This window comes from Bubalus bubalis, chromosome 7 (assembly GCF_019923935.1).
Source record: "Bubalus bubalis isolate 160015118507 breed Murrah chromosome 7, NDDB_SH_1, whole genome shotgun sequence".
NCBI lineage: Eukaryota > Metazoa > Chordata > Mammalia > Artiodactyla > Bovidae > Bubalus > Bubalus bubalis.
Genome location: NC_059163.1, coordinates 32,523,837 through 32,752,309, shown reverse-complemented (window position 1 = coordinate 32,752,309; position 228,473 = coordinate 32,523,837). Strand labels below are relative to the sequence as shown.

General features: G+C 38.0%; 2 protein-coding genes and 2 pseudogenes across 3 annotated transcripts; all 4 read right to left on the bottom strand.

The window, feature by feature from the left end:
- Nucleotides 1-16,917: 16,917 nt before the first annotated feature.
- Nucleotides 16,918-50,355, bottom strand: LOC102398487 (annotated as a pseudogene).
- A 1,050-nt stretch (nucleotides 50,356-51,405) lies between these two features.
- LOC123334365 (UDP-glucuronosyltransferase 2C1-like) lies at nucleotides 51,406-82,016 on the bottom strand. 2 transcript variants are annotated; one of them, XR_006641269.1, is made up of 7 exons: nucleotides 81,193-82,016; nucleotides 73,257-73,405; nucleotides 71,301-71,432; nucleotides 69,004-69,091; nucleotides 67,650-67,869; nucleotides 65,497-65,589; nucleotides 51,819-51,957 (listed from the first exon to the last, which is right to left on the bottom strand). XR_006641269.1 is itself a non-coding variant. In XM_045166280.1 (6 exons), exons 1-6 carry the CDS (start codon nucleotides 81,911-81,913, stop codon nucleotides 51,678-51,680), a joined length of 1,590 nt encoding a protein of 529 aa, XP_045022215.1. In that variant the 5' UTR covers nucleotides 81,914-82,013; the 3' UTR covers nucleotides 51,406-51,677. The 2 variants fall into 2 exon arrangements, 1 of the variants encoding a protein (XP_045022215.1); XM_045166280.1 differs by lacking the exon at nucleotides 65,497-65,589 and having other exon boundaries at nucleotides 51,406-51,957; nucleotides 81,193-82,013.
- A 2,670-nt stretch (nucleotides 82,017-84,686) lies between these two features.
- On the bottom strand, nucleotides 84,687-124,103 carry LOC112586182 (annotated as a pseudogene).
- An 8,893-nt stretch (nucleotides 124,104-132,996) lies between these two features.
- Nucleotides 132,997-170,035, bottom strand: LOC102398239 (UDP-glucuronosyltransferase 2C1). Its single transcript, XM_025289973.2, has 6 exons — nucleotides 169,232-170,035; nucleotides 166,738-166,886; nucleotides 164,593-164,724; nucleotides 149,045-149,132; nucleotides 147,589-147,808; nucleotides 132,997-133,527 (listed from the first exon to the last, which is right to left on the bottom strand). Exons 1-6 carry the CDS (start codon nucleotides 169,950-169,952, stop codon nucleotides 133,248-133,250), a joined length of 1,590 nt encoding a protein of 529 aa, XP_025145758.1. The 5' UTR covers nucleotides 169,953-170,035; the 3' UTR covers nucleotides 132,997-133,247.
- Between the last annotated feature and the right edge of the window lie 58,438 nt (nucleotides 170,036-228,473).

Below are 228,473 nucleotides of genomic sequence, written 5' to 3'. Positions count from 1 at the left end.
TAGCTTTGTAGTCTGAAGCTTTGAGCCTGAAGTCAGGGAGTCATCTTATTCCTCCACCTCTGTTTTTCTTTCTCAAAATTGCTTTGACCATTCAGGGACTTTTCTGTATGTATAATTTTTTAAATTGCTCTAGTTTATGAAAAATATGCTTGGTAATTTGGTAGGGATTGCATTGAATCTGTAGATTACCTTGAGTACTATAGTAATTTTGATAATATTGATTCTTCCAATTCTTTCCATCTTATTGTGTCATCTTTATTTCATCAGTGTCTTATCCTGTTCAGAGCACAGGTCTTTTGCTTCCTTGGTAGGATTATTCCTAGATATTTTATTCTTTTTGATGAAATGATAATGGGATTTTTTCTTTAATTTCTTTCTGATCATTCATTGCTGGTGTATAGAAATACAACAAATTTCTGTGTGTTAATTCTGTATCTTGTTTATTTAACAAATTCATTCCTAAGATCTAGTAGCTTTGCATAGCATCTTTAGGAGTTTCTATACATAGTATCATGTTTTCCATAAACAGTGATAGTTTTATTTCTTTTCCAAAATTTTTATTGGTGTATAGTTGTTTTATATTGTTGTGTTAGTTTTTGTTGTACAATAAAGTGAACCAGCTATATTTATACATATGTTCCCTCCCTCTTGGACCTCTTTGTGAACCCCCATCCCACCATCTAAGTCACAGCAGAGAACCAAGCTGACCCCCCTACACTATACAACAGGTTCCCACTATTTATCTGTTTTACACATGTTAGGGTACATAAGTCAAACCCAATCTCCCAATTCATCCCCCTCCCAAGTCCATATGTCTATTCTCTATGTCTGCACCTCTACCCCTGGCCTGCAAATAGATTAATCTGTACCATTTTTTTTTTTTAGATTCCACATGTATGCATTAATATATGATATTTATTTTTTCTCTGTATTACTTCACTCCGAATGACATACTCCAGGTCAACCCACCTTTCTACAAATGATCCAGTTACATGTCTTTTTGTGGTTGAGTAATATTCCATTATATATATATGTACCACACCTTCTTTATCCATTCATCTGCTGATGGGCATTTAGGTTGCTTCTATGTTCTGGGTATTGTATTAGTAAATAGTGCTGCAATGACATTTGAGGTGCATATATCTTTTTCACATATGCTTTTCTTAGAATATATGATCAATGTGGAATTGCTGATCTTATGGGAATTCTATTTTTAGTATTTTAAGGAACATGTATATTGCTCTCCATAGTGTCCGTATCAACTTACATTCCAACCACAGTGCAAGAGGGCTCTCTTTTCTTCATTCTCTCTCCAGCATTTATTGCTTGTAGATTTTCTGATGATAGCCATTCTGAATGGTGTGAGGTGATGCTGTTTTTCAGTTGAGCGGTCCTGTCTGACTCCTTGCAACCCCATGAACTGCAGCACACCAGGCCTCACTGTTCTTCCCTATCTCTTGGACTTTGCTCAAACACATGTCTACTGAGTCACTGATGTCAATCAGCCATCTCATCCTCTGTCACTCCCTACTCCTCCTGCCCTCAGTCTTTTCCAAAGAGTAAACTCTTCACATTAAGTGGCTAAAGTATTGGAGTTGCACCTTCAGCATCAATCATTCCAATGAATACTCAGGGTTGATTTCCTTTAGGTTTGACTGGTTTTATCTCTTTGCTGTCCAAGAGACTCTCAAAAGTCTTCTCCAGCACTAGAGTTAGAAAGCTTTCATTCTTCAGTGTTCAGCCTTCTTCATGTACAACCATGCTGCTGCTGCTAAGTCCCTTCAATTGTGTCTGACTCTGTGCGACCCCATAGACGGCAGCCCACCAGGCTCCCCCGTCCCTGGAATCCTCCAGGCAAGAACACTGGAGTGGGTTGCCATTTCCTTCTCCAATGCATGAAAGTGAAAAGTGAAAGGGAAGTCGCTCAGTCATGTCCGACTCTTAGCAACCCCATGGACTACAGCCCACCAGGTTCCTCCATCCATGGGATTTTCCAGGCAAGAGTACTGGAGTGGGGTGCCATCACCTTCTCCAGGGACAACCATAGCTTTGACTATATGGACCTTTGTCAGCAAAGTGATGTCTTCACTTTTTAATACACTGTCTAGGTTTGTCATAGCTTTACACTCAAAGAGCAAGCATCATTTAATTTCATGACTGAAGTCACCATCTTCATTGATTTGGGAGCCCAAGAAAATAAAATCTACACTGTTTCCACTTTTCTGTTTGAAATGAAGTTATGGGACCAGATGCCATGATCCTAGTTTCTTGAATGTTGAGTTTTAAGCCAGCATTTTCACTCTCTTCTTCCACCTTCGTCAAGAGGTTCTTTATTTCCTCTTTGCTTTCTGTCATTATGAGTTAAAACTTAAACAGAACTTATATTTTATTAAGCATAGTGAGGAAATGAAAGCATTTATAGCTTGTAAATCAAAATTTCTCAACCATTATAGAGAGTTTGTAGAAATAAACTTTCTTTATAAAATATTATACACATGGAATGAATATTTTCTCTATGGATGGAAAGAAATCCTGGTGAATCTGCATCAATATAGAGGGCACTTACACAGCTGTTGTGGCTTCCCTCCATGAAGAATCATGGTTTACATCTGAAAATTACATTAAGTGTGAAAGGTAGATAACTGAATTTCATGGTGTCATTTTGACACTGATATTATATATGAAGGAAATACATCTAACTGTATGAAGGACTATTTTTGGGGAAAATAAATGGCAGGAACTGAGAATGAGAGATAGGATCTCAGTATATCTGGCAAAGTTTAGAGAAAGAATCTAGAACCATGGTAGAGCTGGAATGAGATTCAGAAGCAAAGAACCTGGGGAGAAAATAAAATTGAAAAGCAGAGGAAGGTAGGCAGCAATTCATGTACCCTGCAGAACTTATGTTTTCTGCTCTACAGGCAACAGATCCTTCTAAATCCCAACTCTATTACCATTTAGAATATCACAGTTGATACTCCCATTAATTTAGGCAATATGATCGATCTGAGTCTGCAGGTAAATTATCTTTGGTAAAATATATAGAACATAGTAGAAGCAAATATTTCCCTTATCATAAAAGGCAAGTAAGTTTAACAATCAAAGCATGACACTGCATGAATAACTTTTTTTATAGCATATACAGCATGATCTTGTGGTTTTATATATATATATATATATATATATATGTGTGTGTGTGTGTGTGTACACACAGGAGCAAAGAAACTTGTGTCTACCTATTAGCATTTTAGATTATCATGATCCAGAAAAACTTGAGCAGGATTTCATAATATAATCACATGTGAATTGTTAAATAAAGATATTTTAAAGCATGTGACTTTAACTATGAGAGCCAGAGGTCATGAAACTCCAAATAAATAGTTTTTATTAGCACTTAAACTTGAAAAATGTAAATTTTACAAAGGTTTAGCCTTTGCATACCTAAAATTATTGTCAGATTTTTAATATAATGAATATAATGATGCATATATATGCTAAGTCACTTCAGTCATGTCTGAGTCTTTGCAACCCTGTGGACTATAGCCAGCCAAGCTCTTCAGTCCATAGGATTCTCCATGCAAGAATACTGGAGTGGGTTGCCATGCTCTCCTTAAGGCAATCTTCCCGACCCAGCAATCAAACCCATTTCTGTCTCCTGCATTGACAGGCAGGTTATCTATCACCAGCACCACCTGAAAAGCCCCATAATGATATATCAAAAAGTAAATATTTGTGTTTAAGAAAAGCTTTGGCTAGAAGATAGAATATATGCATTTAGTTGTCAGAGTGATTCTTTTGAATAAACTCAGAAAATTCAGAAAAGAGGTATCTAAATCCTGAGTTACTTAAATTCTTTTATGTTAACACTATTGTATATTAATGAAAAGCAAAGAGATATCTTGAGTTTGGCATAAAATGACCAAAGATTAAACTATGATTTAAAGGCTATTATAGAGATGGAGTACAAGATGGAGGAGGAGTAGGTAGGCGAGGAGTACATCTCTCTCCGTAGTACATCAGGAATGTACCTTCAGACATGGCAGTGCATGCAGAACACCAGCTGAGAGTGGACAGGAGTACCTGACCAGAGGGAAAGAATATATAGAACCACGCAAAACTCGGTAGGATGAAGAAACTAGGGAGAAAAACAGGAGTGTTAGTAGGACTGCACTTGCCCTTAGTGGGTGGAGGAACTGAAGCAGGGGTCTGATCCCCACAATTGTCTGGGTCGGAGGAAACATATTTAAGGCTGAGAGTGAAACAGCTGATCTGTGGCAGCCTAAATGGAATGAGAATCAGACAGCCCTTGCTGCAGCCATACATACCCAGACAGGGATGCAGGGCCCCTGGAAGGTGCAGCGGCTGGGAGCTGGGGTTTAGGGATTGTGGAGCAATCCCAGGGCTAGGGTTGCTGTTGACTGTGGAGAGATTGAATGAGGGGATATGAGGGAGGAGATTGTGGTGGGAAATGCCTGTGGAGGAAAGCCGGGCAGCCATGGAAGCAAGGCGATACTGCTGGATCATGCATAGGCGGGTGGAGCCATCACCATAGCTTCTCTCTCCCCACATGCCAGCATCAGCAGCTAAACAATAGAGAGTCTGTCACATCAAATGCCTGATGCACTGAACTACAGAGTAGGATCCCACCCAGGGTGCTCCTTTGAGTGATGCACCGAACTATAGAGTAGGAACCCACCTAGGGTTCCACTTTAAGTGCCTGATGCACAGATCTGCTGAGTAGGACCCCAGCCAGGGGGGCCACTCTATGTGCCTGACGTGTCGAACAACAGAGAAGGACCCTAGGCAAGGGAACCCTCTAAGTGCCTGAATGGACAGAGCTACAGAGAAAGACTTCTGAGGCCTTCTGATCACCAGCTATAAGAGGCTCTAAAAAACACTCTGATGGGGCCATAACTCCAGTGGCGGAGGCAGTCCATGTCCCTGCATACTTGGTGCCCCCTGGGTCCCTGCAAACTAAGCAGCTGTGCCACCTTTATGCTTAACCCTCACTGAGGCACAGCTGTCACAGGCAAAAAAAAAATCTTGTGTGTATGCACACAGTGTTGCTTTGGTTGTCTCCAACTCTTTGTGACTCTGTGGACTGTGGCCTGCCACACTACTCTGTCGGGGTTGGGGGGAGGGGGTTCTCCAGGCAAGAATCCTGGAGTGTATTGGCCAATACTGGTCGCCATACCCTTCTGCTACTGCTGCTAAGTCGCTTCAGTCGTGTCTGACTCTGTGTGACCCCATAGACAGCAGCCCAACAGGCTCTGCCGTCCCTGGGATTCTCCAGGCAAGAACACTGGAGTGGGTTGCCATTTTCTTCTCCAATGCCTGAAAGTGAAAAGTGAAAGTGAAGTCATACTCTTCTAGAGCATTATATTTCCTGCTTCCCTAGCCAGCAATTCCCCTGAGTACCTGCTGCAGCCAGAACCCCAGCAACCCAAGCAGCAGCACTGCCTCCACACCTGGTCCTCATGGAGGCAGACACAATCCTCCAGGGAAGCCTCAGGAGCAAACTCCAGTGGCTGACCCACATGCAGAGGTGGAAATAAAACCACAGTTGAAACCCAGGGGGTAGTGTGGCTAAGGAAGAAGGCCCAAAACCTTCCCACCAGCTGTGCAAATGCCAGATTAAATCCACATGATCAACTAGGCAGACTCTGTGTCTGTGGAATATATTAAAGGACATTGAGAGCTCCCACAAAAGAAAATGCACTAGTTCTGATAGCTGTGGACATTGGAGGCAAGAACGCACAGGACTGGTACCAGATTAGAATCTGAACTGCCCCCACAGCAGGTCCAGAGACCAGCACAATGTTGGAGAGCACCCTAAGAAGGTGAGTTGGACTGTGACTCCCAGCAAGGGAAAGGAGTCCGGCAGTTATTGGCACTATGAAATCTAATTAAGATTTTGAGCTTTTTAATGTTTTTTTTTAAGCCACATTTTTTTTTTTTTATTGCTGGTATAAAACTCTTCTTCTACATTGGGCTTTTGCAGTTCTGTGGAGCTTTCCTTTTTTGTTGTTTTCTTTCTTCCTTTTTTTTTTTCTCTCTTCTTTAATTTTAATTTCTTAAATATATATTTTTTTACATTTATTTCTTTGTTTGATTTTCTATTGTTATTTTCCCCTTGCAGTTAATTTTTAATGTATACAAATCTTTATCTACCTCTATTTAACTTTGCATATCTATTCTTTCTTTCTCTTCTTTCTTCCCTTTCCTCCCAACATATTTGTTAGTTTTGTATTCATTTATTCCCCTCTTGGCACCTTGCTTTAGTTTTGTTTTCCAGTTTGTGCTTTATTTAGTTTTGCTCTTAACTGGTAGATGTAATTTTTAGTTTTCTTTGTTTGCTGGGTCAATCTACTGTACTTTATTTAGTTGGACTGTTTTGATTTTGCTTATGGGTGTATATGTATATATGTATATTCCGTTATTTTAAATATTATTTGCCTGATTTTGTAACTGCCATCCATCAGGGATTCATTTTTTATTTCTTTTTTTTGGGTATTTGTTTTAATCTTACTTAATGCCATAACAAACCACTTGTGGAATCTTCATTCCTGACCAGAGATCAAGCCCTGAGCCTTTGGAGTGGGAGCATTGACTCCAAGACCCTAGACTACCAGAGAACTAACCTTAGGGAGTTTCAAATAGTGAGAACTCACACAAAGGAAACCACCTGAATGCAAGACCCGGCATCACCCAACCACCAGTAGCACCCTGTACATCTAAACAACAAGCAAAACAAAAATACAAACCCAGTCATCAGCAGACAGGATTAACACCTCCCTCAGCCTTGTCCATCAGAGGAAAAGCAAACAAACCAAAAAACAATTCAGCACAAATCTCACTCTATAAGCTTACACAAACCACTGGACCAAGCCTAGGATGGAAGAAACCAAAAGGAAGAAAGAATTCAATCTTGAAGCTGGGGAAAAGAAGACCTCAAACACAATGAGCTAAAAAAAGAAAAAAAAGAGGAAAAGGCAGAGAAATACTACACAATGAAGGAAAAAACTAGAAACACAGAAGTCCAAATAAATGCTGAGGAAATAGGCAAACTACCTGAAAAAGAATTCAGAATAATCAGTAAAGATGATCAAAAACGTTGAAAACAAGATGGAGAAAGTAAAAGAATCAAATAACAAAGAACTAGAAGGATTAAAGGATAATCATACAGGGAAAAACAGCACAATTACTGAAATTAAAAATATTCTAGAAAGAATAAATAACAGAATATCTGAAACAGAAGAAAGAAGTAGTGAGTTGGAAGGTAAAATGGTGGAAATAACTTCTGAAGAGCAGTATAAAGTAAAAAGAATGAAAAGAAGTGAACATTCCTATACATTAATAATGAGAAAATAGAAAGAGAAATTAAGGAAACAATTCCATTCACCATTGCAACAAAAAGAATAAAATACTTAGGAATATATTTACCTAAGGAAACTAAAGACCTGTATATAGAAAACTATAAACACTGATGAAAGAAATCCAAGTGGACACTAATAGATGGAGAAATATATCATGTTCATGGATCAGAAGAATCAATATAGTGAAAATGAGTATACTACCCAAAGCAATCTATAGATTCAATGCAATCTATATCAAGCTACCAACGGTATTTTTCACAGAGCTAGAACAAATAATTTCACAATTTGTATGGAAATACAAAAAAAAAAAAAAAAAAAAAAAAAAAAAAAACTCAAATAGCCAAAGCAATCTTGAGAAAGAAGAATGGAACTGGAGGAATCAACCTACCTGACTTCAGGCTCTACTACAAAGCCACAGTCATCAAGACAGTATGGTACTGACACAAAGACAGAAATATAGATAAGTGGAACAAAATATAAAGCCCAGAGATAAATCCATGCACCTATGGACACCTTATCTTTGACAAAGGAGGCAAGAATATACAAAGGAGAAAAGACAATCTCTTTAACAAGTGGTGCTGGGAAAACTGGTCAACCACTTGTAAAAGAATGAAACTAGAACACTTTCTAACACCATACACAAAAATAAACTCAAAATGGATTGAAGATCTAAACATAAGACCAGAAACTATAAAATTCCTAGAGGAGAATATAGGCAAAACACTCTCCGACATACATCACAGCAGGATCCTCTATGACCCACCTCCCAGAATATTGGAAATAAAAGAAAAAATAAACAAATGGGATCTAATTGAAATTAAAAGCTTCTGCACAACAAAAGAAACTATAAGCAAGGTGAAAAGACAGCCTTCAGAATGGGAGAAAATAATAGCAAATGAAGCAACTGACAAACAACTAATCTCAAAAATATACAAGCAACTCCTATGGCTCAATTCTAGAAAAATAAATGACCCAATCAAAAAATGGGCCAAAGAACTAAATAGACATTTCTGCAAAGAAGACATACAGATGGCTAACAAACACATGAAAAGACGCTCAACATCACTCATTATCAGAGAAATGTAAATCAAAACCACAATGAGGTACCATTTCACACCAGTCAGAATGGCTGCGATCCAAAAGTCTATAAGCAATAAATGCTGGAGAGGATGTGAAGAAAAGGGAACCCTCTTACACTGTTGTTGGGAATGCAAACTAGTACAGCCACTATGGAGAACAGTGTGGAGATTCCTTAAAAAACTGGAAATAGAACTGCCATATGACCCACCAATCCCAATACTGGGCATACACACCAAGGAAACCAGAATTGAAAGAGACACGTGTACCCCATTGTTCATCGCAGCACTTTATAATAGCCATGACATGGAAGCTACCAAATGTCCATTAGCAGATGAATGGATAAGAAAGCTGTGGTACATATACACAATGGAGTATTGCTGCTGTGTTGCTTCAGTCGTGTCTGACTCTGTGCGACCCTATAGACGGCAGCCCACCAGGCTCCCCGTCCCTGGGATTCTCCAGGCAAGAACACTGGAGTGGGTTGCCATTTCCTTCTCCAGTGCATGAAAGTGAAAATGAAAGTGAAGTCACTCAGTCATGTCCGACTGTAGCGACCCCATGAACTGCAGCCTACCGGGCTCCTCCGTCCATGGGATTTTCTAGGCAAAAGTACTGGAGTGGGGTGTCATTGCCTTCTCCAAAATGGAGTATTACTCAGCCATTAAAAAGAATACATTTGAATCAGTTCTAATGAGGTGGATGAAACTGGAGCCTATTATACAGAGTGAAGTAAGCCAGAAAGAAAAACACCAATACAGTATACTAACTCATATATATGGAATTTAGAAAGAAGATAATGACAACCCTGTATGCGAGATAGCAAAAAAGACACAGATGTTTAGAACAGTCTTTTGGCCTCTATGGGAGGGTGTGGGGGGGTGGAGATGATTTGTGAGAATGGCACTGAAACATGTATAATATCATATAAGAAACGAATCACCAGTCCAGGTTCGATGCAGGATACAGGAAGCTTGGGGCTGGTGCACTGGGATGACCCAGAGGGATGGTATGGGAAGGGAGGTGGGAAGGGAGTTCAGGATGGGGAACACGTGTACACCTGTGGCAGATGCATATTGATGTATGGCAAAACTAATACAATATTGTAAAGTAAATAATAATAAATAAATAAATAAAAGAAAAAAGAAAAAAAAGAAGTGAGGATAATCTCAGAGACCTCAGGGACAATATCAAATACACCAACATTTGAAGTAAAGGGGTCCCAGAAGAAGAAGAGAAAAAGAAAGGGTGTGAGAAAATTTTTGAAGAGATTATAGTTGAAAATTTCCCCAACATGGAAAAGGAAAGAGTCAATCAAGTTCAAGAGACACAGAGTCACTCAGGATAAACCCAAGGAGAGACATGCCAGGACACATGCTAATCAAACTAACAAAGACTAAACACAAAGAAAGACTATTAAAAGCAGCAAGAGAAAAGCAACAAGTAACATACAAGGGAAATCCCATACATTTAATAGTTGATCTTTCAGCAGAAACTCTTGCAGGCCAGAAGGGAATGGCAGGATATATTTAAAGTACAGAAAGGTAAAAACCTACAGCCAAGATTATTGTACCTGACAAGGATCTAATTCAAAATTGATGGAGAAATAAAAAGCTTTTTAGACAAGCAAAAGTTAAGAGAATTCAATAGCACCAAACCAATTTTACAACAAATGTTGAAGGGACTTATATAGTCAAGAAATACAAGAGAAGAAAAAGATCTACAAAATCAGCTCCAAATAATTAAGAAAATGGCAATAGGAATATGCATATCAATAATTGCTTTAAATGTAAGTGGATTAAATCCTCAAACCAAAAGACACAGACTTTCTGAATGGATATAAAAACAAGACTCATATATATGCTGTTTACAAGAAACCCACTTCAGATCTAAAGACACATATAAATTGAAAGTAAGAGGATGGAAAAATATCTTCCATCAAATGAGAAGTAAAAGAAAGCTGGAGTAGCAATGCTCATATCAGACAAAATAGACCTTAAAATGAAGAATACTACAAGAGATAAGGAAAGACACTACATAGTGATCAAGGGATCAATCCAAGAGGAAGACATAACAACTGTAAATATCTATGCACCCAACATAGGAGCACCTCAATAAATAAGACAAACACTAACAGACATAAAAGGAGAAATTGAAGTAACACAATAGTAGGAGAATTTAACACCCCACTCACACCAAAGGACAGATCATCAAAACAGAAAATTAATAAGGAAACATAAGTCTTAAATGATACATTAGATGAGATGGATCTCATTGATATCTTCAAGACATTCCATCCAAATGCAGTGCATGTGGAACTTCCTCCAAGTGCACGTGCATCCTTCTCAAGTGCACGTGGAACATCCTCCAAGATAGAGAACATCTTGGGTCACAAATCAAACCTCAGTAAATTTAAGAAAATTGAAATCATATCAGGCATCTTCTCTGACCACAGCACTAAGAGACTAGGTATCAATTAGAAGAAAAAAGCTGTAAGAAACACAAACACATGGAGATTAAACAACACATTTCTAAATAATTAACAGCTTACTGAAGAAATCAAAAGGGAAATAAAAAAAATTCTAGAAACAAATGACAATGAAAACATGACAACTCAAAACCTATGTGATGCAGCAAAAGCAGTTCTAAGAGGGAAGTTTATAGCAATACAACTGTACCTCAAGAAACAGGAAAAACATCAAATAGACAATCTAGCTTCACACCTAAAACAACTGGAAAAAGAAGAAGAAGAAGAAGAAATTAATAGAAGGAAAAAAATCATAAAGATCACAACAGAAATATGTGAAAAAAAACATGAAAGAAACAATAATAAAGATTAATAAAACTAAAAACTGGTTATTTGAGAAGATAAACAAAATGACAAACCTTTAGCAAGACTCATCAAGAAAAAAAGAGAAGAATCAAATCAACAAAATTAGAAATGAAAAAAGAGAGGTTACAACAGACAATGCAGAAACACAAAGGGTTGTAAGAGACTATTAGGAACAACTATATGGTAAAAAAGTAGATAGTCTGGAAGAAATGGACAGATTCTTAGAAAAATTCAATCTTCCAAGACTGAACCAGGAAGAAATAGAAATTATGAACAACCCCATTACAAGCACTGAAATTGAAGCTGGGATTAAAAAAAAAAAAAAAAAAATTCCCCAAAATCAAAAGCCCAGGACCAGATGGCTTTACAGGAAAGTTCTATCAAACATTTGAAGAAGAGATAATGCCTGTCCTCCTAAAACTCCTTCAAAAAATTGCAGAGGAAGGACCACTTACAAACTCATTCTACAAGGTATCACCTTGATACCAAAACCAAACAAAGACAACACAGAAAAAGAAAACTATAGGCCAATATCACTGATGAACATAGATGCAAAAATCCTCAACAAAATTTTAGCAGACAGAATTCAGCAAAATATCAAAAAGCTCATACACCATTATCAAGTTGGGTTTATTCCAGGGATGCAAGGATTCTACAATATACAGAAATCAATCAATGTGATACATCATATTAACAAATTGAGACATAAAAGCCATATGATAATCTCAATAGATGCAGAAAAAGTCTTTGACAAAATTTAGCACCCATTTATAATGAAAACTCTTTTAAAAATGGGCATAGAAGGAATCTACCTCAACATAGTAAAGGCCATATATGATAAGCTTATAGCAAACATTGTTTTCAATGGTGAAAAACTGAAAGCATTCCCTCTAAGATCAGGAAAAAGAGAAGGGTGTCCACTCTCATCACTATTATTCAACATAGTTCTGGAAGTCCTAGCTATAGCAATCAGAGTAGAAAAAAATAGATAAATAAAAGGCATCCAGATCAGAAAAAAAGAAGTAAAACTCTCACTGTTTGCAGATGACATGATACTGTACATGGAAAACTCTAAAGATAGTATCAGAAAATTACTAGAGCTAATCAGTGAATTTAGCAAAGTTGCAAAATCAATACACAGAAATCATTTGCATTTTATGTAATAACATTGAGAAATCAGAAAGAGAAATTAAGGAATCAACCCAATTACCATTTCAACAAAAAGAATAAAATATCAAGGAATAAACTTACCCAAAGAGACAAAAGAACTGTACACAGAAAATTTTAAGACACTGATGAAAGAAATCAAAGATGACATAAATAGATGGAGAGACAGTCCATACTTCTGGATAGGAAGAATCAATATTATGAAAATGACTATACTACCAAATGCAATCTACAGTTTCAATGCAATCCTTATTGAATCACCAATGGCATTTTTCACAGAAAAAGAACAAAAAAATTCACAATTCATATGGAACCACAAAAGACCCCAAATAGCCAAAGCAGTCTTAAGAAAGAAAAATGGACCTGGAGGAATCAAGCTTCCTGACTTCAGATTATACTACAAAGTTACAGTTATCAAGACAGCATGGTGCAGGCACAAAAACAGAAATACAGACCAATGGAACAAGATAGAAAGCCCAGAAATAACCCATGCACATATGGGTACCTTATTCTTGACAAAGGAGGCAAGAATATACAATGGGACAAAAACAGCCTCTTCAATAAATGGTTCTGGAAAAACCGGACAGCTACATGTAACAATTAATTTAGAACACTTTCTTTTTTTTTTTTTATTTTATTTTATTTTTAAACTTTACATAATTGTATTGGTTTTGCCAAATATTGAAATGAATCCGCCACACATAAGCTCAAAATTGGTTAAAGAGCTCCATGTAAGACAAGAAACTATAAAACTCTAAGAGGAAAACATAGGCAGAGCACTCGAATACATAAATCAAAGCAAGATCCTCTATGACCCACCTCCTAGAGTAATGGAAATAAAAACAAAAGTAAATAAGTGGGACCGATTAAACTTAAAAGCTTTTGCACAGCAAAGGAAACTATAAGCAAGGTGAAAAGACAACCCTCAGAATGGGAGAAAATAATAGTAAATAAAACAACTGACAAAGGATTACTTTCCAAAATATACAAGCAGCTCATACAATTCAATACAAGAAAAACAAACGACCCAATGAAAAAGTGGGAAAAAGACCTAAAGAGACATTTCTCCAAAGAAGACATACAGATGGCTAACAAACACATGAAAAGATGCTTCACATCACTCATTATTCAATACAGTTCAGTTCAGTTCAGTTCAGTCGCTCAGTCGTGTCCGACTCTTTGCGACCCCATGAATCGCAGCATGCCAGGCCTCCCTGTCCACCACCAACTCCCAGAGTTCACTCAGACTCAAGTCCATCGAGTCAGTGATGCCATCCAGCCATCTCATCCTCTGTCGCCCTCTTCTCCTCCTGCCCCCAATCCCTCCCAGCATCAGGGTCTTTTCCAACGAGTCAAGTCTTCGCATGAGGTGGCCAAAGTATTGGAGTTTCAGCTTTAGCATCATTCCTTCCAATGAACACCCAGGACTGATCTCCTTTAGAATGGACTGGTTGGCTCTCCTTGCAGTCCAAGGGACTCTCAAGAGTCTTCTCCAACACCATACATCAGAAGCATCAATTCTTTGGCACTCAGCTTTCTTCACAGTTCAACTCTCACATCCATACATGACCACTGGAAAAACCATAGCCTTGACTATATGGACATTTGTTGGCAAAGTAATGGCTCTACTTTTCAATATGCTATCTAGGTTGGTCATAACTTTCCTTCCAAGGAGTGTCTTTTAATTTCATGGCTGCAGTCACCATCTGCAATGATTTTGGAGTCCAAAAAACAAAGTCTGACACTGTTTCCACTGTTTCCCCATCTATTTCGCATGAAATGATGGGCCAGATGCCATGATCTTCGTTTTCTGAATGTTGAGCTTTAAGCCAACTTTTTCACTCTCTTCTTTCGCTTTCATCAAGAGGCTTTTTAGTTTCTCCTCAGTTTCTGCCATAAGGGTGGTGTCATCTGCATATCTGAGGTTATTGATATTTCTCCTGGCAATCGTGATTCCAGCTCGTGTTTCTTCCAGCCCAGTGTTTCTCATGATATACTCTGCATATAAGTTAAATAAGCAGGGGGACAATACACAGCCTTGATGTACTCCTTTTCCTATTTGGAACCAGTCTGTTGTTCCATGTCCAGTTTTAACTGTTGCTTCCTGACCTGCACACAGGTTTCTCAAGAGGCAGGTCAGGTGGTCCAGTATTCCCATCTCAATGGCCATCATCAAAAAGTGTACAAACAATAAGTCCTAGAGAGAGTGTGGAGAAAAGGGAATGCTTTTGCACTGTTGATGGGAATGTAAATTGAAAATCCACTATGGAAGATGGTGTGGAGATTCCTTTAAAAACTAAGAATAAAACCACCATATGATTTAGCAAATCCACTTTTAGGCCTATATCTTGAGAAAACCAAAATTGAAAAAGACACATGTATCCCATTGTTTATTGCAGCACTATTTACAATATCTAGAACATGGAAGCAACCTAGATGTCCATCAACAAATAAATTGATAAATAAATTGTGGTACATACACACAATGGAATATTACTCATCCATAAAAAGGAGCACATTTGAGTCAGTTCTAATGAAGTGGATGAACCTAGAGCCTATTCTTCAGAGTGAAGTAAGTCAGAAAGAGAAAGATACATATCATATTCTAACACACACACATATATATATGGAATATATAAAAAATGGTACTGAAGAATTTGTTTGCAGGGCAGCAATGGAGAAACAGACATAGAGAATAGACTTATGGACATGGGGAGAGGGGAGGAGAGGGTGAGATGTATGGAAAGAGTAACATGGAAACTTACATTACCATATGTAAAATAGATAACCAGAGGGAATTTGCTATATGGCTCAGGAAACTCAAGCAGGGCCTCTGTATCAACCTAGTGGTGTGGAATGGGGAGGGAGATGGGAGAGAGGTTCAAATGGGAGGGGATATATGTATACCTAAATCTGATTCATGTTCAGGTTTGACAGAAAACAACAAAATTCTGTAAAACAATTATCTTTTAATTGAAAAAATAAAGACTATTATAAGAAAGGTCATTATCATATTTTCTATGATAATTAGGATTATGGTATATTATTGCTTTAATTGCATGCATAATATCTTTAAGCAAGTTCCATCTGCACTTGCATTTTTAAGCTCTATTCCTTAAAGCAATATAATTATTTAATTATTCAAAACTTCATAAAATTGAGAAAACATATTTTTAGCTCCTATATTTAACTACTCAGCTAATAATAAATTATGATTACTTTGTTCTAATACCTGTAAAAAGACAAATAATTGCCCAAATCATTTCTATTTATCCTGATAGTTTTATATTTGCTCTATTTTTATATTTGGTAGACATATTTGTTCTTAGTTATTTTCAGTCTATTTTTTAAGTTATAGATATCAAAGTCCGTGGTAAACTGTTACTGAACTTGGTTAATACATAACATCATCTGAGTTAGAATGAATTTTTTTTTCTTTGTCAACAAATTATTGGAAAGCATATTGAAGATAGGTTTTTTAGAAAATAAATGAAGAGATATTTTTAAGCGGAGAATTTGGTGGAATTTCAAAGCAAAGACATGAGCAGAACCCCCCGCATTCACCTACAGGATTACAGAAGGAAAGAAAAAGAATATTCTGTTGTTAGACACAACTTTACTTTTTAAATTCAACTGTCTTCATATTTACTGCAGGTTTCAGGCTGATGCTAGTTGATAAGAAGCCAGTACTTGTGCTTAGAATAGTGCTCACAGAACAGGTCATGAGAGGACCAGGAGAAATACTGAGACCAAGGAAAAGAAAGAAATGGATGAACTCTTGAGTTTCTGATGGAGAAATCAACCCCATAGAAAGCAGCATTTATTAGAAGTGCATTTTCTGTCCAAAGTATCTGCAGTGGAAACTCTAAACAATTTGCTTCTTCTTTGCAATATTTATATTGTAAGTAAAATTAATGAAGGATTAAAATTAAGTAATTTTTTGTGTGTGTGGTTGTTCATGTCCAACTCTTGTGACCATATGGACTGCAACACATCAATCTCTTCCATCCTTCACTGTTTCCCATTGTTGTTGTTTGGTTGCTAAGTCATGTCTAACTCTGTGCAATCTCATGGACTGTAGCCTGCTAGGCTCCTCTGTCCATGGGATTTCCCAACAAGAATACTGGAGTGGGTTGCAATTTCTTCCTCTGGGAGATCTGCCTGGTGCAGGAATCAAACACAAGTCTTCTACATTGGCAGGCAGATTCTTTACCACTAAGCCACCAGGGAAGCCTGATGGCTTACAAAAATCTTACAGTGTTTTCTCAAATTTATGTCCATTGAGTCAGTGATGCTATTTAACCATCTCATCCTCTGCCAACCCCTTCTCCTTTTTCCCTCCATCTTTCCCATAGTCAGGGCCTTTTCCAATGAATTGGCTCTTCTTACCAAATGGCTAAAGTATTGGAGATTCAACTTCAGCATCAGTCCTTCCAGTCAATATTCAGGGTTGATTTCCTTTAGGATTGACTGGTTGGATCTCCTTGCAGTTCAAGGGACTCTCAAGAATCTTCTCCAGCACTACAATTCTAAAGCATCAATTCTTCACTGCTAGGCCTTCTTTATGGTCCAACTCTCACATATATGCATGCCTATGTGGAAAACCTGACTACATAGACCTTTGTCTAGGTTTGTCATAGCTTTTCTTCTGAGAAGCAAATGTCTTTTAATTTCATGTCACCACCAGCAATGGTTTTGGAGGACAAAAAAAAAAAAAAAAAAAAAAAATACTGTTTCCACTTTTCCTCTTTCTATTTGTGTGAAGTGATGGACCAAACGCCATGATTTTCTCCTTTTTTAAAGCTGAGTTTCATGCCAACCTTTTCCTCTTTCACCCTCATTAAAAGGGCCTTTAGTTCCTTTTTACTTTCTGCCATTAGAAAGGTATCATCTGTGTATCTGAAGTTGATATTTCTGTAGTAATCTTGATTCCAGCTTGTGATTCAACCAGGCCAATATTTCACATGATGCACTCTGCATATAAGTTAAATAAGCAGGATGACGATATACAGGCTTATTGTACTTGTTAATTTAAAAGTGTAGGTATTAAATTCAAGTTATTTACTTTGACCCATCATCCCAATAGCCATGCCAACATGCAATAAACAGCTAGATCTCTGCAGCCAAGAAGCATTACAATAAAAATGAAGTACTATCATTATTAATATCCAAAGGAAGGATAGTCTTCAAATGAAAGACAAAAAAATAGTGTTTTATATTCCAAGAAGGAGAAAGTCTAATGTGTGATATGGAAGAAAATTGGTGGTGTAAAATGTGCTTTACAGCAGAGTAGAAATCCTAACAGGCTTCTGGTTTTCCTGACTGGTAAAGAAGCTCTGGCTAGAGTGTGTTCTACATTAGTTCTTGTATAGTTCTTTTAGAGAGTATGAAATAATTATTGCATATTGAACCCTAAATTATGTTAGATATTCAGGAAATATTCAACTTGATCAGTATGGAAATAGAATTAATCATTATGTTCCTGAGGCCTCAAACAACATCTCAACTGGTTGAACTAAAAGCAATGAATAAAGGAAAGCACTAAGTTTTTAATGGTAACAATTTCCATATGTTTATTCATTTGTCATATCTTTTTAAAGAATAGATTATTTTAAACCTTAATTCTGAATCATGTGGTAAATTTTTGGAGTGAGTATTTGATCTTTGACATGATAATTTTAGGAATGGACAAGAACCCAAAAGAACAGGAGAGAAATCTTTTCAAATCAGTGGCTGGATTATTCAGATGGACTCTTTCAAGGTTTCTAGCACTGGGATGACCCAGAGGGATGGTATGGGGAGGGAGGAGGGAGGGGGGTTCGGGATGGGGAACACACATATACCTGTGGCAGATTCATGTTGAAGTATGGCAAAACCAATACAATATTATAAAGTAATTAACCTCCAATTAAAATAAAGAAATTTATATTAAAAAAAAAAAAAAAAAGCAGAAGGCTACTCTCTCTTTTTCTTCTTTGCAGTCTTACCAAACTTCCAGCAGCAAAACAGGCAACATTTAGTGACCAGGAATGCAACAGTTGCCACACAAGCTAGCAGGAAGCCAATCACATCCAAAGAGTGGTACTGGAACCAGTTGAGGTCATGGAAAGCTGGTCGAAGGTGCTTGGCTCCTTTGTGGCGCATGACAAACTCAACCCAGAAGACTGCTTGGTCCAGGGGTTTCACAGGCTGATCATGGTGAATTCTTGATAACTTCATCGCATTCTCTTTATAGCTAAAATTGAATATATAAATAGCAACTTATATTTTTAAAAATATATTGCATAATTAATTATATGATAAGTTGTGTCATAAATGATATCATCAAGAATATGAAAAGCGTATGAAAACTTGTTTCCTCTTGAGATATTTCTAGCTGTGATGGTTCATCAGTTTGAAAGTGTTGGACGCTTTATAGTCTCAGTAATTACTAGAAGCGGGAGAGAACAGAATTGCCAATTGAAAATAGCATTCTGAAAGTACAGAAATAGGATTATTATTAGAATGTGTAGCTTGAGAATACAGAATTTTGATTTAACTTGCTGAGTGTAGTATTGGGAACATGATAGTAAGAGCAAGCAGCATGGAGGGAAAGGTCTATGAAAAAGGAACTCTTTCCCCACTCCTTCAATCTTCCCCAGGTTTGGGATGGAGTGTCAGTGTTAACAAGACTTCAGCAGTAACAGGAAATGGTTTCAGTCTGTAATCTTCATGGTCCTGACATGTCAAATGAAAGCAAAAAAGATTCATGCAACCCTCTGGGCAAGAAGTAGGGCCTGAGACTGAACAGATGCTGGCATTTTTGCCTCAGGCTAAAGAGAGCTGTGTGTTGAAAACCAGAAACATTACTCTGCCAACAAAGATCTGAATAGTCAAGGCTATGGTCTTCCTAGTGGTTCCATACCATTGTGAGAGCTGGACCATAAAGAAGGTAAAATGCCAAATAACTGATGCCTTCAACTGTGGTGCTAGAGAAGACTCCTGAAAGTCCCTTGGATAGCAAGGAGATCAAACCAGTCAATCATAAGGGAGATCAACCCTGAATATTCACTAGAAGGACTGATGTTGAAGCGGAAGCTCCAGTATATTGGTCATCTGATGAGAACAGACAACTCATTGGAAAAGTCTATGATACTGGGAAAGATTGAGGGCAGAAGGAGAAGAGGGCATCAGAGGATGAGACAGTTGGATGGCAACACTTAAAATGAACATGAACTTGGGCAAACTCTGGGAGATGGTGAGGAACAGAGAGCCCCGGTATGCTGCAGTTCATGGGGTTGCAAAGAGTAGACACGACTGGGTGACTGAACAACAATAACAGAGGGCTGCACATGCGGTGGTGAGATGGGAGGATGGCAATGCATAGAACACTACCCCTTCTAACTTCTGTCAAGGAACAGAAGACCCCACCAGGATTTTGGTTGAAGGCTTTGAATGGCTGACTTAGAAGCAAGATTTCCTTGGTATTGTGAAGGAGGGAAGTTATTTACCCACACCAAAGTGCAATCATCATTGATAGAGAATACAGAACATTATATTGTAGAAAATCATGGGAAAGTATTTAAAAAGTTTTGAGGAGGAGAACTATACAACATAAAAAAATAAACAAAGCCCTGCTTCCCTTTCATTAAAAAAAAAAGGCAAACCTTTCCTAATACACAGGAATATAAGGAATAAGTACCTCTGAATATATCTCAGGAAAACAAATAATACTGACAGAAGTTCCAAGACAGATGCAGAAACAAAATACCAGATAAAAATTCAATAAAAGAAATAGATATACTCTATTAAAACATAAACTGCATCATTAAGTACATATAAATATGAAATTAATGCTAGATGATATTGGAAATTGTGGTCATGGACAAGATAAGTACATTGTAAGCTTTGATAACATTGCACTGATAATAGAGCAAAGAAATAAGATGTGATGTTTAAGAGACACTGATGGAACCTGGTGCTTATTTAATTTCATGGCTGTAGTCATATCTACAGTGATTTTGGAGCCCCCAAAAATGAAGTCTGTCACCGTTTCCATTGTTTCCCCATCTATTTGCCATGGTCCTTCTAGTGAAAGCTATGATTCTTCCAGTAGTCAAGCATGGATGGAAGAATTGGATCATAAAGAGAGCTGAGCACTGAAGAGTTGATGCTTTTGAACTGTGGAGTCGGAAAAGACTTGTGAAAGTCTCTTAGATTGCCAAGAGATCCAACCAGTCCATCCTAAAGGAGATCAGTCCTGGGTTTTCATTGGAAGGACTGATGTTGAAGCTGAAACTACAATACTTTGGACCACCTGATGCGAAGAGCTGACTCATTAGAAAGACCCTGATTCTGGGCAAGATTGAAGGCAGGAGGAGTAGGTATGACAGAGGGTGAGGTGGATGGATGGCATCACCGACTCGATGAACATGAGTTTGAGTGAACTCCAGGAGTTGGTGATGGACAGGGAGGCCTGGTGTGCTGCCGTTTATGGGGTCACAAAGAATCGGACATGACTGAGCAACTGAACTAACCTGAACTGGTGGTGAAAATAAAGTCCAATGCTGTAAAGAACAATATTGCATAGGAACCTGGAATGTTAGGCCTATGAATCAAGGTAAATTGGAAGAGATGGAACAGGAGATGACAAGCGTGAACACTGACATTTTAGGAATCAATTGACTAAAATGCACTGCAGCAGGTGAATTTAATTTAGCTGACCATTACATCTAATACTGTGGGAAAGAAGCACTTAGAGAAATACAATAGCCCTCATAGTCAACAAAAGAGTCCAAAATGCAAAACTTACCTGTAATCTCAAAAATGACAGAAAGAACTTGTGGTTTCGAAGGCAAACCATTCAAAACCATAGTAATCCAAGTATATGCCCCAACCAATAATGCCAAAGAAGCTGAATTTGAAGACCTACAATACCTTCTAGAACTAACACCAAAAAAAGATATCCTTTTCATCATAATGGACTGGAATCCAAAAATAGGAAGGTAAGAGATACTTGGAGTAACAGGCAAGATTGTCCTTGGTGTACAAAACAAAGGACAAAGGCTAACAGGGTTTTGCCCAGACAATGCACACTGGTCATAGCAAACACCCTCTTCCAACAACACAATTGACAACTCTACACATGGACATCACCAGATGGTCAACACCAAAATCAGATTGATTCTATTCTTTGCAGCCAAAGATGGAGAAGCTATATACAGTCAGCAAAAAACAAGACCAGGAGGTGACTGTGGCTCAGATCATGAATTCCCTATTGCCAAATTCAGACTTAAATTGATGAAAGTAGGGAAAACCACTAGACCATTCAGGTAAGACCTAAATCAAATACCTTATGATTATACAGAGGAAGTAACAAATAGATTCAAGGGATTAGATCTGGTACACAGAGTGCCTGAATAACTATGGACAGAAATTCATAACATTGTTCAGGAGGCCATGATCAAAACCATCCCCAGGATATAGAAATGCAAACAGGCAAAATGGTAGTCTGAGGAGACCTTACAAATAGCTGAGAAAAGAAGAGAAGTGAAAGGCAATAGAGAAAAGGAAAGATATATCCATTTGAATGCAGAGTTCCAAAGAATAACAAAGAGAGATAAGATAGCTTTCCTAAGTGATCAATTCAAAGATAGAGGAAAACAGTAGAATGGGAAAGACTAGATATTTCTTCAAGAAAATTAGAGATACCAAGGGAATACTACATGTAAATATGGGCAAAATAAAGGCAGAAACTGTATGGACCTAACAGAAGCAGAAGGTATTAAGAGGAGGTAGCAAGAACACACAGAAGAATTATACAAAAAGGATCTTAATGAACCAGATAACTACGATGGTGTGAGCACTCACCTAGAGCCAGAAATCCTGGAGTGCAAAGTCAAATTGGTCTTAAGAAGCATCACTATGAACAGAGCTAGTGGAGGTGATGAAATTTCAGCTGAGCTATTTCTAATCCCAAGGAGCCTGGCATTCTATAGTCATTGTGGTCACAAAGAGTCAGACAAGATTGAGCGATTAAGCACAGCACAAAAGATGATACTATTAAAGTTATGCACTTAATATGCCAACAAACTTAGAAAACTCACCTGTGGTCATAGGACTAGAAACGGTCAATTTTCATTCCAATCACAAAGAAATAAAATGCCAAAGAATGTTCAAACTACTGCAGAATTGTACTCTTCTCACAATTCTACCAAAGTAATGCTCAAAGTTCTCCAAGCTTGGCTTCAACAGTTTATGAACCGAGAATCTCCAGATGCTCTAAATGTATTTAGAAAGGCAGAGGAAACAGAGATCATTGCTAACATCTGCTGGATCATAGAAAGAGCAAGGGAATTCCAGAAAAACATCAATTTCTGCTTCATTGACTATGTTAAAGACTTTACTGTGTGGATCACAAGAAACTGTGGAAAATTCTTAAAGAGATGGAAATACCAGTTCACCATACCTGCCTCCTGTAAAACCTATATGTGGGTCAAGAAACAACAGTTAGAACCAGACATGGAATAACAGACTGGTTGCAAATTGGGAAAGTAATATGTCAAGTCTGTATATTGTAACCCTGTTTATTTAACTTGCATGCAGACTACATCATGAGAAATGCCAGGCTGGATGAAGTTCAAGGTGGAATCAAGAGTGCTAGGACATTGTACAGGAGACAGGGATCAAGACCATCCCCATGGAAAAGAAATGCAAAAAAGCAAAATGGCTGTCCGAGGAGGCCTTACAAATAGCTGTGAAAAGAAGAGAAGCGAAAATCAAAGGAGAAAAGGAAAGATAGAAACATCTGAATGCAGAGTTCCAAAGAATAGCAAGAAGACATAAAGCCTTCTTCAGTGATCAATGCAAAGAAGTAGAGGAAAACAACAGAATGGGAAAGACTAGAGATCTCTTCAAGAAAATGAGCGATACCAGAGGAACATTTCATGCAAAGATGGGCTCGATAAAGAACAGAAATGCTATGGACCTAACAGAAGCAGAAGATATTAAGAACAGGTGGCAAGAATACACAAAAGAACTGTACAAAAAAGACCTTCACGACCCAGATAATCACGATGGTGTGATCACTCACCTAGAGCCAGACACCCTGGAATGTGAAGTCAAGTGGGCCTTAGAAAGCATCACTATGAACAAAGCTAGTGGAGGTGATGGAATTCCAGTTGAGCTATTCCAAATCCTGATAGATGATGCTGTGAAAGTGCTGCACTCAATATGCCAGCAAATTTGGAAAACTCAGCAGTGGCCACAGGACTGGAAAAGGTCAGTTTTCATTCCAATCCCAAAGAAAGCCAATGCCAAAGAATGCTTAAACTACCGCACAATTGCACTCATCTCACACGCTAGTAAAGTAATGCTCAAAATTCTCCAAACCAGGCTTCAGCAATATGTGAACCGTGAACTTCCTGATGTTCAAGCTGGTTTTAGAAAAGGCAGAGGAACCAGAGATCAAATTGCCAACATGCACTGGATCATGGAAAAAGCAAGAGAGTTCCAGAAAAATATCTATTTCTGCTTTATTGACTATGCCAAAGCCTTTGACTGTGTGGATCACAATAAACTGTGGAAAATTCTGAAAGAGCTGGGAATACCAGACCACGTGATCTGCCTCTTGAGAAATTTGTATGCAGGTCAGGAAGCAACAGTTAGAACTGGACATGGAACAACAGACTGGCTCCAAATAGGAAATGGAGTATGTCAAGGCTATATATTGTCACCCTGTTTATTTAACTTATATGCAGAGTACATCATGAGAAACGCTGGGCTGGAAGAAGAACAAGCTGGAATCAAGATTGCTGGGAGAAATATCAATAACCTCAGATATGCAGATGACACCACCCTTATGGCAGAAAGTGAAGAGGAACTAAAAAGCCTCTTGATGAAAGTGAAAGTGGAGAGTGAAAAAGTTGGCTTAAAGCTCAACATTCAGAATATGAAGATCATGGCATCTGGTCCCATCACTTCATGGGAAATAGATCGGGAAACAGTGTCAGACTTTATTTTTCTGGGCTCCATAATCACTGCAGATGGTGACTGCAGCCTTGAAATTAAAAGACGCTTACTCCTTGGAAAGAAAGTTATGACCAACCTAGACAGCATATTAAAAAGCAGAGACATTACTTTGCCAACAAATGTCTGTGTAGTCAAGGCTATGGTTTTTCCTGTGGTCATGTATGGATGTGAGAGTTGGACTGTGTAGAAGGCTGAACGCCGAAGAATTGATGCTTTTGAACTGTGGTGTTGGAGAAGACTCTTGAGAGTCCCTTGGACTGCAAGGAGATCCAACCAGTCCATTCTGAAGGAGATCAGCCCTGGGATTTCTTTGGAAGGAATGATGTTAAAGCTGAAACTCCAGTACTTTGGCCACCTCATGCGAAGAGTTGACTCATTGGAAAAGACTCTTATACTGGGAGGGATTGGGGGCAAGAGGAGAAGGGGACGACAGAGGATGAGATGGCTGGATGGCATCACTGAGTCGATGGACGTTAATCTCAGTGAACTCCGGGAATTGGTGATGGACAGAGGCCTGGCGTGCTGCGCTTCATGGGGTTGCAAGGAGTCGAACACGACTGAACGACTGATCTGATCTGATGTAGATGACACCAGTCATATGGCAGAAAGCAAAGAGGAATTAAAGAGCCTCTTGATGAAGACGAAGGAGGAGAATGAGATAGCTGGCTTCAAACTCAACATTCAACAAGTGAAAATTTTGGCATCCAGTTGCATCCATTCAGTTCAGTCACTCAGGAGATCCCTGTCTCCTGACAGACATTGTGTCCAACTCTGCGACCCCATGGACTGTAAAAATCCAGGTTTCCCTGTCCATCATCATCTCTTAGAACTTGCTCAAACTCATGTCCATCGTGTCTGTGTAGTCATCCAACCATCTCATCCTCTGTCTTCCCCTTCTCCTCCTGCAGGTGTTAATAATCAGCTGCCTGTTGCTCTGGCTAAACCATAAGAAACACACCATGGGAAAAGAATAAAAGCAAAATATAGCAATACTGTATAATCTAAACAAAAGTACATCAAGTTATTAGTTGGGTCGTAATGGCCTGCTAAACTAAGGAAAAACAGTGTGGACCTTGAAATGCTGGTCAGTGAAAGTTCAGAATTCTGCTTGTGCACACACCAAGATGTTTTCCCAAGGTATATTCGGGTATATGATCTCCAGCTGGGGATACTCCTTGTATAAGAACATAACAAAGACAGTTCAAAGTAATCAGTAAAATGAGAGATGTTATCAGGGACACGGGACATTGTGGCACAACAGATACTTTCTGCATGCCAAGACACTAAATAAAAGTGATGTGACTCTGAAGAACAGGGTTCTTGATTCAGAAGGTCTTGAGTTTTCCATTCCCATCTTTAAATCTTTAATTCTGTCCCTAGTTTCTTTTCCCCAAACTGTTTGTCAACCACTTTCAAGTCCTATCTGCTGGGCAACAGGGTCTTTTCTAATGAGTCAGTTCTTAGCAAAAGGTGGCCAAAGTATCAGAGCTTCAGCTTCAGCATCAGTCCTTTCAATGAAAATTCAGGACTGATTTCCTTTAGGATTGACTGGTTGGAACTCTGCAGTCTAAGTGACTTTCTTGAGTCTTTTCCAACTCCACAGTTCAAAAGCATCAACTCTTCAGTGCTCAGCTCTCTTTATGGTCCAACTCTTCCATCCATACTTGACTACTGGAAGAATCATAGCTTTCACTAGAAGGACCATGGCAAATAGATGGGGAAACAATGGAAACAGTGACAGACATTATTTGTTGGGGGGGGGGGGCTACAAAATCACTGTAGATATGACTGCAGCCATGAAATTAAAAGACGATTGCTCCTTGGAAGAATTTCTATGACAGATTTAGGTAGCACATTAAAAATCAGAGACATCACTTTGCTGACAAAGGTCCATCTAGTCAAAGCTAATTTTTTTCCAGTAATCATACAGATGTGAGAGGTGGACCATAAAGAAGGCTGAGTGCTGAAAAAATGATGTTTTTCATCTGTGGTGTTGGAGAGAACTCTTGAGAGTCCCTTGAACCCCAAGGAAATCAAACCAGTCAATCCTTAAGGGAAATCAACCCAGAATATTCATTAGAAGTATTGATGTTGAAGCTGAAGCTCCAGAACTTTGGCCACTTGATGGTGGAGCGAATTCATCTGAAAAGACTCAGATTCTGAAAAAGATTGAAGGCAGGAGGAGAAGATGGCAACAGTGGATGAGACAGTTGGAGGGTGTCACTGATTCACTGAACATGAGACCAAAGGCCTGGATATAGTTTAGGATGGGGAAGCCTAGAGTGCTGCAGTCCATGAAATCGCAACGAGTCGGACACGACTGAGCAACTTAACAACAATACGTTGTTGCATGGTAGAAACCAAGGCAACATTTTAAATTAGTTATATCCCAATTAAAAATAAGTTAAACAAACAAGAGAGACACTGATAAGTGACTTAATAGTGAAAAGTCATTCAATATTTTAAAATTTACATGTTTAAAAAATAATTTTAAACTCGAATGTCAATGCATGTTTATAGACTTACACAAAATTTCTGGTAAGAATTGATCTGATATATAGAAGCATTTACAACTCTGGCAAATATTTTAATATAGTTTCTTTTTTCCAAAGAATATATTTGTTTTATTTATATGAAATATAGTTACATAATAAATGTACTCCTTCATTACTGAGAATTTATTTGTCTGTGATCACAGCTAACTACCATGTTGTACAAAATTCCCCAGAACTTATTTTATTACTCAAAGTTTGTTCCCTATTACTCAAAGCTTGTCTCTCCATTCTTCCAACTGCTAGACCCTGGAAAACACCAATCTACTCTCTACTTCTGGAGAAGGCAATGGCACCCCACTCCAGTACTTTTGCCTGGAAAATCCAATGTATGGAGGAGCCTGGTAGGGTGCAGTCCATGGGGTCGCTAAGAGTCAGACACGACTGAGTGACTTCATTTTCACTTTTCACTTTCCACTTTCATGCATTGGAGAAGGAGATGGCAACCCACTTCAGTGTTCTTGCCTGGAGAATCCCAGGGATGGGGAAGCCTGGTGGGCTGCCGTCTATGGGGTCACACAGAGTCGGACACGACTGAAGCAACTTAGCTGCAGCAGCACTCTCTACTTCTATGAGTTTCAATTATTAGGCAGCATGTATAAGTGATTCTAAATAATATTTGTCATTCACTGACTTACTTCACCTAGGACAATACCATGTTCTCAAATATGGAAGTATTTCCTTTGTGTTCTTTGCTAAATAATATTCTTTCATTACATACACCACATTGTCTTTATCTATTCATTCACTGAAAGACACTAAGGTTTAATTCATGCCTTGATTTTTGTGAATAATACAGCAATTAGCACTGGGGTGAAGCTATCAAATTGTCAACATCAGTCAGATCATTGAAAAAGCAAGAAAGTTCCAGAAAATCATCTACTTCTGCTTTATTGACTATGCCAAAGCCTTTGACTGTGTGGACCACAACAAACTCTAGAAAATTCTTAAAGAGATGGGAATACCAGAACACCTGACCTGCCTCCTGAGAAATCTGTATGCAAGTCAGGAAGTAACAGTTAGAACTGGACATGGTACAACAGACTGTTTCCAAATTGGAAAAGGAGTATGTCAAGGCCGTATATTGTCACCCTTATTTAACTTATTTAATTTATAGGCAGAGTACATCATGAGAAAAACTGGGCTGGAGGGAGCACAAGTTGGAATCAAGATTGCTGGGAGAAACAGCAATAACCTGAGGTATGCAGATGACACCACCCTTATGGCAGAAAGCAAAGAAGAACTAAAGAGCTTCTTGTTGAAATGAAAGAGGAGAGTGAAAAAATTGGCTTAAACTCAACATTCAGAAAACTAAGATCATGACATCCGGTCCCATCTTTCACGGCAAATAGATGAGGAAACAGTGGAAACAGTGACAGACTATTTTTGAGGGGCTCCAAAATCACTGGAGATGGTGACTGCAGCCACAAAATTAAAAGACACTTGCTCCTTGGAAGAAAAGTTATGACCAAACTAGACAGCATATAAAAAGCAGAGACATTAGTTTGCTAACAAAGATCCATCTAGTCAAAGCTATGGTTTTTCCAGTAGTCATGTATGAATGTGAGAGCTTGACTATAAAGAAAGCTGAGTGCTGAAGAATTGATGTTTTTAAACTCTGGTATTGGAGAAGACATCTTTTTTTGGGTGTTAGTTCTAAAACGTCTTGTACGTCTTCATAGAACCTTCAACCTCAGCTTCTTCAGCATTACTGGTTGGGGCATAGACTTGGATTACTGTGATATTGAATGGTTTGCCTTGGAAACGAACAGAGATCATTCTGTCGTTTTTGAGATTGCATCCAAGTACTGCATTTCAGACTCTTTTGTTGACCATGATGGCTACTCCATTTCTTCTGAGGGATTCCTGCCTGCAGTAGTAGATATAATGGTCATCTGAGTTAAATTCACCCAATCCAGTCCATTTCAGTTCGCTGATTCCTAGAATGCTGACATTCACTCTTGCCATCTCTTGTTTGACCACTTCCAATTTGCCTTGATTCATGGAACTGACATTCCAGGTTCCTATGCAATATTGCTCTTTACAGCATCAGATCTTGCTTCTAGCACCAGTCACATCCACAGCTGGGTATTGTTTTTGCTTTGGTTCCATCCCTTCATTCTTTCTGGAGTTATTTCTCCACTGATCTCCAGTAGCATATTGGAGAACTAACACCCCAAAAAGATGTCCTTTTCATTATAGGGGACTGGAATGCAAAAGTAGGAAGTCAAGAAACACCTGGAGTAACAGGCAAATTTGGCCTTGGAATACGGGATGAAGCAGGGCAAAGACTAATAGAGTTTTGCCAAGAAAATGCACTGGTCATAACAAACAGCCTCTTCCAACAACACAAGAGAAGACTCTATACATGGACATCACCAGATGGTCAACACCGAAATCAGACTGATTATATTCTTTGCAGCCAAAGATGGAGAAGCTCTATACAGTCAACAAAAACAAGACCAGGAGCTGACTGTGGCTCAGACCATGAACTCCTTATTGCCAAATTCAGACTTAAACTGAAGAAAGTAGGGAAAACTCATGTCCATAGAATCGGTGATGCTATCCAGCCATCTCAGCCTCTGTCATCCCCTTCTCCTCCTGCCTTCAATCTTTCCCAGCATCACGGTCTTTTCAAATGCATCAGCTCTTCATATTAGGCCAAAGTATTGGAGTTTCAGCTTCAAAATCTGTCCTTTCAGTGAATATTCAGGACTGATTTCCTTTAGGATGGACTGGTTGGATCTCCTTGCAATCCAAGGGATTCACATTAGTCTCCTCCAATCAGATCAGATTAGTCGCTCAGTCGTGTCCAACTCTTTGTGACCCCATGAACCGCGGCATGCCAGGCCTCCCTGTCCATCACCAACTCCCGGAGTTCGCCCAAACCCATGTCCATCGAGTCAGTGATGCCATCCAACCATCTCATCCTCTGTTGTCCCCTTCTCCTCCTGCCCTCAATCTTTCCCAGAATCAGGGTCTTTTCAAATGAGTCAGCTCTTCACATCAGGTGGCCAAAGTATTGGAGTTTCAGCTTTAGCATCAGTCCTTCCAATGAACACCCAGGACTGATTTCCATTAGGATGGACTACGTGGATCTCCTGCTGTCCAAAGACTCTCAAGAGTCTTATCCAACACCACAGTTCATAAGCATCAATTCTTCAGCACTCAGCTTTGTTTAAAGTCCAACTCTCACAGCCATACATGACCACTGGAAAAACCATAGCCTTGACTAGACAGACCTTTGTTGACAAGTAATGTCTCTGCTTTTTAATATGCTGTCTAGGTTGGTCATAACTCTCCTTCCAATGAGTAAGTGTCTCTTTATTTCATGGCTGCAATCACCATCTGCAGTGATTTTGGAGCCCAGAAAAATAAAGTCTGACACTGTTTCCACTGTTTCCCCATCTATTTCCCATGAAGTGATGGGACCAGATGCCATGATCTTCGTTTTCTGAATGTTGAGCTTTAAGCCAACTTTTTCACTCGCCACTTTCACTTTCATCAAGAGGCTCTTTAGTTCTTCTTCACTTTCTGCCATAAGGGTGGTGTCATCTGCATATTTGAGGTTATTGATAGTTCTTCTGGCAATCTTCATTCCAGCTTGTGCTTCCTGCAGCCCAGCGTTTCTCATGATGTACTCTTTATATAAGTTAAATAAGCAAGGTGACAATATACAGCCTTGACGTACTCTTTTTCCTATTTGGAACCAGTCTGTTGTTCCATGTCCAGTTTTAACTGTTGTTTCCTGACCTGCATACAGTTTTCTCAAGAGGCAGGTCACGTGGTCTGGTATTCTCATCTCTTTCAGAATTTTCCACAGTTTATTTTGGTCCACACAGTACCTAGAGAGCATATTAAAAAGCATAGAAATTACTCTGCTGACAAAGATCTATATAGTAAAACTATCATTTTTCCAGCAGTCAGGTATGGATGTGAGATTTGGACCATAAAGTAAGCGAAGTGTCAGAAAATTGATGCTTTTGAGGTGTGGTGTTGGATAAAGCTTTTGGGAATGCCTTGAACTGCAAGGAGATCAAACCAGTCTATCCTAAAGGAAATAAACCCTGAATATTCACTGGAAAGACTGATGCTGAAGCTGAAGCTCCAATATTTTGGCCACTTGATGTGAAGTGCTGACTCATTAAAACATACCCTGACTATGGGAAAGATTGAAGGCAGGAGGAGAAGGGGACGAAGAGGACTAGGTGCTTAGATAGCATCACTGTCTGGATGGACATGAATTTGAGTGAGCTTGGGAGATGGTGATGGGCAGGAAAGCCTGGTATGCTGCAGTCCATGGGGTCACAACGAGTCAGACACAACTGAGTGACTGAACAATTCCAGGGGATCTCCTCACTCAGGAATCGAACCTGCATCTCCTGTAGCAACTGCATTGGCATGTAGTTTCTTTACCACTGAACCATAAAGAAGGCTGAGCACCAAAGATTTGATGCTTTCTGATTGTGGTGCTGGAGAAGACTCTTGAGAGTTCCTTGGAGAGCAAGGAGATCAAATCAATCAATCCTGAAGGAAATTAACTCTGAATATTCATGAAAGGACTGATGCTGAAGCTGAAACTCCAATACTTTGGCCACCTCATGTGAAGAACTGACTCACTTCAAAAAACCTGATGCTGGAGCAGATTGAAGGGAAAACGAGAAGGGGGCAGCAGAGGATGAGATGGTTAGATAGTATCAGCACCTCAATGGGCATGTATTTATTTGAGCAAACTCTAGGACATAGTGGAGAATGGAGGAGCTTGTCATGCTGTAGTCAGTGGGGCCATAGTGTCAGACAAAACTTAGTGATTGAACAACATCAACAATTCTCATAGGTGTGAGGTGGGATTTTGATTTGCATTTCATGATGCTTAGTAGTATCAAGCCCCTTTTCAATTACCTGTTGGCCATGTATATGTCTTCTTCGGGCAAATATGTATTCAGTAACTACATTCATTTAAAAATTTTTTATTGCTATTGAGTAATATGGGTTACTTATATCTTTTGTATATTAGTCTCTTATCAGTGTGTAATTTTCAAAATATTCTCCAATTTTGTACATTGCCTTTCATTTTGTAAATCATTTATTTTGCTGTGTAGAAGCTTTTGAGCTTGATATAGCCCCACCTTTTGGTTTGCATTGGTTCCTTGTATTTTTGGTGTCATATCCCAGAATTTGATGCCAAAACCCTTATCAAGAAACTTTCCCTCCTGTTTTATAATAGGAGTTTTATAAACCATAAAAGGTCTTCTTATGTTTAAGTCTTTAGTCCATTTCTAGTCAAACTGTGTAAGTAATGCAATGTGGTGGTTTAGTACTAAGTCATGTCTGTCTCTTGTGACACCATGGACTGTAGCCAGCCAGGCTCCTCTGTCGATGGGATTCTCCAGGTAAGAATACTGGAGTGGGATGCCATTTCCTTCTCCAGGGGCTCTTCCTGACCCCAGGTTTGAACTTGGGTCTCTTGCATTGAAAACAGATCTTTACCAACTGAACTCTGAGGGAAGTAATGTAATATAAGGGTCCAAATTTTATTCTCCTGGATATAAATATCTAGTTTCCCTAGTACTACTTATTGAAAAGATAACACTTTTCCTATTGAGTATTCTTCACATTTGTCAAATATTATTCAACTTTACATAGAGGGGTTTGTATCAGGACTCTAAATCCTGTACATTGGTCTGCATGTCTATTTTTATGACAATATCATCTTTTTAAAATTGCTATAAGTTTGTAGTACAGTTTTAAATAAGAATTGGGATGCCTCCAATGTCATTATTTCTTGGGACTGGTTTGGCTGTCTGAGATCTCTTATAGCTTGACACAAATTTAGAATTTGTTTTTATCTTTCTATGCTCCAGAAGGCCTTAAAAATTTGTGATTCAATCCATTCCTCTTTTTCTGCCAAGGAACTCTTTCTAGCTGAAAGTTCTCTCTTGGTGATGAGTAATGCTGGCTTGGGAATGATGCTGGTAAAATAAAACTGTCATCATTCTGTTCTTGTGTGATTTAGCTCAGATTTTTTGTTCTACTGTGTTGCTAAAATTTCTTACATGGACTTTGGAGCATTCCCAGAGATGATTTTGCTCATGGATAGTGTCCAATTATTACTCTCTGTCAAGGAACAGGGAGGCTGGGGTCTTCTCTCTATTTATAAATTAACACAACGAAAGAGCAGAAGTAAGTTTCTAAACTGGTATTGGTTATAACTACCCAGATGGTGACTGCAGTCATGAAATTAAAAGATGCTTGCTGCTTGGAAGAAAAGCTATGACTACCTAGACAACATATTAAAAAGCAGAGACATAACTTTGCCAACAAAGGTCTATCTAGTCAATGCTATGGTTTTTCCAGTAGCCATGTATAGATGTGAGAGTTGAACTATAAAGAAAGCTGAGCATCAAAGAATTTATGCTTTTGAACTGTGATGTTGAAGAAGAGGCTTGAGAGTTACTTGGACTGCAAGGAGATCCAACCAGTCCATCCTAAAGGAATTCAGTCCTGAATATTCATAGGAAGGACTGATGCTAAAACTGAAATTCCAATACTTTGGTCACCTGATGCGAAGAACTGACTCATGGAAAAGACCTTGATGCTGGAAAAAATTGAAGGCAGGAGGAGAAGGGGAAGACAGAGGATGGCATCACCGACTCAATGGATATGAGTTTGAGCACGCTCCGAGAGTTGACGTTGGACAGAGAAGCCTGGCGTGCTGCAGTCCATGGGGTCACAAAGAGTTGGACACGACTGAGCGACTGAACCATACTGAACTGACATGAGGGAAGCTGAGTGGTTTTTCATTTTTACTTTTATGATTTTGTTGTAGTCGCTAAATTCTTTATAGTGGTAATATCTGCAATTTTTAAGAAATAAAAGTATTATTGTTAATTTAAAAATTCATCTTTTTAACAATAAATTATTTTCTTTAAATAAATGTAGTATTTCTTTGAGGTTATAATCTATCACCCAGAAGGGGTAGGTGACAAAATACTTTCACAAAATTTAGGAAGTATAAAATAACCTTATTTGATATTAGGCGCACTGTAAATTATGGGAAATTTGTCAATTTCAAATTATATAAAGCTGATTATTCCTTCAAAAACAAAATGCTTCTTAGTTAAGAATATATTCTCTACTCACGAAGTATTGTTAATAACTGCTTTCAAAGCATTAAGCAGATCTGCACTTGTCATTCTTTGCATGTCTACTTCAACAGCTGTCCCTTTGGCTTTCATATGAACAAGATTATCATGCTGATCACCAAACATAGGAATTCCAACCATAGGGACCCCGTGGTAAATAGCTTCATAGATCCCATTGGTTCCACAGTGAGTTATAAAAGCTCTGGTTTGGGAATGACCTAAAAATTGAAAGAAAAAATAAATAATTATTCTAAGTTGTAAGAGTGTCCAAAACAGAAAATCATGACACCTGCATAAACCAAATTCTATTAGGTAACATTTTCTATATAATTCTGTGTCATGAGAACACATATAAATTCTTATAGGCTCTGAAGTAGCAGCAATTAATTACTCCAGGCTAAGTATAATTACTGATTCCAGCAATTAAGTCATTCCACAGACAACTAAGACGTTTCCTGCAAAATATATGGTGAGAGTACTTGCCATTTGACAAATTATTGCAAGAAGAATACATCAATAAAAAAGAATGGAGGGACTGAAGAAACTAATCTTTTTGTAGATGGGAAAGAGGAGGTGACGTGTGCAGGGTTTCAATATGAAAATGTTGGCATAACAAGCTAGAAAGATAGGCTACATTAGTTCATGGTGTACTCTGTTTAAGAAAATAGGATTTGCATTTGACTTTATACTAATATGCAGCCATTTATATTATATATGAAATGTAGGTGAAATGGTTTGCCACATTTTTTTTTTTTCCATAGAGAAGAGAGGTGTGAGAAAATGGTGAAGAGAATCAGGAGTGTGTTGCAATACTGTATACAAAAGTTAACGAAAGCCTCATCTAAAGGTAATTTCTCTGATTTGATCCTGAAGAGGGAGAGATTATGTCATAAATGGGAGAGTCACCAAGGTATAGTCTGGTTTCTCTGAACTCTTCTCAACTAGATTTTGATTTTGTGGCTCCACTATCTCCGCATTGCCCAATTTTAGCAAGCATTCTACTAAGTCAGTTGAACTCTGCACTTTTCCATCCAATGAACTTCCACTATGTTCTTTTGTGATAAATTCCCCATTTTTCTTTCTGTGTACAAATTGTTTCCAGTCTCTCTGTTTTATTGTAAAAGTCCATTGCACTAATAACTATACTTATGGTGATGGTCTTGAATAAATGTGCCTTACAGTCTTTAACATGTGTCATGAACAATCCTTTCTTTCAAAACTCCTGAAGCAATGTGAAGAACACATTAAAGTTGTTTTTTTTTTTCCTTATTTTAAATACAAATTTGTTGATATCTGTTATTGAATAATCATTCAGATTATACCTCATTCAGCTCTGTTTATTTTTCTTCTCTTTGGTCTTACCAAGAAGATCATTCTGTGGAATCCATTTATATAGCCGGGTATTGGCTCCTAGTGTTTCTGGTTTCTTTCCTGTGTATCTCCACAGAACCTATTAAGATAAATGTCTTTATTAGAAGATTTTAGAATCACATCCTGTCAGAAGAAGTTAACCTACCCTGATGACTCAGATCGTAAAGAATCTTCCCACAGTACTGGAGACAGGGGTTTGATCCCTGGATCGGGAAGATCCCCTGAAGAAGGAAATGGCAACCCACTCCAGTATCCTTGCCTGGAATATCCCATGGATGGAGGAACCTGGCAGGCTATAGTCCATGGGGTTGCAAAGAGTCAGACACGACTAAGAGACTTCACTTCAATCAAATTTGATGCCTCCAGGTAATGCACAAGTAAACTGAGTCCATACGTGATTAGGTAATGAATGTTTTTAAACCATAAACACTACAGCTGTGTTTTCAAAGGCTTGCAATGATCCTAGTCAATAGCCTTTCATCTTCGGGTTAATTCTAACTTAACCCAAAGAAGAAAAATAATGAAGAGGTAGATGAAGAAAAATGACAATCTGTATCTGAAAGAACTACATATGGTGTTACTAAGCCACTCTGGTAAAGAGGATTTTTGAGACAAAGATTTCAGAGGCAAAGGGGAGGGATGTTATTTACCTCTTCTGAACTATTTTTTACATACTTACTAGTAATGTAGACTCATATGGTAAAATATTCATAATCATATTTATCATTTTAAAGTATTCTAAGTTTAGAGTTTGGTAGCATTAAAAACATCCACATTGTGTAACCGTCATGGCATCCAGTCACACAGTTGTGTCCGACTCTTTGTGACCCCATGGACTGCAGCCTGCCAGGCTCCTCTGTCCATGGGGATTCTCCAGGTAAGATTACTGGAGTGGGTTACCATGCTGTCCTCCAGGGGACCTTCCTGACCCATTGTAGTTGGTGATGGACAGTGAGGCCTGGCATGCTGCAGCTCATGGGGTCGCAAAGAGTTGGACAAGACTGAGCGACTGAACTGAGAAAAAAGATGTCACTCAGGTAAAACCCAGAATGGTATCAATAAAAAATGATAGATTGCTGGTACATTGTAAAGTATACTCCTAAATATTTTACTGTATTGTTAGTGTTTTAAATGTTGAAGAATCATTATTTAGGATTTCATTTAGGATTATTTTTAGGATTCATTATTTAGCATTATTAGAAGAATCATTATTTAGGATTATTTTTAACCTAAGCTCTTATTTCCAGGTTCAATTATGACAATGCTCAAAATCAGTAATTACTAGAAAATATAGTCCCAAGACATTCTGAGAATCAAGCCTATTATTTTGAATATCTTTTCCTTTATTCTCTGTTATGTTATTTGTTGCTTGTTTATATGCTTCAGATTTAAAGAAATATAAGAATAGCAAAAAGCGTTAGGTTACATGGATGCCTTAAAACCTAATACACAAAGCTGACTGATGGTTTAACAGTAGCAAATTATTAATTTTAATTTATTATTTAAAGAAAATACTGTAATAGAATATCCTGTTAAAAATGCCAGGTTTAAAGCAAGATATCAATCAAATATCCCCTTTTATCATTTATACATTTTCTTTAGAGCTCACTTAAGTTGCAACTAACAATATCAATACCCTTTCCTAAATTTTACAAGTATTCTTTTACTGTGAACTTCATGGATTTTAAAACAGCTATCCCAGAAAAAATAAATAAAATAAAATGACCTTCTGAGGAATCTGGGCAAGGGCTGATGCAATCATATTAGACTTTTCTTCTGAGAGGTTTTTGATCATTGACCCCAGAGTAAAAACCACAACTCCATCTTCTCCAGAGCTTTGAACAAACTCTTCGAACTCCTGTGAAAAAAACAGTCTTTATAATATAAAAGTTTACAGTTATAATAGATGTCACATGCTTCTCAATGTGTCTGAATTATTAGAGCAATTCTGTACTTTCATATGTTAATGATTTCACTGTATAATCAGTTCAGTTCAGTTCAGTCACTCAGTCGTGTCCGACTGTTTGCGACCTCATGAATCACAGCACACCAGGCCTACCTGTCCATCACCAACTCCCGGAGTTCACCCAGACCCACGTCCATCGAGTCAGTGATGCCATCCAGCCATCTCATCCTCTGTCGTCCCCTTCTCCTCCTGCCCCCAATCCCTCCCAGCATCAGAGTCTTTTCCAATGAGTCAACTCTTCCAATGGGGTGGCCAAAGTACTGGAGTTTCATCCTTAACATCATTCCTTCCAAAGAAATCCCAGGGCTGATCTCCTTCAGAATGGACTGGTTGGATCTCCTTGCAGTCCAAGGGACTCTCAAGAGTCTTCTTCAACACCACAGTTCAAAAGCATCAATCCTTTGGCACTTAGCTTTCTTCACAGTCCAACTCTCACATCCATACATGACCACTGGAAAAACCATAGCCTTGACTAGACGGACCTTTGTTGGCAAAGTAATGTCTCTGCTTTTGAATATGCTCTCTAGGTTGGTCATAACTTTCCTTCCAAAGGGTAAGCGTCTTTTAATTTCATGGCTGCAATCACCATCTGCAGTGATTTTGGGGCCCAGAAAAATAAAGTCTGACACTGTTTCCACTGTTTCCCCATCTATTTCCCATGAAATAATGGGACCAGATGCCATGATCTTCGTTTTCTGAATGTTGAGCTTTAAGCCAACTTTTTCACTCTCCACTTTCACTTTCATCAAGAGGCTTTTTAGTTCCTCTTCACTTTCTGCCATAAGGGTGGTGTCATCTTCATATCTGAGGCTATTGATATTTCTCCTGGCAATCTTGATTCCAGCTTGTGTTTCTTCTGGTCCAGCGTTTCTCATGATGTATTCTGCATATAAGTTAAATAAGCAGGGTGACAATATACAGCCTTGATGTACTCCTTTTCCTATTTGGAACCAGTCTGTTGTTCCAGTGTATAATAGATGACCTGAAATCCTTATTAGGTGAATTAAAAATTATTGTTACTAAAAGCTCATTTGGCAAAGCATATTGAGGTATGAATGTGTCTTTGTGCATGTGTGTTTGTGTTTACATGTTATTGACTGCCTGTTATCTTTTGCCATTTGCTCAACTCTTTACATGTATCATTTAACTTAGATATATGGTGATTTTATGAGATATGTATACATTTACAGATGGGAAATCTATCTCCATAAGGTTAAGTAATTTGTCCAAGTCTACACAGCAGTAGCTGGCAGAGAAAATTTCTACCTTTAAGTTAAATAGTTCTGGTGCTGCAGTTTTTATTTAGCCTTAGACGCTAATAAGGTTGTTTTCATTTTTTTCTACTGAATTATGGTCAGTACAATGATACAACTTTGGTATATTTTCTTTTCTCTGTTTTCTAAACTTCTATTTTTTTTTATTTTGATTAGATTTATTTTTTTATATGACCTTCCACATATAGAATTAGGAATGAAGTAGCCATGTAACTCCTGACCAGAAAAGTAATGCAGAAATACCTATAAAGCATATTCTGAGGGTTATAGGAATATAGTAGAAATATATAGCTTTGAATTAAAAATAAAGACAACATATTTAATCATACTGAAATAAATCTTTTTATCCTCTGTTTAAATACTAGCAAAACTAAGCCAATTAAGTAAGACAAAAAAAAATGTGTTTTTGAGGAGTGAAATGGAAAAACAGGGAAGAAATTTATATTAAGGGATTTCTCACATGGTTATTGGAGAAGGAAAAGGCAACCAACTCCATTCTTGCCTGGAGAATCCCATGAACAGAGAAGTCTGGCAGGTTGCAATCTATGGGGTCTGAAAGAGTCAGATAAGACTGAAGCGACTTAGCACTCATGCCCATGGTTATGGAGACTGTCAAGTTTAATCTGCAGAACAGCACATTAGGCTGGAGACTCAGAGAAGAGTCACTGCTGTAGTTCAAGTCTGAAGGCAGACTACGGGCAGAATTCAGACTTTTGTTCTAGTCACATCTTCAACTAATTGGATGAGGCTCACTCACATATTGGAGAATAATTTGTTTAATCAAGGTCCACATATTTCAAAGTTGATTTCATCTAAAAATAGCCTCTTAATAACTTCTAGAAAAATGTTTGTCTAAATACCTGGGTACCCAGCCAGGCAAGTTGACACTTAAAATTAACCATTACACTATGTTTAGAGATGATAGAATGATATCTTTATGTTCAATTATAGCATAGTATTTGTAAGATACTAGGAAATATTTTTAAATTTATAGAAAACACATTTTCATGAATAGTTAATGGACTTTGAACAAGAAAATAAAACATTGAGGACTACTTCATTAGATAATAATACATAATCCAAAATAAAGGCTACTCACCTTCTTACTGTATTGTATAGTCTAAGAAAATAATGACCATTAAATTCTATGTCTGTTTTCTCCATTTGGGGATCAAACACTGTTAACAATAAACCAGAAATCATTTTGAGATAAATACTCATAGCTGGGTCAGGAAGATCCCCTGGAGAAGGGAATGGCAATTCCATTCCCGTATTCTTGACTGGAAAATTCCATGGACAGAGGAGCTTGGGAGGCTACAGTCCATGGGGTCACAAAGAGTCAGATACGACTGAGTGACTAACACTTCATGCTTCATTCATGTAGGACAATAATAAGCACATTTAACTACCTTAGGCAGGGGCTTTGCAGGCTTGCAGTGCAGTCCTCCGACAAATTCAGTATTAGGTAAGTAAGGTTGAGGAAATTCAAAATCCCAGTAACTTCGAAACAACCATATGTCAGCTTTCCCCATAATCTCACATAGTGTGGTAGGTTTTCCTGAATAAAAATGAAGGATAAGAGAGGGAAAGGAATCTGATATGTTAAATGAGAGATATATCTTCACCTAATTTTCTAAGTAAATTCTTAAAGACCAATACCGAGCCTATGCAACCCAAGTTAAATCAATTGAATCAGTTAAATCAGTTGAAAAACTTTTACCCTGAAGAGTACACATAGTCAGATTATGAATAAGTAAACACATTTGGGCTTCTTTTGTGGCTCAGCTGGTAGTGAATCTGCCTGAAATGCTGGAGACCTGGGCTTGATCCCTGGGTTGTAAACATCCCCTTGAGAAGGGAAAGGCTACCCATTCTAGTATTCTGGTCTGGAGAATTCCATGGACTGTATAGTCCAAGGGGTCACAAAGAATCCAACAGGACTGAGCGACTTTCACTTTCACTTTCAAATACAGATTTAAGTATGGAGTGAAGCCAAAAGCCTGTTGCTTTCTCTCTGTCAATGGAGTCTTTCATCTTGATCTAAGCCTGAGCCCACTCAGGTGCTCCTATAAGTACAAGAAACTTAGGGAGCGATTCTCAGCCTTCTATGGTAGAGTCACAACTTCTTCTCTGGAATTCCAATTTATCTCATCCTCATTGCTCCAAAAGCCTCTGATTATGTTGAAAAACAACTTGTCTTTTGCCCATCTTTTTTTCTATTATTTTCAAGTGTGTTGTCGCAACTAATTACATCCTGAATACTTTTAATACAATTCTTAAAATGATTGTCTCCTTTGCTATAGTAAATGAAATTTCCTATTTTACAAGATTTTCTCCTCTTTGGTGAAAATATTGCACTGCATAATAATCTCTGGTGGTGAAATAGTTTCTCTTTTATAGCGAATCTTATCCAGAGTTTTGGTGTCCTTTTGAAATATGTGCTCTGTGTCACTGATGGGAGGAAATAATAGCCATCTGGTTTCTCACTTCATGGCTTTGTGAATATTCTCCTTGATGTTCTAAGTGTGCTAAGGTTTTTATTAGACAAATATAAGGGATTTTGCACTCCTAGGAAGATCTATCTGCAATTAGAGATCAAGGCAAATCTCAGCAAATGAGGGCCTTGACTCTGGTGATTACAATACCCAGTTTCATACTCAGCACATATCTTTTGGAAAATGTGTGCACGTTTTATGTTTGTTTGTTTATTTGTTTGTTTGTTTTACTTTTCTCTAACTTTTGAGTTAAAATACATTGAAATTAATTGTTAACTGGTATATTTATGTCTGGTAGAAATTATCATTTCCAAATTATGATTTTATTGCCCTATAGGATTTTTTTGGACCATTTTTGTGTCTAACCTAGTGCTCTTATCCTAAAATTCCTTTACCCCTCAAGAGGTTTATAAATAGTTTCTCAATTTTTTTAATGAATATTTTCTTATTTTCTCATCAATTATTTGAACATAACTATGACATGCTTTAATGAATAATTTTATAAATTATTTATTAATTTATAATTATATATAAATTTACATTCATTGCAGCCAAAAATTAAAAGGCACTTATTCCTTGGAAGAAAAGTTATGACCTACCTAGATAGCATATTCAAAAGCAGAGACATTACTTTGCCAACAAAGGTCCGTCTAGTCAAGGCTATGGTTTTTCCAGTGGTCATGTATGGATGTGAGAGTTGGACTGTGAAGAAAGCTGAGCACTGAAGAATCGATGCTTTTGAACTGTGGTGTTGGAGAAGACTCTTGAGAGTCCCTTGGACTGCAAGGAGATCAATCAAGTCAATCCTAAAGGAAATCAATCCTGACTCTTCATTGGAAGGACTGATGCTGAAGCTGAAACTCCAATACTTTGGCCACCTGATGTGAAGAACTGACTCACTGGAAATGAATCTGATGTTGGGCAAGACTGAAGGCAGGAGAAGAAAGGGATGACAGAGGATGAGGTGGTTGGATGGCCTCACCGACTCAATGGACATGAGTTTGAGTAGGCTAAGAGAGTTGGTGATGTACAGGGAAGTCTGGCAAGCTGTTATCCATGGGGTTTCAAAGAATCGGACGTGACTGAGTGACTGAACTGAACTGAAAGTATAAGGAAAAATGAACTAGTTGAACTAATTCCAAATAACAGCCACTGCACACTTCACAGTAAGAGAAATGATCAACAAAACAAGAAGGCAGCCTATGAAAACAGAAAAAGTATTTGCAAACCATGTGTCTGTGTAGGTGTGGTTATTGTTGTTGTTCAGTCATTTGTTCACGTCCTACATTTTGCAGTACCATGGACTGCAGCAACTCAGGCTTTCCTATCCTTCACCATCTCCCGGAGCCTGCTCAAACTCATGCCCACTGAGACAGTAGTTCCATCCAAACAGCTGATCCTCTGTCATCCCTATTTCCTCCTGCCTTAAATCCTGCCAGGATCAGGATCTTTTCTAGTAAGATAGCTTTTCATATCAACTGGCCAAAATTTTAGTGCTTCAGCTTCATCATCAATCCTTCCAATGAATACTCAGGATTGATTTCCTTTAGGATTGACTGGTTTGATCTCCTTGCAGTCTAAGGGACTCTCAAGAGGCTTCTCCAACACCACAGTTCAAAAGCATCAGTTCTTCAGTGCTCAGCCTTCTTTATGGTCCAACTGTTGCATCAACAAAAAACTACTGGTTCAAACCATAGCTTTGACTATATGGATCTTTGTTGCCTAGGTAATGTCTCTGCTTTTTAATATGCTGTCTAGGTTTGTAATAGCTTTTCTTCCAATGTGTAAGGATCTTTTAATTTCATGTCTGCAGTCATCATTTGCAGTGATTTTGGAGCCCAAGGAAATAAAGTCTCTCACTGTTTCCATTGCTTCCCCATCTTTTTCTATGAAGTGATGGGACTGGATGCCATGATATTCATTTTTTGAATGTTGCGTTAAACCAATTTTTCACTCTTCTCTTTCACTTTCATCAAGTGTCTCTGCTGTTCCTCTTCACTTTCTGCCATAATGGTGGTATCATCTGCATATCTGAGGTTATTGGTATTTCTCTTGGCAATCTAGATTCCAGTTTGTGCTTCATCCATCCTGGCATTTTGCATGATGTACTCTGCATATAAATTAAATAAGCAGGGGGTGGTTATACCTGATATACGTCAGCCTTGACATATATCTTTCCCAATTTGGAACCAGTCTGTTGTTCCAGGTTCAGTTATTACTGTTGCTTTTGACCTCCATACAAGCTTTGCAGGAGTCAGGTAAGGTGGTCTGGTATACCCATCTCTTGAAGAATTTTTCCATTATTTTGTAATCCACACAGTCAAAGGCTTTGGCACAGTCAATAAAGCAGAAGTAGATGTTTTTTTCTGGAACTCTCTTTCTTTTTCTATGATCCAACATATGATGGCAATTGATCTCTGGTTCCTTGGCCTTTTCTAAATCCAGCTTGAACAACTTGTATTTCTCAGTTCACGTAGTGTTGCAGCCTGGCTTTGAGAATATTCAGCATTACTTTGCTAGTGTGTGAGATGACTGCAATTTTGCAGTAGTTTGAATATTCTTTGGCATAGCTTTTCTTTGGGATTGCAATGAAACCTGATCTTATGCAGTCCTGTTATCACTGCTGAGTTTTCCAAATTTGCTGGCTTACTGACTGCAGCACTTTCAGAGCATCATCTTTTTGGACTTGAAATAGCTCAACTGGAATTCCATCTCCTCCTCTAGCTTTGTTCATAGTGATGCTTCCTAAGGTCCACTTAACTTCAGACTCCAGGATATCTGGCTCTATGTGAATGATCACAACATCATAGTTATCTGGGTCATGAGGATCTTTCTTGCATAGTTCTTCCATGTATTCTTGCCACCTCTTCTTAATTTCTTCTGTTATGTCCATAACGTTTCTGTTCTTTATTGTGCCCATCTTTGCATTAAATGTTCCCTTAGCATCTCTAATTTTCTTGAAGGGATCTCTAGTCTTTCCCATTAAATTTTTTTCCCTCTATTTCTTTGCATTTGTCACTTAAGAAGGCTTTCTTATCTCTCCTGGCTTTTCTTTGGAACTCTGCATTCAGATGGCTATAGCTTTCCTTTTCTCTTTTGCCTTTAGCTTCTCTTCTTTTCTCAGCTAATTGTTAGGACTCCTCAGATGTTTTGCCTTTTGTATTTCTTTTTGCTGGGGATAGTTTTGATCACTGCCTCCTGTACAATGTCATGAACTTCTGTCCATAGTTCTTCAAGCACTCTATCTATCAGATCTCATTCCTTAAGCCTATTTGTCATTTCCACTGTATAATCATATGGGATGTGATTTAGGTCATACCTAAATGGTCTAGTGGTTTTTCCTACTTTCTTCAATTAAAGTCTGAATTGGGCAATAAGGAGTTTATGGTCTGTGCCACAGTCAGCTCCCGATATTGTTTTTGCTGACTGTATAGTTATTCTCCATCTTTGACTCCAAAGAATATAACCAATCTGATTTCAGTGTTGAACATCTGATCATGTCCATGCATAGAGTCTTCTCTTGTGCTGATGAGGAGGGTGTTTGCTATGACCAGTTCCTTCTCTTGACTAAACTCTGTTAGCCTTTGCCCTGCTTCATTTTGTACTCCATGGCCAAGTTCGTTTGTTACTCCAGGTATCTCTTAACCTCCTGCTTTTGCCTTCCAGTCCCCTATGATGAAAAGGACATCAACAAACAAGACAGAAGAGTAAAAGGTTATGTGCTCATCTTCTCCTGTGTGAACTCCAAATTTGCAACTAGCTGCTGAACAACCATGGACAGGAGAATGTTGGAGTCCACCAAAAAAAAAAGATATCCCAATTCCAAGGGCAAAGGAGAAGCCCAAGTAAGACGGTAGGAGGGGCAAAATTGCATTTAGAATCAAGCCCCATACTTACCAGAGATGCTTGGAAAACTCAAGCAAAATCTTATGCCCACCAAGACCCAGACGTCCCTGCCACAGAGACTGAGCCAGACTTGCCTTTGATTGTTTGAGTGTCTCGTGCACAGGTACGGGTCAGCGTGGTTTGCGGTGGGAACAGGGACTGACTGTGGCAAACCTGGATTACCCAGCGTGTGGCATGAGCCTCATGGAGGAGGTCGCCATTAGCCCCACCATAGAGCCACTGAGCACATGACATACAAACTGCAGAACAATTATAAAAAAGAAATTCTCACACTGGTAAGAAAGTTCTAGGACCCAGAACAGATTTTCCAACCTGGGAATCCAGCAAATCCAACTGAGAACCCCTAGGAAATTTGACTTTGGAGGCCGTGGGAGACTGAGCCAGACTTGCCTTTGAGTGTTCAGGAGTCTCTGGTAGAGGCATGGGTTGAAAGTTTTGCCTCAGGCTAAACAACAGGGAAGGAACCCAGCCACACCTATCAGCAGAAAATTGGATTAAAGATTCACTGAACATGGCCCCTCCCATCAGAACAAAACCCAGTTTCCCCCACAGATAGTCTCTCTCATCAGGAAACTTCCACAAGCCTCTTATCCTTTTCATCAGAGGGCAGACAGAATGAAAACCACAGTCACAGAAAACTAACCACACTGATCACATGGACCACAGCCTTGTCTAACTCAGTGAAACTGTGAGCCATGCCTTGTAGGGCCTCCCAAGACTAATGGGTCACGGCAGAAAGTTCTGGCAAAATCTGGTACACTGGAGAAGACAATGCCAAATCACTTCAGTATTCTTGCCTTGAGAACCCCACAAACAGCATAAAAAGGCAAAAAGATATGACACTGAAAGATGAAATCTCTAGGTCGGTAGATGCCCAATATGCTACTGGGGAAGAGTGGAGAAATAATTCCGGATATAATGAAGAGATGGAGCAAAAGCAAAAATAATGCCCAGGTGTAGATGTGACTGGTGATGGAAGTAAAGTCCGATGCTGTAAGAATATTGCATAGGAACTTGGAATGTTCGGTCCATGAATCAGCATAAATTGAAAGTGATTAAAAAGGCGATAGCAAGAGCGAATATAGAGATTTTAGGAATCAGTGAACTAAAATGAACTGGAATGTGAGAATTTAATTCAGTTGACCATTATGTCTACTACCGTGGGCAAGAATCATTTAGAAGAAATGGGAGGATCGCTCATAGTCAAGAAAAGAGTGTGAAATGAAGTACTTAGGTCCAACCTCAAAAATGACAGAAGTAGAAATTAGAAGTTCTCAAATAAATACTATTTGTATTTATGTGTAGTGATAGATATTATGGAGAGCTATTTGGTGATTATTTCACAATAGGTACAAATATCTAATCATCTTGTTTTATACCTGTGTTGAAACAAAATTATTTTAAGTCTGGGGAAGCAAAATTTTGCATAAAAATTTCTCTACCAGTTGAGCCACTACCTGGCACTCCCTGTTTTAGTGTGCGATGTGCTTCTGCATTATACATTAACTAGATCCCCTCAGAAGACACAAGGAAGTTTACTCTACAGAAAAACGAATTTCCTCCTTGCACCAGCAAGGTAACTCATTATAAGCTAACATTCTTTCCTTACTCTTTTAAGGAGTCACAATGACCCACTACTCATTTTTTAGGACTACATAAACTGGCAATATAATGTTCTGATGTATAACACTTTCAAGAATAACCCCTTCCCTCAAAAACATATATGACAGTTCTTTAACTTCTAATGGGCAGAGCATTCCTCAGAGCTTCCTGACAGATTTTCTCCAGGGTTATAATTCTCAGATTGGCTCAAATGAAATCTTCCATACTATTCTAGGTTGACTATTGATTAATTTTTTTGTCACCACCTGAAACTAATACAGTGTTGCATGTTAGTAATACCTTAAAAAATCTAAATAATATATGAAAGGGACTGCTTTCTCAAAGGTAATTTGCCTTTTGTGCAAAATTTCCTTACCATAATCACGTAAACATAATAAAAAATAAATTAGTCAAAAGCAAAAAAAAAAAAAAAGGGGGGTAAATGGGCTTGTTCAAATAGAGAATAAATTTATGCTCAGGGTCAAAAGTCACTGGTTGACTTCTAATGACCTCTAACCTTAAATAGAACAAGAACAAAACACTGAAGTGAGGTAAAAATCTAGAAACATGGTCCTATAGGAAAAAGTCTTCTTTCATTTTTACACTTTGAAAACAAGACCAAATGAAACCAAACTACATTATTTATTTTCTAGTTTCATGCTCATCACATTGCAAACCATTCCTTCATAGAACACAAATATAAAGCCTTAGGAAGAGCAAGTTAATCAGAAAGAAAACAGGTTGTGAAACAGGAGAAGCAAGAACACAGAGTAGTCCAAGGTTATGGAAATTAAGCACACTGTCAGATTTGGGTTTTCCAGACACTCCAAAAACTTAAGCTTAAATATAGAGAATATTCCTTCTTGGATATATACCAGGGTTCCCCTAGTGGCTTAGATGGTAAAGAATCAACCTGAAATGCAGGAGACCCGGGTACGATCTGTGAGCTGGGAAGATCCCTTAGAAGAGGGAATTTTATGATTCAATCATATAACACAAAACCAAAAAAAAAGAGTGTTATTAACATATTCAAAACAGTGTAGCCACCTTAAAATACCATTTGTAAGTTTTCATACAGTTAGATAAATGTTTATTTATAGAATATAAGAATATATATTTTTTTTAAATTTTATTTTATTTTTAAACTTTACATAACTGTATTAGTTTTGCCAAATATCTAAATGAATCCGCCACAGGTAGAATATTTATTATATACATATTATTCTTACCTAAAACCTTGCTGTAATATTCATCCCATTCTGGAAATACATAATATGAACATATCATGTCACTCACTGTATACAGTAACCAGTTCTCCAGCCTCTGTCTAAAAGTCATCTTGTCTGTCAGTCTTGATGTGATACCAGGAACATATGAAGAAGGCATAGGAAGCCCAGCACACAGTCTTTCAATGACATTCCCATAGAAAAACCGAAAAGTGAATATAAATGGAATATTCAGGACTTCAGCCACCAATTCCCCACAAAAACTTAAAGGGTCAGCAATGCAGACATCAAACTTGGCTGCCTGTAGCCTGCTGAGTAACCCCTTGTTTGTGATAGCACTGTCACACACTCTTCTGTTTATTAATAAAAATTTTATGCCTAGTTTTGCCAGTTTTATTTGAATTTCCCACCATGAGAGTTTTGACAGTTCAAAAATTTCTTCATAGAGAATGGTATTGAGCTCTTCCATGAAAGTTTCTTCAGTTACTGAAAGCTGGAGGATCTCCACATGATAGGGAGTCTTGGTATGATCAATCAGAAGATTTTGTGAAGGTACCAGGACAGTTATCTCATGCCCACGAAGGGAAGCTCTTTTAGAATAACTTGTAAATTAATCCAGTGACTAAAATCCACAGGCCATACAAGAACTTTGCCCGTCCTCCCGGAGTCAAGGAGACATAGATGCAGCATGAAAAGGATGCAGAAGCCTTTCACAGTCTTCATGGTTAACTCTTGCTTGAATTAAATCTTAAACCAAGTGCATGAAACTCACAATCCAAAGATCTCTCCTTAACAATCTCTATCAGTTTATAGCAGGTTGGACTGAACTTTGAAGTGTGTACTTTGTATTATGGATTAAAATGGAAAGCAACTGCTTTGAAGTGAGAAAAAAAAAATAAACCTTGATAAAACACAATACACTGAGTTAGGAAATATATACTCAGGCTTAAACACAAATCCATAATAATTTCTAAGTAATATTTGAAAACCCAACATTATGTGATTTCATATTCTATTAAGGCTAGAATTTTTGGATTATTTTTCCTGGTTTTATTTTTGTGTTCATTTGAACAGGACGATCTCTGTAGTGTTTCTTTTACTGATAACTCTTCTAGATATTTTAGGTACAGAAGAGATTATCACTTAAAGCCAGAAATATGCACACTTTAAGAGATGTTAAGGCAAGGAGATTTATTTTATTTTTAATTTTATATTGGATTGTAGTTGATTAACAATGTGTTAGTTTCAGGTGTACAGCAAAGTGATTCAGTTATATAAATACATATATCTTCTCTTTTTAAAATTCTTTTCACATTTACATTGCTACAGAATATTGAGCAGAATTTCCTCTGCTATATATACAGTAAGTTCTTGTTGGTTCAACTATTTGAAATATAGTAATCTATATCTGCTAATCCCTTTTGTAACCTTAAGTTTGTTTTTAGTGTGTAAATCTGTTTTTGTTTTGTAAATACGTTTGTTTTTTTTTTTTTTCACATATAAGCAATGTGGTACTTATCTTTCTCTGTATTCCTTATTCACTTAGTATGATAACTTCCACATCTATCTGTGTTGCTGCAATGGGTTGCCTTCCTATTTTGATTATGTTCTGTTTTGTTATGCAACAGCTTTAGAGTTCAATTTGATCCCATTTGTAGTTTTGTTTTCTTTTCCAATACTCTTGGAAATGGATCAAAAAAAAGATATCATTGTGATTTATTCAAAGAATGTTTTGGTGTTTGGTCTTACATTTAGGTGTCTAATCCATTTTGAGTTAACTTTTGTGTATGGTGTTAAATTATGTTCTATTTTCATTCCTTTACATGTATCTTTCCAGTTTTCCCAGCACCACCTATTGAAGATCCTGGTTTTTTATCCACAGTTAGAGATTGATAATAGGTCTGTGGGTTTATTTCTGGACTTTCTATACTGTTCCAGTGATCTATATCTGTTTTGTGCCAGTACCATACTGTCTTGATGACTATAGCTTTGTAGTGTTGTCTGGGCAAGCTTATTTCTCCACTTCATTTTTTCTTTCTCAAAATTGCTTTCATCATTCAGGGTCTTTTGTGTCTCCCTATTTTTTTTTTTTTTTAATTGTGATAGTTTATGAAAAATTCCATTGGTAATTTGGTAGGGATTACTTTGTATCTGCAGATTGCCTTGAATACTGTAGAAATTTTGCTAATATTGATTCTTCCAATTCCAGACTATGGTATGTCTTTCCATACGAACAGCTGACTCATTGGGAAAGACCCTAATGCCAGGAAAGATTGAGGGCATGAGGAGAAGGGGATGACAGAGGATGAGATGGTTGGATGCCATCATCGACACAATGAACATGGGTTTGGATGAACTCGGGGAGTTGGTGATGGACAGGGAGGCCTGGCATGCTGAGCTTCATGGGGTTGCAAAGAGTCAGACACGACTGAGGGAATAAACTGAACTGAACTAGGTTTTTCATAGCTTTTCTTCTGAGGAGCAAGCGTCTTTTAATATTATTGATACAGTCACCATCCACAGTGATTTTGGAGGACAAGAAAGCACTGTTTCCACTTTTCCTCCTTCTATTTGCCATAAAATGATGGGACCAGATGCCATGATTTTCATTCTTTTTTTTTTTTTTTTTTTTTGCACTCAGCTTTAAGCCAGCTTTCCCCTCTTTTACCCTCATCAAAAAGCTCTTTATTACCTTTTTACTTTCTGTCATTAGAGAGGTATCAACTGTGTATCACCTGAGGTTGATATTTCTGCAGCAATCTCAATTTCTGCTTGTGATTCATCCAGACCAGCATTTCACATGATGTACTCTGCATACAGTTAAATAAACAGAATAACAATATACAGCCTTATTGTACTTAAGTTATTTTAAAAAGAGTGGGTATTAAATTCTAGTCATTTACTTTGGTCTATCATACCAATAACCATGCAAACATACAAGAGTCAGCTAGTTCTCTGAAGCCAAGAAGTGTTACAATACAAATGAAGTACTATCATTATTAATATCCAAATGAAGGATAATATTCAAATGAGAAACAACAACAACAACAACAAAAAAAAAACAGTGCTTTATATTCCAAAGGGGACAAAGTCTAATGTGGAATGATATGGAAGGAAATTGATGGTGTAAAATGTGCTTTATAGCAGAGTAGAAATGCTAACAGGCTTCAATATTCCTGACTGGCAAAGAAGCTCTGTCTGGAGTGTGTTCTGCATTAGTCCTTGTATAGTTCTTTTAGAGAATATGAAATAATTATTGATTATTGAACCCTAAATTATGTTAGATACTTAAGAAATATTCAACCTGATCAGTATGGAAATAGAATAAATCATTATGTTCCTGAGGCCTCAAACAGCATCTCAACTGGTTGAACTAAAAGCAATGAATAAAATAAAGCACTAAGTCTTTAATGGTAACAATTTCCATGTGTTTATTCATCTGTCGTATCTTTGTAAAGAATAGATTATTTTAAACTTTAATTCTGAATCATGTGGCATATTTTTGGAGTGAGTCTTTGATCTTTAACATGATAAGTTGAAGAATAGAGAAGAACCCAGAAGAACAGGAGAGAAATCTTTCCAAATCAGTGTCTGGATTATTCAGATAGACTCTGTCAAAGTTTCTAGTTCAACTGTATAAAAAAAAAAAAAAGAAAAAAAGAAAAAGGCAGAAAAAGACTACTCTCTCTTTTTCTTCTTTGCAGTCTTACCAAACTTCCGGTAACAAAACAGGCAACATTTAGTGACCAGGAATGCAACAGTTGCCACACAAGCTAGCAGGAAGCCAATCACATCCAAAGAGTGGTACTGGAACCAGTTGAGGTCATGGAAGGCTGGTCGAAGGTGCTTGGCTCCTTTGTGGCGCATGACAAACTCAACCCAGAAGACTGCTCGGTCCAGGGGTTTCACAGGCTGATCATGGTGAATTCTTGATAACTTCATCATATTCTCTTTATACCTAAAATTGAATAAATAAATAGCAAGTTGAAAAGTTCGTTAAGGACATGATATACCTAAAGCAGTTATATATTATAAAAATATATTGTGTAATTAATTACATGATAAGTTGTGTCATAAATGATATCACCAAGAATATGAAAAGCATATGAAATTTTGTTTCCTCTTGAGATATTTCTAGATGTGATGGCTCATCAGTTTGAATGTGTTGGATGCTTTATAGTCTCAGTAATTATTGGAAGTGGGAGAGAAAATAATTTCCAGTTGGATATAGCATTCTGAAAGTACAGAAATAGGAATGATTATTAGAATGTGTAGCTTGAGAATACAGAATTTTGATCTAACTTGCTGAGTGTGGTATTGGGAACATGATAGTGACAGGAAGCAGCATGGAGGGGAAGGTCTATGAAAAAGGAACCTTTTCCCCACTCCTTCACTCTTCCCCAGTTTTGGGATGGAGTGTCAGCGTTAACAAGACTTCCGAAGTAACAGGAAATGGTTTCGGTCTGTGATCTTCATGGTCCTGACATTTCAGATGAAAGCAAAAAAAGCTTCATGTGACCCTCTGGGCAAGAAGTAGGGCCTGAGACTGAATAGATGCTGGCATTTTTGCTTCAGGCTAAAGAGGGTTGTGTGTTGAAAATCAGAAACATTACTCTGCCAAAAAAGGTCTGAATAGTCAAGGTTATAATCTTCCTAAGGTAAAATGCCAAATAACTGATGCTTTCAACTGTGGTGCTAGAGAAGACTCCTGAAAGTCCCTTGGATAGCAAGGAGATCAAACCAGTCAATCATAAGGCAGATCAACCCTGAATATTCACTAGAAGGACTGATGTTGAAGCTGAAGCTCCAGTATTTTGGTCATCTGATGAGAACAGACAACTCATTGGAAAAGTCTATGATACTGGGAAAGATTGAGGGCAGAAGGAGAAGAGGGCATCAGAGGATGAGACAGTTGGATGGCAACACTTAAAATGAACATGAACTTGGGCAAACTCTGGGAGATGGTGAGGAACAGAGAGCCCTGGTATGCTGCAGTTCATGGGGTTGCAAAGAGTAGACACGACTGGGTGACTGAACAACAATAACAGAGGGCTGCACATGCGGTGGTGAGATGGGAGGATGGCAATGCATAGAACACTACCCCTTCTAACTTCTGTCAAGGAACAGAAGACCCCACGAGGATTTGGTTGAAGGCTTTGAGTGGTTGACATAGAAGCAAGATTTCCTTGGGTTTGTGAAAGAGGAAGTTATTTACCCACACCAAAGTGGAATCATCATTGATAGAGATTCAACTGATAATGACAGAACATTATATTGTAGAAAATCATGGGAAAGTATGTAAAAAGTTTTGAGGAGGAGAACTATACAACATAAAAAAATAAACAAAGCCCTGCTACCCTTTTGTTTTTAAAAAAAGGCAGGCCTTTACTAATACACAGGAATATAAGCAATAAGTACCTTTGAATATATCTCAGGAAAACAAATAATAGTGACAGAAGTTCCAAGACAGACACAGAAACAAAATACCAGATAAAAAGTCAATAAAAGAAATAGATATACTCTATTAAAACATAAACTGCATCATTAAGTACATATAAATATGAAATTAATGCTAAATGTTATTGGAAATTGTGGTCATGGACAAGATAAGTACATTGTAAGCTTTGATAACATTGCACTGATAATATAGCAAAGAAATAAGGTATGATGTTTACGAGACACTGATGGAACCTGTTGCCTATTTAATTTCATGACTGCAGTCATATCCACAGTGATTTTGGAGCCCCCAAAAATGAAGTCTGTCACTGTTTTCATTGTTTCCCCATCTATTTGCCATGGTCCTTCTAGTGAAAGCTATGATTCTTCCAGTAGTCAAGAATGGATGGAAGAGTTGGACCATAAAGAGAGGTGAGCACTGAAGAGCTAATGCTTTTGAACTGTGGAATTGGAAAAGACTTGTGAAAGTCACTGAGATTGCCAAGAGATCCAACCAGTCCATCCTAAAGGAGATCAGTCCTGGGTTTTCATTGGAAGGACTGATGTTGAAGCTGAAACTACAATACTTTGGACCACCTGATGCGAAGAGCTGACTTATTAGAAAGACCCTGATTCTGGGAAAGATTGAAGGCAGGAGGAGAAGGGACAACAGAGGATGAGATGGCTGGATGGCATCACCAACTCTATGGATGTGAGTCTGAGTGAACTCTGGGAGTTGGTGATGGACAGGGAGGCCTGGAGTGCTGAGGTTCATAGGGTTGCAAAGAATCGGATATGACGGAGCAACTGAACTGACCTGAACTGGTGGTGAAAGTGAAGTCCAATGCTGTAAAGAACAATATTGCATAGGAACCTGGAATGTTAGGCCTACTAATCAAGCTAAATTGGAAGAGATCAAACAGGAAATGACAAGCGTGAACACTGACATTTTAGGAATCAGTTGACTAAAATGGACTGCAACAGGTGAATTTAATTTAGCTGACCATTACATCTACTACTGTGGGAAAGAAGTACTTAGAGAAATACAATAGCCCTCATAGTCAACAAAAGAGTCCAAAATGCAAAACTTACCTGTAATCTCAAAAATGACAGAAAGATCCTGTGGTTTCGAAGGCAAACCATTCAAAACCATAGTAATCCAAGTATATGCCCCAACCAATAATGCCAAAGAAGCTGAATTTGAAGACCTACAATACCTTCTAGAACTAACACCAAAAAAAGATATCCTTTTCATCATAATGGACTGGAATCCAAAAATAGGAAGGTAAGAGATACTTGGAGTAACAGGCAAGATTGTCCTTGGTGTACAAAACAAAGGACAAAGGCTAACAGGGTTTTGCCCAGACAATGCACACTGGTCATAGCAAACACCCTCTTCCAACAACACAATTGACAACTCTACACATGGACATCACCAGATGGTCAACACCAAAATCAGATTGATTCTATTCTTTGCAGCCAAAGATGGAGAAGCTATATACAGTCAGCAAAAAACAAGACCAGGAGGTGACTGTGGCTCAGATCATGAATTCCCTATTGCCAAATTCAGACTTAAATTGACGAAAGTGGGAAAAACCACTAGACCATTCAGGTATGACCTAAACCAAATACCTTATGATTATACAGAGGAAGTAAGAAATAGATTCAAGGGATTAGATCTGGTACACAGAGTGCCTGAATAACTATGGACAGAAATTCATAACACTGTACAGGAGGCCATGATCAAAACCATTCTCAGGAAAAAGAAATGCAAACAGGCAAAATGGTAGTCTGAGGAGACCTTACAAATAGCTGAGAAAAGAAGAGAAGTGAAAGGCAATAGAGAAAAGGAAAGATATATCCATCTGAATGCAGAGTTCCAAAGAATAGCAAAGAGAGATAAGATAGCTTTCCTAAGTGATCAATTCAAAGATAGAGGAAAACAGTAGAATGGGAAAGACTAGAGATCTCTTCAAGAAAATTAGAGATACTAAGGGAATATTACATGTAAATATGGGCAAAATAAAGACGGAAACTGTATGGACCTAACAGAAACAGAAGGTATTAAGAGGAGGTGGCAAGAATACACAGAAGAATTATACAAAAAGGATCTTAATGAACCAGATAACCACGACGGTGTGAGCACTCACCTAGAGCCAGAAATCCTGGAGTGCAAAGTCAAATGGGTCTTAGGAAGCATCACTATGAACAGAGCTAGTGGAGGTGATGAAATTCCAGCTGAGCTATTTCTAATCCCAAGGAGCCTGGCATGCTTATAGTCATTGGGGTCACAAAGAGTCAGACAAGATTGAGCGACTAAGCACAGCAGAAAAGATAATACTATTAAAGTTATGCATTTAATATGCCAGCAAACTTGGAAAACTCACTAGTGGTCACAGGACTAGAAAAGGTCAATTTTCATTCCAATACCAAAGAAATAAAATACAAAAGAATGTTCAAACTACTGCAGAATTGTACTCATCTCACATGCTACCAAAGTAATGCTCAAAGTTCTCCAAGCTTGGCTTCAACAGTTTATGAACCGAGAATCTCCAGATACTCAAAATGTATTTAGAAAGGCAGAGGAAACAGAGATCATTGCTAACATCTGCTGGATCATAGAAAGAGCAAGGGAAATCCAGAAAAACATCAATTTCTGCTTCATTGACTACGTTAAAGACTTTACTGTGTGGATCACAAGAAACTGTGGAAAATTCTTAAAGAGATGGAAATACCAGTTCTCCATACTTGCCTTCTGCAAAACCTATATGTGGGTCAAGAAGCAACAGTTAGAACCAGACATGGAACAACAGACTGGTTCCAAATTGGGAAAGGAATATGTCAAGCCTGTATATTGTAACCCTGCTTATTTAACTTGAATGCAGACTACATCATGAAAAATGCCAAGTTAGATGAAGTTCAAGGTGGAATCAAGAGTGCCAGGAGAAATATCAATAACCTCAGGTATGCAGATTACACCAGTCTTATGGCAGAAAGCAAAGAAGAATTAAAGAGCCTCTTGATGAAGATGGAGGAGAGTGAGATAGCTGGCTTCAAACTCAACATTCAACAAGTGAAAATCATGGCATCCAGTCGCATCCATTCAGTTCAGTCACTCAGTTGTGTCCAACTCTGCGACCCCGTGGACTGCAACAATCCAGGTTTCCCTGTCCATCATCATCTCCCAGAACTTGCTCAAACTCATATCCATCGTGTCTGTGAAGTCATCCAACCATCTCATCCTCTGTCTTCCCCTTCTCCTCTTGCAGGTGTTAATAATCAGCTGCCTGTTGCTCTGGCTAAGCCATAAGAAACACACCATGGGAAAAGAATAAAAGTAAAATATAGCAATACCATATAATCTAAACAAAAGTAGATCAAGTTATTAGTTGGGGTCGTCATGGCCTGCTAAACTAAGGAAAAACAGTATGGACCTTGAAATGCTGGTCAGTGAAAGTTCACAACCCTGCTTCTGCACACACCAAGATGTTTTCCCAAGGCATATTCAGGTCTATTATCTCCAGCTGGGGATACTCCTTGTATAAGAACATAACAAAGACAGCTCAAAGTAATCAGTAAAATGAGAGATGTTATCAGGGACACAGGAGGTTGATTTTATTGTGGCACAACAGATACTTTCTGCATGCCAAGACACTAAATAAAAGTGATGTGACTCTGAAGAACAGGGTTCTTGATTCAGAAGGTCTTGAGTTTTCCATTCCCATCTTTAAATCTTTAATTCTGTCTCTAGTTTCTTTTTCCCAAACTGTTTGTCAACCACTTTCGAGCCCTATCTTCTGGGCAACAGGGTCTTTTCTAATGAGTCAGTTCTTAGCAAAAGGTGGCCAAAGTATCAGAGCTTCAGCTTCAGCATCAGTCCTTTCAATGAAAATTCAGGACTGATTTCCTTTAGGATTGACTGGTTGGATCTCTTTGCAGTCTAAGTGACTTTCACAAGTCTTTTCCGATTCCACAGTTCAAAAGCATCAACTCTTCAGTGCTCAGCTCTCTTTATGGTCCAACTCTTCCATCCATGCTTGACTACTGGAAGAATCATAGCTTTCACTAGAAGGACCATGGCAAATAGATGGGGAAACAATGGAAACAGTGACGGACATTATTTTTTTTGGGGGGGGGGGCTACAAAATCACTGTAGATATGACTGCAGCCATGAAATTAAAAGACGATTGCTCCTTGGAAGAATTTCTATGACAGATTTAGGTAGCACATTAAAAATCAGAGACATCACTTTGCTGACAAATGTCCATCTAGTCAAAGCTAATTTTTTTCCAGTAATCATACAGATGTGAGAGGTGGACCATAAAGAAGGCTGAGTGCTGAAAAAATGATGTTTTTCATCTGTGGTGTTGGAGAAAACTCTTGAGAGTCCCTTGAACTCCAAGGAAATCAAACCAGTCAATCCTTAAGGGAAATCAACCCAGAATATTCATTAGAAGTATTGATGTTGAAGTTGAAGCTCCAGAACTTTGGCAATTGATGGTGGAGCGAATTCATCTGAAAGACTCAGATTCTGAAAAAGACTGAAGGCCGGAGGAGAAGATGGCAACAGTGGATGAGATAGTTGGAGGGTGTCACTGATTCAACGAACATGAGACCAAAGGCCTGGAAATAGTTTAGGTTGGGAAAGCCTAGAGTGCTGCAGTCCATGAGATCGCAAAGAGTCAGACATGACTGAGCAACTTAACAACAACACGTTGTTGCAGGGTAGAAACCAATGCAACATTTTAAATTAGTTATATCCCAATTAAAAATAAGTTAAACAAGAGAGACACTGATAAGTGACTTAATAGTGAAAAGTCATTCAATATTTTAAAAATTTAAATGCTTAAAAAATAATTTTAAACTCGAATGTCAATGCATGTTTATAGACATACACAAAATTTCTGGTAAGAATTTATCTGATATATAGAAGCATTTACAACTCTGGAAAATATTTTAATTTTAATATAGTTTCTTTTTTCCAAAGAATATATTTGTTTTATTTATATGAAATATAGTTACATAATAAATGTACTCCTTCATTACTGAGAATTTATTTATTTGTCTGTGATCACAGTTGGACTGTGAGGAAGACTGAGCGCTGAAGAATTGATGCTTTTGAACTGTGGTGTTGGAGAAGTCTCTTGAGAGTCCCTTGGACTGCAAGGAGATCCAACCAGTCCATTCTGAAGGAGATCAGCCCTGGGATTTCTTTGGAAGGAATGATGCTAAAGCTGAAAGTCCAGTACTTTGGCCACCTCATGTGAAGAGTTGACTCATTGGAAAAGACACTGATGCTGGGAGGGATTGGGGGTGGGAGGAGAAGGGGACGACAGAGGATGAGATGGCTGGATGGCATCATTGATTCGATGGACGTGAGTCTGAGTGATCTCCAGGAGTTGGTGATGGAAAGGGAGGCCTGGCGTGCTGTGATTCATGGGGTCGCAAAGAGTCGGACATGACTGAGCTACTGATCTGATCTGATCTGATCACAACTAACTACCATATTGTACAAAGTTCCTCAGAACTTATTTACTACTCAAAGTTTGTTCCCTATTATTAAAGCTTGTCTCTCCATTCTTCCAACTCCTAGACCCTGGAAAATACCAATCTACTCTCTACTTCTATGAGTTTCAATTATTAGGCTGCATGTATAAGTGATTCTAAATAATATTTATCATTCACTGACTTACTTCACCTAGGACAATACCATGTTTTCAAATATGGAAGTATTTCCTTTGTGTTCTTTGCTAAATAATATGCTTTCACTACATACACCACATTGTTTTTATCTTTTCATTCATTGAAAGACACTAAGGTTTAATTCACGCCTTGATTTTTGTGAATAATACAGCAGTTAGCACTGGGGTGAAGCTATCAAATTGTCAACATCCGTTGGATCATCGAAAAAGCAAGAGAGTTCCAGAAAACACCTACTTCTGCTTTATTGACTATGCCAAAGCCTTTGACTGTGTGGACCACAACAAACTCTAGAAAATTCTTAAAGAGATGGGAATACCAGAACACCTGACCTGCCTCCTGAGAAATCTGTATACAGGTCAGGAAGTAACAGTTAGAACTGGACATGGTACAACAGACTGTTTCCAAATTGGAAAAGGAGTATGTCAAGGCTGTATATTGTCACCCTTATTTAACTTATTTAATTTATAGGCAGAGTACATCATGAGAAACGCTGGGCTGGAGGAAGCACAAGCTGGAATCAAGATTGCTGGGAGAAACAGCAATAACCTGAGATATGCAGATGACACCACCCTTATGGCAGAAAGCAAAGAAGAACTAACGAGCCTCTTGATGAAATGAAAGAGGAGAGTGAAAAAATTGGCTTAAAACTCAACATTCAGAAAACTAAGATCATGACATCTGGTCCCATCTTTCATGGCAAATAGATTGGGAAACAGTGGAAACAGTGACAAACTATTTTGGGGGGCTCCAAAATCACTGGAGGTAGTGACTGCAGCCACAAAATTAAAAGACACTTGCTCCTTGGAAGAAAAGTTATGACCAAACTAGGCAGCATACTAAAAAGCAGAGACATTACTTTGCTAACAAAGGTCCATCTAAGTCAAAGCTATGGTTTTTCCAGTAGTCATGTATGAATGTGAGAGCTTGACTATAAAGAAAGCTGAGTGCTGAAGAATTGATGTTTTTAAACTGTGGTCTTGGAGGAGACTAATGTGAATCCCTTGGACTGCAAGGAGATTCAACCAGTCCATCCTAAAGGAAATCAGTCCTGAATATTTGCTGAAAGGACGAATTTTGAAGCTGAAACTCCAATACTTTGGCCACCTGATATGAAGAGCTGATGCATTTGAAAAGACCCGAATGCTGGGAAAGATTGAAGGCAGGAGGAGAAGGGGATGACAGAGGATGAGACAGCTGGATGGCATCACCGACTCTATGGATATGAGTTTTAGTAAACACTGGGAGTTGGCAATGGACAGGAAGGCCTGGCATGCTGCAGTCCATGAGTTTGCAAATAGTCCCACATGATTGAGAGACTGAACTGAACTGAACTGAAGATATTCTTCCATATTCTGTTTTAATTTTTTTAGATATATACCCAGAAGTGAGATCACTGGATAGTGGAGTAGTTCTATTGTTGATCTTTTGAAAAGCTTCCATACTGTTTTCCATAGTGGCTACAGCAATTTACATTGTCACCTGGAGTGCAGTTCAATTTTTCTTTTTCTACATCCTCATCTCTTAGACCATGTCTTTTAATGATGGCCTTTCTGAAAGTTCCATGCTGGCTTGATACTCAACACTCAAAAAACTGAAACCATGTCATCTGGTCCCATCACTTCATGGGAAATAGAAGGGGAAAAATTGGAAGCAGTAATAGATTTTATTTTGTTGGGCTCCAAAATCACTGCAGATGGTGACTGCTGCCATGAAATTAAAAGATACTTGCAAGTAAAACTATGATAAACCTATACAGCACATTAAAAAGCAAGGATATCAGTTTGCTGACAATGGTCCATATAGTCAAAGATATGGTTCTCCAGTAGTCATGCTTGAATGTCATTTCATGATGCATGCTCAGTTGTGTCCCACTCTTTGGGACTCCATAGACTAAAGTAGACCAGGCTCCTCTGTACATGGGATTTTCCAAGCAATTCTAGAGTGAGTTGCCATTTCCTAAACCAGGGGAAGATTTTCCAAGCAAGAATGCTGAAATGGATTCCCATTTACACTCCATGGTGTGATCACTGACCTAGAGCCAGACATTCTGGAATGTGAAGTCAAGTGGGCCTTAGGAAGCATCACTATGAACAAAGCTAGTGGAGATGATGGAATTCCCATTGAGTTATTTCGAAATCTAAAAGATGATGCTGTTAAAGTGCTGCACTCAACATGCCAGCAAATTTGGAAAACTCAGCAGTGCCCACAGGACTTCAAAAGGCCAGTTTTCATTCCAATCCCAAAGAAAGGCAGTGCCAAAGAATGTTCAAACTACTGTACAATTGCACTTATTTCACACACTAGCAAAGTAATGCTCAAAGTTCTCCAAGCTTGACTTCAACAGTACATGAACTGAGAATTTCCAGATGTTCAAGCTGGATTAAAATAAAAAGGCAGAAGAATGAGAGATGAAATTGCCAGCATCCATTGGATGCTAGAAAAAAAAGAGGATTTCAGAGAAAAATCTACTTCTACTTCATTGACTACACTAAAGCCTTTGACAATGTGGATCATAACAAACTATGGAAAATTCTTCAAGAGATGGGAGTACCAGACTGCCTACCTGCCTCCTGAAAAACCTGTATACAGGTCAAAAAGCAGCAATGAGAACTGGACATGGAACAATGGAAAGGTTCCAAATTGGGAAAAGAGTACTTCAAAGATGCATGCAATTTAACTTGCATGCATAGTACATCATGCAAAATGCTGGGCTGGATGAAGTACAAGCTGGAATCAAGATTTCCAGGAGAAATATCAATAACCTCAGATATGCAGATGACACCACCCAAATGGCAGAAAGCAAAGAGGAAATAGTCTATTGATGAAGGTGAAAGAGGAGAGAGAAAAAGCTGGCTTAAAGCTCAACATTCAAAAAATGAAGATTATGCCAGCAAGTCCCATCACTTCATGGCAAATGGGGGAAAAGTGACAGACTTTATTTTCTTGAGCTGCAAAATCACTGTGGGTGGTGACTGCAGCCATGAAATTAAAGGAGTCTTGCTCCTTGGAAGAAAATCTATGACAAACCTCAGTCAGTCAGTTCAGTTGCTCAGTCATGTCCAACTCTTTGTGACCCCATGAACCTCAGCACGCCTCCCTGTCCATCACCAACTCTGGGAGTTCACCCAAATCCATGTCCATCGAGTCACTGATGCCATCCAACCATCTCATCCTCTGTGGTCCCCTTCTCTTCCTGCCCTCAATCTTTCCCAGCAACAGGGTTTTTTCAAATGAGTCAGCTCTTCGCATGAGGTGGCCAAAGTATTGGAGTTTCAGCTTTATCATCAGTCCTTTCAACGAACACCCAGGACTGATCTCCTTTAGGATAGACTGCTTGGATCTCCTTGCTGTCCAAGGACTCTCAAGAGTCTTCTCCAACACCACAGTTCAAAGGCATCAATTCTTCAGCACTCAGCTTTCTTTATAGTCCAACTCTCATGGCCATATATGACCACTGGAAAAACCATAGCCTTGACTAGATGGACCTTTGTTGACAAGTAATGTCTCTGCTTTTGAATATGCTGTCTAGGTTGATCATAACTCTCCTTCCAATGAGTAAGCGTCTCTTAATTTCATGGCTGCAATCACCATCTGCAGTGACTTTGGAGCCCAGAAAAATAAAGTCAGCCACGGCTTTCACTGTTTCCCCATCTATTTTCCATGAAGTGATGGGACCAGATACCATGATCTTCATTTTCTGAATGTTGAGCTTTAAGCCAACTTTTTCATGCTCCTCTTTCACTTTCAGCAAGAGGCTGTTTAGTTCCTCTTCACTTTCTGCCATAAGGATGGTGTCATCTGCATATCTGATGTTACTGATATTTCTCCCGGCAATCTTGATTGCAGCTTGTGCTTCCTGCAGCCCAGTGTTTCTCATGATGTACACTTCATATAAGTTAAATAAGCAGGGTGTCAATATACAGCCTTGATGTACTCTTTTTCCTATTTGCAACCGGTCTGTTGTTCCATGTCCAGTTTTAACTGTTGCTTCCTGACCTGCATACAGTTTTCTCAAGAGGCAGGTCAGGTGGTCTGGTATTCTCATCTCTTTCAGAATTTTCCAAAGTTTATTTTGGTCCACACAGTACCTAGAGAGCATATTAAAAAGCATAGAAATTACTCTGCTGACAAAGATCTATATAGTAAAACTCATTTTTTCTAGCAGTCAGGTATGGATATGAGATTTGGACCATGAAGTAAGCTGAGCATCAGAAAATTGATGCTTTTGAGCTGTGGTGTTGGATAAGGCTTTTGGGAATGCCTTGGACTGCAAGGAGATCAAACCAGTCTATCCTAAAGGAAATCAACCCTGAATACTCACTGGAAGTATTGATGCTGAAGCTGAAGCTCCAATATTTTGGCCACCTGATGTGAAGTGCTGACTCATTAGAAAATACCCTGACTATGGGAAAGATTGAAGGTAGGAGGAGAAGGGGATGAAGAGGACTAGATGCCTAGATGGCATCACTGTCTCGATGGACATGAATTTGAGTGAGCTTGGGAGATGGTGATGGGCAGGAAAGCCTGGCATGCTGCAGTCCATGGGGTCACAAAGAGTCAGACACAAGTGAGTGACTGAACAATTCCAGGGGATCTCCTCACTCAGGAATCGAACCTGCATCTCCTGTAGCAACTGCATCTGCATGTGGTTTCTTTACCACTGAACCATAAAGAAGGCTGAGCACCAAAGATTTGATGCTTTCTGATTGTGGTGCTGGAGAAGACTCTTGAGAGTCCCTTGGAGAGCAAGGAGATCAAATCAATTAATCCTGAAGGAAATCAACTCTGAATATTCATGAAAGGACTGATGCTGAAGCTGAAATTCCAGTACTTTGGCCACCTCACGTGAAGAACTGACTCACTGCAAAAAAAACCTGATGCTGGAGCAGATTGAAGGGAAAAGGAGAAGGGGGCGGCAGAGGATGAGATGGTTAGATAGCATCGCCACTTCAATGGGCATGTATTTGAGCAAACTCTAGGACATAGTGGAGAATGGAGGAGCTTGTCATGCTGTAGTCAGTGGGGTCATAGTGTCAGACAAAACTTAGTGACTGAACAACACCAACAATTCTCATAGGTGTGAGGTGGGATCTTGATTTGCATTTCATGATGCTTAGAAGTGTCAAGCCCCTTTTCAAGTACCTGTTGGCCATGTATATGTCTTTGGGCAAATATGTATTCAGTAACTACATTCATTTAAAACCTTTTTTGCTATTGAGTAATATGGGTTACTTATATCTTTTGTATATTAGTCTCTTATCAGATGTGTGATTTTCAAAATGTGCTCCAATTTTGTACATTGCCTTTCATTTTGTAAATCATTTATTTTGCTGTGTAGAAGCTTTTGAGCTTGATATAGCCCCACCTTTTGGTTTGCATTGGTTCCTTGTATTGTTGGTGTTATATCCCAAAATTTGGTGCCAACACCCTTATGGCAAAACCAATACAATATTGTAAAGTAATTAACCTCCAATTAAAATAAATAAATTTATATTTAAAAAAAAAAGAAACTTTCCCTCCTGTTTTATAATAGGAGTTTTATAAACCATAAAAGGTCTTCTTATGTTTAAGTCTTTAGTCCATTTCTAGTCAAATTGTGTAAGTAATGCAATGTGGTGGTTTAGTCACTAAGTCGTGTCTGTCTCTTGTGACACCATGGACTGTAGCCAGCCAGGCTCCTCTGTCGATGGGATTCTCCAGGTAAGAATACTGGAGTGGGTTGCCATTTCCTTCTCAAGGGGCTCTTGCTGACCCCATAATTGAACCTGGGTCTCTTGCATTGAAAACAGATCTTTACCAACTGTGCTCTGAGGAAAGCAATGTAATATATGGGTCCAAATTTTATTCTCCTGCATATAATTATCTAGATTCCCTAATACTACTTATTGAAAAGATAACACTTTTCCTATTGAGTATTCTTCACTTTTGTCAAATATTATTCAACTTAGAACGGTTTGTATCAGGGCTCTCAATCCTGTCCATTGGTCTGTATGTCTATTTTTATGACAATATAATCTTTTTAAAATTGCTATAAGTTTGTAGTACAGCTTTAAATAAGAAGTGGGATGCCTCCAATGTCATTATTTCTTGGGACCGGTTTGGCTGATTGAGATCTCTTGTGGCTTCACACAAATTTAGAATTTGTTTTTCTCTTTCTATGCTCCAGAAGGCCTTAAAAATTTGTGATTCAATCCATTCTTCTTTTTCTGCCAAGGAACTCTTTCTAGCTGAAAGTTCTCTCTTAGTGATGAGTAATGCTGGTTTGGGGATGATGCTGGTAAAATAAAACTGTCATCATTCTGTTCTTGTGTGATTTAGCTCAGATTTTTTGTTCTACTGTGTTGCTAAAATTTCTTACGTGGCCTTTAGAGCATCCCAGAGATGATTTTGCTCATGGATAGTGTCCAATTGTTACTCTCTGTCAGGGAACAGGGAGGCTGGGGTCTTCTTTCTATTTATAAATTAACACAACGAAAGAGCAGAAGTAAGTTTCTAAACTGGTATTGGTTATAACTACCCAGATGGTGACTGCAGCCATGAAGTTAAAAGATGCTTGCTGCTTGAAAGAAAAGCTATGACTACCTAGACAACATATTAAAAAGCAGAGACATAACTTTACCAACAAAGATCTATCTAGTCAATGCTGTGGTTTTTCCAGTAGTCATGTATGGATATGAGAGTTGAACTATAAAGAAAGCTGAGCATCAAAGAATTGATGCTTTTGAAGTGTTGTGTTGGAGAAGAGGCTTGAGAGTCGCTTGGACTGCAAGGAGATCCAACCAGTCCATCCTAAAGGAAATCAGTCCTGAATGTTCATGGGAAGGACTGATGCTGAAATTGAAACTCCAATATTTTGGTCACCTGATGTGAAGAACTGACGCATTGGAAAAGACCCTGATGCTGGGAAAAATTGAAAGCAGGAGGAGAAGGGGACAACAGAGGATGGCATCACCGACTCAATGGACATGAGTTTGAGCAAGCTCCGAGAGTTGATGTTGGACAGGGAAGCCTGGCGTGCTGCAGTCCATGGGGTCACAAAGAGTTGGACACGACTGAGCGACTGAACTGAACTGAACTGACATGAGGGAAGCTGAGTGGTTTTTCATTTTTATTTTTATGATTTTGTTGTAGTCCCTAAATTCTTTATAGTGGTAATATCTTTAATTTTTAAGAAATAAAAAGTATTATTGTTAATTTAACAATTCATCTCTTTAACAATATATTATTTTCTTTAAATAAATGTAGTATTTCTTTGAGGTTATAATCTATCACCTAGTAGTGGTAGGTGACAAAATACTTTCACAAAATTTAGGAAGTATAAAATAATCTTTGATTATTGATTTAATTATTCAGTTCAGTTCAGTTCAGTTCAGTCACTCAGTCATGCCCGACCCTTTGCGACCCCATGAATCACAGCACGCCAGGCCTCCCTGTCCATCACCAACTCCTGGAGATCACTCAGACTCATGTCCATCGAGTCAGTGATACCATCCAGCCATCTCATCCTCTGTAGTCCCCTTCTCCTCCTGCCCCCAATCCCTCCCAGCATCAGAGTCTTTTCTGATGAGTCAACTCTGTGCATGAGGTGGCCAAAATACTGGAGTTTCAGCTTTAGCATCATTCCTTCCAAAGAAATCCCAGGGCTGATCTCCTTCAGAATGGACTGGTTGGATCTCTTTGCAGTCCAAGGGACTCTCAAGAGTCTTCTCCAACACCACAGTTCAAAAGCATCAATTCTTCGGCGCTCATCCTTCTTCACAGTCCAACTCTCACATCCACACATGATCACAGGAAAAACCATAGCCTCGACTAGATGGACCTTTGTTGGCAAAGTAATGTCTCTGCTTTTGAATATGCTGTCTAGGTTGGTCATAACTTTTCTTCCAAGGAGTAAGCATCTTTGGGGCTTCCCTGGTGGGTCAGAGGTTAAAGCGTCTGCCTCCAATGCGGGAGACCTGGGTTCAATCCCTGGGTCGGGAAGTTCCCCTGGAGAAGGAAATGGAAACCCACTCCAGTATTCTTGCCTGGAGAATCCCATGGATGGAGAAGCCTGGTAGGCTACAGTCCACGGGGTCACAAAGAGTCGGACACGACTGAGTGACTTCACCTTCACCTTTAAGCGTCTTATAATTTCATGGCTGCAGTCACCATCTGCAGTTATTTTGGAGCCCAAAATAATAAAATCTGACACTGTTTCCACTGTTTCCCCATCTATTTGCCATGAAGTGATGGGACCAGATGCCATGATCTTCATTTTCTGAATATTGAGCTTTAAGCCAACTTTTTCACTCTCAACTTTCACTTTCATCAAGAGGCTTTTTAGTTCCTCTTCCCTTTCTGCCATAAGGGTGGTGTCATCTGCATATTATTTGATAATCTTTGATTATAAAATAATATTTGATATTAGGCACACTCTAAATTATGGAAAATTGGTCAATTTCCAATTATATAAAGCTGATTATTCCTTCAAAAACAAAATGCTTCTTAGTTAAGAATATATTCTCTACTCACGAAGTATTGTGAATAACAGCTTTCAAAGCATTAAGCAGATCTGCACTTGTCATTCTTTGCAAGTCTACTTTGATAGCTGCCCCTTTGGCTTTCATACGAGCAAGATTATCATGCTGATCACCAAACATAGGAATTCCAACCATAGGGACCCCGTGGTAAATAGCTTCATAGATCCCATTGGTTCCACAGTGAGTTATAAAAGCTCTGGTTTTGGGATGACCTAAAAATTAAAGGAAAAAAAATATCATTTTAAGTTGCAAGAGTGTCAGAAACAGAAAATCATGACACCTGCATAAACCAAATTCTATTAGGTAACATTTTCTATATAATTCTGTGTCATGAGAACACATATAAATTCTTTTAGGCTCTGAAGAAAGCAGCAATTAATTACTCTATGCTAAGTGTAATTAGTGATTCCAGCAATTAAGTCATTCCATAGACAACTAAGAAATTTCCTGCAAAATATATGGTAGAGAGTACTTGCCCATTTGACAAGTTGTTGCAAGAATACATCAATAAAAAAGAATGGAGGGACTGAAGAAAATAATCTATTTGTAGATGGGAAAGAGGAGGTGACATGTGTAGGGTTTCAATATGAAAATGTTGTCATAACAAGCTAGAAAGATAGGCTACATTAGTTCATGGTGTACTCTGTTTAAGAAAACAGGATTGCATTTGACTTTACACTAATAGCAGCCATTTATATTATATATGAAATATAGGAGAAATGGTTTGACAGATTTTTTTTTTCATAGAGAAGAGAGGTGTGAGAAAATGGTGAAGAGAATCAGGAGTGTGTTGCAATACTGTATACAAAAGTTAATGAAAGCCTCATCTAAAGGTAATTTCTCTGATTTGATCCTGAAGAGGGAGAGATTATGTCATAAATGGGAGAGTCACCAAGATCTAGTCAGGTTCCTCTGAACTCTTCTCAACTAGAATTTGATTCTGTGGCTCCACTATCTCCGCATTGCCCAATTTTAGCAAGCATTCTACTAGGTCAGTTGAGCTCTGCACTTTTCCATCCAATGAACTTCCACTATGTTCTTTTGTGATAAATTCCCCATTTTTCTTTCTGTGTACAAATTGTTTCCAGTCTCTCTGTTTTATTGTAAAAGTCCATTGCACTAATAACTATACTTATGGTGATGGTCTTGAATAAATGTGCCTTACAGTCTTTAACAAGTGTCATGAACAATCCTTTCTTTCAAAACTCCTGAAGCAACGTGAAGAACACATTAAAGTTGTTTTTTTTTCCTTATTTTAAATACAAATTTGTTGATATCTGTTATTGAATAATCATTCAGATTATACCTCATTCAGCTCTGTTTATTTTTCTTCTCTTTGGTCTTACCAAGAAGATCATTCTGTGGAATCCATTTATATAGCCGGGTATTGGCTCCTAGTGTTTCTGGTTTCTTTCCTGTGTATCTCCACAGAACCTATTAAGATAAATGTCTTTATTAGAAGATTTTAGAATCACATCCTGTCAGAAGAAGTTAACCTACCCTGATGACTCAGATCGTAAAGAATCTTCCCACAGTACTGGAGACAGGGGTTTGATCCCTGGATCGGGAAGATCCCCTGAAGAAGGAAATGGCAACCCACTCCAGTATCCTTGCCTGGAATATCCCATGGATGGAGGAACCTGGCAGGCTATAGTCCATGGGGTTGCAAAGAGTCAGACACGACTAAGAGACTTCACTTCAATCAAATTTGATGCCTCCAGGTAATGCACAAGTAAACTGAGTCCATACGTGATTAGGTAATGAATGTTTTTAAACCATAAACACTACAGCTGTGTTTTCAAAGGCTTGCAATGATCGTAGTCAATAGCCTTTCATCTTCAGGTTAATTCTAACTTAACCCAATGAAGAAAAATGTTGAAGATATAGATGAAGAAAAATGACAATCTGTATCTGAAAGAACTACATATGGTGTTACTAAGCCACTCTGGTAAAGAGGATTTTTGAGACAAAGATTTCAGAGGCAAAGGGGAGGGATGTTATTTACCTCTTCTGAACTATTTTTTACATACTTACTAGTAATGTAGACTCATACAGTAAAATATTCATAATCATATTTATCATTTTAAAGTATTCTAAGTCTAGAGTTTGGTAGCATTAAAAACATCCACATTATGTAACCGTCATGGCATCCAGTCACACAGTCATGTCCGACTCTTTGCGACCCCATGGAAAGCAGCCTGCCAGGCTCCTCTGTCCATGGGGATTCTCCAGGTAAGATTACTGGAGTGGGTTACCATGCTGTCCCCCAGGGAATCTTCCTGACCCATTGGAGTTGGTGATGGACAGTGAGGCCTGGCGTGCTGCAGCTCATGGGATCACAAAGAGTTGGACATGACTGAGCGCCTGACTTGGGAAAAAAGATTTCACTGAGGTAAAATCCAGAATGGTATCAATAAAAAATGATAGTTTGCTGGAATATTGTATACTCCTAAATATTTTACTGTATTGTTAGTGTTTTAAATGTTGAAGAATCACTATTTAGGATTTCATTTAGGATTATTTTTAGGATACATTATTTAGCATTATTAGAAGAATCATTATTTAGGATTATTTTTAACCTAAGCTCTTATTTCCAGGTTCAATTATGACAATGCTCAAAATCAGTAATTACTAGAAAATATAGTCCCAAGACATTCTGAGAATCAAGCCTATTATTTTGAATATCTTTTCCTTTATTTTCTGTTATATTATTTGTTACTTGTTTATATGCTTCAGATTTAAAGAAATATAAGAATAACAAAAATCACTGCAGATGGTGACTGCAGCCATGAAATTAAAAGACACTTACTCCTTGGAAGAAAAGTTATGACCAACCTAGATAGCATATTAAAAAACAGAGACATTACTTTGCCAACAAAGGTCCATCTAGTCAAGGCTATGGTTTTTCCAGTGGTCATGTATGGATGTGAGAGTTGGACTGTGAAGAAAGCTGAGTGCCGAAGAATTGATGCTTTTGAACTGTGGTGTTGGAGAAGACTCTTGAGAGTCCCTTGGATGCAGGGAGATCCAACCAGTCCACTCTGAAGAGATCAGCCCTGGGATTTCTTTGGAAGGACTGATGCTAAAGCTGAAACGCCAGTACTTTGGCCACCTCATGCGAAGAGTTGACTTATTGGAAAAGACTCTGATGCTGGGAGGGATTGGGGGTAGGAGGAGAAGGGGATGACAGAGGATGAGATGGCTGGATGGCCTCACTGACTCGATGAACGTGAATCTGGGTGAATTCCTGCAGTTGGTTATGTACAGGGAGGCCTGGCGTGCTGTGATTCATGGGGTCGCAAAGAGTCGGACACGACTGAACTGAACTGAAAAAGTGTTAGGTTACATGGATGCGTTAAAACCTAAAGCACAAAGTTGACTGATGGTTTAACAGTAGCAAATGATTAATTTTCATTTATTATTTAAAGAAAATACTGCAATAGAATTTCCTTAATAATGCCAAGTTTAAAGCAAGATAGCAATCAAATATCCCCTTTTATCATTTATACATTTTCTTTAGAGCTCACTTAAGTTGCAACTAACAATATCAATACCCTTTCCTAAATTTTACAAGTATACTTTTACTGTGAACTTCATGGATTTTAAAACAGCTGTCACTGAAAAAAAAAAAAAAAAAAATGACCTTCTGAGGAATCTGGGCAAGAGCTGATGCGATCATATTAGACTTTTCTTCTGAGAGGTTTTTGATCATTGACCCCAGAGTAAACACAACGACTCCATCTTCTCCAGAGCTTTGAACAAACTCTTCGAACTCCTGTGAAAAAAACAGTCTTTGTAACATAAAAGCTTACAGTTATAATAGATGTCACACGCTTTTCAATGTGTCTGAATTATTAAAGCATATTTCATATGTTAATGATTTCAGTGTATAATAGATGACCTGAAATCCTTATTAGGTGAATTAAAAATTATCATTCCTAAAAGCTCATTTGGTAAAGCATATTGAGGTATGAATGTGTCTTTGTGCATGTGTGTTTGTGTTTACAAGTTATTGACTGCCTGTTATCTTTTGCCATTTGCTCAACTCTTTACATGTATCATTTAACTTAGATATATGGTGATTTTATGAGATACGTATACATTTACAGATGGGAAATCTATCTCCGTAAGGTTAAGTAATTTGTCCAAGTCTACACAGCAGTAGCTGGCAGAGGAAATTTCTACCTTTATGTTAAATAGTTCTGGTGCTGCAGTTTTTATTTAGCCTTAGATGCTAATAAGGTTGTTTTCATTTTTTCTGCTGAATTATGGTCAGTACAATGACACAATTTTGGTATATTTACTTTTCTCTGTTTTCTAAACTTCTATTTTCTTTTACTTTGATTAGATATGGTTTTTTATATAAGCTTCCACATATACGATTAGGAATGAAGTAGCCATGTAACTCCTGACCAGACAAGTAATGTAGAAATACATATAAAGCATACTCTGAGGGTTATAGGAATATAGAAGAAATATATAGCTTTGAATTAAAAATAAAGACAACATATTTAACCATACTGAAATAAATCTTTTCATCCTCTGTTTAAATACTAGCAAAACTAAGCCAATTAAGTAAGACAAAAAAAAAGGGGGGGGTTTTGAGGCATGAAATGGAACAAGGAAGAAATTTATTTTAAGGGATTTCTCACATGTTTATTGGAGAAGGAAATGGCAACCAACTCCATTCTTGCCTGGAGAATCCCATGAACAGAGAAGTCTGGCAGGTTGCAGTCTATGGGGTCTCAAAGAGTCAGATAAGACTGAAGCAACTTAGCACTCATGCCCATGGTTATGGAGACTGTCAAGTTTAATCTGCAGAACAGCACATTAGGCTGGAGACTCAGAAGAGCCACTGCTGTAGTTCAAGTCTGAAGGCTGCCTACGGGCAGAATTCAGACTTTTGTTCTAGTCACATCTTCAACTAATGGAATGAGGCTTACTCACATAATGGAGAGTAATTTGTTTAATCAAGGTCCACATATTTCAAAGTTGATTTCATCTAAATATAGCCTCTCAATAACTTCTAGAAAAATGTTAGTCTAAATACCTGGGTACCCGGCCAGGCAAGTTGACACTTAAAATTAACCATTACACTATGTTTAGAGATGATAGAATGATATCTTTATGTTCAATTATAGCATAGTATTTGTAAGATACTAGGAAATATTTTTAAATTTATAGAAAATACATTTTCACGTATAGTTAAAGGACTTTGATCAAGAAAATAAAACATTGAGGACTACTTCATTAGATAATAATACATAATCCAAAATAAAGGCTACTCACCTTCTTACTGTACTGTATAGTCTAAGAAAATAATGACCATTAAATTCTATGTCTGTTTTCTCCATTTGGGGATCAAACACTGTTAACAATAAACCAGAAATCATTTTGAGATAAATACTCATAGTTGGGTCAGGAAGATCCCCTGGAGAAGGGAATGGCAATTCCATTCCCGTATTCTTGACTGGAAAATTCCATGGACAGAGGAGCTTGGGAGGCTACAGTCCATGGGGTCGCAAAGAGTCAGATACGACTGAGTGACTAACACTTCACGCTTCATTCATGTAGGACAATAATAAGCACATTTAACTACCTTAGGCAGGGGCTTTGCAGGCTTGCAGTGCAGTCCTCCAACAAATTCAGTATTAGGTAAGTAAGGTTGAGGAAATTCAAAATCCCAGTAACTTCGAAACAACCATATGTCAGCTTTCCCCATAATCTCACATAGTGTGGTAGGTTTTCCTGAATAAAAATGAAGGATAAGAGAGGGAAAGGAATCTGATATGTTAAATGAGAGATATATCTTCACCTAATTTTCTAAGTAAATTCTTAAAGACCAATACCGAGCCTATGCAACCCAAGTTAAATCAATTGAATCAGTTAAATCAGTTGAAAAACTTTTACCCTGAAGAGTACACATAGTCAGATTATGAATAAGTAAACACATTTGGGCTTCTTTTGTGGCTCAGCTGGTAGTGAATCTGCCTGAAATGCTGGAGACCTGGGTTCAATCCCTGGGTTGTGAACATCCCATTGAGAAGGGAAAGGCTACCCATTTTAGTATTCTGGTCTGGAGAATTCCATGGACTGTATAGTCCAAGGGGTCACAAAGAATCCAACAGGACTGAGCAACTTTCACTTTCACTTTCAAACACAGATTTAAGTATGGAGTGAAGCCAAAGCCTGTTGCTTTCTCTCTGTCAATGGAGTCTTTCATCTTGATCTAAGCCTGAGCCCACTCAGTGCTCCTATAAGTACAAGAAACTTAGGGAGCGATTCTCAGCCTTCTATGGTAGAGTCACAACTTCTTCTCTAGAATTCCAATTTATCTCATCCTCATTGCTCCAAAAGCCTCTGATTATGTTGAAAAACAACTTGTCTTTTGCCCATCTTTTTTTCTATTATTTTCAAGTGTGTTGTCGCAACTAATTACATCCTGAATACTTTTAAAACAATTCTTAAAATGATTGTCTCCTTTGCTATAGTAAAGGAAATTTCCTATTTTACAAGATTTTGTCCTCTTTGCTGAAAATATTGCACTGCATAATAATCTCTGGTGGTGAAATAGTTTCTATTTTATAGTGAATCTTACCCAGAGTTTTGGTGTCCTTTTGAAATATGTGCTCTGTGTCACTGATGGGAGGAAATAATAGCCATCTGGTTTCTCACTTCATGGCTTTGTGAATATTCTCCTTGATGTTCTAAGTGTGCTGAAGTTTTTATTAGAAAAATAGAAAGGATTTTGCACTCCTAGGAAGATCTATCTGCAATTAGAGATCAAGGCAAATCTCAGCAAAAGAGGGCCTTGACTCTAGTGATTACAATATCCACTTTCATACTCAGCACATATCTTTCGGAAAATGTGTGCATGTTTTATTTTTTATTTTTTTACTTTTCTCTAACTTTTGAGTTAAAATACATTGAAATTAATTGTTAACTGGTATATTTATGTCTGGTAGAAATTATCATTTCCAAATTATGATTTTATTGCCCTATGGGATTTTTTTGGACCATTTTTGTGTCTAACCTAGTGCTCTTATCCTAAAATTCCTTTACCCCTCAAGAGGTTTATAAATAGTTTCTCGATTTTTTTAATGAATATTTTCTTATTTTCTCATCAATTATTTGAACATAACTATGACATGCTTTAATGAATAATTTTATAAATTATTTATTAATTTATAATTATATATAAATTTACATTCATTGCAGCCAAAAATTAAAAGGCACTTATTCCTTGGAAGAAAAGTTATGACCTACCTAGATAGCATATTCAAAAGCAGAGACATTACTTTGCCAACAAAGGTCCATCTAGTCAAGGCTATGGTTTTTCCAGTGGTCATGTATGGATGTGAGAGTTGGAATGTGAAGAAAGCTGAGCACTGAAGAATCGATGCTTTTGAACTGTGGTGTTGGAGAAGACTCTTGAGAGTCCCTTGGACTGCAAGGAGATCAATCAAGTCAATCCTAAAAGAAATCAATCCTGACTCTTCATGGAAGGACTGATGCTGAAGCTGAAACTCCAATACTTTGGCCACCTGATGTGAAGAACTGACTCACTGGAAATGAAACTGATGTTGGGCAAGACTGAAGGCAGGAGAAGAAGGGATGACAGAGGATGAGGTGGTTGGATGGCCTCACCGACTCAATGGACATGAGTTTGAGTAGGCTAAGGGAGTTGGTGATGTACAGAGAAGCCTGGCAAGCTGTTATCCATGGGGTTTCAAAGAATCGGACGTGACTGAGTGACTGAACTGAACTGAAAGTATAAGGAAAAATGAACTAGTTGAACTAATTCCAAATAACAGCCACTGCACACTTCACAGTAAGAGAAATGATCAACAAAACAAGAAGGCAGCCTATGAAAACAGAAAAAGTATTTGCAAACCATGTGTCTGTGTAGGTGTGGTTATTGTTGTTGTTCAGTCATTTGTTCACGTCCTACATTTTGCAGTACCATGGACTGCAGCAACTCAGGCTTTCCTATCCTTCACCATCTCCCGGAGCCTGCTCAAACTCATATCCACTGAGACAGTAGTTCCATCCAAACAGCTGATCTTCTGTCATCCCTATTTCCTCCTGCCTTAAATCCTGCCCAGCATCAGGATCTTTTCTAGTAAGATGGCTCTTCATATCAACTGGCCAAAATTTTGGTGCTTCAGCTTCAGCATCAATCCTTCCAATGAATACTCAGGATTGATTTCCTTTAGGATTGACTGGTTTGATCTCCTTGCAGTCTAAGGGACTCTCAAGAGGCTTCTCCAACACCACAGTTCAAAAGCATCAGTTCTTCCGTGCTCGGCCTTCTTTATGGTCCAACTGTGGCATCAACAAAAAACTACCGGTTCAAACCATAGCTTTGACTATATGGACATTTGTTGCCTAGGTAATGTCTCTGCTTTTTAATATGCTGTCTAGGTTTGTAATAGCTTTTCTTCCAATGTGTAAGGATCTTTTAATTTCATGTCTGCAGTCATCATTTGCAGTGATTTTGGAGCCCAAGGAAATAAAGTCTCTCACTGTTTCCATTGCTTCCCCATCTTTTTCTATGAAGTGATGGGACTGGATGCCATGATATTCATTTTTTGAACGTTGTGTTAAACCAATTTTTCACTCTCCTCTTTCACTTTCATTAAGTGTCTCTGTTGTTCCTCTTCACTTTCTGCCATAATGGTGGTATCATCTGCATATCTGAGGTTATTGGTATTTCTCTTGGCAATCTAGATTCCAGTTTGTGCTTCATCCATCCTGGCATTTTGCATGATGTACTCTGCATATAAGTTAAATAAGCAAGAAGTGGTTATACCTGATATACGTCAGCCTTGACATATATCTTTCCCAATTTGGAACCAGTCTGTTGTTCCAGGTCCAGTTCTTACTGTTGATTTTGACCTCCATACAAGCTTTGCAGGAGTCAGGTAAGGTGGTCTGGTATTCCTATCTCTTGAAGAATTTTTCCATTATTTTGTAATCCACACAGTCAAAGGCTTTGGCACAGTCAATAAAGCAGAAGTAGATGTTTTTCTGGAACTCTCTTTCTTTTTCTATGATCCAACATATGATGGCAATTGATCTCTGGTTCCTTGGCCTTTTCTAAATCCAGCTTGAACATCTGATATTTCTCAGTTCATCTAGTGTTCCAGCCTGGCTTTGAGAATATTCAGCATTAGTTTGCTAGTGTGTGAGATGAGTGCAATTTTGAGGTACTTTGAACATTCTTTGGCATAGCTTTTCTTTGGGATTGCAATGAAACCTAATCTTATGCAGTCCTGTTGTCACTGCTGAGTTTTCCAAATTTGCTGGCTTACTGACTGCAGCACTTTCACAGCATCATCTTTTAGGACTTGAAATAGCTCAACCGGAATTTCATCACCTCCACTAGCTTTGTTCAGAGTGATGCTTCCTAAGGTCCACTTAACTTCGGACTCCAGGATGTCTGGCTCTATGTGAATGATCACAACATCATAGTTATCTGGGTCATGAAGATCTTTTTTGCATAGTTCTTCCATGTATTCTTGCCACCTCTTCTTAATTTGTTCTGTTATGTCCATACCATTTCTGTTCTTTATTGTGCCCATCTTTGCATGAAATGTTCCCTTAGCATCTCTAATTTTCTTGAAGAGATCTCTAGTCTTTTCCATTCTATTTTTTTTTTTTTCTATTTCTTTGCATTTGTCACTTAAGAAGGCTTTCTTATCTCTCCTTGCTATTCTTTGGAACTCTGTGTTCAGATGGATATAGCTTTCCTTTTCTCTTTCACCTTTAGCTTCTCTTCTTTTCTCAGCTAATTGTTAGGACTCTTCAGATGTTTTGCCTTTTGTATTTCCTTTTGTTGGGGATAGTCTTGATCACTTCCTCCTGTACAATGTCATGAACCTCTGTCCATAGTTCTTCAAGCACTCTATCAGATCTCATTCCTTAAACCTATTTGTCATTTCCACTGTATAATCGTATGGGATTTGACTTAGGTCATACCTGAATGGTCTAGTGGTTTTCCCTACTTTCTTCAATTAAAGTCTGAATTGGGCAATAAGGAGTTCATGGTCTGTGCCACAGTCAGCTCCCGATATTGTTTTTGCTGACTGTATTCTCTGTCTTTGACTCTAAAGAATATAACCAATCTGATTCCAGTGTTGAACATCTGGTCATGTCCATGCATAGAGTCTTCTCTTGTGCTGATGAGGAGGGTGTTTGCTATGACCAGTTCCTTCTCTTGACTAAACTCTGTTAGCCTTTGCCCTGCTTCATTTTGTACTCCATGGCCAAGTTCGTTTGTTACTCCAGGTATCTCTTAACCTCCTGCTTTTGCCTTCCAGTCCCCTATGATGAAAAGGACATCAACAAACAAGACAGAAGAGTAAAAGGTTTTGTGCTCATCTTCTCCTGTGTGAATTCCAAAGTTGCAACTAGCTGCTGAACAACCATGGACAGGAGAATGTTGGAGTCCACCAAAAAAAAGATATCCCAATTCCAAGGGCAAAGGAGAAGTCCAAGTAAGATGGTAGGAGGGGCAAAATTGCATTTATAATCAAGCCCCATACTTGCCAGAGATGTTTGGAGGACTCAAGCAAAATCTTGTGCCCACCAAGACCCAGACGTCCCTGCCACAGAGACTGAGCCAGACTTGCCTTTGATTGTTTGAGTGTCTCGTGCACAGGTACAGGTCAGCGTGGTTTGCGGTGGGAACAGGGACTGACTGTGGCAAACCTGGATTACCCAGCGTGTGGCATGAGCCTCATGGAGGAGGTCGCCATTAGCCCCACCATAGAGCCACTGAGCACATGACATACAAACTGCAGAACAATTATAAAAAAGAAATTCTCACACTGGTAAGAAAGTTCTAGGACCCAGAACAGATTTTCCAACCTGGGAATCCAGCAAATCCAACTGAGAACCCCTAGGAAATTTGACTTTGGAGGCCGTGGGAGACTGAGCCAGACTTGCCTTTGAGTGTTCAGGAGTCTCTGGTAGAGACATGGGTTGAAAGTTTTGCCTCAGGCTAAACAACAGGGAAGGAACCCAGCCACACCTATCAGCAGAAAATTGGATTAAAGATTCACTGAACATGGCCCCTCCCATCAGAACAAAACCCAGTTTCCCCCACAGATAGTCTCTCTCATCAGGAAACTTCCACAAGCCTCTTATCCTTTTCATCAGAGGGCAGACAGAATGAAAACCACAGTCACAGAAAACTAACCACACTGATCACATGGACCATAGCCTTGTCTAACTCAGTGAAACTGTGAGCCATGCCTTGTAGGGCCTCCCAAGACTAATGGGTCACGGTGGAAAGTTCTGACAAAACCTGGTACACTGGAGAAGACAATGCCAAATCACTTCAGTATTTTTGCCTTCAGAACCCCACAAACAGTATGAAAAGGCAAAAAGATATGACACTGAAAGATGAAATCCCGAGGTCGGTAGATGCCCAATATGCTACTGGGGAAGAGTGGAGGAATAACTCCAGATATAATGAAGAGATGGAGCAAAAGCAAAAATAATGCCCAGGTGTAGATGTGACTGGTGATGGAAGTAAAGTCCGATGCTGTAAGAAGAATATTGCATAGGAACTTGGAATGTTCAGTCCATGAATCAGTATAAATTGGAAGTGATCAAAAAGACAATAGCAAGAGTGAATATAGACATTTTAGGAATCAGTGAACTAAAATGAACTGGAATGGGTGAATTTAATTCAGCTGACCATTATGTCTACTATCATGGGCAAGGATCACTTAGAAGAAATGGGAGGGTCTCTCATAGTCAAGAAAGAAGTGTGAAATGCAGTACTTGGGTCCAGTCTCAAAAAGGACAGAAGTAGAAATTAGAAGTTCTCAAATAAATACTATCTGTATTTATGCATAGTGATAGATATTATGGAGAGATAATATTAATATGTGATAGGTATTATAATATGTGATAGATATTATGTGATATAGATATTATGTGATAGATATTATGTGATAATATAGATATCACATAGATAATATGTGATAGATATTATGTGATAGATATAGTGATAATATCTATCACTATATTAAATAGTGATAGATATTATGGAGTGATAATATTAATATCTATAATATTATAGAAATTATTTGGTGATTATTTCACAATAGATACAAATATCTAATCATCTTGTTGTATACCTGTGTTGAAACAAAATTATTTTTAGTCTGGGGAAGCAAAATTTTGCATTGAGCCACTGCCTGACACTCCCTTTTTTAGTGTGCAATGTGCTTCTGCATTATACATTAACTAGATCCCCTCAGAAGACACAGGGAAGTTTACTCTACAAAAAAAATTTCATCCTGGCACCAGCAAGGTAACTCATTATAAGCTAACATTCTTTCCTTAATCTTTTAAGGGGTCACAATGACCCACTTCTCATTTTTTAGGACTACATAAACTGGCAATATAATGTTCTGATGTATAACACTTTCAAGAATAACCTCTTCCCTCAAAAACGTATATGACAGTTCTTTAACTTCTAATGGGCAGAGCATTCCTCAGAGCTTCCTAACAGATTTTCTCCAGGGTTATAATCCTCATATTGGCTCAAATGAAATCTTCCATACTATTCTAGGTTGACTATTGACTAATTTTTTGTCACCATCTGAAACTAATACAATGCTGCATGTTAGTAATACCTTAAAAAATCTAACTAAATAATACATGAAAGGTACTGTTTTCTATAAGGTAATTTGCCTCTTATGCAAAATTTCCTTATCATAATCACGTAAACATAATAAAAAATAAATTATTCAAAAGCAAATTATAAAGGGTAAATGGGCTTGTTCAAACAGAGAAAAAATTAATGCTCAGGGTCAAAAGTCACTAGTTGACGTCTAATGACCTCTAACCTTAAATAGAACAAGAACAAATCACTGAAGTGAGGTAAAAATCTAGAAACTTGGTCCTATAGGAAAAAGTCTTCTTTTATTTTTACACTATTGAAAACAAGACCAAATGAAACCAAACTACATTATTATTTTCTAGTTTCATGCTCATCACATTGCAAACCTTGTCATAAATTAACCATTCCTTCATAGAACACAAATATAAGGCCTTAGGAAGAGCAAGTTAATCAGAAAGACAACAGGTTGTGAAACAGGAGAAGCAAGAACACAGAGTAGTCCAAGGTTATGGAAATTAAGCAGACTGTCAGATTTGGGTTTTCCAGACACTCCAAAAACTTAAGCTTAAATATAGAGAATATTCCTTCTTGGATATATATCAGGGTTCCCCTGGTGGCTCAGATGGTAAAGAATCAATCTGAAATACAGGAGACCCGGGTTTGATCTGTGGATTGGGAAGATCCCCTAGAAGAGGGAATTTTATGATTCAATCATATAGCACAAAACCAAAAAAAAAAAAAAAGAGAGAGAGAGAGAGACAGAGTGTTATTAATTTTTACATTCAAAACAGTGTAGCCACCCTAAAATACCATTTGTAAGTTTTCATACAGTTAGATAAATGTTTACAATATTTATAGAATATAAGAATATTTATTATACACATATTATTCTTACCTAAAACCTTGCTGTAATATTCATCCCATTCTGGAAATATATAATATGAATATATCATGTCACTCACTGTATACAGTAACCAGTTCTCCAGCCTTTGTCTAAAAGTCATCTTGTCTGTCAGTCTTGATGTGACACCAGGAACATATGAAGAAGGCATAGGAAGCCCAGCACACAGTCTTTCAATGACATTCCCATAGAAAAACCGAAAAGTGAATATAAATGGAATATTCAGGAGTTCAGCCACCAATTCCCCACAAAAACTTAAAGGGTCAGCAATACAGACATCGAACTTGGCTGCCTGTAGCCTGCTGAGTAACTCCTTGTTTGTGATAGCACTGTCACACACTCTTTTGTTTATTAATAAAAATTTTCTGACTAAGTCTGCCAGTTTTATTTGCATTTCCCACCATGAGAGTTTTGGCAGTTCAAAAATTTCTTCATAGAGAATGGTACTGAACTCTTCCATGAAAGTTTCTTTAGTTACTGAAAGCTGGAGGATCTCCACATGATAGGGAGTCTTGGTATGATCAATCAGAAGATTTTGTGAAGGTACCAGGACAGTTATCTCATGCCCACGAAGGTGAAGCTCTTCTAGAATAACTTGTAAATTAATCCAGTGACTAAAATCCACAGGCCATACAAGAACTTTTCCCGTCCTCCCGGAGTCAAGGAGACATAGATGCAGCATGAAAAGGACGCAGAAGCCTTTCACAGTCTTCATGGTTAACTCTTGCTTGAATTAAATCTTAAACCAAGTGCATGAAACTCACAATCCAAAGATCTCTCCTTAACAATCTCTATCAGTTTATAGCAGGTTGGACTGAACTTTGAAGTGTGTACTTTGTATTATGGATTAAAATGGAAAGCAACTGCTTTGAAGTGATTAAAAAAAAAAAAAAACCTTGATAAAATACAATACACTGAGTTAGGAAATATATACTCAGGCTTAAACACAAATCCATAATAATTTCTAAGTAATATTTGAAAACCCAACATTATGTGATTTCATATTCTATTAAGGCTAGATTATTTGGATTGTTTTTCCTGGTTTTATTTTTGTGCTCATTTGAACAGGAAGATCTCTGTAGTGTTTCTTTTACTGATAACTCTTCTAGATATTTTAGGTACAGAAGAGATCATCACTTAATGCCAGAAATACGCACAGTTTAAGAGATGTTAAGGCAAGGAGATTTATTTTATTTTTAATTTTATATTGGATTGTAGTTGATTAACAATGTGTTAGTTTCAGGTGTACAGCAAAGTGATTCAGTTACACATGTACATATATCTGCTCTTTTCAAAATTCTTTTCACATTTACATTGCTACAGAATATTGAGCAGAATTTCCTCTGCTATATATATATATAGTAAGTTCTTATTGGTTCAACTATTTGAAATATAGTAGTCTATATCTGCTAATCCCTTTTGTAACCTTAAGTTTGTTTAGAGTGTGTAAGTCTGTTTTCATTTTGTAAATAAGGTTTTTGTTTTTTGTTTTTTGTTTTTTTATTTTGTTTTGTTTTGCACAAATAAGCAACGTGGTACCTATCTTTCTCTGTATTCCTTATACACTTAGTATGATAACTTCCAGATCTATCTGTGTTGCTGCAATATTTTGAAGATTAATCCCTGTCTATTTCTTCATCTGTAAATGTTTTTTTCCCACTCCAAAGGTTGTCTTCCTATTTTGATCATGTTCCGTTTTGTTGTGCAACAGCCTTTGAGTTCAATTTGATCCCAGTTTTGTTTTCATTTCCAATACTCTTGGAAATGGATCAAAAAAAAGATATCATTGTGATTTATTCAAAGAATGTTTTGGTGTTTGGTCTTACATTTAGGTCTTTAATCCATTTTGAGTTAACTTTTGTGTATGGTGTTAAATTGTGTACTATTTTCATTCCTTTACATGTATCTTTCCAGTTTTCCCAGCACCACCTATTGAAGATCCTGGTTTTTTATCCACAGTTAGAGATTGATGATAGGTCTGTGGGTTTATTTCTGGACTTTCTATACTGTTCCAGTGATCTATATCTGTTTTGTGCCAATACCATACTGTCTTGATGACTATAGCTTTGTAGTGTTGTCTGGGCAAGCTTATTTCTCCACCTTGTTTTTTCTTTCTCAAAATTGTTTTCATCATTCAGGGTCTTTCGTGTCTCCCTAATTTTTTTTTTTTTTAATTGTGATAGTTGATGAAAAATTCCATCGGTAATTTGGTAGGGAGTACTTTGAATCTGCAGATTGCCTTGAATACTGTAGAAATTTTGATAATATTGATCCTTCCAATTCCAGGCTATGGTATGTCTTTCCATGCGAAGAGCTTCATTGGGAAAGACCCTGGGAAAGATTGAGGGTTGGCGGAGAAGGGTACGACAGAGGATGAGACGGTTGGATGACATAACTGGCTAAATGAACATGGGTTTGGGTGAACTCCAGGAGTTGGTGATGGACAGGGAAGCCTGGCCTGCTGAGCTTCATGGGGTCGCAAAGAGTCGGACATGACTGAGCGACTGAACTAAACTAGATTTTTCATAGCTTTTCTTCTGAGGAGCAAGAGTCTTTTAATTTTATGGCTACAGTCACCATCCACAGTGATTTTCGAAGACAAGAAAGCACTGTTTCCACTTTTCCTCCTTCTATTTGCCATGAAATGATTGGACCAGATGCCATGATTTTCATTTTTTTTTTTTTAAACGCTCAGCTTTAAGCCTCTTTTACCCTCTTTTACCTCTTTTACCCTCTTTTACCCTCTTTTACCCTCATCAAAAGGCTATTTAGTTCCTTTTTACTTTCTGTCATTAGAGAGGTATCAACTGTGTATCATCTGAGGTTGATATTTCTGCAGCAATCTCAATTCCTACTTGTGATTCATCCAGACCAGCATTTCACATGATGCACTCTGCATACAGTTAAATAAACAGAATGACAATATACAGCCTTATTGTACTTAAGTTATTTTAAAAGAGTGGGTATTAAATTCCAGTCATTTACTTTGGTCTATCATATCAATAACCATGCAAACATACAAGAGTCAGCTAGTTCTCTGAAGCCAAGAAGTGTTACAACACAAATGAAGTACTATCATTATTAATATCCAAATGAAGGATAATCTTCAAATGAGAAACACCACTAACACACACAAAAGCAATGTTTTGTATTCCAAAGGGGACAAAGTCTAATGTGGAATAATATGGAAGGAAATTGATGGTGTAAAATGTGCTTTACAACAGAGTAGAAACCCTAACAGGCTTCAATATTCCTTACTGGCAAAGAAGCTCTGTCTAGAGTGTGTTCTGCATTAGTTCTTGTATACTTCTTTTAGAGAATATGAAATAATTATTGAGTATTGAACCCTAAATTATGTTATATATTTAAGAAATATTCAACCTGATCAGTATGGAAATAGAATAAATCATTATGTTCCTGAGGCCTCAAACAGCATCTCAACTGGTTGAACTAAAAGCAACGAATAAAATAAAGCATGAAGTCTTTAATGGTAACAATTTCCATGTGTTTATTCATCTGTCGTATCTTTGTAAAGAATAGATTATTTTAAACCTTAATTCTGAATCATGTGGCATATTTTTGGAGTGAGTCTTTGATCTTTAACATGATAAGTTGAAGAATAGAGAAGAACCCAGAAGAACAGGAGAGAAATCTTTCCAAATCAGTGGCTGGATTATTCAGATAGACTCTGTCAAGTTTTCTAGTTCAACTGTTTTAAAAAAAAAAAAAAAGGCAGAAAAACTACTCTCTCTTTTTCTTCTTTGAAGTCTTACCAAGCTTCCAGTAACAAAACAGACAACATTTAGTGACCAGGAATGCAACACTTGCCACACAGGCTAGCAGGAAGACAATCACATCCAAAGAGTGGTACTGGAACCAGTTGAGGTCATGGAAGGCTGGTCGAAGGTGCTTGGCTCCTTTGTGGCGCATGACAAACTCAACCCAGAAGACTGCTCGGTTCAGGGGTTTCACAGGCTGATCATGGTGAATCCTTGATAACTTCATAGCATTCTCTTTATACCTAAAATTGAATAAATAAACAGCAACTTGAAAAGTTCATTAAGGACATGATATACCTAAAGCAGTTATATATTATAAAAATATATTGTGTAATTAATTATATGATAAGTTGTATCATAAATGATATCACCAAGAATATGAAAATCATACGAAATTTTGTTTCCTCGAGATATTTCTAGATGTGATGGCTCATCAGTTTGAATGTGTTGGATGCTTTATAGTCTCAGTAATTATTGGAAGTGGGAGAGAAAATAATTTCCAGTTGGATATAGCATTCTGAAAGTACAGAAATAGGAATGATTATTAGAATGTGTAGCTTGAGAATACAGAATTTTGATCTAACTTGCTGAGTGTGGTATTGGGAACATGATAGTGACAGGAAGCAGCATGGAGGGGAAGGTCTATGAAAAAGGAACCCTTTCTCCACTCCTTCACTCTTCCCCAGTTTTGGGCTGGAGTGTCAGTGTTAACAAGACTTCAGCAGTAACAGGAAATGGTTTCGGTCTGTTATCTTCATGGTCCTGACATTTCAGATGAAAGCAAAAAAAGCTTCATGTGACCCTCTGGGCAAGAAGTATGGCCTGAGACTCAATAGATGCTGGCATTTTTGCTTCATTCTAAAGAGGGCTGGGAGAAGGCAATGGCACTCCACTCCAGTGCCATTTTCCTTGCCTGGAAAATCCCATGGATGGAGGAGCCTGGAAGGCTGCAGTCCATGGGGTCACTGAAGGTCGGACATGACTGAGCAACTTCACTTTCACTTTTCACTTTCATGCATTGAGAAGGAAATGGCAACCCACTCCAGTGTTCTTGCCTGGAGAATCACAGGGATGGGGGAGCCTGGTGGGCTGCCATCTGTGGGGTCGCACAGAGCCAGACACGACTGAAGTGACTTAGCAGCAGCAGCAAAGAGGGCTGTGTGTTGAAAACCAGAAACATTACTCTGCCAACAAAGGTCTGAATAGTCAAGGCTATAGTCTTCCTAAGGTAAAATGCCAAATAACTGATGCCTTCAACTGTGGTGCTAGAGAAGACTCCTGAAAGTCTCTTGGATAGCAAGGAGATCAAACCAGTCAATCATAAGGGAGATCAACCCTGAATATTCACTGGAAGTACTGATGTTGAAGCTGAAGCTCCTGTATTTTGGTCATCTGATAACAGACAACTCATTGGAAAAGTATATGATACTGGGAAAGATTAAGGATAGAAGAAGAGGGCATCAGAGGATGAGACAGTTGGATGGCAACACTTAAAATGAACATGAACTTGGGCAAACTCTGGGAGATGGTGAGGAACAGAGAGCCCCGGTATGCTGCAGTTCATGGGGTTGCAAAGAGTAGACACGACTGGGTGACTGAACAACAATAACAGAGGGCTGCACATGCGGTGGTGAGATGGGAGGATGGCAATGCATAGAACACTACCCCTTCTAACTTCTGTCAAGGAACAGAAGACCCCACGAGGATTTGGTTGAAGGCTTTGAGTGGTTGACATAGAAGCAAAATTTCCTTGGGTTTGTGAAGGAGGAAGTTATTTACCCACACCAAAGTGCAATCATCATTGACAGAGAATACACAATATTAAATTGTCGAAAATCATGGGAAAGCATGTAAAAAGTTTTGAGGAAAAGAACTATACACCATAAAAAAAAAAAAAAAAAAAAAGCCCTGCTGCCCTTTCATTAAAAAAAAAAAAAAAAAATAGGCAGACCTTTCCTAATACACAGGAATTAAGAAATGAGTACTTCTGAATATATCTCAGGGAAACAAATAATCGTGACAGAAGTTCCATGACAGACACAGAAACATAATATTTATCAGATAAAAAATCAATAAAATAAATAGATGTACTCTATCAGGACATAAACTGCTTCATTAAGTACATATAAATATGAAACTAATGCTAAATGATATTGGAAATTGTGGTCATGGACAAGATTAGTACATTGTAAGCTTTGATAACATTGCACTGTTAATATAGCAAAAAAATAAGATGTGATGTTAAGAGACACTGATGGAACCTGGTGTTGTTTTAAAGAGTAAAGTGAGTCAGAAAGAGAAAAACGAACATCATATATTAATATTGTAACCTAGAAAAAAAAATAGTACTGATAACCCCATTTGTAGGGTAGGAATAGAAGTACAGATGTAGAGAACAGATTTGTGGACACAGCAGGAGTAGTACCCAGTTGGACGAATTGAGTGAGTAGTCCTAACATCCATACACTATCATGTGTAAAGTAGACAGGCAGTTAGAAGTTGCTGTATACCACAAGCAGCTCAGCCTGGTGCTCTGGGTCTTCCTAGGTGGCACAGTGGTAAAGAATCTGCAGGAGAAGCACAGACACAAGTTTCATCCCTGGTTCAGGGAGATCCTCAGGAGGAAGAAATAGCAAACCACTCCAGCATTCTGCACTGGAAAATCCTACTAACAGAGGAGCCTAGCAGGCAACAGTTGATGGGGTCAAAAAGACGTGGACACCTTAGAGATTGCCACAAAAACAGAGAGGGGTGGGATGGGATGCAGGTCAGAGACAGGCTCATGAGGGAGGGATATATATATACTTAGCATGATTCATGTTGTACTTGAGAAGGGAATGGCAAACCACTTCAGCATTCTGCTTTGAGAAACCCATAAACAGTATGAAAAGGCAAAACAATATAACACCTAAAGAGGAACCCTCCCCAGGTCTGTAGGTGTCCAATATGTGACTGAAGAAGTCAGAGAAACAGCCCCAAAAGGAATGAAGAGGCTGACCCATAGTGAAAATGACAGCTATTTGTGGATGTCTCTGGTGGTGAAAGGGAGTACGTCAAGGCTGTATATTGTCACCCTGCTTATTTAACTTATATGCAGAGTACATCATGAGAAACACTGGGCTGGAAGAAGCACAAGCTGGAATCAAGATTGCCAGGAAAAATATCAATAACCTCAGATATGCAGATGATACCACCCTTATGGCAGAAAGTGAAGAAGAACTAAAGAACCTCTTGATGAAAGTGAAAGAGGAGAGTGAAAAAGTTGGCTTAAAGCTCAACATTCAGAAAATGAAGATCATGGCATCTGGCCCCATCACTTTATGGGAAATAGATGGGGAAACAGTGGAAACAGTGGCAGACTTTATTTTTCTGGGCTCCAAAATCACTCCAGATGGTGATTGCAGCCATGAAATTAAAAGACGCTTACTCCTTGGAAGGAAAGTTATGACCAACCTAGATAGCATATTCAAAAGCAGAGACATTACTTTGCCAACAAAGGTCCATCTAGTCAAGGCTGTTGAGAAGGCAATGGCAACCACTTCAGTACTCTTGCTGGAAAATCCCATGGATGGAGAGGCCTGATGGGCCGCAGTCCATGGGGTCACTAGGAGTGGGACGTGACTGAGCGACTTCACTTTCACTTTTCACTTTGATGCATTGGAGAAGGAAATGGCAGCCCACTCCAGTGTTCTTGCCTGGAGAATCCCAGGGATGGGGGAGCCTGGTGGGCTGCCCTCTATGGGGTCTCACAGAGTTGGACACGACTGAAGCGACTTAGCAGCAGCAGTCAAGGCTATGGTTTTTCCTATGGTCATATATGGATGTGAGAGTTGGACTGTGAGGAAAGCTGAGTGCCAAAGAATTGATGCTTTTGAACTGTGATGTTGGAGAAGACTCTTGAGAGTCCCTGGGAGTGCAAGGAGATACATCCAGTCCGTTCTAAAGGAGATCGGTCATGGGTGTTCTTTGAAAGGAATGATGCTAAAGCTGAAACTCCAGTACTTTGGCCACCTCATGCGAAGAGTTGACTCATTGCAAAAGACTCTGAAGCTGGGAGGGATTGGGGGCAGGAGGAGAAGGGGACTTCAGAGGATGAGATGGTTGGATGGCATCACCGACTCAATGGACATGGAATTGGGTGGACTCCGGAAGTTGGTGATGCAGAGGGGAGCCTGAAGTGCTGCAATTCACAAAGAGTTGGACATGACTGAGCAATTGAACTGACCTGAACTGGTGGTGAAAGTAAAGTCCAATGCTGTAAAGAGCAATATTGCATAGGAACCTGGAATGTTAGGCCTACGAATCAATGTAAATTGGAAGAGATCAAACAGGAGATGGGAAGCGTGACACTGACATTTTAGGAATCAGTGAACTAAAATGGACTGCAATAGGTGAATTTAATTTAGCTGACCATTACATCTACTACTGTGGGAAAGAATCACTTAGAGAAATACAGTAGCCCTCATAGTCAACAAAGGAGTTCAAAATGCAAAACTTGGGTACAATCTCAAAAATGACAGAAACATCTCTGTTGGTTTCCAAGGCAAACCATTCAAAATCACAATAATCCAAGTATATGCCCCAACCAATAATGCCAAAGAAGCTGCATTTGATGACCTACAAGACTTTCTAGAACTAACACCAAAAAAAAGATGTCCTTTTTACCATAAGGGACCAGCATGCAAAAGAAGGAAGGCAAGATACCAGGAGTAACAGGCAAAGTTGGCCTTGGAATACAAAATGAAGCAGGGCAAAGACTAACAGAGTTTTGCCAAGAGAATACACACTGGTCATGGCAAACACCCTCTTCCAACAACACGAGACGACTCTATACATGGACAACACCAGATGGTCAATACTAAAGTCAGATTGATTAAATTCTTTGCATCCAAAGATGGAGAAGCTCTATACAGTCAGCAAAAAACAAGACTGGGAGCTGACTGTGGCTCAGATCTAAAACTTCTTATTGCCAAATTCAGACTTAAATTGAAGAAAGTAGGGGAAACCACTAGACAATTCAGGTATGACCTAAATCAAATCCCTTATGATGATTATACAGAGGAAGTGACAATTAGAGTCAAGGGTTTAGATCTGATAGACCAAGTGCCTGAAGAACTATGGACAGAAATTCATAATATGGTACAGGAGGCCATGATTAAAACCATCCCCAGGAAATAGAAATGCAAACAAGCAAAATGTTTGACAAGAAATAGGTCTGAGGGGCCTTACAAATAGCTGAGAAAAGAAGAGAAGTGAAAGACAAATGGAGAAAAGAAAAGATATATCCATCTGAATGCAGAGTTTCAAAGAATAACAAGGAGAGATAAGATAGCTTTCCTAAGTGATCAATGCAAAGATAGAAGAAAACAATAGAATGGTAAAGACTAGAGATCTCTTCAAGAAAGTTAGAGTACCAAGGAAACATTTCATGCAAATATGAACAAAATAAAGGCAGAAATTGTAGAAACCTAAGAGAAGACTCTTGTGAGTCCCTTGGACTGCAAGGAGATCCAACCAGTCCATTCTGAAGGAGATCAGCCCTGGGATTTCTTTGGAAGGAATGATGCTAAAGCTGAAACTCCAGTACTTTGGCCACCTCATGCGGAGAGTTGACTCATTGGAAAAGACTCTGATGCTGGGAGGGATTGGGGGCAAGAGGAGAAGGGGAGGACAGAGGATGAGATGGCTGGATGGCATCACTGACTCAATGGACGTGAGTCTCAGTGAACTCCGGGAGTTGGTGATGGACAGGGAGGCCTGGCATGCTGCGATTCATGGGGTCGCAAAGAGTCGGACATGACTGAGTGACTGATCTGATCTGATATGAACAGAAGCAAACAGTATTAAGCGGAGGTGGCAAGAATACACAGAAGAATTATACAAAAAAGATCTTAATGAACCAGATAGCCACGATGGTGTGAACACTCATCTAGAGCCAGAAATCCTGGAGTGCAAAGTCAAATGGGTCTTAGGAAGCATCACTATGAACAGAGCTAGTGGAGATGATGAAATTCCAGCTGAGCTATTTCTAATCCCAAGGAGGCTGGCATGTTACAGTCATTGGGGTCACAAAGAGTGAGACAATTTGAGTGACTAAGCATAGCACAAAAGATGATACTATTAAAGTTATGCACTTAATATGCCAGCAAACTTGGAAAACTCACCAGTGGTCATAGGACTAGAAAATGTCAGTTTTCATTCCAATCTCAAAGAAAGAAAATACCAAAGAATGTTCAAACTACTGCAGAATTGTACTCATCTCACATTCTACCAAAGTAATGCTCAAAGTTCTCCAAGCTTGGCTTCAACAGTTTGTGAACTGAGAACTTCCAGATGCTCAAAGTGAATTTAGAAAAGGCAGAGGAACCAGATATCAAATTGCTAACATCTACTGGATCATAGAAAGAGCAAGGGAATTCCAGAAGAACATCAATTTCTGCTTCATTGACTACATTAAAGACTTTATTGTGTGGATCACAACAAACTGTGGAAAATTCTTAAAGAGATGAAAATACCAGGTCACCATACCTGCCTCCTGCAAAACCTGTATGAAGCAACAGCTAGAACCAGACATGGAACAACAGACTGGTTTTAAACTAGGAAAGGTATATGTCAAGCCTGTATATTGTAACCCTGCTTATTTAACTTGCATGCAGAGTACCTCATGAGAAATGCCAGGCTGGATGAAGCTCAAGGTGGAATCAAGAGTGCTAGGAGAAATAGCAAAAACCTCAGGTATGCAGATGACACCAGTCTTATGGCAGAAAGCAAAGAGGAACTAAAGAGCATCTTGATGAAGATGAAGGAGGAGAGTGAGATAGCTGGCTTCAAACTCAACATTCAGCAAGCGAAGATCATGGCATCCAGTCTCATTAGTTCAGTTCAGTAGCTCAGTTGTGTCTGACTCTGCAACCCCATGGACTGCAGTGTGCCAGGCTTCCCTGTCTATCATCATATCCCACAACTTGCTCAAACTCATGTCCATCATGTCTGTGAATTCATCCAATCATCTCTTCCTGTGTCTTCCCCTTCTGCTCTTGCAGGGATTAACAATCAGCTGCCTGTTGCTCTGGCTAAGCCATAAGAAACACACAATGGGAAAAGAATAAAAGCAAAATATAGCAATACCATAATCTAAACAAAAGTACATCAGTTTTTTAGTTGGGATCGTCATGGTCTGCTAAACTAAGTAGAAATATAATGTGGACCTGGGAACGCAGGTCGGCACAAGTTCAGAACGCTGCTTGTGCACACAAGATGTTTTCCCAAGGCATATTCGGGTCTAAGACCTCCAGCTGGGGATATTCCTTGTACAAGAACATAACAAAGATAGTTCAAAGTAATCAATAAAATGAGAGATGTGACCAGGGACACAGGAGGCTGATTTTATCATGGCCCAACAAATACTTTCTGCATGCCAAGACACTAAATAAAAGTGATGTGACTCTGAGGAACAGGTGGCCAAAATATTGGAGCTTCAGCTTCAGCATCAGTCATTCCAATGAAAATTCAGGACTAATTTCCCTTAGGACTGACTGATTTGATCGCTTTGTAGTCCAAGTGACTCTCACCAGTCTTCTGCAACTCCACATTCAAAAGCATCAAATCTTCAGTTCTCAGCTCTCTTTATGGTCCAACTCTTCCATCCATACATGACTTCACTAGAAGGACCATGGCAAATAGATGGGGAAACAATGGAAAGAGTGACCAGCTTTATTTTGGGGGGCTCCAAAATCACTATGGATATGACTGTAGCCATGAAATTAAAAGACGATTACTCTTTGGAAGAAAATCTATGACAGAATTAGGTAGCATATTAAAAATCAGAGACATCACTTTGCCAACAAAGGTCCAACTAGTCAAAGCTAAATTTTTTTCCAGTAATCATATACAGATGTGAGAGGTGGACCATAAAGAAGGCTGAGCACTAAAAAAATTAAGCTTTTCATCTGTGGCATTGGAGAAGACTCTTGAAATTCCCTTGAACTGCAAGGAAGTCAAACCAGTCAATCCTAAAGGAAGTCAATCCTGAATATTCATTAGAAGTATTGATGCAGAAGCTGAAGTTCCAGTACTTTGGCCACCTGATGGAGGAACCAACTCATCTGAAAAGACTCAGATTCTGAGAAAGACTGAAGGCAGGAAGAGAAGGGGGCAACAGTGAATGAAATAGTTGGAGGGTGTCACTGATTCAACGAACATGAGACCAAAGGCCTGGAAATAGTTTAGGATGGGGATGCCTGGAGTGGTGCAGTCCATGGGATTGCAGAGTCGGACACAACTGAGTGACTTAACAACAAAACGTTGTTGCATGGTAGAAACTAATGTAACATTTTAAAACAGTTATCTCCAATTAAAAATAAGTTAAACATAAAAGAGAGACACTGGTAAGTGACTTCATAGTGAAAAGTCATTCAATATTTAAAAAATTTAAATGTTTATAAAATAATTTTAATCTCTAATGTCAATGGCATGTTTATAGATTTACATAAAATTTCTAGTAAGAATTTATCTGACATATAGTAACATTTGTCCAACACTGGGAAATATTTTAATTTTAATATAGTTTCTTTTTTCCAAAGAATATATTTGTTTTATTTATGTGAAGCAGAGTTACATAATAAATGTAATCCTTCATTATTGAGAATTTATTTATTTGTCTATGATCACAGCTAACTACCATGTTGTACAATGTTCCCAAGAACTTATTTATTTTATTACTCAGAGCCTGTTCCCTATTACTCAAAGCTTGTCTCTCCACTCTTTCAACTCCTAAACCCTGGAAAACACCAGTCTACTCTCTACTTCTATGAATTTGAATTATTAGGCTGCATGTATAAGTGATGCTAAATAATATTTGTCATTCACTGACTTACTTCACCTAGCACAATAACAAGTTTTCAAATATGGAAGTATTTCTTTTGTCTTCTTTGCTAAATAATATTCCTTCACATACATACACCACATTTTCTTTATCTATTCACTCATTTAAAGACACTAAGTTTTAATTCATACCTTGACTTTTGTGAATAATACAGCAATTAGCATTAGGGTGAAGCTATAAAATTGCCAGCATCTGTTCAATCATCGAAAAAGCAAGAGAGTTCCAGAAAATCATCTACTTCTCTTTTATTGACTATGCCAAAGCCTTTGACTGTGTGGACCACAAAAAAACTCTGGAAATTCTTAAAGATATGGGAAAACCAGACCATCTAACCTGTCTCTTTAGAAATCTGTATGCAGGTCAGGAAGCAATGGTTAGAACTGGACATGGAACAACAGACTGGTTCCAAATAGGGAAAGGAGTATGTCAGGCTGTATATTGTCACCCTTATTTAAACTTATATGCTCAGTACATCCTGAGAAATGCTGGGCTGGATGAAGCACAGCTGGAATCAAGATTGCCGGGAGAAATATCAATAACCTCAGATATGCAGATGACACCAACCTTTTGGCAGAAAGTGAAGAACTAAAGAGCATCTTGATGAAAGTGAAAGTGGAGAGTGAAAAAGTTGGCTTAAAGCTCAGCATTCAGAAAACTAACATCACGGCATCCAGTCCCATCACTTCATGGCAAATAGATGGGAAACAGTGGAAACAGTGACAGACTATTTTTTGGGAATCCAAAATCACCACAGATGGTGACTGCAGCCATGAAATTAAAAGACACTTGCACCTTGGAAGAAAAGTTGTGACCAACCCAGACAGCATATTGAAAAGCAGAGATATTACTTTGCCAACGAAGTCCATCTAGTCAAAGCTATGATTTTTCCAGTAGTCATGTATGGATGTGAGAGTTGGACTATAAAGAAAGCTGAGCTCAGAAGAATTGATGCTTTTGAACTGTGGTGTTGGAGAAGACTCTTGAGAGTCCCTGGGAGTGCACGGAGATCCAACCAGTCCATCCTAAAGGAAATCAGTCCTGAATATTCATTGGAAGGACTGATGCTGATGCTGAAACTCCATTACTTTGGCCACCTGATACAAAGAACTAACTCATTGGAAAAGACCTTGATGCTGGGCAAGATTGAAGGTAGGAGGAGAAGGGGACGACAGAGGATGAGATGGCTGCATGGCATCACCGACTCAATGGACTTGAGTTTGAGTAAACTCCAGGAGTTGGCAATGGACAAAGAGGCTTGCTGTACTGCACTCCATGAGGTTGCAAAGAGTCTCACATGACTGAGCGACTGAACTGAACTGAACTGAAGATGTCTCATCCATATTCTGCTTTCAGTTCTTTAAATATATAGCAGAAAGAGAGATCACTGGATAGTGGCGTAGTTCTACTGGTGATCTTTTGAAAAACTTCCATACCGTTTTCCACAGTGGCTGCACCAATTTACATTCTCACCTGGAGTGCAGTGGAATTTTTCTTTTTCTAAATCCTCACCTCTTCAGTTCAGTTCAGTTCAGTCAATCAGTCGTGTCCGACTCTTTGCCACCCCATGTATCACAGCACACCAGGCCTCCCTGTCCATCACCAACTCTCAGAGTTCACTCAAACTCATGTCCATCGAGTCGGTGATGCCATCCAGCCATCTCATCCTGTGACGTCCCCTTCTCCTCCTGCCCCCAATCCTTCTCAGCATCAGAGTCTTTTCCAATGAGTCAACTCTTCACATGAAGTGGCCAAAGTATTGGAGTTTCAGCTTCAGCCTCACTCCTTCCAATGGACACCCAGGACTGATCTCCTTTAGGATGGACTGGTTGGATCTCCGTGCACTCCCAGGGACTCTCAAGAGTCTTCTCCAACACCACAGTTCAAAAGCATCAATTCTGAGATCAGCTTTCTTCACAGTCCAACTTTCACATCCATACATGACCACTGGAAAAACCATAGCCTTGACTAGATGGACCTTTGTTGGCAAAGTAATATCTTTACTTTTGAATATGCTATCTAGGTTGGTCATAACTTTCCTTCCAACGAGTAAGTGTCTTCTAGTTTCATGGCTGCAATCACCATCTGCAGTGATTTTGAAGCACAAAAAAATAAAATCAGCCACTGTTTCCACTGTTTCCCCATCTATTTCCCATGAAGTGATGGGACCAGATGCCATGATCCTAGTTTTCTGAATGTTGAGCTTGAAGCCAACTTTTTCACTCTCCTCTTTCAGTTTCATCAAGAGGCTTTTTAGTTCCTCTTCACTTTCTGCCATAAGGGTGGTGTCATCTGCATATCTGAGGTTCTTGATATTTCTCCCAGCAATCTTGATTCCAGCTTGTTCTTCTTCCAGCCCAGCATTTCTCATGATGTACTCTGCATAAAAGTTAAATAAGCAGGGTGACAATATACAGCCTTGATGTACTCCTTTTCCTATTTGGAACCAGTCTGTTGTTCCATGTCCAGTTCTAACTGTTGCTTCCTGACCTGCATATAGGTTTCTCAAGAGGCAGATCAAGTGGTCTGGTATTCCCATCTCTTTCAGAATGTTCCACAGTTTATTGTGGTCCACACAGTCAAAGGCTTTAACATAGTCAATAAAGCAGAAATAGATGTTTCTCTGGAACTCTTTTGCTTTTTCCATGATCCAGTGCATGTTGGCAATTTGATCTCTGGTTCCTCTCCCTTTTCTAAAACCAGCTTGAACATCTGGAAGTTCACGGTTCACGTACTGCTGAAGCCTGGTTGGACAATTTTGAGCATTACTTTACTAGCATGTGAGATGAGTGCAATTGTGCGATAGTTTGAGCATTCTTTGTCATTGTCTTTCTTTGGGATTGGAATGAAAACTGACCTTTTCCAATCTTGTGGCCACTGCTGAGTTTTCCAAATCTGCTGGCAAATTGAGTGCAGCACTTTCACAGCATCATCTTTCAGGATTTGAAACAGCTCAACTGGAATTCCATCACCTCAACTAGCTTTGTTCGTAGTAATGCTTTCTAAGGCCCACTGGACTTCACATTCCAGGATGTCTGGCTCTAGGTGAGTGATCACACCATTGTGATTATCTGGGTCGTAAAGCTCTTTTTTTGTACAGTTCTTCTGTGTATTCTTGCCACCTGTTCTTAATATCTTCTGCTTCTGTTAGGTCCATACCATTTCTGTCCTTTATTGAGCCCATCTTTTCCTGAAATATTCCCTTGGTATCTCTAACTTTATTGAAGAGATCTCTAGACTTTCCCACTCTCTTTTCCTCTATTTCTTTGCATTGATCACTGAGGAAGGCTTTCTTATCTCTCCTTGCTGTTCTTTGGAACTCTGCATTCAGATGCTTATATCTTTCCTTTTCTCCTTTGCTTTTTGCTTCTCTTCTTTCCACAGCTATTTGTATGGCCTTCTCAGACAGCCATTTTACTTTTTTGCATTTCTTTTCCATGCAGAAGTGCTCCGGCCGAGACAGACCTCGCAGAAGCGTGGCCGAGAGGAGCTACCCCATGTCCGAGGTCAGGGGTGGTTGCAGAGAGGAGCTACCCCATGCCCAAGGTCAGGGGAGGCGGCCAAGAGGAGCAACTCCACGTCCAAGGAGTGGCTGCACAGGAAAAGGAGGGTGGAGAGGAGCTACTCCTCACGTCTTAGACCATGTCTTTTAATGATGACCATTATGAAAGTTCCAAGCTGGCTTGAAATTCATTAAAAAAACTAAGACCATGGTATATAGTCCATCACTCCAAGGCAAATAGAAGGGGAAAAATTGGAAGCAGTGATAGATTTTATTTTCTTGGGCTCCAAAATCACTACAGATTGTGACTGCTGCCATGAAATTAAAAGACACTTGTTCATTGCAAGGAAAACTATGATAAACCTAAACAGCACATTAAAAAGCAAGGATATCAGTTTGCTGACAATGGTCCATATAGTCAAAGATATAGTTCTGCAGTAATCATGTTTGAATGTTATTTCATACATGCATGCTCAGTTGTGTCCTGCTCTTTCGGACTCCACAGACTAAAGTAGTCCAGGCTCCTCCATACATGGGATTTTCCAAACAAGAATACTAGAGTGGGTTGCTATTTTCTAAACCAGGGGGAGATTTTCCAAACAAGAACCCTGAAATGGGTTCCCATTTCCTACACTATGGTTTGATCACTCTCCTAGAGCCAGACATCGTGGAGTGTGAAGTCAACTGGGCTTTAGGAAGCATCACTATGAACAAAGCTAGTGGAGGTGATGGAATTCCAGTTGAGTTACTTCAAAACCTAAAAGATGATGCTGTAAAAGTGCTGCACTCAATATGCCAGCAAATTTGGAAAACTCAGCAGTGGCCACAGGACTGGAAAAGGTCAGTTTTCATTCCAATCCCAAAGAAAGGCTGCCAAAGAATGTGCAAACAAGTGCACAATTGTACTCACCTCACACACTAGCAAAGTAATGCTCAAAGTTCTCCAAGCTTGGCTTCAATGGTATATAAACTGAGATTTTCCAGATGTTCAAGCTGGATTTAAAAAAGGAAGAGAATGAGAGATGAAATTGCCAACATCCATTGGATGCTAGAAAAACAAGAGAATTCCAGAAAAAAATTTACTTCTGCTTCATTGATTACACTAAAGCCTTTGACTGTATGGATCAAATCAAACTATGGAAAATTCTTCAAGAGATGGGAGTACCAGACCACCTACCTGCCTCCTGCAAAACCTATATGCAAGTCGAAAAACAATAGTAAGAACCAGACATGGAAAAATGGACTGGTTCCAAACTGGGAAAAGAGTACTTTGATGATGTATATTGTAAATCTGCTTATTTAACTTGTATGCATAGTACATCATGCAAAATGCTAAGCTGGATGAAGAACAAGCTGGAATCAAGATTTCCAGGAGAAATATCTATAACCTTAGATATGCAAATGACACCACCAGAATGGCAGAAAGCAAAGAGGAAATAGTCTATTGATGAAGGTGAAAGAGGAGAGAGAAAAAGCTGGCTTAAAGCTCAACATTCAAAAAATGAAGATCATGCTATCTAGTCCCGTCACTTCATGGCAAATTGATGGGGAAACAGTGACAGACTTTATTTTCTTGGACACCAAAATCACAGTGGATGATGAGTGCAGCCGTGAAATTAAAAGAATCTTGGTCCTGGAAGAAAAGCTATGACAAACCTAGAGCGTGTATTAAAAAGCATAGAAATTACTTTGCTGACAAAGTCTATATAGTCAAACTATGGCTTTTCCCAGCAGTCAGGTATGGATGTGAGTGTTGGACCATAAAGAAGGCTGAGAGTCAAAGAATTGCTTTTTCACTGTGGTGTTGGACAAGGCTTTTGGGAGTCCCTTGGTCTGCAAGGATATCAAACTGGTCAATCCTAAAGGAAATCAACCCTGAATATTCACTGGAAGGACTGATGCTGAAGCTGAAGCTCCAATATTTTGGCCATCTGATGTGAAGTGCTGACTCATTAGAAAAGACCCTGATTATGGGAAAGATTGAAGGCAGGAGGAGAAGGGGACGAAGAGGATTAGATGCTTAGATGGCATCACTGTCTTGATGACATGAATTTGAGCAAGCTCGGGAGATGGTGATGGGCAGAAAAGTCTGGCCTACTACAGCCCATGGGGTCGCAGAGCTGGATGCAACTGAGTGACTGAAAAATACCATGGGATCTCCTGACTCAGGAATCAAACCTACATCTCCCACAACAACTGCATCGGCAACTGGTTTCTTTACCACTGAGCCATAAAGAAGGCTGAGCACCAAAGATTTGATGCTTTCTGATTGTAGTGCTGGAGAAGACTCTTGAGAGTCCCTTGGAGAGCAAGGAGGTCAAATCAATTCTGAAGGAAATCAACTCCGACTATTCCTGGAAGGAGTGATGCTGAAGCTGAAACCCCAATACTTTGGCCATCTCATGTGAAGAACTGACTCACTGCAAAAAACCTGATGCTGGAGCAGATTGAAGGGAAAAGGAGAAGGGGGCGGCAGAGGATGAGATGGTTACATAGCATCACACTTCAAACTCTAGGAGACAGTGGAGAATGGAGGAACTTGTCATGCTGTGGTCAATGGGTCACAGCATCAGACACAGCTTAGTGACTGAACAACATCAACAACAATTCTAATAGGTGTGAGGTGGAATTTTGATTTGCATTTCATGATGCTTAGTAACATCAATCCCCTTTTCAAGTACCTGTTGACCTGTCTTCTTTGGGCAAATATGTATTCAGTAACTCCATTCATTTAAAAAAAAATTGCTATTGAGTAATATGTGTTACTTATATCTTTTGTATATCAGTCTATATCAGATGTGCAATTTTCAAAATATTCTCCAATTTTGTACATTGACCTTCATTTTGTAAATCATTTATTTTTCTGTGTAGAAGCTTTTGAGCTTGATAAAGCCCCGCCTTTTGTTTTGCACTGGTTTCTTGTATTGTTGGTATCATATCCCAACATTTCTTGCCAATACCCTTGTCAAGAAACTTTTCCTCCAGTTTTATAATAAGACATTTATGGCTTCAGGTCTTATCTTCAAGTCTGTAGTCCATTTCTAGTCAAGTTTTGTTAAGTAATGCAATGCGGTGGTTTAGTCTCTAAGTCGTGTCTGTCTCTTGTGACACCATGGACTGTATCCAACCAGGCTCCTCTGTAGATGGGATTCTCCAGGAAAGAATACTGGAGTGGGTTGCTAATTCCTTCTCCAGGAGTTCTTCCTGACCCCAGAATTGAACCTTGGTCTCCTGCATTGAAAACAGATCTTTACCAACTGAGCTATGAGGGAAGTAATGTAATATAAGGGTCCAAGTTTTATTCTCCTCCATATGATTTTTTAGTTTCCCTAGTCCTACTTATTGAAGAGATAACACTTTTCCTATTGAGTATTCTTCACTTTTGTCAAATATTATTCAACTTTACATATAAGGGTTTGTATCTGGGCTCTCAATCCTGTGTATTGGTCTGTATGTCTATTTTTATGACAATATCATCTTTCTTAGATTGCTATAACTTTGTAGTACAGCTTTAAATAACAAGTTGGATGTCTCCAATGCCATTATTTCTTGGGACTGCTTTGACTGTTTGAGATCTCTTGTGACTTTACACAAATTTAGAATTTGTTTTTCAATTTCTATGCCCCAGAAGGGCTTAGATATGGGTCATTCAATCCATTCTTCTTTTTCTGCCAAGGAACTCTTTCTAGCTGAAAGTTCTCTCTTGGTGATGAGTAATGCTGGCTTGGGGATGATGCTGGTAAAATAAAGCTGCCATCATTCTGTTCTTGTGTGATTTATCTCAGATTTTTTGTTCTACTGTGTTGCTAAAATTTCTTACATGGCCTTTAGGATACTCCCAGAGATAATTTTGCTCATGGATAGTGTCCAGTTTTTATTCTCTGTCAGGAAATGAGGAGGCTGGGATCTTCCTCCTATTTATAAATTAGCAGAAGTAAGTTTATAAACTGGTAATGGTTATAACTACACAGATTGTGACTGCAGCCATGAAGTTAAGACACGTGTTCCTTGGAAGAAAAGCTATGACCAACCTAGACAGCAATTAAAAAGCAGAGACTTCACTTTGTCAATAAAGGTCCGTCTAGTCAAGGCTATGGTTTTTCCAGTGGTCATGTGTGGATGTGAGAGTTGGATTATAAAGAAAGTTGAGCGCTGAGGAATTGATGTTTTTGAACTGTGGTGTTTGAGAAGACTCTTGAGAGTCCCTTGGAGTGCAAGGAAATCCAACCAATCCATCCTAAAGGAAATCAGTCCTGAATGTTCATTGGAAAGACTGATGGTGAAGCTGAAACTCCAATACTTTGGTCACCTGATGCGAAGAACTGACTCATTGGAAAAGACCCTGATGCTGGGAAGAACTGAAGGTTGAGGAGAAGGGGACAACACAGGATGGCATCACTGACTTAGTGGACATGAGTTTGAGCAAGCTCTGAGAGTTGATATTGGACAGGGAAGCCTGGTGTGCTGCAGTCCATGGGGTCGCAAAGAGTAAGACATGACTGAGCAACTGATCTGAACTGAACTGACATGAGGAAAGCTAAGTGGTTTTTCCGTTTTATTTCTATGATTTTATTGTATTCCCTAAATTCTTTATAGTGGAAATATCTGGAAATTTTTAAAAATAGTAAGTACCATTGTTAATTTAAAAATTAATATATTTTTAACAATAGATCATTTTCTTTAAATAAATGTAGTAATTCTTTGAGGTTATAATTTATCACCAAGTAGTGGTAGGTGACAAAATACCTTCACAAAATTTAGGAAGTATAAAATAATCTTATTTGATATTAGGTGTGCTCTAAATTATGCAAAATTTATCAATTCAAAATTATATAAAGCTGATTATTCCTTCAAAAACAAATGATTCTTAGAAAATAATATATTCTCTACTCATGAAGGGTTGTTAATAACTGTTTTCAATGCATTAAGCAGATCTGCATTTGTCATTCTTTGCAAGTCTACTGCAACAGCTGCGCCTTTGGCTTTCATATGAGCAACATTATCATGCTGGTCACCAAACATAGGAATTCCAACCATAGGGACCCCATGGTAAATAGCTTCATAGATTCCATTGGTTCCACAGTGAGTGACAAAAGCTCTGGTTTTGGGATGACCTAAAAATTAAAAATAAATAAATAAATAAATATTATTCTAAGTTGTAAGAGTGTCAGAAACAGAAAATCATGATACCTACATAAGCCAAATTCTATTAGGTAACATCTTCTATGTAATTCTGTGCCATGAGAACACATATATATTCTTATAGGCTCTGAAGAAAGCAGCAATTAATTACTCCAGGCTAAGGTCCCATCACTTCATGGGAAATAGATGGGGAAACAGTGGAAATAGTGTCAGACTATTTTTGGGGCTCCAAAATCACTCCAGATGGTGATTGCAGCCATGAAATTAAAAGATGCTTACTCCTTGGAAGGAAAGTTATGACCAACCTAGATAGCATATTCAAAAGCAGAGACATTACTTTGCCAGCAGAGGTCTGTCTAGTCAAGGCTATGGTTTTTCCTGTGGTCATGTATGGATGTGAGAGTCGGACTGTGAGGAAAGCTGAGCACTGAAGAATTGATGCTTTTGAACTGTGGTGTTGGAGAAGACTCTTGAGAGTCCCTTGGACTGCAAGGTGATCCAATCAGTCCATTCTAAAGGAGCTTGGTCCTGGATATTCTTTGGAAGGAATGATGCTAAAGCTGAAACTCCAGTACTTTGGCCACCTCATGCTAAGAGTTGACTCTTTGGAAAAGACTCTGATTCTGGGAGGGATTGGGGGCAGAAGGAGAATGGGACAACAGAGGATGAGATTGTTGGATGGCATCACCAACTCGATGGAGGTTGAGTTTGAGTGAATTCTGGGAGTTGGTGATGGACAGGGAGGCCTGGAGTGCTGCAATTCATGGGGTTGCAAAGAGTCGGACATGACTGAGCAACTGAACTGAACTGAACTGAAGTATAATTAGTGATTCCAGTAATTAAGTCATTCCACAGACAACTAAGAAGTTTTCTGCAGAATATATGGTGGAGAGTACTTGTGATTTGACAAGTTGTTGCAGGAAAAATATAATAATAAAAAAGAAGGGAGGGACTGAAGAAATTAATATTTTTGTTGATGGGAAAGGGGAGGTGAGATGTTCAGGGTTTCAATATGAGAATGTTGACATAACAAGCTAGAAAGATAGGCTACCTTAGTTCATGGTGTACTCTGTTTAAGAAAATAGGATTTGCACTTGACTTTATACTAATATGAAGCCTTTATTATACATGAAATATAGGTGAAATGGCTGCCAGATTTTATTTTTTCCATAGAGAAGAGAGGTGTGAGAAAATTGGTGAAGAAAATCAGGAGTGTGTTGCAGTATTCTATACAAAAGTTAATGAAAGCTTGATCTAAAGGTACTTTCTCTGACCTTGATCCTGAGGAGGGAGAGATTATATCATAAATGAGAGAGCCATAAATGTGATATTTATGTTAGAGTTTGATAAAGATCCTTGACCAAGGTTTAGTCAGGTTCCTCTGAACTCTTCTCAACTAGAATTTGATTTTGTGGCTCCACTATCTCTGCATTGCCCAATTTTAGCAAGCATTCTACTAGGTCAGTTGAACTCTGCACTTTTCCATCCAATGAACTTCCACTATGTTCTTTTGTGATAAATTCCCCATTTTTCTTTCTGCATACAAATTGTTTCCAGTCTCTCTGTTTTATTGTAAAAGTCCATTGCACTAATAACTATACTTATGGTGATGGTCTTGAATAAATGTGCCTTACAGTCTTTAACATGTGTCATGAATAATCCTTTCTTTCAAAACTCCTGAAGCAATGTGAGGATTTATTAAAGTTTTTTTTCTTATTTTAAATACAAATTTGTTGAAATCTGTTATTGAATATTCATTCAGATTATCCCTCATTCAGCTCTGTTTATTTTTCTTCTCTTTGGTCTTACCAAGAAGATCATTCTGTGGAATCCATTTATATAGCCGGGTATTGGCTCCTAGTGTTTCTGGTTTCTTTCCTGTGTATCTCCACAGAACCTATTAAGATAAATGTCTTTATTAGAAGGTTTTAGAATCGCATCCTGTCAGAAGAAGTTAACCTACCCTGATGACTCAAAGGGTAAAGAATTTGCCCACAGTACTGAAGACCAGGGTTTGATCCCTGGATCAGGGAGATCCCCTGAAGAAGGAAATGGCAATCCACTTTAGTATACTTGCCTGGAATACTCCATGGATGGAGGAACATGGCAGGCTATAGTCCATGGGGTTGAGAAGAGTCAGACACGACTAAGAGACTTCACTTCAATCAAATTTGATGCCTCCAGGTAATGCACAAGCAAACTGAGTCCCTAAGTGATTAGGTAATGAATGTTTTTAAACCATAAACACCACAGCCATGTTTTCAAAGGCTTGGAATGATCCTAGTCAATAGCCTTTCATCTTCGGGTTAATTCTAACAATCCAATGAAGAAAAATGATGAAGATGTAGATGAAGAATGACAATCTGAATCTGAAAGAACTACATACTGGTGTTACTAGGCCACTCTGGTAAAGGGGTTTTTTGAAACAATGTTTTCAGAGGCAAGGGGAGGGATGTTATTTACCTCTTTTGAACTATTTTTTACATACTTACCATTAATGTAGACTCATACAGTAAAATATTCATAATCATATTTATCATTTTAAAGTATTCTAAGTCTAGAGTTTGGTTGCATTAAAAACATACACAAGGTGTAACCATCAACTATATGGCATGGCATCCAGTCACACAGTCGTGTCCGACTCTTTGCGACCCCATGGACTGCAGCCTACCAGACTCCTCTGTCCATGGGGAGTCTCTAGGTAAGACTACTGGAGTGAGTTGCCATGCCCTCCTCCAGGGGATCTTCCTGACCCATTGGAGTTGGTGATGGACAGGGAGGCTTAGTGTGCTGCAGTCCATGGAGCCACAAAGAGTTGAACATGACTGAGCGACTGAACTGAACTGAGAAAAAAGATGTCACTCAGTTAAAACCTAGAATGGTATCAATAAAAAAATTATAGTTTGCTGGAACATTGTAAAGTATACTCCTAAATCTTTTACTGTATTGTGAGTTTTAAATGTTGAAGAATCACTATTTAGGATTTCATTTAGGATTACTTTTAGGATTCATTATTTAGCATTATTAGAATAATCATTATTCAGGATTATTTTTAGAATCTAAGCTCTTATTTCCAGGTTCAATTATGACAATGCTCAAAATCAGTAATTACTAGAAAATATAGTCCCAAGACATTCTGAGAATCAAACCTATTATTTTGACTATCTTTTCCTTTATTCTCTGTCATGTTATTTGCAACTTGTTTATATGCTTCAGATTTAAAGAAATATAAGAATAGCAAAAAGTGTTACGTTACATGGATGCCTTAAAACCTAATGCACAAAGCTGACTGATGGTTTAACAGTAGCAAATGATTAATTTTAATTTATTATTTAAAGAAAATACTGCAGTAGAATTTCCTTAATAATGCCAGGTTTAAAGCAAGATAGCGATCAAATATCCCCTTTTATCATTTACACACTTTCATTAGAGCTCACTTGATACTAGCAATATCAATGCCCTTTCCTACATTTTACAAGTATACTTTTATTATGAATTTCATGGATTTTAAAACAGCTGTCCCTGAAAAAAAAAATATTATCTGACCTTCTGTGGAATCTGGGCAAGGGCTGATGCAATCATATTAGGCTTTTCTTCTGAGAGGTTTTTGATCATTGACCTCAGAGTAAACACCACAACTCCATCTTCTCCAGAGCTTTGAACAAACTCTTCGAGCTCCTATGAAGAAAATAGGCTTTGTAATATGAAAGCTTACAGTTATAATCGATGCCACATTCTTCCCAATGTGTCTGAATTATTAGAACAATTCTGTACTTTCATATGTTAATGATTTCAGTGTATAATAGATGGCAAATTAAAAATTATTATTACTAAAGGCTCATTTAGTAAAGCATATTTGAGGTATGAGTGTGTCTTTGTGCATGTGTGTTTGTATTTACAAATTATTGACTGCCTGTTATCTTTTGCCATTTGCTGAACTCTTTACATGTATCATTTAACTTAGATATATGGTGATTTTATGAGATATGTATACATTTTCAGATGGGAAATCTATCTCCGTAAGGTTAAGTAATTTGTTCAAGTCTACACAGCAGTAGCTGGCAGAGAAAATTTCTACCTTTAAGTTAAATAGCTCTGGTGCTGCAATTTTTATTTAGCCTTAGATGCTAATAAGGTTGTTTTCATTTTTTCTGCTGAATTATGGTCAGTACAATGACACAATTTTGGTATATTTACTTTTCTCTGTTTTCCAAACTTCTATTTTCTTTTACTTTGATTAGATTTGTTTTTTTTTTATATAAGCTTCCATATATACAGTTAGGAATGAGGTAGCCATGTAACTCCTGACCAGACAAGTAATGCAGAAATACCTATGAAGCATACTCTGAGGATTATAGGAATATAGTAGTAGAAATATATAGCTTTGAATTGAAAATAAAAACAACCTATATAATCGTACTGAAATAAATCTTTCCATCCTCTGTTTAAATACTAGCAAAACTAAGCCAATTAAGTACGACAAAAAAAAAAAAAAAAGTGTGTGAGGCATGAAATGGAAAGACAGGGAAGATATTTATATTAAGGGACTTCTCACATGTTTATGGAGAAGGAAATGGCAACCAATTCCAATAATCTTGCCTGGAAAATCCCATAAACAGAGAAGTCTGTCAGATTGCAGTATATGAGGTCGCAAAGTGTCAGACAACACTGAAGTGACTTAGCACTCACACACATGGTTATGGAGGATGTCAAGTTTAATCTGCAGAACAGTACATTAGGCTGGAGACTCAGAAAGCCACTGCTGTAGTTCGTCTGAAGGCTGCTTACTGGCAGAATTCAGTCTTTTGTTCTAGTCACATCTTCAACTAATTGAATGAGGCTTACCCACATAATGGAGAGTAATTTGTTTAACCAAGGTCCACATCTTTAAAAGTTGATTTCATCTAAAAATAGCCTCTTAGTAAGTTCTGAAAAATGTTTGTCTAAATACCTGGGTACCTGGCCAGGCAAGTTGACACTTAAAGTTAACCATTACACTATGTTGGGAGATGATTTGACTTGAGATGTAATGATATCTTTATGTTCAATTATAGCATAGTATTTGTAAGATACTAGGAAATATTTTTAAATTTATATAAAACACATTTTCATGAATAGTTAATGGACTTTGAACAAGAAAAGAAAATATTGAGGACTACTTCATTAGATAATAATACATAATCCAAAATAAAGGCTACTCACCTTCTTACTGTAGTGTATAGTCTAAGAAAATAATGACCATTAAATTCTATGTCTGTTTTCTCTGTTTGGGGATCAAATATTGTTAACAATAAACCAGAAATCATTTTAAGAGATAAATACTCATCGCTGGGTTGGGAAGATCCCCTGGAGAAGGGAATGGCAATTCCACTCCAGTATTCTTGCCTAGAAAATTCCATGAACAGAAGATGCTGGCAGGCTATAGTCCATGGGGTCGCAAAGAGTCAGATATGACTGAGTGACTAACACTTCACACTTCATTCATGTAGGACAAAAATAAGCACATTTAATTACCTTGGGTAGGGGCTTTGCAGGCTTGCAGTGCAGTCCTCCAACAAATTCAGTATTAGGTAAGTAAGGTTGAGAAATTCAAAATCCCAGTAACTTCGAAACAACCACATGTCAGCTTTCCCCATAATCTCACACAGTGTGGTAGGCTTTCCTGAATAAAAATGAAGGATTATAGAGGGAAAACAATCTGATATGTTAAATGAGAGATATATCTTCACCTAATATTCTAAGTAAATTCTTAAAGACCAATACGCAGCCTGTGCAACCCAGGTTAAATCAATTGGCCTTTTACCCTGAAGAGTACACATAGTCAGATTATGAATAAGGAAGCACAGATTTGGGCTTCCCTTGTGATTCAGCTAGTAAAGAATCCACCTGAAATGCCAGAGACCTGGGTTTGATCCCTGGGTTGGGAACATCCCCTTGAGAAGGAAAAAGCTACCCATTCCAGTATTCTGGCCTGGAGAATTCCATGGACTTGTATAGTCCAAGGGGTCGCAAAGAATCCCACAGGACTGAGCGACTTTCACTTTCAAACACAGATTTAAGTATGGAGCAAAGCCAAAAGCCTGTTGCTCTCTTTCTCTGTCAATGGAGTCTTTCATCTTGATCTAAGCCTGAGCCCACTCAGGTGCTCCTATAAGTACAAAAAACTTAGGTAGCAATTCTCAGCCTTCTGTGGTAGAGTTACACCTTCTTCTCTGAAATTCCAATTTATCTCATCCTCATTGCTCCAAAAGCCTCTGATTATGTTGAAAAACAACTTGCGTTTTACCCATCTTTTTTTCTATTATTTTCAAGTGTGTTGTCACAACTAATTACATCCTGAATACTTTTAATACAATTCTTAAAATGATTGTCTCCTTTGCTATAGGAAATGAAATTTCCTATTTTATAAGATTTTATCCTCTTGGTGAAAATATTGCACTGCATAATAATCTGGTGGTGAAATAATTTCTATTTTATAGTGAATCTTACCCAGAGTTTTGGTGTCCTTTTGAAATATGTGCTCCATGTCACTGAGAGGAGGAAACCATAGCCATCTGGTTTCTCACTACATGGCTTTTTGAATATTTTCCATGATGTTCTAAGTGCACTAAAGTTTTGACTAGAAAATATAAGGGATTTTGAACTCCTAGGAAGATGTATCTGCATAACAGATCAAGGCAAATCTCAGTAAATGAGGGGTTTTATTCTGGTAATGGCAATATCCACTTTCATACTCAGCACATATCTTTAGGAAAATGTGCATAGGTTTTACTTTGTCATTTATTTTTTAATTTACTCTGAACTTTTGAGATAATATACTTTGAAGTTAATTGTTAACTGTTATATGTCTGTCTGGTAGAAAATACCATCTCCCAAATCATGATTCTATTGCTCTATAGGCTATTTTTTTTTGACCATTGTTTTGTCTAGCCTACTACTCTTATCCTAAAATCCTTTTGTCTCTTGAAAGTTTTATAAAGAGTTTCACAAGTTTTTGAAATGAAGGCTGTCTTTCTTGGTTATTTTCTCATCAATTATTTGAACATAACTATGACATTCTTTAATAAATAATTTTATAAATTATTTTAATGTATATTTTATACATAAATTTATATTCATTCATATATTTATTATATGTTTATATATTTTATAATATGTATAAATGTATATTAATATAATATATTTATAATTTTATAGATAAAAGTTGTTAATTATGCATTATATTTTTAAAATTGGAAAAACATACTTGTAATATATAATATAATGAAAATTTTAAATTCTGAATAGCCAAATTATATCTATAACTTATAGAATTTTAACATTGATGAGAATAAAAAAAAATGTGTTTCTTCTATTTACCAAGTATTTACTCTTCCTCTCAGATTATTGGTATACTCCACCAAAGGATATTCTAAATTGCTAAGAATTATGGAAGAATCAGGGACAGAGTAATATTCTTATCACTGGAAAAGAAGTTCCTAAACTGAGTGTCAGACTGCTGGGATCAGAAGTAAACAAACAGCTTCAGTCCAATTGTAGATCATTCAAGGCTTAATCCATGACTCAGAAAATGTCGCTTTGATGACATTTTAAGTTATCTTTACTCAATGTTGCCTTTTGTAGCTTGAACTCTCAACATGGATGTGTGATAGTTTCTCCCCACATTTTATAGGGCCATTTCTAGAGATATAAGCACCTGTTTCCATCACAAAATGCCCAGAAGAAGTTTCAGTGCAACATATTGACCATGATTAAGTCATATGCCTTTTTCAACATATTACATATTGCTAGAAAGCAGAGTTCGTTAGATGCACTCATGTTGTTTGTGAGTTGTTGAGTAATTTCTCAGAGGAAATATTGAATAGACCTATGGTCACTTCCTTTTTTCCAGTGACGTGAAAGTTGTTCAGTCGTGTGCAACTCTTAGTGATCCCATGGACTATACAGTCCATGGAAATCTCCAGGCCAAAATACTGGAGTGGGTAACCTTTCCCTTCTCCAGAGGATCTTCCCAATCCAGGGATCGAACCCAGGTCTCCCGCATTTTAGGCAGATTCTTTACCAGACAAGCCATAAGGGAAGCCCAAGAATACTGGAGTGGGTAGCTTATCCCTTCTCCAGCAGATCTTCTCGACCCAGGAATTGAACTGGGATCTCCTACACTGCAGATGAATTCTTGACCAAATGAGCTATACACTTCAATCCTATATCTTTTTTATGTTTTTAGGAATAAATAAAATTTTTAATAATGATAGGGTAGTAAAGATAAATCTGTTAAAACTAGTAACAAGGAAAATAATAAAAATTCAGATTAAAATGAAAAAGTTCCAAATAGACAAATCAATCCTGAGAAAGAAAAACAAAGATGTAGGCATCACACACTCTGATTTTAAGAAATATTATAAAGCTATATTAATCAAAACAATACATGCAGGTTTAAAAACAGTCACATGTTCCATTAGAACAGAAGCAAAAGCCCAAAGATAAGCTCATGCATATGTGGTCAAAAAATATTTCATAAGAAAGCCAAAAATACTCAATGAAAGAAGATAGTCTTTTAAATAATTCTTACTAAAAAAAATAAATTAATAAAAGGATAGTCACATAGAAAAGAATAAAACTAAACTCTGATCTTACCCCACTACAAAATTATATTAAAATGGATAAGAGGCTTAAATATAAGACCTAAAACCATAAAATTACTCAAAGAAAACAAAGGGAAATAATTCTTGACATTCACAGTGGCAGTGAATTTAGATATGATACCTAAAGTATAAGTGGGCTTCCCTGGTGGCTCAACTGGTAAAGAATCCGGCTACAATGTGGGAGAACTGGGTTTGATCCCTGGGTTAGGAAGATCCTCTGGAGAAGGGAAAGGCTACCCACTCCAATATTGTGGCTTGGAGAATTCATGGACTGTATCTTGATATTAACATGGTGAAGTAGAAGGATGTGTGCTCATCTTCTCCTGTGTGAACTCCAAAATTGCAACTAGCTGCTAAACAACCAATGACCAGGAAAAGGTTAGATTCCCCCTAAAAAGATACCCCAGGCCCAAGAGCAAAGGAGAAGCCCCAACAAGATAGTAGGAGGGGGGGAATTGCAGTTAGAATCAAACGCCATAGTCGCCAGAGATGCTTGGAGGGCTCAAACAAAATCTGCACACCAAGACCCAGAGATCCCAATGAAACTGAGTCAGAACTGCCCTTGATTGTTTGATTGTCTCCTGAAGAGGTACGGGTCAGCAGTGGCCTGCCGCAGTGACAGGGGCTATGACTGCAGCAGACCTGTGTCATGAACCATGTGGCATAAGCCCTCTTGGAGGAAGTCGCCATTAGCCTCACCATAGAGTTGGTGAGCAGATGAGAACCCCCAGGGAATATGACTTTGGAGGCTAGTGGAGCATCATTATAGAACTTTCTATAATGTTCTTCCACAGGATTGGAGAATCAGACACTTGGAGAGCTCAAAAAACAATCTTGCACACACCAGCAGCCAGGAGAAATGAGCAGTGTCCCCACAAGAGACTGAGTCAGACTTGCCTATGAGTGTTGAGGAGTCTCCAGTGGAGGCATGGGTTTGATGACCAGTAATGTTGAGGATTTTGGCCACCTGATGCGAAGAGCTGACTCATTTGAAAAGACCCTGATGCCATGGAAGATTACAGGTGAGAGGAGAAGGGGACGGCAGAGGATGAGATGGTTGGATTGCATCGCTGATGCAATGGACATGAGTTTGAGTAACTCCAGGACTTGGTGATAGACAGGGAGGCCTGGCATGCTGCAGGCCATGGGGTGGCAAAGAGTCTGACACGACTGAGTGACTGAACTGACTGACTGACAATGCTGAGGAAGATGAATTTGAACGGTTCTATGAAGACCTACAAGACCTTCTAGAACTAACACCCCAAAAAGATGTTCTTTTCATTATAGGGGACTGGAATGCAAAAGTAGGAGGTAAAGAAATATCTGGAGTAGCAGGCAAGTTTGGCGTTGGAGTACAGAATGAAGCAGGGCAAAGGCTAATAGAGTTCTGCCAAGAGAATGCACTGTTCATAGCAAACACCCTCTTCCAACAACACAAGAAAAGACTCTACACATGCATAACACCAGATGGTCAAAACCAAAATCAGATTATTATATTCTCTGCAGTGAAAGATGGAGAAGCTCTATACAGTCAGCAAAAACAAGACTGGGAGCTGACTGTGACTAAGATCATGAATTCCTTATGGCCAAATTCAGATAAATTGAAGAAAGTAGGGAAAGCCACTAGACCATTCAGATATGACCTAAAACAAATCCCTTACTATACAGTGGAAGTGAGAAATAGATTCAAGGGATTAAATATGATAGACAGAGTGCCTGATGAACTATGCTTGGAGATTCCTGACATTGTACAGGAGACAGGGATCAAGACCATCACCAAGAAAAGAGATGCAAAATAGCAAAATGGTAGTCTGAGGAGGCCTTACAAATAGCTGTGAACAGAAGAGAAGCAAAAAAAAAAAAAAAAAAAAAAAAAAAGGAGAAAAAGAAAGATATATCCATTTAAATGCAGAGTTCCAAAGAATAACTGGTAGAGATAAGAAAGACTTCCTCAAGGATCAGTGAAAAGAAATAGAGGAAAACAAAATAACGGGAAAGACTAGAGATCTTTTCAGGAAAATTAGAGATACTAAGGGAACATTTCATGTAAAGATGGGCTCGATATAGACAAAAAATGGTATGAACCTAATAGAAGAAGAATTTATTAAGAGGAGGCAAGAATATACAGAAGAAGTATACAAAAAAGATCTTCATGACCCAGATAATCATGATGGTATGATCACTCATCTAGAGCCAGATAATCTGGAATGTGAAGTCAAGTGGGCCTTAGGAAGCATCACTATGAACAAAGCTAATGGAGGTGATGGAATTCCAGTTGAGCTATTTCAAATCCTGAAAGATGATTCTGTGAAAGTGCTGCCCTCAATATGCCAGCAAATTCGGAAAACTCAGCAGTGGCCACAGGACTGGAAAAGACCAGTTCTCATTCCAATCCCAAAGAAAGGCAATGACAAAGAATGCTCAAACTACCACACCATTGCATTCATCTCACATTCTAGCAAAGTAATGCTCAAAATTCTCAAAGCTAGGCTTCAATAGTAAATGAACTGTGAACTTCGAGATGTTCAAGCTGGTTTTAGAAAAGGCAGAGGAGCCAGAGATCAAATAGCCAACATTCCTTGGATCATTGAAAAAGCAAGAGAGTTCCAGAAAAACACCTATTTATGCCTTATTGACTATGTCAAAGCCTTTAATTGCGTGGATCACAACAAACTGTGGAATATTCTTAAACAGATGGGAATAGCAGATCACCTGACCTGCCTGTTGAGAAATATGTATGCAGATCAGGAAGCAGCAGTTAGAATTGGACATGGAACAACAGACTGGTTCCAAATAGGAAAAGGAGTATGTCAAAGATGTATGTGTCTAACCGCTTACTTAACTTATATGCAGAGTACATCATTAGAAATGCTGGACTGAATGAAGCACAAGCTGGAATCAAGATTGACAGGAGAAATATCAATAACCTCAGATATGCAGATGACACCACCCTTATGGCAGAAAGTGAAGAAGAACTAAAAAGCCCCTTGATGAAAGTGAAAGAGGAGAGTGAAAACGTTGCCTTAAAGCTCAACATTCAGATAACTAACATCATGACATCTGGTCCCATCACTTCATCACAAATAGATAGGGAAACAGTGGAAACAGTGAGAGATTTAATTTTTGGGGCTCCAAAATCATTGCATATGGTGATTACAGCCTTGAAATTAAAAGACACTTGCTCCTTGGAAGAAAAGTTATGACCAACCTGCTGCTGATGATAAGTCGCTTCAGTCGTGCCCGACTCTGTGCGACCCCATGGACTGCAGCCAACTAGGCTTCTCCATCCATGGGATTCTCCAGGCAAGCACACTGGAGTGGGTTCCCATTTCCTTCTCCAATGCATGAAAGTGGAAAGTGAAAGTGAAGTCGCTCAGCTGTGTCTGACTCTTAGCGACCCCATGGACTGCAGCCTACCAGGCTCCTCCATCCATGGGATTTTCCAGGCAACAGTACTGGAGTGGGGTGCCATTGCCTTCTCCAATGACCAACCTAAACAGCATATTAAAAAGCAGAGATGTTTCTTTGCCAAAAAAAAGGCCCATCTAGTCAAGGTTATGGTTTTTTCCAGGAGTCATGCATGGATGTGAGAGTTGTAATATAAAGAAAATTGAGTGCTGAAGAATTGATAATTTTGAACTGTGGTGTTGAGAAGGCTCTTGAGAGTCCCTTGGACTACATGGAGATCCAACCAGTCCATCCTAAAGGAAATCAATCACAAATATTCATTGGAAGGACTGATGCTGAAGCTGAAACTCCAATACTTTGGTCACATGATGTGAAAACTGGCTCATTTGAAAAGACCCTGATGCTGGGAAAGATTGAAGGCAGGAAGAGAAAAAGACGACAGAGGATGAAATGGTTGGATGGCATCACCGACTCAATGGACATGAGTTTGAGTAAACTCCAGGAGGTTGAATGAACAGGGAGTCATGGCATGCTGCAGTCCATGGGGTTGCAAAGAGTCAGACATGACTGAGCCACTGAACTGAAGTAAACTGAACTGAAAAAACGGGGAGGTAACATAGCCCCACCCATCAGAAGAAAATTGGATTAAAGATTGACTGAGCATGGCCCTACCCATTAGAACAAGACCCAGTTTCCCCCACAATTAGGCTCTCCCATCAGTTCAGTTCAGTTCAGTCCCTCAGTCGTGCCCAATTCTTTGCGACTCCACGAATCACAGCACGCCAGGCCTCCCTGTCCATCATCAACTCGTGGAGTCCACCCAAACCCATGTCCGTTGAGTAGGTGATGCCATCCAACCATCAATTTGAGATTGATGCAATCTCAAAAACGACAGAATGATCTCTGTTCATTTCCAAGGCAAACCATTCAATATGGTAATCCAAGACTCTCCCATCAGGAAGCTTCATAAGCTTCTTATTCTTATTCATCAGAGGGCAGGCAGAATGAAAACCACCATCATACAAAACTAATAAAAGTGATCACATGGACCACAGCCTCGTCTAACTCAATGAAACTGTGAGCCATTACATTTAGGGCTGCACAGATGGAGAGGTCATAATGGAAAGTTCTAACAAAATGCAGTCCACTGAAGAAGAGAATGGCAAACCACATCAATATTCTTTCCTTGAGAATGCCACGAGCAATATGAAAAGGCAAAAAGATATGACACTGAAAGATGAATACCTCAGGCTGATAGGTGCCCAATATGCTACTGGAGAAGAGTGGAGAAATAACTCCAGAAAGAATGAAGTGATGGACCAAAAGCCAAAACAATGCCCAGGTGTAAATGTGACTGGTGACCGAAGTAAGTCTGATGCTGTAAAGAACAATATTGCACCAGCTCAGTTCAGTTCAGTCGGTCAGTCATGTCTGACTCTTTGTGACTCCATGGACTTCAGCACACCAGGCTTCCCTGTCCATCACCAACTCACAGAGATACTCAAACTCATGTCCATTGAATCAGTGATGCCACCCAACCATCTCATCCTCTGGCATCCCCTTCTCCTCCTGCCTTCAATCTTTCCCAACATCAGGGTCTTTTCAAATGAGCCAGTTTTTCACATCATGTGACCAAAATATTGGAGTTTCAGCTTGAGCATCAGTCCTTCCAACGAATATTCAGGACTGATTTCCTTTAAGATGGACTGGTTGGATCTCCATGTAGTCCAAGGGACTCTCAAGAGTCTTCTCCAACACCACAGTTCAAAAGCATCAATTCTTCGTGCTCAGATTTCTTTATAGTCCAACTCTTACATCCATACAGTACTACTGGAAAAGCCATAGTTTTGACTAGATGGGCCTTTGTGGGCAAAGCAATGTCTCTGCATTTTAATAAGCTGTCTAGGTTGATCATAATTTATCTTCCAAGGAGCAAGCGTTCTTTTAATTTCATGGCTGCAGTCACCACCTGCAGTGATTTTGAAGCCCCCCAAATTAAAGTCTGTCACTGTTTCCATTGTTTTCCTATCTATTTGCCATGAAGTGATGGAATTGGATGCCATGATCTTAGTTTACTGAATGTTGAGTTTTAAACAAACTTTTTCACTCTCCTCTACTACTACATCTACTTCTGCTTTATTGACTACCTCAAAGCCCTTGACTGTGTGGATTACAAAATAATGGAAAAATTCTTCAAGAGATGGGACTATCAGACCAATGTACTTGCCTCCTGAGAAATCCATGTGCAGATCAAGACGCAACAGTTAGAACTGGATATGGAACAACAGACTTGTTCCAAATAGGGAAAAGAGTATGTCAAAGTTGTATATTGTCACACTGCTTATTTAACTTATATGAAGAGTACATATTGAAAAATGCCAGGATGGATGAAGCACAAGCTGGAATGAAGATGGCAGGGACATATATCAGTAACCTCAGATGTGCAGATGACAACACCATCCTGGCAGAAAGCCAACAGTAGCTGAGGATCCTCTTGATGAAAATGAATGAGGAGAGTGAAAAAGTTGTCTTAAAACTCAATATTCAAAAAATGAGGATCATAGCATCTGGTCCCATGACTTAATGACAAATTGATGGTGAAACAATGGAAACACTGAGAGATTTTATTTTGGGGAGCTCCTAAATCACTGTAGATCGTGGATGCAGCCATGAAGTTAAAAGATGCTTGCTCATTGGAAGAAAAGCTATGAACAACCTAGACAGCATATTAAATTCCAGAGACATTACTTTTCTGATAAAGGGCCATCTAATCAAAGCTATGTATGTATGTATGAATGGATTTGGACTGTAAAGAAAACTGAGCGCTGAAGAATGGATGCTTTTGAACTGTGCTGTTGGAACAAACTCTTGAGGGTACCTTGGATTGCAAGGAGATCAAACACGTCATTCCTAAAAGAAATCAGTCCTGAATATTCATTGGAAGAAGTGATGCTGAAGCTGAAGCGCCAATACATTGGCCATCTGATGCAAAGAACTGACTCACTGGAAATGAACCTGATGCTGGGCAAGACTGAAGGCAGGAGAAGAAGTGGATGACAGAGGATGAGATGGTTGGATGGCATCACTGACCCTATGGACGTGAGTTTGTGCAGGCTAAGGGAGTTGGTGATGTACAGGGAAGCCTGGCATGCTGCTATCCATGGGGTTTCAAGGAATAAGACATGATTGAGCTACTGAACTGAACTGAAAGTATAAGTAACAATATAAAAAAATGAACTAGGTGAACTACTTTCAACTAGCGGCCGCTGCACACTGCACAGTAAGAGAAATGATCAACAAACAAGAAGGCAGCCTATGAAAATAGAAAAAATATTTGCAAACTCTATGTCTGCGTAGGTGTGGTTATTGTTCTTGTTCAGTCACTCATTCATGTTCTACATTTCGCGGCACCATGGACTACAGCAATCCAGGCTTTCCTATCCTTCATCATCTCCTGGAGCCTGCTCAAACTCATGTCCACTGAGACGGTAGTCCCATCCAAACAGCTGGTCCTCTGTCATCCCCATTTCCTCCTGCCTTAAATCTTGCCCAGCATCAGGATCTTTTCTAGTAAGTCGGTTCTTCACATCAGGTGGCCAAAATATTGGAGCTTCAGCTTCAGCATCAGTCCTTCCAGTGAATCTTAAGGATTGATTTCCTTTAGGATTGACTGGTTTGATCTCCTTGCAGTCTAAGGGAGTCTCAAGATGTTTCTCCAACACCACAGTTCAAAAGGATCAGTTCTTCCATGATCAACCTTCTTTATGGTCCAACTGTTGCATCAATATAAAATTACTGATCAAACCATAGCTTTGACTATATGGATCTTTGTTGCTAAGTAATGTCTCTGCTTTTTAATATGCTGTCTAGGTTTGTCACAGCTTTTCTTCCAAAGTGAAAGGTCTTTTAATTTCATGGTTGCAATCATTATTTGCAGTGATTTTGGAGCCCAAGAAAATAAAGTCTCTTACTCTTTCCATTGTTTTCCCCATCTTTTTTCATTGAGTGATGGGACCATATGCCATGATCTTCATTTTTTGAATGTTGTGTTAAACCAATTTTTCACTCTCCTTTTTCACCTTCATCAAGTCTCTGTTGTTCCTCTTCACTTTCTACCATAAGGGTGGTGTCATTTGCATATCTGAGGTTATTGGTATTTCTCTTGACAATCTAGATTTCAGCTTGTGCTTCATCCACCCTGGCATTTTTCATGATGTACTCTGCATATAATTTAAATAAGACAGGGAGAGGATATACAGCCTTGATGTACTCCTTTCCCTATTTGGAACCAGTCTGTTGTTCCATTTCCAGTTCTTACTGTTCCTTTTGACCTCCATACAAGCTTTGCAGGAGTCAGGTAAGATAGTCTGGTATTCCCATCTCTTGAAGAATTTTTCCATTATTTTGTAATCCACACAGTCAAAGTTTTTGACATTTCAATAAAGTGGTACTAGATGTTTTTCTGGAGCTCTCAATTTTTCTACGATCCAACAGATGTTGACAATTTGATCTCTGGTTCTTTGCCCTTTTCTAAATCCAGCTTGAATATCCGCAGTGTTGCAGCATGGCTTTGAGAATATTCAGCATTACTTTGCTAGCGTGTGAGATGAGTGCAATTGTGTGGTAGTTTGAGCTTTCTTTGGCATTGCCTTTCTTTGGGAATGGAATGAAACTGATCTTTCTGAGTCCTGTTGCCAATGCTGATTTTTCCGAATTTGCTGGCATATTGAGTGCAGCACTTTCACAGCATCATCTTTTAGAACTTGAAATAGCTCAGCTGGAATTTCATCACCTCCACTAGCTTTGTTCGTAGTGATGCTTCCTAAGGCCCACTTAACTTCAGGCTCCAGGATGTCTGACTCTATGTGCGTGACCACACCATCGTGGTTATCTGGGTCATGAAGATGTTTTTTATAAGTTCTTCTGTGTATTCTTGCCACCTCTTCTTAATATCTTCTGCTTCTATTAGGTCCATACCATATCTGTCCTTTATTGTGCCCATCTTTGCATGAAATGTTCCCTTGGTATCTCTAATTTTCTTGAAGAGATCTCTAGTCTTTCCCATTGTATTAGCTTTCTCTATTTCTTTGCACTGATCACTTAGGAAGATTTTCTTATCTCTCCTTGCTATTCTTTGGAACTCTGCATTCAGATGGATATATCTTTCCTTTTCTCCTTTGCCTTTAGCTTCTCTTCTTTTGTCAGCTAATTGTGAGGACTCCTCAGACATTTTGCCTTTTGCATTTCTTTTTCTTGGAGATAGTCTTGATCACTGCCTCCTGTACAATGTTATGAACCTCCATCCTTAGTTTGTCAGGAACTCTGTCTATCAGATCTCATTCTTTAAATCTATTTGTCATTTCTACTGTATAATCACACTGGATTTGATTTAGGTCATACCTGAATGGTCCAGTGGTTTTCTCTACTTTCTTTAATTAAAGTCTGAATTGGGTAATAAGGAGTTCATGATCTGAGCCAGAATCAACTCCCTGTCTTGTTTTTCTGACTGTACAGTTCTTCTCCATCTTCAACTCCAAGGAATATAATCAATCTGATTTCGGTGTTGACCATCTGGTGATGTCCACGTCTAAAGACTTCTCTTGTGCTGTTGAAGAGGGTGTTTGCTATGACCATTGCCTTCTCTTGACAAAACTCTGTTAGCCTTTGCCCCGCTTCATTTTGTACTCCATAGTCAATTTGCCTGTTACTCCAGCTATCTATTGACTTCCTGCTTTTGCCTTCCAGTCCCTTATGATGAAAAGGACATCAACAAACAAGATGGCAGACTAAAAGGTCATGTGCTCATCTTCTCCTGTGTGAACTCCAAAGTTGCAACTAGCTGATGTACAACCACGGACAGAATGTTAGATTCCACCAAAAAAAAAAAAAAAAAGATACCCCAATTCCAAGGGCAAAGGAGAAGCCTCAATAAGATGGTAGGAGGGGCAAAATTGTCTTTATAATCAAACCTCATACTCACCAGAGATGCTTGGAGGACTCAAACAAACTCTTGTGCACACCAAGACCCAGATGTCCCATAGAGACTGAGCAAGACCTACCTTTGATTGTTTGAGTATCTCCTGCAGAGGTATGGGTCAGCAGTGGCCTCCTGTGGGGACAGGGACTCTAACTGCAGCAGGTCTCGATTATCCAATGAGAGGCCTGAGCCTCATGGTGGAGGTCGTCATTAACCCCACCATAGAGCTGCTGAGCAGATGACCCACAAACTGCAGAACAATTATACTAAAGATTTTCCCACACTGTTAAGAAAGTTCAGATTTTCTTAGAACAGATTTTCCAATCTGGGAATCTGGCAATGTAACTGAGAACCCACAGGGAATTTGACTTTGGAGGCCAGTGGGAGACCGAGCCAGACTTGCCTTTGAGTGTCCAAGAGTCTCTGGTGGAGGCATGGGTTGAAAGTTTGGCCTCAGGCCAAACAACAGGGAAGGAACCTAGCCCCACCCATCGGCAGAAAATTGGATTAAAGATTCACTGAGCATGGCCCTGCCCATCAGAACAAAACCGGTTCCCCCACAACAGACTCTCCCATCATAAAACTTGCATAAGCCTCTTATCTTTTTCATCAGAGGGCAGACAGAATGAAAACCACAATGAAAAACACAGAAAACTAACCAAACTGATCACATGGACCACAGCCTTGTCTAACTCAGTGAAACTGTGAGCCATGCCTTGTAGGGCCACCCAAGACGAGTGGGTCACGGCAGAAAGTTCTGGCAAAATCTGGTACACTGGAGAAGACAATGCCAAATCACTTCAGTATTCTTGCCTTAAGAACCCCATGAACAGTATGAAAAGGCAAAAAGATATGACACTGAAAGATGAAATCCCTAGGACAGTAGATGCCCAATATGCTACTGGAGAAGAGTGGAGAAATAACTCCAGATACAATGAAGAGATGGAGCGAAAGCAAAAATAACTGTCCAGGTTTAGATGTAACTGGTGACAGAAGTAAAGTCCGATGCTGTAAGGGAATACTGCATAGGAACCTGGAATGTTCAGCCCACAAATCAACATAAATTGGAAGTGATCAAAAAGGAGATAGCAAGAGTGAACATAGACATTTTAGGAATCAATGAACTAAAATGAACTGGAGTGGGTGAATTTAATTCAGATGACCACTGTATCTACTACCATGGGCAAGAATAACTTAGAAGAAATGGGAGTGTTCCTCATAGTCAAGAAAAGTGTGTGAAATGCAGTACTTGGGTCCAATCTCAAAAATAACCAAAGTAGAAATTAAGAGTTGTCAAATAAATACCATTTGTATTTATGTGTAGCAATGGATATTATCTAGAGTTATTTGGTGATTATTTCACAATAGGTGCAAATATCTATTCATTTTGTTGCATACCTGTGTTGAAACAAAATTATTTTAAGTCTGGAGAAGCAAAATTTTGCATGAAAATTTTTCTACCAGTTGAGCCACTGCCCGGCACTCCGTTTTAGTGTGCAATGTGCTTCCGCATTATACATTAACTAGATCCCCTCAGAAGACACAGGGAAATTTACTCTACAGAAAAACTAATTTCCTCCTGGCACCAGCAATGTAACTCATTAAAAGCTAACATTCTTTCCTTAATCTTTTAAGGGGTCACAGTGACCCACCACTCACTTTTTAGGACTACATAAACTGGCAATATAATGTTCTGATGTATAACTCTTTCATGTATAACCCCTTCCCTCAAAAACTTATATGACAATTCTTTAACTTCTAATGGGCAGAGCATTCCTCAGAGCTTCCTGACAGATTTTCTCCAGGGTTATAATCCTCATATTGGCTCAAATGAAATCTTCCATACTATTCTAGGTTGACTATTGACTAATTTTTTGTCACCATCTGAAACTAATACAGTGTTGCATGTTAATAATACCTCAAAAAAATCTAACTAAATAATATATGAAAGGTACTGTTTTCTCAAAAATAAGTTACCTCTTATGCAAAACTTCCTTATCATAATCACATAAACATAATAAAAAATAAATTAGTCAAAAGCAAAATAGAAGGGGTACATGGGCTTGCTAAAATAGAGAAAAAATTTGTACTCAGGGTCAAAAGTCACTAGTTGACTTCTAATGACCTCTAACCTTAAATAGAAGAAGAACAAAACACTAAAGTGAGTTAAAAAATCTAGAAGCATGGTCCTATAGGAAAAAAAATCTTTTGTTTTTACACTTTTGAAGACAAGAACAAATGAAACCAAACCACATTATTTATTTTCTAGTTTCATGCTCACCACATTGCAAACCTGGTCATCAATTAACTATTCTTTCATAGCATACAAATATAAAGCCTTAAGAAGAACAGGTTAATCAGAAAGAAATCAGGTTGTGAAAAAGGAGAAGCAGAACACAAGAGTAGTCCAAGGTTATGGAAATTAAGCACACTGTCAGATTTGGGTTTTCCAGACACTCCAAAAACTTAAGCTTAAATATAGAGAATATTCCTTCTTGGATATATACCAGGGTTCCCCTGGTGGCTCTGATGGTAAAGAATCAATCTGAAATACAGGAGACCTGGATTCGATCTCTGGGTTGGGAAGATCCTCTAGAAGATGGAATGTTATCATTATTCAATCATATAACTCAAAACAACAAAAAAAAAATTAGAGTGTTATTAATTTTTACATTCAAAACAGTGTAGCCACCCTAAAATAGCATTTGTAAGTTTTCATACAGCTAGATAAATGTTTACATTATTTATAGAATATAAGAATATTTATTATATACATATTATTCTTACCTAAAACCTTGCTGTAATATTCATCCCATTCTGGAAATATATAATATGAATATATCATGTCACTCACTGTATACAGTAACCAGTTCTCCAGCCTCTGTCTAAAAGTCATCTTGTCTGTCAGTCTTGATGTGATACCAGGAACATATGAAGAAGGCATAGGAAGCCCAGCACACAGTCTTTCAATGACATTCCCACAGAAAAACCTAAAAGTGAGTATAAATGGAATATTCAGGACTTCAGCCACCAATTCCCCACAAAAACTTAAAGGGTCAGCAATACAGACATCAAACTTGGCTGCCTGTAGCCTGCTGAGTAACTCCTTGTTTGTGATAGCACTGTCACACACTCTTCTGTTTATTAATAAAAATTTTCTCTCTAAGTCTGCCGGTTTTATTTGCATTTCCCACCATGAGAGCTTTGGCAGTTCAAAAATTTCTTCATAGAGAATGGTATTGAGCTCTTCGATCAAAGTTTCTTTAGTTACTGAAATATGGAGGATCTCCACATGATAGGGAATCTTGGTATGATCAATCACAAGATTTTGTGAAGGTACCAGGACAGTTATCTCATGCCCACGAAGGTTAAGCTCTTCTAGAATAACTTGTAAATTAATCCAGTGACTAAAATCCGCAGGCCATACAAGAACTTTGCCCATCCTCCCGGAGTCAAGGAGACATAGATGCAGCATGAAAAGGATGCAGAAGACTTTCACAGTCTTCATGGTTAACTCTTGCTTGAATTAAATCTTAAACCAAATGCATGAAACTCACAATCCATAGATCTCTCCTTAACAATTCCAATGAGTTCATAGTAGGTTGGGCTGAACTTTGAAATGTGTACTTTGTATAATGGATTAAAATGGAAAGCAACTGCTTTGAAGTGAAAAAAAAAAAAAAAAAACTTGATAAAACACAATACACTGAGTTAGGAAATATTTACTCAGGCTTAAACACAAATCCATAATAATTTCTAAGTAATATTTTAAAATCTGAGATTATGTGATTGCATATTCTATTAGGGCTAGATTTTTTGGAATTTTTTTTCTGGTTTTATTTTTAAGATCATTTGAACAGGAAGATCTCTGTAGTGTTTTTTTTTTTTTACTGATAACTCTTCTAGATATTTTAGGTACAGAAGAGATTATCACTTAATGCCAGAAATACGCACACTTTAAGAGATGTTAAGGCAAGGAGATTTATTTTATTTTTAATTTTATACTGGATTATAGTTGATTAACAATGTGTTAGTTTCAGGTGTACAGCAAAGTGATTCAGTTATACATATACATATATCTGCTCTTTTCAAAATTCTTTTCACATTTATGTTGTTACAGAATATTGAGCAGAATTTCCTGTGGTTTATAGTAAGTATAGTAAGCCCTTGTTGGTTCAACTACTTTAAATATAGTAGTCTATATCTGCTAATATGAACTTTCAATTTATTTTTCCCCATACCTTGCCCATTTTGTAACCATAAGTTTGTTTTTAGTGTGTATCTGTTTTTGTTTTGTAAATAAGTTCTTTTTTTCTTTTTTTAGATTGCACATATAAGCTCTGTGATAGTTATCTTTCTCTGTATTCCTTATTCACTTAGTATGATCACTTTCAGGTCTATCTGTGTTGATGCAATATTTTGGAGATTAATCCCTTGTCAATTTATTCATCTGTAAATATTTTTTCCCACTCTGAGGGTTGCCTTCCTATTTTGCTTATGTTCTGCTTTGCTGTGCAACAGCTTTTGAGTTTAATTTTATCCCATTTGTTAGTTTTGTTTTCATTTCCAATACTCTTGGAAATGAATCAAAAAGGATATTATTGTGATTTATTCAAATGTTTTGGTCTTCCATTTAGGTCTTTAATCCATTTTGAGTTAATTTTTGTATATGATGTTAAATAATGTTCTACTTTCATTCTTTTACATATATCTTTCCAGTTTTCCCAGCACCACCTATTGAAGATCCTGTTTTTTTCTCCACAGTTAGAGATTAATTGAATATAAGTCTGTGGGTTTATTTCTGGACTTTCTATTCTATTCCAGTGATCTATATCTGTTTTGTGCCAGTACCATCTGCCTTGTTGACTATAGCTTTGTAGTGCAGTCTGGGAGAGCTTATTCCTCCATCTTTGTTTTTCTTTCCCAAAATTGCTTTCACCATTCAGGGTCATTTGTGTCTCTATAATTTTTTTTTTAAATTGTGTTAGTTTATAAAAAATACCATTGGTAATTTGGTAGGGATTGCATTGAATCTGTAGATTGCCTTGAGTACTGTAGAAATTTTGATAATATTGATTCTTCCAATTCAAGACTATGGTATGTATTTCCATCTGATTGTGTCATCTTTGATTTATTTCATCAGGGTCTTATCCTGTTCAGAGCACGTCTTTGGCTTCCTTGGTACGATTATTCCTAGATATTTTATTCTTTTTGATGCAATGGTAATGGGGATTTTTTTTCTTTAATTTCTTTCTGGTCATTCATTGCTGGTGTATAGAAATACAACAAATTTCTGTATTAATTTTGTATCCTGTTTACTTACCAAATTCATTCATGAGATCTAGTAGTTTTGTGCATCATCTTTAGGATTTTCTATGGGTAGTATCATGTTTTCCATAAACAGTGATAGTTGTTTTTTTTTTTTTTTTTCCAGATCTTTTATTGGTGTATAGCTGCTTTACATTGTTGTGTTAGTTTCTGTTGTACAACAAAGTGATCAGCTGTACGTATACATATGTACCCTCCCTCTTGGACCTCTTTGTGAACCCCCATCCCACCATCTAAGTCACCAAAGAGCAACAAGCAGAGCTCCATAAACTATACAGGAGGTTTCTACCATTTATCTGTTTTGCACATGGTAGGTTATATACATCAAACCCAATCTCCCAATTCATTCCCCTTCCCAAGTCCACATATCTGTACTCTATGTCTGCATCTATACCCTTGCCCTGCTAATAGATTAATCTGTACCATTTTTTTTTCAGATTCCACATGTATGCATTAATATATGTTATTCATTTATCTGCTGATGGACATTTATGTCACTTCTATGTTCTGGCTATTGCATTAATAAATAGTACTGAAATGACATTTGAGGTGCATATATCTTTTTGACATATGGTTTTCTTAGAGTACATGACCAGTTAGGAATTGCTGATCTTCTGGTAGTTCTACTTTTAGTATTTTAGGGAACATCTTTACTGTTCTCCATGTGGCTATACCAATTTGCATTCCAACCAACAGTGCAAGAAGGCTCCCTTTTCTTCATTCTTTCTCCAACATTTATTGCTTGTAGATTTTTTGATGATAGCCATTCTGAGTGGTGTGAGGTGATGTTGTTGTTCAGTTGAGCAGTTGTGTCTGACTCCTGCAACCCCATGAATTGCAGCATGCCAGGCATCACTGTCCTTCGCTATCTCCTAGACTTTGCCCAAACTCATGTCCACTGATTCAGTGATGCCAATCAACCATCTCATCTTCTGTCACTCCATACTCCTCTTGCCTTCAAACTTTCCAAAGAGTCAGCTCTTCACATCAGGTAGCCGAAGTATTTGAGATTCAGCTTCTGCATCAATCCTTCCAATGAATATTCAGGGTTGATTTCCTTTAGGATTGACTGGTTTGATCTCTTTGCTGTCCAATGGTTTCTCAAGAATCTTCACCAGCACTACAGTTAGAAAGCATTCATTCTTCAGCATTCAGCCTTCTTTATGTTCCAAATATCACATCCATACATGACTACTGGAAAAACCATAACCTTGACTATAGAGACCTTTATCAGCAAAGTGATGTCTCCACTTTTTAATGCTCTGTTTAGGTTTGTCATGGGCTTCCTTCATAGTGTGGTTGGTAAAGAATCTGCCTGCAATGCAAGAGACCTAGGTTCGATCCCCGGGTCAGGAAGACACCCTGGAGAAGGAACTGGCAACCCACTCCTATATACTCACCTGGAGAATCCCATGGACAGAGGAGACTGGCTTGGGGTCACAAGAGACAGACACGACTTAGCACCTAAACCACAACTCCCACCAGGTTTGTCGTATCTTTCCTCTCAAGGAACAATCATCTTTTAACTTCGTGGCTGCAGTCATGGTCTGCAGTGATTTTCCAGCCCAAGAAAATAAAATGTCACTGTTTCCACTTTTTCCCCATCTATTTGCCATGACGTGTTGGGACTGGATGCCATGATCCTAGATTTTTTGAATGAGTTTTAAGTTGCCTCTTTCACTCTTCCACCTTCATCAAGTGGCTCCTTAAGTCCTCTTTACTATGTTTTAATGAGTTCAGATTTAAACAGATTTTATATTTTGTTAAGAGTACTGAGGAAATGGAAGTATTTATAGCCCCTAAGACAAAATTTCTCAACCACTATAGACAGCTTGTAGAAATAACCTTTCTTTATTAAATATTATACACATGGAATTAAATGTTTCACTGTGGATGGGAAGACTTGTTGATTCCTGCTGAGATTTGCATCATTACAGAGGGCTCTTACACAGCTGGGGTGGCTTCCCTCTGTGAAGAATAATGGTTTACATCTGAATATTGCATTAACTGTGAAAAGTAGATGTCTGAATTTCATGGTGTCATATGGACTGTTGATATCATATATGAGGGCATTACATCTAAATATATGAAGGACTATTTTTTCTTTGGAGAGAAAGTGAGTGGCAGTAACTGACAATGAGAATTAAAATCTCAGCCTGTTTGGCAAAGTTTAGATAAAAAATCTAGAATCATGGCAGAGGTGGAATGAGATTCAGAGGCAAAGAACCTGGGGAAAAATAAAATTGAAAAACAGAAAATGGTAGGTAGCTGCTGGGGTCCAGCCCCAGCAGGATCCAAGGGCACCCTCAGGATGGACTGCATCAGTTAATGGATGACACGGGAAGGCCAAGCTTCGGTGAGCGAGGCCCATAACTTTATTTTCAAAAGGCGCTTTTATACCCTGACTTGTACATAGAGGGAAATGAAAGATGCAAGGTCATGCAGAGACAGCCCAAACACTCCAGTAGTTTTGCCCTTATCGAAACCAGGATTTTTTTCTGTATGCCTTTCCATAAACAAGGGTCTTATGCTATGTACATTATCTTCTGGCCTGGAGGCCTGTTGACATTTTATGACCCCTTTTTTAATAAAGGTTGATCAACCAGAAAACTTGTTTTCCCTTGAAGTGTTTTTTCTTTATATTTCTAATCTGTGTCAGCCTCAGAAAGTACTGAACAGAGTTACATTCTCACGGAGAAAAGGTGCATGAGTCACAACAAAGAAAGAACTTATTAGCTCAAAGGTCTGATGTGGTTAATACCAAGGCTACTACTTGTTTTACTTACATTCCAACTACATTAACTAATGCACTCCCAGGTGCACAATGGACAAGGGATATGGGAACTTGGCAGCAAGCATTGGCCCAATAATGAAGCCCTTTACCAGTACTATTCTAATAATAATGGGCTTTATGCCCATTAGGACTTTTAGAATGTTTAGGCTTCTCATGCCTTTCATGGTTGGGAAGTTGTGAACAATCATGTGTGTTAGTTGTAAGAGTAAGGAAAAACCTGTCAAGCAAGCTAGAATGCCAACAGAGGGGTTAGAATAGAAATATTCCTTTCATGCCCAGGAGACTTATCAACTTAGAGCACTAAGTTGATTTTCTCCAGAGAAAGGTGGTCAGGGATAGCCCCCTGCTAATATCAGAAAAGTGGTTGAAAGGCATAATATAGTAAACAGTAGACAGACAGATTTTGGTTTCTGGGTAGGTGCTCGAGCAGGTCCAGGGAATCCTTCGAGTCCTGATCCGCCTTTACCTGTCAGGTCTTCTCCGCATGACCTTTGTCATGGGTGGGATCTCCCATGGTGGTTCCCGGCAGGTAGCAATTCATGTACACTGCAAAATTTATGTTTTCTGCTCCATAGGCAGCAGATCCTTCTAAACTCCAACTCTATTACCATTTAAAATATTACCATTGATACTCCCATTAATTTAGGCAATATGTTAGATTTCAGTAAGCAGGTGACTTATTATCTTTGGTAAAATATATAGAACATAATGGAAACAAACACTTCCCTTATCATAAAGGCAAGTAAATTTAATAATCAAAGTATAACACTGCATGAATAACATTTTTTATAACATATAGAACCTGATTCTGTGTTCATATATATATATATGAATGTACACACATGAACAAAAAACTTGCATCTACCTATAGTATTTTAGATTATCATGATCCAGAAAAACTTGAGCAGGACTACATAATATAATCACATATGAATTGTTAAAGAGTTTAAAATATATTTTATTTTATTTTTTAATATAAATTTATTTATTTTAATTGGAGGCTAATTACTTTACAATATTGTATTGGTTTTGCCATACATCAACATGAATCCACCACAGGTGTACAAGTGTTCCCCATCCTGAACCCCTCTCCCACCTGCCTCCCCATACCGTCCCTCTTAAAAGATATTTTAAAGCATGTTACTTTAACTATAAGAGCCAGAGGTCATAAAACTCCAAAAGTAATGTTTATTAGTACTTAAACTAGAAAAATGTAACCTATTACAAAGGTTTAGCCTTTGTATACCTAAAATTATTATCATATTTTTAATACAATGATTTTAATCATGTATAGATGTGCTCAGTCTCTTCAGTCATATCTGAGTCATTGTGCCCTTGTGGACTGCAGCCAGCCAGGTTCCTTAGTCCATGGGGTTCTCCAGGCAAGAATACTGCAGTGGATTGCCATGCCCTCCTCTAGGGAATCTTTTCTGACCCATGGATCACACCCGTGTCTTTTATGTCTCCTGCATTGGCAGGCAGGTTCTTAACCACTGACACCACCTGGGAAGCCCCATAATGATATATAGATGACACAAATAGGTAAATATTATGGTTTAAGAAAAGCTTTGGTCCTTACAAGATAGAATATATGCATTTAGTTGTCAGAGTAATCTTTTTGAATAAACTCAGAAAATTCAGAAATAAAGTCTCTAAATCCTGAGTTACTTAAACTCCTTTATGTTAACATCATTGCATATTGATAAAAAATGAAGATATATCTTGAGTTTGGCATAAAATGACCAAAGATTAAACTATGATTTAAAGACTATTATAGGAAAGGATATTATCATATTACTAATATATGATTTAGGTTTATGGTGTATTACTGCTTTAATTACATGCATTATGTCTTTAGCAACATCAGTGCTTGCATTTTTAAGTTCTATTCCTTAAAGTAATATAATTATTTAATTATTCAAAGCCTCATAAAATTGAGAAAATATATTTTTAGCTCCTCTATTTCTTTACAGTTAATTCCCCAACTAATAATAAATTATGATTACCTTGTTCTCATACCTGTAAAAGACAGTAATTGCCCAAATCATTTATATTTATTCTGATAGTGTTATATTTGTTAAGTTTTTATATTTGGTAGGCTTACATTTGTATTTAGTTATTTTAGGTCTATTTAACTTGATTTATAGATGTCAAAGTCCATGGTGAATCGTTTACTGAACTTGGTTAATAGATAACATCATCTGAGTTAAACTGAATAACTTTTTTGACATCAAGGGCAAATTATTGACAAGCGTATTGAAGATAGACTTTTAGAAAAGAAAGGAAGAGATTGTTTTTAATGGAAAATTTGATGGAATTTCAAGACAAAATCATGGCCAGAACTCCCCATATTCACCTATAGGATTAGAGAAGAAGCATAAAAAAGAGAACATTCTATTTTTAGAGACATGTTTGTTTTATTAAAATTCAATTTATGTTTTCATATTTGCTGCAGATTTCAGGCCGATGCTAGTTAGTAAGATGCCTAGATACTTGTGCTTAGTATAGTAGTCACAGTACAGCTCATGAGAGGACCAGGAGAAATATTGAGACAAAGCGAAAGAAAGAAATGGATTAACTCCTGAATTTCTGAAGGAGAAATCATCCCCAAAGAAAGCAGCATTTATGGGAAGTGCATTTTCTGTCCAAAGTGTCTGCAGTGCAACTCTAAACAGTTTTTTTTCTTCTTTGCAAATATTTATATTGTAAATAAAATTAATGTAGGATTCAAGTTAAGTAAACTTTTGATATAGTTGTTGGTATCTGACTCTTTGTGACCCGGTGGACTGCAGCACACCAGTGTCTTCTGTCCTTCACTATTTCCCAGTTGTTGTTTAGTTGCTAAGTCAGGTCCAACTCTTTGCGATCCCCTGGACTGTAGCCTGTCTGGCTCCTCTGTCTACAGGATTTCCCAGGCAAGAATACTGGAGTGGGTTGCCATTTCTTCCTCTGAGGGATCTTCCTGGGTCAGGGATCAAATGAGAGTCTTCTGCATTGGTAAGCATTTTCTTTACCAGTAACCCACTAGGGAAGCCCTTACTATCTCCCAGAGTTTTCTCAAATTTATGTCCATTGAGTCAGTGATGCTATCTAACCATCTTATCCTCCGCCACCTCCTTCTTCCAAAAGCAGGGTCTTCCCCAGTGAATCAGCTCTTCTCATCAGATGGCCAAAGTATTGGAGATTCAATGGTAGCATCAGTCCTTCCAGTGAGTATTCACGGTTGATTTCCTTTAGTATTGACTGGTTTGATCTCCTTGCAGTTCAAAGGACCCTCAAGAGTCTTCTCCAGCACTACAATTTTAAGGCATCAATTCTTCACTGCTGGGCTTTCTTGGTCCAACTCTCATAAATATACAGGAAAAAGGATAACTTTGAGTACATAGACCTTTGTCTGCAAAGTGGTATCTGCTTTTTAACACACTGTCTAGGTTTGTCATAGCTTTTCTTCTGAGGAGCAAGCATCTTTTAATTTCATGGCTACAGTCAGCATCCACAGTGATTTTGGAGGATAAGAAAGCAGTTTCCACTTTTCCTCCTTCTATTTGTCATGAAATGATGGGACGAGGAGCCATGATTTTCTTTCTTTCTTTTTTTTTTTTTTAATGCTCAGCTTTAAGCTAGCTTTTCCCTCTTTTTCCCTCATCAAAAGGCTCTTTAGTTCCTTTTTACTTTCTGTCATTAGAGGGGTATCTGTGTATCACCTGAGGTTGATATTTCTGCGGCAATCTCGATTCCTGCTTGTCCAGGCCAACATTTCACATGATGCACTCTACATACAGTTAAATAAGCAAAATGACAATATACAGCCTTATTGTACTTAAGTTAGTTTAAAAGAGTGGACATTAAATTCCAATCATTTACTTTGGTCCATCATACCAATAACCATGAAAACATAGAATAATCAGCTAGTTCTCTGAAGCCAAGAAGTGTTACAATACAAATGAAGTACTATCATTATTAATATCCAGACTAAGGATAGTCTTGGAAAAACAAAAAAAACAGTGTTTTGTATTCCAAAGGGGACAAAGTCTAATGTGTGATATGAAAGGAAATTGATGATGTAAAATGTGATTTACAGCAGAGTAGAAATCCTATCAGGTTTCTGATATTCCTGACTGGCAAAGAAGCTCTGGCTAGAGTGTGTTCTGCATTAGTTCTTGTATACTTCTTTTAGAGAATATGAAATAATTATTGAGTATTGAACCCAAAATTATGTTAGATATTTAAGAAATATTCAACCTGATCAGTATGGAAATAGGATTTATCATTATGTTCCTGAGGCCTCACCAGCATCTCAACTGGTTGAACTGAAAGCAATGAATAAAGGAAAGCACTAAACTTTAATTGTAACAATTTCCATGTGTTTATTCATTTGTTGTATCTTTTTAAAGAATAGATTATTTTAAACCTTAATTCTGAATCATGTGGCTTATTTCTGGAGTGAGTCTTTGATCTTTGTCTTGATAAGTTGAAGACTGAAAAAGAATCCAGAACAGGAGAGAAATCTTTTCAAATCAGTGGCTGGATTATTCAGATGGATTCTGTCAAAGTTTCTAGCCCAATTATTTAAAAAAAAAAAAAAAAGAGAGACTACTCTCTCTTTTTCTTCTTTGCAGTCTTACCAAACTTCCAGTAACAAAACAGGCAACACTTAGTGACCAGGAATGCAACAGTTGCCACACAGGCTAGCAGGAAGCCAATCACATCCAAAGAGTGGTACTGGAACCAGGTGAGGTCATGGAAGGCTGGTCGAAGGTGCTTGGCTCCTTTGTGGCGCATGACAAACTCAACCCAGAAGACTGCTCGGTCCAGGGGTTTTACAGGTTGATCATGGTGGATTCTTGATAACTTCATAGCATTCTCTTTATAGCTAAAATTGAATATATAAATAACAACCTGTAAAGTTTGTTAAGGACATGATATACCTAAAACAGATATATATTATTAAAAATATATTGCATAATTAATTATATGATAAGTTGTGTCATAATTTATATCATCAAGAATATGAAAAGCTTAAGATAATTTGTTTCCTCTTGAGGTATTTCTAGATATTATGGTCCATTGGCTAGAATCTGTTGGATGCTTTAGAGTCTCAGCAATTATTGGAGGTAGGAGAGAAAATAATTTCCAATTGAAAATAGCATTCTCAAAGTACAGAAATAAGAATGAATTAATAGAATATGTAGCTTGAGAATACAGAATTTTTATCTAAATTGCTGAGTGTGGCATTGGGAACATAATAGTGTAGGAAGCAGCATGGAAGGGAGGGTCTATGAAAAGGAACCCTTTCCCACTCCTTCACTCTTCCCCAGGTTTGATCTGGAGTGTCAGTATTAATGAGACTTCAGCAGTAATAGGAAATGATTCCAATATGTGATCTGCATGGTCCTGACATTTCAGATGAAAGCAAGAAAGCTTCATGTGATCCTCTTGGCCGAAATAGGGCCTGATACTGAATAGATGCTGGCATTTTTGCCTCAGGCTAAAGAGGGCTGTGTGTTGAAAACCAGAAACATTACTCTGGAAACAAAGATCTGAATAGTCAAGGCTATGGTCTTCCTTGTGGTCCCATACCATTGTGAGAGCTGGACCATAAATAAGTCAGAATGCCAAATAACTGAATGCCTTCAACTATGGTGCTGGAAAAGACTCCTGAAAGTCCCTTGGACAGCAAGGAGATCAAACCAGTCAATCATAAGGGAGATCAACCCTGAATATTCACTGGAAGGACTGATGTTGAAGCTGAAGCTCCAGTATTTTGGTCATCTGATGAGAATAGACAACTCACTGGGAAGGTCCACAGTGCTGGGAAATACTGAGGAAAGAAAGAGAAGAGAGCATCAGAGGATGAGACAGTTGGATGACATCACTGAAAATGAACATGAACTTGGGCAAACTCTGGGAGATAGTGAGGGACAGGGAAGCCTGGTGTGCTGCATTTCATGGAGTCGCAAAGAGTAGACACGACTGAGCAACTGTACAACAACAGCAGAGGGCTGCACCTGCAGTGGTGAGATGGAAGGATGGCAATAGCTGGAACACTAACCCTCCTGACTTCTGCCAAGGAACAGAAGACCAAACCACGGTTTTGGTTTAAGGCTTTGAATGGCTGACTTAGAAGCAAGATTTCCTTGGGTTTGTGAAGGAGGGAGGTTATTCACCCACACCAAAGTGCAATCATCATTGATAAAGAATACAGAACATTAAATAGTAGAAAATCATGGGAAAGCATGCAATAAGTTTTGAGGATGAGAACTATAAATGAGAAAAAAGTAAACAAAACCCTGTTGCCCTTTGGCTTAAACAACCAAGGCAGGCCTTTTTTAATACACAAGAATTTAAGGAATAAGTACCTCTGAATACATCTCAGGAAAACAAACAATAGCAACAGAAATTCCAAGACAGACACAGAAAGTATTTATCAGATAAAAAGTCAATAAAATGCTCCATTAAAACACAAATTGGCTCATTGAATCCATATAAATATGAAATTAATGCTAAATGATATTGGAAATTGTGGTCATGGGCAAGATGTGTATGTTGTAAGCTTTGATAACATTGTACTGATAATATAACAAAGAAATCTAAGATGTGATGTTTAAGAGACATTGATGGAACCCACAGCCTGTTTTACAGAGTGAAGTAAGTCAGAAGGAGAAAAACAAATATCGTATATTAATATTGTAACCTAGGGAAAAAATTGTACTTATAACCCCATTTGTAAGGTAGGAATAGAAATGCAGATGTAGAGGACAAGATGTGTACACAAGATGTGTACACAGCAAGGGATGGGACATAGTCGAACAAATTGAGGAAGTAGCACTGACTTATATATACTATCATGTGTAGAGTAGATAGCCATTAGAATTTGCTGTATAACAGAGAGAGCTCAGCCTGGTACTCTGGGGCTTCCTAGGTGGCTCAGTGCTAAAGAATCTCCCTGCCAATGCAGGAAAGCAGGAGATGCACATTTGATCCCTGGGTCAGTGAGATCCTCTGGAGAAGGAAATGGCAATCCATGGCAGTATTAATCCTTGGAAAGTCCTATCAACGGAGGAGACTAGCAGGTTACAGTCCATGGGGTTGAAAAGACTTAAATATACTCAAGAAATTGCCAGAAGACGCAAAAGGGTGGGATGGGTGGAGGTCAGAGGAAGACTCAAGAAGGAGGGGATTATATATATACATACTTATGGAGGATTCACATCATTGTACTGGAGAAGGGAATGGCAAACCACTTTGGCATTCTGCCTTGAGAATTCCATGAACAGTATGAAAAGGCAAAAAGACATGACACCCAAAGATGCACCATCCAGGTCAGTAGGTGTCCAAAATGTTACTGAAGAAGAGCGAGAAGAGTGGAGAAATAGCTCCAGAAGGAATGAAGAATCTGACCCAAAGTGGAGACGATGCCCATTTCTGGATGTCTCTGGTGGTGAAAGTAAAGTCCGATGCTATAAAGAGCAATATTGCATAGGAACCTGGAATGTTAGGTCCATGAATGAAGGCAAATTGGAAGTGGTCAAACAGGAGATGGCAAGAGTGAATATCGACATTCTAGGAATCAGTGAACTAAAATGGACTGGAATGTGCAAATTTAATTCAGATGATCATTACATCTAATACTATGGGCAAGAATCCCTTAGAAGAAATGGAGTAGCCCTCACAGTCAGCAAAAGAGTCCAAAATGCAGTACTTGGGAGCAATTGCAAAAATGACAGAATGATCTCTATTCGTTTCCAAGGCAAACCACTCAACATCACAGCAATCCAAATCTTTGTCCCAGCCACTAATGCTGAAGAGACTGAAGTTGAACGGCTCTGTGAAAACCTACAAGACTTTCTAGGACTAACACCAAAGAAAGATGTCCTTTTCATCATAGGGGACTGGAATGCAAAAATAGGAAGTCAAGAAACACCTGGAGTAACAGGCAATTTTGGCCTTGGGGTACAAAATGAAGCATTGCAAAGGCTAACAGTTTTGTCAAGAACATGCACTGGTCATAGCAAACACCACCCTCCTCCAACAACACAAGAAATGACTCTATACGTGATCAATGTGTAGAGATGGTCAATCCCAAAACCAGATTGATTATATTCTTTGAAGTTGAGGATGAAGTTACTCTATACAGTCAGCAAAAACAAGACCAGGAGCTGACTGTGGTCAGATCATGAACTCCTTATTGCCAAATTCAGATTTACATTAAATAAGGAGGGAAAAACCATAGACCATTCAGATATGACCTAAATCAAATCTCTTACAATTATACAGTGGAAGTGACAAATGAATTCAAGGGATTAGATCAGATAGACAGAGTGCATGAAGAACTATGGACAGAGGTTTATGACATTGTATAGGAGGCCATGATCAACACCAACCCCAAGAAAAAGAACTGTAGAAGGGAAAATGGTTGTCTGAGGAAGCCTTACAAATAGCTGGGAAAAGAAGAGAAGCAAAATGCAAAGGAGAAAAGGAAACAAATATCCATCTCAATGCAGAGTTTCAAAGAATAGCAAGGAGAGATAAGATAGCCTTCCTATGTGGTCAATGCAAAGAAATAGAGGAAAGCAATAGAAAGGGAAAGATTTGAGATTTCAAGAAAACTAGAGATACCAAGGAAATATTTCAAGAAAAGATGGGCACAATAAAGGACAGAGATGGTATGGACCCAACAGAACCAGAAGATATTAAGAAAAGGTGGCAAGAAAACAAAGAGTTCAGTTCATTTCAGTCACTCAGTCATGTTGACTCTTTGCTCATGGACTGCAGCACACCAGGTTCCCTGTCCATCACCAACCTCCAGAGCTTGTTCAAACTCCTGTCCATCAATCTGGTGATGCCATCGAACCATCTCATCCTCTGCCATCCTCTTCTCCTCCAGCCTTCCCTCTTGCCCAGCATTGGGATCTTTTCCAATGAGTCAGTTCTTTGCATCAGGTGGCCAAAGTATTGTGGCTTCGACTTCAACATCAGTCCTTCCAATGGATATTCAGGAATGATCTCCTTTAGGATGGACTGGCTGGATCTCCTTTCAGTCCAAGGGACTCTCAAGAGTCTTCTCCAACACCACAGTTCAAAAGCATCAGTTCTTAAGTGCTTAGATTTCTTGATGGTTCAGCTCTCACATCCATGCATGACTACTTGAAAAACCATAGCTTTGACTAGACAAATCTTTGTTGGAAAAGTAATGTCTCTGTCTTCTAATATGCTGTATAGGTTGGTCATAGCTTTTCTTCGAAAGAACAAGTGTCTTAATTTCATGGCTGCAGCCACCATCTGCAGTGATTTCGGGCAACTATACAAAAAAGATCATGACCCAGATAACCACAATGGTGTAATCACTCACCCAGAGCCAGACATCCTGCAGCATGCAGTCAAAAGGGTCTTAGGAAGCATCACTATGAACAAAGCTAGTGGATGTCATGAAATTCCAACTAGGGTACATCTAATCCCAACAATCCTGGTGGTCTACAATCCATTGTATCGCAAAGAGTCAGACACAACTGAGGGACGAAGCACAGCAGAAAACATGATACTATTGAAACTTTGCACTTAATATGCCAGCAAATTTGGAAAGCTCCTCATTGGCCACAGGACTGGAAAAGGTCAGTTTTCATTCCAATCCCAAAGAAAGGCAATGCCAAAAAATGTTCAAACTATCACACAATTGCACTCATCTCACATGCTAGCAAAGTAATGCTCAAAATTCTCCAAGGTTGGTTTCAACACTATGCAAACCAATAACTTCCAGATATTCAAGCTGGATTTAGAAAAGGCAGAGGAACCAGAGATCAAAATGCCAACATCCATTGGATCATCGAAAAAGCAAGAGAATTCCAAATCAATGTCTGCTTTTTTTTATTGACTACACCATAGCATTTGACTGTGTGGATTACAACAAACTGTGGAAGATTCTTCAACAGAAGGGATATTATATCTGTAGGATATTATATCTGATGGGATGTTATATCTCAGACCTGCTTCCTGAGATATCTGTATGCAGGTCAAGAAACAACAGTTAGAACTGGACATGGAACAACGGACAGGTTCCAAATTGGGAAATGAGTACATCAATGCTGTATATTGTCACCCTGCTTATTTAACTTTTATGTAGAGTACATCACGGGAGATGTCAGGCTGGATGAAACACAATCTGGAATCAAGATTGCTGGGAGAAATATCAATAACTTCAGATACACAGATTATACCACCCTCTTGGCAGAAAGCGAAGAAGAACTAAAGAGCCTCTTGATGATAGTGAAAGAGGAGAGTGAAAAAGTTGACTTAAAACACAGCATTCAATAAGCTAAGATCATGGCATCAGACCAATCATTTCATGGCAAATAGATGGGGAAACAATGGAAACAACGAGAGACATAATTTGGGGGGGGGGGCTCAAAATCACTGCAGATGGTGACTGAAACCATGCTATTAAAAGACACTTGCTCCTTGGAAGAAAAGCTATAACCAACCCAGACAGCATATTAAAAAGCAGAGAAATTACTTTGCTGACAAAAGTCCGTCTAGTTAAAAATATGGTTTTTCCAGTAGTCATGTATGGATGTGAGAGTTGGACTATAAAGAAAGCTGAGTGTCCAAGAACTGATGCTTCTGAACTGTGGTGTTGGAAAAGACTTTTGAGAGTCCCTTAGACTGCAAGGAGATCAAACCAGTCAATCCTAAAGGAAATCAGTCCTGAACATCCATTGGACGGACAGATGCTGAAGCTGACTCCTATTGTACTTCATGGGGTGGCAAGGAGTCGGACATGACTGAGGTACTTAACAACAACAAAAAGTTGTTGCAAGATAAAAAAGAATACAACATTGTAAATCAGTTATCCCCCAATTGAAAGTAAGTTAAACAAAAAAGAGAGACACTGATAAGAAGTGACTTCATAGTGAAAAATCATTCAATATTTAAAAAATTAAAATGTCTAAGAAATAATTTTAATCTCCAATGTCAATGCTCATTTATAGATTTATACAAAATTTCTAGCAAGGATTTATCTGATATATAGAAACATTTATTCAACCTTAGCAATTTTTTTTAATGTTAATTAGTTTCTTTTTTCCAAAGAATATATTTGATTTATATGAAATATAATTATATAACAAATGTAATCCTTCATTACTGAGAATTTATTTATTTGTTTATGATCATAGCTAATCACCATGCTACACAAAGTTCCCCAGAACTTATTTATTTTATTACTCAAAGCCTGATCCCTATTACTCAAAGGTTGTCTTTCCACTCTCCCAACTCCTAGGCCCTAGAAAACACCACTCTACTCTCTGCTTCTATGAGTTTGAACTTTTAGGTTATACATATAAGTAATCTCAACTAATGTTTGTCATTCACTGTCTGAGTTACTTTACTCAGCACAATTCTACGTTTTCATAAATCGCAGTATTTCCTTTGTATTCTTTGCTAAATAATATTCCTTTACATACCTATACCACATCTTCTCAATCTATTCCTTCATTGACAGACACTTAGGTTTTATTCATATTTTGGTTTTTGTGAATAATACAGAAATTTGCACTGGGATGAAGATATCTCTTCCACATTCTGTTTTCATTTCCTTTGGTTATATATCCAGCAGTGAGATTGCTGGATAGTGAATTCATTCTGTTGTTGATACTTTGACAAGCTTCCATACTGTTTTCTACGTGGCTGCACCAATTTTTATTCCCATCTGGAGTGCACTGGAATTCTTTTTCTACATCCTCATCAATACCTCTTACACCTTGTCTTTTAATGATGGCCTTTCTAAAAGTTCTAAGCTGGCTTGAAACTCAACATATGAAAAACAGACCATGGCATCTGGTCCCATCACTCCATGGCAAACAGAAGGGGGAAAAGTGAAAGCAGTGATAGATTTTATTTTCTGGGCCACAAAATCACAGACATTGACTGCAGCCATGGAATTAAAAGACACTTGCTCCCTGGAAGGAAAGCTCTGATAAACCTAAAAAGCATATTAAGAAGCAGAGATATCACTGTGCTGACAATGGTCCATATAGTCAAAGCTATGATTTTCTAATAGTCATGTATGAATATTATTTCATGCTTGTGTGCTCAGTTGTTCCTGCTCATTGAAACTTCACAGACTAAAGTAGTCCAGGCTCCTCCGTACATGGGATTCACTAAGCAAGAATAATGCAGTGGGTTGCCATTTCCTACTCCAGGGGATGATTTTCCAAACAAGAATATTAGAGTGGAATGTCATTTCATACTCCACGGTGTGATCACTCACCTAGAGCCAGAAATCTTGGAGTGTGAAGTCAAGTGGACCTTAAGAAGCATCACAAAACTAGTTGGAGATGATGAAATTCCAGTTGATCTATTTCAAAACCCAAGAGATGACGCTTTAAAGTGCTGCACTCAATATGCCAGCAAATTTGGAAAAGTCAGCAGTTGCCACAGGACTCAAAAAGGTCAGATTTAATTCCAGTCCCAAAGAAAGGCAATGACAAAGAATTTTCAAACTATTGCACAATAGCACTCATTTCACATGCTAGCAAAGTAATGCTCAAAATTCTCCAAGCTCAGCTGCAATACTACATGAACAAAGAACTTTCAGATATTCAAACTGGGTTTAGAAAAGGCAGAGGAACCAGAGATAAAAATGCCAACATCCACTGGATCCTAGAAAAAGCAAGAGGCTTCCAGAAAAACATTTACTGCTTCACTGACTATGCTAAAGCCTTTACTGCATGGATGACAACAAAGTGTGGAAAATTCTTCAAGAGATGGGAATACCAGACCACCTTGCAAGTCAAGAACCACCTGTGTGCAGGTTAAGAAGCAACAGTAAGAAGTGAACATGGTACATTGGACTGGTTACAATTAAGAAAGGAGTACATCATGAGAAATGCCAGGCTGGATGAAGTTAAAGTTGGAATCAAGATTGCCGAGAGAAATATCAAGAGCCTCAGATATGCAAATGACTCTGCCCTAATGGAAAAAAGCAAGGAGGAACTAAAGAGCCTCTTGATGAAGGTGAAAGAAAGTGAAAAAGCTGGCTTGAAACTCAACATTGAAAAACATTAAGAATATGTCCACTTGACTTCACACTCCAAGATTTCTGGCTCTAGGTGAGTGATCACACCATGGAGTAGGAAATGGCACCCCACTCTAATATTCTTGTTTGGAAAATCTTTCCCTGGAGTAGGAAATGGCAACCCACTCAATATGCCAGCAAATTTAGAAAACTCAGCAGTGGCCACAGGACTGGAAAAGGTCAGTTTTCATTCCAATCCCAAAGAAAGGCAATGCCAAAGAATGCTCAAACTACCACACAATTGCACTCATCTCATACGCTAGTAAAGTAATGCTCAAAATTCTCCAAGTCAGGCTTCAGCAATATGTGAACTGTGAACTTCTGATGTTCAAGCTGGTTTTAGAAAAGGCAGAGGAACCAGAGATCAAATTGCCAACATCCGCTGGATCATGGAAAAAGCAAGAGAGTTCCAGAAAAACATCTATTTCTGCTTTATTGACTATGCCAAAGCCTTTGACTGTTTGGATCACAATAAACAGTGGACAATTCTGAAAGAGCTGGGAATACCAACCACCTGACCTGCCTCTTGAGAAATCTGTATGCAGGTCAGGAAGCAACAGTTAGAACTGGACATGGACCAACAGACTGGTTCCAAATAGGAAAAGGAGTATGTCAAGGCTGTATACTGTCACCCTGTTTATTTAATTTCTATGCAGAGTACATCATGAGAAATGTTGGGCTGGTAGAAGCACAAGCTGGAATCAAGTTTGCCAGGAGAAATATCAATAACCTCAGATATGCAGATGACACCACCCTTATGGCAGAAAGTGAAGAGGAACTAAAAAGCCTCTTGATGAACGTGAAAGAGGAGAGTGAAAAAGTTGGCTTAAAGTTCAACATTCAGAAAAAAAAGATCATGTCATCTGGTCCCATCACTTCATGGGAAATAGATGGGGAAACAGTAGAAACAGCATCAGACTATTTTTGGGGGCTCCAAAATCAATGCAGATGGTGACTGCAGCCATGAAATTAAAAGACGCTTACTCCTTGGAAGGAAAGTTATGACCCACCTAGATAGCATATTCAAAAGTAGAGACATTACTTTGCCAGCTAAGGTCTATCTAGTCAAGGCTATTGTTTTCCTGTGGTCATGTATGGATGTGAGAGTTGGACTGTGAAGAAAGCTGAGCACCGAAGAATTGATGCTTTTGAACTGTGGTGTTGGAGAACTCTTGAGAGTCCCTTGGACTGCAAGGAGATCCAATCAGTCCATTCTGAAGGAGATCAGCCCTGGGATTTCTTTGGAAAGAATGATGCTAAAGCTGAAACTCCAGTACTTTGGCCACCTCATGCGAAGAGTTGACTCACTTGAAAAGACTCTGATTCTGGGAGGAATTGGGGGCAGGAGGAGAAGGGGACGATGGAGGATGAGATGGCTGGATGGGATCACTGACTCGATGGACATGAGTCTGAGTGAACTCCAGGAGTTGGTGATAGACAGGGAGGCCTGGTGTGCTGTGATTGATGGGATCACAAAGAGTCAGACACTACTGAGTGACTGAACTGAACTGAACTGAAGAATATGGTATCCTGCCCCATCACTTTGTGACAAATAGATGTGGAAACAGTGGCAGACTTTTATTTTCTTGGGCTCCAAAATTACTCTGTAGAGCAACTGCAGTCATGAAATTAAAGGGCTCTTGCTCCTTGGAAGAAAAACTATGACAAACACAGACAGCATATTAAAAAGCAGAGACATTACTTTTCTGACAAATGTTCCTATAGTCAAAGCTATGGTTTTTCCAGCAATCATGTGAAAGTTGGACCAGAAAGAAGGCTGAGCATTGAAGAATTGATGCTTTCTAATTCTGGTGCTGAAGAAGACTCGAGAGTCCCTTGGACAGTAAGGAGATCAAACCAGTCAATCCTAAAGGAAATCAACCCTGAATTTCATGGAAGGACTGATGCTAAAGCTGAAGCTCCAATACTTTGGCCACCTGATGCAAAGAGCTGATTCACTGCAAAAGAACCTACTGCTGAGTCAGATTGAAGGGAAAAAGAAAATTGGGCAGTGGAGGATGAGATGGTTAGATAGCACGACCACTTCAATGGACATGTATTTGAGCAAACTCCAGGAGATAATTGAGGACAGGGTAGCCTGGCATGCTGTAGTCAATGGGGCCACAGTCAGCCACCCTTAGTGACTGAACAACGTCAACAACAATTCTAGTAAGTGTGAGGTGGGAAAGGTGAGGTTTTGATTTGCATTTTATGATGCTTAGTAGTGTCAAGCCCCTTTTCATGTACCTGTTGGCCATTATACATCTTTTTTGGGCCAATATCTATTCAGTAACTCCAATCAGTAACATCTGAAGTCAGAGGCAGTGGCCGGGAGGAGCTACCCCACACCTGAGGCCAGGGGCAGCAGCTGGGAGGACCAATCCCACATCTAAGGAGCAGTGGCTGCATGGGCAGAGGAGGGCATAGAGGAGCTATCCCACATTGAAGGTCAGGAAGGGCGGCGGAGAAAAGAAGAGACGTGAAAAGCAAAGGAGAAAAGGAAAGATACAAGCATCTGAATGCAGAGTTCCAAAGAAGAGCAAGAGGAGATAAGAAAGCCTTCCTCAGAGATCAATGCAAAGAAATAGAGGAAAACAACAGAATGGGAAAGACTAGAGATCTCTTCAAGAAAATTAGAGATACAAAGGGAACATTTCAAAGATGGGCTCGATAAAGGACAGAAACGGTATGGACCTAACAGAAGCAGAAGATATTAAGAAGAGGTGGCAAGAATACACAGAAGAACTGTACAAAAAAGATCTTCAATGACCCAGATAATCATGATGGTGTGATCACTTACCTAGAGCCAGATATCCTGGAATGTGAAGTCAAGTGGGCCTTAGAAAGCATCACTACGAACAAAGCTAGAGGAGGTGATGGAATTCCAGTTGAGCTATTTCAAATCCTGAAAGATGATGCTGTGAAAGTGCTGCACTCAATATGCCAGCAAATTTGGAAAACTCAGCAGTGGCCACAGGAATGGAAAAGGTCAGTTTTCATGCAAATCCCAAAGAAAGGCAATGTCAAAGAATGCTCAAACTACCACACAATTGCACTCATCTAACATGCTAGTAAAATAATGCTCAAAATTCTCCAAGCCAGGCTTCAGAAATACGTGAACTGTGAACTTCCTGATGTTCAAGCTGGTTTTAGAAAAGGCAGAGGAACCAGAGATCAAATGCCAACATCTGCTGGATCATGGAAAAAGCAAGAGAGTTCCAGAAAAACATCTATTTCTGCTTTATTGACTATGCCAAAGCCTTTGTCTGTGTGGATCACAATAAACTGTGGAAAATTCTGAAAGAGATGGGAATACCAGACCACCTGATCTGCCTCTTGAGAAATTTGTATGCAGGTCAGGAAGCAACAGTTACAACTTGTCATGGAACAACAGACTGGTTCCAAATAGGAAAAGGAAGTACATCAAGGCTGTATACTGTCACCCTGCTTATTTAACTTATATGCAGAGTACATCATGAGAAATGCTGGGCTGGAAGAAACACAAGCTGGAATCAAGATTGCCGGGAGAAATATCAATAACCTCAGATATGCAGATGACACCACCCTTATGGCAGAAAGTGAAGAGGAACTAAAAAGCCTCTTGATGAAAGTGAAAGTGGAGAGTGAAAAGTTTGGCTTAAAGCTCAACATTCAGAAAACAAAGATCATGGCATCCGGTCCCATCACTTCATGGGAAATAGATGGGGAAACAGTGGAAACAGTGTCAGACTTTATTTTTCTGGGCTCCAAAATCACTGCAGATGGTGATTGCAGCCATGAAATTAAAAGACGCTTACTCCTTAGAAGGAAAGTTATGACCAACCTAGATAGCATATTCAAAAGCAGAGGCATTACTTTGCCAACTAAGGTCCATCTAGTCACGGCTATGGTTTTTCCAATGGTCATGTATGGATGTGGGAGTTGGACTGTGAAAAAATTGAGCACAAAAGAAATGATGCTTTTGAACTGTGGTGTTGGAGAATACTCTTGAGAGTCTCTTGGACTGCAAGGAGATCCAACCAGTCCATTCTGAAGGAGATCAGCCCTGGGTGTTCTTTGGAAGGAATGATGCTAAAGCTGAAACTCCAGTATTTTGGCCACCTCATGCAAAGAGTTGACTCATTGGAAAAGACCCTGATGCTGGGAGGGATTGGGAGCAGGAGGAGAAGGGGACGACAGAGCATGAGATGGCTGGATGGGATCACTGACTTGATGGACGTGAGTCTGAGTGAACTCCGGGAGTTGGTGATAGACAGGGAGGCCTGGAGTGCTGCGATTCATGGGGTCACAAAGTCAGACACTACTGAGCGACTGAACTGAACTGAACTGAACTCCTTTTTTTTTTTTAATTTTGCTATTGGGCAATATGAGTTACTTATATCTTTTGTATATTAGTTTCTTATCAGATGTGTTATTTTCAAAATGTTGTTCAATTTTGTATGTTGCCTTTCATTTGGTAGGTCATTTCTTCTGCTGTACAGAAGCTTTTGAGCTTAATATAGCCTCACCTTTTGTTTTGCATTAGTTCCTTGTATTGTTGATGTCATATCCCAAAATTTGTTGCCAATACCCTTGTCAAGAAAATTTTCCTCCTGTTTGATAATAGGAGTTCTATGGTTTCAGGTCTTATGTTTAAGTCTTTAGTCCATTTCTAGTCATCTCTTGTAAGTAATGTAACATACAACTCCAAATTCTATTCTCCTGCATATAATTATCTAGTTTCCCTAGTACTATTCATTGAAGGGATAACACTTTTCCTATTGAGTATTCTTCACTTTTGAAAAATATTATTCAGCTTTATATATGAGGGTTTGTTTCAGGGCTATCAATCCTGTCCATTGGTCTGTATGTTTATTTTTATGACAATATCATCTGTTTAAAATTACTATAGCTTTGTAGTACAGTTTGAAATAAAAAGCGGTATGCCTTCAATATTATTTCTTGGGACTGCTTTGGCTGTTTGAGATCTCTTGTGGCTTCATATAAATTTAGAATTTGTTTTTCTATTTCTGTGTCCCAGAAGGCCTTAGAAATTAATCACTCACTCCATTCTTCTTTTTCTACCAAGGAACTCTTTCTAGCTGAGAGTTCTCTCTTGGTGCTGAGCAATGCTGGCTTGAGGATGATTCTGGTAAAATAAAGCTGTCATCATTTTGTTCTTGTGTGATTTATCTCAGGCTTTGTTGTTGTTGTTGTTCTACTGTGTTTCTAAAATTTCATACATGGACTTTAGAGCACTCCCAGAGATGATTTTGTTCATAGATAGTGTCTAACTGTTATTTCCTGCCAGGGAACAAGGAGGCTAGGGTCTTCTCTGCCTCCATTTGGATCTCTCAATTTTGCTTCATTCTCTTTCTCTAGTTTTAATTTAAAATATACCAATATAAAATATTTTAAATTAACAAATATAACTCTATTTTTACAAATATATTTCTATTACTTTCTATTTATAAATTAGCACAAGCAAATAGCAGAAGCTTCTAAACTGGTGTTGGTTATAACTACATGAGGAAAGCTGAGTGGTTATGTTTTTATGATTTTGTTACATTTCCTAAATTCTTTACAGTGATAATATCTGCAATTTTTAAGAAATAAAAAGTACTATTGTTAATTAAAAAATTTATGTCTTTTAACAATAGATAATTTTCTTTAAATAAATGTAGTATTTCTTTGAAGTTGTAATCTATCACTCAGTAGTGGTAGGTGACAAAATAATTTCACATTTAAGAAATATAAAATAATCATTTTATATTAGCTATGCACTGGTTATTATATAAAAGTTATCAATTTATAATTGTATAAAACTGATTATTCCTTCAAAAAACAAGAGGCTTCTTAAAAATATATATATTCTCTACTCACAAAGGGTTGTTAATAACTGCTTTCAAAGCATTAAGCAGATCTGCACTTGTCATTCTTTGCAAGTCTACTTCAACAGCTGCCCCTTTGGCTTTCATACGAATAACATTATCATACTGATCACCAAACACAGGAATTCCAACTATAGGGACCCCATGGTAAATAGCTTCATAGATCCCATTGGTTCCACAGTGAGTGATAAAAGCTCTGGTTTTGGGATGTCCTAAAAATTAAAAAAAAAAGAGAGAAACATTATTATTCTAAATTGTAAGAGTTTCAGAAACAGAAAATCATGACACCTGCATAAACCAAATTCTATTAGGTAACATCTTCTATATAATTATGTGCCATGAGAACACATATAAATTCTTTTTTTTTTTCACATAAAAATTCTTATAGGCTCTGAATAAAGCAGCAATTAATTACTCCAAGCTAAGTATTATTAGTGATTCCAAAAATTAAGTCATTCCACAGACAACTAAGAAGTTTCCTGCAGAATATATGATGGTGAGTACTTGCCATTTGACAAATTATTGCAAGAAGAATATATCAATAAAAACAAAGGGAGGGACTGTAGAAACCAAATATTCTTGAAGATGGGAAAAGGGAGGTGAGATGTGCAGGATTTCAATGTGAGGATGTTGGCATAACAGGCTAGAAAGATAGGTTACATCAAGTTCATAATGTCCTCTGTTTAAGAAAATAGGATTTGCACTTGACTTTATACTAATATGCAGCCATTTATATTATATATGAAATATAGGTGAAATGGTGTGCCAGATTTTTTTTTTCTCTAGAGAAGAGAGGTAGGATAAAATGGATGAAGAACATCAGGAGTGTGTTACAATATTCTATACAAAAGTTAATGAGAGCCTGATCTAAAAGTATTTTCTCTGACACTGATCCTGGGGAGAGAGAGATTAATCATAAATGCAAGGTTTATAAACTTGATATTAATGCTAAAGCTTGACAAAGATCCTTGACCAAGGTCTAGTCAGGTTCCTCTGAACTCTTCTCAACTAAAATTTGATTTTGTGGCTCCACTACCTCTGCATTGCCCAATTTTAGCAAGCATTTACTAGGTCAGTTCAACTATTTGTAATTTTTCATCCAATGAACTTCCATTATGTTCTTTGGGGAAAAATTCCCCACTTTTCCTTTCTGTCTACAGAGTTGTATCTCTCTGTCTTATTGTAAAATAAGACTCTCTGTCTTATTGTAAAAGTCCATTGCACTAATAACTATACTTATCATGATGGCCTTGAATAAAGTGTGCCTTAGTCTTTAAAAAGTGTCATGAATAATCCTTTTTTACACAAACTACAGAAGAAATGTGAAGAACACATTAAAATTTCTTTTTTCTTATTTTAAATATAAATTTGTAGGATATCTGTTATTGAATAATCATTCAGATTAAACTTCATTCAGCTCTATTTATTTTTTTTCTCTTTGGTCTTACCAAGAAGATCATTTTGTGGAATCCATTTATATAGTCGGGTATTGGCTCCTAGTGTTTCTGGTTTCTTTCCTGTGTATCGCCACAGAACCTATTAAGATGAATGTCTTTATTAGAAGATTTTTAGAATCACATCCTGTCAGAAGTTAACCTATGATTAATCAAATTTGATGCCTCCAGGCAATACACAAGCAAACTGAGTCCCCAACAATGAGTGTTTATAAACCATTAACACTACAACCATGTTTTCAAAGGCTTGCAATAATCCTAGTCAATGGCCTTTCATCTTCCAGTTAATTCTAACTTAACCTGATGAAGAAAAATGATGAAGATGTAGATGAAGAAAAACTACAATCTTCATCTGAAAGAACTACATATTGATGTTACTAGGCCACTCTGGTAAAGAGGATTTTTGAAACAAAGATTTCAGAGGCAAAAGGGAGGGATGTTATTTACCTATTTTGAACTTATTTTTTTACATACTTACCAATAACATAGACTCATAAAGTAAAATATTCATAATTATATTTCTCATTTTAAAGTATTGTAAGTCTAGAGTTTGGTAACATTAAAAACATCTACAATGTTGTGTAACCGTCAAATATATGGCATGGCATCCAGTCACACAGTCGTGTCTGACTCTTTGTGACACCATGGTCTGCAGCCTGCCAGGCTCCTCTGTCCATGGGGATTCTACAGGTAAGATTACTGGAGTGGGTTGCCGTGCCTTCCTCCAGGGCATCTTCCTGACCCATTGGATAGGACCCAGGTCTTCCACATTGCAAGTGGATTATTTAACAACTAAGGCACCAGGTAAGAAAGCTGAGTGCCGAAGAATTGATGCTTTTGAACTGTGGTTCTGGAGAAGACTCTTGAGAGTTCCTTGGACTGCAAGGAGATTCAACCAGTCCATTCTAAAGGAGATCAGTCCTGCGTGTTCTTTGGAAGGACTGATGCTGAAGCTGAAACTCCAATACTTTGGTCACCTCATACGAAGAGTTGACTTATTGGAAATGACTCTGATGCTGGGAGGGATCGGGAGCAGGAGGAGAAGGGGACGGGCACCAGGGAAGTCCAATCAGCTCTACGTTTACGTCAAATATTTTCATCATCTGTAACATCAACTCTGTATCATTAAAAAACTCCCTATAGCTCTCATTCCTCAGCCCCTGATAATCTCTGCCCTACTTTCCATCTCTATAAAATTGGACTATTCTAAGTAACAGGTACAAGTGGAATCATACATTATTTGTATATATAAATCATACAGTATTTGTCTTCCTCTGACTTAGCATTATGTTATTTCAAGGTTCACGCTTGTTTCAACATATCATAACTTCCTTTCTTTTTAAGGTTGAATAATATTTCACTATATACACATATGTATACATATATATATATGTATGAATGTATGTAAATAAATTGCAAAGCAGAAATAGAGGAACAGGTGTAGAAAACAGATGTATGGATACCAAGGGGGAAGGCAGGTGGGATGAAATGCGAGATAGGGATTGACATATATACACTACTGATACCATATTTAAAGTAGATAACTAATGAGAACCTGCTGTAAAGTACAGGGAACTCTACTCAATGCTCTGGAGTGATCTATATGTGAAGGAAATCCACTAAAATGTGATATATGTATACATATAGCCGATTCACTCTGCTGTATAGTAGAAACTAATACGGAGAAGGCAATGGCACCCCACTCCAGTACTCTTGCCTGGAAATTCTCATGGATGGAGGAGCCTGGTAGGCGGCAGTCCATGGGGTCACAGAGAGTCGGACACAACTGAGCGACTTCACTTTCACTTTTATGCATTGGAGAAGGAAATGGCAACCCACTCCATTGTTCTTGCCTGGAGAATCCCAGGGACGGGGAAGCCTGGTGGGCTGCTGTCTATGGGGCCGCACAGAGTCGGACACGACTGAAGTGACTTAGCAGCAGAAACTAATACAACACTGTAACGTAACTATACTAAAACAGAACTAAAAACTATTAACCCTCCAAAAAATGAAAAACAAAATAAAACAAATTCTTTATCCATCATTTTTCTGACCTGAAAATTGTTGCTCTGACTTGTTCAGTTGCTCAGTTATATCCGACTCTTTGCAACCACATGGATTGCAGCATGCCAGTCTTCCTGTCCTTCACCATTTCCCAGAGTTTGCTAAAACTAATATCCATTGAGACAGTGAAGCCCTTCATCCATCTCATCCTCTGTTTCCCACTTCTTATCCAGCCTTCAATCATTTCCAGCATCAGGGTCTTTTCTAATGAGTCATTTCTTCACATCAGATGGCCAAAATATTGGAACTTCAGCTTCAGCATCATCCTTGCAATGAATATTCAAGACTGATTTCCTGTAGGATTGACTAGTTTGATCTCCTTGCAATCCAAGGGACTCTCAAGAGTCTTCTCCAATACCACAGTTCCAAAGCATCAGTTTGTCAATGTTCAGCTTTCTTTATGGTCCAACTCTGACATCCATACATGACTCCTAGAAACACCATAGCTTTGACTATAGGGACCTTTGTCGGTAAAGTAATGTATCTTCTTTTTAATGTGCTTTCTATGTTTGTTATAGCTTTTCCTCCAAGGAGCAGGAATCTTTTAATTTCATGGCTGCAGTCAATATCGGCAGCGATTTTGGAGCCCAAGAAAATTAGGTCTGTCACTGTTTCCATTTTTTCTCCATCCGTTTGCCATGAATCAATGGGACTGAATGCCATGATCTTTGTTTTTTGAATGCTGAATTATAAGCCAGCTTTTTCACTCTCCTCTTTCAACTTCATCAAGAGATTCTTTAGTTCTTCTTCACTTTCTGCCATAAGGGTGGTATCATCTGCATATCTGAGGTTATTGATATTTCTCCCAGCAGTCTTGATTCCAGCTTGTGCTTCTTCCAGCCCGGCGTTTCACATGATGTACTCTGTGTATAATTTAAATAACCAGGGTGACAATATACAGCCTTGACATATTCCTTTCCCAATTTTGAATCAGTCCATTGTTCCAGGTCTGGTTCTAACTGTTGTTTCTTGACTTGCATACAGGTTTCTCAGGAGGCAGGTAAAGTGATCTGGTATTCCCATCTCTTGAAGAGTTTTCCAGTTTATTGTAATCCACACAAAGGTTTTAGCATAGTCAATAAAGCAGAAGTAGAGGTTTTTCTGAAATTCTCTTGCTTTTTCTAGGATCCAAGACATGTTGGCATTTTGATCTCTGGTTCCTCTTCCTTTTCTAAATCCAGATTGAATATCTGGAAGTTCTTGGTTCACATACTGTTTAAGCCTATCTTAGAGATTTTGAGCACGACCTTTCTATCATGTGAAATGAGTGCAATCGTGTGGTAGCTTGAACATTCTTTGGCATTGCCTTTCTTTGGGATTGGAATGAAAACTGACCTTTTCCATTCCTGTGTCCAGTGATGAGTTTTCCACATTTGCTGGCATATTGAGTGCAGCACTTTAACAGCATCATATTTTAGTATTAGAAATAGCTTAGCTGGAATTCCATCACCTGCACTAGCTTTGTTCATAGTGTGTTTCTTAAGGGCCAGTTGACTTCGCGCTCCAAGATGTCTGGCTCTAGATGAATGATCACATCATCATGGTTATCTGACTCATTAAGTTACTATGCCTGCTGCTGCTGCTGCTAAGTCACTTCAGTCGTGTCTGACTCTGTGCGACCCCATAGACGGCAGCCCACCAGGCTCCCCCTACAAATATGTGTTTTAATCACTGATTTCAATTCCTTTCAATATATAGCCAAGACAGAATGTCTAGTTCATATGATCCTATGTTTAACTTTCTAAGTAACCACAAAAATGTTTTTCACAGCAGATGCATCATTTTTACTCCTAGTAGCAGTCCACCAAGTCCTATTTCTCTACATTCTCACAAACATGTTATTTTCCTTTTTTTCCCTTCTTTTTCTGATAATAGATATCTTATTGAATGAAGTATTAATTTTATGTGCTTTTGATTTTCATTTCCATAATGATGAATGATGTTGAGCTTCTTTTCATATACGTTTTGACCATTTGTATATTCCTTGAAGAAATCTATTCAAGTACTTTTCCATTTTTCAATTAGATTTTGTTGTTGTTGTTGTTGAGCTGTAGCAGTTCTTTTATGTATTGTGCACATTAATTCCTTACCAGATACATAATTTGAAAAGATTTTCTCACAATCTACATTTTATCTCACTCTCTTGATAGTATCTTTTGATGCACAAGGGTCTTCATTTGAAGAAGTCTAATTTATATATATTTTTTTCTTTCTGCTTTTGCATTTGCTGTCTTACCTATGAAATCATAGCAAAATCCACTGTGATGAAGTTTTCCCTTAGATTTTCTTGTAAAAATGTTATATTTTTACTTCAAAGTTTAAGTCTTTGATAGATTTTGAGTTGATTTTTTGTATAAGAGTCCAGATTTTTTCCTTTTTATGTGGACCTCAAGGTCTTTTCTGCTAGTCTTCTGTTTTTCTCATTAACAGTTGTTCTTTAATTTTTTGCTCTTTTGGTATGCCAGAGGGAAGAAGTGAACTTAGCATCTTCCTACTCTGCTGTTTTGGCTACACTTCTATCATAGTTTTATGTAATCCTTTTTATATCTATAACACCATTAGTAATTTCTCTAGGTTCATTTCTGACTTTATTTGCATCTATTCTTTTTTTCCTTTTTGCCAGTTTAACTAATATTTTGATAATATTGCTGATCTTTTCAATCAACTAGCTTTTGGTTTTACTGATTTTCTTTTTTTTTTTTAATCTTCTTTTAATCTCTGCTCTAATCTTCATAGTTGCTTCCTTCTACAAGCTTTGGGTGTAGTTTGCCTTCATTTTATAATTCTTTAAGGTATAATATTAGAATATTAATTTTAGATCTTTTTTTCATTTTAAAGGTAGGCACAGAGGTATAAATTTCCCTGTGATCCCTTCTTCCTCTAAATCTCTTATTTCGATCTCTTGTGTTTTCATTTATTTAAAAACTATTTTTAATTTTTCTTGGGATTTATTCTTTGATGTATTTATTGTTAACTTCAAAGCATACAAAAACTCTGCTCTTTAATATCTCCATCCAACTCTTTCTGTAATTAATGCCATAAATTACATATTTAATCAGTGTTCCTAATTACATAAATTATAATTGCTTTATGTATTTTATTTTAATTGAGAAAAATAAAATGAATTGGAGTTACAACCAAATTTAGAATGATATCAGCTTTTAAAATTATTTTTGATCTTACCTTTACTGAAGCCATTTTTGTCTCCATGTGGTTTGCTTTACTATCTCGTAGCTTTTCATTTCATCCAAAAAGAGTCCCTTTTGTATTTTCTTATAGGCAAAGTCTAATGGTAATGATGTACACCCCTGCTTTTGTTTTTCGGTTAATGTCTTAATTTCTACCTCATCTTTGAAGGAAACTTTGTCTGACAAAATTGTCAATTAACATTTTTTTTTTTCTTTCAGCACTTAGAATTTATCAATCTAAATTGCAGAGTTTCTGATGAGAAATTTGCTGATCATTTTAGTGAAGATATCTTTTATGTGATGAATTACTTCTGTCTAGCTCCTTTCAGTATTTTTTCATTGTTTTTGGCTTTCAACAGCTTGAATTTAATATGTCTTTGTATAGGTCTTTTTGATTTTATCCTACTTGAAGTTCTCAAGCTTCTTAAACTTGTATATTCATGGAGTATTTCATTAAATCTGTAATATTTCACACCATTATTTATTTAGTATCCTTTCTGTCCATTTCTCTTTTTCAAGAAGTCCTACAGTCTCTATGATTATTCGCAGGAAAGTGTCCTACAAGTGCCTTAGGGTTCATTTTTCTACATTTGCTTTTCTTTCTGTTCCTCCAATTTGATAATTGTGATTATCTTTTCTTCAAGTGTGCTGATACTTCCTCATAGTCATGTCTGACTTGGAACCCATGATGTGAATTTTTCATTTCAGTTATTATAAATTTTTAGCTCCATTTTTTTTGTTGTTGTTGTTTTTTAATTTTTCCCCTTTATCAGTATTTTACTTACTTTTTACTTCCTTTCCTTCTCTTTAGTGTTCTCTTCTTGCCTGGAGAATCCCTATGGACAGAGGAGCCTGGTGGGCTACAGTCCATAGGTTCGCAAAGAGTTAGACACCACTGAGTGACTAAGCACACAAAAGGCAAATGTACAGTAAAGACAGGATAGCATCCACACACAAAAGTGATATCAAAACCACCAATGGTGACAAGTGGAGATTACAGATATTGGAAATGTATTTTTGAAATGATATTTGAAATTAAAAGATCAGCAACTTAAAACAGCCATATATATATAGATGCTATACCAAAACCTTATGGGAAATGCAAAGCAAAATCTACAATAGCTACACATATAAAAAAAGAAAAAGCAATCCAAGCACAACACAAAGGACAGTTATTCAACCACAAGAGAAGAGGAGGAAAAAACAGAAGGGAAGAAAAAGACCTATGGAAACAAACCCCAAACAATTAAGAAAATGGCAACAGGAACATACACATTGATAATTACCTTAAATGTAAATAGATTAAAAGCTCTAACCAAAAGACATAAACTGACAATTGATAATGAAAACCAGACTCATATATATGCTGTGTACAAGAGACTTACTTTAGACCTAGGAACACACACTGACTGAAAGTGAGGAGATGGAAAAAGATATTCCATGCAAATGGAAAGCAAAAGAAAATTGAAGTAGTGATACTTGTATCATACAAAATAGACTTTACTACAAGGACTGTTACAATAGAAAATAAAGGGCACTATATAATAATCAATGGATCAGTGGGTAAGAAGAAGTAATAGTAATTGTAAACGTATATGCACCCAACATAGGAGACAAATGCTAACAGCCTTTTATAAAAGGAGAACTCAACAGTAATACAATAATAGTGGGGCACTTACACCAATGGGCAGATCATCCAGACAGAAAATCAATAAGGAAACACAAGTCTTAAGTAATACATTAGATCAAATAGACTTAATTGATATTTATAGGACATTCCATCTGAAAGCAGCAGAATACAGTTTCTTCTCAAGTGGACACAGAACATTCTCCAAGATAAATCACATCTTGGGTCACAAAGCAAGTTTTAGTAAATTTAAAATAATTGAAATTGTATCAAGCATTTTTCTGATCACAAAGCAATGAGATTAGAAATCAACTGGGGGGGGTGGAATGCAAGAAAACACAAACACATGGAGGCTAAGCAGTATATTACTAAACAAACAGTGGATCACTGAGGAAATTTGTAAAAATCTAAGGATTAATGACAACAAATATACAATATCAAAAACATATAGGACACAGTAAAAACAGTTCTAAGAAGGGAAGTTTTAGCAGTACAATATTACCTCAAAAAATAAGAAAAATCTCAAGTAAATATCTTAACCTTAACCTGAAGCATCTAGAGAAAGAAGAATAAACAAAATCAAAGTTAGTAGAATGAAGTCATAATGATCAAAGCAATAATAAATGAAACAGAGACAAAGAAAACAGTAGCAAAGATCAATGAAACTAAAATCTGGTTCTTTGAGAAAATAAGCAAAATTAGCAAAACTTTAGCCAACTCATCAAACAAAAAAGGAAGACGGCTCAAATTAATAAAATGAGAAATGAGAAAGAAATTACAATGCACAATACAGAAATACAAAGAATATTAAGAGAGTACTAAAAGCAACTGTTTATCAATAAAACACAATTGCATGACATGGAAGAAATGGACAAAGTACTAGAAATGTACAATCTCCCAAGATTGAACAAGAAAAAAAAAAAAAGAAAATATAAATAAACCAATCACAAGTACTGAAATTGAAACTGTGACTAAAAATCCTCCAACAAACAAAAGTCCAGAACCCTGATGACTTCACTACAGGCAAATTCTATCAAAATTTAAAGAATCAACACCTATCTTTCTGAAACTCTTCCAAAAATTGCAGAGAAAGGAATATTCTGAAGCTCATTATATGAGATGACCATCATCCTGATATCAAAATCAGACAAAGATATCACAAAAAAAGAATATTATAGGCCAATATCAGTGATAAACATAGATGGCAAAAATCTTCAACAAAACACTAGCAATCTGAACCCAACAATACATAAAAAGGATTGTACACTATAATCAAGTGGGATTTATTCCAGAGATGCAAGGATTGTCCAATATACACAAATCAATCGATGTGATACACGAGATTAGCAAAGTGAAAGTCTCTCAGTTGTGTATAACTCTTTGAGACGCCGTGGACTCTACAGTCCATGGAATTCTCCAGGACAGAATTCTGGAGTGGTTAGCCTTTCCCTTATCCAAGGGATCTTCCCAATCCAGGGATCGAACCCAGGTCTGCTGCATTGCAACCAGATTCTTTACTAGCTGAGCCACAAAGGAGCCCAAGAATACTGGAGTGGGTAGCCTATCTCTTCTCCAGTGGATCTTCCTGACCCAGTAATTGAGCTAGGGGTCTCCTGCTTTGCAGTTGGTTTTGTTACCAACTGAGCTATCAGGGAATCACATTAACAAACTGAGTAGTAAAGCCATATTATCATCTCAATTGATCTAGGAAAATCTTTTGACAAAATTCAACAGATATTTATGATTTAAAAAAAAAAAAAAAAGCTCTGTAGAAAGTGAGCCTAGAGGAAAGTTACCTCAACAAAATAAAGGCCATGTATGACTAACCTGTAGCAAACATTATTCTCAATGATGAAAAATAGAGCATTTCTTCCAAGACAAGTAATACGACAAGGATGTTCCCTCTTGCCACTTTTTTTTTTAATTTAATTTTATTTTTAAACTTTACAATACTGTATTGGTTTTGCCAAATATTGAAATGAATCCACCACAGGTATACATGTGTTCCCCATCCTGAACCCTCCTCCCCCCTCCCTCTCCATACCATCCCTCTGGGCCGTCCCAGTGCATCAGCCCCAAGCATTCAGTATCGTGCATCGAACCTGGACTGGCAACTTGTTTCATACATGATATTATACATGTTTCAATGCCATTCTCCCAAATCTTCCCACCCTCTCCCTCTCCCACATAGTCCATAAGACTGTCTATACATCAGTGTCTCTTTTGCTGTCTCGTACACAGGGTTATTGTTACCATCTTTCTAAATTCCATATATATGCGTTAGTATACTGTATTGGTGTTTTTCTTTCTGGCTTACTTCACTCTGTGTAATAGGCTCCAGTTTCATCCACCTCATTAGAACTGATTCAAATGTATTCTTTTTAATGGCTGAGTGATACTCCATTAGGTATATGTACCACAGCTTTCTTATCCATTCATCTGCTGATGGACATCTAGGTTGCTTCCATGTCCTGGCTATTATAAACAGTGCTGCAATGAACATTGGGGTACACGTGTCTCTTTCCCTTCTGGTTTCCTCAGTGTGTATGCCCAGCAGTGGGATTGCTGGATCATAAGGCAGTTCTATTTCCAGTTTTTTAAGGAATCTCCACACTGTTCTCCATAGTGGCTGTACTAGTTTGCATTCCCACCAACAGTGGAAGAGGGTTCCCTTTTCTCCACACCCTCTCCAGCATTTATTGCTTGTAGACTTTTGGATCACAGCCATTCTGACTGGCGTGAAATGGTACCTCATAGTGGTTTTGATTTGCATTTCTCTGATAATGAGTGGTGTTGAGCATCTTTTCATGTGTTTGTTAGCCATTTGTATGTCTTCTTTGGAGAAATGTCTATTTAGTTCTTTGGCCCATTTTTTGATTGGGTCATTTATTTTTCTGGAGTTGAGCTATAGGAGTTGCTTGTATATTTTTAAGATTAGTTGTTTGTCAGTTGTTTCATTTGCTATTATTTTCTCCCATTCTGAAGGATGTCTTTTCACCTTGCTAATAGTTTCCTTTGTTGTGCAGAAGCTTTTACGTTTTATTAGGTCCCATTTGTTTATTTTTTCTTTTATTTCCAATATTCTGGGAGGTGGGTCATAGAGGATCCTGCTGTGATGTATGTCAGAGAGTGTTTTGCCTATGTTCTCCTCTAGGAGTTTTATAGTATCTGGTCTTACGTTTAGATCTTTAATCCATTTTGAGTTTATTTTTGTGTACGGTGTTAGAAAGTGTTCTAGTTTCATTCTTTTACAAGTGGTTGACCAGTTTTCCCAGCACCGCTTGTTAAAGAGATTGTCTTTTCTCCATTGTATATTCTTGCCTCCTTTGTCAAAGATAAGGTGTCCATATGTGCGTGGATTTATCTCTGGGCTTTCTATTTTGTTCCATTGATCTATATTCCTGTCTTTGTGCCAGTACCATACTGTCTTGATGACTGTGGCTTTGTAGTAGAGCCTGAAGTCAGGTAGGTTGATTCCTCCAGTTCCATTCTTCTTTCTCAAGATAGCTTTGGCTATTCGAGGTTTTTTGTATCTCCATACAAATTGTGAAATTATTTGTTCTAGCTCTGTGAAGAATACCATTGGTAGTTTGATAGGGATTGCATTGAATCTATAGATTGCTTAAGGTAGTATAATCATTTTCACTATATTGATTCTTCCAATCCATGAACATGGTATATTTCTCCATCTATTAGTGTCTTCTTTGATTTCTCTCAGCAATGTTTTATAGTTTTCTATATATAGGTCTTTAGTTTCTTTAGGTAGATATATTCCTAAGTATTTTATTCTTTCTGTTGCAATGGTGAATGGAATTGTTTCCTTAATTTCTATTTCTGTTTTCTCATTATTAGTGAATTAGAAGATAGAATGGTAGAAATAAATGAATCAGAGAGGAAAAAAGAAAAACGAATTAAAAGAAATGAGGACAATCTCAGAGACCTCCAGGACAATATTAAACGTTACAACATTCGAATCATAGGGGCCCCAGAAGAAGAAGACAAAAAGAAAGACCATGAGAAAATACTTGAGGAGATAATAGTTGAAAATTTCTCTAAAATGGGGAAGGAAATAATCACTGAAGTCCAAGAAACCCAGAGAGTCCCAAACAGGATAAACCCAAGGCAAAACACCCCAAGACACATATTAATCAAATTAACAAAGATCAAGCACAAAGAACAAATATTAAAAGCAGCAAGGGAAAAACAACAAATAACACACAAGGGAATACCCATAAGGATAACAGCTGATCTTTCAATAGAAACTCTTCAAGCCAGGAGGGAATGGAAAGACATACTTAAAGTGATGAAAGAAAATAGCCTACAGCCCCGATTATTGTACCCAGTAAGGATCTCATTCAAATATGAAGGAGAAATCAAAAGCTTTACAGACAAGCAAAAGCTGAGAGAATTCAGCACCACCAAACCAGCTCTCCAACAAATACTAAAGGATATTCTCTAGACAGGAAACACAAAAACGCTGTATAAATTCGAACCCAAAACAATAAAGTAAATGGCAACAGGATCATACTTATCAGTAATTACCTTAAATGTAAATGGGTTGAATGCCCCAACCAAAAGACAAAGACTGGCTGAATGGATACAAAAACAAGACCCCTACATATATTGTATACAAGAGACCCACCACAAAACAGGGGACACATACAGACTGAAAGTGAAGGGCTGGAAAAAGATTTTCCATGCGAATAGGGACCTAAAGAAAGCAGGAGTAGCAATACTCATATCAGATAAAATAGAATTTAAAACAAAGGCTGTGAAAAGAGACAAAGATGGTCACTACATAATGATCAAAGGATCAATCCAAGATGAAGATATAACAATTATAAATATATATGCACCCAACACGGGAGCACCGCAGTATGTAAGACAAATGCTAACAAGTATGAAAGGAGAAATTAACAATAACACAATAATAGTGGGAGACTTTAATACCCCACTCACACCTATGGATAGATCAACTAAACAGAAAATTAACAAGGAAACACAAACTTTAAATGATACAATAGACCAGTTAGACCTAATTGATATCTATAGGACATTTCATCCCAAAACAATGAATTTCACCTTCTTCTCAAGCACACATGGAACCTTCTCCAGGACAGATCACATCCTGGGCCATAAATCTAGCCTTGGTAAATTCAAAAAAATAGAAATCATTCCAAGCATCTTCTCTGACCACAATGCAGTAAGATTAGATCTCAATTACAGAAGAAAAACTATTAAAAATTCCAACATATGGAGGCTGAACAACACGCTGCTGAATAACCAACAAATCACAGAAGAAATCAAAAAAGAAATCAAAATTTGCATAGAAATGAATGAAAATGAAAACACAACAACCCAAAACCTGTGGGACACTGTAAAAGCAGTCCTAAGGGGAAAGTTCATAGCAATAAAGGCATACCTCAAGAAACAAGAAAAAAGTCAAATAAATAACCTAACTCTACACCTAAAGCAACTAGAAAAGGAAGAAATGAAGAACCCCAGGGTTAGTAGAAGGAAAGAAATCTTAAAAATTAGAGCAGAAATAAATGCAAAAGAAACAAAAGAGACCATAGCAAAAATCAACAAAGCCAAAAGCTGGTTTTTTGAAAGGATAAATAAAATTGACAAACCATTAGCCAGACTCATCAAGAAACAAAGGGAGAAAAATCAGATCAATAAAATTAGAAATGAAAATGGAGAGATCACAAAAGACAACACAGAAATACAAACGATCATAAGAGACTACTATCAACAATTATATGCCAATAAAATGGACAACGTGGAAGAAATGGACAAATTCTTAGAAAAGTCCAACTTTCCAAAACTGGACCAGGAATAAATAAAAAATCTTAACAGACCCATCACAAGCACGGAAATTGAAACTGTAATCAAAAATCTTCGAGCAAACAAAAGCCGAGGTCCAAATGGCTTCACAGCTGAATTCTACCAAAAATTTAGAGAAGAGCTAACACCTATCCTACTCAAACTCTTCCAGAAAATTGTAGAGGAAGGTAAACTTCCAAACTCATTCTATGAGGCCACCATCACCCTAATACCAAAACCTGACAAAAATCCCACAAAAAAAGAAAACTACAGGCCAATATCACAGATGAACATAGATGCAAAAATCCTTAACAAAATTCTAGCAATCAGAATCCAACAACACATTAAAAAGATCATACACCATGACCAAGTGGGCTTTATCCCAGGGATGCAAGGATTCTTCAATATCCGCAAATCAATCAATGTAATACACCACATTAACAAATTGAAAAATAAAAACCATATGATTATCTCAATAGATGCAGAGAAAGCCTTTGACAAAATTCAACATCCATTTATGATCAAAACTCTCCAGAAAGCAGGAATAGAAGGAACATACCTCAACATAATAAAAGCTATATATGACAAACCCACAGCAAACATTATCCTCAATGGTGAAAAATTGAAAGCATTTCCTCTAAAGTCAGGAACAAGACAAGGGTGCCCACTTCATCAGTACTATTCAACATAGTTTTGGAAGTTTTGGCCACAGCAATCAGAGCAGAAAAAGAAATAAAAGGAATCCAGATTGGAAAAGAAGAAGTAAAACTCTCACTATTTGCAGATCACATGATCCTCTACATAGAAAACCCTAAAGACTCCACCAGAAAATTACTAGAACTAATTAATGATTATAGTAAAGTTGCAGGATATAAAATCAACACACAGAAATCCCTTGCATTCCTCTTGCCACTTTTATTCAACATCGTTTTGGAGAGAGAGGGTTCTTGGTGCCTCTAGCCCTTCCTCAATGCCACTCCTAAGCATTGTATTTTAATGCAATTAAAAATCCAATAATTTATGAATTTTTTTAGATTAAATTTTTAAATGGGTATTACTTCTACAAAGCAATTTTTGAAAGTAATTTGGATATAAATATAAAAATTTTCATAATTATTTGAAACGCAATTGCTGTAATGGTCTGTTTTATCTAAAGCTAGGGAAAAGGTGTCACTCAGTTACAACCTAGAATGATGTCAATATAAAATTACAGTTTGCTGGAACATTGTAAAGTATACTTACTCTTAAATCTTTTACTGGATTATTAAAGCCTTAACAGTTTAAGAATCATTATTTAGGATTTCATTTAGGATTATTTTTTGGATTCATTATTTAGGATTATTAGAAGAAACATTCAGTTCAGTTCAGTTGCTCAATCGTGTCCGACTCTTTGCGACCCCATGAATCACAGCATGACAGGCCTCCCTGTCCATCACCAACTCCCGGAGTTCACTCAGACTCACGTCCATCGAGTTAGTGATGCCATCCTGCCATCTCATCCTCTGTCATCCCCTTCTCCCCCTGCCCCCAATCCCTCCCAGCATCAGAGTCTTTTCCAATGAGTCAACTCTTTGCATGAGGTGGCCAAAGTACTGGAGTTTCAGCTTTAGCATCATTCCTTCCAAAGAAATCCCAAGGCCGATCTCCTTCAGAATGCACTGGTTGGATCTCCTTGCAGTCCAAGGGACTCTCAAGAGTCTTCTCCAACACCACAGTTCAAAAGCATCAATTCTTCAGCACTCAGCTTTCTTCACAGTCCAACTCTCACATCCATACATGACCACTGGAAAAACCATAGCCTTGACTAGACGGACCTTTGTTGGCAAAGTAATGTCTCTGCTTTTGAATATGCTATCTAGGTGGGTCATAACTTTCCTTCCAAGGAGTAAGCGTCTTTTAATTTCATGGCTGCAGTCACCATCTGCAGTGATCTTGGAGCCCCCAAAAATAAAATCTGACACTGTTTCCCCATCTATTTCCCATGAAGTGGTGGGACCGGATGCCATGATCTTCATTTTCTGAATGTTGAGCTTTAAGCCAACTGGGCAGGTCAGGAAGCAACATTTAGAACTGGACATGGAACAACAGACTGTTTCCAAATAGGAAAAGGAGTACATCAAGGCTGTATATTGTCACCCTGCTTATTTAACTTATATGCAGAGTACATCATGAGAAACACTGGACTGGAAGAAGCACAAGCTGGAATCAAGGTTGTCAGGAGAAATATCAATAACCTCAGATATGCAGATGACACCACCTTTATGGCAGAAAGTGAAGAGGAACTCAAAAGCCTCTTGATGAAAGAAGAAACATTATTTAGGTTTAATTTTAGAATATATGCTCTTATTTCCAAGTTTAATTAAGACAATGTTTAAAATCATTAATTATAAAAAAATGTAGTCCCAAGACATGCTGTGAATCATACCTATTATTTTGAATATCTCTTCCTTTATTCTCTGTCATGTTATTTGTAACTTGATAATATGCTTCAGATTTAAAAGATATATATAAGAACAGCAAAAGATGTTAAATTACATGAATGATTTAAAACCTAGGCTTCAAAACCTAGTATCAAACTGACTGATACTTTAACAGTAGCATATGATTAATTTTAGCTCATTATTTAAAGAAAATACTGCAATAGAATTTTCTGTTAATAATGCCAGGTTTAAAGCAAGATAGCAATCAAATACCCCCTTTTATCATTTGTACTTTTTCTTTAGCGCTCACTCAAGTTGAGACTAACAATATCAATAGCCTTTCCTGCATTTTAAAGGTATACTTTACGGTGATCATGGATTTTAAAATAACTATCCCTGAAACAAATATTATCTGACCTTCTGTGGAATCTGGGCAAGGGCTGATGCAATCATATTAGACTTTTCTTCTGAGAGGTTTTTGATCATTGACCCCAGAGTAAACACCACGACTCCATCTTTTCCAGAGCTTTGAACAAACTCTTCAAACTCCTGTGAAGAAAACAGTCTTTGAAATATAAAAGTTTAAAGTTATAATATATGTCACACTCTTTTTTCAATGTGTCTGAATTATTAGAATAAATACATACTTTCATTATGTTAACCATTTCAGTGTATAATAGATGACCTGAAATCCTTATTCAGTTCAGTTCAGTTGCTCAGTCGTGTCCAGCTCTTTGCGACCCCATGAATTGCAGCATGCCAGGCTCCCTGTTCATCACCAACTACCAGAGTTCACCCAAACTCATGTGCATCGAGTCGGTGATGCCATCCAGCCATCTCATCCTTATTAGGTGAATTAAAAATTATTGTTACTAAAGGCCCATTTAGTAAAGCATATTTGAGGTATGTGTGTGTCTTTGTGCATGTGTGTTTGTGTTTACAAATTATTGACTGCCTGTTATCTTTTGCCATTTGCTGAGCTCTTTAGATGTATCATTTAACTTAGATATATGGTGATTTTATGAGATATGTATACATTTACAGATGGGAAATCTATCTCAGTAAGGTTAAGTAATTTGTCCAAGTCTACACAGTAGTAGCTGGCAGAGCAAATTTCTACCTTTAAGTTAAATAGTTCCAGTGCTGTACTTTATATTTAGCCTTAGATGCTAATAAGATTATCTTTCATTTTTTCTGATGAATCACTGTCCATACAATGATACAGTTTGGGTACATTTACTTTTCTCTGTTCTCTAAATTTCTATTTTCTTTTATTTTGATTATATGTATATATATATATATTTTTTTTTTAATATAAGTTTCCACATACACAATTAGGAATGAGGTAGCCATGTAACATCTGACCAGACAAGTAATGCCAAAATACCTATAAAACATACTCTGAGGATGATAGGAATATATTAGAAATATATAATTTTGAATTAAAAATAAAAACAGTATATTCAATCATACATAAAATAAAAATAAATCTTTTCATCCTGTGTTGAAATACTAGCAAAACTAAGCCAATTAAATAAGATAAAAAATGTGTGAGGCTTGAAATGGAAACACAGGGAAGAAATTTATATTAAGGGATTTCTTACACGGTTATGGAAGCTGGCAAGTTTAATCTGCAGAACAGCACATTAGGCTGGAGACTCAGAGAAGAGCCACTGCTGTAGTTCAAGTCTGAAGGCAGCCTACGGGCAGAATTCAGACTTTTGTTCTAGTCACATATTCAACTAATTGGATGAGGCTTACCCACATAATGAAGAGTAATTTGTTTATTCAGGTCCACATACTTAAAAGTTGATTTCATCTAAAAAGAGCTTCTCAGTAACATCTAGAAAATGTTTGTCTAAACAGCTGGGTACCTATCCAGGCAGGTTAACAGATAAAATTAACCATTACACTATGTTTACAGATGATTTGACTTAAGATATAATGTCAATTATAGCATAGTATTAGAGAAGGAAATGGCAACCCATTCCAGTATTCTTGCCTGGAGATTCCCAGGGACAGAGGAGCCTGGTGGGCTACCGTCTATGGGGTCGCATAGAGTCGAAGATGACTTAAGCGACTTAGGAAAAAAAAAATAGCATAGAATTTGTAAGATACTAGGAAATATTTTAAAATTTATATATAATACATTTTCATGTGTAATGAATGGACTTTTTGAACAAGAAAAGAAAATATCGAGGACTACTTCAATCAGATAGTAGTACATAATCCAAAATAAAGGCTACTCACCTTCTTACTGTAGTGTATAGTCTAAGAAAATAATGACCATTAAATTCTATGTCTGTTTTCTCTGTTTGGGGATCAAATATTGTTAACAATAAACCAGAAATCATTTTAAGAGATAAATACTCATCGCTGGGTCGGGAAGATCCCCTGGAGAAGGGACTGTCTATTCCACTCCAGTATTCTTACCTGGAAAATTTCATGAACAGAAGAGCCTGTTGGGTTACAGTCCATGGGGTCGCAAAAAGTTGGATACGACTGAGTGACTAACACTTCACACTTCATTCATGTAGGACAATAATAAGCACATTTAATTACCTTAGGTAGGGGCTTTGCAGGCTTGCAGTGCAGTCCTCCAACAAATTCAGTATTAGGTAAGTAAGGCTGAGGAAATTCAAAATCCCAGTAACTTCGAAACAACCACATGTCCGCTTTCCCCATAATCTCACATAGTGTGGTATGTTTTCCTGAATAAAAATGAAGGATAACAGAGGGAAAGGAATCTGATTTGTTAAATGGGAGTTATTTTTCCACCTAATTTTCTAAGTAAATTCTTAAAGATCAATACTGAGCCTATGCAACCCAACTTAAATCAATTGGCCTTTTCCCCTGAAGAGTACACGATAGTCAGAATATGAAAAAGTAAGCATAGATTTAAGTATGGAACAAAACCAAAAGCCTGTTGCTTTCTCTCTGTCAATGGAGTCTTTTCTCTTGAGCTAAGCCTGAACCCATTCATGTGCTTCTACTAAGTACAAGAAACAGGCAGCAATCCTCAGCCTTCTGAGATAGAGTCGCACCTTCTTTTCTGGATTTCCAATTCATCTCATCATCATTGCTCCAAAAGCCTCTGATTATGTTGAAAAACAACTTGTGCTTTACCCATCTTTTTTCTACTGTTTTCAAATATGCTATCACAACTAATTACATCCTGAGTACTTTTAATACAATTCTTAAAGTGATTGTCCCCTTTGCTACAGTTAATGAAAGTTCTTATTTTACAAGATTTTATCCTCATTGGTGAAGATATTGCAGTGCATAATAATCTGGTGGTGAAATAGTTTCTATTTTATAACGAAGCTTACCCAGAGTTTTGGTGTCTTTTTGAAATATGTGTTCCACGTCACTGATAGGAGGAAACCATAGCTATCTGGTTTCTCACCACATGACTTTTTGAATATTCTCTTTGATGTTCTAAGTGTGCTAAAGCTTTGATTAGAAAATATAAGGGATTTGAACCCCTAGGAAGATGCATGTGCATAAGAGATCAAGGCAAATCTCAGTAAATGAGAGGTTTTATTCTGGTAACAACATCCAGTTTCATACTCAGCACATATCTTTAGGAAAATGTACATAGGTTTTACTTCGTCATTTTTTTTTTTAATTTACTTTTGAGCTAAAATATATTGAAGTTAATTGTTAACTGGGAATATTTCTGTCTAGTAGAAAATATCATCTCCCAAATTACGATTTTATTTCTCTATAGGATATTTTTGACCATTGTTTTGTCTAACCTAGGACTTTTATTCTAAAATTCCTTTGTCCTCTGAAAGGTTTATAAAAAGCTTCTCAATTTTTTGTAATGAATGCTGTCTTTCTTGTTTTTATTTCTCATCAATTATTTGAACATATTGATGACATATTTTAATGAATAATTTTATAAATTATGTGTTATATTTTTAAAGTTTGAAAAACATACTTGCAATACATAACATAATGAAGATTTTAAATTCTGAATAGCTAAATTATACCTATATCTTAGAGCATTTTAACATTTATGAGAGTAAAAGAAATGTGGTTCTTCTATTTATCAAGTTTTTACTCTTCTTCTCAGATTATTGATATAGTCCACCAAAAAAAAAATTACTCTAAGTTGCTGATAACTATGGAAGAATCAGGGACAGAGTAATACCCTATCAATAAGGCATCACTCAAAAAGATGCTCCTAAACTGAGTGTCAGATTGCTGGAACCAGAAGTAAACAGACAAGTTCAACCAGGTTGTAGATCAATCAAGGCTTAATCCATGATCAGAAAATGTAATCTAGATGAGATTTTAAGTTATTTTTTTCTTAGTGTTGCCTTTTGTAGCTTGAACTCTCAACATGGATGTGTGATGGTTTCTGCCCACATTTTATGTGGCCATGTCTAGAGATATAAGCACCTGTTTTTGTCACAAAATGCCCAGAAGAAGTTTCAGTGCAACATATCGACCTTGATTAGGTCATATGACTTTTTTTTAACATATTACATACTGCCAGGCAGCAGAGTTCATTAGAAGAACTCATGTTGTTTGTGAGTTGTTGAATAATTTCTCAGAGGAAATATTGAATAGATACTCAAAAAAGGAAGTGGCTATATAAATAAGAGATCATAGCTATATTTTTTTAAACTTTTTAGGAATAAGCACAATTTTAGTAATGATAGGGTATTAGAGATACATCTGTTAAAATTAGTAACAGGGAAAATAATAAAAATTCATATGAAAATGAAAAAGTTCCAAATGGACAAATCATTCCTGAGAAAGAAAAACAAAGCTGTAGGCATCACACACTCTAATTTTAAAGAATATTATAAAGCTATAGTAATCAAAACAGATTATAGGTTTAAAAACAGTCACCAGGTCCATTAGAACAGAAGCAAAGGCCCAAAGATAAACTGATGCATATATTTTTAAAATTCAAAACAGTGTAGCCACAGAAGCTTGGATCTTCTTCACTTAAAATACCTTTTGTAAGTTTTCATACAGTCAGATAAATATTTACATTTTTCATAGCATATAAGAATACTTACTATATACACATTTCTCTTACCTAAGACCTTGCTGTAATATTCATCCCATTCTGGAAATACATAATATGAATATATCATGTCATTCACTGTATACAGTAACCAGTTCTCCAGCCTCTGTATAAAAGTCATGTTGTCTGTCAGTCTTGATGTGATACAAGGAATATATGAAGAAGGCATAGGAAGCCCAGCACACAGTCTTTCAATGGCATTCCCATAGAAAACCCGATAAGTGTATATAAATGGAATATTCAGGAGTTCAGCCACCAATTCCCCACAAAATCTTAAAGGGTCAGCAATACATACATCGAACTTGGCTGCCTGTAGCCTGCTGAGTAACTCCTTGTTTGTGATAGCACTGTCACACACTCTTTTGTTTATTAATAAAAATTTTCTGCCTATGTTTGCCAGTTTTATTTGCATTTCCCACCATGAGAATTTTGACATGTCAAAAGAAGCTTCATAGAGAATGGTATTGATCTCTTCCATGGAAGTTTCTTTAGTTACCGAAAGTTGGAGGATCTCCACATTATAGGGAACCTTGGTATGATCAATCAGAAGACTTGGTGAAGGTATCAAGACAGTTATCTCATGCCCACGATGGTGAAGTTCTTCTAGAATAACTTGTAAATTAATCCAATGACTAAAATCCGCAGGCCATACAAGAACTTTGCCCGTCCTTCCAGAGTCAAAGAGACATAGATGCAGCATGAAAAGGATGCAGAAGACTTTCACAGTCTTCATGGCTACTTCTTGCCTAAATTAAATCCAGGCTTAAGTCAAGTGCATGAAACTCACAATCCAAAGATCTCTCCTTAACTTTTTCAATCAGTTCATAGTAGGTTGGGCTGAACTTTGAATTGTGTACTTTGTATTATGGATTAAAATGAAAAACAACTGCTTTGATGGGGGAAGGAAAAAAAAAAAAAAAAACTCCATAAACTCAACCCGGGAGTCAAAGGCATCAATCTTCAACGTTCAGCTTTCATTATAGTTCAGCTCTCACACCCATACATGACTACTGGAAAATCCATAGCTTTGACTAGATGGACCTATGTTGGCAAAGTAATGTCTCTGTTTTTTAATATGCTCTCTAGGTTGGTCATAGCTTTTCTTTCAAGGAGTAAGTATCTTTTAATTTCATGGCTGCAGTCACCATCTGCAGTGATCTTGGAGCCCCCCAAAATAAAGTCTGTCACTGTTTCTATTGTCTCCCCATCTATTTCCCATGAAGTGATGGGACCAGATGCCATGATCTTTGTTTTTTGAATCTTGAGTTTTAAGCCAACTTGTTCACTCTCCTCCTTCACTTTGATCAAGAGGCTCTTCAGTTTCTCTTCACTTATGGCCATAAAGGTGGTGTCATCTGCATATCTGAGGTTACTCATATTTCTCCAAGAAATCTTGATTTCATCTTGTCCTCCTTCCAGCCTGGCATTTCATATAAGCAGGGTGACAATATACAACTTTCACATACTCCTTTCCCAATTTGGAGCCAGTCCATTGTTCCATGTCTGGCTGTAACTGTTACTTCTTGGCCTGCATACAGATTTCTCAGGAGGCCAGTAAGTTGGTAATGTGGTCTGGTATTTTCCACAGTTTCTTGTGATCCACAAAGTCAAAGGCCTTGGAGTAGTCGGTAAAGCAGATGTTTTTTGGGAACTCTCCTGACTTTTCTATGATCCAACGGATGTGAGCAATTTGACCTCTGGTTCCTCTGTGTTTTCTAAATCCATCTTGAACATCAGGAAGCTCTCACTTCATGTATTATTGAGGCCTCACTCAGAGAATGCTGAGCAATACTGTGCTAGCTTGTGAGCTGAGTGCAGTTGTGTGGTAGATTGTACATTCTATGGCATTGCCTTTCTTTGGGATTGGAATGAAAACTGACCTTTTCCAGTCTGGTGACCACTGCCAAGTTTTCCATATTTGCTGGCATATTGAGTGTCACACATTGACAGCATCATCTTTTAGAATTTGAAATAGCTTACCTGGAATTCCATCACCTCCACTAGCCTTGTTCATAGTGATGCTTTCTAAGGCCCACTTAACTTCACACTCTGGGCTGTCTGGTTCTAGGTGAGTGATCACACCATCGAGGTTATCTGAGTCATTGAGATCTTTTTTTTTTTTTTTTTTTTTGTATAGTTCTTCTGTGTATTCTTGCCACTTTTTCTTAATATCTTCTGCTTCTGATAGGTCCATACCATTTCTGTCCTTTATTGTGCCCATCTTTGCATGAAATATTCCTTTGGTATCTCTAATTTTCTTGACTAGGTCTCTAGTGTTTCCCATTCTATTGTTTTCCTCTGTTTCTTTGCATTGGTCACTTAGGAAGGAAAGCTTTCTTTTCTTTCCTTGCTATTCTTTGGAATTCTCCATTCAGTTGGATATATTTTTCCTTTTCTCCTTTGCCTGTCAATTCCCTTTTTTTCTCAGCTATTTGTAAGGTCTCCTCAGAAAACCATTTTGCCTTTTTGCATTTCTTTCTCTTGGGGATGATCTTGATCACTGTCTCCTGTACAATATCATGAACCTCCATCTAAAGTTCTTCAGGCACTCTGTCTATCAGATCTAATCCCATGAATCTATTTGTCACTTCCACTCTATAATCGTAAAGGATTTGTTTTAGATCATACCTGAATGGTGTAGTGGTTTTCCCTACTTTTTTTCAATTTAAGTCTGAATTTGGCAATAAGGAGTTGGTGTTCTGAGCCACAATCAGCTTCCAGTCTTGTTAGTGCTGACTGTATAGAGCTTCACCATCTTCTTCAGGAAAAATATAATCAATCTGATTTCGGTATTGTCCATCTGGTGATGTCCGTATGTAGCACTGCCTCTTGTGTTGTTGGAAGAGTATGTATGCTATGACCAGTGCATTCTCTTGCAAAACTCTGCTAGCCTTTCTGTATTCTGGCAGTTTGTGGAGTTTTATTTATTGTGGAGTTTCCTTTATTGTGGAGTTTCCTCACTGTGGGTGAGGCTGTACAGGAAGCTTGTCAAGGTTTCTTGGTTAGGGAAGCTTGTGTCGGTGTTCTGAGGGGTGGAGCTGGATTTCTTCTCTCTGGAGTGCAATGAAGTGTCCAGTAATGAGTTATGAGATGTCGATGGGTTTGGAGTAACTTAGGGAAGCCTGTATATTGAAGTTCAGGGCTGTGTTCCTGTGTTGCTGGAGAATTTGCATGGTATGTCTTGCTCTGGAACTTGTTGGCCCTTGGTTGGTGCTTGGTTTCAGTGTAGGTATGGAGGCGTTTGATGAGCTCCTGTGGATTAATGTTCCCTGGAGTCAGGAGTTCTCTGGTGTTCTCAGGATTTGGACTTAAGCCTCCTGCTTCTGGTTTTCAGTCTTATTTTTACAGTAGTCTCAAGACTTCTCCAGGAGAAGGCAATGGCACCCCACTCCAGTACTCTTGCCTGGAAAATTCCACGGAGGGAGGAGCCTGGTAGGCTGCAGTCCATGGGGTCACTGAGAGTAGGACACGACTGAGCGACTTCACTTTCACTTTCATGCATTGGAGAAGGAAATGGCAACCCACTCCAGTATTCTTGCCTGGAGAATCCCAGGGACAGAGGAGCCTGGTGGGCTGCCGTCTATAGGGTCGCACAGAGTCGGACACGACTGAAGCGACTTAGCAGCAGCAGCAGCAGCAAGACTTCTCCTCCTATACAGCACCATTGGTAAAACATCTAGGTTAAAAATGAAAAGTTTCTCCACAGTGAGGGACACCCAGAGAGGTTCACAGAGTTACGTGGAGAAGAGAAGAGGGAGGACGGAGTCAAAGGTGACCTGAATGAGATGAGGTGGAATCAAAAGAGGAAAGAGCAAGCTAGCCAGTTATCACTTCCTTATATGCACTCACAGTCTGGACCACTCAGAGATGTTCATGGAGTTATACAGAGAAGAGAAGAGGGAGGAAGGAGACAGAGATGGCCAGGAGGATAAAAGAGGAGAATGAAAAGGAGAGAGATAGATCCAGCCAGTAATCAGTTTCTTAAGTGTTCTCCACGGTCTGGAACCCACAGAGATTCACAGAGTTGGGTAGAGAAGAGAAGGGGGAGGGAGGAGACAGAGGCGACCTGGTGGAGAAAAAGGAGAGTCCAAAGAGGGAGAGAGCAGTCAAGCCAGTAATCTCACTCCCAAGTAAAAATAGGTACTGAAGATTGGGTTCTTAAGGGTAAAAAGTTGATAACAAATACCATAAAGCAAAGATTAAAAATCTAGAGTAGAGGTTAAATTTTCAAAAATACAATATTAAAGAAAAGAAGAAGAAAGGGAAAAAAAAACAAAGTCACAAAAATTATTAAAAAAATATGTATATGAAGTTTGCTTTAAAAAGTAGGGTCTTTTTTTGCAAAATAATAGATTATAAAAATGAAAATTAAAGGAGTAATAGAGGACTTAAAATTAAAAAAAAAAAGAATGATCATAAAAATAGTAAAAATATATCTAGGACTTTCTCTGGTGTTGTTGTGGGCAGTGTAGGGTCAGTTCATTTTTGGATAGTTTGTTCTGACTTATATTTCTCAAGATCTATAGGCCCCTTCCTATGTAGTCGGTACTAACTACAGGGTTTTAACCTATTGCGCCTGTCACTTCCAAGGTGGTTCCCTCTGTTTTAGCTTCTTCTGTTTGCTGGTCTCTTTAGTGTCTGATTTCCACCCTGACACAAGGCAGGCAGTGGTGGACACTTTTTTTAGGCTCACTTGTTTAGTCGCCTGTGGGGAGGGAGGGACACTGCAAACAAATAACACTGGCGTGTGCTCACAGTGTCTCAGCCACACTGGGTCTGCCCCCGCTCATGGTGCATGTGCCCTCCCTGCCCACACTGCTCAGGCTCTATGTTGCTCCACCAGGAACCGTCAGAGGCCTGCCCTGGGCTGCATGCACCTCCCAGGTCTAAGCCGCTCAGGTTCAGGCACTCGGGTAGTCCTCAGAGGTGCAGACTCGGTTGGGCCTGCGTTTTGTGCCCTTCCCAGGTCCGAGCAGCTCAGGTGATGAGGTGTTTGGTGAGTGTGGTCGCTGAGACTTATCGCCCTCCCTCCCCCACCCCCGTCCCTGCCGCTCAGTTTTCTGGGTGTACAACCAGCGCACTTTCTCAGGCAGAACCCCAAGAAGTCTTAGTTAGCAAAGAAGCCTGCTTGCAGTTTGGTAGATAATGTCTCTCTGGGGCTGCGATTGCCCACTTCTGGCTCTGGCTGCCTGTCACAAGAGGGGGATGGTCTGCAGCCGGTTGGTTCTGTTCAGTCCTTTGTTCTGTGTGCGGACCTGGCGGTGTCTTAGGTTAGGGCTTTTTGCATGGTAGCTATCCCACAGTCTAGTTTGCTAGCCCAAGTTAGTTCCCTCTGATTGCCCTGGGGCATTCAGACCTGGTCCTTACTCTAAGCAATGCAGCTCGCACCTCCCTGCCCAGCCCCCACTTGCTAGTGGCGGGTACAGGCGTCTGCGCTGCTTCCCTGCTGGGGGAGTTACTGTTGGGCTCGTAATCTGTGGGTTTTAATTATTAATTTATTTTTCCTCCCTGTTATGTTGCCCTCTGTGCTTGCAAGATTCGCCACAGACTTGGCAGTGAGAGTGTTTGCTGGTGTTTGGAAACTTTTCTCTTTTTGAGACTCCCCGGGATGGATCCCCATCCCTACCTCTTTTGTCTGTTTTTTTTTTTTTCTTTTGTCTTTTATATTTTTTCCTACCTCCTTTCGAAGACACTGGGCTGCTTTTCTGGGTGCCTGATGTCCTCTGCCAACATTCAGAAGTTGTTTTGTGGAATTTACTCAGCGTTTAAATGTTCTTTTGATGAATTTATGGGGAAGAAAGTGGTCTCCCCGTCCTATTCCTCCACCATCTTAGGACTGCCTCCCATCCCTTCATTCTTTCTGGAGTTATTTCTCCACTGATCTCCAGTAGCATATTGGGCACCTACCAACCTGGGGAGTTCCCCTTTCATTATCCTATCATTTTGCCTTTTCATACTGTTCACGGGGTTCTCAAGGCAAGAATACTGAAGTGGTGTGTCATTCCCTTCTCCAGTGGACCACATTTTGTCAGACCTCTCCACCATGACCAGCCCATCTTGGGTAGCCCCACACGGCATGGCTTAGTTTCATTGACTTAGACACGGCTGTGGTCCATGTGATTAGATTGACTAGTTTTCTGTGATTATGGTTTGTGTGTCTGCCCTCTGATGCGTCTCACAACACCTACCATCTTACTTGGGTTTCTCTTACTTTGGACGTGGAGTATCTCTTCATGGCTGCTCCAGCAAAGCGCAGCCACTGCTCCTTACCTTGGACGAGAGGTATCTCCTCACAGCCGCCCCTCCTGACCTTGAACATGGAGTAGCTCCTCTCGGCCCTCCTGTGCCCATGCAACCACCACTCCTTGGACATCCTCAAGCAAGATACATTGCTGTTATACAATCCTTAGTACATGGGTTAAGGAAAAACATATTCTTTAGCAAGATAAGTTGTTTTGCTGTGTAATCATTAGCTCTGGTGTTAAAGAAAGACTCTTTTTAAAAGAAATAGATTGCTGCCATAACAACTCAGAGCTTAAGAAAAAAAGTCATGTGACTAGAAGGAATGTGGGGAAAAAAGATTGTCCCTTTCTCCTCCTCATGGGCCCTGGACCCATTTTTCCTTCTGGGGGACCCCAGACTCTTTATAAACTGACCTAAGAATTAGCTCTCTCACAATGAATACTCAGGGTTGATTTCCTTTGGGATTGACTTGTTTGATCTCCTTGCTGTACAAGGGACTCTCAAGAGTCTTCCCCAGTATCACAGTTAGAAAGCATTTATTCTTCAGTTCTCAGTCTTCTTTATCTTTCAAATCTCACATCCATACCTGACTACTGGAAAAATCATAGCTTTAACTATATGGACCTTTGTCAGCAAAGTGATATCTCCAGGGGTTTTTTGTTTGTTTGTTTGTTTTAATTACCTAGAGAAAATAGTGTGTCTTTCATTCAACATGAGAATATTCAAGTCAGATTAAACAGATGACAACATGGATTGTCTCAAAATACATCAATGTACTTAACACAGTGTACATTCACAAGCAGCTATTTTGAATAATATTCAAAATTAGTGCCTTTTTTCCATGTCTTGACAATTAGGTTTTATATAAATTGAAAATCAACATGGGAAATTCTTTTTAAAATTTATTTATTTATTTGTATTATAGGCTAATTACTTTACAATATTGTAGTGGTTTTTGCCATACATTGGCATGAATCTGCCATGAATATACATGTGTTCCCCATCCTGAACCCCCCTCTCACCTCCCTCCCCATCCCATCCCTCAGGGTCATCCCAGTGCACAAGCCCTGAACACCCTGTCTCATGCATCAAACCTGGACTGGCAATCTATTTCACATATGGTAATATACATGTTTCAATGCTATTCTCTCAGATCATCCCACCCTCACTTTCTCCCACAGAGTCCAAAAGTCTGTTCTTTATATCTGTGTCTCTTTTGCTGTCTTGCATATAGGGTCATTGTTACCATCTTTCTAAATTCCATATATATGCATAATATACTGTATTGGTGTTTTTCTTACTGACTTACTTTACTCTGTATAATAGACTCCAGTTTCATCTACATCATTAGAACTGATTTAAATGCATTCTTTTTAATAGCTGAGTAATATTCTATTGTGTATATATACCACAGCTTTCTTATCCACTCATCTGCCGATGGACTTCTAGGTCGCTTCCATGTCCTAGCTATTGTAAACAGTGCTGTGATGAACACTGGGGTACACATGTCTCTTTCAATTCTGGTTTCCTCGGTGTGTATGTCCAGCAGTAGGATTGCTGGGTCGTATGGCAGTTCTATTTCCAGTTTTTAAAGGAATCTCCACACTGTTCTCCATAGTGGCTGTACTTGTTTGCCTTCCCACCAATAGTGTAAGAGGGTTCCATTTTTCTCTGCACCCTCTCCAGCATTTATTATTTGTAGACTTTTTGATAGCAGCCATTCTGACCAGTGTGAGATGTTACCTCATTGTGGTTTTGATTTGCATTTCTCTGATAATGAGTGATGTTGAGCACCATTTCATGTGTTTGCTAGCCATCTGTATGTCTTCTTTGGAGAAATCCCTGTTTAGTTCTTTGGCCCATTTTTTGATTGGGTCGTTTATTTTTTTGGAATTGAGCTGCAGGAGTTGCTTGTATATTTTTGAGATTAATTCTTTGTCAGTTGCTTAATTTGCTATTATTTTCTCCCATTCTGAAGTCTGTCTTTTCACCTTGCTTATCGTTTCCTTCATTGTGAAAAAGCTTTTAAGTTTAATTAAGCCCCATTTGTTAATTTTTACTTTTATTTCCATTACTCTGGGAGGTGTGTCATACATGATCCTGCTGTGATTTATGTCAGAGAGTGTTTTACCTATGTTTCCCTCTAGGAGTTTTATAGTTTCTGGTCTTACGTTTAGATCTTTAATCCATTTTGAGTTTATTTTTGTGTATGGTGTTAGAAAGTGTTCTAGTTTCATTCTTTTACAAGTGGTTGACCAGTTTTCCCAGCACCACTTGTTAAAGAGATTGTCTTTTCTCTATTGTATATTCTTGTCCCCTTTGTCAAAGATAAGGTGTTCATGCTGCTAAGTCGCTTCAGTCATGTCCGACTCTGTGCGACCCCAGAGATGACAGACCACCAGGCTCCCCCGTCCCTGGGATTCTCCAGGCAAGAACACTGGAGTGGGTTGCCATTTCCTTTTCCAATGCATGAAAGTGAAAAGTGAAAGTGAAGTCGCTCAGTCGTGTCCGACTCTTAGCAACCCCATGGACTGCAGCCTACCAGGCTCCTCCGTTGATGGGATTTTCCAGGCAAGAGTATGGGAGTGGGGTGCCATTGCCTTCTCCAAGGTGTCCATAGGTGCATGGATTTATCTCTGGGCTTTCTATTTTGTTCCATTGATCTATATTTCTGTCTTTGTGCCAGTACCATACTGTTTTGATGACTGTGGCTTTGTAGTAGAGCCTGAAGTCAGGCAGGTTGATTCCTCCAGTTCCATTCTCCTTTCTCAAGATTGCTTTGGCTCTTCGAGGGTTTTTCGTATTTCCATACAAATTGTGAAATTATTTGTTCTAGTTCTCTGAAAAATACCTTTCGTAGCTTCATAGGGATTGCATTGAATCTTGCTTAAGATTGCTTAAGGTAGTATACTCATTTTCACTATATTGATTCTTCTGATCCCATGAACATGGTATATTGCTCCATCTATTTGTATCATCTTTAATTTCTTTCATCAGTGTTTTATAGTTTTCTATATATAGGTCTTTTGTTTCATTAAGTAGATTTATTCCTAAGTATTTTATTCTTTTCATTGCAAAGGTGAATGGAATTGTTTCCTTAATTTATCTTTCTGTTTTCTCATTGTTAGTGTATAGGAATGCAAGAGATTTCTGTGTGTTAATTTTATATCCTGCAACTTTACTATAATCATTGATCAGCTCTAGTAGTTTTCTGGTAGAGTCTTTAGGATTTTCTATGTAGAGGATCATGTCATCTGCAAACAGTGAGAGTTTTATTTCTTGTTTTCCAATCTGGATTCCTTTTATTTCTTTTTCTTCTCTGATTGCTGTGGCTAAAACTTCCAAAACTATGTTGAATAGTAGTGGTGAAAGTGGACACCCTTGTCTTGTTCCTGGCTTTAAGGGAAATTATTTCAATTTTTCACCATTGAGAATAATATTTGCTGTGGGTTTATCATATATGGCTTTTATTATGTTGAGGTATGCTCCTTCTATTCCTGCTTTCTGAAGGGCTTTTATCATAAATGGATGTTGAATTTTGTCAAAGACTTTCTCTGCATCTATTGAGATAATCATATGGTTTTTATTTTTCAATTTGTTAGTGTGGTGTATTACATTGATTTGCAAATACTGAAGAATCCTTGAATTCCTGGGATAAAGAGCACTTGACCATGATGTATGATCTTTTTAATATGTTGCTGGATTCTGTTTGCTAGAAGTTTGTTAAGGATTTTTGCATCTATGTTCATCTGTGATATTGGCCTGTAGTTTTCTTTTTTTGTGGCATCTTTTGTCAGGTTTTGGTATTAGGGTGATGGTGGCCTCATAGAATGAGTTTGGAAGTTTACCCTCCTCTGAAATTTTCTGGAAGAGTTTGAGTAGGATAGGTGTTAGTTCTTCTCTAAATTTTTGGTAGAATTCAGCTGTGAAGCCATTTGGACCTCGGCTTTTGTTTGCTGGAAGATTTTTTATTACAGTTTCAATTTCCGTGCTTGTGATGGGTCTGTTAAGATTTTCTATTTCTTTATGGTTCAGTTTTGGAAAGTTATACTTTTCTAAGAATTTGTCCATTTCTTCCAAGTTGTCCATTTTATTGACACATAGTTGCTGATAGTAGCCTCTTATGATCCTTTGTGTTTCTGTGTTGTCTGTTGTAATTTCTCCATTTTCATTTCTAATTTTGTTGATTTAATTCTCCTGTTTTTTCTTGATGAGTCTGGCTAATGGTTTGTCTATTTCATTTATCTTCTCAAAGAAACAGCTCTTAGCTTTGTTTATGTTTGCTATGGTCTCCTTTGTTTCTTTTTTCATTTATTTCTGCCCTAATTTTTATGATTTCTTACCTTACACTAACCCTGGAGTTCCTCATTTCTTCTTTTTCTAGTTGCTTGAGGTATAGAGTTAGGTTATTTATTTTCTCTTGTTTCTTGAGGTAAGCTTTTATTGCTATGAAAATAAAATAAAAAATCTCCTTAGCACTGCTTTTACTGAATCCCATAGATTTGGGGTTGATATGTTTTCATTTTCATTTATTTCTATGCATATTTTGATTTCTTCTGTGATTTGTTGGTTATTCAGAAGCATGTTGATTAGCCTCCATATGTTTGTATTTTTAATAGTTTTTTTCTTGTAGTTGACATCTAATCTTACCGCATTGTGATCAGAAAAGATGCTAGAGATGATTTCATTTTTTTTTTGAATTTACCGAGGCTAGATTTATGGCCCAGGATGTGGTCCATCCTGGAGAAGATTCTGTGTGCACTTGAGAAAAAGGTGAAATTCACTGTTTGGGGGTGAAATGTCCTATAGATATCAATTAGGTCTAACTGGTCCATTGTATCATTTAAAGTTTGTGTTTCCTTGCTAATTTTCTGTTTAGTTGATCTATCCATAGGTGTGAGTGGGGTATTATTGTGTTATTGTTAATTTCCCCTTTCATACTTGTTAGCAGTTGCCTTACATATGTGCTGCTCCTATGTTGGGTGCATATATATTTATAATTGTTATATCTTCTTCTTGGATTGATCCTTTGATCATTATGTAAGGTCCTTCTTTGTCTCTTTTCATGGCTTTTATTTCAAAGTCTATTTTGTCTGATGTGAGTATTGCTACTCCTGCTTTCTTTTGGTCTCCATTTGCATGAAATAGCTTTTTTTTAGCCCTTCACTCTCAGTCTGTATGTGTCCCTTGTTTTGAGGTGGGTTTCTTGTAGATAGCATATATAGGGATCTTGTTTCTGTATCCATTCAGCCAGTCTTTGTCTTTTGGTTGAGATATTCAACCCATTTACATTTAAGGTAATTATTGATAAGTATGATATTGTTTCCATTTACTTTGTTGTTTTGGGTTCGAGTTTATAACCTTTGCTATGTTTCCTGTCTAGAGGAGATTCTTTAGTGTTTGTTGAAGAGCTGGTTTGGCGGTGCTGAATTCTCTCAGATTTTTCTTGTCTCTAAAGCTTTTGATTTCTCCTTCATATTTGAATGAGATCCTTGCTGGGTACAGTAGTCTGGGTTGTAGGTTTTTCTCTTTCATCACTTTAAGTATGTCCTGCCATTCCTTTCTGGCCTGAAGAGTTTTTATTGAAAGATCAGCTGTTATTCTTATGGGAATCCTCTTGTGTGTTATTGCTTTTCCCTTGATGCTTGTAATATTCATTCTTTGTGTTTGATCTTTGTTAATTTGATTAATATGTGTCTTGGGGTGTTTCACCTTGTGTTTATCCTGTTTGGGACTCTCTGGGTTTCTTGGGTGGCTATTTCCTTCCTCATTTTAGGAAAGTTTTCAACTACTATCTCCTCAAGTATTTTCTCATGGCCTTTCTTTTTGTCTCCTTCTTCCAGGACTCCTATGATTCAAATGTTGGGGCATTAAACATAGTCCCAGAGGGTTCTGAGGTTGTCCTCATTTCTTTTAGTTCTTTTTTCTTTTTCCCTCTCTACTTAATTTATTTCCACCATTCTATCTTCCACCTCATCCTATCTTCTGCCTCTGTTATTCTACTGTTGATTCCCTCTAGAGTACTTTTGATCTCCGTTATTGCATTATTCATTATTGACTGACTATTCATTTCTTCTAGGTCCTTGTTAAACATTTCTTGAATCTTCTCAATCCTTGTCTCCAGACTATTTATCTGTAACTCCATTTTGTTTTCAAGATTTTGGATCATTTTCACTATCATTATTCAGAATTCTTTTTCAGGTAGACTCCCTATCTCGTCCTCGTTTGTTTGGTTTGATGAGCATTTATCATGTTCCTTTACCTGCTGAATATTTCTCTGCTTTTCATCTTGTTTAGATTGCTTTTTTTGGGGTGGCCCTTCTGTATGTTGGAAGTTTGTGGTTCCTCTTTATTGTGGAGATTCCTCCCTGTGGGTGTGGTTCCATGGGTGGCTTGTCAAGGTTTCCTGGTTAGGGAAGTTTGCATCGGTGTTCTGGTGGGTGGAGCTGGATCTCTTCTCTCTGGAGTGCAATGAAGTGTCCAGTAGTGAGTTTGGGGTATCTATAGGTTTGGTATGACTTTTGGCTGCCTACATTTTAATGCTCAGGGTTATGTTCCTGCTTTGTTGGAGAATTAACTTGGTATGTCTTGCTCTAAAACTTGTTGGCTCTTGGGTGGAGCTTGGTTTCAGTGTAGGTATGGAGGCTTTTGGATGAGCTCTTGTTGATTAATGTTCCCTGGAGTCAGGAGTTTTCTGGTGTTCTCAAGTTTTGGATTTAAGCCTCCTGCCTATGGCTTTCAGTCTTATTCTTAAAGTAGCCTTAAGACTTCTCCATCCATACAGCAATGATGATAGAACATCTAGGTTAATGGTGAAAAGATTCTCCATAGTGAGGGACACTCAAAGAGGTTCACAGAGTTACATAGAGAAGAGAAGAGGAAGGAAGGAGATAGAGTTGACCAGGAAGAGAGGAGGGGAAGTCAAAAGGAGAGAGACCAATCTAGCCAGTAATCAATTCCCTAAGTGTTCTCCACAGCCTAGAACATCCAAAGAGATTCATGAAGTTAAGTGGAGAAGAGAAGGCAGAGAGAGAAGATAGAGGTGACCTGTGAGAGAAAAATGAGTCAAAAGGGTAGAGAGCAATCAAGCCAGTAATCACACTCCTAAGTAAAAATGTGTACTGAAGATTGGATTCATAAAGTCCCAAAATTGATAACAAATACCAAAAAACAAAGACTAAAAATCTAGAGTAGAGGTTAGACTCTCAAAAATACAATATTAAAAAAACAAAGCAAAATCACAAAAGTTATTATATATATATATATAAAATTTGCTTTAAAAATAGGGTCTTTTTTTTTTGCAAGGTAATAGTGGGTTATAAAAATGAAAATTAAAGGAGTAATAAAGAATTAAAAATTTAAAAAATTAAATGATAATAGTAAAATAAATCTAGGAAATTCTCTGGAGCTGCTGAGAGCAGTGTGGGGTCAGTTCAGTTTCAGATAGGTCCTTGTTCCAGTTTATACTTCTTCTCAAGGTCTATAAGCACCTACCTTCCAATGTAGTAGGTGCTAACTACAGGATTTTAATCTATTGCGCCTGTCACTTCCAAAGTGGTTCTGTCTTCTTTGTTTACTTTGGCCTCCTCTGTTTGCAAGTCTCTTCAGTGTCTAATTTCCACCCTGACACAAGGGGGAGAAGGTGGTCACTTATTTAGGGTCACTTGTTCAGATGTGCTGGGGGCGGGGAGGGGGGGGGGGGGAGGGCAGTGAGGAACCCTGCAAACAAATATCACTGGTGTGTGTGGGGAGTGCTCACAATGTCTGGGCCACAGCTGGGTTTTCCCGCACCTCACAGCATATGTGCTTTCCCAGTCTACACTGCTCAGGCTCCAGGTTGCTCTGCAGGGGACTGTCTAAAGCAGGCCCTGGGTTGTGTGCACTTCCAAGTCTAAGCCGCTCAGATTCAGGTTCTTGGGTACTCCACAATGGCACAGATTCAGTTGGGTCTGCATTTTGTGCTCTTCCTAGGTCCAAGCAGCTCAGGCGACCAGGTGCTTGGCAAGTACACTCTCCCAGGTGTGTGGTGTGTCTTATCACCTCCCCGGTCCTGGGCGCTCAGTTTCCTGGGTGCGCAGTGAAAGCACAGTCTTAGGTGTGCCGTGTGTCTTCTCTGGGGAGCTGATCTCTGACTGCGGCCCTCCTGGTGGGTGTCAACTATCCAGGATCCCAGGAAAACTTGGCTAGCAACTGGGAGCCTGGTGGTAGTTTGGTAAAGGGTGCCATCTCTGGGACCAGGATTGGCCCTCACCTTCCAGCTCTGGCTGCCTCTCTGCCTCCGGCGGGGGTGGAGGCCGGTCCACAGGTAGCTCTCCTCTGATATTTGCTCAGTCCTTTGTTCTCTGAGCAGGCCTGGCAGTGCCTTAGGTTAGAGCTTTTCACAGGAAAGTTTTCTCTCTCTCTCTTTTTTCCTCTCTCTGGCTATTCCAGAGAGTTTGGGTTGCTATCTCACATTAGCTCCCTCAGTGTGTCCTCAGGGCATTCAGGCCCAGTCCTTACCCTAAGCATGCTGCCTGTAACTCCCTGTTCAGCCCCCGCTCGCTGCTGGCCGACTGGAGCATCTGGTCCACTTCTCTGCTGGGAGTTTTGGTTGGGAAACATATTCTGTGGGGTTTTTTGGTTTTTCTTATCCTCCCTGTTACATTGCCCTTTGAGATTCCAAAACTACCCACAGACCCACCAGTGAGAGGGTTTCCTGGTGTTTGGAAACTTCTTCTCTTTCACAACTCCCTCCCTGGGATGGGTCTCTGTCCCTAACTCTTTTGTCTCTCTTTTTATCTTTATATTTTGTCCTACCTCCTTTTGAAGAAAATGGGCTGCTTTTCTGGGTGCCTGGTGTCCTCCGCCAACGTTCAGAAGTTGTTTTGTGGAATTTGCTCAGCGTTCAATTGATCTTTTGATGAATTTGTTGGGGAGAAAATGATCTCCCTGTCCTATTCCTCTGTCATCTTAGGATTGCCCCCCCATCTCCAGTTTTTAATACACTGTATAGGTTTGTCATAGCTTTCCACTCAAGGAGAAAGTGTCATTTAATTTGTGGCCACAGTAATGATCCACAGTGACTTTGGAGCCCAAGAAAATAAAATCTGTCACTGTTTCCACTTGTTTCCCACCTATTTGCCATGAAGTGGTGGGACCAGATGCCATGATCCTAGTTCTTTTAATGTTAAGTTTTAAGCCAACTCTTTCACTCTCCTCTTCCACCTTCATCAAGAGACTCTTTACTTTCTCTTTGCTTTTTGCCATTATGATTTTGAAATAAAAGATTTTATATTTTGTTTAAAATAGTGAGGAAATGGAAGTATTTATAGCTTCTAAATCAAAATTTCTCAACGATTATAGAGAGCTTGTGGAAATAACTTTTCTTTAGAAAATATTACACACATGAAATGAATCTTTTCCCTATGAATGGGAAGACTTGTTGATTCCTGGTAAGACTGGCATCATTACAGAGAGCTCTTACACACCTGGAGTGGCTTCCCTACATGAAGAATCATAGCTTACATCTGACAATTGCAGTAAGTGTGAAAGGTAGATGTCTGAATTTCATGGTGACATGTAGACTGTTGATATCATATATGAGGGAATTACATCTAAATATATGAAGGACTGACTTGGGGGGAAATGAATGGCAGGAACTGGCAATGAGAATTAGGATCTCAGCCTATTTGGCAAAGTTTAGAGCAAGAATATAGAACCATGGTAGAGCTGGAATGAGATTCAGAAGCAAAGAACCTGGGGAGAAAATGAAATTGAAAGGCACAAAATGGTAGGTAGAACTTGTTTTCTGCTCCATAGGTGCCAGACCCTTCTAAATCCCAACTCTATTACCATTTAAAATATCATGGTTGATACTTAATTTAGGCAATAGGTAGATCTGAGTCTGCAGGTAAATTATTATCTTTGGTAAAATATATAGAACATAATAGAAACAAATACTTCCCTTATCATAAAAGGCAAGCAAGTTTAATAATCAAAACATATCACTGCATGAATAACTTTTTATTTATAACATATAGAACTTGATTTTTGTTGTGTGTGTGTGTGTGTGTATATATATATATATATATATATATGAATGTACACACATGAACAAAGGTACTTGTATCTATCTACCTATTAGCATTTTAGATTATCATAATTCAGAAAAACTTGAGGAGGATTTAATAATATAGTCATATATGAATTAAGTTTAAAGTTATTTTAAAATATATTAATCGACGAGAGCCAGAGGTCATCAAATTCCAAAAAAATAGCTTTTATTAGCACTTAAACTGGAAAAATATAACATGTTAAAAGGTTTAGCCTTTGCATACCTAAAATTATTACCATATTACTCACATAATGAATATAATAATGCGTGTGTGTGATAAGTCACTTAAGTTGTGTCTGACTCTTTGCAACCCTATGCACTGTAGCCAGCCAGGATCCTCAGTCCATGGGGTTCTCCAGCCAATAATACTGGAGTGGGTTGCCATGCTCTCCTCCAGGGAATCTTCCTGACCCAAGGATCAAACCAATGACTTTTATATCTTCTGCATTGGCAAGCAGGTTCTTTACTACTAGCACCACCTGGGAAGCCTCATAATGATGTACAGATGATACATATAGGTAAATATTTTTGTTTAAGAAAAGCTTTAGGATATGCATTTACTTATCAGAGTAATTCTTTTGAATAAATTCAGAAAATTCAGAAACAAGATATCGAAATCCTGAGTTACTTAAATTCCTTTATGTTAACATCATTTTATGTTAATAAAAAACTGAACAGGTATCTTGAGTTTGGCATAAAATGACCAAAGATTAAACTGTGATTTAAAGATTATTATAGGAAAGGACATTATCATATTGCTAATGTATGATTTTTCAGGGAAGGAAATGGCAACCCACTCCAGTATTCTTGCCTAGGGAATCCTGTGGACAGAGGAGCCTGATGGGCTGCCATCTATGGGGTCGCACAGAGTCTGGCACGACTGAAGCGACTTACCATGCATTCATGCATTGGAGGAGGAAATGGCAACCCACTCCAGTATTCTTGCCTGGAGAATCCTAGGGACAGAAGAGCCTGGTGGGCTGCCATGCATGGGGTCCCACAGAGTCGTACACAACTGAAGTGACTCAGCAGCAGCAGCGGCAATGTATGATTTAGGATTATGGTGTAATATTGCTTTATTTACATGCATTAGATGTTTAAACAGTAACATTAGTGCTTATATTTTACCTCTATTCCTTAAAAAATTGCAATTGTTTAACTACTCAAAGCTTCATAAAATTGAGAAAATATCTTTTTAAAACATATATTTCTTTATAGTTAATTTCCCCAACTAATAATAAATTATGATTATCTTGTTCTTATACATGTAAGCAGACAGATATTTGCCCAAATCATTTATGTTCATCCTAAGATAGTTTTATATTTGTTGTATTTTTATATTAGATTGAGTTACATTTGTTCTTGGATAGTCATTTTAGGTCATGTTACTTGAGTTATAAATATCAAAGACCATGGTAAATCATTTACTGAACTTGGTTAATACACATCATCTGAGTTAGATTGAATAATTTTTTACATCAAGGGCAAATTTTTGGCAAGCATGTTGAAGATAGGCTTTTTAGAAAAGAAGAGATATTTTTTTTAATGAAGGATTTGGTGGAATTTCAAAACAAAAGCATGGCCAGATTCCCCCAAATTCACCTATAGGGTTAGAGAAGAAGGAAAGAAAAGGAATATTCTGTTTTTAGAGATATCTTTATTTTTATTAAAATTCAACTTATGTCTTCATATTTGCTGCAGGTTTCAGGCTGATGCTAGTTAATAAGAAGCCAGTACTTGCACTTAGTATAATGGTCACAGTAAAGTTCATGAAAGGATCAGGAGAAATATTGAGACAAAGAAAAAGAACAAACTAGACAAGCTTCTTGAGTTTCTGATGGAGAAATCATCCCCATAGAAAATAGTTTTTATGGAAAGTGTATTTTCCACCCAAAGTATCTGCAGTGCAACTCTAAACAGCTTGCTTCTTCTTTGCAAATATTTATATTGTAAGTAAAATTAATGTAGGATAAAATTAAGTAAGTGTTTTTGCTATTGTCTGTGTCTGACTCTTTGTGACCCCATGGACTGCAGCATGTCAGCCTCCTCTATTCTTCACTATTTCTCAGAGTTAGCTCAAATTTATGTCCATTGAGTCAATGATGCTTTCTAACCATCTCATTCTCTGCTGCCCCCTTCTCCTTTTGTCTTCATTCTTTCCCAGCATCATGGTCTTTTCCAATGAATTGGCTCTTCTCATCAGGTGGCCAAAATATTGGATATTCAACTGCAGCATCAGTTGTTCCAGTGGATATTCAGGTTTGATTTCCTTTAGGATTGACTGGTTGATCTTCTTCAGTACCACGATTAGAAAGCATCAGTTCTTCAGTGCTGGGCCTTCTTTACAATCCAACTTTCACATCCATACAAGACTACTGGAAAAACCATAACTTTGACTATATAGACCTTTGTTGGTAAAGTGATATCACTGCTTTTTAATGCATTGTCTAGGTTTGCTTCTTTTCTTCCAAGGAGTAAGCGTCTTCTAATTTCATGGCTACAGTCACCATTTGCAGTGTTGTTGGAGGACAAGAAGATAAATCTTCCACTGTTTCCACTTTTTCCCCTTCTATTTGCCAGGAAGTGATGCCACTGAATACCATGATCTTAGTTTTTTGAATGCTGGGTTTCAAGCGAGTATTTTTCCTCTCTTCTTCCATCTTTATCAAGAGGCCCTGTAGTTCCTCTTTACTTTCTGCCATTAAAGGTGTATCATTGACCCAGGGCAGAGTCAATGGCTTTTCTTCCTGTTCTCACATAGTAAAAATTGTTATATGAATTTCCAATAAGAAGAAGAGATTTAGTTCAGTAACATATCCAGTCTCATTTATAATCAAACTACATCTAAAATTAAAACAGTCCTTCTCCCTGAACTTAAGCTTATTGCCACATAAAGTATAAAAAGAGGTGGAATCAGCTCCCCTCTTTGCTCACATAGCAACAGTGCTCCTCTGTCTCCAGACATATAATCTCTTGGTTGTTACAGGGAGGGTTTAGCATTGGTGCTTTCTGGACCTGAGAGGTGTTTCAAGCTGGCAGGCTTTCCTCATGAGATGCCTTGAGGAGCAGCTCCAAGTTACTGGGTATTATTGTTCAGTCACTCAGTTGTGTCCAACTCTTTGCAACTCCGTGGATGGCAGCATACCAGGCTTCCCTGTCCTTCACTATCTCCCAGAGTTGTCTCAAACTTATGTCCATTGAGTCGAAGATATCATCCAATCATCTCACCCTCTGTCATCCCCTTTTCCTGCCTTCAAACTTTCCCAGTGTCAGGATCTTTTCCAGTGAGTCAGCTCTATGCATCAGGTGGCCAAAGATCTGGAGCTTCAGCCAAAGATTTGGATTCAATCAGCTCCAATGAATATTCAGGATTGATTTCCTTTAGGATTGACTGGTTTGATATCTTTGCTGTCCAAGGGACTCTTAAGGGTCTTCTCCAACACTACAGTTCAAAAGAATCAATTCTTCAGTGCTCAGCCTCTTTTATGGTCTAACTCTTGCATCCATATATAACTACTGGAAAAAAAACACAGCTTTGACTATATGGATTTTGTTGCTAAAGTAATGCCTCTGCTTTTTAATATGCTGTCTAGGTTGGTCATAGCTTTATTTCCTGGGAAATAGATGGGGAAACAGTAGAAACAGTGTCAGACTTTATTTTTGGGGGCTCCAAAATCAATGCAGATGGTGACTGCAGCCATGAAATTAAAAGACGCTTACTCCTTGGAAGGAAAGTTATGACCTAGATCGCATATTCAAAAGCAGAGACATTACTTTGCCAACAAAGGTCCATCTAGTCAAGGTTATGGTTTTTCCAGTGGTCATGTATGGATGTGAGAGTTGGACTGTGAAGAAGGCTGAACGCTGAAAAATTGATGCTTTTGAACTGTGGTGTTGGAGAAGACTCTTGAGAGTCTCTTGGACTGCAAGGAGATCCAACCAGTCCATTCTGAAGGAGATCAGCCCTGAGATTTCTTTGGAAGAAATTATTCTAAAACTGAAACTCCAGTACGTTGGCCACCTCATGCAAAGAAATGACTCACTGGAAAAGACTCTGATGCTGGGAAGGACTGGGGGCAGGAGGAAAAGGGGACGGCAGAGGATGAGATGACTGTATGGCATCACCGGCTCGATGGAGGTAAGTTTGAGTGAAGTCCGGGAGTTGGTGATGGACAGGGAGGCCTGGCGTGCTGCGATTCACGGGGTCGCAAAGAGTCAGGCAGGACTGAGCAACTGAACTGAATTGAACTGAATTGAACGGTCTTTTAATTTCATGGCTGCTGTCCCCATCTGCACTGGTTTTGGAGCCAAAGAAAATAAAGTCTCTCCCTGTTTTCATTGCTTTCCCATCTATTTCCATGATGTGACGAGACCCGATGCCATGATCTTCATTTTTTAAATGTCGAGTTCTAAGCCAACTTTTTTACTCTCTTCTTTCATTTTCATCAAGAGGCTCTTCAGTTCCTCTTCACTTTCTGCCATAGGGGAGAATCATCTGCATATCTGAGGTTATTGATATTTCTGCCAACAATCTTGATTCCAGTTTGTGCTTTATCCATCCTGGCATTTTGCATGATGTATTCTGCATATAAGTTAAATAAGCAGAATAACAACATACAGTCTTGACCTACTCCATTCCCAATTTGGAACCAGCCATTGTTCCATGTCTGGTCCTAACTGTTGCTTCTTGACCTGCATAAAGGTTTATCAGGAGGTAAGTAAGGTGGTCTGGTGTTCCCCTCTCTTGAACAGTTTTCCACAGCTTGTTGTAATATACACTGCCAAAGACTTTAGCATAGTCAATGAAGCAGAAGTAGATGTTTTTCTGGAATTCTCTTGCTTTTCCTAGGATCCAGCTGATGTTAGCAATTTAATCTCTTGTTGGTTCCTCTGCCTTTTCTAAATCCAGCTTGAACATCTTCAAGATGGGTGCTTCAGCCTCAGCCTCAGTCCTTCCAATGAATATTCAGGATTGATTTCTTTTAGGATTGACTGGTTTGATCTCCTTGAAGTCCAAGGGACTCTCAAGAGTCTTCTTTCATCACTAATATTCAAATGGAGGATAATCTTCAAATGAAAGACAAATATATATATATATAGCTTTGGATTCCAAGGGGGACAAAGTCTAATGTGTGATGTGAAAGGAAATTGATGGTTTAAAATGTGCTTTACAGCAGAATAGAAACCCTAACAGAATTCTGATATTCCTGACTGGCAAAGAAGCTCTGGCTAGAGTTTATTATGCATTACTTCCTCTCTACTTCCTTTAAAGCATATGAAATAGCTATTACATATTGAATGCAAAATTATGTTAGGTATTTAGGAAATATTCAACCTCATCACTATGGAAATAGAATTAATCACTATATTCCTAAGGCCTCAAGAAGCATCTCAACTGATTGAACTTAAAGCAATGAAGAAAGTAAAGCCTTATGTCCTTAATGGTAACAATTTCCATGTGCTTATTTATCTTCTCTTTTTAAAGAATAGATTACTTTAAACCTTAATTCTGAATCATGTGGCACATTTTTTGGAGTGAGTCTTTGATCTTCGACTTGATTTATTGAGGAATGGACAAGAACCCAGAAGAACAGGAGAGAATTTTTTTTCAAATCAGCGGCTGGATTTACCCAGATGGACCCTATCTTTTAAAAGCCCAGCCTTTAAAAAAAAAAAAAAAGACTACTCTCTCTTTTTCTTTGCAGTCTTACCAAACTTCTGGAAACAAAACAGTAAACATTTAGCAGCCAGGAATACAATAGTTGCTACACATGATAGCAGGAAGCCAGTCACATCCAGAGAGTGGTACTGGTACCAGGTGAGGCTATGGATGGCTGTCCAAACATGTTTGGCTCCTTTGTGGTGCATGCAAACTCATTCCAGAAAACTATTCGATCCAGGGACTTCAAAGGCTGATCATGGTAAATTCTTGATAATTCATAGCATTTTCTTTATAACTAAAATTGAATATATAAATACCAACTTGAACAATTTGTTAAGGATGTGATATACCTAGCACTGTTATATATTATAAAATTATATTGCATAATTATCAATATCTCATGGCACAAATATATCACCAAAAGCAGAATGCATTTGAAAGTTTGTTTCCTCTTGAGATATTTTAGATATGGTGGTCTATCAGCTAGAATCCATTGGATGTTTCATAATCTCAGTAATGATTGGAGGCCTGGGAGAAAGTAATTTATACTTGGAAATAGTATTTTTATAGTTTAGAAATAGAAATGCAGAATATGTAGATTGAGTATATTGAATTTATCTTTTGTTGAGTGTTGTATTGGGAACATGATAGTGGCAGGAGGCAGCATTGAGGGGCAGGTCTATGAGAAAGAAACCTTTTTTTTAGTTGACTTATTCACTTAGCACAATGCCATGTGGATGCAAATGGCAAAATTTCATTCTTTCTCTTTGCTGAATTCCTTTACATACACATACCATATCCTCTTTATTCTTTCATTCATTGATAGACACTTAGGATGTTTTCCTATCTTTGTTGTTGTGAATAATACTATAGTGAACATGTGCAAGATGTATCTTCCATACTCTTTTTTTCATTTCCTTCAGATATATACCCCAATGTGGGATTGCTGAATATGTAGTAGTTCTATTTAAAAATTTTGAAGTAACCTCCCTACTGTTATCTACATTGGTGATAGAAATTTACATTCCCACCAACTCCCTTTCTTCACATGCTCACCAACTCCTGTTATACCTTTTGTTTTGAAGATGGCCATTCTAACAGGTGTGAGGTGATATCTCATGTCATTTTGATTTGCATTTCCTGATCCTTAATGTTGTCAAGCCCCCTTACATATATCTGTTGGCTATTTGTAAGTCTCCTTTGGAAAAAAATATTTTTGGTAACTCCACTCATTTAACTTTATTTTATATGAGTTATTTAAAAACATATTTTGTATATTAACTTTATCAGGTATTTAAATTGCAAATATTTTCTCCTGTTTTGTAGGTTGCCTTTAATTTTGTAGACCATTTATTTTGCTATGCAGAAGCTTTCAAGTTTGAGGTAGCCCACTTATTGATTTTTGCATTTATTCCTTGTATTGTTGGTGTCACATCCAAGAAGTTGTTAGCAAGACCCTTCTCAAGGAGTTTTTCCTCCTATGCTTTCTTCTAGAAGTTGTATGGTTCCAGGTCTTATGTTTATGTTTTATATACATTTCTAGTTAATTTTTATAAGTGATGTAAAATAGGGGTCATTCTCCTCTGTATAATTTTTTTAGGTTTCCCAGCACCGTTTTTTGAAGGGACTACCTTTTTCTTATTGAGTGCTCTTGGCTCTTTTGTCAAATATTATTTATCCTTATATATGAGAGTTTATTTTGTATGTAAAAGTTAGTTTCAGTGGATTTCAAACCTGTCCATTGGTCTATGTGTCTATTTTTGTGCCAGTACCATATTTTTTGCCTTTTCATACTGCTCATGGTGTTCTCAAGGCAAGAATATAGAAGTGGCTTGCCATTTCCTTCTCCAGTGGACCATGTTTTGTCATGAAGCACAAGTTGGAATGAAGATTGCCAGGAGAAATAACAATAGCCTCAGATATGCAGATGACACCACCCTTATGGCAGAAAGCAAAGAAGAACTAAAGAGCTTCTTGATGAAAGTGAAAGAAAAAGATGGCTTAAAACAATATTCAGAAAACTAAGATCATGGCATCCAGTCCCATCACTTCATGGCAAATAGATGGGGAAACAGTGGAAACAGTGGCTGACTTTATTTTTCTGGGCTCCAAAATCACTGCAGATGGTGATTGCAGTCATAAAATTAAAAGACACTTACTCCTTGGAAGCAAAGGTGTGACCAACCTAGACAGCATATTAAAAAACAGAGACATTACTTTGTCAACAAAGGTCCATCTAGTTAAGGCTATGGTATTTCCAGTGGTCATGTATGGATGTGAGAGTTGGACTATAAAGAAAGCTGAGCGCCAAAGAATTGATGCTTTTGAACTGTGGTGTTGGAGAAGACTTTTGAGAGTCCCGTGGACTGCAAGGAGATTAAACCAGTCCATCCTCAAGGAAATCAGTCCTGAATATTCATTGGAAGGACTGATGCTGAAGCTGAAACTCCAAAACTCTGGCCACCTGTTGTGAAGAATTGACTCATTCAAAAAGACCCTGATGCTGGGCAAGATTTAAGGCAGGAAGAGAAGAGGATGAAGAGGATGAGATGGTTGGATAGCATCACCGACTCGATGGACATGAGTTTGAGCAAGCTCCAGAAGTTGGTGATGGATAGAGAGGCCTGGGGTGCTGCAGTCCATGGTGTCACAAAGTTGGACATGACTGAGTGGCTGAACTGAACTGAACTGACAATACTTTTAAAAGAACTGTTGTTTTATAGTAGTGATTGATGAAAGCTTATGGTGTTCTGTTGGGTTCATGGTCTGCGAAAGAGAAGATTTAAGTCTGGGACCAAAGACAGTCTCAGACACTTAGAGTTTTGTGTTATAAAAGTGATAGTGACCAAAAAAAAAGCTCTGACATAGAGATCAGAAGGTGGTAGAAAGTTTACCTGCCTTGCTAGTTTAAGCGAGGCATTATATACTTTTATGCTAGCTACTGAGAATAGTAAAAAATACCTCACGGCTGTGAAAATTTTGCCCAGACCCTTTCCGATAACATACATTCTAGGATGGTATCAGCACAAGATTAACCAGAAGGAACGTGTTAACCCAGAACTCAAAGCTGTGGAAGTTTAACCCAGACCTTCTCCCATAATGTATATTCTGAGCTTGAAAAAAAGCATGTCCTTGAAGAAGAGATACCGCTGCCTATGAGGTCAATGTGTCTAAGGCAAAAGAATGTGAAAAAGGAAGAATATTCACCTCCTCCCTAAACTGGTCTTAGACTTGGACTCCTTATCAACCTGCCTTAGTTAACTTTCTTAGTATCTACAATCTGGGATTGGTTCTTCTATCTCTGTGCCTCCAGAGATTTTAGAAGCTGGTCACTCAACTCACTTTTCCTTTCTTAATGAGAAACTCATTATAGCTGCGAAGCTCTCTCTTGGTGCTGAGTAATGCTGACTTGGAAGGGCAATCATGCAAGTCAAATGAAGCTGTCTTCATTCTGTTCCTAAGTGCTTATTCTCAAGCTCTTTTGTTGTTGTTCTTGTTCCACAGTGTTGCTAAAATTCCTTAAGTGGACTTTAGAGCTCTCCTGGAGATGTTTTTATTTATGGATAGTGACTAATTGTTGATCTCTGTCAGGTGACAGGGAGGCTGGGTCTTCTCTGTCTCCATTTGGATCTCACTGTCTCACTCTCCTTACTTCACCAATTTTCTCTAATTTTTCAATTAAAATATACCAAAATAGGATGTTTTTAATTAACAAGTAAAATGATTCCATTTTTACTTTATTTTTTTCTTTTTTTAAATTAGCACAACTAAATATCTGAAATAATGCTTCTTTACTGAGAGTTGGTTATAGCTACCTGTGGAGAATGAAGTGATTTTTCTTTACTATTTCTCTATGCTTTTGCTATATTGTCTAAAGCAGAGGCCACAGAACTGGAAAAGGTCAATTTTCATTCCAATCCCAAAGAAAGGCAATGTCAAAGAATTTTCAAACTACAGGATGACTGCACTCATCTCACATGCTAGCAAAGTAATGCTCAAAATTCTCCAAGTCAGGCTTCAGCAATATGTGAACCATGAACTTCCAGATGTTCATGATGATGACAGGGAGGCCTGGCATGATTCATGGGGTCGCAAAGAGACACGGCTGAGCAACTGAACTGAACTGAACTAAGACATAAATAGGAAGCAAACAATCTTTAGCAAAGTATCTTGTGTTCTCTAAAAGATCATTTTATCTCCTCCTTATTTGTGGAAAAATTAAGCTGACATCTTTTTCAAGAGTAAAATTAAATATCTCAATGGATTGCAAATTGTTTGGGCTATCTATGGTAATTTTCACACTCTCCAAAGGCTGAAGTAAGATTAGCAAAAATTCTGTGCTATCTAATCCTATACTTTGAAAATTTTCATCATTCTCATTTCAGGAAAGTGATGGTGTTAGTAGGAGAGGTTTGGAGAAAAGAGAGAATGACAAGGAAAAATGGATAGTAGCATAATCATAATAATTTGTAACTATAATAGTAGTAGCTATTTTTATTACATTGCAAAACAAGATCTGAATCCAAGTCAATGGTGTGAAGATTTCATTATGTAAAGAAACCACTGTTTCAAACCATTAACTTTTCCATTAATTATTAGGTTCTCAGAAAATTTCAGTACTTTTTAAAGCATTAAGACATTTGACAAAATATGTCAGTATTTTTATATCGACTTCCCATTCAATATGTGATTTGCAAACTTGTCTCCCAATCTGTTGGTTGTGTTTTCATCTTGTTGAAGGCTTCTTTTGCTGTGCAGAAGCTCTAAAGTTTGATGTAGTCTTACTGTTGATGTTTCCCTTGTTGTGATTTTGGCGTTATAGTTAAGAAAATTGTTTTCAAGACAAATGTCAAGTAGCTTTTTCCCTACCTTTTTTTTTTTTTTTTTTTTTTTAAAGAGTGTTATCATATCTATCTTATGTTTAAGTCTTTGATACATTTTGAATTAATTTTTGTGAAAGGTCTAAAATATGGGTCTTCACAATTTTTTTTCTTGTGTTTATCTAGTTTTCTTAGAAGAGAAAAAAACAGATGAATATTTCCCCATTGGTTGTTCTTGCCTTCATTGTCAGTTATTGACTTTAAATGCAAAGTTTTAATTCTGGACCCTGCATAGTCTTCTGCTATTCTATTTATTCATATTTAAGCCAATACCATATTGCTTTAAATATCACAACTTTGAAGTATAATTTGAAATTGGGAGGTGTGATGCTTTTGCTTTTGTTAGTGTGGATATTTTAGCAGTATTAATTCTTGTGATCCGTGAAAACAGGATATTTTCCCATTCATTTGTGTTTTCTTCTATTTCCTTCAACAAAGTTTTGCAGTTATAATATGCCAATTTTTCACTTCATTGGTTAAATTTATTTCTATTATTTTCTTACTTTTTATGCAATCATAAATGAATTTTTTTCAGATGTTTTATTATTAGTATAGTGAAATTCAACTCATTTCTGTATGTTGATTTTGGCATGGCATACATATATGCCTGGTGCTCAGTCACTCAGTTGTGTCCAACTCTTTGCAATCCCACAGACTGTATACCATGAGGATCCTCTGTCCATAGGATTTTCCAGGCAAGAATACTAGAGTGGGTTGCCATTTCCTACTCCAGGGGATCTTCCTGACCCAAGGTGCATCTCCTAAATCTTCTGCATTGGTAGGCAGATTCTTTACCACTGAGCCACCTGGGAAGCATGTTGATTTTATATCTTACTGAATTTACTTTACTTCATCAGGTTTGGGGTTGAATCTCTGGGATTTTGTTGTTGTTGCTCAGTCACTAAGTTGTGTCCGACTCTTTATGACCTCGTGAATTGCAGCGCACCAGGATCCTCTGTCTTTCACTATTTCTTGGAGTTTGTTCAAATTCATGCCCATTGAGTCGGTGATCAGATCAGATCAGATCAAATCAGATCAGTCCCTCAGTCATGTCTGACTCTTTGCGACCCCATGAATCACAGCACGCCAGGCCTCCCTGTCCATCACCAACTCCCAGAGTTCACTCAGACTCACATCCATCGAGTCAGTGATGCCATCCAGCCATCTCATCCTCTGTCATCCCCTTCTATTCTTACCCCCAATCCATCCCAGCATCGGAGTCTTTTCCAATGAGTCAAGTCTTCGCATGAGGTGGCCAAAGGACTGGAGTTTCAGCTTTAGCATCATTCCTTCCAAAGAAATCCCAGGGCTGATCTCCTTCAGAATGGACTGGTTGGATCTCCTTGCAGTCCAAGGGACTCTCAAGAGTCTTCTCCAACACCACAGTTCAAAAGTATCAATTCTTCAGCGCTCAGCTTTCTTCATAGTCCAACTCTCACATCCATACATGACCACTGGAAAAACCATAGCCTTGACTAGACGGACCTTTGTTGGCAAAGTAATGTCTCTGCTACTATATAATTATTTCATCCTCTGCCACTCCCTTCTCCTTTGCCTTCAATCTTTACCAGCATCAGTGTCTTTTCCAATGAGTCAACTCTTCAGATCAGGTGGCCAAAGTATTGGAGCTTCAGCTTCAGCATCAGTCCTTTGAATAAATATTCAAGGTTGCACAAAAAATCATGTCATCTGCAAAAAAATGACAATTTTATTTCTTTCTTTCTGATTTGAAAGCCTTTTCTTTGTCTTGCCTAGTTGGTCTATCTAGGACATCTAGTACTATGTTGAAATGAATGTGAGAGTGAACATCCTTGTCTTTTTCTTGTTCTCAGAGAAAAAACTTTCAAATTTTTACTATTGAGCATTTTAAATTTGGATTTGTCATATATAATCTTTATTATGCTGGAGTATGTTCCTTCTATATGCAATGTGTACAGGATTTTTATCAGGAAAGGATGTAACATCTTGTCAAATGTTATTCTACAACTATTGATTTGATCATGTTATTTTGTCTTTCATTCTATCAAAAGCCTACCTACCTAAATGGAGAAATGATATTTGCTCAGTCATGTCTGACTCTTTGTTACTACATGGATAGCAGTCCACCAGGCTCCTCTGACCATGGAATTCTCCAGGCAAGAACACTGGAGTGGGTAGCCATTCCCTTTTCCAGGGGATCTTCCCATTCCAGAGGCTGAATCTGGGTCTCCTACATTGCAGGTGGATTCTTTACTGTCTTAGCTGCCAGGTAAACCAATGCACTGCATTTATTGATTTGGGTATGTTGCATCTCAAGGATAAATTCCACTTGGTCATTGTGTATAATTCTTTTAGCATGTTCTTGAATATGGCTTCTTGATATTTGGATGAGAATGTTTGCATCTATATTTATTCCGAATATTGGCTTATAGCTTTCTTTACTTTAGAGTGTCACTATCTATTTTGTGTCAAAGTAATATTGGTCTTGTAAATTGAGCTTGGAAGTGTTCCCTCTCTCCTCTTTAACTTTTTTGGAATTATGAAGGACTTGCATTAATTATTTTTAAATATTTCATAAAACTCATTAGTGAAGGCATCTAATCCTAGGGTTTTCTGTGTTGGCAAAATTTTGATTACTGAGTCAATCTCTGTACTCATTATGACTGTTCAGATTTCCTATTCCTCCTGATTCAGTTTGTTAGGTTGTGTGTTTCTTGGAATTTTTCCTTTTCTTCTTGGTGTGTAATTTGTTGGCATATAATTCCATATAGTAGTTTATTATGACACTATGTATTTCTATTCTATCAGTTGTAATGTCTCCTCTTTCATTTCTGATTTTATTTATATAAGTCCTCTTCTTTCCTTTGTTAGTCTAGCTATAGATTGCCATTTTTGTTTATCTTTGTGAAAAGAGAGAGAAACACAAATACTTATGATATTGTTTGTATGTGGAACCTAAAAAAGTCAGACTTGCAAAAATAAGAAGTAATATGGTAGTGACCAGAATCTGAGGACTGGGAGAATAAATGAGGTTTCTAAGGATACAAACTTGCATATCATTGTGATGAAATCGTAGAGAACTAAGGTATAATAAAATAGTGAGTATAGACAACAATATTATATTATAATTATCAAGGGTGCTATCAAACTAAATCTTGATTGTTCCATCCACAAAAAAATAAATGATAATTATGTGACAGAATAGAGGTGAAAACTATCATTAAAATGGAAGGACTTCCCTGGTGGTTCAGATGGTAAAGAATCTGCCTGCAATGCAGGGCACCTGGGTTTGATCCCTGGGTTGGGAAGATTCTTTGAAGAAGGGCATGGTAACCCATTCCAGTATTCTTGCCTATAGAATTCCATGGACAGGCCATGGGGTCACAAACAGTCAGACATGACTGAGAGACTAAACCAGCAAGAGCAACTACAATATTTAAATGTATCAAATCAATCCATTATACCACTTAAATAATGTTTTATGTCAAACATATATCATCCTTCAAAAAAAGTATATGAATTTTAAACTGAGAAGATCCCTAGATAGAGTATATCTTATTTTATTTTTATAATTTTTCATACTTTGCATACTTTGTTGCCATGAGCTCAAATTATTTTCATAAAGATGTCAGTGAATGAGAATAACCAATCTATATCAGTGATTTTTTTAAACCTTTCTGTGGTGTATGAATAATTTTTTATCAGAAGATAATTGTTTTATAATGTTGTGTTTATTTCTGCCATACAACCAGTGTGAATCAGCCATAAGTATGCATATATTTCCTCTCCCTTGAACCTTTCTCCCCCCTCATCCCACCCCTCTAGGTCCTCACAGAGCACTAGGCTGAGCTCCCTGTGTTATACAGAAACTTCCCACTAGCTATCTATTTTATACATGTACTTGGTGCTCAGTCACTCAGTTGTGTTCAACTTTTTGCAACCCCATGGACTATATAGCCCACCAGGCTCCTCTGTTCATAGGATATTCCAGGAAAGAATACCAGAGTGAATTGCTGCCAGGAGCCACCACGGGAGATCCCACCCATGACAAAGGTCATGCGGAGAGAACCTGACAGGCAAAGGCAGATCAGGCCTCAAGGGATTCCCTGGATCTGCTCGAGCATGTACCCCCAAACCAGAATCTGTCTGTCTTACTATTTTGTGCCTTTCACCAACTCTTCTGACATTAACAGGGGGCTATCCCTGACCACCTTTCTCTGGAAAAAGTCAACTTACGGCTTTAGTTAATAAGTATCCTGGGCATGATAGGAGTGTTTCAATTCAAACCCCTCTGATGGCTTTCTAGCTTGCCTGACAGGTTTATCCAGACTCTTGCTTGCAGCTACGCATGTGATTGTTCACAGCCTCCCAACCGTGAGAGACACGGGAAGCCTAAAACATTCTAAAAATATAGAGCCTTTCTAAGAGTTAAAAACTATTAGAGTAGTGCTGGTGTAAGATTTCATTGTTGAGCCAATGCTTGCTGCCAAGTTCCCATATCCCTTATCCATTGTGCACCTGGGAGTGCAGTAGTAAATGTAGTTGGAATGTAAGAAAAACAAGTAGTAGCCTTGAAATTAACCACATCAGACCTTTGAGCTAATTGGTTCTTTCTTTGTTGTAACTCACTGCACCTTTGCTCCATGAGAATGTAACTCTGTTTAGTACTTTCTGAGGCTGACATAGATTAGAAATATAAAGAAAAAACACTTTAAGGGAAAATAAGTTTTCTGGTTTAGTAGCCTTTATCAAAAAAGGGTCATAAAATGTCCACAGGCCTCCAAGGCCAGAAGATAATATACACAACATTGTTTTGGGGAAAGGTATGCAGAAAAAATCCTGGTTTTGATAAAGACAAAACAGATGTAATGTTTGTGCTGACTCTGTATGACTTTGCATCTTTCATTTCCCTCTATGTACAAGTCAAGGTATAAAAGTTCCTTTTGAAAATAAAGTTATGGGCCTTGCTCACCAAAGCTTGGTCTCCCCGTGTCATTCTTTTTTTCCTTTTCTCTTTTTCTCTCTCTGTTCTTCTTTCAGGATGACTCCTTGGGGCACAGGGGCTCTCTGAATTCACTTTTTTTCCTGGGCTTCTAAGACCCGATTGGGAAGGCGCCCTGCATCTTCACCAGGGAGGGGGCGTCCTGCGTCCTCACCCCACTGAGAGGGCACCTGCAGCCTCCGTGAACAGAGCAAGTTCCGTGCCAGGAGCTTTATTGGCTTTCTGTGTAAACCAAGGAAGATCAAGCCTCTTTCTCTCCCCTTTTTTTACTTTCCTTATCGCTGATGCCATCATCCTGAGGATACCCCTGGATCCTGCTGTGGCTGGACCCCAGCAAATCGCCATTTCCTACTTCAGCAGGTCTTCCCAACCCAGGGATTGAACCCACATCTCCTGCGTCTCCTACACTGGCAGGTGGATTCTTTACTATTGCCACCTGGGAAGCCTATTTTACACATGGTAAGCTTATCTTTCCTTGCTACTCTCTCAATTCATCTTACCCTCTCTTTCCCCTGTATGTCCAAAATTTTTAAAGAAAGGATGTATTATCATAATATGATAAGGACGTGTCTACCACAGTAGAGATGAAGTAGGTTTGAATAGCAAAATGATGAGACAAAATACTGAAGATAAGTAACTTTAAATGCTGCTACAGGTAACTGGAAATACATACAATATCTGGATGTACTATGTGAGTCATAGGAAAGTTCAGTAAATTTAATACTGAGATTGATATCATCAGGGTGAAATTATACTTTGAAGAATATGCTATATTGTGTAGTCTGCAAGGTTAAAATTTGAGAAAATTCCTCTTTTATTTTTTCTGTTAAAAAAAAAGTCCTCAAGATAGTTTCATGACAATAAGTAGGATCAGAAAAGTATACATTTTATGATGGAAGAGCAGGGTTATTATTTTCCAGAGAGAAAAGAATAATATATTTAAAACAAAAAAGAAATTTAAAAGGTAAGAACATAGTTTTGACTAGATAATCAGAAAAAATTTTCCTCTTTATTATTATTATTACTTTGGTAATAGAGTACACTGAGCAATGTTGAATTGTTATAGTTGTTGAATTAGTATGTTATTTAATTAATATTATAGTATGTTAAATTATTATAGTGTAATTATTATAATGTAACAAAAATGTTACATTAGAAAATGTGAAGGACTACAAGACACAATAATTCTGAAACAATCACTGGAAAACTATTTTTTGTAGGGGATTAAATTGAGCAATGTGGGCTTATTCTACTCTAGGAAGCAATAAAATTATTTTTAATTGGCAAGGATCTGGGACTACTGGATAGAATAATTCTGAAATAGTTTCAGGCAAACACAGCTTCACCAGGAGCTCTGATAAATTTGAAGTGAACTGCACGAAAGGTGACCAGATCCCTGCTGCAGAAAGCCCTGGGGCACCGCTCCCACTGTGGGGCAGGTGCTGTCTGGGAAACTCAGTGAGGTGATGATGATGGTTCCTCACAGCAGTTATAACACATATAACATCTTACTGTGAAATCAGTTATACAATATGAGGATAGGGCAAAGGGTGTCATATTTAAATAAACTCAATAATATGGTCATCACTGACTCAATGAACATGAGTTTGAGCAAATTCTGGGAGACGGTGAAGGACAGGGAAGCCTAGCATGCTGCAGTCCATGGGGTCAAAAAGAGTCAGACCTTACTGAAGTGAAGTAGCATGCATGCATACATTAAGAACAAAGTTAAAGTAGGAAACCACGAACCCTATGAACACTCATCTGCACACTTACAACTTTCTTTCAGTGTGTGAACTCCTCAAATGTTTTAAATTCTTTCTAAGTTGATTTATTTTTAGTAAGTCACCATGAAAAAAATCCATCTCAAATACTCATTACATTTAAAACTTCCCAAATTTTCTGTGCTAATATTTTAATCCAATTAGTGATAAAAATTAAACATCTAGAATTTTCTTATTTACCCAATTACAACTATGTAGATAATACTTACTAAGAATGTAGGGTACATTCTTAGTTCTTTAGGTGGTGCTTCTTTTTGTCTTTTTGGAAGAATTGTAAAATCAGAAAGTAATTTGAGTAGCATAGATATAAACCTAGAGATTGTCATACTAAGTAAAGCCAGACAGAGAAAGATGAATTTCATATGACATTGCTTATATGTGAGGTCTAAAAATAGAATATAAACGAGTTTATTTACAAAACAGAAATAGAGTAACAGATGTTATAGATGTACAAAGCAAACTTATAGTTATCAGGCAGTAGGGCGAGGAAGGATAAATTGGAAGATTGAGATTGACATATACACATCATTATATATAAAATAAATAACTAATAAGGACATACTGTATAGCACAGGGAAGTCTACTCAATATTCTTATACTCTTATAATAGATTATATGGAAAAGAATCTAAAAAAGAGTGAAAATATGTACATGTGATAACTGATTCGCTTTGCTCTACATCTGAAGCTAACACAGAATTCTTAAATCAACTACACTCCAACAAGTGTTTTTTTTTTTAAAAGCAATTGACTTGAAGAGACATGTTGGGATATTCCTATACAAATGCTAAATTTTATGAAGCCAGAAACATTTTTTTCCAAATCACTTCATGATTTTATTTTATTAATACTATTACTATGAATCAAGGCAAATTGGAAGTGGTCAAACAAGAGATGGCAAACTGAAATGGACTGGAATGGGTGAATTTAACTCAGATGACCATTATATCTACTACTGTGGGCAGGAATCCCTCAGAAGAAATGGAGTGGCCATCATGGTCAACAAAAGAGTCCAAAATGCAGTAATTGGATGCAATCTCAAAAACAACAGAATGATCTCTGTTCATTTCCAAGGCAAACCATTCAATATCACAGTAATCCAAGTCTATGTCCCAACCAGTAACGCTGAAGAAGCTGAAGTTGAACGGTTCTATGAAGACCTACAAGACCTTTTAGAACTAACACCAAAAAAGATGTGCTTTTCATTAGAGGGGACTGGAATGCAAAAGTAGGAAGTCAAGAAACACCTGGAGTAACAGGCAAATTTGGCCTTGGAATACGTAATGAAGCAGGGCAAAGACTAATAAAGTTTTGCCAAGAAAATGCACTGGTCATAACAAACACCCTCTTCCAACAACACAAGAGAAGACTCTATACATGGACATCACCAGATGGTCAACACCGAAATCAGATTGATTATATTCTTTGCAGCCAGAGATGGAGAAGCTCTATACAGTCAGCAAAAACAAGACCAGGAGCTGACTGTGGCACAGACCATGAACTCCTTATTGCCAAATTCAGACTGAAATTGAAGAAAGTAGGGAAAACCACTAGACCATTCAGGTATGACCTAAATCAAATCCCTTATGATTATACAGTGGAAGTGAGAAATAGATTTAAGAGCCTAGATCTGATAGATAGAGTGCCTGATGAACTATGGAATGAGGTTCGTGACATTGTACAGGAGAAAGGGATCAAGACGATTCCCATAGAAAAGAAAAGCAAAAAAGCAAAATGGCTGTCTGGGGAGGCCTTACAAATAGCTGTGAAAAGAAGAGAAGCGAAAACCAAAGGAGAAAAGGAAAGATATAAGCTTCTGAATGCAGAGTTCCAAAGAATAGCAAGAAGAGATAAGAAAGCCTTCTTCAGCGATCAATGCAAAGAAATAGAGGAAAACAACAGAATGGGAAAGACTAGGGATCTCTTCAAGAAAATCAGAGATACCAAAGGAACATTTCATGCAAAGATGAGCTTGATAAAGGACAGAAATGGTATGGACCTAACAGAAGCAGAAGATATTAAGAAGAGATGGCAAGAATACACAGAAGAACTGTACAAAAAATATCTTCATGACCCAGATAATCACGATGGTGTGATCACTGACCTAGAGCCAGACATCCTGGAATGTGAAGTCAAGTGGGCCTTAGAAAGCATCACTACGAACAAAGCTAGTGGAGGTGATGGAATTCCAGTTGAGCTATTCCAAATCCTGAAAGATGATGCTGTGAAACTGCTGCACTCAATATGCCAGCACAGTTGGAAAACTCAGCAGTGGCCACAGGACTGGAAAAGGTCAGTTTTCATTCCAATCCCAAAGAAAGCCAATGCCAAAGAATGCTCAAACTACCGCACAATTGCACTCGTCTCACACGCTAGTAAAGTAATGCTCAAAATTCTCCAAGCCAGGCTTCAGCAATATGTGAACCGTGAACTACCAGATGTTCAAGCTGGTTTTAGAAAAGGCAGAGGAACCAGAGATCAAATTGCCAACATCCGCTGGATCATGGAAAAAGCAAGAGAGTTCCAGAAAAACATCTATTTCTGCTTTATTGACTATGCCAAAGCCTTTGATGTTTGGATCACAATAAACTGTGGAAAATTCTTCAAGAGATGGGAATACCAGACCACCTGATCTGCCTCTTGAGAAATTTGTATGCAGGTCAGGAAGCAACAGTTAGAACTGGATGTGGAACAACAGACTGGTTCCAAATAGGAATAGTAGTTTGTCAAGGCTGTATATTGTCACCCTGCTTATTTAACTTATATGCAGAGTACATCATGAGAAATGCTGGACTGGAAGAAACACAAGCTGGAATCAAGATTGTCGGGAGAAATATCAATAACCTCAGATATGCAGATGACACCACCCTTATGGCAGAAAGTGAAGAGGAACTCAAAAGCCTCTTGATGAAAGTGAAAGTGGAGAGTGAAAAAGTTGGCTTAAAGCTCAACATTCAGAAAACGAAGATCATGGCATCCGGTCCCACCACTTCATGGGAAATAGATAGTGAAACAGTGGAAACAGTGTCAGACTTTATTTTTCTGGGCTCCAAAATCACTACAGATGGTGACTGCAGCCATGAAATTAAAAGCCGCTTACTCCTTGGAAGGAAAGTTATGACCAACCTAGATAGCATATTCAAAAGCAGAGACATTACTTTGCCAACAAAGGTCCATCTAGTCAAGGCTATGGTTTTTCCTGTGGTCATGTATGGCTGTGAGAGTTGGACTGTGAAGAAGGCTGAGCGCCGAAGAGTCGATGCTTTTGAACTGTGGTGTTGGAGAAGACTCTTGAGAGTCCCTTGGACTGCAAGGAGATCCAACCAGTCCATTCTGAAGGAGATCAGCCCTGGGATTTCTTTGGAAGGAATGATGCTAAAGCTGAAACTCCAGTACTTTGGCCACCTCATACGAAGAGTTGACTCATTGGATAAGACTCTGATCCTGGGAGGGATTGGTGGCAGGAGGAGAAGGGGACGACAGAGGATGAGATGGCTGGATGGCATCACTGACTCGATGGACGTGAGTCTCAGTGAATTCTGGGAGTTAGTGATGGACAGGGAGGCCTGGCGTGTTGTGATTCATGGGGTCGCAAAGAGTCGGACACTACTGAGTGACTGGTCTGATCTGATTACTTTAAAGTAATAACTATTACTGTTTAATTAATTAGTTTCATTACTACTATTAGTGTTTGACTACACCAAAGCCTTTGATTGTGTGGATCACTATAAACTGTGGGAAATTCTTAAAGAGATGGGAATACCAGACCACTTGACCTGCCTCCTGGAAAATTTGTATGCAGGTCAACAAGCAACAGTTAGAACTGGGCATGGAACAATGGGCTGCTTCCAAATTGGGAAAAGTGTAGGTCAGGGCTGTATATTGTCACCCTGTTTATTTAACTTCTATGCAGAGTATATCATGTGAAATGTCAGGCTGGATGAAGCACATGCTGGAATCAAGAATGCCAGGAGAAATATCAATAACCTCAATTACATAGATGACACCAACCTAATGGTAGAAAGTGAAGAAGAATTAAAGAGTCCCTCGATGAAAGTGAAAGAAGAGAGTGAAAAAAATTGGCTTAAGACTCAACATTCAAAAAATGAAGATCATTGCATCCGGACCCATCACTTCATGGCAAATAGATAGGGAAACAATGGAAACAGTGACAGATTTTCTTTTCTTGAATTCCAAAATCACTACAGATGTTGACTGCAGCCAGGAAATTAAAAGATGTTTGCTTCTTGGAAGAAAAACTATGACCAGCTTAGACAGCATGTTAAAAAGCAGAGACATTAGTTTTCCAACAAAGATTCTTCTAGTCGAAGATATGGTTTTTCCAGTAGTCATGTATGGATGTGAGAGTTGGACCATAGAGAAAGCTGAGCATTGAAGAACTGATGTTTTTGAACTGTGGTGTTGGAGAAGACTCTTGAGAGTCCCTTGGACTGCAAGGAGATCCAACCAGTCCATCCTAAAGGAAATCAGTCCTGATTATTCATTGGAAGGACTGATGCTGATGCTGAAACTCCAATACATTGGATACCTGATGTGAAGAACTGACTCATTGGAAAAGCCCTTGATGCTGGGAAATATTGAAGGTAGGAGGAGAAGGGGACAACAGAGGTTGAAATGGTTGGATGGCATCACCGACTCAATGGACATGAATTTGAGCAAACTCTAGGAGTTGGTGATCGACAACCTGGTGATAGATAAGCTTGGCGTGCTGCAGTCTGTGAGGTTGCTATGTCAGACACAACTCACTGACTGAACTGATACTGTTAAGGGCTTCACTAGTGTTCCAGATAGTCAATAATCTGTCTGCAATGCAGGAGGCATGGATTACTAATAATATCATAGCTATGATGTATATATTTTCCCCCTTTTGTTTCATAATGACTTTGGAAAGAAAACATCTTGAAAATATATTGGTAATAATAGCATAGTCCCCATAAGTGGTTTTAAAAGTGGTGTTTTTAAATTTGCACAAATTTTACAGTAAATGAACACCATAAGAAGAATATTTTCTTACTTTTTAAACAAAATATGTTTCACTTGGTAGTTTTATATAAAAGTACATTTCTCTAATATCCTTTTATATTTTTTTAAATTTTTAATAATCTAAAGCTGATGCTGGGAAACATTGAAAGCAGGAGGAGAAGGGGACGACAGAGGATGAGGTTGGATGGCATCACGGACTCAATGGACATGAGTTTGAGCAGGCTTTGGGAATTGGTGACGGACAGGGAAGGCTTGTATGCTGCAGTCCATGGAGTTGCAGAGTTGAGCACAACTTAGCAACTGAACTGAACTAACTGAAAGCTGGTGTTAAAAAATGAAGATAAATTTTCCCAAAGCAATCTATAGATTCAATACAATCCTATCAAGCTACCAATGGTATTTTTCCAGAGCTATAACAAGTAATTTCACAGTTTGTATGGAAATACAAAAAACCTCGAATAGCCAAAGCAATCTTGAGAAAGAAGAATGGAACTGGAGGAATCAACCTGCCTGACTTCAGGCTCTACTACAAAGCCACAGTCATCAAGACAGTATGGTACTGGCACAAAGACAGAAATATAGATAAATGGAACAAAATAGAAAGCCCAGAGATGAATCCACACACCTATGGACACCTTGTCTTTGACAAAGGAGGCAAGAATATACAATGGAGAAAAGACAATCTCTTTAACAAGTGGTGCTGGGAAAACTGGTCAACCACTTGTAAAAGAATGAAATTAGAACACTTTCTAACACCATACACAAAAATAAACTCAACATGAATTAAAGATCTAAACGTAACACCAGAAACTATAAAACTCCTATAGGAGAACATAGACAAAACACTTTCCAACATAAATCACAGCAGGATCCTCTATGACCCACCTCTAAGAATATTGGAAATAAAAGTAAAAATAAACAAATGGGACCCAATTAAACTTAAAAGCTTCTGCACAACAAAGGAAACTATAAGCAAGGTGAAAAGACAGCCTTCAGAATGGGAGAAAATATTAGCAAATGATTCAAATGACAAAGAATTAATCTCAAAAATATACAAGCAACTCCTGCACCTATATTCCAGTAAAATAAACGACCCAATCAAAAAGTGGGCCAAAGAACTAAACAGACCTTTCTCCAAAGAAGACATACAAATGGCTAACAAACACATGAAAAGATGCTCAACATCACTCATTATCAGAGAAATGCAAATCAAAACCACAATGAGGTACCATTTCATGTCTGTCAGAATGGCTGTGATCCAAAAGTCTACAAGCAATAAATGCTGGAGAGGGTGTGGAGAAAAGGGAACCCTTTTGCACTGTTGGTGGGGATGCAAACTAGTACAGCCACTATGGAGAACAGGGTGGAGATTCCTTAAAAAACTGGAAATAGAACTGCCATATGACCCAGCAATCCCACTGCTGGGCATACACACTGAGGAAACCAGAAGGGAAAGAGACACGTGTACCCCAATGTTCATCGCACCACTGTTTATAATAGCCAGGTCATGGAAGCAACCTAGATGTCCATCAGCAGATGAATAGATAAGAAAGCAGTGGTACATATACACAATGGAGTATTACTCAGCCATTAAAAAGAATACATTTGAATCAGTTCAAATGAGGTAGATGAAACTGGAGCTTATTATACAGAGTGAAGTAAGCCAGAAAGAAAAACACCAATACAGTATACTAATGCATATATATGGAATTTAGAAAGATGGTAACGATAACCCTGTATGCGAGACAGCAAAAGAGACACAGATGTATAGTACAGTCTTTTGGACTCTGTAGGAGAGGGCGAGGGTGGGTGATTTGGGAGAATGGCATTGAAACATGTATAATATCATATGTGAAACGAATCGCCAGTCCAGGTTTGATGCATGATACAGGATGCTCGGGGCTGGTGCCCTGGGATGACCCAGAAGGATGGTATGGGGTGGGAGGTTGGAGCGGGTTTCAGGATGGGGAACACATGTACACCCATGGTGGATTCATGTTGATGAATGGCAAAACCAATACAATATTGTAAAGTAATTAGTCTCCAATTAAAATAAATAAATTTATATTAAAAAAAGAAAAGGGAATTTGAACACAAAAAAGAGAAACCATAGATGTATGCACACAGAGAAAGGCCTATATGAGGATATAGCAAAGAGGTGGCCATCTGTAAGCCACAGAGAGAGGCCTCAGAAGAAATCAAATGATCTAACACCTTAATATTGGACTTCTAGCCTCCAGAACTGTAAGACAATTAATTTCCATTGTTTAAGCCATCCAGTCTGTGATATTTTTTATAGCAACTCTAGCAAACTATACAAGTGGAAATTAATATGAAAAGATAAAAATAAATCACATTATATGAAAATAGTCATATTTTATCTGAATTTATAATTACAATAAAATGTAGTGTGAATTGCAAAAAAAAATGAAGATAAATTTTAAGTTAATACATATTGAATATTTGGGCTTCCCAGATCGTGCTAGCCATAAAGAACCCACCTGCCAATGCAGGCAACATAAGAAACATTTGGTTGATCCCTGGTTCAGGAAGATTCCCTAGAGGAGGGTATGGCAACCCATTTTTTACAGAACAGGAAAGTTACCTCCTTTGTTATCACTACAGTGTAACATTACTACACTTTTGTGAATCAGAATCCATGAATTATACATCTTTATTTATCTTCCTCTTGTCTGTTAGTCCATAATCATTTGGAAAGTAAAAACAGATGTAACTCCAAAGCCTGCAAGTGAAATTTTGAGTGCACTCTGTATTCTAATATGACTAACAAGAAAAACAATAACAATATATGGAAACATTTACCAATATATACTAGGAATGCATCTAAGAATCAATATATTATCCCTCTAGATAGTCATATAAGATACTATTGCTATGCATTTCATTTAACAATGAAAATCTGAGGAAGGGAAAATAAAAAAGCAGGCAGCAAGATAAGTATCAGATTCAGGATTCAAACCAATGCAATTCACTTCCACACTTTAATCACTGCTTTGTCACCACAAAAATGATTTTTGTTTTTGTTGTTGCAGAAAATTTGCTAAAAATAGAAAGAAAGGGAATACAGAGTAACTGTATCTGGGTCCTGAAGCAGGTGTGGTCCATAGATGGAATTCTTCCAGTTTATTCCAATAGGAAGGAGTTATGTTAAGGCTTCCATCCTCCTGTGATAAAGCGATTTTTCAGAGTTTAGTGCCTCAGAACAAAATATGCTTTCAAGGAATATTCTAGCTGCCTAAGAGTTAGAAATATCTCATGCCAAGAGGAAAACCAGTGAAAATTAAATAAAGGTTATATGGATATACATACGTGTGTGTGTGTGTGTGTGTGTGTGTGTGCGTGTCTGATAGACAGAGTGCCCGAAAAGTTATGGATGGATATTCTTAACATTGTACAAGAGGTGGTGATCAAAACCATCCCTAAGAAAAAGAAATGCAAGAAAGTGAAATGGTTGTCTCAGGAGGCTGTAAAATAGCTGAGAAAAGAAGCAAAAGGCAAAGGAGAAAAGGAAAGATATACCCATCTGAATAGAGAGTTCCAAAGAAGAGCAAGGAAAAATAAGAAACCTTTCTTAAGTGAACAATGCAGAGAAACAGAGAAAAACAATAGAATGGAAAAGACTAGAGATGTCTTCAAGAAAATAAGAGATACCAAGGGAACATTTCATGTAAAGATGGGCACAATTGAGGACAGAAATTGTATAGACCTAATAGAAGCAGCAGATACTAAGAAGACATGGCAAGAATACACAGAAGAGCTGTAGTAAAAAAAAGGCCTAAAGACCCGGATAACCACAATGGTATGTTCACTTAGAGCCAGACATCCTAGAATGCAAAGACAAGTGGGCCTTAGGGAGCACTACCAGGAATAAAGGTAGTGGAAGTGATGGAATTTCAGCTGAGCTATTTCAAATCCTAAGAGATGACTCTTCTAAAGTGCTTCAGTAAATATGCCAGCAAATCTTGAAAGCTCAGCAGTGGCCACAGGACTGGAACAGGTCAGTTTTCATTCCAATCCCAAAGAAGGGCAATACCAAAGAATGTTCAAACTACCACACAGTTGCAATCATCTCACACAGTAGCAAAATAATACTCAAAATCCTTAAGGCAGGTTTCAACTGTATGTGAACCAAGAAATTTTAGATATACAAACTAGATTTAGAAAAGGCAGAGGAACCAGAGATCAAATTGCTAACATCTGTTGGGTCATAGAAAAAACACAAGAGAATTCCAGAAAAACATCTACTTCTACTTCACTGCTACACTAGAGCCTTTGACTGTGGATTAGAACAAACTGGAAAATTCTTAAAGAGATGGACATACCAGACCACCTTACCTGCCTCTGGAGAAATCTTTATGCAAGTCAAGAAGCAACAGTTAGAGCTAGACATGGAACAATGAGTTGGTTCAAAATTGAGAAAGGAGTATGTCAAGGCTATATATTGCCACCCTGCTTACTTTAACTTATATGCAGAGGACATATCATGTTGGATGAACGTGATGAATAGGCTGGATGAACACAAGCTGAAATCAAGTTTGTATGAGAAATATGAGTAACCTCAGATACGCAGATGACACCACCTTTATGGCGCAAAGTGAAAAGGAACTAAGGAGCCTCTTGATGAAAGTGAAAGAGGAGAGTGAAAAAGCTGACCTGAAAATCAACATCCAAAACACTAAGGTCATGGCATCCAGTCCCATCACTTCACGGCAAATAGATGGGGAAACATTGGAAACAGTGGCAGATTTTCTTTTCTTGGGCTCCAGAATCACTGCAAATGGTGACTGCAGCCATGAAATTAAAAAATGCTTGCTCCTTAGAAGAAAAGCTGGGACAAACCTAGACAGTGTGTTAAAAAGCAGAGACATTACTTTGCCAATAAATGTCCATCTAGTAAAAATTATGGTTTTTCCAGTAGTCATGTATAGATGTGAAAGTTGGACCATTAAGAAAGCTGAGCACTGAAGAATTGATGCTGTAGTGTTGGAGAAGACTCTTGAGAATCCCTTGGACTGCAAATAAATCAACCAGTCCATCCTAAAGAAAACCAGTCCTAAATATTTATTGAAAGGACTGAAGCTGAAGCTGAAACTCCAATACTTTGGCCACCTGATGCAAAAAGCCAACTCATTGAAAAAGACCCTGATGCTGGGAAAGATTGAAGGTAGGGGCCGAAGGGGAGGACAAAGGATGAGATGGTTGGATGGCACCACCGAATCAATGGACATGAGTTTGAGCAAACTTAAAGAGATAGTGAAGGACAGGGAAGGGTGGTGTGCTGTGGTCCATGAGGTCTCAAAGAGTCAGGCATGACTGAGTGTCTGAACAACAGCAAATGTATAGCCTGCTTATTTCTCTGGCAGCTGACTGAGTGCTTACTAGAGACCAGATTGAGACATTGTGACATTGCATTGTGAACAATGCAAATTATTTATGTGACATGTCCATATTTAATGTGAAAGATCATTATAATCTTTGGAAAACTATTTCTTATTCAACTCTTCACATAAACCATCAGGCATTTCTTCATTCTCCATGAGCAACAAAGTGGATTCTGAACTGGACACATTTTGTGTATGAAGCCCTTTCACCTGAGTCTTTCCTAGAGGGTGAGATTCATCAATTAGTAAAGAAATAACATATTAAAAAGCCATAAATTGGAGTAAATATGTCAAAAATATCATAAAAGAGATACAAACCTAATAATATGAAGATGGAAAAAGAGAAAATGACCATTTAGAATGTAATATTCATCATATAATTAATCAATTATACAGAAATATTGGCCTAGAAATGTATGTTACTTTGAGTTTGTAATACGTGAAAAATGTGTTCATCTAATGAATAGCTGATGGTTGAGTGACTGCAGAGTAAGGTTATCTTAGTAGATAGGTAACCCTTGCACATACCTGGCTTTTTAATCTTTGGTTTTTTTGCATGTTTACTTAAATTTTAAAACTACTTGAATGTTTTGAACATCTTGAACTCCAGAATCCTGAAGCTTTATTTTCATATCCTCTGGAAAAATCTGTATACAGTGAATAATATTCATACAGTTACAAATTTTCTTTTTCTATTTTATTTTTCTGGAATATACACTACACAATGTGAGTTGATGGGGAAAGCTAGAATGTACCTGATAAGAAGCTATCAAAATTATGAATTTCCTCACTTATTCTTACCAACCTAAGATAATTTCATGACCCTGGTAGATTCATTGTAAAAGTAAATCAGCTTAACACTTAACCTGTATTAACTCCCACTTATCCTTTTGCACTAGAGTGGTGCTTGGTGTCTCCAGAGATTAATGCCAGTTCAAAATAATTTTAATTCCCAGGTGGCACCAGTGGTAGAGAATCTGCCTGGTAATGCATCAGATATAAGAGACCTGGGTTTGAGCCCTGGGTTGGGAAAAATCCCTTGGAGAGGGAAATGTCAACGTACTCCAGTATTCTTGCCTGGAAAAATCCCATGGACAGAGGAGCCTGGCATGCTACAGTCCATAGGGTTGCAAAGAGTTGGACACGACTGAGCACTTATCAGCAGAAGATATCTAAATACTTCATTCTGGATTATTTACACAATGGTAAATATATTCTGTGTAATTTACTCCAATAATGAGATCTTATTTGGAATTGCAATTGGAATCAATTTCTGATTTGTGGGAAAAGATTGCTTCAACACAAAGTGACTAATTAGAGAGGGATGTCCTAAGAAATGCTCATAGGAAGAACATGGAACAGCAGGTCAGATTGCATCATATTTTCCAGTAAGAAGAAAAAAAAATGAATATCATTTCATATAAAATTATGGTATGGACACAGAAATGATGGGTGTATCCATGAACAAGTTTGCATTCATGATTCTGAAATGAGCATAATCGGGTAATGGAGCCATTTCTTTGTAATAAACATTGGCAGATACTATTCTCCCATATATGAATTTCTAAGTATTTAAGAGTAAAAATTGTGGAAGAGCATTGTCTTTGTAAGTATGTAAAAATAAAGTGTGAATTAATATTTCTATTTTAGGATTCTCCAGAGAAATGGCATTTTGTTTTGTGAAGCCTGAAATGGAAGCTAGACACAATTGACAAAGGAATGGACAAGGAGTAATAGTAATGGAAGTGATTTCTTCTATCTCTCACACAGGTGATATGGTACCATTATGACACCTAGACAGTGAATCCTCCCGCAGTTACTAATAATTATTGGTAAGATAGCAGCTTTATATTAGTAAAGGAAGGAAGATCTAGTGTGTGTTCCAAACTCTCCATGAGTTTGAAGATCATCCCTAACACTACCTACATGATGAGATTTTATGTCTAGGAGTCCTGGAAAGTAGACAAGATCTAAAATGAAGTATGTTAATCAGGCAAAAGATCTAAGATGTGAGTAAGATTCCCTCCATGGAAGAATCATAATTTACCAACTGACAATTGCTTTAAAGTGTGAAAGGTAGATGCCTGCATTGCATGGTGTCATACTGACTGCTGACATCATATATGAGGGGATTACATCTGAGGATATAAAAAGATCATCTCTGGGAATAATTATGGAGGAACTGAGAGTGAAACATTAAGATCTCCACATCTCTGGCCACATTTACAGCCAGAATCTAGAACCATGGCAAAATTGGGATGAGATTCAGAATCAAAGAACTGTGGAGGAAATGAAACTGAGAAGCAAAAAGTCAGTAGATATTCAAAGTGCATTGCAGAACTGAAGATTTTCTACTCCATAGGCAGCAGACTCTTCTAAGTCCCAACTGTATTGCTATTCAAAATATCACAGTTAATATTACCATAAATTTAAGGAGTATGGTAGATCTGAATCTGCAGGTGAAATCATTATTTTTAGTAAAGTAGGTAGAACATTACAGAAAAAAATATTTCCTTCACATAAAAAGGAAGCAAGTTTAAAAATAAAATCATGAAACCATACGAATCACTTTTTATTTATAATATATAGAACTTGACTTTATGTTCATACATATGTGCACGTGAGTGAGTGAAGTCGCTCAGTCGTGTCTGACTCTTTGCGACCCCATGGACTATAGCCCCCCAGGCTCCTCTGTCCATGGAATTCTCCAGGCAAGAATACTGGAGTGGGTTGCCATTTCCTCGTCCACATATGTGCATGTACACATGTATAAAAATACTTGTACCTACCTATTATTATTTTCAAATAAGTCATGATACAGGAAAAAAAAACTGAGCAGAATTTCCTAACATAGCCACATATAAATTATAAGTATTCATAGTTTCAAAAATAAGATATTTTTATACATACTGTTTTAAACTGACTAGGAAAGCCAGAGGCCATCAAACTCCAGAAAAAAGTTCTTCTTATTAAAACTTCAAGTGGAAAAATATAACATGTTACAAAGGTTTAGCCTTTGCATACCTAAAATTATTATCAGATTATGTATAGATTAGTTTGCCAACAAAGGTCTGTATAGACAAAGCTATGGTTTTTCCAGTAGTTGTGTATAGATGGATGTGAGAATTGGACTATAAAGAGAGCTGAGCACCAAAGAATTGATGCTTTTGAACTGTGGTGTTGGAGAAGACACTTGAGGGTCCCTTGGACTGCAAGGAGATCCAAGCAGTCCATCCTAAAGGAAATCAGTTCTGAGAATTCATTGGAAGGACTGATTTTGAAGCTGAAACTCCAATACTCTGGCCATCTGATGCGAAGAACTGACTCATTAGAAAAGACCCTGATGCTGGGAAAGATTGAAGGCAAAAGGCAAAGAGGGCAGACAGGATGTTATTTAGATAGCATCACTGACTCAGTGGACATGAACTTGAGCAAACTCTTGGAAACAGTGAAGGACAGGGAAGCCTGGCATGCTGCAGTCCATGGGATCGCAGAGTTAGACAGGACTTACCAACTGAATAGCAAAGATTATGACATCAAAAGACATTATCTTATTGCCAGAATAAATCATTTAACAGTATGGTAAGTCATCACTTTGATTATATGAATCAGATTTTAAGACAAAAGGCATTAGTGCTTTCATTTTTTACATTTTATATCTTAAAGTATAATAACTACTTAACTATTTCAAATTTCACAAAATTAATTTTTTTCTACTAGATTTCTTTATAATTAACATCTCATCTAAGGAAAAAATGTATATTTACCTTGTACTTACTTGTGCCACTACTCCTGCTTAAAAAAAAAAAAAAAATGCCCAAATGACTTACATTTGTCCTAAGATAGTTTTATATTTTTTCTAAAATAATTATATTTTTGATAGATTTATATTTGCTCTATGAAAGTAATTTTAGGTCTATCTTGCCTGAGTTATAAACATCAAAGTTCATAGTAAATTATTACTGACTTTGGTTAATATTGGAGAAGGGAATGGCAATCCACTCCAGTATTCTTGCCTGGAGACCTCATGGACAGAGGGGTTTGGCAGGCCACAGTCCATGGGGTTGCAAAGAGCTGGACATGACTGAGCAACTAACACTTTGTTAATATATATTACATTGAATAATTTTTTACCTAATTAGCAAATTATTGGCTAGCATACTGAAGATAGTCTTTTTGGAAATGAAAGAAAGATAATTTTTTTAATGGAGAATTTGGTGGAATTTCAAAACAAAAATCATTGTCAGACTCCCTAAAATTGACCTTGTATGGTAAGAGACGAAGGACTTAGATGCTTTTTTTTTTTTTAAGATATATATTTTTATTAAAATTTAACATGTCTCTTCATGTTTACTGCAGATGTCAGAATGACACTAGTTAATAAGAAGCCTAGTACTTGTGCCTGGTATAAGGATCACAGCGCAGTTTATGAGAAGACCAGGGAAAGTGATGGGATTAAAGAAAAGGAAGAAATGTAAAATCATTTCTGATTAGATTGTATTTCTGATTAGACAGAGAAATTATTCTATGGCAAATAGTATTTCAAAGAAACGCATTTTCCTCCAAAGAATCTGCAGTGTGGCTCTAAGAAATTTGCTTATTTCTGAATGTGTTTATTGTAAGTAAAATTAATGTAGAGCAGATTTTTTTAATTAAGCTGTTTTAAAAGAGTAGTTATTAAATTCCAGTCATTTACTTTTGCTTCATCATGGCATCAACCATGCTAACATAAGAGAGTCAACTAGTTCTCAGAAAACATGAAGTTTTGCAATACAGATTAAGTACTATCATTCAGTTCAGTCGCTCAGTCATGTCCGTCTCTTTGCAACCCCATGAATCACAACACGCCAGGCCTCCCTGTCCATCATCAACTCTCGGAGTTCACTCAGACTCACGTCCATTGAGTTAGTGATGCCATCCAGCCATCTCATCCTCTGTCGTCCCCTTCTCCTCCTGCCCCTAATCCCTCCAAGCATCAGAGTCTTTTCCAATCAATCAACTCTTCGCATGAGGTGGCCAAAGTACTGGAGTTTCAGCTTTAGCATCATTCCTTCCAAAGAAATCCCAGGGCTGATCTCCTTCAGAATGGACTGGTTGGATCTCCTTGCAGTCCAAGGGACTCTCAAGAGTCTTCTCCAACACCACAGTTCAAAAGCATCAATTCTTTAGTGCTCAGCCTTCTTCACAGTCCAACTCTCACATCCATACATGACCACAGGAAAAACCATAGCCTTGACTAGATGGACCTTTGTTGGCAAAGTAATGTCTCTGCTTTTGAATATGCTATCTAGGTTGGTCATAACTTTCCTTCCAAGGAGTAAGCGGCTTTTAATTTCATGGCTGCAATCACCATCTGCAGTGATTTTGGAGCCCAAAATAATAAAGTCTGACACTGTTTCCACTATTTACCCATCTATTTCCCATGAAGTGGTGGGACTGGATGCCATGATCTTTGTTTTCTGAAGCCAACTATTTCACTCTCCACTTTCACTTTTATCAAGAGGCTTTTGAGTTCTTCTTCACTTTCTGCCATAAGGGTGGTGTCATCTGCATATCTGAGGTTATTGATATTTCTCCCAGCAATCTTGATTCCAGCTTGTGTTTCTTCCAGTCCAGCGTTTCTCATGATGTACTCTGCATATAATTTAAATAAGCAGGGTGACAATATACAGCCTTGACGTACTCCTTTTCCTATTTGGAACCAGTCTGTTGTTCCATGTCCGGTTCTAACTGTTGCTTCCTGACCTGCATTCAGATTTCACAAGAGGCAGGTCAGGTGGTCTGGTATTCCTACCTCTTTCACACTTTTCCACAGTTTATTGTGATCCAAACAGTCAAAGGCTTTGGCATAGTCAATAAAGCAGAAATAGATGTTTTTCTGGAACTCTCTTGCTTTTTCCATGATCCAGCGGATGTTGGCAATTTGATCTCTGGTTCCTCTGCCTTTTCTAAAACCAGCTTGAACATCAGGAAGTTCACAGTTTACATATTGCTGAAGCCTGGCTTGGATAATTTTGAGCATTACTTTATTAGTGTGTGAGATGAGTGCAATTGTGCAGTAGTTTGAGCATTCTTTGACATTGCCTTTCTTTGGGATTGGAATGAAAACTGACTTTTTCCAGTCCTGTGGCCACTGCTGAGTTTTCCAAATGTGCTGGCATATTGAGTGCAGCACTTTCACAGCATCATCTTTCAGGATTTGAAATAGCTCAACTGGAATTCCATCACCTCTACTAGCTTTGTTCGTAGTGATGCTTTCTAAGGCCCACTTGACTTCACATTCCAGGATGTCTGGCTCTAGGTCAGTGATCACACCATCGTGATTATCTGGGTCATGAAGATATTTTTTGTACAGTTTTTCTGAGTATTCTTGCCATCTCTTCTTAATATCTTCTGCTTCTGTTAGGTCCATACCATTTCTGTCCTTTATCGAGCCCATTTTTGCATGAAATGTTCGCTTGGTATCTCTAATTTTCTTGAAGAGATCTCTAGTCTTTCCCATTCTGTTGTTTTCCTCTATTTCTTTGCATTGATTGCTGAAGAAAGTTTTCTTATCTCTTCTTGCTATTCTTTGGAACTCTGCATTCAGAAGCTTATATCTTTCCTTTTCCCTTTTGCTTTTCGCTTCTCTTCTTTTCACAGCTATTTGTAAGGCCTCCCCAGACAGCCATTTTGCTTTTTTGCATTTCTTTTCCATGGGGATGGTCTTGATCCCTGTCTCTTGTACAATGTCATGAATTTCATTCCATAGTTCTTCAGGCACTCTGTCTATCAGATCTAGACCCTTAAATCTTTTTCTCACTTCCACTGTATAATCATAAGGGATTTGATTTAGGTTATACCTGAATGGTCTAGTGGTTTTCCCTACTTTCTTCAATTTAAGTCTGAATTTGGCAATAAGGAGTTCATGACCTGAGCCACAGTCAGCTTCTGGTCTTGTTTTTGCTGACTGTATAGAGCTTCTCCATTAGTATCTAAATGAAAGGCAAATTTTAAATCAAAGACAAAAATTAGTGTTTTGTATTACAAGAGGGACAAAGTTTGATGTGTCATATTAAAAGAAATTGATAGTGAAAAATACGCTTTATGGCATCTGTGGCTCAGATGGTAAAGAATCTGCCTGCAACGCAGGAGACCCAGGTTTGATCCCTGGGTAGAGATGACCCTTGAGTAGGGAATGGCAACCCACTCCAGTAATCTTGCCTGGAGAATTCCATGAACTTGGCAGGCTATAGTCCATGTGGTCACAAAGAGTTAGACATGACTGAGCCACTAAACAAACCCAGAAACCCTAACAGTATCCTAATATTCTTGATTCAAAGGGAAGCTCTGACTAGAGTGCTCTGCACAACTCCTTATGTAGTTCCTTTAGAGAATAAGAAATAATGATTACCTACTGGACCCAAAATCATGTGAGATATTTAGGAAATATGCAATATGATTAGTACTGAAAATAGAGTTAATCACTATGTTCCCAAAGCCTCAAAAGGCCTCTCAAATCATTGAACTGAAAACAATGAATGAAAGTAAATGAAGTAAATGAATGAAGTAAAACAGTGTCTTTAATGATTACAACTTCCATGCATTTGTTTATCCTCTCTTTGTAAATTCATTATTTGAAATCTTAATTGTAAATCATGTGTCACATATTTGAGTGAAGCCTTTGATCTTTGACGTGATAAGTTAAGGAATGAATAAGAACCCAGGAGAGAAAGAAAGGGATAGATTCAAAACAGTGGCTGAATTAATTCAGATGAACCCTATCAGGGTTTCCCACTCAATTGTTAAAAAAAAAAAAAAAAAAAAGACTACTCTCTTTCTACTTTGCAGTTTTACCAAACTTCCAGCAACAAAACAGGCAACATTTAGTGACCAGAAATATAATAGTTGCCACACATGCTAACAGGAAGACAATCGCATCCAAACAATGGTGCTGGTGCCAGGTGGGGTCATGGAACGCTGGCTGAAGGTTTTTGGCTCCTTTGTGATGCCTGATAAACTTAATCCAGAAGATTGCTCATTCCAAGGGCTTCATAGGCTAATCGTGGTGAATTCTTGATAACATCATAGCGTTTTCTTTATAGCTAAGGAATGAAAAATTTTCAAAATTTCAAGTGATTTGAAAAATCACTTGAAAAATTTCTTAAGAACACAATATATCCAAATATATATTTAGATATATCTAAATATATTATATATTTAGGTAGACATATCTAAAATCGTTGTATATTATTAAAAGTACATTACATAGTTCTTAATACATTATGTCATAAAAAATCATCAAGGATTGTGTGCTCAGGCATGTCTGACTCTTTGCAACCCCATGGACTGTAACCCACCAGATTCTTCTGTCCATGGTTTGCCAGGCAAGAATACTGGAGTGGGTTTCCATTTCCTTCTCCAGTGAATCTTCTGGACCCAGAGTTCAAACCCCTGCCTCCTGCATCTTTTGCATTGGCAGTCAGATTCTTTTACCCACTGTGCCACCTGGGAAGCCCAGAATGCAGAATGCATTTGAGAGTTTCTTTCCTCGTGAGGCATTTTAGATGTCATGGTCTATCAACTAGAATTTGTTGGATGTTTCATAGTCTTACTAATGATTGGAGGTAAGGGAGAAAATAATAATTTTTAAACAGAAATAGTATCTTGATAGTTCAGAAACAGGAATGTAGAATATGTAGTTTGAAAATACAGAACTTTGATCTTGTTCGCTGACGGTGGCATTGGGAACATGAGAGTAGCAGGAAGCCACATCAAGGGCAGGTCTATGAGAAAGAAATCTTTCCCCCTGCCACTCCATCCTTCTCTAGGTTCCATCTGGAGTGTTAGTGTTAAGAAGAAGCAAATCTTTAACAGTATCAGGAAATGGTTTCAGTCTGTGATCTTTGTAGCCCTGAATGCCAGATACTAAAAAACACCCTATGGGCAAGAAGTAGGGCCTGAGAGTGAGGTAGATGCTGGAACCTTGGCTTCAAGCAAGCAAGAGCTACAAGTGCAATGATGAGATGGAACAATGGTGAGAACACTAACCGGTTTAACTTTTGTCAAGAAACAGAAGACCAGAAGTTTGGGTTCAGGTTTTTTAATGGCTGACTTAGACGAACTATTTCCTTGGATCTGTGCAGGAGATGAAGAAGGGAAGCTATTCTCCCACACTGAAGTGCAGTCACTATTGATGGAGATTATAGATCATTAAAGTATAAAATATAGTGGAACAGCATGTAGAAAGTTCTGAGAATGAGACTTTTGAACCAAAAGAAAAATTATACAGAGTCCTGTTGCCCTTTGAACTGTGTTTTTGAACTGTGGTGTTGAAGAATACTCTTGAGAGTCCCTTGAACTTCAAGGAGTTCAAACCAGTCCATCCTAAAGGAAATCAGTCCTGAATATTCATTGGAAGGACTGATGCTGAAGCTGAAACTTTAATACTTTGGCCACCTGATGTGAAGAACAGACCCACTGGAAAAGACCCTGATGCTGGGAAAGATTGAAGGCAGGTGAAGAAGGTGACAACAGAGGATGAGATGGTGGGATGGCATCACCAACTTGATGGACATGAATTTGAGCAACCTCCAGGAGTTGGTGATGGATAGGGAAGCCTGGCATGCTGCAGCCCATGGGGTCTCAAAGACTCAGACACAACTGAGCAACTGAACTGAACTGTTGCCCTTTGATTTAAAAAAATATACATACAGACAGACCTTTCTTAATTCACAAGAATTTAAGGAATAAGTAACTTTGATATATCTCGGGAAAACAAGGAAACAACAGCAACAAAAGTTCCAAGACAAAGAAGCAAAATATTTGTCAGATTAAAAAGTAATAAAAACAGAATCTTTCAAGAATAGAAAGATACAAATTAATAAAAAAAACATAAATTTCATCATTATAACCATATAAATACTAAACTAATGCTAATCAATATTAAATATGTGGTCATGGACAAGATGTGCATGTTGTAAACATTGATAATGTTGTATTGATAATATAGCTTGCAGAAATTAATATGTGGTGTTTAAGAAATACAAACTGGAAGTTGAGAATTGACCTCAAGTAAAAAGTCATTCTATACTGACCAAACTTTGGAAGCATTTGCAAGATAATTATTCTAATCCCTATTGTCAAAATTTGTTCATAGATTTATACTAAATTTTGAGTAATAATTTATCTGATATTCAAAAAATATTCTTCCAAAGCCTGTAAATTCTTTTAATTTTAATGTTTTCCCCACAGAATTTATTTATTTGATTTTTTGAAAAAGAATAACATAATAAATATAATTATTCATAGTTAAATTCCTAATTTATTTACTCACTTATGATCACAGCTAAACTTCTTGTGGTACAAAGTGCCCCACAAGTTATTCATTGAAGCAAGTTTCAATTTATTGAAAATTTGTAATTTCATCTAATATCTCTTCACCTGTCCAACTCGTAGTTTCTAGTAACCACCACACTAGTGTTTCTGTGTGTTAGACTTTTATACACAAATATAGTGATATCTTACAATATTTTTTCTTCTTTGATTTATTTCATTTAGCATGATGCCATGTGTTCACAAATGGTGAGACTTCCTATTTTTTTTGTTGCTAATAATATCCTTTTATGTACATAAACCACATATCCTTTATCCTTTTATTCACTGACAGATATTTAGGTTGTTTTCATATCCTGGCTATTGTGAACAATGTTCATGAACACAGGAGTGTGAATATCCCTTTCATATCTTTTTTGTTTCCTTTAGATAAAAATAGGCTTCCCAGGTGGTGCAGGGGTAAAGAATCCATCTTCCAGTGCAGGAGATGCAAGAGATGTGGGTTCAATCTCTGGGTCGGTAAGAGCCTCTGGAGTAGGAAATGGCAGCCCATTCCAGTATTCTAGCATGGAAAATTCCATGGATGAGAAGCCTGGTGGGCTACAGTCCATGGGATTGTAAAGAGTCAGACATGAATAAGCATGCATCCTGGCTGGCTGGCTTAGACATATAGGCAGAAGTAGGCTTCCTGGATAGTATAGTAGTTCTGTTTTTAAGCAGAAGTTCTATTTTTAATTTTTGAGGAGAATCCATACTGTTTTCCATAGTCTACTGTGTTCCAATCAAGAATGAACTAGAGTTCCCCTTTCCTCACATTCTTATCAACACTTGTTCTATTTTGTCTTTTGATGCCAGCCATTCTAACAGGTGTGAGGCCATGCCTTATTAGAAACTTGATCTGCATTTCCTGATGCAACAACACAAGAGAAGACTCTACATATGGACATCACCAGATTGTCAATACTGAAAACAGATTGATCATATCCTTTGCAGCCAAAGATGGAGAAGCTCAAAACATCATCAAAAACAAGATTGGGAGCTGACTGTGGCTCAGATCATGAACTCCTTATTGCCAAATTCAGACTTAAATTGAAGAAAGTAGTGAAAACCACTAGACCATTTAGGTATGATCTAAACCAAATCCCTTGCGATTATACAGTGGAAGTAGCAAATAGATTCAAGGGATTAGATCTGATAGACAGAGTACCTGAAGAACTATGGATGCAGGCTTGTGACACTGTACAGGAGGCAGTGATCAAGACCATCCCCATGGGGTGGCGGGGAGGCAAAAAGGCAAATTGGTTGTCTGAGGAGTCCTTACAAATAGCTATGAAAAGAAGAGAAGCAAAAGGCAAAGGACAAAAGGAAAGGACAAAAAAATATACCCATTTGAATGCCGAATTCCAAAGAATAGCAAGGAGAGATAAGAAAGCCTTCCTCAGGGATCAATGCAAGGAAATAGAGGAAAACAATAGAATGGGGAAGACTGGAGATCTCTTCAAGAAAATTAGAGATACTAAGAGAAATTTTCATGCAAAGATGGGCACAATGAAGGACAGAAATGGTATGGACCTAACAGAAACAAGATATTAAGAAGAGGTGGCAAGAATACACCAAAGACTAATCAAAAAAGATCTTCAGGACCTAGATAACCATGATGATGTGATCACTCATCTAGAGCCAGGCATCCTGGAATGTGAAGTCAAGTGGGCCTTAGAAAGCATCACTACAAACAAAGCTAGTGGAGGTGATGGAATTCCAGTTGAACTATTTCAAATCCTGAAAGATGATGCTGTGAAAGTACTGCACTCAATGTGCCAGCAAATTTGAAAAAATCTGCCATGGCTATAGGACTGGAGAAGATCAGTTTTCGTTCCAATCCCAAAAAAGGCAATGCCAAAGAATGCTCAAACTACCACAAAATTGCACTCATCTCACACGCTAGCAAAGTAATGCTTGAAATTCTCCAAACTAGGTTTCAACAGTATGTGAACTGTGAACTTCCAGATGTTCAAACTGGATTTAGAAAAGGCAGAGGAACCAGAGATCAAATTGTAAACATCCATTGGATCATCAGAAAAGCAAGAGAGTTCCAGAAAAACATTCACTTCTGCTTTATTGACTATGCCAAAGCCTTTGACTGTGTGGATCACCACAAACTGTGGAAAATTCTTCAAGAAATGGGGATACCAGCCCACCTGACTTGCCTACTGAGAAATCTGCATGCAGGTCAGGAAGCAACAGTTAAAACTAGACATGGAACAACAGACCAGTTCCAAATTGGGAAAGGAGTATGTCAAGGCTGTATATTGTCACCCTGCTTATTTAACTTATATACATCATGAGAAATGCTGTACTGGATGAAGCACAAGCTGGAATCAAGATTTCTGGGAGAAATATCAATAACCTCAGATGCACAGATGACACCGCCCTTATGGCAGAAAGTGAAGAAGAACTAAAAAGCCTCTTGATGAAAGTGAAAGAGGAGAGAAAAAAGTTGGCTTAAAGCTCAACATTCAGAAAACTAAGATCATGGCATCCAGTCCCATCATTTGATGGCAAATAGATGGGGAAACAATGGAAACAGTGACAGGTGTTATTTTTGGGGGCTCCAAAATCACTGCAGATGGTGACTGCAGCCATGAAATTGAAAGATGCTTGTTCCTTGGAAGAAAAGTTATGACCAACATAGACAGCATATTAGAAAGCAGAGACATTACTTTGCCAACAAAGGTCCATCTAGTCAAGGCTATGGTTTTTCCTGTGGTCATGTATGGATGTGAGAGTTGGACTGTGAAGAAGGCTGAGCACCAAAGAATTGATGCTTTTGAACTGTGGTGTTGGAGAAGACTCTTGAGAGTCCCTTGGACTGCAAGGAGATCCAACCAGTCCATTCTGAAGGAGATCTGCCCTGGGATTTTTTTGGAAGGAATTATGCTAAAGCTGAAACTCCAGTACTTTGGCCACCTCATGCGAAGAGTTGATTGATTGGAAAAGACTCTGATGCTGGGAAGGATTGGGGGCAGGAGGAGAAGGGGACGACAGAGAATGAGATGGCTGGATGGCATCACTGACTCGATGGACGTGAGTCTGAGTGAACTCCGGGAGTTGGTGATGGACAGGGAGGCCTGGCGTGCTGCGATTCATGGGGTTGCAAAGAGTCGGACACGACTGAGCGACTGAACTGAACTAAATTGATGTGAGGGTTTATTTCTGTGCTCTCGTTCCTCTCCATTGGTAGATGTGTCTGTTTTTATGCTAGTACCATACTTTTGGAATCACTATAGCTTTGTAGAATAATTTGAAATAGGAAGTGAGATGCCTTCAGCTTCATTCTTCTTTCTCAGGACTTCTTTGGCTATTTGAGATCTTTTGTGGGTGTGTAACAATTTAAGTTTGTTTGTTTGTTTGTTTGTTTTCTATTTCTGTATCCCAAATGGCTTTAGAAGCTAGTCACTCAACTTACTCCTCCTTTCCCATAAGGAACTCTTTCTAGCTGGGAAGTTATCTTTTGGAGGTGAACAATCATGGCCTTGGAGAGGATCATGCAGGCATAATAAAGCTGTATTCATTGTTCCCCTGTGATTATTCTCAGGTCTTTCTGTTTGTTTGCTTGTTTCACCATGTTGCTCAAATTTCTTACATAGACTTTAGAGCTCTCACGGAGATATTTTTGTTTACAAACAGTGTCTAATTGTTTATCTTTACCAGGGGACAGGGAGGCTGGTTTATCTATGCCTCCTTTTGGATCTCTCAATTTTACTTCATTGACTTTCTCTTGAAATACTTTAAATTAAAAAGTAGCACCATCACATTTTTATAAAATTATTTTTATTTTCCTATTTATAAATTAGCACAAGGAAATAATAGAGGTATTATTTCTTCTGGTAGTTGGTTATAGCTACATGAGGAGAGTTAAGTGAATTTTCATTTTTATTTCTCTGTTTCTGTCATATCACCTAAATTCTTTATAGTGATAATATCTGCAATGTTAAAGAAACAAACAATAAATACTATTAATTGAAATAAGAATATTTAGTAATAGCTTAGTTTCTTTAAATATATTTAGTATTTGTTTTTCTGTTGGAATTTATTGCCCAGTAATCTATTGCCCAGGTGAATCTAATGCATTTACAGAATCTGAGATGTATAAGATAATCATATTTTATGTTAGCCACATCCTGGAAAAAAGTAATCGATTTAGTTGAATGAAACAACTTACTCATTTTAAAATACTGATGCTTCTCAGAAAAGTATATATTCTATACTCACAAAGGGTTGTTAACTGCTTTCAAAGCATTAAGCAGATCAGAACTCATCATTCTGTGCAAGTCTAATTCAACAACTGCCCCTTTGACTTTTACACAAGCAATATTATCATGTTGATCACCAAACACAGGAATTCCCACCATAGGGACCCCGTGGTGAATAGCTTCATAGATACCATTAATTTCACAGTAAGTAATAAAAGCTCTGGTTTGGGGATGACCTAAAAAAAAAAAAATGCATTATTCTAAGTTGTAAGAGTTTCACAAACAGAAAATTGTGACACGTTTATAAATCATTATTTCAATTAGGTAACATCTGTATAATTCTGTGCCACGAGGTCATATATAAATTTCTATAGGCTCTAAGAAAGCAGCAATTAGTTATTCCAGCAATTAAGTCATTCCAAAAAGCTCTGAAAGGTTTGTGCAGAGTTAAATGATGTAGAGTACTTACATTGGACAAGTTGTTGGGGTGAAATGACTTCAATAAACAAGACTGAGGGATATAAGAAAAAAAAAGAAAAAACTGTGGATGGGGAAGGGAGGTGATATGTTCAGGGTTTCAATGTGAGAATGCTGGCATTACAGGCTAGAAAAATAGACCCAGGAAAGATTGTGAGATTT

Bases quoted from the DNA above. Each gene is read 5' to 3' on its own strand.
- LOC123334365 (XM_045166280.1), bottom strand. From the start codon at position 81,913: ATGAAGACTGTGAAAGGCTTCTGCGTCCTTTTCATGCTGCATCTATGT. The intron at 69,092-71,300 runs GTCATTTTTTTT...TTATCTTAATAG, and splicing joins TTGCCCAGATTCCTCAGAAG to GTTCTGTGGAGATACACAGG. The intron at 51,958-67,649 runs GTGAGTAGAGAA...ATTCAATTTTAG, and splicing joins GCTGTTATTCACAATACTTC to GTATAAAGAGAATATGATGA.
- LOC102398239 (XM_025289973.2), bottom strand. From the start codon at position 169,952: ATGAAGACTGTGAAAGTCTTCTGCATCCTTTTCATGCTGCATCTATGT. The intron at 149,133-164,592 runs GTCAGATAATAT...TCATCTTAATAG, and splicing joins TTGCCCAGATTCCACAGAAG to GTTCTGTGGCGATACACAGG. The intron at 147,809-149,044 runs GTAAGACCAAAG...TTTAATTTTTAG, and splicing joins TCCACAAAATGATCTTCTTG to GACATCCCAAAACCAGAGCT.